The sequence below is a fragment of the Telmatherina bonti genome (genome assembly GCF_933228915.1).
Source record: "Telmatherina bonti genome assembly, chromosome: 1".
Classification (NCBI taxonomy): Eukaryota; Metazoa; Chordata; class Actinopteri; order Atheriniformes; family Telmatherinidae; genus Telmatherina; species Telmatherina bonti.
The window spans coordinates 16,171,779-16,404,278 of NC_136619.1; the positions used below are offsets into that span (position 1 = coordinate 16,171,779).

A 232,500-nucleotide genomic window follows, 5' to 3' on the forward strand; every position below is an offset into this window, starting at 1 on the left:
AATCTATTCTAGGGTGTTCCCTCAACAAAAAACACCAAAGTAAAGAACAAAAACGGAAAATTAGTCATCATCAATTTGACAGCCTTTTAAATGATAACATTACCCATGACCTGCCATACCACACTGAAGTAAGGTGATCAAGTTGGGCTACAGTGTAAAAGCGTTCCTTTATTCTACAAAAAAATCAAACTTGCAATAAAGGTACAGGGGGTGACAAGTTTGGATTTTATTTTTGCAAAACTCAAGTTTTTCTTTTATAAATATGTTTCATTCGTTCATTATCCTAACCTCTTAGTCCGATGAAGGGTCCCATGGAAGCTGGAGTGTATCCCAGCAGTCTTTGTACGAGAAGCGGAGTACACCCTGGACAGGTCGCCAGTCGCCAGCAGGGCCACACAGAGACAAACAACCACTTACGCTCACACTCACTCCTATGGGCAATTTTTTTTAGAGTAACTGCTCAGTCATAGTTATAGGCTACATTGCTAACCACTATTCCACCGTACAGCCTTTTATAAATATGTATTTTACCAAAGTCAAGTCTAAATCACATCTAAATGAAAGCTTTCTCGTAGCTTAAAATTAGTTATTTATAAATACAAATGTGGCAAAAAGGTACCACGTTGACATGCCATCTTTGAATAGTATAGCTAAAAGGGACAACCTTACATGTTTTAACTGTGAATCCCTGTGTGTTGGAGGATGGAGGGAGGGTGGTGGGGGGGTGGAGGAGGAGAAACAATTAAAGATGACCATGGATCATTCAACTTGCCTTTTACCATTGAAATGGAGGACCATTCATACTCTTTGCCCTGCAAGAGGGAGTAAAAAAAGCCAAGACCAGAAAAAGAAATAATATTCAGAAGAAAAATGAAAGTCATTGATGCAGATTTTACCAGATGGAGACAATTCACAAAGGAGAGGCAATTACTGAGGCAAAGGTTGCCGACTTTCTGCTGGACATGTAAATTAATTAAATCGAACAATGAAATTTATTTTGGCGTTATGTTAGAAAGAGATCAGGATAGTGCCAAACTTCTTCATCCTCCCGTTTAAGTCGGATCATTTACTGTTACTTGTTATATAAAACGGGAGACGGCTGGCTTATTTGTAAGTTAGTCTACTGAGGAAAAACTCAGTTGCAACAGTTTTTAGTTGCTGTTACTCTTCACAGAAGGCATACCTGTAGACAACTGTGCGCTTCTTTTTCTTGTGTCATAATTTATCTGAGCAGATTTGTTCAGGGGCTATTAGTGGTTGTTAGCTATTAGCAGTAGGCTGATACTAAATACATGGAGGGCATACGTGTAACTTATCGGCGTCAAAAACAAAACAGAGTTATGGATCTTTCTGTACCTCATCACCTTACGGGACATCCCAACTTATGCAAGATGTTGACCTCTTTACAGTTATGACTCTCTGCGTCTTTAGTAATGATGCACTTAAATGGCAAGGCACCAAAGAGCACTATTCAGTTGGTTCCATTCAATGAACAAACTGCTAGCTGTGAGTAATTCTTTAACACTGGGGTTTTAATGGTGAACATCCGAGTACACTTGAATAATCTGGGCAAATTGCTGCAAAGGTGCAAACAAGTTATCACACTGTATTATGACGACATGTGCATTCAAGTTGACACTGACTTTGTGGGAGATGCAACTGTCAAATTGTGAAACTGCTTGTTTTGTCCTCTAAGAGATGTATGTGTGGCCGGGTTAATATGTTATTAATAAGTACAAAGACAAAATTGTGAGATTGCTGCTAGAGTTTCAATGGTTTCATGTCTTTGGTGAACTTGACAAAGATTTCAGTTTGCTTGCCATTCACCATCGAGGCTTCTGATCTGCCGTTTAACAGTCAGCTTGAAATAGTTTACTTGCAGTGTGATAACTTTTTGAAAGATATTTCATACCTGAAGTATCTTATATTCACTGCTCTGCAAACTTTCAAATGTATTGTGCAAGTTTGGGACTACCTACATTTATAAGCCAGTGTTTTCTCTTTTAAACAGCAATAAAACTAAGCTGGGCTCAAGGCTTAAACTTGAGCTCTTAAATTCTGAAATTATCTACTACTCAAGATTTGAAGTCTAGATCTGTGTGTTGTAGTCTGAAATAGATAGATGTATGACACTTTTCCATGGCAGTATTTTCGGAAATTGAAAAAAGTACAATTAAATACCAGTAAGTAGATTCAGTACAAGAGTCTGGTTTGTTGGTACCCATTGTTTATTCACTGGTACAGCTTTTATTATTTTTTTTAATGTTTTAAATAACTTTAGAAAGTAGGGAAGGGAAACATTTCTAGTTTTTTTAAAATATATTTTTCTAAATAACTCACACTTTCTATCACAATGGTGAGTCAGTTCAGGTTATCAGGATTTCTCTCCAGATGTGAAAATGCATAAATTTCTAAATCTTGAAAAGTTTTTGAAGTCAAAATATAAAACACTGTTTTTTTTTAAGTGACTAACTAGTGTCCTACTAGATCCAATGTGATCTTAAACTTGTAATAAACACGTAATTAATATTCTGCGGCTGAATATTTTTTAAATAACCTTTTTTTTGTAACAAATCTATGTGGTGCTCAAATTTTTTGTAAAAAGATAGTTAATTTAATATGAACATCTTTTTAATAAAATATTTGTGCTTCTTTGCAATAAAAAGGGGCATTAACATGGGGTTTTTAGTTTTCGTAAGTACTTGTGATTTTAGTGATCTCGCTCAAAGGACATTAAATTCTGTAATATGTCGACCTCTATTTTAAAATGACTTCACACCATTGCATGATATGATTGCAGAATAGGTTTAATTAAAGTAAGGGTGAAAGAAAATAAACACACAAACTATTTTAATTTTTTTAAATCTAAAACTTATTATAGTAACTATGCCTTTTTCTCACTTGCTTTGGACGTATGCATTGATGTAAACTATACAAAAAGGCAAAAAAACAAAAAACAATGTTTCAATAGCAGCAGTTATTTAAAACATAAATATCTTCTTTATTGTTTTACAAAAAGGTATAATGTGTAAAACAAAAAGATATGGGGATTAGAGAAGACCCTACCCACTTTGTTACATAATATTTAACATATCCCTCACCATTTCCAACTTTTTTTGATAGTTATATTTTATAGAAAGTTGTGGTGTCTTGTCTGGGTTTTTTTCTTCTTCTTTTTTTTAAGCACCTAAAATTTGTTTAAAAAATTGTGAATCTTATTTATTGTAATAGTGTTAATTCTTTTGAATTAAGTGTTTTATTTGTCAACATTCTACACAAAGGATGGGTAGCTTTGGTTCACGAGTATCACAAGGTTGGAGATGTTTGCTCCAACATACCTGATTTAAATGAAATAGATCCAAAAGCTTGTGGTCAAGTTCTGCACAAGGACCCACTGATTTGGTTCAGGTGTGTTGAAACAGGGAAACATGTAAAACATGCTTGACATTAACACTGGGGGACGGTAGTTGATATCCCTTTTCTAGATTGTTGAATATTAGACTTAAATAGGCAGTTGTACAATGGCTTCGCTAGCAGAATAATGAAACTGTGAATACGAGCGGGTAAAATGAGGATGGTTTCTGCGGGATGGCTAGGCTCTCCCTTAGGGAAACTCTAAGCATCCTGGTCATTTGGGAGGATTTTAGAATAATCACTCCTTCTCCACATCAAGAGCAGCAAGATGAGATGGCTTGGGCATCTGGTCAGGATGCCTTTCTGTTGTGGAAAGTACCACTGGGAGAGGGCCCTTGTACCCATGTCACTCTGGCCTTCAAACACCTTGGCATTCCCCTGGGGGAGCTTCAAGAAATAACCAGTGTTAGGCAAGTCTGGGTCTCTCTGCTTATGCTACTCACCCTGGAGCCCACCCCTAGCCAAGTGAAGAAAAATGAATGGATCAGTTATATCAGTGGCATGCTCAGGACATCCCTCTTTTCTATCACAGAGTTTCAAAATATGTATGCAAACACATCTAGAATTGCAGATTAGAGAGAGTGCATGCCCTGTTTGTTTACTGAACTAACTGTGTTAAATGAGTCAGTTTAGTGGCTGACTTTTTTTCTCTGTGTGGAAAACAAGAGGTGCTAATACACAGCTGAATAATGAAGGGAAAATGACTTTGAGAATCAGGAAGTCCTTCACCATTAATGTTGAACAACTCTCAGTGGCTCTCAAGCAATCAAGCAATGGGATTTACAAAAGATTTTAATTTGAATGCATTATCCAAACTCCTCACAGACCAAAAGGCAGGCAATTGCTCTGACAAAAGATATGCACTGATAAGTGTGAAGGTCAACAAGCTGCTACAGTTGAGATATCAGCAGCTGGTTTATAAAACCAGTACCCTGCTGCAGTATAATGCCGTACACATTCAACATATACATACAGATTAGATGGTGACCAGGTGGCATAAACACTATCAAACACTAAAACAGAGTGTACAATTAGCCTTTTTCACTCCTCATCAAAGTTTACGATCAATAAGAGGCTTCTGTTTCAACACACAGTTGAAACTCGCATAGCTTACGATTTACAAATGCCATGAAGGAGAACAGCTAATGAGGCCCTACGTGGAGAATAAAAGGGGGATTAATGAACAACACGGATTGAGGAGACTAGGCAGCCATCGCCCAAACCCTTAACACTGTATGCATGTAGTAGGTGAGAATATTCTTACTTTCACACATTGCCACAGTATTGAATGGTCTGTGCTGCGCTTGGAGGAGCATTCTGCTGATGGAATCAAAACCCCTTTCACAGATTCAAATGAGGTGCACTCAGCTGTGATTGGTATTGGAAAAGCATTTGTCGGAACAGAGGCTCACAGAAGGCTTCTTAAATACAAGGCAATCACAGTGTCTAACGCAGAGACGAGGAGAGAGGTGTGCCTGGACTGCAGAGTGGAAAACAGGACAAAGGATTATGATGGTAATAAGCAGTAAACCAAAACAAAGTCATCCCCTGATCCCTCATTCTCTCTCTCCCTCTGTCTCAGTCTCTCTGTATCTCTCTCAGCCCTAAATCCTCTAACACGCTCTCTCAGTCCGTCCCTCCCTCTCTCTGCATCACCCTCACCACATATTGACAGGGCCCATTTTTTTTCTGTGCCTGAGCTACAATTTAAAACTCATTTCTCATTATTTGCGGTGAATCCTTACACATACAATTTCTAATCTGTCGAGGCCATGATGGCTGTTGGCAGAGGCAGAGGCTCTTTATGCAGATGCCCGACCGTACACCTATACGCAATGTCAACTCTTGCACACACGGCTGGCCTTATTTTATTACAGGCGTCAGCAAATCTGCATGCCGTCAACTGTGAACCTTTGTACTAATGTCTTTTTCCCCTTGCTTTAGCTGAGCTTGTGGTGTACAGTCTGGAGGCATTTTTACATTCCAGTGATAATGTGCAAGTGCAGATCAGAAAGTATTTCTAGCTCACAAGCTTCAAGAGATACCCTTATGTGACAGACCTGAGATACAGATTCTGCAGGCTGAGGACATCATAAAAGATAAGACAGAGGAGGATGAGCTTGGCTGGTAGAGGTGGGAGACAGTTTACAAACCTCTAATTTGGTCTCTTTAATGGAAGGTTGTCAGGACTACACTATGTCCCAAAGTAGCTCCCCTCCTACTTTTCCACACGTCTTTGGCAAACAACAAAATGTGTGTCTTTGTACGTATGTGTGTGTGTATGAGGAGATGGGGCAAGGGACAGAAGAAGCCATTATTATGCCTGCAACAACAGTGGTTGGCAGCAGAGAAAAGAGAAGAAAGACGAGAGAAGATTGTGTCTGGAATTGTCCAAGTGTGGCAGTAGTGGTCCTCAGTCACTTTATCAGTGCCACAGCAGAGCGTTTTCCTCCCATCTATCTGCCCAGCGACTACTCTTCCGCCCTCTCAGAGCAGGAAAAACACTCAGCCTCTCACCATGGATGGCTCAACACAATTGGCAACCTTTTTTCCCCCACCTACTCTGCTTACACTATTTCTTCACTCAACATTGCTCTTTGTCTAAATGCCCCCCCCCCCCCCCCCCCCCCCCCCCCCCCCCCCCACCCTTTCCTCAATCACATCACATCATCAGTGCAGCACACTGAAAAATTGTTACTTTTCACCTCCTGTTCACTTAACACCAGAGTTGGGTGTAAACACAGCACCAGGTCTTGTTACTTAGAGGGGTTTTGCTTTGTACACATAGAGCATATTATCTAAAATGCAGTTTAAGTGTTTGGGATTTTTGCTGTAAAACTGAGACCCTTTACCCACATGACACCCTATTTTTACAAACGCAATACTTCAGTGTCTACAGCTAGCAATGTTTTTCTCACAATATTATTATTTTGTTTTTGCCTGGATATATTTTCAAACAAACAAGCTAGAATGATAAATTCATTAGTCTGCTCAAAGCTAACTTTCTGTTCTGTTCTCTGTCAGTTGTCTAATTATAAATTATTTTAGTCATATTAATTGCCGACAATAATTGGGGGTGGTGGAGCTGCTTGTCTTGTGACCTGACTGTCAGAGGTTCGAGTCGTGCTCCCCTACGCTGCTGCAGAGGATATTATTGTTCTCTGAGGGCCAGTCCCAAGCCCAGATAAATGCAGAGGGTTGCATTAGGACAGGCATTCGGCATAAAACATGTTCAACTGTGCGATGGTTCACTGTGCTGACCCCTTCAGAGGAACAAGCCAGAAGGAAAACAGCAATAATTATTGACAATAATTGCTTTATTGCATTTGATAATTCTCAAACATGTAGTGTCCAGGTCAGTAATTTTCTATTAGGTATGAAATGAAAATGTATTAAAATTAGTTAAGCGATGCAGCATAATTGAAGAAACTTATTTATTCAGACAATAAAACATAAATCACTGTGTTATATTATGGCATCATATTGGAACCAATAAGTAAGTAATTCTATGTTTGATGGATGAAGCTGAAGGCAACTATTTAGAGATAAATCTGCCAGTGTAGTAGTGGTAGTGAAATTCTTAAATTTAAAGACAGTGATTTGGACCTGCCAAAACTTAAAAACTGCTTTAAACTTTGGCAAGTATTTTTGTTGGGCATTGTTAACAAATAGACTATTAATAGAAATCCCGAACATTCAGCCTTGCTTCTCATCTTGACAGAGCAAATGCTCACTTTTTGAAAAATAAAAAGATTAGCAATATAAAGTTCATATTATTTATTTGATCAAGACAATGGATCATCCGTGAACCCTCTGAGGTCTCTGTTGTTAGAGTGAAAATCGAACTGCATGAAGTGGCAGGTTCAAAAGATAGACTTTATTGAAAAAGAAGTAAGATTTCTGAAAATGTGCTCAACTAAAATTTGTCAGTATTGCGCACAGCAGCACATCAAAACAAACTGAAGCTAGAGTGTGACGAGCTTGAGTGGATAATTGATCAGGTTGAAATTACCAATGGATTTCTGCTGAACTCGCACCTGAAAATCTATTGTACTTCAGGTCATCCATTGGGAATCATAGAGGTATGAAATACAGAGAAATGGGCACACAACACAGTGTTAATAATATATTTACACTTCACCCCCTTTTCCATTGATTTCACTCAGTGTGCACCACCTGACAAGCATCACCCCCCTGAAGGGCTTCACTTAGTTTCAGAGGCAGCATTTTAAAAGAAACTGTGATACATAGCTTGTTATATAATTATCTTCTCATAGAAGTATTATGTATAGAGTGCTCCAGACTAACATTTAATATTGATTTATAGTTAGATTATCCAGTCTTTGATCAGCATTGTGAAATAATTGCATGTGTATATGTTTGCATACCTTTCTATTCACCACACTGTGCAAACTAGTGTGTGTTTGTGTGTATCTCATTGCCTCACTGTCTGTCTGCCTATAAGGAGGCTGTGAATGATCTTATTTTGTGCGCACTGATTGCAGCTTTAACCTGGCGGCCACGCTGGCTGCTGCTGCATTAATAAACGTGGGGAGTCAGGAGAGCTGGCGAGGCCCGCACCTTGTTCACTGCTCGCTTGCTTGCTATCTCCACGGTACCAAGAAAAGAGCCAGCAAACAGCAGGGGAAGTGTGGCGGAAAATTACAGTCTTCACATGCCAGCCAGTAAGGCTGCTGCTACTGCTCGGTGGGGGCCACTGCTGTGTGAAGAAGACAGTGGAATTTGGAGGATGGTTTAGCATATGAAGCCTGTGTGGTGTTAGAGTGATGGGTGTGTATGTCTGTGTGTGCTCTCTTACTTTTGTCCAAGTTTAAGTTGGCGATTTATTGCCCCCACTGTGGTAAGAGTATACAAATTGAGAAGACAGATCTTGCTTTTTAGTCAGTTACTGTCTGTATCTATAAGTGTGGTAAAGACAAGCAGCACATGGCAACAGAACAGTCTATCAAATCACTTCCTTTGTGTCAATATTAACTAGATGGGTTGAAACTGTTCGCCTTTTTAAGCGTGGCCAACAATTCCTTCTTTCAGTGCAGTCCACCGACATTTTGATTGGTTGTGTGAAGATTAAAGCTTTTTCGCTTTCTGCCAGGGAGAACAGTATAATTGATATTTCAGCTCTGGGCAAACTTGCTCTCTGAGGCCAGTGGCTGTTTCAGCAGAAAATTAATGTTAGCACAGCTTGGCAGCAGAACGGTCGGCATGTTTTTGGAAATATACTGTGAGTTGGGTCTCTCTGGTCTCCTAGTTTATACTTCAACTCAGCATGTGAAATTAACATGTAATACTAAGTGTTTCACACAAGACTGTTTCACTGCAAACTAAGATTTGCACTGATGATTTCAAAGTTTAGAAAGGATGGATTGTTTACTAATTCTGAGTTATGGGTGATTTTTTTTTTGTTTTTTTGTCGTGACTTTTTACATCGCCATTTTTTTTGCACTCATGTTACATCTTTGTTTTATAATGACAAAATATTTCATTTTAAGATGTTAAGAGCACTTCAGAAAAGAATGCATTGAGAAGCTGATGAGGATTTGATCAGTCTCACTGCCTCTCTGTTCTATCAACTTGCTCAACAGTAAGGAGCATTTCTTGTCTACTTCATTAACACGTGTCATTCAGCTACTTCAAAGAACATAAAAGTCGACCTAGCATGAAACAACGCCGGAGTCATCGTTCCAATTGCTCCCTCATGGTGCACTTGTCCTGAATGGGCCATTTAAGTGGACACAGGGGATTAGGCAGATGATGGCAGTCCAAGTCCTCATATTGGTGCAGTGTGACTCGGACCACATTAACAATACATTAGTCTAATTTCTATTCTGACCGTGTGTGCTTTCACACAACACTGGAGAGCATCGGCAAAATCATTGTGACCCTCACGCTCCAGCCTTTCATTTCCTGTCGCCATTCAAGCACTTCCTTATCTCTTTTTCTCTCTCTGTGCTCTCTTGCTTTCATTCTTGCCCTTCCTCTGCTGCGTCTCCTTTTTTTTCCTGTCCTTGTCCCTGCCCACCCTGTTCTCTTGCCTCTGTCCCTTCTTTCTCTTCCTTTCCCTCTTGTTCCACATCAGCAGCTGGGTGAAGCCTCTTCCCGTCACGCTTGGCCGCACTCCCCTTAATTACCATGTATTCTTCTTTAGCTAATAAAAAATGCTGATGAAACCGATTACATGGCGGCGGGGCTTTGTATAGAGTTAGATTTAGGCACAAATGCAGACAGAGTGAGAGAAGAATAGTGAAGAGAGGGAAAATGAAAAAGGAGATAAAAGGAAAGAGACAGAAATATGTGGACAAAGAGGTTGAGTCATATGGGACGAGAAAGATGGGAGAAAAGGAAGGAGAAAGAGAGGAAAAGAAAATGGGGGGGGGGGGGGGGGGGGGGGTTGGGCAGTAACCCGTTTGTTGTCTTTGTTGTTTGGGTCAGAGATGTTTCAGGCCCTGAGGAAACTTCCTCATCTTATCACAGTGAGCAGACGGCTGGCACATCTTTCTCATTACTAGCCTCTCAGTTATAGATTACTCCTGCCTTACTCCTCTCCCCAGCCACAGGCAGTCTCTGTTACAGTCTACAGAGCCACGCTTGCACCAAACACAGTTTGAACTCCTGAATATAGACTCTGCCTTTTTCATTTTCCTTTCAAGAGAATTAAGTCACTATGTCTGTCCATGTAATCATGGTTTCAACTGAAAGCAACTGTGGCTTGGAGGAGAAAATGAATTAGGGCTTCTTACTTGATTGAAAAGACTTCTGAGAGAGGCTGAGTAGCGTGCCCATGATACCCTCTTTGTTTTTGCTCTATATTGTTTCCTGCTCAGCAAGATGAAGTGCAGCTTGTGATGCTTCAAACTTTATGCAAAACGGCATATTTGAAAGATACACACACAAGCAAAACTGTTACAAATTATGTTGGTTACACTGCAGCTGAGATACCAAATGTGATTTATGATGGAGTTAAAAACTTAAATTTATTTTGCATTCAGGAGCATTACGTTTGGATGATGGAGGACAGGATGTTTCAACAAAGTTACCCTTCGTGTAAAACTAGCTATTGCAAAAAAAAAAGCAAATGTTAGTTCTATCAAGAAATGGTGTTGTGGAAGAATGTTACTCTTTCTTTTGGTGACAGTTTAGCTGTATTTGTACATATATGTGTTCGCCATTTGCCATAAAACTGGGTGTCTCAGTCTACTTAATATGATGCTTCTTAATACAGAATAAATGTGAAATATTTTTTAAAATCCTTTTGTAAATATGCAACTGACAGTTGTGGGATGCTAATGGGTTAATGTTTACCATGGATAATACATTACTTGAGGATTTCTATTCTGACACCTGCCACAACCATCCACGATTTCCATTTATTGTTATATCTATTTTTGATTTCAGCACCCTCTGACCTGCAAAAATGTATTAACCACCCAAACTTGATCTCCAGTGCCTCTCTGAGGACACTGTTGTCAAAACAGTTAGGCTGTTTCTAATTCTACATCATGACCATATCCTGTTTTTAGTTTTTCAACTATAAACAGGTGTCTTTTTGTAGGTTAGCTGTAATTTGTTATGTAATACTGTTGTTTAGTAATACAGTTTATTGACAGCAGGGATGACACCTGCAGCCTTCTAAAGGTTCAAATCCAATCCAAATGCTGTTAGTTGTTGTACGTTTTATACTGCTGCAATTTATTGTCCGGATACAATGGCATTAAGCAACTCAAATATGATATAGGCACATACTAAGTTTTTTTTTTTTTTGTTTCCTTTTTGGGTAAATGACAAAGTCATTAGACAAGAAGAGACTATACAGTTTTAATTATATTAAGATTGTACTCAATAATAATTTTCACAAATGTTACAGTTTATTAGATCCATTAAAAGCATCAGAATCAAATTTATAAATTGGGCATTGCCAACCCTCTTCACTACATAATTTGAGTCAACAAGTCTAAAAATAAACGAAGACCTTTGTTCTCAGAACAAATATATATTTTCTTATGACTATCTTGGGCCTTAAGCAACAAATATTGCTCTGTAATGACTGTCGGAGCAGACAGATGCTTGAGAACAAGCAGTGTCATTACTGCTTTGCTGTTCTCTTTCATGACCCCTTTAAATGAATATGGAAACCCTGTGAGGCATCCTCCACATTTACATGTTAATGTTTGCAATTTGTAAACATAAATTGAAAATGTCAGAAGCTCAATAGCTAAATGGAGATAAGTAAACACATTATTGACGCAGTGGCCACTTAAAGTTGGACACCCATTCCATACAAAATGCCAAAATTATTAGGGGGAGCTGAAGGATGAGGAGGAGGTGAGGGGAAAGGAAGGAAGACAAAGAGGAATAAGAAAACGAAAAAGAGGGCAAGGGCGCTTTAATTCGCACAGCACGTACTTGCCGAGGGGGTGAGACGATTAGGTTTGTGATGAGAGGCAGTAGTGTGACGGAGAGGGCATGGGGGGGTGTCAGGATGAGCGAGGATGAGGGGATTGAGAAAGGGAGAAGTATCTTGCAGTGCTTTCAAAATCCCACACATGGATGTGCACAAATGCACTTTTGTTAGTGATTTCTTTTCCTTTCTTTGTTAAACACACTGACATACTTTACATCAACTTGTGCATAGTTTTACCCACACGGGTGCACTCAGAATGTTCGCAAATGTACATCATGTTCACATTGTCTTGATTTCAAACACACAAAGACACACACACAATCAGTGAAGAAGACGAGTCAGTGCAGTCAGCACCTGGTTCCCCTTGCTGCACACACATTCATCACTCAGTCGTGGGCCTGACAGAACCTTCTGCCCCACAGGCCATGGATCCACACATACACACATTTTGAGACGCATGAACAGATGAGAGAGGTATGTAGAGGAGGTTCCAACCATCAATCAGTAAAACCAGTGTTTAAAATAACCTGAGTCTGACCATGTCTCTGGAGGAGTTACTCCCTGAGAAAAATTACAATAAAGCTTTAGAAGGCAAGATGAAACAAAATGTGTACCGCTACCAATCTAACTTTTCCTTTTGGCTTGAATAGCTAAGACTTGACGGAGAGTGTGATAGATAACGACTGAATCACACTGATTCAGAAGCAGTGCTGCTGAAGTGATTTCTCTGTGTACTTTGGAGTGTTTCAAGAGCTGTTGTGATGAGTTTTCGTGGCCATGGAAGAATTTTTTACCAGTGGGATCAACTGATCAAGCTCTCCAAAACCAAGATAATCAATGAAATAACAACAAATCCAATCAAGTTGAAGAGGATGCTAAGCATGAGCAAAGCAGGGAAAAAAAAACAAAACAAAACAAACCCTATAGGAATTCAAACTTTTTGCTCCAATCATTATGATGGGTGATGTGAGATTGCTAGATGATGAAATAGCTGTGCTTGACGTGCTCAAAAATAATACATGGAATAGAGTAATAAATGCATTATCAAGACATAGCTGGCTGAACACATTCCTGTCAGATCAAACCATAATCTGCTTCTTCTCCCTTCCATCTACAAGCCCATTGTTCAGCCACTAGCAGTCTTCACAAGAATATTAAAACCTGGTTTAATGAGAAGGTGCTTTGAGGCCACACACTAGAATGTCTTCTATGAACCACATCTAGAGGTTTATCAAATGTCATTACTGGGTGTATGACAAACTAAGTAAACTTCTGTGTGGACAGCAACATCTCAACAACAACAGTGAGAGCTTCCCAATTAACAAACCTTGGATGTCCAGCTGTTATACACACACACAAAGTGTGGGGGGTTGTGCAAGGAGTTATTATGATAATAAAAATAATAATAATGAATTTTATTTATAATACACTTTACATTTGAAGCCAAACCTCTAAGTGCCACAGAGTAAAAAACAGAATAAATTGAAAGAACAATAAAATACAGAAAATGACCAATTTAAAGCTTTTCTAAAAAGGAAGATTTTTAGTCCTTTTTTAAAAGATTCTACTGACTGTGTGGCCCTGAGGTGGTCTGGGAGATAGCTCCACAGACGGGGAGCAGTGGCTTTAAAGACCCTATCTTCCATTGTTTTGAGCCGTGTCCTAGGTGGGAGCAGACAGTGTTGTTGACTTGACCTTGAAGACAATACAATCCACTCAAAAAAGAAATGACAAGAGCAGGGAGAACTACAGGAAAGTTAGAAAGTCAGTTCCAACTGAACAACCAGAGGGGTGTGTGATTAGGAAACACTCACTAGCTTAACTTAAAAAAGGATTCATTGACATATGCCTTGATCAAGCTAATGAGCTGAGCAGTACTTTAAAAAGTACAGTTAATAACACCACAGAGCAATAACCCCTCATACCAACCATCCCTGTCAGCTTATCTTATCCCCAATCATTCATATACACCACGGCTCCCTTTTGACACCTTTTACACACACATACATTACCAAAAACAATTGTTACACCTAAATTATTAACTACCTTTGTTTTTATTACCTCCTCCAAGGAGGTTATGTTTTACCCAGTGTTTATCTGTTTCTGTTTGTCTGTATTCGAGATCACTCAAAAAGTTATGGATGAAATTTCATGAAATTTTCAGGAGTTGTTGGAAATGTGTGAAGGAAGAAATTATTTAATTTTGGCCGTGATTTGGATCATCATTTGGATCCAGGAACTTTTAAAGGCCTTGGTGGAGGTCTGTGCTCTGCGAGTGCTTTTCTAGTTTAAATTATGCAGCAGCTACTGACACTGCCATTGGTTTACTTTAGAATTTTACATTAGAAAAGCTTGTTTCATTTCTTAATCAATTGTTCTCTGTTTGAGCTTCGACTGGTGGGAGAACAGTGGCCTTTCTGTGCAGAGTTTGCATGTTCCTCTTGTGTATGCATGGATTATCTGTAGGCACTCCAGCTTCTTCCCACCATCCAAAGACATGTATGTTAGGTGAATAGATCACTCTAAATCACGAGTGTCCAGTTCAGGTCCTAGGAGTCCACAAGGTTTTCCTTCCATCAATCCATCCAGCCAGCCATCCAGCCATCCATCCATCCATCAATCCATCAATCCATCCAGCCAGCCATCCAGCCATCCAGCCATCCATCCATCCATCCATCTAACCATCCGTCCAGCCACCCACCCGACTCAAATTAATCAGTCATTATACAGAACTTCATAGGCTGTTGGAGCCATTCAGCGTAAGCCAGGTGTGCTGGAACAAGGATATATTAAAAATCCTGCAGGACCAACTCTGAAGACCCCTGCTCTAAAGTCTCCTTAAAATAAATGTAAGCATGAACCGTTGTTTGTCCCTCTGTTTGGCTCAGTGATTGGCTGGCGAACTGTCCACAATGTACCCTGCCTCTCGCCTGATGATTGCTTCCCTACATCCGTTAATTGGACTAAGCTGTAGACAAAATGAATGAACGAATTGCTCGCTCTATAAGTGGTAATAAGTACTTTATTACAGTGTCATGAAACTCACACACAATAATGTTCTTGTAAACATGTTGGCATTGACAGATATTCAATATTGCAATAGAACCAAAGGTCCATTATGATTTCAATGTCATAATGGTCTTGGAGTTGAAGACATCATTACCTGATTCAGAGAGCCCACTCCCATCTGGATGAATCACTTTGAGGGTCGTGTTGTTTAATTTCTCATGTACTCTTAATACAATTCAGCCTGCTTTGTTATGTGATAAGCCCCAAAATTTACAGGTGGACATCACCACAACCACCTGGATTTATGAATACAGCTAAAGACCACAGTTAGTAAGACCGAAGGGTTGTGGGTCTGAGATGGTTGTCAGCATCACTGGAGTACTACAAGGGACTACACTCTCACACTGTACACCTCAGACTTTTTGCATAAGTTCTGGTCCTACCATCTTCACAAATGCTCTGTTTGCAGTTGTGAAGGGTATCAGTGATGGACAAGAAAACAAGCACAGGGAACTGTTCAGTCAGTTTATGAGACAGTTTGGACATAACTACCTGATCACAAACTAAATAAAAGAGATGATTATTGACTTAATACTTGAAAATTGCTGCAAAAGCTGCTGAAGAAAATGGATAATGCTTGACATCCTCTACACAGCATGGTAAAGAAACAGCAGTGTGTGTTCAGAGTGAGGCTCCATCAAGTACAATGCATGACACAATGATAACAGAGTTCATTTCTATCAGCAACCATTATCGTCTCCAACAAGTCAATATTTTCCTCTAATTAAGTACTATTGGTTTTTGAAAAAAACCCCAAAAAAACCAATGCAATTTCCCTCTGGGAATAATGGTTTTCTTGTCAGATCATATCAGGCCAAACCCTACAACCAGTGAGAATTTAAATGTATTCATTCAGCAAGGAAAATTCAAAGATCAAAGGTTGAAACTATTGCAAACTCCTTAAGCTATTATTCTGAAAAAAGGAAATGAATTGTGTAGTTTACTTAATATAGCATCACTGTGTAAATGGCTACAATGCACACTGACACCCAAAATGTCACAACATAAACTGTTTTTTGGGGTATGCAAACTTTTCAAATTACACATCAGAAAGTTGTGCTTTTTCAGCCAGTATAGAATAAATACAACATAGTAATCTGGATTGGAGTCTCTGACTAAGGTTGTGGTTTATTCTGTTGGATCATATTTCTGTAACTTATGCCATATTACACCCTTGGCACTGATATTTTGTGTAATCTTTAAAGCAGACTTCCCCATTCTCATCTATGTGATACATTTTAAGTGTTTATAAGTGTGACAGATTTTTTTTTCTCAGGTTTCTGTTAATGCACATTTTGCAACATGATGAATATAATTGCATTAAAGATGACTCTAATTATATGTACATGTTCTTCTAACAAATTAGCTATAGCTGCTCTTCAGGGATGTGCTGTCCCTCTTTTTCTCCTTGCATTGTTGTCTAAATACTGCAGACTGTATTTTGTTTCCATGGTGATCCTACAACTATGTTTGGTGACGTGACTGCATGGCATACTGCAGTATTTTATTTCACATATTGTAAACAGCAGTGCATTTTGCCGCAGGAAGTAGTGTGTAGTAACGGGTGAAGTACGAAAAGAAATGATCCCGAATATTTTTCTAAATCCTTTTACTTTACCAAATAAGCAGTCATGTCTCAAATAAAGGACCTCAGTATATGCCAGCTATGAGTAGCTTTAGATTTAAATACCACTTAAATATGTAATCTTATGTATTGTTTTATTGAGCTTTCAAGTGAATAGTGCCTAAAGATGCACCGTAAACCCAATTATTTGAAGTTACATTAAAAGTTAATTAGTCTATACTTAGTTTTATAAAAAGTCTTACCAACTTAATTATTGCAAGTTTGTGTAACATTTTTCTTCTTTTTGATCAAATTCAACATTGGTATATTAAGAAACTTCAAAACATTACTTAACAGCTTGACAAAATAAAGAAGTTAAAGTACATAGTTCTGTTTTAACTTTTTTAAATGGATAGGATTTCTTAATACATTTAACTAAGATAGCGTATACTAAAAATCTCTGTTTTTCCACCAAATAAGTAAAATTGGGAACAATAAAGAAATTGTAATCTATATCAAACAAAAGTAGCAACAGTTTGAAAGGGGAAAATGGTCTTAAATGCACTATACCGAAATAAAACAAAGAAAAAAAAAAAGCCCGTAGCATTTCATGTAAGGACCTACGTCCAACTGTCCATTAGCACCTTCCTACGCTGTCCTCTACTGTTTGATTTTGTGCTTGTGTTGTTTTCACTCATATGTAAGTCACTTTGGATAAAAGCGTCTGCTAAATGACCGTAGAATATAATATAATAGAATCAGTCAAAAATGGAAGAATGACTCCATGGAGACTGACTGTCATTTTTTGCCTCTTCCGTTTTCTTCTTTTTTTTTTTTTTAAATTTTTCACAGTTGATCTTTTTTCACCAAGGTGCTTGTAAGGTGCCCCGTAGCCCTTTCAAACCTTGTGGAGGTCTACAATTTTGTCTTTTGTGTCTATTGGGAGTTCTTTGGTCTTGCCATGGTAATAGTTAGAGTTGTGTAGACAGGTGTCTTTTTGCAGATAATGACCTCAAACAGGCGCTAATAATTTTGAATAATTAGCAGAGTGGAAATAGACTTTTCAAAGGCGGACTAACCGGTCAAGGTTTCTTGCAGATTGGCAGGTGATCAGATAGTTATTTGTGGCAGTATCTATCAATGAAAAATCAGATATGAAGCCCATGGGGAAAAAAATGTGAAGTTGGTTCACCTTTGACTGTTGTGTGGGCTTAGTATGACTATTGAGCAAAATTCAATGTATGCAGTCTTATTAGCAACCTAGAAATCTTTCAGGGTTAATCCATTCATTGTGGCAGAATGCATATCCATGTCCTCAAGATGGCTGGAAATAAAATCATATTTATATACAGTCTTCAATAACTGTGTGGAGAGCTGTTGGATTATTTTCCCATTTTAATCCATTAGTTTAGCTCAAAGGTATGCCTTTAATAAGAAATGCTGAAAACGGCAAACAGCAAAATAGTAAATTATTAAAATAGAATTATTACATTTGGGAAATTTTAATCTGAGAACTAACTGACCAATTAATATTTGTAAGCTTTTTCTGTCACCATTAGTGTTAAGTGACTTGAAAATCACACATCTCCCAATCAGTTTAGTGGAAATTAGTGGTTTTAGATAGAATTTGCATGTACTTTTAGTCTTTGACTTGGTATATATATTTTTTTTTCAGGAAGACCACAGTAAAATGACACATTGCCTATGATGCAGTAAAAGCAAAAGAAGTCTCTCTTTAATGATACATTAGATCTTTTCTCAAAGTGCAAGCTGAGAAAATTGCAAATGTGTATGTATGTGAATCTTTCCCTAAAGAAATGCATTACTGTGCTCATTTGAATGTGAACTCTTGTGTGTAGATTGCAGAATTAATGGACGTTCCAGTACATTTGGTCTGATGCCAATGGGCCCAATTGCTTAGCATGCCTGCAGGACATTAATTGATGGCCGGGTTACGCTTCCTAATAAGTGTCATAAATAACGGTTTAGCAAGACGAGGGGGAAAATCTCAAATACATTAACCACCACGTTGACATCTTAATGGAGATTCAACTGAGATGTGATCAAGTGGAATTCGTCTAGTAGGAACACATTAATGTAGGACTGAACCCTCTGCTGTGGCAAACTAGTGACAGTAATGATGGGAATGGGACAGAGCAGCTTCATTGCTGCACATGTGTCACTCCCTGCCTAATAGACAGCCTTGTCAACATCCTCATCCCCACTCGCACATGGCCCTCCACCAACACAGCTGTTGAAGATACGTCAAACCTCTGTGGAAGAGAGTCATACACACCTCCCAAAGCTACTGATGGAGCCAGTAAAAACCATGGGCCGTGGACTGACAGCACCATTGATTTTATCCCCAAATTATTGTTGAGGACACACTATGCTTTGCATACCAATTGCATTTTTTTCCTTTTTTAAATATTCTTTTACAGACTGGATGGTTTTAGTTAAGGGAATGGAACCTGGAGTAGCAATCACTGACAGCTGTGTTTTGCTGTTCTTCTATGTTCACACGTGCACAAGGACAGATGTGGGTAAATGTACAGAGAAAATTATAAAAAAAAAAAAAAAAAAAAAAAAAAGCCCCCATGCAGTTTGCCAGGTTTAGTTCTGTTGTGGGTATGTAGCCAGGAAGCTCATCAGTGGAATTGCAGGTTTAGCCAACTGAGGGTTTTTCTGTGTAACCAAGCCTCAAATGAATGGAATATAAAACCTCTGAGCTCCCATGATAAAACTGTAAGTGAGACTCGGCAAAGGTATAAACATTACTCTCATGCAAGCCCTAAATTACATGGAACTGCATTCAAGTGGCATGTGTGGGAGAAAGCCAGAGTATGCATAGAAATCCACTCTTCATGGATGTGTTTACATGTTTGCGTAGGACTGAACGACTACAAAGTGTTTGCGTGTCCATATGTCCAGAAAGATTTTCAGATTGAATTTGTTTTCTAGTCAATGCAACAAAATCTTTTACTGTATTTATTTATTTTTAAACACTTTTATGGTAACAAAAATAAGACTAGCCTTTTCTTGCTATCAGCCTCTTCGACTAAAGGCAGCTGTTTGGTGGTGTAGCAAAAGAAGTGCGATACTCAGCTTCCAGCAAGGTGGTGGATGTGCTCTATCATTAGCCTATATACTGTCTTGACAGGAGCTTGTGATAACAGAAATCCCTAAAGTAAATGAACTCACCTATTTCTATTATAAATGTGCCAGTGTTTCAGTGTAAGTAAAATTGCTGCAGTGACAGCTACTGTGTGCATGTCTGTGTACGTGTGCTTATAAGTGTTCATGATGGTGGGTCTGTGTGTATGAATGTGTGATCCTGTGTTCATGTAAATGTCTGTTGGGGCCCGTAGGGTGACAGTTCTGCTCTCAGCAAGTAGGTAATTAGCATGCATTATTCAAATGAAAGATGGAGGGAATGAGGGTGGGGACCTGTCCACCTGGTTGTCAGGACTGGAAACCTGTTTCATTTGGCGCCATTTACTCTACACATTTAGAACATCTGAGCGTCTCTTGTCAATGTATTACCCTCTTCCAAAGCATGGGGATAATGCAGTTTTACAGGGACCCATTATGAGACAAGAAATAATCGAAAGAAGCTAAAGTCAAAGACATTAATATTCACACTAGAAAATAAATGCCTAAGTTGCACTTTTGTATTTGAGGCAAATTATGTCAGTTTAATTTGTGCAGAGATGTCAGTAAAACGATCTGACAGAGTGCCTTACAGAACAGCACAGTGCACAAGTGAAAAGGCCTTCACATTAAAAGATACTGTAATGAATACAAGTTGACATCATCACTGGGATGAGAATGTACACTATGACATTTAGTTCCCATTTAAAGGAGCAGTACATGCCTAAAAAGGCTAAATATGCCTGAAATGGAACTGTAGTTAAACTATCCACAAACAATTTGTGCCTTCTTGACTAATATAATGCAAATTACTTTGAAGCTAATCATTTTCGCACCCTGTTTCAGTTTTGAAAATCCAGAAATAAAAAAAAAAAAGATCTGGTCCTTGAAAATTATCTAAGTTTTTCTGAAGATGAAAAACTACACATGAAATATTAAGTTGAAGGTTAACATGCAGGAGTTGTTCGATGTTAAACCTTACTGTCTGGGCATGTTAGTTTTCTTTGGAGACTTTCAACATTGTGCAGTTGTTGTAAGACTAAGGGCTCACATATGCTCTATGTTACATACGCATCGAGGTGGAGAACTCTTTTCCATCCGCTATATTCTGTTACTTTCCAGTACACTGTCAGAGAAAGTGTGGAGCACTTTTTTTTTTTTTTTTTCGCAAAATAGAAGTGATATTTTAAGTTTCGACCAAAAACAACAATTGCAATTTTCGAGTGTTTTCCATTGGACTGTGTTTAGCGCATTAGCCTAAAGTCTCGTAAAATTTGATTAATCTCACAAAATTTTACGAAAATTGAGGTTTATGCAAAGTAGGCACTAGAGCTGGGCAATATGACAAAAATCTCTTATCCTTCCATCTGTGGGAATTTGGCTGTATGATGTTTCAATGGTAATTGCCTGTTGCAGCATTTACGTCTGGAGTTTATTATGAGCGCTTTTGCCTCCACTTGACACTTCTTTTGTGGCATTTGCTCGTTGACTCTATTCTTCATTCTTTATTCTGTATTCTTCATGCTGATTCTTATGCAGGTGATAACATGAGTTTGTTATGTCAGAGGCCATTGTTGGGACTGTGAGTTAGTCTTTTTGTCGGTTCCACATTGGTCTTTTTATATCCAAACCGCATCCATGCGACAGAAATTTCCCCTCTTTTATGAACAAACTCATGAGTTTTGGTTGGCTGAGCATCTTTTAGTGAATTACCCTGCTCTGAAACACGTCTGCTACTGTCTATCTCCATGTTTGTTTATATATTACACCGTGCATGCTGTAAAGCGCATCTTTATGTAAAATACTGCAGTAAAGCACCTTATCGTGGCACAAACAATAGTCTTTTATGAAATGATAGACATTTTCTATCGTCCAAACGATATATATCGTCCTTTATCGTATATATATCATCATATTGCCCAGCCCTAGTAGGCACATAGCGTTATTTTGTGGTTTTCTACTTGATTCTGAGAATTCTCCTCGGCTTTTCAAAGCTTTTCTGTCTCATTTTCTTTTCTAAAACTTTTCGTTGTTGTTCTGCACCACGCCATCTTTACCAAAAAATAGACTGGTAATGATCCCCCACGTCACGTCCGGGGACACATAAATGCAAATAAAAAGTGTTTCCATTACTCCTTTGTGATATGTTTCTATATCAAAACGTCTGCAAAAATTCAGCGTAAAATCTTTTAAGAAACCTTTCGAAACGTGTTTCCATTAGTAGTATTTAGTTTTTGCACAATTCTAGGTGTAATGGAAATCTACCTGGTGTTTCTATTTTGCCATTATATTTGGAAGGTTATGGAAAGCATGTTAACCACTTGAAAATTCAGCATTTTTAAAACTGGAAAAACTTAGTCGAGCGAGCAGCAGCCAAAGTATTTCTCCCACTCCGTAGTTATGCTGAAAACTTTGTGTCCATTGCAGGAATATATACTGAACAAGCTGAATGTACCATCATTGTTGTTATTTCTGAGCAGAACTATGGATAGACTATTTTTGTAGCTTTTATGAACCTCAATAGGTTATCTGAAATCAGAACCTGAAGAATATTTAGAGCAACTCAACTGAATGAAATAGTCTTCACCAGTACATTAAATAAGAATAACTTTTTTTTTCCTGTTCTTAGCATTTTTTGAATCACCACATTTTAATAATTTATAAAATTGGTCTGCACTGAAGTTTGGCAGCGTGGCATGAATTTACAGTTACGTTTATCTGTCAGATGATATTCCAGTTATTTAGTCTGTTGTGTCATATTCACACTGCAATGCTACAGTATGGCTCCCTTTAAATACTGAGGTCATCCATACATGAAGATTGATGAGGTTTATATTCAGTTTATTAAGTTACATGCATAAAACTAACACAAAACGGTTAAAAAAAAAAAAGTAATTATTCTATAGTGATTCTCAAACTGGGGGACAGATCGCTGACGGCGGTTGTGAGATATTTTCAGAGGGTTGCAAGACAATTGTAAATGATATGCAGCCTATATTTATAAAAATAAAAAAAACTATATATTTAGGCATGACTATGTAAAACATAGTTTGCTATTGGGTATCATTTGCTTATTTACAGTTAGGCTTATACAAATATTTGCAAGTCTCAGCCAGTATGGATCTTTTCTCTTGACACAAGTCACATTAGTTAAACACGTTGGAGGTTTTGTCTTTATTGCAGCATTTATGTACATGGCACTGCCTCCTTCTAGGAGTGTGTGGCACCTTTAAATACTCCACCCGCTGTGGTTCACCTTGTTCAACCTGCCATGCTGGCTGTTTGTCCTCCATAAACTTATTCACAGTTCCTCGCAGCTGTTCCAAAGATTTTGTTTAAGCCATTTGGACACCAATACACTTCTTAAAAATTATGTATAGGCATTTTTTTAAACGACAAAAATCATGTAACAACAACCATAGTTCACACTTAAGCATTTTAAATATTGACTGGGCATTGGATATAATGCTACCATTTCACACTTGGATGATAACATATGATTGTAGATGGACGCAAGAAACCTAAATGTTATTGTGCCATTTAACAAGACAATCATGGCAAGCACACCAAGAAACAGTTGCTATTTTTAGCATCCCTGCTTCTTCATAGCAGTAGAAATGCAAAAAGCCAAAATTGGACATGCTGGACAAAATAGCAAAAACAAGTATGTTAAGATAAGCTTTCTCTTTTTATCCAGCAAGCCTCTGCAGACATCAAGTCTTATTATTTCCATTAACATGCCGATTGTTAGCATATATGAGCCAAGTTGTTATTCCACATTAAACATACTTGTATTACTGCCTTTCTGAATAAAAATAAAACGTGGAATGGAAAGACAGAACTATAACAGGTGTCCTTGCCTCATTACAGCATTTTCTGTTTGATGATTATCTCAGACTCATATTTTATCCACAGATAAGTCATTAGCACCTTATCTTTCACCCCTTCACCAGCCCCACCTCACCACCCTTCCAGAAGTGGCCTGTGTTTACTAAATTGATCAATTAGCTGCTTGAGAAGGCTTCCACTCCTCCACACATCCTATTTAGCCAACATTTGCATGTCCTAGTTTAATTGTGTCCCTATCTCCTCTCCCAAATTATTTACTTACTCACTCTCCCTGACTGCAAAACTCCCACTGTCCCCATGTGACTAGTGGCTTGACTGGAATGTCAATGTGTTGCCTGATAATTTCAGTATTTAACTGTTGACGTTATGATAAGGGCAATACCAACAAATCATTATTTACAATTTTAAGTTATCCACTACCTGAAGGTTGTCTATTGCCAACTTCCCAGCAGTACACCACGAAGAAAACCTTTTGTTGTACACAATTTGACAGAGTCATTTTTCAGATGTTTCCGTTAGAGTAAAGTCTTGAGCATGGCAGACATTGCAGCAGAGCCAGATGTTACCCCCAAATGAAATCTACAGAAACAACACATTTGCAGCAACAGTAATTTTGTGTCACTTTTTACAATAGTCCTTTTTCCATCACTGCCCCAATATGAGGTCTGCTGGCCTGAGGTCCATTTCCAGTGGGTTGGCTGGGCATGAAATCAGTCTGGCATAACTCTCTTCTACCATGCTGGATTTACATGATTTACATACAACAGTCTTTTGATTGTTCTGGACCACCAACTAATCCTTTGTTCCCGAGAGAGCCATCTGCCTGTGATGTGCCTGCTTTGAGTTTGTTATAGACGCTTACTGCCCTCAAGTGCGTGAACGATGTACTGCATCATAGGGTGGCAATTTTGTCTTTTACAGCCAAAGAGTATCTGCATCATTTGTTTTGAATTATATAATACGAATATGATATGAATATGGATATGAATACATTGGAATTACTAAAGAATTTTAAATGCATTAAAAATAAAATGAAAGAAAAAAATAGTTGAGTGCTAAGTATAATGTATGTATTTCACTGTAAAAGGTATATAGGTAAAACAGCAAAGGGTTTGTAGTTTCAGAAATATGCATTGCCTCTTGAAATAAAAAATCTTAATCTTTATGAAAATGTGTATGAAAATTGTTACTTTATGATACTACATGTTGTTCCATCAGTAACCACAAGGTGGTAGTAAATCATTGAGATTGAATTAAACTTTTTTTCTTGTTACAGACTCGATAAACCTAAAGCCATGACTGGAATGGTTAATTTTCAAAAGCAAATAGTTTAGTGTTGATTGTTATACAGAGAACCATTTTCCTGAGAAAACTTCTTACTTTTCTCTCATTTTCACAAAGCATTTTCTTTGACATATATTGACAATTAACAAACGGTCATAAAACATTCTGTGTCTAGAATGTGAAATGACAAGACCAGTTTATTTCTTTGAAAAGATGTTTGTTAATTCGCTATATAGAAAGTAGCAGAGTGCAAGTAAACACTTAATGTGCTGTTATTAAAGGGTCATGTTTCCTCTTCTTGCCAAGTGTACTTGAGCAAGATACCAACCTTCACCTATTTGATGCTTTTTACTGAAAAGGATACAGATGGACTTTGTGAGTGGGAGGCTAGTGTGCTGAAGAAAAAAAAATAGTTGTGGTATATGTCAAGCCAGATTTGACTCGCGTTGCTAAACGTGTATTATGAAAATTACAGGATTGTGTAATCATGAAGATGAATATATATGTAGATACATAACCTTTGTCAGTTAAAATGTTTTTTAACTGCTTTTACAGGTGTATAGGGACATGGTTGGCTCAAAGAAAGTTTCGTCTATCTCTGTGATAGATGGACGTGTTACCATAAAGCACAAGATCTGCACAAAGGACATCCAGCTATAAAGCTATCTATTTTCATCTTTTCTCTGGGAGTTTTCCTCTATTTCTCTGCTAGCAATTAATATCATACCTGGTGCAGCTACAGACACAGCCTGTGATGTCATCAGCTTTATTATTGCTAGGCTACAAACATAGCATCTTAACGCATTCATTTCCATCTCAGACTTCAACTATGTTTCCATCGCTGCAACATTAGCAATATTCCAAAAGTTTGTCTGCAGCTCCACCAGATAAAATAAGATGCTAGTTAGAAATGCATACATCTCCTCTGCCTCATTTAAAAAGATCAGACCAAAATCTGGTTGTTCTCATCTTCACCTATTAACCAACTGTTGGGCAGCAAGCAGTTATGACATAGGTAATTAAAACTTGCAGCTCTAATGAAGCTGAAGATGTACGAAGAGGGCGCTTTGTGACCACAGATTGCAATGTCCTCTATGAACCTTATGGAGATAACATCTATGCCATTACAGAGTGTATGACATATTAAATCAAATTCTGTTGGGTTAGAATCATCCCAACAAGAACAGGGGGGTGCTTCCCAAAAACAAACTTCGGATCTCCAGTGACCTCAAAAATCTGCTAGACATGAAAGCCTTCAGGGAGGGAGACAGAGTTATTGAAGACAGCACAAAAATACGTAAATCAAAGATTAAGAGGTGCATGGAGGAGCACAGGAGAAAGTCAGCTCCAGCAGAACCACTTGAGGAATGTGTGGTCAGGAAAAGATTCTTATAGCTTCCGGTTAAAGGAAGATGAGCTAAACATGATCCTCAATCGGTTTAGTTAGGAACATCACTGAATAGTATCCCCCCTTGCCTTCAACCCAACAGAAGACACGCCCTCCACAAGCCGATAGCTTTCCAGTCACACCTCCACTTGGTCACCCTGCTGTTCAGTCATGAACCTTAACACAGCATCATCGTCAAACCATACTGAGACCTCCTCTACCTCCACGTCAAGACTGTCTGTCTACTGCAGTCAGGTGAAGAAACAACTGGAGACACTGAACTGACACAAGGCTGCAGGGCCAGATAGTGTCTGTCCCAGGGTTCTGAAAATCTGCTTGGAAAAACTATGTTGGATTCTGTTGAATGTTGAAACAAGTACAAGATTTCAATTTCCCTTTGGGAAAAATAAAGTACTTAATTTTATTTCATTCATCAGAACTTGATCATGCAATGAAAGATAAAGGGGGGTGAGATTTAGCAACACCGTTACATTATCTTGGCCTAAATTCATTGACAGTCTGAGTGCAAAGCCAGCATATGTTATGGTATGTGGGTGCATTAGTGCACATGGCCTGCACAGCTGTGAAGGCACCATTAATGCTGGATGATACAAACACATGATCTGGATCAACATGCAAAGACATCCAGACAACGTCTTTTTGGGATATAGACTTTTTATTCAATCGTACTATGCCAAACGACATTCTGCTTATATGGCAGCAGAATGGCTTCAAAGCAAGGATGCATGTGCAGAATTGGCTCGCCTGCAGCTGAGACCTGTCACCCACAAAAACATTTGGTGCTTCATGAAATGAAAATTAAGATAAAGGAGGCCACCAGCGACTGAGCAGCGGGAATCCTGCATAAAGCAAAAATGGAAAAAACATCAGCAACTGGGCTCCTGAATTCTCAAGCAGTGTTTTAAAAGAAAAAGTAACACAATGTTTGTGTGCTCCAATCTGCAATCTTTATAAACATGTTACTTGTGTCAAATTTGAAAAGAGCCTAATAACTTTGGAAACTGGGTTGCTGTTGAGGATGTTAGGCAATGGAAAATGCAGGAAGAATGACTTTTTTAAAATTTGAAGATAGCAGACTAGCTATGCGTGTGTGTATCTGTGAGAGCATGCCAGTTTTTGTATGTGTGTGTGTGTGTCAGTACTCTCCAGTGAACACTGGCGAGCTAATGGTACAGACCCCTGTCAGATTCAGGACCCCATCACAAGCATCCAGCCATCAGGGTTCAACCTATCTGCCCATTAACACAGAGGCTGGAAGTTGCAGGCTATCCACACCAGGAGAGAGTGAGCAAGGCTGACACAGAGCAGGCCTCTCTCCCACAGCATGCTCACCAGCCCACACTTTCCAAGGACATTACAGCTCCATTCCACCAGCTCTCTGATGGCAGGCTATCATTAGTGCACTTGCAAGAGCCTAGAGAGGTGATAGCAGGGGAATTGTGGGCTTTCATATCCATAAGCTTGTCCACAGGATGCCAAGGAGAGTGTGGTAATTTAGCTCAGAGGTGATGGAAAATAGTGGGTTAGTTTAATGACAAGTTTGTGTAGCCATGTAAAAGCACTCATCAGAGAGCGGGCACCACAATAAAACGAGACAAGGGACCATATCTGTGTGTTTGTGCATTGCCTTTTATTTTTTGACTTCTCTCTAATATCCTTGCAGGGGGATAAAACTCAGTATCTATTAATACATTATTATTGCTTAGTAGTTTTATGCCATGAAGCTCAATGCAATTAAAGGAATGGGGGCAAGCAAAAGAAAAAAAAAAATCATAAAAGTATTGCCAAAATGTAGGCAACTTGTCAAGATGCAACGCTATTGCAATTAATTAAATTTCTAAACTAAAATGCATTCACTTAATTAAAAGCATTAATAATCATTGTCATTAAGAAGTGTCAACTGAATACAATACAAGATCTGGTGTTAACACTCAATAACATGGGGCTGCAAGCGACTGACGGAGGTCCTGAAAATAAAGATTATCATGCCTTCAAACGATGGGGGAATGCTATAAAAAGATATCAGACAGCTTCCTGCTTGCAGTCTCCACTGTCTGAAACGTCATTCAGAAATGGCAGTTAAGGAGAACTGTGGAACTCAACACAAGATCTAAAGATCAAAAAGTCTCTCAGATAAAACTGCATGCCTTTGAAAGGCAAAAGAAAAGCCCCTCATGACTGCAACACAGGTGCAAGAAGGTTTAGTTGACATGGGAGTGCTGTTCCACTATTCAGAATTGATGCTCAAACAGCCTCTATATGGTAGTCATCAAAAGGAACCTCACTGCAAAATTTGAAAGGCAAAACAGTTGCTGGTCACAATCACTGAAGAAGAAAAAGGCAAAATTTAATAAAGAGCACCTTATTAAACACACAAAATGTTTAAGTCATGCTGTGTACAAGGCAGCTGTGTGAGGAAGATGATAAATATCCAGATGCGTGACATATTCCAACGTTAGTGGGGATTTGCTTAAGTACTAATTTTAGGAGTCTCACCTAAAAACACACATAAGCACAAAGAAATAAAACAATGCAGTATGTTAGTTGCTGGAATATTTGTCTTTTCATTAAGGACATTAACAAAAAATGTAGACTTATTATTTGGTGTAAGATAATCGTGAGAGATTTTTTTTAAAAATCCTCAACTTTTAATCTTTTTTTTTTTTGTAAATATGAGTATTTAAGTATGAAAAATATGTAATATCTATGTTGATACCATATACATACATATATGTTCAAGTTAACTTATGAATAGCAAATTAATATTGCTTATAGTTATATTATTAATGGTACTGTATTTTTTATTTACATGAGTATTATTCTGAAACCACTGTAAATAGTGCAGAGGTTTCTATTCCTGACTGGAATAGACCATACACCAACCATACACCAACATGAAGTTTAAAGCTCGTGGATTAAGCTGTATATCAATGGCATCATTCATAAATGTTGGTGTCTTGATGCTCCTTTTGCATTGTATATTCATGAATCTAATTCACTTTGAATTTTATCACAGAAAAAAGAGAAGGGGGGGAGAAAAAAAAATCAATCCTCCATCTCTGTCTCCCTTGGCAACAGGTTATAATCCATAGTTACGAAGAGCGGTTGCTAGGTGCGTTGCTGAGATACAGACCCTTCTCTCCACTGGTGCTACGTAGGAGGCCAGCAGGTCCTTGATGATGGCAGAGAGATGAGGGACGGGTGAAGGGATGACAAGAGACAGGACAATAGGGATAGGAAATAGATGCTCACACCTGACAGAGGATGTATGAGCAGAGGCACAAAGAGAGCACAGAAGAAAGGTTTAAAATGAGAGCTGAGAATGGAAAGTAAACACAGAAAGGATAACGCAACAGTCTAAGTGGGCAATCTGAACACCTCTATTTACTCCTTCGTGTCTGTTCCTGCATGTGTTTGTGTGCTTCTGTCCTGTCTGTGTGTATTTGTCCTGCACTTTGAAAGATTCAGTAGAAAATAGAAAAGGACTGGGAATCTGCTATCATGTTTTTAAAAAAAAACCCAAAGTGGACTGATGACTTAAATCACTGTATACTTTGTGTCAGAGCTTTTTCTTTGAGAGTGTAAAGACTTTGAACTCAATATATATCAAGTGAAAAAATGCATTTAGTTTTCATATCAAATATCTTTGAAAATAAATGCAACATCAAGAACAGCATCACTTTTTTGCATTGCTCTTATATAATATCATATTTGTAGAATTTTAAACTGGAACAGTGATGCTTGGATTGTTATAAAGCAGCGCAGACATAAATCTAAGCTTGGGTCTTGTGGACCTGTTACACATCTTGTCATGTTCCCCAGATGTTACATACAGAGCGGTAACAGTTACTCTTTTTTTTTTTTTTTCTTTTTTTTTTTTTATTTGTGGCGATATAGGCACCTGATTTATACAAGCTGTCCACTTTATTTTTGATCTCTGATCTGATTAGTGTGGTGATTATTGAAACCCCTGGGAGTGCTTACTTCTTGTGAGTTTTTTCTTGTTTCGAGATAGAAACAGTACTCTTCAGTACTGAAGCTGCAAGAACCATCTGTCGCTCCCAGTGTGTATTATCCTCAGGCTCTTCCCCTAGGGGGCAGTAGCAACGTACAAACTACAACTTAGCCCTCTTAACTCTGGTCTGCCCTGTGATCAAAGGCACTGTTCTTCAGCAACCGCTGCCCTCTCTCCTATCTACCTCCGGACAAGTTTTCAGCTGGTTCTATAAAGGGTTATTAGAATGATGTTGTAGACTAAGAGACCAATCTCAGATTTAAAGTTCTATTCTCCTTAGAATAGGAGGTGTAGCTTTGCCGTGTTCACGGCTGCTGACACTGTCAAAAGGAAGATAATTCTCACAAGCAGATAAACTGAGCTTCACACGCCTCTGAGCTTTCCTGTCAGGTTTGCTTTAGTGTGTGTTTCATAAATGTTTTGTCATGTAGTTCAGGAGCAAATATCTATTGTGATAATAACAGGGTTTGCAGGTGATCACAGGAACATTATAAATTCCCTTAAACTGAACTTGTCACTGACTAATAATTGAACTGGTTTTCACAAACAACTGCTTTTGTCAAAACTGGTGAAATTTCTTATCTGTAACCTCATGTCTGTCTTTTACTTAATTTCATGTGGGATTTAAATGATTCAATAATCACTAGAAAAAGACTTATAAGCAGTACTTAAAATGTTCTCCAATTTGTTATTAATGAAAGTTAATGAATTTGAATTCTCAGTTGTTGGCTGCCTCGTGTGACTGCTTTGAAGTCTTAATGTAGCCAAACAAGATCTAAACAAAAGAAAAATAAATTAAAAATAGGGAAATTAATTGCCTGTTACTTTGTCAGACTGCTTTGTCACTTTCCAGTAAACTGGTTTACTCTATTATTGTGTAAAACTCACTGCAAGAGGTAATGCAAATAGCTTTGGATTGAACAATAGATGGACCTCTGGCACAGTGTGTGTCCTTCAGCTCAGCAGCCCCCTCAGAATGTAGGCTTTGCTTTGAGGAGAGACTCCTGTTTGTTGATTGGAATGACTTTCCTAATTGGATTCAATTCCTAATTGAAACGTAATAAAAATGCATCAGTAGACGTGGCGCCGACAATTACCTCATGCAAATCTCTTGATGAATTGACGTGAGGGGCGTAATTGCAGCTGTTAAAAAAATGCATTGATTTCTTCTGGAATAATATCAATTCAAATCAGTTCACACTCATGCTTCAGCCTGCGCGTTGAAAGCATTTGTCACCACCCAGTACACAGAAGCATGGGAGCATCTGCAGGCTCTCTTAAGTGTGTACCTTTGATTGATCGGGCATGCAGTACATATTAAATACACAATAGCTCTGCTTTGTCAGAGTATTCTTAACAATCAATGCAGGAACACAATAAAAGAAACGCCTTTATTATGTTTTTGTTTTCATAGGGAATATGCTTCATTTATTTGCTTTTTTTTTGGTGTGTGGAGAAATGTAGTGAAATAAATATGCATAAATACAAAGACTGTAATACATCCATTCACCAGATGTTCTCAACATATCAGTTACTCTGTTTATATTAGGTGCCAGTGTGCCAGTGTTATGAGAAAGGGTTAGAGCATCCTGAGTTATTGCCTACCTCTGTAGTCATAGCAACAGGTTAATAAGTAGCTTCTCTGATCTTCTTCTGTTGCTGCACATGTTGCTAAGATACAAATAGCATTCTGGACCTGTTGGACTGAGCTGCAACCATATTTTGATAAGAACTTTAAACATTTAAAAGTGATGTAAAAGGCAAAGAGCCATTATGCAGCAAGTATTTGAATGAAAAAAAAAAAAAACCCTGCAGCATTACACCTGCAGCTACAGAGACTGCGTCTACTTTGTTTGACCTACCCTGGTCCAAAAAAGGAGCACAACAGAAACAAAATTGAGCACCTGCTAAATCCAGCTACCTCATACCTCGGAGGCGAGTGGTTGGCCCATGTCTAAAGGTAAACGGGCCAATCAGCTTTAGAACAGGGTAGCTGTTCCTAGACGCCTGTGCAAAACCAAGGGCAAATTAAAGCATTGCCTCCGAGTTGCATCATTCTCCCTTCACAGCTCTATTAGTAGGCTAGCCACAATGTCTCTTCACGAGAGCTACTCTCAGAGCAGAATTAGGCACACTTCCCCGCAGTGATATGTCTTTTTATGAACCATGCTGGCATTGTGTGTGCCTGTTCCTACAGGACCAAATCCCTGTTAAATTAGTGAGAGAAATACGTGTCTGGATGCTTTTTATTCCTTATAAGGTGATGTAAGAGCAAAACAGGGGTTAATGTGAGTTTTTCTTTTTTTTTTATGTTATCGGACTGGATTCATCCCCCCCCCCCCCACATAAAGAGGAATGACTGTATGAATCTGACAGTAAAGTTCTGAATAGTGAAATGAAATGATGGTGCTCTGACTTTTTTTTTTCCCTATTTGTCTCCCTGCTCTGCTTGTCTGTTTTTTCATAAAGTTAAATAAAGAAGAAGAAAAAAACTGAAAATGGCATTGATTCAAGAGAAGATGGACCATCCACACAGACACAACAAACAAACACACAAACGAACAGCTTGACTGGAAGAAGCTGTGAGGCCACAGTGGGAAGCACTAGAGTCGTTTTGATAATAATGCTTGATCCCTCTTTTCTCTGTCACTGGGCCTCATGCTTTCACTTCAGCTCAGCTGTCAGCCAGCAATGGCTACTCACTCAAGTGCTTGGGCACACTGCTACACATTAAGACAATAAGACAGGTTACAGGCATGTGTGAAAGCTACTTGTATATAATTATCAAAATTATCTCATGGTCTCAAGACACAACCCAAGCTTGGTAATTTGGCATACTTATAAGAGACAATGTCTATTTATTTAATCAAAACAGTAATCGGAAAGTATTGATACTTAAATTTATTTATGAGAACAGATGAAATTTGAACGCTGAAAACTGGTGGTTTAATACTGACCTGTCTGCTATTTAAACAGAAGCCAGTGCATGTACATCACTGGGAGGGTTTGCAGAACGCCGGGCAGCATACTTGGAGATCATAAAAAAAACATTTTTAAAAAGGGGGGAGATATTGGTGTACTTATCACTGATGGATAGATAATAAGCACCCTCAGTAAGATGCTCTTAGCTTATTAAGATGATGCACTGGCTTTTCAACACATGTTGACAGAACAGGCATCATGAATTTCTACCACCACAAAAGTGATTTTCATTTCAAAGTGAGAAGAAGATTGTCAAGTTTGCAGCAATATGTTGCTACCCTAAGCAGGGTAAAATTTACAGATGAAAGCAGCCCTCAGTCCAATACTGATTAAAGGCTGTTCACTCCCACTGGGCACCACACAGCTTTTGGTTCATTCAATCTCAGCCTTGATTACTCGATGGGACTCATTGATTGAAGAGAAACTTTAATGACCTATTATCTCAAGTGTTCACCAGGTGTTGACGGACAGCTAGCAGTGGGACAGGGTAGGGCTGAGGGCCAGAATGGACAGAACTTACTTGACTCCTGATGGGTTGAAGGTTGAGCAACTCATGGTGCAGGTGCACCTATCAGCAACTTTCCCTCTGGATCCATCTTTGCCCTGCAATGACACCATCCTAACTTTATTCAGGGTGCTGTCTTTAAACATACATCTTCACATGCTGTATCTTCCCATTATGCAGTTTTACCACCATGTGGATTATCTTGAAACCAGGACAAAAGTGATTTAAATGGAATTTTATCCAATTATTTATTCATTTAAAAAAATGCAGTAGTAAAAGTTCCGTTTACACAAATGTCATTAATAACTGTGATAGATGAGCAAAGCAGTCGTCAGTGAAGTTCTCATCGATTTACCAGGAATTTTAACAGTTTGGCCCAGTTGTGGCCTCACTGCATCCCACAGTAGACCAGTCTGATTGGGTAGCAGACTGATAACATTTGGATGTTAATGAAGAAGCTCCAGTTTATGAGGTGGTTACCTTTAACTTTTAATGTTAGTATTTCTATTAATAAAGAGCAACAGGTTCAGCATGAAGTACAGCTGGCCCAATTTTTCAATAAAATTAAACACTTGGAGCCACTTTCAGTTACACAAAGTTTGAGGGAGGAAAGAGTATAATTCCTATCATGTGTACAAATACCCAGGCTAACGTCTGCTGCAATCAACCTGGGGTGGAAGAAGCTGAACAAATTAAAAGGCCAACTGCTGAACAGTCCTTGTTGAACACAAACTCCGAGTAGAGTTTCAACAGGAGGAAATCAAATGCCTTTTTATTTATGAGAAAGTGTCTGGCTGACTTGTAAGGATTTATTTATTTATTTATTTATTTTTGTTTTGTTTTCATTTGTTTGAAAAGTTCCTATTAGTAAAGAAAATAAAAAAAGCTCCACATCATTGTCAAAGTGAAGATGATTCAGCATTTCCAATAATTGTCTCAAATCCATTTTTAAGAAGTACACACCATACTTCACCAGTTCCAAAAACAGCTAGGATGTAAATTAAAATGTGAAACTATATAAAAAAAAAAAAATAAAAAAAAAAGAATTTTGTTTATTCATAAACCACATTTTATTCACAGTCGTACATGAACACCATATAAGATATTTAAACAAGGCATTTTACTATTTAAAAGCTCATTTTTTATTAAATTTTTCGATTTAATGGTATGAATCCCTTTCTTAAAAATAATCTTCTTTTAACAATTGTGGAAAATGAGAGGAATGATATTCCATACTTGTCTAATTAAAATGTCATCATACTATCAGTTTTTTCTTTTTAAAATTATTTTTACTGTATTTTTTTGTTTCATGATGCAAAATGTTTTCTGTGGGTATGCTTTTTTTTGGGGGGAGGGGGCAGTCTAGGCTGCCGGCAGACAAGTTCAGCACTCAGAATATTCTGATGCAACAGCCATGCTGTTGTGATTAATACAATATGTGGTTTTGGCATTGTCTTGTTAAACTATGTAGGGCTTTTCCCAAAAGAGATGTTGTTTGGATTTTAATATAGATACTTTAAAACCTCAGTGTACTTTTCAACATATATGGTTCCTTCACAGATGTGTTGACACCAATGCAGACAGACACATTTCAGTGGGAGGCAGGCACTTTAACTGTCCACTAATAATATATACACACACACACACACACACACAAAAACTCCTCTCTCACTCACCCACATCTCCCATCTTCCCAGGGTTGGGCGGGTGGCTGTTCATCTCTCAAGCTTGGGTCCAGAGTCCTGGGAGCTTGAGGGTTCTATGCAGTATCTTAGCTGTTCCTAGGACTGCTTTTCTGGATGGAATTGACTGATGTTGCACCAGGCATCTTTTGCAGCCACTTCTCCAGTGTGGGGGAAACGGTGGCCAGTGCGTCGATCACTATGGCGACTACTGTTGTTTCCACCGTCCAGGCCTTCTTCAGTTCTTCCTTGAGTCCTTGGTATTAATACATATGTGTATATATATATATATATATATATATATACTATATATTCATTTTGATTCAGCTAACCACAGTTCACTTTGCCTCAAATTATTTTAAATGGCCTTTGGTCCAATAAAGACATCAGTGTTTCTGGAGCATGTTCATATAACTTCTTCTTTGCCGTATAAAGCTGGCATTTGTAGATTATACAGCAAACTGTGTTCGGGGAACATGATATCTGGAAATGTGCCTGGCCTCACAGTGAGTTCTAGAGGGCTGAAGTTCACAAGCGCCCAGTTCTGATCTCAGCCTGGTCATCATGCACAAAGATTCCTCCCAACTGACTGAATCTTAACATACATTGTAGATGATGGGACCTTTGAAGTCTTTGCAATTTTTTTTCAGATTGATGAATTTATGCTCATCTTTTACATCTAAGAATAAAATACAGGATAGGCATGTTATTGCATTTTGTTCTTATTTAGATTTTACACAATTTGTCTCAACCGTTATTTTTAATTGGGGAATTGGGGTTGCACTAGTTAGTACAAACAATTTTCTTCAGTGACAGTGTGTGGTGTTTTCACCTTACTACCATCTTATTACTATGCTATTATTATTTTATTTTATTTTGTCTTTCTTTGGGAAGACAAAGTTTTTCAGCTTGACTCAATCCTGCTTTTATTACTTTCTTCAGCCACACTCATTTTCTCATAAGTTTCTGTCCACTTACCTTCCTTATTCTCGTGGTGGGTCTTTGTATTTGTTGTTTATTTATTTTTCCCATTTAGGTTTTCTTGGCACTAGTGTCCTTTGAACAACTGAAACTCAGCAGTAGATATTTGCCCATAGTTGCTTAGTAATAATTTCACCTTATTTTGCAGCCACAGTACCCGGGTGCCGTGTGCTTAGTGAATCGACCATGAACTCCTCTGTTCAGCAAACTATTCTGCAGTCATATTTGAAGCATTTGTGTAATAGCGAAAGCTTTAGCAACACTGGGTCTCACAACTGTTCAGAAATGTGTTCCATCACATCTACAAGACAGATCTACAAATACCCTAAAAAAAACTCAATCAAATGAAGCAACACTGTAAAAATAATGTGCCAAAATTTTCAAACATCTATGAGAGAGACTGATAACATGCTACGATAAACAATTTGTGTTTGCCCAGTTCCATGTATTTTACAAGCCTATGAGTCATGGGGTATAATTAGTTATTCACTGACAGGTTCTACATTTCGGCTTAGTCTTGTTAAATAAGGAAGAACATGGTGTTGTTCATCAATGTGATGCAACGAGAGACACGTAGTGTCCTTCCATTAGTGCATGTGTTTTTACAACATTTTGGTTTATAAGATCCCTAAAGTCATATTTACTTATAAGACCTGCTTTGTAACACTTTTTATGTTGTACTAAAGAAAACCTTAGATCTGAAAAACAAGGGTTTTTTTATGTCTGCACTTACCTTTCAGAAATAAATCTCTGATGAACTTGATCTACTTTAGATTTATATGCCACTGCAAATGAGGGTTCATTTGGGCTAGCCATAGACAAAAACATGGAAAGCCTTAATATTGTGTAGATTAAATCCTATTTATGGTAGAAGAAACTGTATAAAACAGACTCAAATATTCATGGACTAAACAGTGAGATGCAGAACTAGATCAAACATGCAGTCTGGGTGTGTATGTTTCACTTCTGCTGTGACAAGTTCAAGCTAAAGACAGAGCTGTGACTGATATTTAGTCCGGACCATAAACTCTAAACTAGGTAAATAAATGAAGATTGCCAATACACAATGCTAAAAAATTAATTCTGATAATTAATTCCACACACATGTAAATAAATCATTGCAAATCATGTTATGATTTATATATTCAATATCCACACCTTAGTCTCCAGAGAAATGTCTGTGCAAACCTCAGGCAATTCTACTACTAGGATGCAACTCTACATATGAACTTGAAGGTATGCGATTTCTGATATCGTTATGATTTAAACAAATACTATTCCTGCTGTAGTAAATGGTGCAAACAGACAACAACATATACAAGTTCCACTTGTCACCCCAGGCCTCAATCTTTTTGGTTCCTTCCCACCACATCTCCCACTGCATCCCTTACTTTAATTATCTCCCCTTTCAATCCCAGCATCTTCAAGTCTCATCAATGCTTCTTAATTTCCATCAATACGGCTGGAGCCTAAGCTCTCCACACCTGTCCATTCACCATGGCAACCTTACCTCTGACAACAAAGAGCTCTGTAAGACACGGCATGTTGTATTCCCCTTGATTAGATATTGATTAAGCTTTTGTAATACATAATAGGATCAAAGGGATTGTGCAGCTTTGCTTACCCAGGTTGTCTCACACTTTCATTTAGTTATAATCTTTTGTTATTTAAGAATCTGCATGTTAAGAGGGATAGAACTGAAATTTGCCACCCTCTGTTACAGCCATTCAAATACTATTCAGTTGCTTGTGTGTGCAGAGACTTTTTTCATCTCTTTAAAAAGAGCAGAGCAAAAATGCATTTGTACAATTGGAAAAATGTTGATGGCACATTTAGGTTTCTGTATGACATAACTTAGTCTTAGTCTTTTCAACATGTTCCCCATTAAAAAAAACATGCTAATAGGCCCGTTGAAGTGTGCAAATGCTTGAGTGTCCCCTAATGGATGCATTGATAGATTAATGGACGATAAAAGTCAAATGCTAAATGCATGGTAAGTGACAAGAGGTTAGTCAATATGGTAAATATTTGTGCAGGACAAAGTTAAGAAGTTGAAAAAGCCATTATTCACAATTACATACAGACAGGCCATTCCTTGGTATAATGAGGCACATGACATGAATTTAAAAACACATAAAGGTAATGGTCTGAAGTGCATTTTTGTCCAGTCCATATTAGTCAGCTGCAAAACAATTTGGAATACATGATAAAATTGTTTCACTTAATCATAAACCCGGTAAATTAGAATTTTAAATGGCATGTTCCATTTTAGAAAAAAATGACCACATTAGTAATTATGCACACTTGTTTTTTCTTTAAACTGTCATAATTAAAGTTTGCAAAAAAATATTAAATTTACCACAAACTTGAAATCTTAAGCCTTGTTTTTGATCTTTGCTTGATATGACAAAGTAGAATTTGCAACACAAAGTGTTTTTATTTGCCAAACTGCACACAGCCTGTCACATGAATCATTTTTATTTTAATGAGAATGATGTGATGCAGACTTCTTGAATACACTTGTTTGATAAGTGTTCAAAGGGATTTTTGCAGTGGGTATCTCTATTGTCAGGCACATTATATGAGCCTTAAGACCACCACAACTCTGTCTGCATTGCCAGTAAAATAAACACATGCCGTACACCCAGACAAAGGGAAGGTTTGTGTTTGTAAAATTCACATGGAATATTTATAAAGTTAAATCATTGAAAGAAGAGTGAACAACATTTCTCTTATACTCCCACACTTAAACCACAGGTGTCAGAATTGGGGATAAATCTGCGAACTGCTAAGAACCACGCGTAGCACTAGCTAACCTTTATTTTTTCGTTTACACGACTCAAACAAGGATAAAGACAACAAAATGTAATAACTTTCCCCCTATCCAATCCATACTTCATGATTATCCTTTACTGCAAAACATTGGAAAAATGGAACTGTCAAAAGAGTCTTGTTGTTCCATTTTCTTTCCTTTGTGCCCCCCTTCCCCCCATTTGGAGACAAACAAACAAACCCCTGTTAGCACATTTCATCAGCTTTAGGGGTTACAGAACAGATTGAGTATCGACAACGGTGGCTGTTGAGGCTTATGGCTGAAAGGCAACAGTAGAGGAAAATCTCAGGGGTAGGAGATGCAATCGAAAGGACCAAAATAATTCAGCAGGACTCACTCGAGGAACAATCCAGTTTGTCATGTGGAATCATGGAGTGTCTGCCGTACAATGAGAGACGGTCCCTGTGGACTCTGCACGGGAGTCAGCATGTGAGTAGCTGAGAGTTAGTGCCCCAACTGGCCACTCTTTGCCTTTTTATCACCTGCAAATTTAGCTGCCATAAATCTGTTTCCACACCAGTACAGCTACACAGCCAGACCAGAAAGACCTATAAACAAGAAATAATGGTCAGTGTCTTGGGATAGTGTGGACATTGATGTTTCCTTGGGTGTCGTACTCTATTCTAGAAACGATTGGGGCCGGTGTTTTGATGTTTTCCTTCTGCTGTAATGGACAATTGTGGCTTCTGGAAACAGTTAAGCCATGTTGATCTGTAAAAAAAGGAAGTTAAATTATCTTAACTGTTGTCCACAGGCAGGATTGGCTCAGATGAGGAGTAGATTTTTGTCTAACTGTACGTTTTGAGACTTTTGATGACTGCTGGCTCACTCATTATTGAAAGAGAATATAACTCTGGGCCATAAAACGGACACTGGCCATAAGCTCTGGTTTGACCTGACCTTCTTGACATTACAGTCTTTGTTAGTAACACAGGACAAGGGAAACATCTGATAAATCGGTTAGCCTACTGAGTTCCTACTCTCAGACAAGTACCAGCAGAACCCATTGGACCTGATATTGTTTCTATTGTAACGCTTCCACAAGACAAGACCTGAATATCCATTTCCCTTTAATCAATTCACAATTTATTCCCCTCCCTCTTTCAATCTCCTTTCCATTTATTATGCATTATTCAGCCTTTTTAAACGATTTTCTACTAACCTCCTTATCTAATTTGGTATTCGGATATGGTTAGCGCTGTTAGCTCAATTAATACAATGACATGTCCTAAATGCATTTTCTCAACAATTCAAGTGACATTGGGATGGCGACAACTTCCCACTCAACACACACCATTTTGGATCTATACTTTTGGAAATTATTTAATCAAAATATGTGAATAAATAAAAAAGACAAAGCAGGCTCACTCTTCTACAGGACTGTGCTTTATTTTAGTCTAAGCAGAATATAATGAACTAGAGAACTACAGAGTTCAGGAGCACTATGGGAGATATCATCCCGAATCAGGGAAACGGACCCGAGCCAACGCTAATTCAAATTACATCTCTGTTTCAAACAAGAAGACAGAAAACAGTGACTCAATTTCTTCCAAGTCAAATAATAAAATACATGATTTAACCTTTTCAATTTAAATACCTAAATATACTTTGATCAATTAATTTTAAATTACAACAAAAGACAGTGAAATTATATAGTGAGGCTGGGAATGCAATAATTCATGATAGAAAAATGCATGAAGCAAAATGACCTATGACTAAATGTGAACACTTTAAAGGCTCTCATTGAATGTTTGATTGAAGCAAACTGCTCAGTTAGCTGAGTTTGTTTACATTTTTGGTCCTTGTAACCAATGAAAATGTACGTGGATGACCACATCCATATTTGTGTCATTATGGGCTTGAGGCAAAACTGACTCTTAAGTGTTTTGTTTTAAAGAGCATTTGGCATCCCCAGAATACAGTGTCTGACCACTGTTCACAGGTAGTGCTGTCAAAGAAACAGGCTGGGTTTAAGGCAGAATTCCTTCTTCACTTTAACAAACCAACTTGACTGGAGTAAATAATGTGGCACAATCTACTGTTGGCACAGCGTCATCAGTGGATGGAGTCACATTGCGTTTGAAACTACTGTAATGACGTCTAATCAGCAAGAACAGAGAATATTACATGCCTAGAAATGTCAGTTATCACAAATATCCCTCCCAAAAATCAATCAGAATAAGGAATGGAAATTGAGAAGAGAATTACAGGAAACCAGCCATGATGAAACACAGTAAGGTGAAGGCATAGGTCCCAAAACCAATGTGATGGAAAAGTCTGATTTATTTATTCATTATCCTTTCTTTTTGTTTGTTTTCATTTCAGTCATATTTCTTCCTTCAACATAATAAAAGGCATCAAATAAGATTCTTGTTGAACAATGCTGATTCATTTAAACCCAGTTGTGCAGTGGACTCTTTTTATTTTTTTTATTTTTTTTTCTGAATCAACAAACCAAGACCATCAATCATTCTTTTACAGTGCAGTTTGCTAATTCTTGTATTGATTTGTGGGAGCAAAATCTTTTTGAACTTGCCCATACACAGGGAATTTCGCACAGGGATTGTTCAGCCCCGCCTCCCCCCTGAAAAGAAAAGAAGGAAACATGATCAAAGCATATTCCAACAAACCTCATGACAATGGGTTTACCCAGCTTTAGCCAGTAATAACATAACAAAGAATCATTTACCAACATGAGTATAAAATCCCATTTTTGAACATCAGTGCTTCACTATACAAGAAATAAAATCATTTTATCTTATGTTTTTGATAAATTTTCATAAGTTCCTTTTCTTAGTTTCACTGAAATATATTAACTATTCTTTTAGTGTGTTTTTTTTTCTTTCTTCTTTTTAAACGTTTCAGCATGGTCTATCGTACGGTCTATAAAGAATGATAAACAGAATTGAAAAATAAGCTATATTGTATGTACAGGTATAATGCAGCTGTGTGGTCAGGAGAGCAGTGGCAGATTGGGTCAAGCAAGCAGGGGGTTCAGTTGGGTCCTACAATAGTTCTTGTTTGTCCCCTTCTTCCAATCTCAGCCTAACCATGTCCATGTAGTGTCACCGTTGTGTATTAAATGCTTGATTTCAAAATGATTTATATACACAATAAACAAATTGTTACCCGGAGTTTCAACTTGTAAAACTAGCCTCTTTAAATGCTGTAAAGCCCAAACCTTCACTTGCAAAGAACTGGAAAAAAAAACATCTGGTGGTAGCTGACCCCTTTTGATAACACTGTCCATAAGAAAGCATTCAGACAGATGAACTGTACTGTTTCTGTCATATCTGTTCATCATTTGCTATTGGACTCATCCAATTACTGTGCAGGCTATCTTTCTTCTGTCAGAAAAATCATGACATGTTGGCGTACACTGAATCTTAATTAACGGATCACTTCCAGGCCGTGGCTTAGGTTTGACACTAAGTCAGATACTCCTTAAGCCTTGGTCCAACGCTTAGAGTTGTAGGATGCATGTTCACAGCCCAAACCTAAGGGGCTTAAAAGAACTAAAACTCTCCTAAATCCCTGCACTGCTGTGGATACATTTTATAGTGACATCATTGTCCCACAGAGTTAGGCTTTCAACACAAGTTGCTATTTAACCTTGACCTGGTTTTTTTTTTTTTTTTTTTGTATTCAAAATGCTATGTACATTAAGGTTTCTTTTCTTTTTCTTTTTTTTTTTTTAAATTATTCACCTTCATTTCTTAGTTATGTCTTCAAACCTAGGCGCACGCTGAAAGTAAGCTCACTGTGTGTTGTTGGCCTCTTTTTGTTTCTTTTTTACTCTTGAAATTGGACGACAAATTTTGAAGTCCATAGTATGATTTAAGTGGTTTATCAGCCTCTGCTGGCTCAGCACTCCCCACAATGGGATGAGATTGCACAGCTTCTACTGCCCTCATATTTATCTACTCAACCTCCGTCAGGATCAGGGGTAAGGCAAGGCTCTGAACCTCTCCACTAATCATGACATCATAATGCCTGATGCCCTGAGTATTGGGAGTGATTTTGTGGAGTTTCAGTTTAGCACACAGCACCCCCACCACCCAGTGCTCATTTCAACTATTACCATCTCCACCTTTTCCGATACGAAATTCCATTTCCACAGCAAAATCTTTTCTACACCTAGATGAGATGACAGAAAAGCTCACTCCCAAAGCAGCTATTAAATGAGAGGCATTAATTTCTTCCCTCCTGTCTAACAGGTTCCTTTAATTATCTCTCCACTTTCAGTCAATTACATTTCACTTCCTTTCCTTGACAATCACTGCTATTTCAGGGTGAGTGTTATGCACCCAGGGGGTTAGAGATTCATGCTTTAAGAGTCCTCTAGTCCATCCTGCCATCGACCGCAGCCCTCTGAGGATACGTATCATTCTAGATGACGAGCCTAGTGAGTAGCGGTGTATAGTCAACTGATAAAGGTATGATACTTCTACAACCTTCTAATGTCTAATTAATGCCGGCACCAGTTTTTAATGCCTAAAAACACATTTGTAATTTATTTTCTTTCTGAAAAAAAATTATTATTCAGATCTAAACATACCCCTCAGTTCAGTATTGACTGTAAGCGGCTCTACAAAGGCAGGACTAGATGACTGCTAAGATTAGTGTGTGTCCTCAGAAGGGCTATTAAAAAAATGGACATGTCCACTTACAAAGAATTAGATGTGTACTTATTCCACCTGTCTAAAATATTAAGTTACATTCCCTGATCATTAATTTAAGGGCAAATATGACATTGTAATTTGGCAGCAACTTTATGAATTTCTGCCAGGTGTAGTTTTCTGAGAGCAATGGTTAAAACATTCTATGAACTAAAGCCCAGATTGGATTGATGTGAAGGGCAAAGCAAGTTGAGACTCTTATGAAATAAATGGGTGATTAAAGGTTCTTTTAACAAACTTTTACCCCTCCCTTCTCGTTTTACTAGTTAAAATGTTATCTCTGCTTGTAATGCCTGTCACTTCAGCAACATCTTCCCCAAGGTGGAAAGGTAATAGAAGCACCCTTGTTAAACATGTTGAAGTGCTGATTTCACATTGCCTAATTTAGCCCTGGCATAGCAGATAGGCTTTATGAACGCTGCTCTATTAGCCAAGCCAGACAGCGGGATACTAGGGTTTTGGCTCACAGGGGACTCAACCTGCTATTAGTAGTGGGAACTTGTACAGCATCCCATATAAGACAGAGAGGTTCAATGGAGCATTCATGCAAGATTCATGTAACAGCATATATTGTAGAGATTGCTGAGACAAGTGTGGGACATCTGATTGCTCATGGTACATTAGTTTGCCCATTGATCAGTTCAGCTTTACTCAGATAATGAACACCAACTGAAGAAAACAGTTTTGACTTAATTTGTGCAACTTCCTGCATTTCTACCTTAAGTCTAATTAAAGGAAGAAGAAAGAGGGCTGGGTTTGAACTTGTGTGTTTGTAAAAACATTAAAAAAGAAGCAGTCATTTGAGGGACATCATTCTGAATCTGAAGAGCTGTGCTTCTGAATAGTACGCAAGTGTTGAACAGAACTGTGCTTTGCAGGTGTCTTGGCAGGGGAACAAACAAGAAAAGAAAGTCTGAGCAGGTTATTGTGTAAAATAGGGTGACCTCTGTAGTTGACTGCTGAGATGCAGTTTTGTTGGTGAAAGAGGATTCACAATAACGCAGTCTTCCCGGCAGCTGCTTTTACAGAATTGAGCATTTTGCAGCAAAATTGTTAGTTTAAAGAACTATTCCTACAACCTTTGTGGGGAAGAAAAAAATAATATACATTTACAGCAGTGCTACCATTTCTTCTCTTTTAGTTTTTAGTCCGCTTTGCAATGTTATCACCTTGTTATAATATGGACGGTTTTGTTCCACATCCTCCAGTGCCTCTTCGGGTAAATTTGTCTGTATTATTGGTGCCAGGTCAGCTGTCAGCAGCCTTGCCAGGGAGTAGGCACAAACATAATTCTCCCTAATCTTCCTTCTGTCATCCATGTGCATGCAAGGGACCGTCTCTCCCGTCATTTGGTCCAAGTGATTATCCCGGTGATTTTTCACTTGGTTGCTGCTAATGTATAGAGGCTGATGATTAGAGTGTGATTACAGGGAAAGGTGAAATAGCATGTCTAATATGGTGCAGGAGATAATTGAAGGGTAGTGAGCACAGGCATTAGCCAGGTTCAAAAATGCTGTTCCAGAGGGAGAGATGATGAACAATTGTGTCGAGATTGAAAAAGGCATGACTGCTGTTAGGACAGTGGAGAGAGGCAGAACAAAGCACACTGATATCATGAACTAAAATCAAGATCTTCAGCTTTTGTTAACGACAAGGGCAGCACATTAAAAACAAGAATTTGTTGGCACACACAATCAACCCTTCCTTCTGTGATTGGAAAGAAGCCTGGTTTGTGTCTGAATTTCAGGAAAGAAAAGAGGAAGGCAACAACAAGAAAGTGAAGCGTCTTCATAGTAAATAGGAGTTGGTTGGACTTGTGCCTGGCATACTCAAGCTTGGTCCTAATTAATCCTTAAATCTGGTTCTTAGAAGCCATATAGCACAGATCTATAATGTTTTTCACCAGGGGCTTGATTACAGATTCTAATTTTATCAGATAAATTATCCTGCAGCAACCTAGAAGCATCAGTTAGCAGGGTCTCTGTGTGATAAGTTGTTGACTTCCTTTCTTTCCTTTCCCTCCTTCTTGCCTCGCCCTGCCTCTTAATGCCAGCTGTCAGTGCTCAGAGGGCTGGTGTACGGATGTGAGCTGGTATTCGACAGAGAAAATTGGGAAGTGCTCATTGTGACTGAAACAGCATTGGTCCTCCCTCTAGACCCACTCCAAACATATTGATCTGGTTTCAGAGAGAAGTATGCTTCCACAGCTCTAAAAGAGCCAAAATAAAGCATATGGGACTCTAAATCAAGACATGACAGCGTTGGAGTGCTTTGCTCTGTCAGTGACAGAGAAGCTACGGGCAAGCTGAACAATGTTTAAGAATGGTTGTTAGAATTCAGCCTTGTTTAAGCAGTAACCTTTGTTTTCCCATAAGCTTTATGTATGATATAAAGAAAGCAGGTCAGTAAACATGTTTACAGTGAAATTTGGATACATTATATTTGGCAGAGCTAAATGACCTCTAAAAGCCTACTTTCCTTTGCCACCAATGCAGTAAAATGAAAAAGTCTTTAGAGAAAAGTTTTTTTTTTTTCTTTTGATGTGATAAGAGATGAAATTCTTCAAGAGTTTTGCAGCATCTCCAGAATGCACACACAACCTTGGCATGTCGCTCACAGATGTGCTGGTTAGTTACAGTCAACATACTTTTTAAGGAAAACCACAAGGGCCAATTCATTACTAAACTGTTTTTTGTCTTCTGGCAGTTTCAGTAGCTCCTGTCTGTGCCTCGTGTGTCCCTTTGCTGTCCTCTTCATGGTCATCCTTCTCTTTCTTTTAATTTGTTGCTTCAAAATTCACATTTCATGATGTGATAGAAAAAGTAAAGTAAGGAATAAAATTAAATAAAAACAAACAAAAAAACTAAACAAAAGACACCCCATGTCCATCTTACTTGGTCTTTACAGTGGATTGTCGCTTGAACACAAAGGCTTGTGAAAAGCCTTAAACATCTGCACTCTGTCCAGCACAAACATCGTTAAGTTCAGTCTTCTTTTTTTTCTTCTAGCCATCCTTTTTTTCTGTATTCCAGAACAGTCTATCCATAGCTGTCAGAGATTGTGGTGACTTATACATCATGATGAGTGGGATATCCAGTGGCTGATACCTTAACATCCAAGAGAAAGAGACTTGTTGCACACATGGGGGTGGATGAATGTGTTCCTTTCCCCCCTTTTTTCTAATCCCCTTTTCATTACAACTTCAAGTATTTTTTTATTTTTTTTTTGTAACAACAGCAAATGTTTGTAAATCTACATCTTTTTTCCTAGTCTACTTCACTATTCTACAACCCGGTGCTAAATCAGCAGCCAGAGCAAAAGATCAGCCCCTATTCTACGATTCCATGTCTTTTTTTTTTCTTTTTTTATACATTATTTCCATTTTCTTTTATCCTTACTTACAGTAGGCCACTGGATATTGATTTAATGATTTTTTCTTTTTTTTACTATGAGTAAATTGTAATACTTGCAGCTACAAGGTATGAGTTTTTTTTAAATATATATTTATATATTTATATATTTATAATCTTTTAAAAAGCGTTTAGTCCTTTGGTCCCTATTTCCTAAGGAATGATGCATGTAAATTATCCTGGATTCTCCACATATCTCCTCTTCTTCTTGTTTTCTTCTTCGATCCAGAGCTTGCCCTGTCACAGAGCACAACACCTGTGTAGGCACAAAAACCAAAATGGCAGCAGGCTGGTGTGTGTGTTGTATGTACATGTGCGTGTGTGTGAGCACACACATGAGTTTGCTTTAGTACTTGTGTTGGCATTTGCACGTATTTATACATGTACAAAGTAAGTTGTTTTTTTTTTTTCTTTTTGTCTTTTTGTTTTCCAGTTTTTTTTTTTTTAAGTGTAGCTTCTTTAAACGTGTATGTTTGGTTTATTTTCTGGTTCCATGTGTGTTTATCTATATCCTGTGTCAGTATGCATGCTTTGAGCATAATGAGTCTATAAAGGTTTCTTTTTCCATCATGTCTAAAAAACAGCAGCAAAAAGTTGGTCTCTGCAAAAAATCTTCTTCCACAGACGCCAAAGCAAAACAGGGAAAAAAGAGGCATTTGCGAAGAAAGAATAACTGAAAGGAAATAAATTAAAATAACAACTCTGGGATCCTTCTTTCAGTCACCCAATCTTTCAGCGGCTTTCCAGGAGGATCAAGGGACCACCCTTCCTTCATGATATGTAGCAGAACAAGAAGTCTTTGTACTTTTACTGCACTTGTGGAAATAAGGTGTTGTGGCCCTTCATCCTGTGACACAGAGAAAGAAGGAGAGAATAAGACATGGGAGAATAAGGTGAGTAGATTCAGTGAGGCTGCGGCAAACATGCTCAGGGTTGCTGGCTCCTGGTTATCACACAGACTGACAGGCACAGCCAACAGCATGAGAAACAGACGGGGAGGAGAGGAGAGGGGAAAAGAAAACGGAGTGTGTCAATCACAACCAGAAATAAGTGGGCTAGAGGTGGGTTGGGAGATTTGTGTTTAAACCATATGGAACAGACATCTACACTGTGACAGTACTAATCCAAGGAAGGCCTAATTTAAACTGTCTACATCTTTTTGCATAAAAAAGGAAAACATGAGAAGTTGCTGTCATTTATTTATTTTTCTTTGTTAAATTTATTACAAACAAGCTACAAAATAAGAGAGACGTACAAAGGAGAAGTGAGTGTGCAAAAGTTAAAATTATGTGATAAATAGAATGATAGAAAACTGATGGCTGGAAAGAAACACACATGTATCGACAAATAGCTTCTAATTAGGAAGCCATGAAAAACCAGCCAAGATTTTTCTCTGCCTTTAACTTCATATTGTGAATGTTTCTGTGCCATGGAGCTTTGGATATAAAAGATCTTGTTTACAGCCTATCAGCCCTGATATGTTGCGAGCTACGATTCGGGTAAAGCAAGGCTATGAAATAACAGCAAATCACTCTCTGGGAGTGAACATGAAAGGGTCTGACTTTGTGATGGGAACCCTCGCCCAGGCGTTCTTTGTTCTACTTTCCATTGCTGTAAATGAGCTTGTTACCATTTCATAATAGATCTGCTTTTCAGACATGGGAGCTGAGATTTAAACCTATTTCTTATGTGTAACAAAGCGAGCCCAGCCATTAGTGACATATAGCTCTAGAAGTCCCAATTAAAGATGTATTCGTTTGTACACTGCTAGCAATCTCCCCTACACATTCACAAAAAAAAAAAAAAAAAAAAAAAAAACAAGAGAAGAAAGACGCAATGGCTTCAAAATTGGTCTATTTTCTTTTTTCACCCAAGCAAAAACCTTCCTTGAAAGCATCAAGACTTGTTTTGCCCACCAACTTCATCAAATAATAAGACTTTTTTTAGTCAGAAAAAAGGAAAATCTCCAAAAATTATATGTGCAGTTGTAGATGGCTCTAATAAAGACTGCTGGCAACAGATGCAAAAGATTGTGTACACAAAATGTGCATATGCATTTTTCCCCCCAAGATTTATGAAACCATACATACTTAATTTTCTCTTCTCTCAGTCATTGTTGAGTTCTTATTAGGGGAACCATACCTGATGTCAACAGACATGAATGTACTTAGATAATTCCTGGACACCCACCACTGAGCAACAAATACACACTGATCGCACAGTGATTTATATATTATCTGACTCGAAAATACTGAAAACATGTTTAAAATTGGGCGCGCACACACACACAAACACATTTAGAAATGAATGTGTTCAAAAACAGTTTACTTATATATATATATATATATATATATATATATATATATATATATATATATATATATATATATATATATATATATATATATATATATAAGTAAACTGTTTTTGTAATGTTTGATTGTGTTCAACATGGAAATGGGTATTTACATATAAAGGGAGCATAAATGAGCCCCAAATGTAACCTTAACAGATGCACACCCCTAAAAGTTAAGTCTGAAGGTCACTTAATAATAGTCTTCCCCTGATATCTTCAATTGAAGTTTATCATTATTTTAGGTTTAGGGTTTAGGTAAACTTTATTCATCCCCGAGGGGGAATTCAGGTTCAGGAACAACTTGTCCAAGATTTAACAGACAAACATTTAATATTATACACAGGTCACAGGTCCGAGTAACCTAGGCCTCGCAGCCGGAAATCCAGCGGCGCCATACAACAGATAAGAACAGAGGTACATTAGGATCTAGGGAGGAGGGCAAAAAACAGGTACCACCAGACTGCGCCTCATGAGGACGCAGACTGGAGAGACAAAAAAAACCCAAAACACCTCATATACACATAAGCACAATTTCAGCCAATAGACAACACATAGTCCAGTAGACAACACACTGTCCAGAAAGGCAGTGAGTCAGAGAGTGAGGGAGGGGCACAAGGGAGGAGGACAGAGCATCAATGAACATCCCATTCCTTTCTTGGGAGGGGGTTTTGCCGACCCAAGGCTGCTGGGAAGCCAAATCTAGATATGATTATTTGAGTTTCAGGACAGGAAAATATTTTGCCCTCAGCCTTGAGTCCATGACTGGTCTCACATGCTGGCAGCTATAAACAGCCTGATGTTCGGGGTGTCAATTTCCACCGGTACAAGCAGACATCCACTCAATGCTGGAATCAGTTCTGCGAACCAAGTCTGAAACCACCCCCAGTTTGCCAGTTAGGTTAATACTTAATCCTATTACTAACTTACCTTTGTAATACTGTTCACCAGTTTATTAATTTCTTTAATCATAGAGTAGTAAATCAAAGTTTTTCTGACTAAGCTCATTAGAAATCATGATAACCAGAAAAAAGTGTATCCCGAAACATTTAACTTTCTCACAAATCTCTTTCAGTTTTTTTCATTACAAAAGTTAAAAAAAAAAAAAAAAAAAAAAGCTTGAAGAAACTGTGCCGTGTGTTAATTGGGGTCTTCATCACCTTCCTTTCAGAAATAAATATTTTTTAGATATACCTCTGAAGTATGAGACATGTCAGTTTTTAATATGCTTTCAGGCTTAACTTTGTGAATTTGTCAAGCATGCTTAAGAGATACATATTACTGTTTGGAAACTCACTTTCTGGCCACATGTTCATGTGTGTGTTCCGCAAATTCTTTTGTGGGTAGAAAAGACATTTACAATAAGAAAGAACATTAAAAAAAACCTGTCCTGTACCAATCTTGTAGTCTGTTTTATCTTATATTAATAACCCCGCCATCCCTATCTCCACCCATGTCTACAACACAATATGAAGACTAAACTGCTCTAAAACCACATGTCCATATAGTCTGAAGAATTTGTCGAATGCACATTCTCACTAGACGGTCTTTCCTAATCAGGTATTTGTGGGAAAAGGCATATGCATATTTTTTTTGTGAATGTATCATTTATGCATCTGATGCCAGACAGTTGAAGTATAGTCAAGGCCAAAAAAACATGCCTCTTCATATTTGGTTGGACCAAGTGGGCTTGTCACCTACTGGTCTTTTGACTGAGTAAAAACCTACCAACTCCTTCCAGTGTTGGCTGTGGAGAATAGCACCAATTTCACTTGAAAAGAAAGAACCTTTTCTATTAATCTATTTCCTGACTTTTTAAAATAACAAGTTAAGCAACAATTATTCAGTGTGCAAAAAACAAAGTCATAAGATCTAACTTATCAGATGGCATTCTCTTCCTAAAAACACATACAGCATGCTCACAGGTCAGTGGGTGTATTGCACAGATTTTGGGCCAAGTGAGTCTATTGCACTGCCTTCAACGGTTCCATTGTAATTGTGTTGCACCCTTATAAATAAATAAATGATAAGTGATTCTCATGTTAGGCAAACAACACAATCTTGCAGAAATACTCCCTGTGCAGATGGAATCCACAGAGAAGTGCAATGTCAACATTTGCCTGTGCACTCTGTGAACGTTGGAGATTTAATTGGCTACACAAACATAGGGTCACTTTGGTGATCTCTCAGCTAAACATCTGTCGATAAGATGGAGAGAAAGATCCTTTTTGAAAAGTGTTTAATTGGAGAACAAAATAACAGTTGGGTGGAAGAAGAGCGTTAGATGTAAATGTGAAGAAACAGAGAAATAGAGAATATAGTACATCCATACACATGAACCCCACAAGAGAAAGTAAAACATCACAAGGGCACACGGCACAATGGCACAAAGGGTTAAGGCCACTCCCAGTTATAATCAACCAACCAGTCAGCATGTCATTTACAGGTACCAGCCAAGAACGGCACCGATAACTGCACTCCACAAACTGCCAATATAACAATGTACAGTATATATAGATAAAAGGAGGGCAGAATATGAAGAGATAGAGTTTAGAGATATCAATCAATGCCACGTCATGCAACGCAGTCACAGTCCCACCACATGACGTCATCAAAAGAAAATGACACCATGGGTTTAACTTACGGCAGTGGGAACTTGGCCCCATGACAGGTGTCGGGGGGGGGGGGGGGGTGTGTGGCTATTGCGAAGAAAGGCCACCTCACACTGTGACTGGCCATGTCAGGTTGCCAGGTTGGTTGGGGTGCAAAAATAAAAAAACAAAACAAAAGAAGAAAGAGTGGGATTTTCTTTTCCTTGAATCAGAATTCATAGCACCCTTTCCATTTCTGTGCTTCATACTCACTGATTATGCCTGACAAATCAAATGAGGTTATTATGGTTATTACCATGAAAGTGGAAAAAAAGACAGTAAAACAGAAGTAACAAAACAAACAGTATTTAGCACAGAAAACTGCCCTTTTGTGTTTTAGTGTAGAGGTGAAGTGTTCTCCGGCCGACAATACTTGCAGGTTAAAAGGTTGAATTGATGTTTTCATATGCACAAAGATAACCCTTATAGCAGAAATGCATATTTCAGAAAGTTGTCCTGTCTGAAGTAATTGGATTTACTTTGCATTGTTTGCTATGAGGGTGGCCATGCAGTGAGTGCTTAAGCTTTTTTTTTTTTTTTTTTCATTAAATTTATCTTTCAGACACAGAATGCAGTTTTAGAGTAGCAGGGCTCCTGAGACCAAAAGAAGAGAATGCTGTCTGATCGTGTGTTTAATTCAACTTCAAAGCAACATTGTCAGTGTTAAAGACAAAAAAGAGCTTGTGAACTTATCTACATATGAAAGTTTTTACCTAGAAGAAATACAAAGAAAAATCATAATTCAAGTTCCATCAAAGTTTCTAGAGTAATGAGAGTTTAGAAAGAAGTAAAAAGTTGAACTTTGCATATTTTCTTGCACAAGTGTTTCCCAGCCACAATGTGAGAATTTAAAAATGAAAATGCAAACAAGAATATAATATTGTAAGATGTATTCTGTTTACATATTGTGAAATCAATTTTTTTTTAGTCTCTCAAATTACGACTGTGATAAAAAACTAGCTTCTGAAGCTAAAGTGTAATTTTTCTTTAATGTTGAAAAACTGTTATTGGCTTAGTACTCTTGTTTTGAATTCAACCAGAGAAATGGCGCAGTAAAAAAAAATAAAAAATAGACAATAAAAATAAAAGAAAAGATGGATGTAAGTGGAGAAGTGAAAAGGAGGATGTGGAAAACAAACACACCAGCATGTCTACACACACCTCCTGATTGAGTGATGGAATGTTATCGGGGGAAATGTCTTTACTTGCTTTCAGAGTACATCTCAATGACTGCCCTGTCATTCTGTGCTGTTGCAGGATATTTTCCATTTGTCCCTCCTTAATGTGCTAAATCACACTCCCCCACCCCATTTCTCTTCTCAGTGTGTCAGCTTTGAAAGCTTCTCCTCAATTAGCAGGGCATAGAACGCAATCAAGAAACTGATGGAGCATCTATCATTTGTATTGCACATGCCATCTTGTGGCTTTTAAGGAGTCAAATCTAAACCAAGCAAATGGTATTACCAAGCTTTTATTTATAGAGGAATAGAATGCAGGCTTATGTTTTTGTAATGAAAAGTTGCCCAGCCAGTTGGGTTTGGAGAGTATGCGTCTATATTATTTTTGCATTGGCAGCTGCAGTTTGTAACAGATGGGCGATGATTATTTGAATCAAGTGTGACACTATGAAATTAGTCTGCTGAGGGATGGTGCTGCTAAAAGCAAGCTGCATTTTTATTGTTATGTATGAAAGCTTCGAAGATATCTGACAGCAGATGCAAAATTACGTCACCCCAACAAACATAACGACACAGTAAACTTCACAGCGTGGTAACCCTATACCAAAAATAAAGGGGGAGATGAACATGCTTTACAGGATCAAAATGTTGTTTAAAAGTTATTCATTGTACAGTTAATACATCGCTGCTAATGTTACATTGGAATTACAGCATGTATTAAGTATGACTGTTGCCTTTATTTGGAAGATATGAAAGTCATGAAATCCTATAAATTCCTCCTAAAAAAAGAGGATTTAAGTGAACACAGTGAGGGACGCTTCATTGCTTTGCTGAATATATTTGGGAACTTTCCTTTAAATGGTTTGAAGGATCACTGCTTGTGTTAAGAAACTGCCAATAACTTCAGTAATTTTATAATATGAAATTATAAACCCATTTAGACATATGTATCCACATACAACTTATCTTTATTATTGTGGTATATATTTTCCTATACTGTTCTTTTTTTTTTTTTTTTATTATTATGCAGTTTCTATATTGTATTAAAACTATATAAGCTCAAAAAAAGATTTTTGGTCAATTTTAGGACATTCAGCGTGTGCACCCAAGTATCTTTTTATCCAAGCAATAATAATAGCATTTAGGTATTTTCTTTCTTTAAGATAAATCCAACATAACTTGCTGTATTTCCAATGTAACTATCATTTATGTATTAATTGAACACCAAATCACCTAAATATGAATAAAAAATTATGCTTACAATACATTCGAAACTGTAAGATTTATGCAGCCATCTTCATACAAGGACTGGGATTTATGTTTGCTAAGTGTAGTTTCCAAACATGTTTCTCCACTTTTTTATTTTCCTGTTTTGCATGTGATGTGGAATGCACAAGAAAATTCATGACATAAATAATAGCAGTACATAAACAATTGACAAAAGCCTCATTGTTTAAAGTTTATGCTGGAGGGATTGTATTGACTTAGTTGAACTTTCAAAATGAGCACAATGCAGTAAGCATATCTTCTGCCCAGGGCTGCCCCGATGTTTGTCTGCAGACTCCATCTATTATAATATATAACCAATGCTTAGTAAATATGTGCTTAAAATAGTATTTAACACCCATGAATACCACTGATAGAAAAAACCTTGAATTTGAAAATTTAGATGTTATTTTTGTCGTTTTTTTTTTTTTTCTCTTGATACAAAATATGTTTGCAGTGTAAACTTAATATATCTTGATACCTGTTATACCTGGGACATGAAAAGTCAATTCTTAAAGATATGTATAGTTTGGATTTATACTATACATGTAAATATGTGCACCAGTAATCAGCCATTCTTTTTGTCTGACAGGGACAGATCTATTCAGCGAAACTAAGCAAGTCGCACTGAAAAACATGATTTATATGCTCCTTAGTGGTGAAGATAGCCCAGACATTCATCGTGGGAGCAGAACTTCAAGGTTCCCTGAAATACCAAAACAACAGATGTCCTCATCTGTCATAAACATATTATAGTTTTGCTAGCTGAGAAAGAATTGCAAACAAAAAAACGTCAAGTTTTAAGCATGGTTGCTAACTTATTTCAGAAAAGAACAGATATGCCAAGCATCACTCAAACAAATTAATGGTGCATAGGGTTTTTTCTTGGCCAGCACATTCATTTTTCTATGGCATCTAAAGCACATCTAAATTTACTCTTGTTAATCTTCTCACTGATTTTTCCCAATACTCAAGGTGCAGCATGAATTTTCCCAGGCAGTTGACAGAAATATATTGCTGAGTTATTTTAGGAGAGAAATAATTGACATTTTCTTTTTATAAGACGATGAATGAGTCGTCAACACTGTACCCGTAAATGGTTATTTATGCACAGCTGGTTGTTACTGATATCATCAGTTTGACCTGGAGCTTTGAACAGGTGTGAATTAAAGGTGACATATCTCAAAAAAAAATTTACATATTTTTATGTAATTTCCATTGATCATGCAGGGACAAAGTCCGGTCTCAGTTGCAAAGTATTTACCCACATTCCCCTGGTTGAATAAATGTAATTTGAAACTGTCATAGTTATTCTTCCATTTTCATGGTTTCTGTTTTGACATTCTCATAACTGAGAATTATATAGATATAGAATTCCTGGGTGATTTATACCTCCATTACCTACAACACTGTAATGCTTTTGTGTACTTCTTTCTTCAGAACTTTGTCCTTACATTTGTCGTCTTTTTTTCCAAGGGATCTAAAAGCTCAAGGAAGCACTAAAAAGCAAATAATAGTAAAGTTATAAAGTGAGTAAAAATAATTTTGTTTTCTTTGCAGATTATTTTATATTAATATTGCCCAGGCATACACAACTTTGGCATGCCTTCAAGACCGAGTTCATCCATCACGGTTTTCTACATGAAATAGTTTTAATTGGCGCTAGTGTTCATGGCATGTGTGTGACAGTACCTGGGTATGGACAGCGGACAAGTCAGTAAGGTCGGTTGGCATCCTTTGGCCGCTTTAGCTGCACCTTCAGCCTCTTCATGCCTATCTGAAAACCGTTCATGGCCTGGATAGCGGCTTGAGCACTGGACGGATTATCAAAACTCACAAAGCCTGAGACGAGACCACAGAGCAGGGGAGGGTTGAGACATGTAGAGAGAAAAATGAGAGAGATGAGGGGAAAATGGGAAGAGGAAAAGAAGAGAAAAGACAGGCGAGATGAACGAAGAGAAGAAAAACCTTTTTAACTCTTAACAATGACACGACAATAGGTCTTTGTTTTCTCTTTTCAGTAGATTAATTGAAAATCTCTGAATTAAAAAGATTATATACCACAAAGGCTAACAACACAGATATTAAAAATCAAACAAAGACTTATTAGTAACTGGGAGCTAAAATCGAACAGAAAAGAAAAAGGGTGGAAAAAAAGACATGAAAAGGTTTTCAGAGATTACAAATAGGAAAAAAGAAAAACCGAGTCTCACGTTATAAGTGGATTTTTTTTTTTTAGAGCAAAGCAGGGTCTGTATATGTTACCTGAGTGTTTGAGCCTTATAAGAACAGCAGTCCTGCGTGTGTGTGTGTGTGTGTGTGTGTGTGGGTAAGCTAGTGTCTGTTTTCAATTTATGTGTGTGACTGAGCATGTATCTAAGTAAAGAGCAAAGGGCAGGAGGTCGGAATGAGATGCTAGGAGCAAGGTGTGTAGGACGGGGGTGCCTGCTACTCTGAGTTATCACCTGGGTGTCGAGACAGAATGAGCCCACAGCTTTCCCCGCCGGGACTCCTTGCCTGCTCTTATCAGACACCTCTGTGATTGACGGCCAGAATTTTCCGCCTGCCAGCTGATTTGATCACACTGCTATGGGTCCAATTTAATTTGGGGGGAGAGGGCAGGCTTTTGTCAGTGCGGGTGAGATAAGGCTGCTTCTTTTACAAACCTTTTAAACAAACTGAGCTGGGAAGGGCCTGTCAGTTGGTAGTGATCCCCCCTCCCAATCCTACACTCATGCAAATGCATGCACGCGCACACACACACACACATGAGCCGTGGCTTTAATGACTCTCCATACCTCACATTTACATCCATATGCCAAAAGAGTGATGAGATTTTTTTTTTTTTTTAAGTGCAGAGAAATACACCACAGACTACATTACAAACTTTCAATTTGTGCACATTAAAGCAGATGTGTGTGTTTTTCTTTTCCTCATCAGTGTTTTGCTTTTCTTTTTCTAGAAGTGCAACATAGTCTAAGTTAAAGAGAGTTACTGACTAAATTTCAATGAGCAATGGATTAAGCTAATAGTCCTGACATGAGAAAAAAAAAAAAAAAAACAACTTGACAGAGCTCTTTAGTAATTGGTTTCATTTGTTGACATTGTGATTATTCTTTCATCTCACTGAGTATTATCAATGTTTACTCTCTAGAAGTGGAAACAGCCAATCATTTATGTTGTCAGTCATTTGGGTGACATGTTTGCTACACAAGAAAACATTCCCAAAAGGTTTTTATCTGCTCAAGTGTGTATCAGCTCCTTGAAAAAGAAGTGATGCAAAAGATTTATTGGTAAAATTATCTGTACAGCTATTACCATTAAAATTTTCTAATATTCAGTGTAAAATGCTTGTTAAGAACAAAAATGGGAACACCATTATTACTTCAGAAAGCACAGTTCTTCATCTCCCTGACATTTTTTGCCCAGAGGCTTTTCAACAGCCTCAAACAAAGCTTGACAAAATTAATAGAAGCATCAGTTCTAGTTATTTAATTTCTTGATAGAAATTATCTTTGCATCTTTAAAATATTTCAAGAACAAACAAGATAGACCATGAGGGTTTTTTTTTTTAAGGTTTCATTTTGTGCCAAGCACCGATTAGATAACGTTTGTTTTATTTTTGGCAACTTTACCATAACTCATAAATCCTCATTGTATTTATTTTGTTCCTTAAAATGTTGCTCAGCTCCTCGGGAGGAAGTGCTGTTCTGCTGTCCATTGCCATCATAAAATACAGTTAATATGGGGCCTGTGATGGTTCTGCAACAATGATCAGAGGGATAATACATGCAATGTAACATCCACAACAGTGTCAGAACCAAAGTTTTCCCATCAGCTCCCCTAACTGAACATGCCTAAATTCAATCTAATAGGCCTTGAAAAGAAAACTATATTACTTGATACACATGCACAGTCTTTGTTCTTTCAAAAGGATAATGAATGATATAGAACGATGTAAATATTTCCAATTCAGCCATCAGACTGGCTGGTGTTTAATAAATTCAGTGCAACACCAAGTGTGCATTTGAATTGTTTGGGGGGAAAAAAGCGAAGAAGCAGGTTGAGCAGTTAAAATGACTTCTGCTATGTTTTTCTTTCCCTCACCAAAAAAACAGTTGTAGTAAAGATGTGTACAGTGGGGACTTGATAGTTGGTCTTAGAAAATCATTTCTTCTTTAACATAGCTTCTCTGGGGGCAACTAGGTTATGACCAAGTGCTTAACCTAAACTGAGGGATCAGAGAGTGTAACGCTCCTACAATCTAAGTGTGGTTCTTATGTTTTCATTTTGATGGTCATTGTTTGCTGCGTTTAATTGTTTTTTTTTTTCTGCCTAAATTAAGCAAATATGGTTTTAACGTGAATGTAATGTGGTACATTAATTGATTTTTTTGCTATCTGCACAGCTAAAATATTTAGCAGATAGGCACCAATTAAATGATTCTAACAGACACTGAAGAGAACATTAAAGATATTACATTACGAAAAAATATCAACAGGAGAAGATTGATCCTATTTTCAAAGGGCTTTTAGGTAAATTACTTGTAAAAAGCATTCTGGCTGCTTCTAAAAACCACGTTCTATTCGAGGTGTATGTGGTGTGTACTCCATGCACAAAAGACCTTTTGAAATCTATTTTCATCTTAATTCCAGCAAATTCCACTGAATATGCTAAGCTTTGATCAATTTTAAATGCCAATATGGAGTGAATGAAGACATAAGACTGAGTCTAATGTTAAAGTCTTAGGTTAAACCCAACACGTCTGTAAATCACTCTGGGTAAAGCATGTTTTCCTCATGAATGTTTATATTTACTTCATTTAAATGGCATGCGTTACTGACATGCCACCATAACAAAAGGACATGCTTGAGCATGTCACATATACATCTACTTTGTCCTTCTTCAAGCAATACTTAACTTAGTAAACATATCTGAATAAGACATTTATACATCCCTTTAGGATCTCCTCCAAATCCTATACTCAAGATTCTTTAAACTTTTTACATCATTTTTAAACTCTCATGGTTCTCAGTTTGTACTCTGTTTCAGAGCGATATCTTATCATCTCCACACATAATCCCAGTATGTATGTCACCAGTGCAACAGAGAAATCAGAGCATGTGTGCAAAGATAACTGTTACAACTCACAAGCTGCATGCTACATTGACAAGCAGTTTGCCAGAAAAGAATTCTGTTGACTAAAAGCAAACATGTAGACATGCTGATATGTATCATTTCCAATACATTCCTCAGGCTTTAGAAAAGTTCCTTTCAGCTAACAACCTCATTTCTTTACATAAGCATGCACAAGGTCAGTGTCTTTAGTTTAGGTTTGCTAATCATCACAGGTTTCTACAAATGTATAATTTATGTAGAGGTACAGAAAATAAATCTGCTCATTTTTCTGTGTCTTCATGTCCATTTACCAATCAAGGATAAATCCAGACTATTATGGTGACTTTTACTAAATTGTTTGAAGCATGTGAAGTTCATCTTAATCTCTTACATCTTCTTTCTAATTTGTCAACACACTACAGAACAGCCTTGAGTCCATAAAAGGTTGAAAAAATTAGAGTGAAGGAAACTCTGAAAAACCAAAAAATGAATTGCTGTTTTTTAAGGTAACATCTTAATTACTACTGAGAGGGTCGCTGGCTGTTTGACTGACAGGGTTAGTGAGAGGCATATGTTCAGAGGAGAACATGCACCGTGAGTGTGAGAGACAGACTGTCCTGAGATGGACAGATGAGCGAGGTGAGGAAGAAGGGAGAGAGCCTCATAGAAATGCCACATTGAAGAGAAACTGAAAGAAAGCCAATGATGGGAGGCTCTCTCTGCGCTTGTCTCCTGGGTGCGGCTGTCCAACTGAATCAACAGCGAGCCCCACACCAGTCTATTATTATCTCTTTAAGCCCATGGATTCCACCTGCACCACCTCCACCCTGATGAACTGCTATACTGTGTAGGAGGCGAGACGTAAGGAGGGGAGGGCTGACGGGATGCTGCTGGGTTGCCCGACTGAAGGTAGAGTGGAGGCTGGGAAAATGATTATCCTTTGCATGAAGGAGGCTGGGAAATGAGAACTGTCTTAATTTAATAAAGAACTGGCATATTGTAAACTTTTGCATTTGGTCATTGCTGATTTAGCTGTTTTGCAGTCCGAGTAGGAGTCACACAATGGATGAACCTGAGCAAACAACTCAACCAAATTAGTAGCTAAACTAGGTAAACTTGTATTTTTCATGATAATGTATACCTTTTGATAGTTAAATAATTATTTTGGTTTGTTTATGCTAATCAGCCATTAGCTGCAGGTAATCATGAATTCCTACCGGTTTCCTAAAACAGATAGGAATTCTTTGTAGCTAGCCTAGCTATCAGCCACAAAGCAAGAAATGGAAAGAGCAAAAGAAAAAAACAAATCATGACATGGCATTTTTAATGTGTTCTTTTTTTTTTTTTTTGACCATACATAAATTTAAGTTCATAAATCAGTTTGTCATTAAAATAAATTATATTTTTTAGAGAAGTTTTTTTTTTTTTTTTTTTTTTTCTTTTTCCCGATGGCAAAAAAACTCTTTGTGTAATTCCTGTTCTAAGTAGCTCTCCAATTTCTGTTTATCCAACCCAAGAGCACTCTGACTGCTGGCTGCTTCAGGTGATTTCTCATAAGTACTTCACATAACCATATAAAAAAATAAACAATGATATTCCTTTAATATGTAGTTTAAAAGAAAGTTGAGAGACAAAATGAATGTCAATTGTCATTAGGGGACAAATCAAATTAACCGAAATCTGCCTGAATCTGCTTGAGACTTTGAACTTGTTTATTACTTCTGTAAAGCTGGGTGTTTTAACATGCATCAAGATTGACTTGCCTTTGGAGCCTTACTTAAGCACCCACTCAAAGAACGTCAGTTTTTAGCACTAGGTTTTATTCATCAGGCTGGGATGTTGCCTCTTGCTCCTTTTTCATGTGATGAAACCAAGGAGCTTTGCTCCTTAATTTCCCTCCTCACCCCCTTGTGCAGGGGCATGCAATGCTACTCCAAAAATGTTAATTGCACCTTGATTAGGACAGACAGTGAAAATAAAAGCAAAGGCAAACACTAATTGCAGGGAAGCAACAAGAGTCATGAGATGAGTACCAAACAGCCACTGAGTGACGTTCATCATTCAGTGTTTTTTCTTTTTTTTTTTTTTCTGTCATTAACATTAATTGTTGACTCACCGAAACATTTGCTCTGATTGGTTGCTCGGTCCACAAAGACTTTGGCGGAGATGACGTTGCCAAAAGGTAGGAACATTTGCATGAGCTCAGCGTCTCCAAACTCCTGGGGCAGGTGATAAATAAACAGGTTGCAACCTTCTGGCCCTGGTGATGAGAGAAAGGCAGCAGGAGGGTTATGTGGGAGCGTAAACAGGAGATGCCCAGTGAGAGGGAGACTGACCATGATAATGTGGGTGGAAAAATTACCATAAAGGGATCAAGGCAACGATGCAATAATGCAAAAAGTATTCATTTGTAAAACCTGATTATTCTTACATTTGTAGACCATAATCCCATTTTAAATATGTTGTTTGTACAGCATCTTTGTGTGTGTGTGTGTGTGTGTGTGTGTGTGTGTGTGTGTGTTTTCCATTTGAATCCTCTAGGGCCCTGCTACACATATGGCAATGTCATAACTAAAGGGGCTATTTCAATAAACCCTACACTTACATTTCAGTACTTTCTTAGAAAATAGGCTGGCAAAGAGAAAATATAGTCAAACAGAAAGAAAGAAAGGAATAGGGGAGGAAAAAATAAAAGCAAGAACAGCCTGTTGTTAAAGTAGAGATCACGAGAAAGGTTGATTGAAAGAGAGAGACTGAGATGTTTATTCGGACACTGGACCACTGAGACATGGAGAAACAGAGAGGAGGCAGAGCACACATTAAGACATAAGCCAAGTTTTTGCTCCAATTACTATGTGACAGAGGGACTGTCTTCCAGTCTCTATCCATCCCTCTATACTCATCTAACCAGCTGCCACATATTGTGCAGGCCAATCTGGATAAAGACAGGAATGAACTGGAGAGAGACAAGACACAGAGAGAGAGGGAGCCAAGGATGGACACATCGAGAAGAAAAAGAGCGAGGGATGTGATGGACTTAGAGACAGTAAGCTTGGCTGCCTGGCTAGCTTCCTCTGCTGTCTCATTGCTCAGGGTCATAGCATGACAAGATGAGACGGGGTCTGGTGAGAAGGCTGATAAGAGGGCTGCAGTGGTAGCTGGCTGTAGTGCTGCTATGTCTCGGCAAGATATAGGACACACACCCACAGAAAATGGGATTTTTTGTTTGTTTTGTTTTTAATGATAATGGAGTCTGAATCTCTGTTTGTCTATGTTTAAGTGGTTCACATTATGGTGAGTTCTTGCTTTTAAAAGGGTTTTAGGGAATTGAATACCTGAAGCTGGTTTGCAAGACTTTTTATTTGGCATGCTGAATAATTCTTTGCACTCATGTTAAAAGCAGAATATTTTAATGATTACATAACCACCTTCATGCATCACTTTTTCACATGCTTGCTGTACATTGAGACTTGTGTCCTATTTGGTTGGACAGCAGAAAATCTTATTTGAACTCTCAGGTGGAAGGGAAATGACTGCGAGCTGAGGTTTCTCATGAGGTTTTACCTTTGTTGACGTTACCTGCATGTGGAGTTCACAATGGTCCTAATGCTGACAATGCTAATTAGCCACGTGGAAGCAAAAACATGCCTGACTTATGAAGGTAGATCATTCGGATAACGTGTTAAATGGAAAAAGTCTTTTTTTTATTTTTTCATCAATTTTGTATATTTATTTTTATTTGCCTGCTAGAGATCATGTTGTACTTTGACCCAGAATATACAGTGGGTAGATTAACATTTATACAGAGAATGTAGTGGCTGTTTGTAGTGGACTATATTTTGTGACTGTGGGTCAGCTAATATTGCCTTTTTTTTTTTTTTACTGGACGGTATGTACTTTAATTACCAGTTTGACTCTGCATACAAAGATGTCTTGGTCAAGACACTGAACCCTACATTGTCCCCAATATGCTTAACGGTGTTTAATTGTAGAGAAAAGCAGTGCTGCCTATCATATATGGAGTTTGTTCATATTAGAAGCTTTGTAATATTTTGTATTTTGTAAAAGCTCATTTTAGAGCCTAGGCAAAGTTAAAAGTACGCTATGTAAACAGTTACCATTGAACTTATTTTAAGAACTGTTTGTGGTTTCTGTTGGTATAAATCATTTTAACTCAGTTATCCTTCTTATTTACATATCAACTTTTTAGGTGAAATTGGATCCTGAGTAAGGTGAACAGACTAGATGCAGAAAGGTTTTCTCCTTTTTGCTCTGTGGATTAAGATTTGAGCTACTTTTGCTTTACCCTTCTCAGAAATAAAAGACTACTGCATCACAGAGACCATTTAATTTCTCAATAACTAAGATATGATATTAGTGTAACATGCAAAGTCATGCAGCCTACGATGTAACACTGAAGTACACTAAAAGACTATTTCTCTTACATTACAGATATAATTTGTTTGGTTAAAATTACAGCTCAGGATTTATTTTTTTATTTTGACATACATATATACCTAAAATGACTTTGTTGTTGATAGTGTAGCTCTCAGTTCAAGCTGTGACTTGACTGTTCCAGTATATTCAGGTTTGGATGTATCTTGTTAAATGGCAGGGCTGCAGACTGTGGCAGTGGACTGAGACAGGCTGGGATAGCAGCCAAAACCCTGAGGAGGCCAGAACTCAGACAAGCCACTGGCTAAACCAAGAATAGCTCTCCATGTGTGCCGATGTCTGTGGCTGTGTCTGTGTTTGTTTTACTGTGACTTCTATCATTGGCTACGGTTACATTATGTTTTGTTTTGTTTTTTTTTTTCAATCAGAATTAATAAATCCAAATGATTTAATACAGAATTAACGTATTCTTCTACAAGTTTACATGAAAATAATAATTCCGAATGAAAGTTCACATGAAATACGTCCTTGCTTAATTCTCCTTTGAGCGTCGGGTTGGGAAGGGTTCTAATTGGACAGAGGGTGCACGTGACGTATCTGGAAATAAGCAAAGTACCAGCTCAACACGAGTATACTACTTCACTTTTTGCAGCAACAGAAAAGGAGAAGAATGATAGACCACCGAACATGGTAGGTAAAACAACGCACATCATCAGGACAGGACAAGGTAACGATCATGCACAGAACAACCAGAATTAACTTGGAGCGGAATTAAGGTTTATATGACAGAGGAATTAAATAGTTTGGAATTAAAATGCAAATAAACCAGCCACTTATATTGGAATTAAGTTTAATTCCAAATAGCAGTTTGCATTAGGAATGAAGTGTTTACGTGGTCATTTTTCATCAGTTTAAAGCAGAATAAACTTTTATTCGGGACTAAACAGGAATTAAAACTCCCATGTAAACATAGCAGTTCTTACCAATAAAGAACATATGTTAAAGTAGCAATGTGAGTTGAAATCTTCATTATCACAATTTCATTTGTTTTTTTATTGATTTAGCATGTGAAGGGAATAAGTTTGAGTCTCATCAGTTTTCCTACAAACAAAGCGAAACTGTGACTATCGCTTATGCTCCTTATGGAAAATTTTAAATGTAAACTAACTTTTCCTCTTGGTAATGTTGGAAACACTCAATTGAAACTCCGTATATTGAATATTCATGTCAATCTCTGCTGTCTGATATAATCATATAGATGAATAATTGAGACTGACAAATGGTGTCAAAAAGAGTGATTTACCATCAAAGTATATCCTATGCTTTATTACATCTGATGCTGTGGCACAAGAATGAACGCTACACTAGGAATGGTAATAAATGATTATGCATGCAGCTAATTAATCTGATGAATATTTATAACCACTTAAACACATTGTAATGGACTGATTAAGCAGTCCAACGCTGCGAGTTTGAATTAGTGCAGTTTTTGAATAATGACAGAGTAACTTTCCATCTCACTGCTAATGTTCTTCTCTGTAAGAAGAGGGGAGCCTTTTCCTCACATTTTCCCCAGCCAGCTTTTTCCCTCCCTCGCTAATTCAAAGCAGTGCAGCTACATTAGAATGGAACATGGCAATTATCACCTTTTATCTTGGGTGGGCGCGCTTGCTCGCTCTTACCTTCCCTCTGTTGCTGGGGAATGATGGTTGGTTGCTGGGGGAACGCTTGGCTGATTGGCGCATAGGCGGCAGGGTAGGCTGCTGTTGCAAAGGGAGAACCAGAGTGGAATTTTTCACATCTCTATTTTCATATTTGACACAACAAAACTCAAATCATTATTCCATTGTTCATTTGTGTCCTCTAGACATTGCATAAATAAATTGCATTATGACTTGGAGCATTGGCTCATTTGGTTGGTGGATCACTACACAAAGAGAAAGGCAAAGAGGGGAGTGGAGTGCGGGTTTGACTAAGCAGACATACAAAGAAAGAGAGGGAGACTTACACCATGTTAATGAGAGCTGATGTCAGGCACAAAGCATTGGTTATGAGAGGTCTGTCATCGCTCATGTACAAGGCTATGGCAGGCTCAAATCCACAGCTCTCAGTGTACTTTTGGAATTAGGCTGTTTTGTGTGTGGCTGTATAATCAGGAAAACTGAAAATCCCTTTCCAATCCTAATGTAAAGTAGCCTAATCCAAGAGGAAATTGGCTGGTCATCTGGCTATCTCTACCTGTCATGGTGTCTACTGATGTGTCAAACCAAAAGGGAGAGGAAGAGGCAAAGAGACAGATGGAGGAAGTGAGAGAGTAGAGGAGTTAGGAGAGACAGATCACCTGCGTAGTGCTGGACACCAGCATAAGCCTGTTGGAGAGGGTCAGTCACTGTTGGACTCTGTGCTGCAGAGAGATGAAATACGAGACAGAGAAAAGGAGGGTGACAATGGAGAAAATGGAAGCAAAAGAGAATATGAAAGGACACTTAGAAAAAGAGATAATGTTAAAGATCAAGACAGAAATTGGCGTTGCGGTAGAGATCCATCAGGCGGTAGGATCACACAGGGAGTGGGAGAAATTTAGGTTGTCATATCTTCCAGTTCTTCAGAATGCCTGTTCGCCCCAGATGTTTGCATCAAATATTAACAACGTGCCAAACAAACCACTTTGTAGTTCATTACGATTGCAGCTGCCTTTGCATAATGCAGAAAACGGGGAGTGAGTGTCTGTCAATTCTTCAGGAATCAGCTCCAGAGAACATTAAGTAGTGGCGGACTGGTTGAGACCCATCAAATTAACCACAACTGACTGATGGATCAACTGATGGATTCATAATAACAATGGGGAAGGCTTCTCAGAAATCTGCCAAAGAATCAGTTCATTTAGCTTCAGATTCTATACAAATTAAAAAAAAAAAAAAAAAAAACCTTTGTCAATCTTTTTTTTTTTTCTTCTTTTGAAAAAGACTTTTCATGACCTTTAAACTGTAAACTGTGATTCAATTTGTCTCTACAAACAGATTGAACTTTAATTGTGACGAATAAGTAAAGTTTTCATTTAGATCAAGTACAACACTACAGTAAGCAAACACTGAGAGATCTGTGTGAGCAGCTAACACTATCAGGATCAAGCAACCAACTCAAACAGTATATTCTGTGAAGATATCTCATCTTACATTTGTCAATCAGAAATGTCTCACCTGGGTAAGGATGGATACCATTGGTGTAGATAGGCTCAGATGTGGGTTGGCCATTGCTTTGAGGTGGGAGGGCACTGAATCCATTGACCCCAATAGGGGTGGCTATGCTGGGCACGGCTGTGGCAGAAATGCCTGGGGGTGTGCTGGTGCCTGCAAATACATGCTGAGTTATTATGGAAACCACAGGGTACACACTCCACACGCCATATATTTAAAATGTGAAGTGCTGAATATATGTCATGTAACATGCGCCTAATGGATACAAATGTTACTGTTAAATACTGTAACAGGGTCCATCAAGGTAACACACTAATTGGGGGGGGGTTGTATAAGGAAAGACAGTTGATACACTACTGCAATACAAAATCACGACCACTGAAACAGGAGACTGTGAAGCACATTGTTTGCATAGCACAGTCTGCCTCATATTTTCCATCATGCTTGAGAAGTTTTCAGGCAAGAATTACAATGCATACATTAAGGGAATACAGAGCTGCCTTACAAAGAGGCCAAGTGAAAAGGCTATACCTGCTGCGTAATGTAAGGGACAAAGTGATATCAATCAATTCTGAGTATTTTCAAAATCATAGAGATCATGGTTATTATAGTGCAAGGGACAGGTCTAAAACAATTCAAATTCACCAGAAAGCAAAGGCATCGTTGTTTACATTATAGTAAATGTTAGTATATGAACTGTTTCTCCTGAGCACCCTGTGGTGATATTCCAAATCTGTCACCTTGCCAGTGGCCTTTTGTGCTGATGGATTTTTATTATTTTTCTTATCCAGGTGAAGGGCATTTAAGTCATGTAGGATTATGTTTGATAGGCATTACCAGGAATATGTAGGCCTTGTGGATTACAAATGCCAGGTGCAGCGTCAAGCCACTTTATATAATACATTTGCGATGGCCTTGCCTTCAGGCGGCCTGCCTACTTAGTGTCTAGCCATCAAAGCTCCTCATGACAAGGGCCAAAAAGATAGTTCAGACTGGGGTCCAGGATTATCTCGCACAAATCTTTCCTCTTATATTGTATAAGCCAAGGACTCTGCATCCAAAGTCGTCGGATTGGCTGTGTTCCCAGAAAACATACTGTCAGAGACAGAGAGGGAGAGAGTGACAGACAGAAAAAGAATGAAAAAGAGATAATGTGTGAGCGGAGAGGAGAGAGTGACTATAATGTGGCTGCCAATGAGCATACAGAAATGCCTTACATCTTCTCCCACCATACCTCACTCAGTACAAGGCTTTACTTCCTTTAACTCAATACTGACAATCTTGCTTTTTTTTCCCAGAAAATGGAGCCTACATTTAAAAAAAAAATGCAACAAGGGCAACAGCAGAAGGGGCCTTGACTGAATGTAATACTAGTGCTTCTGTAATTCTTGTTAATGATGATGACGTTCCAAGGAAGCAGCGAGAAATAGAGAGAGAGAAAGGGAGACCTCCTTCATAAGTATAACCTGTGTCATTTAATAGAACATCCCTGTATTAACAGATAGATATACCTGAGGATGGTGTCATGGGAGTAGCCACCAGGCCGTTGACATTGAAAGCTGCCATTTGCTGCATTTGCGCGGCAGCGATGGCTGCCATAGGGTTCAGGTAGGACCCTTGTGTTGCTGCCATCAGGGCTGCTTGCTGTTGCATCATCTGCTGTAGGATTAAAGAGCAGTGGGGAGAGAGGCGGATGGCAGGAGGGACGGAGAGAAGGACAAAAAAAAGGAAAGGAGGGTGAAATAGCCGCAGGATCAGAACATGTTTACTCTCACATCTCTGTTTGCTTGGCCCATGCCTTGTTCTTGAACAGAGTGATCTGTGTTGCCCTGCAGCTTTGCTTCCTAGCTACTCTTCGACTGCTTCGGCCTGGTGCTCATTATACTGACATGAGATAAAGGCTATGTGGTGGTATGAATTTAGAATGTTGAGAATTTTTATATATCTGTATGTATTCTATATGTGTTTATGGGAGGGACAAAAATAAGGGAATCGCAGTGCCAAAAAGTGTGTGTGAGTGGGCGATTCTCACCTGTCAGTGTGAGTTGTTTGCTACTGTGTGAGTGTAAAATCTCACAGATGCCTAACTCGGCTGTGACTTTCATGTGTGAATATGAAATAGAGGTTGGGTGTGCTAACAGAGGAAGGAGTGGGGGAGAACGGGTGTGTTCTCAGTAATGACGTGAACATTTTTGGGGTTAAATAAAAGTATATTTAGTGGTACTGTTAAAATGTCAGGCCTGGTTTGGCAATTTAGATTTACATATGGAAATAAATAGTGACTACAATGTAGATAATAGATAATATTGCTAAGAATACACGATAACCAATTTCTTTGGAAAAATTAAATGGCATGAAGACACAATACAAAGAAGAAAAAATGAAAGTAAAACACCAACATTTAAGATTACTGTGCGTGTTCCAACAATATTGATGTGTTATATATTTAATAGCATGAATTACTGAGGGAGCTGTTCACTGGGAGTGCCACAAACCTAGTAGGAGAGAGAGTGAGATCAAACCTTAAATTACAACAGTTTTTGATTTCTTTTTTTAAAGCTCACCGTCTCCTCCCCCGCCGGGCTGAGACTTACAGCATGAGAGTAGGCGCCATAGGCCCCAAACTGGATGGTCATGGGACTGAAGATGCCGAGCTGGCCAGCCATCTGGTGCATCCTGCGCAGGGTCCTCTCCTTATCAGTGTCGGCAAATTTGACCACCAGGCTGGACGAGGCACCCTACAGAGACACATATATTTTACAAGGTGAATGAATTGCACAACTTAACTTCCATTTTTTTAAAAAACATATTTTTGTATATAACCTCAAGATTTTAGATAATAAAAAAAAAAGGCTATATAAAACTGTTGCTCGAGTATCGGCTTGCTTTGCTACATTAATATTACACACATTACTTATATATATATATATATATATATATATATATATATATATATATATATATATATATATATATATATATATATAAATGAAATATGAAATATTTGAGGTGGCAGATTGCCTATTTTTGTACTTATCACCCAAGGGCAAGTTCTGTCTACACAACCATAAATCGTATAGGTTGTCATGCAAAAGGATCTGTCACAGCATTCTGTCTTTTATGCAACAGCATGATAAAAAAAATAAATAAATAAATAAAAATCTATGACAGAGTTTCAGTTTGTACCCAAATATATAAAGGGTTTAAAGAGGCGGCTTTGCCATCACATGTATGCATAGTAAAGGTTGCATGAAGTGTGTAGCATATTTCTTGAGTTTGACATGCATGCAAAACGTGTAGTTTTTTTCTTTTTTTTTTTTTTTTTTGTGCGCTGTAGAGTTGTTACCTTTAACAGTTTACATGTTTTTTTTCTTTTGACTGATGACTCATTCATGTGTGCTTAAAAACCTGTGGAAAGCCCTTTTTTTAAATGGAAAATTGTTTTGGCTATAATTCATGTCATTGTTAAGGTTTATTGTCAGGCCGATTTTTAGGGGCCCATTTTCATAGGTCAGGTTGTATGGTCTTTTCATAAACATGACAAAACTCAATAAAAGAGTTTATTTGGATGCTATTTCCAGCTTGATCACTAAATGTGAGTAATTGTTGCACACTGATTTTATAAAATAGCACAAAAAGTAGCTTTGAGAAATTGCCAAACTACATATATATATATATATATATATATATATATATATATATATATATATATATATATATATATATATATATATATATATATATATATATATATATATATATATAGATAGTATAAGTGTGTTTCGGTGAGAGGCTTCTTCAGGCTTCTTCAGGTCCGACGCAAGAATGAAAGCAGCCATCAGCCTCTGGAACAAGACCTCCTCAAATTGATTATACTACAATATTGAATTTCCCTATGGGGATTAATAAAGTACTTTTCATTTCATTCATTTCATTTCATGGACACAATGATATTCATATTTATACATACATCAACATACACCAAGGATATATAGAAATATAATCATATACATGCAAATGCATGAATGCATACACACGTGTGTGTGTATATATATATATATATATATATATATATATATATATATATATATATACATATATATACATATATATATATATACATATATATATATATATATATATATATATATATATATATATATATATATATATATATATATATATATATATATATATATATATATATATATATATAACACATTTACATACCTACACATCCACAAGAATAAAAGTAGCTTTGGGAAGTATCAAAGTTGCATTTGAGTCATCCACATTTTCCAGATTGTACCGGCTTCAGCTGTTAAACATGGTAGTGAGTAGGTGCCTATTAACCAAAAATGTCTGCTATGTGTTCACAACTTTGGAAGCTGAAATTTCCTGAAAGCTCTTCCATGTCATTACAAGCTCACGGGTTCAGTGTGAAGGCATTATTACACATACACTTTAAGTACTGCAAGTTAATGCAAGCTGATGCTAATTGTAAGTCTAGTTTTCTAGCTAACATGCTCTTTCTAAGAGCAGGCAAATATGTGAGTATATTGAGCATTATTAATCAGATTATGTTCTATAAATAGGCTAATCAGGAGAAAAAAAAAAGTGCATTGCATTCACATGCCTTATTGTGTGATTAGAAACAGCGCCTTGCAAATTTGCTGTGTGTGTTTCTCATGGGAAATGACCTACAACAAATTAATGGCTGCATAATTACTTCCTATTTGAAACAGTACAACAACCTTCTTTCACTAAAGATGCAAGTTTTAACTTTCTGCATCACTTGAGAGGAAAGACAATGTTAATCACATTTAATTTCTCTCATTTATTGTCCATTGTATGCTAAAGTCTAGGTATTAAAGCCTTATAACTCTAAACCAAGTAAGCCAGTAGAATTAAATGTGCACATTTCATGATTTCAGTCATTTAGCTGTCAGTCTTAAATGGAAAAGAAAAGTAAGTGATATTTGCTTTTGTGAACTTTCTAACTCCGCTGTAGACACTAGGAGTGAACTGTGATCCTAACCAGATCCCAGAGGAGTCTCAGTCCCCCACTGGTAAAGCTCCACTGAATACAGCACTAGGCAATTAGGTCTGACAAAAGCCTTCGGCATGTGGAGGGCAAAGTATTGACTAATGGCTCTTCCTTATGGCAGATATAGTTCCGTATTGATGTCCGCGCTCCTGAGTTTGCATCCGATTAAATAATTTGAGAGACAGAGACCAGAGTCAGTTCCTCATGTGACATCCAGACAAAGAGGGAGGCAGAGTGTCGGTGTGTGAGTGAGAGACAGTTACAGAAAGAACAAGGGACTATGAGGAGGCTGCCAGGCAGAGAAATCAGCCATGGTCACTGCCAAGAGGACCACACTCCTATTTAATTACAGGCAATGCATGCTGGGAAAGAGTACAGAGTACCACCAGGACAGAAGGAAAGAAACAGCCAGGGGGCAGCCAGTATATGATTATAAGATCATAAAAGCAAAGACACGGGGAGAGAAGGACTCCATAATCACAACTTGAATTCATCTTTCACAAAATGTCTCATACTGACAGGCTTGGTGCAAATAGAGGCTTTGATTAAAATTTCCATATTTTCTTGATGTGTAGAAATGAAATAAAAATGTCAGAACTGCAGGGAACCCGTAGACAGACATAAGACTGACCAGTGTGAGTAATGCTGCACGTTTTTCTTGAGCAAGACTTTGTATGACTCTATGTTGCAGTAGAACTGTAAAAAAAGGGAGTATAAACTTCTTTGCAGGTCCAAGTGAAAGCTTGAGTCACTGCTTATAGAAAGTACATTATTATTCTAACAGAGACATGCAAACAGAAAATCTTAGAAACACACTTGTGCACTGTGAAGTGAAATATTGTAGGGGCACACTAAGAGTGAATATTCATGCTATTGCAACGAATTCATACAAAAAGTCAACACTTGTTTTTATAAGCACTGGATGAAATGTTGAACAGAAACAGCTCAGTGATGGTACCACCACTGTGGTCAGTCAAGAAAAACTAATCCTACATGAAAATTCTTGTATTTGTCCTGCCTGAACTCAACATTAATAACTGATTTTTGTACAATCCCCAAAGGTCAGTCACCATATTTTATATAGCTATTCAACCCCCTAATCATCACATTCTCTTACTCTGAATCTAGTATTTCCTGTATGATTTATGTAATTACTCCTCTGCTAAATGCAGAAAATAAAGTAGTTTTCTTTATAGTTTTTCCTCCAAGTAAGCCATGTTAAATGCGTCTTATAACCAGCTTATTAAACACAACCAAGAAAATGTGTTGGCTGTAGATAACTATGCAAGAAATCATCAGTGTGGACCCCAGGGACAGCTCGTCTCAGATGGGAACCTATCAGAGCCAGCCAGCACCCCACCTCAGGCCAGAGGAGACCCATCTGGTGTTTCTCCCTCGGTGCCATTTCAATTAGTTAAATCAATACCGATATGGCAGCGTTAACGGCAGCATTTTTCCCTTTCTAATTTCATTTAATTTCACCTCCTGACCTTTTTTTTCCTCTATTCTTTCTAAACTTTGTGGGCCAGTTGAAGGGACGAGGCTGTTGGATTTAATGAGGCTGGCACTGAGCAAACATCTTCCTCCAGCGCTGTTGCTCAACCCTACCCACAGCACAGGGGCCTGGCATTTAGATTTGCTCATTTTCTGCTTTGTATATCTGTGTACTTTTATATTCATTTAAAACCTCATGAAGAATGCATTGTGAGCATCGTGACTGTGAAAGCCTTAGGCTGCCTGTAGTCACTCCACCATGACTCAGCCAGGCTTGGCCTGGTCTGGTTTCTCCAAGCAAACTATGCTGCGATAGACAGCAGCACAGAAGGAAACCCACTCTGTAATGTCTCCACTGAATAGTTTTGGCAGCAAATCTAAACCAATACCCTCCACAGGTGTTGACACCCTGAAGCTCATGTCAGAGCCAAACATTTGTGACTGTTGTAGCATGAAAACCAAAATATCCTCATAAAAAAAAGGTCTTGTCCTCACCCTTTACTAGACAAATTTCATATCCTTACATCTAGATGTTAGGCAGACAATGAGCAAGACTGAATGTATACTCAGACAAGACGATTTCAGAGTGTGATCCCCCTTACATATCAAGAGTTCCTTTCCACATAAAGGAAGAGAAATATGTGGCCAGGTAATGAAGGAACAGGTGGTGGCAAACAACAACCACTGGATGCAAAGTAGATATTCCTCTCTGGCTGCAGAAAATCACAAGCTGACAAACAAACGGAATAATAACCTCCAACAGCATGACTCCTATACCTGGAGAGAAAATGAATTCGCCGAATTTGATAAGGACCAACAGGGAGCCGTCACTTTTGACAGGTACAACTAAGGAATTTGTCACAGGTTCAAAAACTAATCTAATTTCTTCAACAACACACTTGACTTGTGAAAATCTCCCTTATTGGATTTTGTATATGGCACAAAATGTGTAGATGGAAAAAAGCACAATGGTAATTGAGGGATTAGAACTCAACTACAGCAGTGAAATGGCATAATGCTTTTATCTCTATGTTACTGTGATAGAAAGACGCCTTTGTGAAGTGTCTACCAACAAGTAAATAGATGCTTTTTTTTCTGTTCTCTACAGAAGCTATTTCTACACAGTTTAATGTGTGCTATGAACTTTTTTTGGCTGCCATTAAGTATGTAGAAGCTACTTTTAAATTCCCATTTCTGGGGTTATTCCTTCACTTAATGCTCTTCTTAATTCCTACAAATTCAACATTTCTTTTTTTTCTTATTTATTTTAAAAATATTCTAATGGCCTTGCAATGGATTAGGTAAGCTAGATGCTATTCCTAATGTAGTAAATGGTATCTGTAAATGTGCAAATCTAACACCAACATCCCAGATAGCCACCAACAGCTAGCAAAGCTCCTGCTACTAGCATAACTAGCATCTGGCAAAAAATTTGCTAGCTTGGGCTGGCTACTCAATTGACTGGCTTCTCACATAAAATAGGTATAAATCCCCACCTACAAGTAGTAAGCATTCATCCACCCTTCAATGAAAAACAACTAACCTCCCATTTTGAGACTGTTAGCAGTACACATCAGATTCTTAGTGGAAACTCTGATACAGCTTTGATAGCTGATTTTTATTCATGGCATATTAACAAAATTAACTGAGGTAGACTTTAAATGACATCCTATGTTTAAACTATGATAACTGTCTGAATTTAAAATTAAATAACTTCCATTATCAATGGAGGACTTGCTGAAAAATAAAAAGATTTAAAAAAAAAATAATAATTAAAAAAAAAAAAAAAAAAACAACTGAATACAAAAGAGTTTGTTTGTTAATTGGCTGTGTCCCTTATGGGTTCATAATCAACTCCATGCAATTTGCTGCAACTCTGCAAGCCCTGTGGAAACACTGCCTTTCATTAGCAGTGGAAGATGGCAGCTTGTGTCCTTACTCTCCTTATTGGATTCTGTATGGTTGCATGTGTTTTTACTCAGAATCACAGCAAAAATGCAAGAAAAAGTTTTACTCATACAAGTAGTTTTACTACTCTGTGTTGTACAATTTTGTCCATATACCAGTTTTTACTTTAATTTTTAAGAAGCACAAGAAAAGCAAGAGGCAGCTAAAATCTTGCAGTAGTTTCATGTGTCATTAGATGAATTATGTTTCACTCCGACAGTGTTCTCTGGCTTGGTCTTATCTCTCATTAATCCAGAACTATAGTATCACACACAAGCACACTCTTGTTGCTGCCAACACCGACAAGCTCCACAGGCCCTGTCAGCCACGCTGTGACACCAAACATGACAATGTCTGCAATTTGCTGGGTGTTGTGTGCCTGCCCCTGGCTTTGCCATTTGAAGTTTTGCCACCTGTGCCTCTGCAGCCTTACTGTAATTCAACAGCTGAACCGGTAAGCGGGCTCGCTCTTTGCTCCGTCATCTTTTAAGTCAATTTTGAAAGCACCTGCAATCTGCAATAAACATCAATTAAAGCTGTGACCCCATCTATCAGCACATGCCCTTTGGTGACATCCCTTGCCCTCAAGCTTCATTAAAGTCTTTCATTGTCGGCCAGTGTGTTTTGGTGCAGGTATTCTTTATGGTGTGGACGTGTGAAGTGTGTGTGTGTGTGAGTGTGTGAGTGTGTGTGTGTGTGTGTGTGTGTGTGTGTGTGTGTGTGTGTGTGTGTGTGTGTGTGTGTGTGTGTGTGTGTGTGTGTGTGTGTGTGGTAACAACAATGGCACTGATAGACTATTAAAGGGGAAAGAAAGACAAAGTGAGAGACAACTCTTTGTTAAGGGTTCATTCAGGCCTCACAGCTGGCAGGAGGCAGTGTGCAGAGCAGCCCACTCTGAATCCTGCCTCCTGTTAGTCTGTTGTAGACGACATGTGGCAGAGATATTATCCAAATTAACTGCATCCCCCATCGGTACCAAAGCTTTAGTTGGATACTTATGGCCACCTTGCCTATTAATCTGAGAGGAAGTTGGATTTGGAGAGATGAGAATAACAGGTGCAGGGGATAGAGGGAGAGAGCTATGGCTAATATAGATTATTAATGAAATTTTGGCTGTCTTTTGATCCACCCTTGGTCTCTTTGGGGCTCCATATGTTGCCTTGGACAGTTCATCTGCACCAGACCTCAGGTGGCTCAGTGGCTTGACCTAGTACACCTGTGCCTGAGCTTCAAGACAGAGCAATATACACAAAGTACACAGACTTAGTCAGCATGAGCCAAGTGCGCTGTGCAAATAAGCAAAACACAGCCTCACATAAGTCAATTATGTAAATCTGCTGGATGTAAACATACTTTATTGATTGAGTCAACAAGATATTTTGAAGAGAGGATAAATATCTTGATTACGCTCAAATTTCAGTAAGAGACCTGTCATAACTGCTTGATCAATGTGCAACATAATCATTCCTTGGCTCATAGTCCACTCCTTATTAAATTTTGACCCTTGCAGGCTTACATGCCAAAAAAGTTTGTCTGTTGTATACAGCAACCATGCAGACTAAACTGACTCTACAACTTATTTCTCCCCCTCGCTACTTCAATGTAATGCAAAATGAAGCAGCATCAAAAAGATGTGTAAATTACATCTGGCTTCCAGGACACTATCTGGCTGCCAGGAAGCATCCGTAAATATTTATTGCGGAACATCAGTGAAGTGTGTGAAGGTGCGGATGCCTGCCAGAAAGAGATGATGTTCGTGTGTACGGCTGTGTCATAGTCAACACACACACCGCACTAGCATCAAGATGTTTGGTAAATCATTAATTCTTTTATTAAAGGATTTTTGGTGACCTTTTTCAAGCCTAAGAAAGGAATGAGCTGTTGTTTGAAAAGAAAATTGCTTTGCATATAACACATAACTACTGTACAAGTGTGTTTCCTGTCTGTAAAATAACTGAAGTCATTCCTCCAAAATCTGAGTTACAGTTGGACAAATAACAAGAATTGGTAGTGTAACATTGATCTACAACATATCAGGATAAACACTAGTACTCATTTGATGATATTCAGGCTTTGATGAATAAATATAGGCAAGTCAAATGTTAATGGGGGGTTGATGACCCGGAAGTGTCTTGTCATATTATAAAGGATGTAATGCTGAAATATCAGGATGCAGTCAAGGCAGCAAAAGCTACTTATTAATCCAACTTCAGTTTGAAGAGCCATGCTAACTCTAGGGTGCTTTTCAATATTATTGACTTACTTGTTAACCTTCCCTCTAGTCTCTGTAATGAAGCTTCCCATGATAAGTATTTTCAAGTATTTTACATTTTTAATATTCCTTAACAAAAAGTAGCCCGATGGCAGAGGCCAACCTGTCACTGATAGTAATTAGGCTTTGATGAGATGTTTCCAAGACATTCCTCCCATGTTGCTGAAAGAAAGTTTGACTTTTGCAAAGCCCTTTACCGGCTATGTCCTTATTAAAAACTATTCAGGTCTGCTTAATTATCTGACTGTTGCACAAGGGTGAGTACTTGAATTTTTTTTTTCTTTTCAATATATAGGTTTTACTTTTTCCCTAGTAAATGTTCACACCATTATCTATTCTAAAGTCTAACCAAAGAAATGTGGTTAATTTTTTTCTCCTATTTTATTTTTTTAAGTTTTTGTTTTGTAATTATCTTTTTCAAACAAAGCATGTCGATGTGTAGTAGTCAGGGAAATATGATTGAATATTTAAGAGTTTAACCTTGATTTACAGGCAAAACTGTGGTGGTACAAAGTTACAATAAAACAAGTTATAAGAGCATTTAGAAGAAGAACAAGAGGTTTTTGAATAATATATTCAAAAAGTGTGTGTGGTGTGCAGCAATCATGCTTTTATGAGACTTTGAATGTAAATACTTATTTCTTTAAAAAATAGGATGACTCACTGTAGAGGGACACAGATACAGAATGAAAAGATAAAGAGACAAAGTATCCACCTGAATATTTTAAGGTGATTGATGCTGATTGTGAGGATTTTTTTGTCTGCTTTAACAGATAGTGTGAATGACTATAAATCTAGTCACCATGTGGTTCGAGTCACTTTGGTGACTTTAAATATAATGAGTTTATACAGTAAGTGTTTTGGGTACTTTTGAGATGATTTTTTGATCCAAGAAATCTCTCACTATTAAATCTCACAAAGACGTACGCAACCTGCAGTTATTGTATGTATGCGGAAAATAAAAAGCTAGACGTATTTCATGAGTCTGGTCCTAAATAGATCTAATTATTGTATCGGGTTAAAAGCAGGCAACATGGTGGGTTTATTAATATCTTCACTTTCGCTTTTGGGGTTTAAGCTGAGCTTGATTAGGGCATTATTTGTGGCTTGAGTTCATAGCTTTGGCCTGACAACTTCTTTTGTACGAAACAAGGCTTCTCTGGTGTGGGACAGTGTCAAAAGCAAAGTTTATCAGTGGGTTTAACTGAGGAAACAGGCTGCTGAAAAAAACATGTCCAGTAGCTTACTAATTTGCTATTTTTTTGGGTAACAGAACTGTAAAGTATACTAACCAGTTGGGAAGAATTAAACATTTGTTTTAATTTGCTAGTGATTTGATATTTTATAAATATTAAGTAAGTATATTTATTGATATTAAGTGTATTTTAAGTGTTTTTTATACAGTTAGGCCATGCCCAGGTTTATATGACTCTAACATTCAAAGCAAAAAGATGACCATCATACAAAATATGAACTCATCATAATAGCAGTTAAACTAAAGAAAAGAGTAAGAAAAAATATTTTGATCTGGCTACAGAGTCCTTTGACAAAGTTTCCATGCTGTCTCTATCCAGAAGTCTCACCAAAAAATAATTTAATTTTAAAAACAGCCAATTCTACGTCTCCTCACCAGTCATTCAGTATAAAATGTTCTGGTTGACAAGTAATAGTCACGAGCTAGGACTATGTTTAGGCACCAATTTGTTTTCTCGCAAAACACCTAAATTATTAAAATGACAACCTGTCTGAAGCAAACAACCCAATCTTTAAATAGGCCTAGCTGGTTTATTTTAATCAAACCTTCATCATAAGCCCAGGCACTGTTCTGCGTTTAAACTGTACAGCTTTTTATACTGCCATTTTTTAACTTTAGGTTTACATGTCTGTTTCTTAGTATTTTAATCAGCACATCTTTTACCTACGCAATAGGCTTTGCATGACATGCATTCACAAACATTTACCTAAACATGATGCATTTTACCATTAAACATTAGTTACTTTTGCACATGACTAAACTAATGACTAAACTAATAGTGCATATAAAAACATTTGAACCTTTGGTTCACTGTTAAAGGCGCTTTACACACCTTTTGAGATGGACATTGGATGTTTAAATTCATTTTCTGCTTTTCTTTGTTGTGCTTAGCACTTTAAGTGAAAAGTGCAGCTTTTTGTTTGCTGTGATAGCCACTTATATATACATGTTTTAGTCTTTTTTTTTACTGGCCTGATCTATATTGTGTGTGCACACCTAGTGAGATTATGCTATTATTTGCTGCTATTGTGCATTGTACTCAAATTGCATGCAATCTCGCTTTCTTAGTGTTATATAGCAAGCTAGATGGCATTTACAACACAGTTTCTAATGTGGGTGGGTTTCAGGGCCATGTTCCACAGCCAGTGGCTTCACAACTAAAATACAAAGTGGTTTATTTATTTATTTATTTTTGGCTCTGAGCTTCAAGCCCCAAGCTACTAACTCTTGTGGGCTCTAATCCCCAGTGGACTGATAATGAAAATGGGCCCATTAAAAATTCAGAAAAATGAACAAACTAATAAAGGCAAATGACTCTGTGCTCTAGACTGCTCTAGTGCCCTTAGTGCTGGTTGTAGGAAGAAGAATACTTCAAAGTTGCTCTGCATCATCAATAGGACTGCACAACAGCCACTTCAGACAGAGGCTTCTTCAACTCCAGTGTAATAAGAAAATATATTGGGGGTGGCATCTCTGTTTTCTGCAAGAAACCTACTTATTTAATGAATAAATAATGAATGGACATCATCATTTTCTTGAGGGCATAAAAACTAATGCAAGCAATCAACGTTTTTCTATAGACACAATTTCCCTAAACATTTTACACTTATAAGAACACAGGTTTAACAGCTAGCACAGGAAAAGCAAGTGACTTCCCAGTGAAAACTTTCTCTAAAATTTTATACAAATAAGTGTGTAATAGTGGCAGCACTAGCAGCAAGTGTAATACTTACAGGCATAGTTTGTCCACCGTGCAAGCTGTTGATGGCAGCTTGTGCTTCAGCGTGGCTGGAGAACTTGACAAAGGCACAGCCTGAAAACAAAGAACAAGAGGGCCACATCAACAAGATGGGAGGACGTTTATCCATTGCCATTGTTTTCATGTCATTTGGTTTGTAAATATATTCTGCCATTTGTGTGTTGAGTGCATAACTTGCAGTAAATCAGTATGATTATACTGAAGGCATTAGCTGCTTGGAGCATCCTGCTCCCTGCCTATTTTTAATTTGACCCTCTCCACTCTAGAGTATGGAGCCAAGGCATTTACTATCCTCACTTGTTTGTGATTATTAATCTGTTTAATATTTACACACTGTGGTTTGTGCGCAGTCACTCATAAAACAGATTATGATGACAAAGGCGTAGTATTCTAATCTGTCTATCTAACTGAGTCTTTGCTTTTGCATACTATTTCAGATGGAGCGGAAAAGTGGGAAGGGGGTGCGTTTCTCAAGAGGCCTTTAAATCATCTTAAATTTGTTGTGTTGTTACTGAACAAAAGGAAAAGTCAACAAAAAATACAGACCAGAAGACAAAGGATCAAGCACTATTTATTCTTGAGCCACATTGAATGAACAATTCAGATTACTTTAAATATATTTCAAGTTGATAAAGATATGCCCTCTAAGTTTGAAAGGATACATTTTTTAACCACATGGTTAAACAGTGTATCAGTGTGTAGGTAAGGATGGGAACTAAACTAAAATACCATAAAAGGAAAGCTAGTGACCTGAAATGCAGCGGAACTGAAAAGTGGTCATTTTCCAAAAGCCATTAAATTAAACAAGAGCTATTTCTCTAAGCTTTATGGTTGTCATAGACTGCACAGGGTATTCTGTTATATCCTATTCTTATCCTTGCCTTCAGGTAGCTCATGTGTTAAGTCAAGAGATATCTCATTAACACACACATGGATTAATTCTGCCCACTTTTCATTAATTGAATAGCACCAGTGACTTAGAACTAGACACACTTTTTCTCAGTTCACTCCCTGTTTTCTTATGAACTCCTCATGCCTATTTAGAATACTTCACATGTACTAAAAGAGAGGATATGATTCATTTAAACTACAAACACTGATAGTCAGGCTCAAGAGATATTCAGTTTGTGGCATGAAGCCATTCTTTTCTGCATCTTAGGAGTCTTTTCCTTCGCAGTAAACAAATTAATTTATTTCCAGACGAAATCAAAGAGGCTAGTGAAGACAGTGCACTATGTGTGCAGTCAGTGGAAGACAGTTTCTACCTTTGTTTGGGGCTTTGCGTCCACATTTAAAGCTACACGATAAACGGTAAGCATTTTAAACGGCTGCGTGCGAAAATGTGGTGAGTGGTAAAGGCCATGTGTTTTCTGTGCTGCTAAATGCCTTCAAAGCTGTATAGATCTACAGAGGCAAACAGATGAGTCAAAGAAGGCTTTGATTCTGTCACAGCACTCCAGCAGCCTTTTACTTCACTTGAATGCCCCTCCGGGTGGAGGCAGAAAAGGTCTTCATTTGTCCAGCTGAAATGCAACAGTCTGCTGTGTACCATTTGACTGTAACTCTGTCTTTGAAGGAGCAAACACGATTAACCTTTGTAGCAGGGATGATAATAGTGGGGCAGTTTGATTTTGCAAAATCTATTTGACTTTTTAAGGAAAAGTAAATGACTATTGGCTTCTTAACAAGGCTATCATATTGTACCACTGTCCCAGTGATGCCAGCAACTTAAAAAAATAAATAAATAAATAAAAGAGAGAGCAAACACCCATGACCACAAGGCTTGGATTTCACACTCAATGGCAAATTCACATTTAACATAATATGTATTTGCATTTCTCATAAAAAATAGTGCTTTTATTCACGTCGAACAAGAACTTAAGTAACAAAGAGTATGTCTTTGCAAAAGAACTTGAAGTACGACAGTCTCATAAAGTATAGTGCACTTTTGAGTTTTGAGTTTGATACCTTAGAATGAGTTGGGAAAAAGGAAGAAAAAAAAAAAAGGTTGTATTGCTTTCAACGAGAGGATCTGCAATGCCATTTGAATTCCCGGGGTAATAATATGTATGCATGAAATCCATCCCTCTGGATTGGTGACATTTATAACACAACTTAATTATAGACCTAAAAGCCATCTCTCTATTATTCCTGACAATTCTGGGGCTCTATTCAACTCTGGCAGCAAGTGTTGCACTTTGAAAGTACTTTGAGGAGCAGCGCCATAGAGAGATGGATGTTAAACTTCTCGGCCTTTTTATTGGGTGAAGAGGGGTGTTGAAAAGCTTCTGAGTAGCATAAATTTACATCAACAGGGGACAAAGCCTCAACCATGGAACAGATAGCACTGTCAATTTCAAGGTCTGTCTCATTCAAATTACGGGAACCTCATCCCGAGCGAGGCGGCTGGCAAAATAATTTGCCGTAACATCCTGTAATGATTGCGTGGGACTGTTGCATGGGTAGTGAAAGAAACCAGATACCTATATATGAGACCTTTGTCTGGTTGTGGCATTCATAGTTAACACTACTCTACTTTTTCTTTTGATTTCATAGAAGTGAAACTTGAAGAAAGGGGAGTGATCAAGTCAGTGATAATAGAGACAAATACCGAGGCAGGAAATGTATGGTATGTGATAAGGAAGAAAGACAGAAAGAAAAAGTTGAGATGTGGGGTGCAGAAGGGTGAAAAGGAGAGAAAGAGTGATTGAGGAAGAAAACCAGCTCCTGTCTAACACAGCAACATGGACCTTATTTCATTTTATGTGCTGTCAGTCAGCTTGAGGCATCTGAGCAGACAGGAAGACAGAGTCGGAGAGGTAAAGGAGACAGAAAAAGAGGAAACAAGCCATGGAGGTATTGGACCGGAGGGTTGACGCAGAGCAAAACACCCAAGATTAACAGGTAGAGGAACAGATACAGACACAGATAGCTGTGTGGTTCGGTATAGTCAGGTTTTCTTTGTGATATACTCAGATCTTTGCAACACTGCACATTATCAACCCATATCCTTAGCTTTCATGCACACCCCCTCTAGCACATTTAGAAGCTTCATATAGAAGAATATGTCGTAGTTAACAGAGAGGGAAAAGAGGTGGATATTCAGGGTAATATCATGGGAATTATAATTGTGTCCAAGACCAAGGCAGAAACCTATAAAAGGATGATCTGGAGCCTTTCACACACTCAAAGCAGTCCGACCTGCACCGCACATTTTACAGCCATCTTTAATTTGACCACGCTCTACTAACCAAATAGCACATAAGCCACAGACAAGAATGCATAAGATGTTGCCGGCAAATCTGCCACACACTGAGTGACAGCTGCAAGCCCCAGAGCCTGCCTGCTTTATTTACAGTAGGACATTATCGTCCAATGGTGTCTCTAGGGAGTGATGATGGGAAAGTGGGAAACAAACATGATTACAACCCTCTGCTTTTCAGATAACAGGAAGAGGAGGAAAGCAGTGAGCAGAGAGATGAGGTGTTGCATGACTACAAGCTCAGGGTGAGAGAAACTAATGTGACGAAGGGAAAATGTAAAAAAATAAATAAAAAATCAGGAAGGAGAGAAAGTAAGTGATGGAGTGCAAACAAAAAAAAGGTAAAGGAAATACAAAAAGTAGTAGTGAAAAAAGGGAGTGGGAGGAAAGAGGTGTCAAAGCGCAGTGACAATGAGGTACGAAAGAAAAGCAAGCGCGACATGTGAGAAGCAGTAGAAAAAAACACAGAATAGCTCAAGGGGAAGATGAGATATTTAGAGCAGAGTGCACAGCAGACAGTGTCAATGAGTGCGGCACAGGTGAAGCATGGCTCTAAAAATGTAAAAAGCCAAAATGGCACACACATAGACGGGGATTAAGAAGAACAGACGGGGAGAAAAAGAGTGGGAGGCGTGTGGGCTCTGACCCTTACTGGCCCCATCAGGCCCTCGAAGGACGGTGCACTCCTCGATCTGGCCGAAGGTCTCAAACAGCCGCCGGACATCGTCCTCGCTTTGCTGCTTGCCGAGCATCCCCACAAACAGCTTCCTGTCTTCTGGATTGGAGAAGAGAAAGGGGAGAAAGTGGGAGGGTGGAAGAGAGAGAAGAAAGAAATGCTACAGCTGATGGCACCATTCTGCAGAGCTGAGACGAACTTGTGCAATTCACACCCCTCTCCCCATCCCTCTTTTTATCAGCAGTCGGCTGTGTTGTTGCTGTTGTTCCTACTGTTGTTGATCTTACTGCTGTGTGGTGTTCAAGCCCAGCTTTGTATGAGGCTGATGTATTCCTGTATCCAGCCAGCTATTCAAGTCTGCTACAGTGATGTTTTATACAGATGAAGTTTGAAGTTCTGTGGATTTCAGGTAAAGGTAGAAAGAGATAGGGAATGTTTTGCTCATCTCAGATCATCTGAAAGGGAACATGGAACAACATGTAAATATTTTGTTTTTTGTTTTTTTTACCAAAATAGCATGCATTATAATAAACAAGAGGAAACCCCACGTGAAAAATGAGCAATGAATAAAACTCGAAGGAGTTTTGAAAGTCTTCCTACAGTTGTGGCATAAAAAAGTGACAATGCTGACAGTCTCAGTAGAAGTGCAACATTTTCTTTTATAAACATCTTTTCCCATCTTTCTCCATTTTCTGCGGCAGATTCCATGTACTATAGAAACCAGAGTAAATACACTTACAACTCTTTGCCATATATTAATGTGTAAAATGTCCATGTTCAAGGACAAATACTAGCGTGCCAAAATAATGGATGAAACGTTTCAGTGAGAAGACATTATGGAAGAAAAAGCTTTCTGATTTGTCATTTTTTAATTTGCCACAAATAAAAGTAGAATTTACCTGATTCACAAAGAGGAATTCAGAAATGTATTTTTTTATACATGCTGCATAAATCTGTATACATTATCTGTAGTGAAGGATTTCTGCATCCCTTTCTCTTTAACCCCTGTTATGGATGAGAAAGGTATTTGAACGACAGAAGCTACTCAAAGTAGTTATTCCTGATTTTAAAAAAAATGTCAATTTGTTAATATTATGATGTTCATAGCTTATTATGTCTGGCATAGATTAGGAAAAGGATGAAATTAGCTGTTGTACCATGAAGTGTTCTGAAGATAATGTTGTGTAGACAAAAAAAAAAGTAAATTCATCATATTTCTCTTGTATCTTTTTAAACCCTATAACCCTCTGGCTTGTTTTAAAAGAGGCACATAAAGCCCTGGTTACACCACAGTGTTTCCACATGAACAGCTAAACTTCTTCATTTGTGCATTTGAAAAAAAAAAAAAAACATTTATACAACGGCAGAATGAAAACCATCTGTGCAGGGGGAAATTGCAAGTAGGACCTGAAACATTGTAGTGCATGGCAGGCCTGCAGTGGGCAGTGAAACTGAAACACACCTGGGTGTCGTCTGCGTCCTAAGACCAGAAAACTCAACAACACTGGCATAGAGTGCCGGCCTATCTGGTGCACATAACCTAGGAATTTTTGCTGGCAGCATAAGCGGCACAGACATGACATGGGATCTGCTATTGTGTTCACTGTGCTGTTCAGGAGTTAAAAAGAGTGCAAGCGCAAAATGACTTGACAAACGTCATTGTCATCAAAAGATTCCAGTTGCAGTTTACACTAACAAGACTCGCCTTGCACTGCAAAAAAATACTTTCTTTTTTTTTTTAAGTCACTTTTGAGGCTGATTTTACCTTTTTTTTAACAGCTTGAACACATCATCACTATCTTTTAGTGCTTTATTGTTAAAACATATGGGAGCCAGGTGGCACAGACAACAGGTGAGGAGAAAATATTCAGCATATGTACGTTTTATAAATGCTTTGTATGAAAATGTAAAATTACAGACGGAGAACACTATTAGTGAGCAGATTGAGGTTTTTTTTTTTTTTTTTTTTTTTTTATGGAAGTCGTGTTTTCAGCAGCATTGGTTTGTCTGTTTTCCTAAAAACTGTATCTGAATGATCTCCTCCTGAAAGTGCCCTTTTCCAAAGTGGTGCCAGACCTTATATTATAATGAAAAATTAAACTAAAGTTAGTAAAAATCCAGAAACTGTTTGTGTTACAGATCAATCATGGGAATATCAAGGCAATATCCAGACAATCATCTTACAGTTTGTCTGACGCTGTTGGGAGTCAAAGGGAAACTTTTACTTATAATTAATGACTGTGAAATATGCAGAGTTGCTCCGTATGATGTTCTTGTTCTACCTGAGCTCCAGAGGGGGATACTCATACTCATATGTATGGGTTCTATATAAAAAAAATGAAGATCAACAGTCAGAGAGCTATCTTTTTCTAATTATTCTTTCCAGTGCCTTCTGATTAGACAGAGAATTCATCTTCTTTACAACTTTTACATTATGCATCCCCTTTTCCTCTGTGTTGTGGAATGAAATGGCTACTAGCAAGAACCTATCGCCAGGACTGATGGAAAGTGGCAGGAAGAGGAAGAAGAGTTTATTGGAAATGACACTGTTGATCTTCAGTGTGAGTCATTTGACTGGTAGGAAGCGGGCGAGTGGGGAGGAGTGGAGGGCAAGAGCATCACCTGGGCCTCGACAGATGTGACGCCTCCTGTACCTGCCAGGCCCCATTAGACGCAGCTGTTCTAAAAATAAAGCACCAGGGCTTCCTTATTGCAGTGGGGAAATCAGATCCTGTTCTGTTCCTGTACAGTTCAAATCAGACACGTGCCTGCTACCCGCTTGGTCACACAAATGAACACCTGCATAATCAATAAGGCCATGCCTCCTGGTTTCCTCTGCTGGTGTCATAGGTGGAACATCAGTGAGTGCTGCTGCAGGTTTGCCTTTTTCTTAAACCCACTAATGTTGGAGGTTCAGGTTTAGAAGAACAAGTATATTCCACTGAGATTTAGAAAAGGCAGCAGCTAAAAAAAACAAAACAAAAAAACAAGTGAACTGAACATCTATTATCAACCTGTGTAACTGTTGAGTAAGCAAGTGGTAGAGAATCCTGAGCCTGGCTTGTGTGCATGTTACCGAAGGCAGAAGGATGTTACAGCTTGCCAAAGTCATATGCAGTATATGACTTTGCCTTGATTGTCCCATCCATCTTTCAGAGTTTCACTGGGGTGTCAACGTTGCAACTTAAATGGCCCTTTTACCGTTTCACAGGTCTTCTGCACTATGTTAATGTTTTGGGACAAAAGTCTCATCTCAGTCATGGCCTGAGGAGATCTAATGGCAACTTTACAAGCCTAATTAACAAGCCATGAGCGAGGTAATGAACTTTCCAAATGCGCTGGCAAACGCAAAAATAAATCACACCCTAGTGAAGACATTAAAGGAAGTGTGAGTGTACTGAGCCTTCCTTTGGGAGAGCCACAGTGAGAAAATGAATTTGGAGCTGCTGTCTTTTCATTGCCTGACCTAAGAGCGTCTCAGTCGACCCACTGCATGCCCCAGCCAGTGTATAGATTGCTATTAATTAGTCCACTTTGCACCTGTCTCCCAAGCAGCTCTTATTGGATTTTGCATGTTTCCACTCATCTCCAATGGCCACTCACAAGCTATAAATTGACATTTTATGAATATGAATAAATATCCTGTAATGCACCCTCTTTGCAAGATGATTCCATGACTCAAAACGAGTCCAATGAGTTTTTCTGTGAAAGGAGGGGATCGGAGAGGGGAAGGAAAAAAAAAAAAAAAAAAGACACTTTTCTTAAGCACAGTCATGTATTTGCATTAAGAGGGGTGAAGACCTTCCTATGCAACGCACTTAGGATACAGAAGTATGACAAAACTCATTGAGCCGACTGTTCGACCTCTTTGTACTTATCGTTCATTGAGAAGGGCTCATTTTATCCCTCAAACAGAGTTGATCCTCAGAGCTGGAGAACATTTGAGCTTTACAGCACTTCTCTCCTCTACTCTGAAGAGACCTTTGTCATCTGCTCTTCAAACATTACCACTACTTTTGAAAAATGTGTTAACATGTGTGAACACATTGTGTGTATTGCAGCTGCAAGGCTTTTTTTAAATACTCAAATTCTATTAAGGAATCAACATATCGCTGGAACATTCCTGCTACATATATAATGACAAAGATAATATCACATTAAAAGATAAATCGTTGTAGTCTACATATTTTCCACGTGTTTTTATATTATCCATAACAAAGATGTACAGTATGAATATGCCCATGGTGTATTGATGATAAAACAGTGAAGTTTTATTTCAGTCAGCAGCCACTGCACGCTCGCACTGTCATCTACATGTCTTCTTTTTTTTCTCCTCATTGCTTCATCTCCAGGCTGAAGGTGGGAGCAATTGTGTGGAAAATGGTTCCATGTCAGTCTTCAGCCATGTCCAAACCGAGGTGGCATGTGGACAGCCCCATTTTATGAATGCAAATAAAAAGGGAGATCAAAAAAAGTTATCAAAACACTACTGACATCTGACAATTGCTTGTCTCAGGAAGCCTTTTCATTTCAGCGCCCGGTATATTAAAAATTAATGGATTTTGCACAGACGCCATATGCTGTCAAGATTGATGCTTCTCTCACTGGAATAAAGTGCTACTTGTGTTGTAGGCTGCAGTATATGCATATAGATTGTGCTTTTCTTTTCCTCCCTTCTACTTTTGTCTCCCTATTGCTCCCTGCATATCTTTTTTACCCTTTATTGTCATTCCTCACTCTTCTCTGTCTCTCCAGGCGAAGAATCAGTTGCTGTGAAGTCTGCTTCTCAAAAGTTTCTCCTGTTCTTTGCCAATAATGGGAATTTTGTCTTTAAAGAATTATTCTCCTACCCCGGTGTTGTAGTAAATATTTCTTTTTGTGTGTGTGTCTGTTTCTGTCGCTTTTTGCCCGCTGGCAGTATAGTCTGAAAAGCTCGGTGGTGGTAAGTGTTCAGAAACCGTGGACAGCTGCATCCAACGATAAAAGATGCATACTAGACCGCTGGGTGCATTTCAAATGCAGAGTAATGTTCCAGGCAGCACAACAAAGAAGTTGTGCTTCTTACGGAGTCATTAGAAAAGCCTGATGCTGGTACGCTGCTGGCTGGGAGGCCCGCCACCAGACACCCTCACACATGTAGGCGTACGGACTGGGCCGGCAAAATATTGGGAACGACAGCTTAATATTGAATTAGACTTGATTTTGGTTTTAATCATCTAGTATATCTTCTTTTGGGTGTGTAGCCTACGTGAGGCTGTTAACAATCACAAGTACTGTGTTTCTCTCTCCGTCGCTTTTTCTCTCTCTGCACACTCATACATACATACATATATATATATATATATATATATATATATATATATATATATATATATATATATATATATATATATATATATGTATATATGTAAAAAGAAAACATTTAAAACGTTGTTCTTTGTTAAAACCAAGTAAAGTTTTGTGTAAAATTACATCCAGTTACAGTGCTTTCTTTCTCTGTCACTCTTAATCTAAAAATAAAGCGCTCTACTTTACAGGACAGAGGCAACTAAAAGGAATTACAGTCAGCCCTGTATCCTCTTAATGTCTGCTGTAAAAGTAATTGCTGCTTTGGGACCAACTTTCAGCTGGTTGTGTGTATGGTATGAAACAAGATTAAACAATTCTGGTAAAGCTACATCCCAGAAGTAACATATCTTTGTTGTTGCATATTTTGGGCTCAGGTGATTTATCAGATTTCCTTGACTGTGGAAAATGACCAGCCTACTAATGCCAGGAATTCTGTGTTTTATCGTGTTATAGTATTTTCTTTCTGACTGCATATACCAGTAACAGAAAGCTAACTACTGGCCTATGGTGAGCTTTGTGCTCTTGCTAGAACACAAATAGATTGGATATCTTGCATTTGAACTGTTTTGCCTTTGTTAGTTATGTCAAAATGGGCACATTCATCTGGATGAGGCTGTTAAGAGCATCAAATTTAATTTGTTGGCCAAATGTTTTGTGGTTTGGTTTTTCCTGACAGTTATTACAAATGGCAAACCTTAAGCCTTCTTGACTCACAGTAAAAAACATCCACATCAGTCGCGTGCTTGAACATGGTTGTGTGGCTGTCTTTGTCACTGCAAACATCATGAATTTACAGTAAAGAGACAGAAAATTGTGCTTAACTGCTCATCACTCATATGGTAATTAGATAGGAGACTACTCATGCTATGATTCCAGCCCAGACAAGTCTTTCTTTGTTTTTTGGGGTTTTTTTGGGCAAGAAACTTAGTAACATGTGTCCACATTTCTCAGGTCAAAATGGAGTTGTAATAGTCTGATATTTAACTCTATATTTGGAGAAATGACTCAGGATCTTGCAAGTAATTTCACCCAGTCAGCTTGAGTTTATATCTAAATTTGTTTAAATTTTATAGACTTGCTTGTGTTATGGATATTTGCTTCTAGCACTAATGTAATCCTTTCTGTCAGGTTTTCTTTAGCGTTTACATTTCGGCTCGTGCTATAGGTGCTATATTCCCATAAATTATTGTTAACAGACAAGATGTCAGATGTAGGACAAGGTAGATCAATCATATCAATACCAAGGGTAGTATTAGTTTTATTAGGGACCAGCTTGATGAATCTGACATTTTTTTTACTAAAGGGATTTGTGGCAAAAAGCCAAAGGATGTTAATGAGAGCCAACAAAAAAGTTTTGCTTTTGTTTAGCCAATTTACACTGTTGACTTAATTTTTCTCAAACAACTTTACCTGATAAAATGAAACAACAGAGTTATTTCTTTATTTTGTTTTGTTGGTTACAAACAAAACTTAAACTTAAATTTAGTTCTTCAGTTACGCGTTAATTTGTAATTTGTGAATAGAATAAGTTTGATTGTAAAACCAACTTTATACTATGTTTTCTGCTGAAAATTGAACAAATGACAAATTCCAACCAAAAAGTATTGGTATCGTTTTGGGGATACTTGCTCATGATTTACTTGGTATCAGATCAATATGAGAATTGGCAGTATCGCCAAGCCCAGTTCTGATGTGTATGTGCATCAGCAGTTTCTTTTGCAGCTTTACAGTGGATCATTGATGGTTTGTTGCACAATGCGTCATGGGTACCATGTAGGTGTAGTGCATGGAGAATGTAGTCACTGACTGTTGCCGAACCTCATGTTATCCAAACAAGTTCACCATATATTACAGCATGTCATTATAAGTTTCAAGTCACACGGTCATTGCAATATTCAACGATGATTTTGCACGGTTTATTTTGCTTAGATTTATACAGCTTACATCTATATATGTTGGTGATTTCATGTGTTTATTAGAACTGTGAACTGCTTCTGAACAAAATTCAGACTTTCTCTAAGTGAAATGCCATCTTCATTCAAATATAAATGCATTGTGGTTGTTCTATTTCAGTCAATATATTGTTTTCTATTATCTTAGTTTCCAGTATTAATATTGCACAAATATATATATTGCAACAACGATAACTTTTAAACATATTGTGCCATCCAATTTTATATGTAAAAGAATTGCCTCTTTGTTTATATATATATATATATATATATATATATAATATATATATATATATATATATATATATATATATATATATATATATGTATATATATATATATATATATATATATATATATATATATATGTATATATATACATATATGGATTTATATTATATAATATACACACACATATATCATTCCTGATAAGCCACATTGAGCTACATCCTGCTAGCTCTTTAGTATCTATCCAACCAGGAGAATTAATTAGGGTGTTTGAGTGAAAATAGTGAACAATACACTGAACCTTTGTGGTCCACATCCCTTCCTGAAACTTGCAAATATCATGCAGTTATAAACTGAATAATCAAAGGAGAGCAAGCACTCAAACAGCAAGGATACAGGCTTTGTGTTTGTAAATGCATTACTCAGAGCTGTCAAATCCATTTAACCACTGGAGTGGATCGAGGCAGAGTCTGTATTGCATGATCTAAAACCAGTACAGAATAATCAAGGAAATTTGTGAGAAGTACCCTGTTGCAGGTTAAGTCCAACTTTTCCAGGGACGTTTGTTTTATATAATTAAATGAAATGAATGGTCACCTTTGGGAATTTCCTAATGTCTCCTTTGTGTGTGTGTGTCAACATTTTTATGTAGCCCATATAAACTACAATTTTTTTTTTCTTTCTTGATTTTTCAGAGTTTTGTAAAATCTTATCCAGAGGCACACAGAGATCTTTTGGTTCATTTGCATGTAAAGTGGTGCTTCTCCTCTGTGGGTATGAAGTGCCCCCAGACAGCCCCTCCCCCATGGCCTGCCACACTGAGCAAGCCAGCAGCCTTCACTCTTCCCTACCTGCTGGGGTAGGGCATGACAGCACGGTGCATAACATCTTAAGGTCCTGTCAATCTCTTCACTACCCAACTGAGGTCAGCCTTCTGAAGAGCAGCAGGTTGGCAAGGACAAACATGACCCATTCACAAAGACTCCCCTCAGCCAGTATTAAGAAGGCACAGCCAGAGCTGCTGACTATCGAAATCAGGGATTGCAGTGCTTGTGGCACTGTATGACTGTCCAATAAAACACAAGGATGGGAAGCTAATAACATAGGGTAAGAAGACAGTGTAGACAAATGCACAGTGAGTGGCATAGTAAAAAAGTCTATGTTGATGGGGATTGCATTTCAGAATGGTGTTGAGACCATCTTATCAGAGTTAATAAAAGGAGAGGGTGTTGCTGGCTGACCCATCATCTTTCTTCTCATCAGTGTGGTCTCCAGACGCACAACAGTGGCTTGAGAAGTGGGACCTGGCTCCAAGATTGTGTTTAGATAATGGCCATCTCCAATCATAGATAATCTGGCCCCATCTTTTCTTCACAGACACAGCGGCAGACAAGGTCAGGGGGAAAAAGATTCCTGGTGAGGCGAGGCGGAGATAGGGATGGGGCGGCTCTGAGATGATTTACTGCTGAGATTCACTCAGCTGCCTCCATCACCCTCCGTTAACTTTCTCATCCTGTCGTCCCTTCCCCGCTCACTCCTTCTTCCATTTCTCACTCTTTCGCATCCCTCCATGGGCCTTGTACTGAATCCCAGCCCCTCTCTCTATCACTTGCTTCATCTCCCTGTTTGCAGTACACTACCAGTAAAAAGTAGGGAGGGTGAAAAAAAGAAAGCAAGCTAGGAAAGATCAAGAAATGTCTTTTCATTATTTGTGCTTGATCTGGACTGAAGTTAATAGGTTTAAAGTGGAAATACTGTCAACTGTTTTCCCCAGTGTCCACAGAGCAATGATCAAAAGACCCATCTCTTCAGTGTGTCTAAATATCTTTTATGTGAAAAAATGGAATAAGTATTATGTAGTAGTCAGGTGTTGGGTAAACCGAGTCAAAATGATATTTCTAGAGTATAGTTAGTTCAAGGGACACATGGCTTTAAGGGATGTAAGGTTCCTCTCCCATGCTCCATTCTACCTTGAAAATCCAAGGAGAAAAATGAAGTAAGACATGAGTCATTGTAATAGACAGCCAGAGAATCAGTTCTGTGATCCACAATGGCAGCCATGTGGCAGCTTTGTGCCCCCCCTCCACACGCACACACACACACACACACACACACACACACACACACACACACACACACACACACACTCACTCACTTATTTTATGTGCACTGGTTTTACTTCTTCTTCTGACACCCCCATATCCCCAGAGAAAAAAACATTTCACAGGGACAGAGCGAACAAAAGATGGGCAACTGGAGCCTCGAAATGGAGTAATGGGCCCTAATACCTGCACAGGCACGGAATTGAGACCCTGCACGGGTTTCCATGACAGATAATTGCTGATGTCTTTGTAGTGATAAATGTAACTCCATTCTAAAGGTGCAAATGTCCTGGATCAGCCCTGGGTTTGACAGTTTAGTGGCCCCACTGGGATCGGTGTACCTGACTGGTCGTCAGCCTTCCACAGATGAATCCCTATCTACTTTCTCTCCTTTAGTCAACCCTAGCTGGGCTGTCTATTTTCCTTTAACCACAAGCCTTCATTGTAAATCTTATTTCATTGTCAGCCACGACTGTGGTTTACTTCCCTGGCCTGTCTGCTGACTTCCTGTTGCCATTAACGCTCAATATCTCTGTTGGGGCCTGTCTGCTTGGTCTTATTTCATTCTGTGTTGTGTTCCATCCTGTCTTCTTATATAGAAACTTCATGTGACAGACTAGCAGGGGCTGTGCCAGCATAAGAACCCTCTGTATTTCATTCACGGTGCTTGTTCATCTCACTTCTTTTTCTGCCGAGAAAAGGGTAGTAATTGATATTGGGAGCCATCCATCCTCCCCTCTTAAGTCCACAGATCCAATTTATCTTGGTGAGAATGCCGATTGGCTTTCTCCCAGGCCTTGTCGGTCAGACTTTGCCTGTTTTTAGATGGCCGTTAATTAAAGTGCCGCCATGACAAAAATAAGATCTACATTGGGGTGTGTGTGGCAATGGGAATGGGCCATCTGATTCACACTTGACCACATAAATCAGCAAAGTGGCTCAGGGCTAATCTGACCCAGGCAGTCTAAATCACCACTCTAAACTGAAGGCACAGGGCTGACACAGAATGGTCCAATTAGATCCGATTCAGCCCATGTAAATCTTTAACAGGCTTAATCTGCATTAACCTCAGTGATGTTAGTCACAAATGACTTCTGAATGATCTAGTCAATCACTGTGTCAGTCAGACTATAGACAGAGGGAGGAAGCTGTGCAACAGATTCAGCACAATGTCAAAGCAGATTTGCATAATTTAGAGTCACAATTCAAGCTTAAACAGACAGATTTACATTTAAAATAGAAAGCTGCTGTGGTTTCTCCATTGTCCCCCAACAGTAAGTCTCACATCACACAATTAAACATACCAAAGCTGTTCAATTAATATTTAACATGCTTTTCCCTCTGCACAATCATGTGACAGTGCTATTAATGACCCAGTTGCATCAACAGGATGTGGGCAGGTCAGCACACAGGTAGCAAGTTTGTTATTTGTCTGCTAATATAGTTTGTTGAGTATAGTGCTTTACAAAGTCCTCAAGTCACTTTGCTGGGCAGAATAAGAAACACAAAACTGAAAAAAATCTGTGGTGTGTTTTCTTTTCAGCAGTACTGCACACATCCATGTCCATATAAGTCCCACTATGTTGGTGAGACTGTAGGTGCTCTGCTCACAGAAGGGTCCAAACAGTGTTCACACTGGTTTTATTTATTTATTTATTTTTAAATTGTGGAAACATTGAAAAGTGTTTCCCTGGAAAACTTGCTGTAGAATAGGATACACTAGTGTTTGTATTTTTTGTTTACATGTGGTTAAGTGACCCAGAGTGCAAACTTGTCCTCACCGTTAATACAACAAGAAAAACTAAATATTAAGTAAAAGTCCCAACTGCATGGAAGCGGTAGAAAGTTTAATGGCAGAGATCACAGTTATTTATACAACAGACCCTCTCACATTATTCTTAATGTTTTAGGTGACAAGGACAAGAGCTTCAGGGTGAAATCCATATGGTTTTCGGGTGATAGCATGTGTCTGTCATCATTATCTCTACCTCTGATGAGAAGAAGTTCTCTCAGACTGAGCACCCCTTCATAACACAATTGATTCCACCAGTGCCACAGCTGCTTTAAGGGACATCACTTAACATGTTTGTGTTTACATGGTAAGGGAGATGATAACAAATAACTTTAGAGACGCATTCTTTCTGGAAGATTGTGGATAAAAATTATAACAAGCGGTTAAGCCATATGCATTGAGCCCAGCTGCTCTTATGTTTATTTGTGAACATAATCTGTAATGAAGCGCTCTAAGGGGGATTGCATTTAATATTCCTGTTATTAGCCTGCAAAGCTTCTGATTAGTAGGTGTAAAAAAGGAAAGCTTGAAGATTCAAAGTTGTTTTTCTCAGCAAATTCAGATAAAAGTTATGACTTCTTACATTTCTTTAAAAATAACTATTTTTCTATTTTCTTTTAAAACAAACATTACCATACACTGAAGTTGGATGCCAATGTTTTTGTAAATTTAGGTTGCATTTAAACTGAACAGCTTAGACATAATGCACTGTCTGATAAATCTGATAGACATGTAACAGGAATACAATAACATAAATGAAATTTGATTCAGCAAATATACTAATGAGTAAGTCATTGCACATCCTGAATTTAGAATTTTCTGTTTTAGTCAATTCTTTTTCCCATTTGCAGTAGTTTTGCTTGAAAAAGTGCTTGCTCTTTTTTCCGAAAACAAAATAATGCAATAAACACCAAAACACATTCAGGTGTTTATTTTACTGTATCTGGTGATGCAAAGTTACAATATTTACAATGTTTGCAATTTTTCACTAATTTAATTTCTAAAACTTGAGTTTTCTCTACACTTCTGATAATGCTTAGATTGGGTTATGCATTGGACTTTCTAAATGTTCTGTTTAGAAATATGGTATGAAGAGAACAGATATAACATACCGGTAGTTAACGTTCATTCTTTTATTTGCAGTTGGCATAATGTTTCAGGTTATCTAGCTACAATTTTTGTGAAGATGCATCTAACAAAAAAAGCTGTTGAAAGACTTATAGGACTTTTGCAAATCTGCCCAAACAAGCAGCATAATACTGGATGAAAGAATCTATTAACTATTTTTTTAAGTTAATTCTCTGCATAACTGTAAAATTGGACCCTGTCTATGTAAAAAGGAGCTGTAACTCCCATTTGTATTTCCACCATTTGTAATTTGTAATACTTTGGATTTCTTCTTTAAAACTAAGTTAAATCAAACTTAAATCATTAAACGGTTGGAAATCTTTTTTTAGAAATTGCTCAAATTGATCCTGAACAGCCCAGGCAGAGCAGATATTGTATACAGAGTCATCACATTTATTGGGAAGAGGACAAATATTTCAGGTATAAGCCATCACCAGCATCACGCTGATGCTGTTGTGTGTGCACCGTTTGCCTTTGTTACACTTAGATACTGTAGGTAAAGTGAGTATCGATACAGTCAATTAGCTGGGTGGTTATTTCTTGACAGAAAACACTGTTACCACAACATCAAGATTTATCAGATCAATATTGCCTGCCTGTGAGCAGCTTCTACAAGTTTGTGTGTTTCTGGACATCGGTGTGAGTGTATCTTTTGGAGAGTTTTCCTATCTTGTCTTTATAAAGACTTTACTAAGACTTACTGCATGGTGACGATCCTCAGTTTGCAATTGTTTTCCTCTTTCTCTTTCTTTTATTTCTCTCCTTTCTGTTCATGTCTCTCTGTCTTGTCTTTGAACTGCTTTCAGTGACTGTGAACCTGAGACAGCCCCTCTGCTGGCACAGATGGGAAGTCAATAGAAGCAAGTGACCTATATTACAAGCTACTCCACTAACTCCCAGAGTCTCAAGTGAGAGCAGAATATTAAGGATTGCATGAGCACTGTTCCAGTGTATTTGTGTGTTTGTGTGTGTGTTGTGTGTATGTGTGCATGTTTTTTAAGGGGGTGTTCAACAGAGACCAGAAGAAGGTTAATTACCTCCCCGTCCTTCGCTGTCGGCTGGCTTCACCTGGATGGGCCGGTTCATCTGGAGACGGGGTGGGGGGAAGAGAAGGAGGAGAAGGGAAATCCCCTGTTAGCTTGAAACAATATAAGCAACTGCAATGGTTTGTAAAGTGGGATTGAATGAGGCAGTGCCGCTGGTGCCAATGTCCGGAGTCTGTCTTGCTCTGTTAACTAAACACAAAAATCAAACAGTTACGTTGGCATAAGGAGTGATAAATATGTGCAACACTCCATTCCGGCATGTTTAATTAATCCAGCAAAATGTCTCCAGAGATGCCTGAATCCCCCTCACAGTTCAGCAGAATTAGCACTTTTCAATGACGGAGCCACACTGGGTGTCAGATGGCACTTGGAGATTAATGCCATTACATCAGCCACTCCCAGCCCCACCGGGAGAGGTCCTTTCTGGCTGGCCCTTGCTCTTCCTGTCCCCTCCTAGCTCCAGACTCCCAGTCACCGGCTATATCCTGCTCATCCCTGACCCTCGGCAATCTCTCTTTTGCTGCCTTCATCCCTCCCTTCTTTCTTTCCTCAGTACACAGAAGCCCTTTTGCAACTCTTGACTATGCTACAAGTCTGGTCTGCCAGCTCCACCCTTCACAGACCCTCTCTGTCCCCTGGAAGCTAGAGAGAGTGTACAGCAAAGCCATGAAACAGTTTGTGAATTTTCAACAGTGGGGAAAAAGGTAAACAACCTTTATAGGTACATTGTAGAGGTAAAAGCAAAATTCTGTTTGGTTATTACAAAAGAAAAAACAAAAACAAACAAAAAGACTGATTCCCATGAATATACTTATTTTTTAATCCCTAGAATTTGAATAAATGAATACAAAATCAGCTTCCCAAAACACCCTTGTTTATTGAGAGTACCAACTGTACTCACATCATTGGGTATTTCTGACTTAAGTTGGCAGTAGATCCATCTTTTTAACTCTGCCATTTGGACAGGTCCAACATGTGAGTGCCCGTGACTGGCACACAACACTGCCCACTCAGATCAGTCAGCCCCAGCATTACAGTGAGTGTTGGGTCCTCAGGCAATGTAACACTTGACAGCAGTTGACATGAGCTCAAACCGTGGCTAAATATAGACCTCTGTGTGGTAGACATGTATAGACAAGTGTATACATGATGACACCCTGGGGATGTATTATAGTCCCCTGGCAATATGCTGTGACGCTGGAACAAAGCTTAGCAAGATGATGGACGCGTTACAAAGACAAGTGCATAAAGCTGGCTGCAAATGCACACAAGGAAAAACGAGAACTGCGCCAAGAAAAGAAATAATGTACATTATAACTGACTGCAATTTGCTCTCAGATTTGCACAATGTATTATTATTTAGTTGACAAATGACATACCACACAAGACCAGAAATACAAAGGCAATGTACTTAGTTTCCATAAGTATATCAGTTGGCTATATTTCTATGATCAGCAATGTTAACTCTGTAAAAACTTACTTTGCCATGTACATAGTATTTACTGATTACCTTAGGTGATAAAGGTAATATTCAGTGAAAGCACTGATCAAATAATACTTTGTGGAAAATGCTCAACTTAGTTGCATTGCCTTGACATGCATCCATTTTAATTATACCAATATATCCCATTAGATTTTTAATATAGCATCTTTATTCAGCACATGCTTAACAGCAGGAGGTTCTTGTGCTTTTTTACCATGAGACCCAATGTTTCCAGTACAAAGTGGCGTAGGCCCCATTAAAAATATTAACACTGTATTGACTTAAATTGAGCCCAGTTTTGGTTTAATATGTATTTAATAACAAAGAAAGCCAATTACAGTTTAAGAGTTAAAACTTTTAAACACATGACATGATACAATGAGATCATCACAAAGACTTGAACCTGTGTGTAGGTTCATGGAATACAATCAGGCTGCTGTAAGAATTTTACAAGCCCAAGTCAGGTTTAGTCACAGGAAACGTGCTAATTACCGTATTAGAGTTTACAGCTGCAGAAGAGAATGGACTACATGACCATTAAAACAAATGGAAATCTGGTCAATACATAGATAAACTAATGCATTCAAAAATGCTCTCAAAATGACAAAAGTTCAATTTAAATAAATTGTAAATAGAATAGTTTGTTCAGTTTAAGCAGTCTTAATGAACTATTTATTTAATAAATCACCTGATTTTAGAATTTTTTTAAGGTGTTGCCAGACATGCACAATGTTGTTTTGCATCTTTAGTTAGTATTATTTTCTTTTTTTTCTTTTCTCTTCTTTTCGTCTTTTCTTTCTTCTTGTAGAAACCATTGAAGATTTGGTTTCTAGACACCGGTGACTTAAGCGTTAGCTCCTGCTCTACACCTTGGGCTTTTGGCTCTGCCTTGTTACCATCTATGACAAACCAAATTTATTGAACTGGAATTTACTTGTTCAAAATTTTGCTGTTTTAAGCAGATTTGGGACCAGTTGTGCCCTGTCTCCCTTTAAATAGTTATGCATAACTTTTTTCTGTAGGCTAGCAACTAGTCTTGTTCTTGTTTAATTTCATAAAACCACAAATGCTTTACCACTCCCAAGTGGTAGGAACAGCAAAGCTTCTCATGGAAAACAGGAATTTTTTTTGTGTTTTCAACTGATAACTTATGCAGTTCCATAGCCCTTCGTGGCCCACAGATATAAAACCAAACATTTTTTGTGGCCCTCCAGTCCTGTGGCTAATAGCAAATTCGATTTGTACTCACAAGTCAGATTTTTCTAAATCTAGGTTGGATCAGCAAGTATGCCCTTTAAAATTGGGAATCCCAAGGTCTCCCATTAAAGATGGCTGCTCACAAATCAACACAAAGTAATATCAGTAGTAAACAATCACTTTCATCTAACCAATCACTTTCATTTAAATGTGATTGTTTACGTGTGGACAAATTGATGTTAAATGACGTCCTTCAACTTTACCTGCAAATTAATTGTGTAAATTGTGTCCATGTTTAATATGTTAAATGAAGAAATGTATGCATGTTTTACTGCTAACAACAGGAACAATGGCCAGTGTGGTCAGTCTCTTTGTTTTTCCCTCTCTGACAAGTAAAAATGAAAGAAGGAGGAAAAAAAGCTGACTATAGCTCCATTCTGGCCTGGGACTCCCTTTTATAGTATATGTGTATAGTTTTTTTTTGTTTTTTTTTTTTTTTTTTTAAGTATTATTTCTTCAGTAAAGCTTTCAACATATTAAAAAGTTGATGCGTTCTTTGAGTCATTGTTTAATTGAAAAGTCTTATTTTCTTAATTTGGCCATCGCACATTTATACATTAATGTTACACATTCTAGTTATAAAACTTATCAAGGAAATTTCATGCTTTTTGAAATATCTATGAAATCAGGTGTTATTTTTTTCTTGCATGACAGATCTATACGTACTCACATTTCACAATATTCCAAATTAGTTATTTACTTTCAGCAGCCTTTCACCTCTTAGTCCACAAGCAATAACTACTATTATGACATTACTTTTTGTGTCATGTTAAGCTTAACAGCAATGTGGACACGTAGACTTTAGTGTGGAATTGAAAATGTTTTACCTAACCTACCAAGCTGTCAAGTAATAAACTTGACCTACTTCTGTTAAATGTCCCTGTCTTCTGCTCGCCCAGAAAATCTCTGTAAGCCGAAAGGTCTCAGACAGGGGGCAATCTTCATGAATCGAAGGCCCATATTCTTCACATTTAGTTTTTTTTTTTCCACAGCTGAAGTGTTAGCTGTTGTTAAAAAACCCAAGACCAGCACATATCCTCCCAGATTCCCTTAACACTATAAAGCATTAAGCATTATCAAACAAAAAATTATTTTTACACACACGTGCTGCTGCCAAAAAATGGCAGACAGTCTCTTTCTGGTATTTGCTAGTATTAGTCTATATGTACACGCAGGCAATGGAAAATACTCTAATGTTTTTTTTTAAATCATTAAGCTATAAAAGTGAAGCCTTGACACCTCACGAGGAAAAGAAAAGGGGCACAAAAAGGAAGTTTAGCTTTATTATGACCCTAAAAGGTTTCCTCATCTTTTGGCTATCGTCATTGTTCAGTTGGAAGCTGGCTCTGTGAGACTCTTTGGAGTATGATGTGAAAATATGATCTTGTATTTTTTGTTTTGTTTATTACACCGAGATCTAATAGTATCTTCTCATTAATGTAATATTGTATGATTGCCTATGACCTACTATAAAATCTTTAATTAGTAGTGCTGTTATTCAGCTATTTTTCAGCCTTTATTATTGCACAGCATAAGACTGCCTATGTCTGAGACAATTCTAAGGATTGTGAAGCACTGATGTATGTGACTCTGCTGTAGAGAGAATTAAGGTCAGTCAGAACATTGTAAGCAGTAAGTTAAGAAGTGATGTGAGTACATTTTTAAGTGTGTGTGAGAGTGTGAGTTTGTGTGTTGATAGCTGCTCAGGTTAGGGGCAGAAATGGTCTCACATAAGAGGTTTATGGTAGTCTGAAGTCCCAAGATCCCTGTCCAGTGATCAGTCAGCTTCCAAGTCTTAAACGGCAGCGACTGGTCAGAAGGCTTCATTAGTAGCCCCTGAGCCACTGCAGCAACAAGAGTCATTTAACAACCCAAAAGTACACTTGGGGTTGCTAGGCAACCAAGTGGAGGTGGCCAGCAGGCAGGCAGGCAAGCTGGTCGTTGGTCCGCAGGCCAACCAATTGGCAATCCTCTCTTTCTTCTTTTTTTTTTTTCTCCACTCTGTCCAAGGAGGTGAGAGAGGAAGGGGAAAAAGAGATTTCTCAACTCCCACCTTCCAGCATGTCCCACTTTCATGTCCTTTTTTAGAGACTGTGACAATGAGTTTTCAGAGCGAGTCTGCTGCAACTTCTACTCCAGCTTCCTGCCAAATTATCCCGTTCAGCTTGATGCCAAACTCTGCACTTGAAAGGAGTGCTCCCATGCATATGGCTGGAGTTTAGATGTCTCTCTGAGCTACTTCATACTGTCCTCTACATACATTTTCTTGAGCAAGGCAGCTGGAGTGTTTCTAGCAAACTTTTCTGCACGGCCATTTTGAAGTTTCCTTTACTTTATCCTGTCTCTCTTTCTCTCATACACTGTGACACACACACACACACACACAGTAGCACAAAAGTCTGGGGGCTCAATAACAGCAGGTGGCTTAGGTGACATTTTAATCCCTTATTACTGAGTGCAGGATTAGCCAACAGATCAAGGCAGAGTTAATTATATGAATTCATCAGAGGCTGGGCGAAGAAGCTGCATGCTTTCCCCTTGGGCCATGACCCACCCCCACACCACCTCCCACCCTTTGTGCGCACTCATACATGCACAGACACTGAGGAAAATGACAGGAGACAGTGTGTCTGAGAAGCTAGCTAGCTGCTTATTAGCATTGCAGTGACAGAAAGCTAAGATAGCACATGCAGTGGAGCCTCCAGAGATGCTGTAAGACAAATGACATCTACTACCTTCCCGTTGGGCACAGTCAAATGAACTGCATAGACGTTGGGGATGAAGACTACAGGCTTTTTTTATCCTGCAGACATACGGCTGCCGAGAGTTCAACCACCCCCCGTCTTCCTTTATCTTTGTCTCCCCCTGCCCCTTTGGCCTCCAAAACCAATATGCTTCCCACCACAGCCCCTTAATGGGTTGATCAATGCTGACAAATAGGCAGCTCATGCTGTCTTGCCAGGGAACTCGCAGCTCCGTGGCTCTGTGCTGCTGCACTTAGAGAAGCCATCTCTCTTTCTCCTCATCTCTTCCTTTTTCTCCTTTTTGTCTTTCTTCTTCTCACTTTGTAGCCCTCTTTATTTCCCCCCTTCTTCATGCTCTATTTCCTTTATGTCTATACATTCTCTCTTTATTTTTCACTTTGATCTAATCTCTAGAGGCAAATCTATATTTTTCATTCTGTTATGATGAATAAAAGTCAGCCGAAGTCACGGAGGGATGGACACCCAGCAGTGTGAGAGAAACTTTTCTTACATTTTCCATTAACAGACAGTGTGTGTGTGTGTGTGTGTGTGTGTGTGTGTGTGTGTGTGTGTGTGTGTGTGTGTGTGTGTGTGTGTTCACGGGTATGAGGTTTAGTTTATGTGAGTTTGGGTGTTTTGTCTGATTGATAACTGAGACAGAGAGAGACAAGGACATCACTGGCCTTTGACTGTGTTGCCCATGCTTTGTGAATACCACTGCTTACAAAACCGAGCTAAGAGAAAAGCAATCGACAAGGCAATTCTAAATACGAAGAAAATGTGTGAGAACTTCCTCTTTCTCCACTTTGACATTCCTTTTACTCTAATTCTGACCCATCTTTCTTTGTTTCTAAATTAATTGCAGCATTACGCAGGAAAAATAGTTATTAGTGCATCAAAGTTAGATTTTACTAATAAATGGCAGATTTGATGAAGAGCTGATCTGTTCATTTAGAGAATTTATCTCAGTTTATTTGCTTCTGTCTGCTCTACTCTAAAAGGATGTCTGTGATTAACTGTCCAAATGGATGTGCAAAATGAACTATGAAAACATATAATCAGTGCACCAAGCCAAGAAAAGGGCCTGTAAATGCAGCTGGAGCAGTTAAGAAAAAAAAATCCTTAAAAAATGGGAAGCTCGTTAAATCTATAAAACAAAAGATGATTCCAAATCATAGTTTTATAAGACGGCAATGAAACCCAGCTTTTTAACATTGAGGTAAATTTATCTGAAAATGAACACAGTCATTGCATCATGGTCCCATTCTGCAAAAGGAAGGTGTGTTATGGCACACCTGCTTATTTAGTCCTTCACTGAGCTTTTATGCTTCACAGTTGTGTTGGTTAATTCTGATAAAATAATAAGAAGAGGAAAAGGAGATGCATCATTATCTTCTCATTCAGGCATATTACTTATCTCATACATTTTAAACAGCCATGTCAGTCACAGTGGCATATGACAAACATGGCGCATACCAATAAAATAAATAATAAAAATGATGAAACAGCTCTCTGAAAGTATTTCATTTCTATTTAGATACTGATGTTCAGTCACTTTTTTATGGAATGAATGAATCTTGAATACTGATTTAAAAATTATAGAAACAATGTTCTGCTTTCCAACCATTTGTACAGTGTAGCTGTAGCTCTGTAAAGATTGACAATTAACAAAATTAGAAATTTCACTGTGCTATATTGTAATTTTAGTTGATTTTTGTCTGTTTGATTTAGCTGGACTTATTTAGTCAAGCTGCATCTAGCAAGCAACTTAGCACGGCCATGCATCCACTTACAGCACCCCACCCAACCCACCCTCTAAAGCTTTTATGAAAAACTGTGGACATATTTACTTCTCTAAAGCAGATAACTTGTGTATTTTAATGAGACAATTCCATCCATGTTTATACTTTACTGCATCATGTCGCTTATCACATGAAATCAGGCTCTACTCCAATTGAAATGCTTGGAACAAAGAGAAAAGGTGTTTGCTTTGAAATTATTGTGAGGCTTCTGTGTGATATTAAACCTTCCCATAATGAAATGTCACCAACAGATAACTAGAGAGAAAAAAAGGGTTGACACTGGTTAATTAACTTTGTCCTTGTTATTTCATCTCGGTTTCTTTCAAGTCAACAGGTATCATTCTCTTTATTAGCCATTCATTGTTTGATGCCCCTCATTATCATTCTGCAGTTTTGCTGTCAGCACATTCATTGGAGCCCTTGATGCCATTTACAGCCCTTTTAGCTCAATTAATGATGGATAATGCAGACTGACTTTGCTTATAGAACAAACAAAGAGCCAGAGACACTAGAGAGAGGGAGAGAGAAAGAGAGACTCCAGTCCAAAGGGAGATATAATGATGGTAAGACCCTGACCTTTGATCATTATAAAGTCATTATAAAATCCCTTCACCTCTGTCATTGGTATTGGTGCCTTTTGAGGCAAAGGTAATACGCAAATTTCTGTTTGACTAAATACAAGTGACGTCTTTGTCAATATTCAGTTGGGTGTCGTGGTTAGCTGAAAAATGCTGTTTGTTCTGTTTAGATTGTTTTAAAGGTGGCTTTTCTTTCTTCTCTTTCTTCTGTGTGCATTAGAAAAGGAAAACTACCATGCAAACAGAAATCAAAATGCCAAGATTTGAACAGATTGGATTTTGTACTTCCATGATCTATTTGGGAAAGTGCCTTCTTTCCCATTTAAACAAAAAAAATCCTTTTTGAAAATCTACTTATTTATTTTCATTTTGGAGTACAAGTATCTCACTGCAGGCTTATATCTTTGCCAAACAAGCTCCCAGATCCCACACAGCTTATACTGTAGCAGCCCAAATTACTGTTTCCATCACCCATCGCTCACATGTCAGGACTTCCTGCCCTTCATTTCTGTGTGGAAAGGGAAACAGGGCCAGCACTGTGGGAATGAGTCTTTCCCTCAAATTGGTGTGTGAGTTCACAGCGGCCTCCCTGTGAGACCAGCGAGACAAGAGAAGTTGGATCTGCTGTGTGTGTTGGAGGAGATGGCTTTGACTTGGAGTGATCACACATCGCCTGTCTCCCCTGAAAACACATGAAGGAGGGCTGTGTCTGCCACACTGTGAGGAAGAGTGAGAAGGGGTGCTGACAGCTCAGCAGAGGGTTGCTGGCGGTGAACGTGGGCTATTTTTAGCTCAGAGCCCGGCTCCTTTTCAGAGACTAGATTCTGAGGGTCAGTTTGTTAAGGAATGAGGGATAGCACCTAGAAAAATGAATAAAGATTTGCTCATATCCAGCTAACACAGTAATCCCCAGTGTAATTTCCTCTGTTTGTGTTTTGCCTCGGTAATCTCTGTCCCATTCCCCGTAATTACCTGGCAATTGATCCCCCTATGGAGCATGTTTTCCTTTTTTTTTCTCAACTTAACTCATCCCTATGAATCTGTTGTTGGCTCCTGAGGCCCACCTGAACATCTGAACCCATATCACCAATCCCTCCAGGCCAAGCTTGTATTGGGAACTGTAGTCTGCCATGCTCTGACAAAGTCCTGTACCCCCATCCTATATTTATTTCTATCCCATCCATACCCAACAGGTCTCCTATGGAGGTGGGACAGAGGAGACCTTCTGAAGACAGAAAGAAGAGGAGACATCAAGCCATCATGGTAGCGTCTTTTCCATAAAGCTTCTGCTTTTCTTCTGCCTGCAACCATTGGCCAGTGTTCTATATTACATTTATTGCCCCCATCTTTTCCCCTGCTTTCTCTTCCTGTATTTGTAGTGGGGGTGGATGGAAAGAAGGACAGGGTGAGTCGGCAGCGAGGTACATCAGGGGAAGGGGGGGTGACGATTCGACACAGTGAGACAAGACTAACAAATTAGTCAAAGTGACAGGGAGTTTTATGAGGTCTGTTCTTGTGAGGCGAGTGCTGCTCTCTCCTTCTTTCTCTGGGCCGTGGGGACACCATGCAGAGGCCGTGTGTGTGTGTGTGGGGGGGGGGGGGGGGGGGGGGAGACACAGACTGAGATACATATTTACATACCTGAGAAAGAGAATGGTATTTAAGAACATAGTGGAATAAAATATCAGGAAGAACATTAGGAAGTCTAAAGAAAATTAATGAAAAATAATTAATCAATCAAAAAAGTTCAAATTGTTTTGCATAAATACAGGTGCACACACATTTCCTGAGAATTTCCTGACACAAAACCAGCTGTCTTTTTTTTATTTTTTTATTTCAGTTTAGCAATGATTTTGTTCACAAGGAGCAAGTGAATATGTTTCTGTTTACAGTAAATCTAATTTCTGCATAAGAAGATGAAAATATTTTCTCACTTTCAGTGCAAGCACAAAAGCACAGGAGGTCAAATGCCCTGACTCAAATAAACAAAAAGTCAGCGCAGGAATTGCAACATTAACTTGGTATCTACCCAGGAGCATCTACTACTCTGCAAGGCCACAGAACAAATATTTCTGAGCTTATCCAGACGAAAGCAAAACAAAGTGTCTCACAGTATAAAGAGGAGTTGGAGAATAGTAATTAGTGGAAGGTAATGACACACCATGCATTTGTAAGATTTAAGAGTGCCTGTCCCAGTTTGCTCTTTTCATGCACCTGTTGGACATTTCTGCAATCGAGGCCGTACACCCTACAGCGCTGATGAGGAGAGTCAGCAGTGAGAAATCAGCAGCAGCAGGAAGTGTGCCAGACCCCTCTGCTTCAAGCTTAGAGTGCACATGTATACACTCTGACACTATGGATGTAATGCATGCAAATGCAGAAAGGGAAGCAGAAAACACTACAAACTAAGAACCCATTGTGAAGGTAGAGTGGAGGAGTGCATTGATTATTTATTATATTAAATGTAAATTTATTCAACGATACAGGAACATTTCTATGCCTGAAGTTACCTGTTAACTTTACACATATTAAACTAATTTCTTCCTAAATATTTTTGCAGTGCTTCCTTCTTAGATGAACCCTTACCAGGCTGTTTTTCATTGAGCACTACCTCAAATTTAAAGGTTTCTGCTTTTTCTACCAGTATGGGATGAGAACAAGAGCATTGCCGCTGAAATGACTTCAATTTGTAATAATTTGACAGTGGAGTTTGCATGTTTGTTTACTGAACACAGACCGTTTTATATGTTTGGTTAATTTTATGTATTGTTTTTGGTCTATTCGTGTTTTTTTTTTTCTCTTTTAAATTTCTTTTCTTCACATTCTTATGAAAATAAAGTTTCCCCCTCTTGCACTTACTGTTTATATTGTGACCAGAAGTTAGACATAATATATTTTTGAAGTGCTTGTTTTAATATTTAGGAGAAATATATGTTCAGTCTTTAAATAAGACATGTAAGCCATAACTATTAGAAAAACATATAGAGGCGATAACTTTAAAAAACACGACTTGCACACATGTTTTCTTGTGTTTGGAGATAAGAAAGCATATCAAATTATCATTGACAAACTTATCACATATTCTTGCTTGTAGCATCACAATGCACACAAACACAAACATTATAAAGACCAGATAGTTGAGTGCATAAGCTGATAACTGATTTCAGCCGGTTCATACTCAAGCTGCTTTAAAATAAAAGAAAGATGCACATGTTTGTATGCATTTTTTAGAAGTGAGTAAAAGTAACAGAATCTAATTTATATGTGTTATGTATAACATATATTATAAAAGGCTATAAGAGTACCCACTGATTTCTTATTTTTGCAGAGCTCACTTGGTATAAACTGCTTTTTGTTTTGCTCTACGCTAATATGCAATAAGCTTTAAATTAGATTCTGATCTTTAATGTTGCTTTAATTTACACTTAAAAACAAACATTTACATTGCTGTTTTAGTTGCCACTGCCAACCAGGCTTTCATGAAGATACTGTTAAGAGTCAAACATGCAAACATATGAATACTATAGTGGTATAGTCTCACTGAAATCCTATCCTAGCAAAACATAAAGGCTTCTGATTATAAAAATACAGATTGTACTTTGCAACACAGACACCCATACACACAAAGTCAAAAGCAGGAAGTTGTATATCAGACATCAATATATTTAAATGGAGTCAAACATACACATGGCTAAACAAAGACATTTAAAACTTGACAATTATTGATCGAAATATTCATTATTTTAATTCCAGATGACAAACTTTTAAATGGAAACATACACACTCCATATTTATCCATTCATGCACACACACACACACACTAATACGCATACATGTACATTGCTGGCAGAGATGTCTTTAGACACATGAGAGCACTCATACAGCCCTGCAAGTGTGTTCCAAGACGCTGTTAGCACAGAAAGGCTGTTTGTGAAAATGATCACATCAATCGAAGTGATAGATAAAAGACTGGGAGCAATTGATAAAGTGCCACAATTATTTGGAAGATGAATGGCTGAATTTGCTTTTGAAATTGGACTGGATCTCAGTGCTATGGAACAGAACTCATCATCATCAATGAGTCTGCCTTTAGATTGCTTTCTGTCACAAGCCAATATCAGCACGGACAATTGGATCCATCTGCCAAATGGGATCAAATAGACCTACTCACACAACATCAGAGGTGATGTATGGTGACCATGTGTAAAACATATTACAATGAAAATGTACCATACATCATTGTAAACGTTGTTTTATGTGTTTGCGTATAACATTTGCTTAAGAGGCATTAAAGGAACATGACTACATCACAGACAGAAATCATGCTAATAGCGAGGAGACTAAACTAAAACAAAAAGCCTAAACGCCACAAATGAACCCATCAATTCATATAATGCTGGAAATGATTGTAAAGTCAACGTATAGAGTGGATAGCTTGAGAGTTATGTGCAGTTAAAGGTGGCCTTTAAGAGTGGAGAGAGGGGAATCATTTCTCTCACATCTTCAGACACACTGGATCCAGGATATTTGTCTTTTATTGTTATTATTTAAAAAGAATATTTGCAAAGTTGCAACTCATAAAACTTGCACCATTGTATCACATAATTTATTTAAGCCTATAAATCCTTTGGCTTTTGCAGTTATAAGCCTCATAATGATGCATTGGTTAACACGGCCTGAATATTTGAGCCACATAAAAATGGTAATAGATTAAACCAGGGGAGTGTGTGGAGCTGCAGTGTGTATGGGTGACTGTATGCGTGTGTGTGTGTGTAAGAACAGCTATCAGTAAAGAAGTATTACTGCAGATTACACAGGCCTAAGCATACAGTGGGGAGCATCAGAATGCGCTGTATCTCCCCTGCATACACATGCACAAAGCAAAAGAAGAGGGACAAACGCAGCAGGGGGGTTGGAGGGAAACACAGTAAGTAATGTATTGTGCTGGGAGGGAGGTGACAGGGGTCTGATGATACAGAGGAAGCGTGTAAATGGGGCACTATTAAGGGAGAGGAAAGCTGAATGAATGTTTATGGCCACGTATCGGCCCAAAGAAAACATCTTCACACCCAAAACATTACTTGTTTATTTTTTCTGTCTTCACTGTCTGGAGTATCTGCGGTAGCTATTGCATGTTATTCACATGCACTGTAAATCACATGCACATCTATTTCAACCTGTAGCTGTCAGAGAGGATCATACTGTTGTAGATTTTTCTATACATCAATTAGATGATCTCTGTTGTATTCTGTGTTTTATACTTCTATTTGCTGTATTTTTGCTCTATAATGGCCTATTACTGTGTGATATGCTGCTTTCTGGTCAGTGTGATCCATTAGCTATTATAGCTAAAAGACTGACCGTCTCTGTCCACCGCAGTCGCAGACAAAAGTTACCGGTAACTAAAAAGTAATGACTTTTTTCTGATCAGAAAATTTGCACATTCTAACGCACACCTATATTTTTATTGTTTCTCTCTCCATTTGCAATAAAATGATCTTTTGTCTGTTTGCTGGTGACAGGCTGCATCCTGACGTACCCGTCACAATTTCATCCTGTTTTTAAGCATAAAAAAATTGCCTCACAGTCACACACCGCCATGTAAGCATGCATGAACACGGGCATCCCCCCTCCTGCTCACACACATATCGTTTCTGTGCGGTCAGTGTCCAGGGGAGTTCTGCTGAGACCTGTGCTGTCAGAGAGCAGACCATAGAGTGTCCCTGGTCCCTGCTCCACCTGCTGTGACAGCTAATTAGGCCTGGCCACAAAAGCAGGCCTGTCTGGGTGCTGAAGTGGGTGTCATGGCATGGCATAGCAGGGCACAGGATAGGATGGCATGGGGGAAGGGGGGATGATATGACCAGCTGATGAAGTGCCCTGCTGTGTTGTCTGAAGACACGCTTCACCTGGGAACACCCACGGCCACAGCGGTGTGTCCTCGTCTTTGTAACACTCCCCTTCAGTCATTAATTATACTCATGCGTTTCCGTGAGTCCTCCATTTAGACTAATCAACAAGCCGGGCCTCCGCTGACATCATTAGCTTTCATAACAAGCACCAAGACCCCTCCGAAGCCATTTGTGAATATTAACCCTTCCTTGACAGTAATAAGCCATCCTTATCTTGTGCTGTACCTCGGGGCCTTTCGTACTGCTCCTGTTGCCCGAAACCCTCCGAGCCTGTTCTGTCATTAGCAGACAGCAGTAGCTAGCACCAAAGCTCCAGGCAGACAAGGAAGCATAAATAGCATGGCAGGAAGTTAACACTGACAGGAGACGGGGAGGGGAGGTTGTGGGTGCAGTGTATTTTGGGGAGGGTTAGGGATCAAAGGCACTGACGAAATGGGATGAGACAGGGCAGCCTAAGCCCCTTGGGTACGTGCGTTTATTTGAGTGTGTATGACTCAGATACGAGGCAGGCAAGGAAACACAGGTTGGAGATGGTGACAGGAAGCTCAGCCGTTTGCCTGGACCAGCAGGGAGCAGGAGAAGAGAGAAAGATCCCCTGAGCGACTGCACAGCCTCCTGGAGTTTGAGCTGTTTGGATATTAAATTAAAAACACAAACACACGTCCATAAATACACAGACTGAGCAAAAATTTGCCAGCAGTCCTTAAGGTGTAAACATGTCTAACTTTAAAGTGCGATGTATGTTTATACTTTTTACTTGTCACACTCACTCCCACAAACATGCACATCTAGGCCGTATCCAGTCTTAGTCATCAGCCGTCACAAAGATTCATCCTTGAATACTCATCAAAGTCATTTTCTCTAAAATGTGAACATGTTTCATATAACCACAGGTACACATGCTTTTTGATGTCTTACACAAACTCAAGTTTCAGATGTTTGCCAGATTTGTGCCATCCAAACTATTTGCACAAATTTGGATGTTGTGGTCAAAGTTGTGATCATTACATGCAGTCAAAATCCCAGTCAGACTTCTTGGGACATTTTCACACTCGCCGTGTGGGCAAGTTGTTTGCCGCACAAAAGCAAATAAAGGCACCAAGTCCCTGTGGGTACAGAAGAAGGAGACAAGGTATTAAAAAAAAAACTAAAAACTGAATGCTCTGTATGTAGCTGGAAAACTGCTTTCATTAAAATGAATGTAGTGCTGTGTTTGAATATCTGATCCTTTGTTTAATACATCCATGGTAACTAATCACCTGCGGGGTACCTCGGAGCAAAGAGCTTAAAAATTGGAGACAGTTTTACAGACCAAATTGCATGTTCTGAAATGTATTAGATGAGTACCATGAACTGCACTGAAAATCAGCAGAAAGAAAAGAGAAAAATATCACAACATCAGAGAAACTGTCATTATGCAGATATGGATGGCTTGAAGTTGACACTAGAGGTACAATCCCTGCCAATTACTGCATCCCAAAACTTGTGCTGAGAGCAATTGGTAGCCTTTTCTGTTCTTTACTTATTAATCCCTACCAGGCCTTGTGAATAGTGCTCTGATTGACGGATCATGGTGAAAAATTCATGCCGTCTCATTGTCTTCTTCTGCCTCACTCACCTTCTGTGCAGCCACAACTGGCCAGTAACTGAATTTTCTTGTCTCCTAAGGTGTAATTTAGAAGGGTACGCATGCACTGCTGCTCCCTGTGGGCCATCGATGCCGAACCATGTGAAACAAGGCTTTCAAGTTGTTGCTGAATAATGTAGCCATGTTGGTGAATGCTATATGACTCATAAGCTGTGGTGTAACTTTGAAGTGCACGCCATTTTGAAGTTACTGGTAATGATAAAAGCATAACAATCACTTCAGCCACATTTTAAAGAATGAAGCCATTTCCAGAGCTGTACACTTATTGCAAAACTAAAATAAGTTGGGCTGGTCTGTTTTTTTTTTGTTTTTGTTTTTTTTTTTTGCGGGGGGCGGGGCTTTTTTTCAATCTTATTTGTTGGTAAATTTGCAGCCAAAAACAAGCATGCGTATGCACATATAACTTGAGTCAAGAGGGGTTTTGGCATGAAAAGGGTTAACACATTATTTTCTAGCTCTTATCGTTGCTTGTAAAAGGATAAGGAGAGGAAAAGTGAGAGATAGACGGAGGGGTAGTGAGAAAATGCCATTTGGGGGGAGAGCCAAGTGGGTCTGCTAAACGAGTGGATTCTTATGCAAATACATGCTAATTTATGCGCACAAGGCAGTGGCAGCGCCAGAGGCTGCTTTGATTGGCAGTTGCAGGTCTGTGTGTGCTGAGGAGGGACGCTTGGCTCTGGGTGCTTCTGTAAAGTTGGGCACAGCTGCCTCTCCATGTTCTACATGCTCTGGATCCACCGGCTGCACACGTCTGCAGCCCAGCCTCTCCACCGGACTACAGTCCCACCAAGCAGTGGGGCTCCCATCCAAAAAACTCTCCACACACCAAGAGCTCAGCTCAGCCAGCTCCAATTCCACCATGGCTGGAAGCAGCCAGGGCATCATTATAAAATCAATGCCCTAGCTTCATCTTGCCCAGCTATGAGTGTGTATGTGTGTGTAAGCAGGAGGAGTAGCTTTCGGGGCTTGTTTGTGTTGATTCTAGGGGGTGTTTGTGAGTGGCAGAACAGCAGAGGCACCAATGCAATACTCTCCACACTCTCTAATGGGCTGACAGAGAGGCTCTAGGTCAGGGCCTCCCATTACTTCAGGAGGGAAACTGGCTAAATGAATAGGAACCTGCGCCTAGCTGCCACCCAGAGGAAATGTAAATGCCATTTGTTTCTGTGGCAAGGTGTTGTCATGCAGAGCAGTGGTACATCTTGATAATGTAAACATAAATTCCTGAATACAGTAATGCTGGAATAATTGGGTGACTGCTATTTATCATTTCTTGGCAGTTTATTTATTTTTATTTTTATTTATTTATTTTTATTTCCAAAGCACAAGGAAGAAAAACAAATTTAGGCTGGTAGGATGAGGCCATTACCTTGTCTATTACTCATTCACAGAGGCCCCCAGGCAAATAGAAAAACACTTGGAAAAATCACAAACATAAAATAGAATATGTTCCCTAAAAATGTAGTGCATTTTATGGTACCTCATAAATATACTTTGTCATGATGAGGTTTCTTGGAATGAAACAATGAGATATTTTTTTTCACATTATTCCCCCACTTTAATATACTGCATACATATTGTAGCACTCATGCTACTGTGCTGTTAACATCTCAGTCTAATATGCACCCATGCTTGTCCCACCTCCCACAAACGCATGCATGCATTTTCTTTCTTTTTTTTTTTTTTTTTTTTACCCACATGACTGATAAATCCTAACCTGCCCCCTCAAGCTTTTCACATGTGCCAAAGCAGAATGGGTATTTTTAAGGTCTGCAATTATACCCTCTGCAGCGCACAGGCAGCAAAATTACTCAGTTGGCACCCCCGGCACCCCAATACCACACTCCCCGCACACCCTATCTCAATGGGAAATAAAGCAAAACCAGTTAGATGGATTTGGAACAACACATCCAACCTTTTGTTTGTCACACCTGGGGCCCCACAAATGGATTCTCATCATACAGAAGATTGAAAATTTATGCTTATTTACACCAGCATCCCTCTCTCCACAAATATTCTACCCATATTGCGAGCTGTGAAGTGGCCCCCGAACTGCCCATGTTGTACTCTCTCAACTAATTCCTGCTCTGCAGCGTTTGATGACATCAGAGACATTTTGTGATGTTCGCTCATCACCCGTCGCACGTCGCCCAACGTTGGCTTTTTGAAATAGCGCGTGTGCCCCATGCATATTTTATCCCCCACTTCCATCACTGTAGAAGCGATGAATAATACATCTTTTATTATATTATTGCAAGAGATTTGTAACACTTGAAACAGAATACAATATGCAGTTTATCTCCATGCATGGCGAGCACAAGGTGCTTCCTTAGTGTCTGTCTGTGTCACAAGGCGGGAATGGAAGAAACAAAAACGGGGGAAACAAGTTCATGCGACTCCTGACAGTCCATCATCTTCCTGGAGCAATTATTGTCCCAGCTGAGGGGTGAGATGCAAAAGCTGTTGATGTTCTTCACACATGTCTACACACTTGAACAAAGGATGCGTAATTTTCAAACATGTCTGTGTGCGTTGTGTTGCTTTTAAACACAACATATTTTAGTAGTGGCTCATGTCAACATACATTTAGTGTTAATGTCAGTGGCCAAAAGCTTTGTAAGCTGTTGTGACAGTTTGTCTGTTTAACTGGCCAAATCACTCACCAGTATGCTTCCCTGCACTCATACAACCAAGCATCAAAAGATATTCCATGACAGTGACGTAATATTCCCCAGATATCGTCACTGAATAAGTTTACAACCCTCTTTTTGTCAGGCTTTTTGTTCAATTCACTAACCTTTAAAGACCTGGAAATTATTACATTCATTTCCCTTTTTCTGCAGACCTGTGTAGAAAATCTGGCATTATTAAAATCCGCCCTTAATCATCAAGCGCCTTTGTTTTGCTGCTGTAACCACGGTCCATTTTGAAATTTAATTTCCTGAAGTAGAGGGTCGAGAGCTGATGCCATTTTATATGGAATAATTGAAGTGTTTTCCTTTTTTTTTTTTGTCTTTTTTCCCCTCTGTGTGTGAACAGTATAGAGCTGTTTGTCATCAACTGCCTTGTCCTCTTGGAGATGGAAGGGTGAAAGCACACTGAAGGCCCACAGAAAGCCCTCCAGTCTCTAACGTTTAATTTGACGAGGAGGCGTGAGGTGAGCTGGAAGAGGAAATGCGTCTCGCTGCTGTTTGCCACTTGAGAGCTCATTCACTGCCCGGGGCTGTTGACCACACCATGTAAGGGTTTTATGCTACAAACACGTCCCCACACAACACTTAAATTACATTTGGACCTTGGCTGGGGTGAGCAAATGCCTGGCTAGAAATTAATGGGTAGATACAAGCCTCAGTGGACATGGGAGGGCGTTAGCTTTCATTCCAACTATTGATGAATGCCAGGTACATTTCATCAAACTACTGTAGCTCACTGAGATTTTGTGCACACGTAGAGTCTAAGATAGGCAGTTGCTTAAAAAGACTAGACTTGCGTGAAAGGTTAGACATTTACTGTCTTCAGCCGGGATCTTCTTTCTGTAACCAAGCACTGATGAATCTGCAAATGTCTGGAGGGAGATGAGGTAGATGTTTAAAAAAGAATAAGTAGATGGATAAATAAACATTGTATCCCAGCTTTGCTTCGCTGATCTGTGACTAACTGGATAGCCATTAAGGTTTAAAAATCCCACAGTGTGAAACAGACTGGAACACATTGAGCTTCGGCGTGGCAGAATAGATTTTCATTTCCTTAATCAACTTCCTTATTCATCCTTTTTTTTTTCCAAGGAATTAATATAGATCAGTGTTAATAGGAGCCAAATACGTGAGTGGCAGCATGCAGGGAAAAGGCTCAGTGGAGGGGAGCAGGCTTTTCTCCATCACCAGGAGCAGCATCTGTTGCTCTCTTGCTCCAACACTATTTACAGATAGCTGTCATTATTTACGCCTGATGAGACTCTGTCTAATTCGTCAATCCACGCTATATATATATATATATATATATATATATATATATATATATATATATATATATATATATATACATATATACATATATATATATATGATTCTGACAGTTGTTTTTTAGCTTTTATGACATGCTGAGCCAAATCGAACCAAATGCTCCGTACAAATTATTTAGGGTGAGCATAAATACTTTTGCACCCAATATGAGATAAGGCATACACAAGTCTCCAAGGATTAAATTCTTTCTTCACAATGTCCCTCCACAGACCCATTAAACCATCATCATATATGCACCTCTGTTCAGACACTGTGTCTAAACCCTCAGATGAATCCTTGAAAAGTTTGATTTACCAGCTTCAGCTCTCGGCAAGGTAGATGTTATTTTTCAAGTAAAATAATGCATTTTGAATATTCTGTGCAAGTTGTTGTTTTGTGGATTTTGGAAATCACATTCTCCTCCAGACTTTAGGGACTTCACAGAAGGAAGATTTATTTATGTTTGTGCATGTGTGCGTGTGTGACAGTGTAAAAAGACGGGAACTGAGAAAGAAATGACAAAACATGTTGCTGAGAGTGGAAGTGACAATGAAACAAAAGAACAAGAAAGACCAAGACAGGGAAGGAGAAAGTGACAAATGCAACTAGAATAAAATGAGCCGACAGAGAGCAAGAGAGAAATAAAAAAGCAAGCCATGTCGAAAGTAAAATAATAGAGGAAAAGAGAGAGAGAAAACAAGAGTAAGGAGGACTCACAGCTCCAGACAATGAAAGGGAGACTGTAAGAGGGATTGTCTGTGGCATCATAAATGATCTCTCTATGATTGCAGTTCTCTTTGCAAATAACATATAGTGTCAGTTTTAGTCTGCTCCAAGCAACAGATGGATGGTTTTTCTACATAAGGACAATTCAGATGCCAGATGAAGAAAAAAAAAAGACACCAAATCGTCAAGAGTAAAGAAATAAGTTGGCTTTCATATATTCCAAACTGTCAGATGTCAACCCATCAGACTGCAAAGTGATGAAAACAAAACAAATATTTGTTGTTCGGAAGTAGAAATGTGGATGCACGTCGCAGCACTGCCCTCGTATTTTTTCCCTGAAGACATGTCAGCAAAATCCTCCTTGAAGATTCTGACAACTGTCCCTCACAAATATTTTTGTTCCTAATCCAGTTAGTCATTCATACCACAGCAACTTTAAAGCATATGTTTGCATCTGTTAGTTAGTGGTCTGCTCAATGCTGAACTTGGAAAAAGATTGGGTCCTTGACTTGCTTTATTTGACATGTGAAAACAGCTGATCGATCACTTCAAAAGAACATACACACACAGAGAGAGAGAGAGAGAGAGAGAGAGAAAGTCTACCTCAAGTTTGAATGAAGTAAGAGAAAACAAAACAAATAGAGAACGTGCATTTACATGTTCTCTGTCCTCACCTTTTAGGTTTTACACAAGTTGTGTCTTTGTAAGTCACTACAAAAGAAACCAATAGGGCAGCGGATTCACAAAGAAACACATCTCTCTCCTTTTTACCAGGGGATAACCCTATGATGCTGTACCGTTGCAGGGTGCAGCATCTCTAAGCTCCTTTTTTTGTCTATTGAAGAAAAGCGTTCCACTCTGGTAGATTACAGTCAGGGGCGATTAAGATCTTTGCCTCACTGAAGAAGGGAAAAAAAGACATGCACTGCATTACCTCAGAAGGAGAAATAAAGAAAAAAAGAAGACGACAGAACAGATAAAATAGATGAAACCCTTCCTTCACTCCAGAGACCCAGGCTGCCCAGTGGGTGTGGCAGTCCCAGTGCATGAGCAGCATCATTGGCTTGTCTGTCTTTGAACGTCTCTGTCTTTCTCCTTGTCTCTTGTTTGTGACTTTTTCCCCACTGAATCTCTTTGCATCTTTTCTCACCTTACTGCTTTAAAAAATGAAGAAATATCCCTTGTGTGTTTGTCCTTCACTTTGATCTTTCCCCAGTCAAAGTATTATCAGTGCACTGTGGCACTGAATGTTGCATTTCACGATGTCTGATGCTTGAATGTGAGCTCAGCCTACTGTTGCGCTTGTTAGTTTGGGTGTGTGCATTAGCAATGTGCCGGAAATGTCTGAAAAATATACATATTTTTTTTCACTTAAGCACATAATTCTATAAAACACATCGAGATCAAGTCTTTTGCAATAAATGAGCAATTTGTTTAAACAAAAATTACAGTGAATGTCACCATTTTTTTTGTTGTATAAGAATATACTGGAAGATGTAACAAAGGTGGTGCCCCTCAAGTTACTTCAGTATTACATCATGATTATGTCAACACATCTAATAGTTTGTTATTTTGCACTGCAACTTCCTTCCTTCCTTCACAAACTGCCATTATCCATCGGACATGTTAGGTGGGATTACACTTAGCTGGGAAATGGATAAATAATGTAGAAATTTGGTGTGACTAAAAAGGGATTTTTTTGTTATTTCAGCCAAATATTTATACCCGGTAAACTAAAAAGTATGATTTCATAAGAATCACCTGCTTTGCCTGCAAAGTATATTTTCAGCCACCATTGCAGTCATCTAACATCATCACTTCATTTGGAATGTCTAAATTTAAAAAAAAAAAAAAAATCAAACACCAAAATCAATTTCTAATCTCATTTAAAATTCATTAATGTAGAAATGTTCCTCAAATCTTATTTAAATCCTTAAAACAAGATATGGTTGTTCACCTGTCCAGGTTGTACCCTGCCTCTCACTCGAAGATTGCTGGGATTGGCTCCGGCTTCCAGAGACCCAGAATTGAACTAAGCAGTTAAGGAAATGAATGGATTGATGGATGGATGGATGGATGGATGGATGGATGGATGGAAGGAAGGAAGGATGGATGGATGGATGGATGGATGGATGGATGGATGGATGGAAGGAAGGAAGGATGGATGGATGTATGGATGGATGGATGGACAGACTTAAAACTAAATATGGCTAAAATGATCAAATATATCACATAGGTATAGTCGCTTTGTAGAAGCATCAGACTTTGTGCAGAAATTACTGCGTTACTATGTTGTTTCTGTTCCTTTTGGTAGTCATAATCATGTAGGAAATTAAAATGTTTTTAACCTTAGATGCCTCATGTCATTTTTGGTTGAAGTTTTGTTGTATTGTGATGAAAATATCTTGTGAAATAGTGGGTGCTGCAAACTCCAAGTGCCACAGAATGAAGTTTATAATTTGCCATAACAGAGACTATTGTCGGTTGAACTCACTCTGCCCACTATTTTCGAAGCACCGTCTGTTACTATTATTTTTATCCAAGTCCAATCCTTTCTCCTCGATAAATGAAACAGTCCTCCAGAAATGATTTCATTGGTTTGTCCTCAAAGAGGAGTTTACTATAGACCAAAAGGATCCTGAAACTGTCATCAGGTCTAAAGTCAGTACTTCACAGAGAAAATTACAGATAATTTCCTGGGCCAACGCTCTTGCCTGTATTTTTGCTTCTGACTTTTGCCGTTACACTTTTTTCCCAATCTTCTTCATCCTCATTTTTGTTGAATAATTTAAACTATTTATGGAAAACTTTAGCATTCCTTTTTCATATCACACAAGTAATAGACATACATTTAAAAATCCCCACCCCCGTTAAGACCTCACTGGTTTACTGCTGGCCTACATAGAGAGCCAAGGTTTTGGTTGGCATTACAGCTTCTAGGCACGTTCTTGAAGAGAGGGAGAGATGGCAAGATAAAAGGTCTTTTTGTGGCTCCAACCCTCTGCTTGCCTCTCATGCCCACACTGCAAAGAAAAAAAAAAATTAAAAAATCATATTCACAATTCAATTTAACTGTGGTTCAGTTCAAAGAATAAGAAATCCTTGCTGGTTATTTTCCCGTTGAGTGTGTTTCAGTTGTTTACAATTAGTTTAATTTAATTGCCAAAACTTGCAGGGGCTTATATTGTTACATATGAAAATGTGGCAGGATAATGTCAGCTTATTCAGAGAAAAGAAGCTGGATTGCATTGGAATCAAGTCAGATCATTTCACAACAGTGGCAGTTTTTCTCTCAATTTTAGGAGTCTCAGCAAAAGAAGATTAAATGACTTGTAGAAAATAGAAATTTTTCACAGTGCTTTTGCTGTTTGTCTCTAGTGCTTCTACTCCCTTTGGTCCTTTCTCTCAGCCTGAGCAGGCCATATGGCAAAGCACCCCCTTACTCCTGTGTGCTCTCCCCTCCACCTCCCATCTCTACCCTTCTCAACACACACATGCACTCATACAGGAAAAAGCGTAACGTAAACCACAGGGATGCCATGGCTCCCAGTACAATAGGGCATTGCAGGGTGGGTGACCAGAGCAGATGTCTCTACTTTTCCCTCTGTACCAACCAGTGCTGTGTGGTGTCAACCCATGCCAGGGAACTACCCAGGGCACCGTGGCACTCCGCAATGACTAAAATGTATTCATACTGAAGTTGTCTTTGGAGATGAAGCACCTCTGCGGTGTCGGCAGGATGGGGTCAGAGTTGTCCAGTAACGAGGAACAGCAGCACAAGTACAGGGCAGACAATAAATCTTTTCTGTGTGCCAGCAGACCCATGAACCTACAACTCACTGAATGCTTTGTTTTTTAAATGAGCCAAGTTGACCTTAGCGGTGCATTAATGCACATTTTAGATGCAAAGACATTCTCTCCCAGCAGAAAAAAAGTGAAAAAAGAAAAAAAGGAGACTGCTTCTGGCTATATAAAAAAAAACAAAAAAAGAAAAAAAAACAGTGGGTTGCAAGAGAGGGTTTACTGCTATGACTCTTCACCTTTTTATTCTGGCGACAGAATTGATTCCAGCTTTTATACGGAAACTCTGATGTTTGGCAGAAAGATACTGCCAGTGCAATGATCCTCAATAAAGGGCTATGAGTGCTTTACATGGAAAGAGACATTTGCTATTTGCAGTAGGATGCCCATCGGATCACTAGCTGAAGGCAGATAGAAAAAAAAAAAGCATGGGGTTTTTCATTGGAAGCCGCTTCGGCACATAAAAGCTCTGTCATACAAGGGTGGGAAAAACACCATTCTCTGTACTCAGATTATGGGACTGTTTATGCTCCATTTGGAGTTCAAATGGTATTTCAAATTGAAAAAGAAACAAAGCTGTGGAGATAAAGGCAGCTGGTGTGAGAGTTGTCATCACGGCAGTGATGTTGCAAATGTCCGCGGCAGGTCCAGTTGTCATTGGCAGATGGCTGCTGTACAGAAAGGCCAGCATGAGGGCCCAACACAGCGCCCCCATCAGGCAACCTGCTTCCTGTTACCCTGGAGAAACAGACTGGGAAAATGTTGACAAGCTGTTATTTCTTCATTAGGACCTTTGACTGACAGAAATATATATTTCTCACCCATTCTGCTTCCAACACCTCCTACCACCTATCTTGGCTTCCTCTGAGAAGATATTTCCATTGGCCAATCAGCCATGCTTCCACAACCTCATCAAAGCTCCCTGGAAAGGCCGGGAGCTCATACAGTCAGAATGCCAAGATGAAACAAGGGATGAAGGAGACACCAAAGGAGCACTAGCTGGGGCCATAATAGCCTTTATTTGCCACACAAATCCTCATGATTTGAGGCCAAGGTCAGACAAGCAGGCCGGCACAGCTGGGTGCAAACACAGAGGCATCCCATCAGCAAATGGTCAGCCTTTGATCAGGCGTGTCATTTCTGTCACGAAGGTGACCCACACAATCAGACCCCAATGACTCACCAGTGCTTTTGGCTGTTGCAACAGATCATGGCTAACATTCATATTTTCTCATCTTTTTTTTTCTTTGCCATGTCAGTCTCATTGCATGATGTCATGCCCCAACATAGATCCACTGAATGTATGTTTTTGCAAAGTCTGTTCCTATTTCAATCCTCTATCTCTTGTTTAAGCAAGCTTTTCACTGACCTAAACAGGCTCAAATCAGGAGAACAAAGAGAGCGACCCCAGCCATAAAAGAAAACAGAAGTGGCAGCTTAGAGACGGGAACCCAAAACGGGTTCTAGACAGGAGCAGGTTCAAAATTTTAAAGAATTAGAAATGTGCACCACTGGGCTTATCACAACCTATAGAGGTGCCGACAGGTGCTGGCAATATCCACAGACTACAACTATACAATGTTGAAAATGTGTGGCACTGTTCTCAGTGATCCGGAGTTTGGTTACATTTAATATAATAAAATAATGGTAAAGCAAGGGAACGATTCAACAACTGGGTGATTGTAGAGGGAAACTTGTTATGAAAAAGCATTTAGAAGCCTGTTGGAATGATTTATGGTCAGTGTTTATTTTATTATATTCTTGGTTGACCTGATGTAAACATTCATTCATTCATTAATTCATTTTCTGAATCGCTTTGTCCGATTAAAGGTCACAGGGAAGCTGGAGCCTATCCCAGCAATCATTGGGCAAAAGACAGGGTACACTCTGGACAGGTTGCCAGTCCATCACCTGATGTAAACATCTACCGTTTTCATGTCAAGTTACGTATAATTTTCCCTTTTCCGGGCAGGTCTGTATTTTTGGCATCAATATCAGTAGAAAACACTGATTAAAATAATTTTCTTCACATTGTTTGTGTGGAGTTGAAAAGGGTTCAACATTCAAGGTTTACTCTTTTTAGGATATTAAACACAGTTTTTGTGTCACCATAAATATGGTTTCTATGCATTTCTCCTAAAAAATTGAGTCAGAATTTTTATAAGGGTATTGATAAAGACAGAACTAGAGCAAGAGGGAGAATTCATAATGGTATTGATATCAATAACATCTAATTAAATCCCGTCCCTACTCTTGCAGTACACTCGGGTCCATCAGCATGATCCAGTGTACCATATCCCTTTTCCTCCACAGTCCCTTCTCCTTTGGCTTTCAGCTAAAGCAAGACACACTGACACTCAAGTTAATTAAGATTTTAATCCAGGGTGAGAGTGTCAGTGGAATACTGTGCAACAAAAGCAAACTCAGGCCTATCAAGACAGGACTGAAAAAGGGAGAAGAGATTTGTATGGGCACCATTCAATGAGCAATGACAATATTCACTCTGCCTCCAAGAGGTCAGAAGAAGTCAGACACTTTGTAGAGTGATCAAAAAATAGCTTGACATCTAGGTCCCTTTCACCAGGATAAGGGCTCAGTTCAATGCCATCTATAGCTGAAATGATGAGTTCATTTCCAAACACAAAATGCATAATCAAAAGCCATGTCTGATGTTGTAAACATGAGGGAACAAATTACTCACGATGGTAGGGGAGCAACAATCCATGACTTACTAGAGGAAAAGAAGGGTGAAATTGACTTGGAGACATTTGAATGCCTCTGCTTCTTAAAAATTCTCTCGCAACTCCACTTCAAAATAGGACAGCTTGCCACAGTTGACATGTTTGGAGATGAAATATGAGCTTGCACAAAGGCTGATTCATTCCTCATGTTTTTCCACTTAGTTCTGAATCAGATTTGAGGACCTCTCTCTATCAATGCGTCCCCAGGTTCAGTATAGCCAAGAGTAAGACCTTCTGGGAAATGAAGTTGGAGTGAAAACATGAGCAAACCGTCCCACTGGCCTGATATCAGATCAGGCAGCAGCCTGCAGGAGAGGCAGGGACCTATCCCATATTAGGAGGGTTCACCTACGTGGCGGGGCGTGTATGGTGGAATAAGTGGGACATCTCCCAGCAGGCTGTGAGAGCACGGGCCAATAAATGATAAAAGAGCGGGACTGGTCCCCATGCTGTCTTATTGAAGTTTACCTTTGTACATTTACGCTGAATCCCAATTTGCCCTCCCTCCATTTTTTTAAACTCATCTCCCCTCTGAAAGTCTGGGGACCATCAGACACATCTAGAACACTTCTACCCGTCTTCATCAGTGAAGATAAAGAAGATCAAACAGAGCTGTAGGACAACTGCTACTACAAAAATAAAAGTAAATATATATATTTCAAGGAAAAGTCTTTCCCTGTAGACTTTTAAATATGGGTTTTAAGATACAGGATTAGATGTGTAACATGTCTGCTGTTACAAACTTGTGCTCTTGTCCAACTCTGACAGGGCGGTTTAAGCTCAAGCCCCCATGGTTCCACTTTAGAGACCCTTAACCTAAGATTAAAGAACCTAGATCATCTTTAATTACTTTGGATCGCCTAATTTTGTGCCATAGCTTGTTGCATATGTAATGATTTTCTCATTTTGCCATGATGAAAGAAATGTTTAATTATACTGTAATTACGTTAAATGTGTCCATATATATCTATGAGTACAGCATAAGGAAGTACATTTAACTAATAGTCTTTTTCATTTTCACAGCTACAAAGTGCAAAGCATATGATACAGACAACATACAATGGCCCCTCCAAGCAGCATACTCAGTCAGTTATTATCCAACATATATGAGTAAGTAAAATGTTATTTCTGTGTAACTTATAATGATGGCTATAATTGTTACCCCCTAAAAGTCAAATGTAGCCTTAAGCACAGGGAGTATCAGTTTGGTGTTTTCAATCTTAAAAACTGAAAATGTTTAAATTAGCTGTTGAGCACAAAATGGGCAAACTCAGTGGAAACGAGTGCTAATGTAAGTACACATTCTCTCTGCTTCATTAGACCTGAACAGACGTAAGCCTGATAATACTCTGACCCACTCGGCTGACCCGAAAAACTTTAATCATATTTGCGCTGACTCCCAAACATAAGCACTTTAACTTTCCTCGCATATGCAAATCTGACCTCATAACAGTGCCTACAAGACAAACTCTAGGTGATGTGTTTTTTGTTTTTTTTTTATTTATCTTATTTATTTTTTATTTTGCTGTTCCATCCAGCTCAATACCTTTCCACTTAATGTGCTGCCAAGTTAATCAACGCTGGTTGAAATCCGAGAGATCACAAGCACTTTAGCTGCTGATGCGCCTGGCATTCCTCAAAGGCAATGGCTGATGGATCTCCTGTGTTCATTATGGAGAAAAAGAGTTCTCTTTAATCAGCCTGGGAGTCACTTATCATAAGGATGTGCCAGCACACGTGCACGCAATATGCACAGGAACACATACTCTTGCACAAAAGCACACATGTGGACAAAGCTTTTCGTGTAGATAATCACACATAACCCAGAGGTACGCATACATTACAGAGCCTCACCACTCGCATACAGTGGGTTATCAATACATCCACACCCAATCAGACAAAAAGGACAAAGTCGCCTTGTATGATCACACTGCATTCATGCACAACTACAGAATATGTCTCACAAGAACTTTCCAGCAGCATATAGCAGTCAGGGAAGATATGTGGACAAATCTTACAGGACCTTATATAAACATGCTTTAATTGCTGCACTCTACAAGCACTCACACATAGACACACAGGCAGCTTCCGTACCCAGTCTAAATGTGGCATGCTGTGAGAATCTGATCTTGTGGCTGAGCATTTTTAACACTAAATAAATATTGGAGGTTTTGTGCTCAAATGCTTGTCAAGGGGACATTGGTAAATATATGCATCTGTATATTTGGATCTGTACTGTCACTGTGTGTGTGTGTCTGTTAAGGTGACTGTGTTTCTGTTTGTGGTGTACATGTGTTTGTGTGTCTATGCATGCCAATCTCTTTGGCTTGTAGACAGGCGTACACTGATTTAATCACTCCCCAGGCAGAGTGTGGGGGAGGCAGAGGAGGCTGTGAGGCAGATAGGAACAGACAAACGCGACAAGGCGAAAGAAGGAGCGAGCGTGCTCGCCCCGTGGGCCGGCTCTGCTGCACAATAAATAAAGACTTGTACACATAGTACTATAAGGTACACCTGCATGGTCACATAAATGCAGTACAAATGTTAGACTGAAATCTCTGTAGACAAATATTAAAGAACAAAACCAAAGTGTACATATTTGTGTAGGTGAATACAGATTTGTTTTGCTCATGGTTAAATGGAACTTTGTGTGGTTTCCAAAAATGTAACCTTGTCTTGTGAGCCTAGATGTGTGTTTGTGCATGCTGGATGCACGTACTGTATATATTAAGTTCCAGCCAGAGGTCACTAATGGAGAACAGGGTGGTAATGGGCCTGGCAGTTAAGGCCATTCTGTAATCGCATCACGCTTAACTCAATAAGGTAAAGGTCAGTCTGCCCCCAGCAGACTTCCTGTCCCTGCTATGACCTGCTGAGAGACGAAAGGCATTGTACCACAACCTCGGGGCCACTGACTGAATCTGCATCAAGACAAGAATGCAGAAAAACTTTGACTGTTGACAATTTTGATGCACATAAAACTAGACCTTTGGTTAAAGACTTTTTTTTTTTTTTAACCTGATGTCACTTTTGGCAACAACTGGCCAGTCACATCATGAAAACATGTGTACAGAGACTGCTTTTTCTGATAGATTATGTTGGTGTTCATACTAACATAGTCCATCATACAAGTTTTGTCTTTACAAAGGGACCATTTGCTGCTTCTAATAAACTTGACACATTGTTTGCAATCAACACAATTTGTCTAGCAACAATATCGGAGAAAGAAACAGCAACTTTGTCTTTTTCAAGTGGGAAGAACTTTGGTGCTTCTATATGCATGCTAGCTTTTAATACAAAGGGTGCCTTTTGGATTTCTCTCTCATCCCTTTTGCACATGTATACATTGTTTGGGTTCATCACTTTCCCTTTTCCATCTTCCTCCTTCCATATTCTGTCAACATTATTTTATCTGCTGTAATTATATATAGAAAGCATGTGTCGGACTAGGGCTGCACAGTGGCGTAGTGGTTAGCACTGTAGCCTCACAGCAAGAAGGTCACTGGTTTGAGGCTCAAATGGTGGCCCTTCTGTGTGGAGTTTGCATGTTCTCCCCATGTATGCATGGGTTTTTTCTGGATACTCCAGCTTCCTCCCACCGTCCAAAGGCATACATGTTTGTTAATTGGTTACTCTGAATTGCCCACAGGAGTGAGTTTGAGCTTGAATGGTTGTTTGTCTCTTTTTGGACTGGCAACCTGTCCATGGTATACTCTACCTCTCACTCAAAGATTGCTAGGGCAGGCTCCAGCGGCCCCACAACCCTTAATTGAACCAAACGGTTCGGATTATAAATTGGACTAAAGTTATTGATAACCATTGCTGTCTGATTTAAAAAAAATTACTTTTGAAAGATCCAAAAGCTCCACATAGCATTGTAGGGACTTTCCAGGTGTTGTCCAGGTGGTAGATCTCTTCTGAAGTGCTTGCAGGAGCTGGAGCTGTCAGTTTCAGAGGCTACATGCCAGACATTACTATCAGCAACACATTTTTCTTTAATAAATTTGTAAGATGTGCCCACTTTTGCAAAACCTCGGTGAAAGTTAGTGCATTCACCCAAATGTTGTGCTTCACTGCTTCACGATTGCAGCAATTTGACCCTGGACTGAAAAGCAATTAAACTATCATGCTGCAATAAATAAATAAATACATATTGTAAAAAGGTATTGGTTGTTTTTTGTTTTGTTTTTTTTACACCTGTGCTTGCTCTCTCTTTTTTCTTGTCAAAAGAAGGAAAGGTGAACAGTTGCATAGAGTATTTGGGATTTAGTGCATTCCAGCTGCCTACAGACCAGGCTTTCTTTTGAAAAAGAAAACTCTGCTTCTTTCTTCCCTTACTGACTTTGCAAGTTAGTTTCATCAGGTTCACAAAGTTTTCTATAAATCCATGGCGTTTATAAAAAGTTTGATTTTTACCTGCAGACTAATTAACCAACCCAGAGTTTGAGCAGTTACTGACACTGTGGAACTCATCTTTACCCTAAAGCATCATCTGGGATCCCAATCTTTTTTTAAATAGATCATTTTAAAGAAACAAAACTTCCTTTGATGACTGACGATATAAAAAATAAAAATTGAAAGTAACTGACTCTCTCAGTCTTAGTGGAAATAAGACTAAGATCCTAAAGTTTAGACAGTCTGACTTTTTATCTACCTTGATGGCTCTTCTGGTCCTCCAGCTTTGTTTTATTGATTATTTGTCTTGAATGTTGTTGTGATTTCTGACAGCTCCATTAAATTCTATTGACAGATCAGCTCAGTTGTCTAAAAACGATTTCTTCAGAGAAAACTTAACATGAGCAAAGATCTGTTTCTCTTTTGAATATTTTAAAAGTGTTTTTCCCTTTCTTCAGAAATAGATTTAGAAGTTTCTCTACATTATACATGCTGCTGTAACATATCTGTCAGTCATTTGCAGTTGTAACAACATGGAGACACTTACCTTTTAACAGCACAAAGAAAATATCATACAACAAGTACATGGGTAATTCTCCACTGGCTCTCTGTCCATTTTAGATTCAATGTTGTTTTTAAGGTTTATATGGATTTATATTGCAGTACGCTTGCATCATCACATCCCAGTGACCACACTGAGGTTGCGCTACCATGTGTTCTTGGACATTCTGAAATTCAGGAACAAAACATGAGCAAACTTATCAATAATCATGTGTTATTAGCTTTTAAGTAGTTTTAAATGTGCAATACAGACACATCAATGACAGTTTCCCATCAATGCATAGTCTCCGCTGGAGCTTAAAGCAACACAGGTGAATTTTAAGCTCAGAAAGAGGCTTCTACCACATAAATGCAACTTGACAAAACACAATTAAAGTCCAAAAAGTTAAAAAAAAAAAAAAAAAAGAATTATCTGATGGTAAGTTGTGGTTTCTATTGTTGCTTTTATAGAGAGAGATTTGTATTCACTTTCTGTGCAAAAAGAAATTTCATTTCAGCATTACCATTCTTTTCAGGGTGACCAGATGCTGTTATCTGCTTCAGCCCTTCAGAGTAATTTGGACTGTTACATCAGGAATATTATTTCATTAAAATAACCCAATCTTCTCCAGCTTTAAGATTAAATTGCATGGTAAAAAATTAAGGTAAAGTTACTGATACAAAACCCATCTACTTTTCTGTGGGTCTTTCTCAATATACTTTGCTTTCTATTCGGTCTTTGAAATATAAAATACATTTAAAAAATGCTTTGATGAAAGGAGTCGTCTCACAAAAAAAAAGAAAAACCCATGTGATCTATATGATGTATACATACGTGGGATCAGAAGATAACGGCAAAATTCCAAAAACATTATGAAATCAATGAAAATAGATGATTCCCCCTCACCCCCACCTCCCATCCTACTCGCGACTGCTGGCCTCTTGTGCAGCCATTAGTATGTTGGTACCAGTATTTGACAGAATCAGATCATGTGATCAATCAAAGCACAGTGGTGACAATAAGGACCAACGGGTGAAACATTACACAGAGACATGTAGTGGAAAGCTGAGACTAGCATTAGTTATTAATTCAGAACTTACTATAACCTACATACACACACCATTAAATAATCCAAAATCTAGTAACTTAAAGGTTAAAAGTTGTCATTTTAATTCTTTTTTTTTCTTGGGAATCATTTCCTCTGGTCTCAGTTTTCAGACACGGCAGGAGGAGGAAGGAAGGAAGGAGGAGGAAGGAACTTACAATGTGACCTGGGAGTCTCCCAGTGAAAGGTCTCTAATCAGCCTCAGGGGTTTAAGAAACCTCTCTGGGTTCTAGGTGAGCTAGGACATGGGGGCCAGGCACATGGGAAGTCGGACAGACTTGCCTCCCAGTGATCAATAGCGAGGCTTTCTTTTAAAGTGTGACACGTTGAGAGGCAGGCGAGGAATTGTGCCTCTGAATTCCCAGAGAGGAGAGGTTATTTATTACAACTTTCTGGTGAAACTGTCTGACACAATATCCATGCCTGAACACCACGCATGGTTACGTGTGTTGTGTTGCTTTGGGTTACATCAGCTGTATCTTCATCAGGGAGTGGGATTCTGTGAAGGGGACAGTGGATGTTCAATACGTGAGCAAACAATGTAACCTGAGTCTAATACCCATTAAACCAGTGTGTACCCTGAAGCTTAGTGTCCATTGCCACAAGTTTTGCTTGCATATTTAATGTATGATTACACATTTGTTTTACCAACACTCCAGTCAATAGTTGGAAGTTAGTATGAATAATAGATGAAGGAATGAGGACAAAGTCAGTGCTGAGTTGAGCTACAATAAAAAAAACAAAAAAATAGACCAATGTAACAGTTCAAAAGAAACAGTGCAATATTTTAATATTCTCTGCTTCCTTTTAACTTGGCATCAGCCTATGAGTCATTCTTATCTGAAAACAAGTTCTGCCTCAAAGAAGATAAAATTGTGTGTGAAAGTGCTGTAAAAGTGTGTTCTAGATATTCAGTTTTCTTATATTTCCACTTATATTGCAACCGATATAAACAACATAGTTCATCCGCTGTCTATTTTAATTAAAGCCCCTTTGTTCCTTCTGGAACAGTAAATGCACACTATTATGAATTAGGTATATGATATGCTTCACTATGCAACTATTATAAACCACAAATAGATTTTTATGGCTGTAATCTCAACTGAATGCATAAAAAATGTGTCTTTTAGTACTTGAATGTTCTTGCAAGACTTACAGTAAATGCTGGAATATGATGCATCAGAATTAACCAGTTAACATAAATAATAATACTAAAACAGAGAATTTGTTGCCAGTGTTTTAACAACCCAGTACACATTTTGTTGTTATCTTACATGCCAAACAAGCAGCCTTTGTCTGGCAACCTAGTAGGCAAACTTAAAGAAAAAAAGAAAAAAGCTTGTGCCAAATCTACCTGTTCCAGACTGGCTTGTGCATCTGCAAAACTATCCCTGCCATCCATCCCATCTGACATCTGGCACTGGCTGAATGGGCACAGCTCAGCCCGGCTCGGCTCCATAGCTTTAGGGGAGGTCAGCAACTGGGGGCTGAGCGCTGGGCCGTCAGGGAGGTTGTTCTGCATACTGAGCAGCCTGATTAGGCAGAAGAGCACAGAGGGGGCTAGAGCCTGAGAGGGGCAGTGGGGAGACAAGGCATGACGGCACACATCCCTGCAGCTCCGTGCCACCAATGACTAGGTACCCGGTGACAACTCGCAGGCCAATCTTCGGGATGAATCAGGAAAAACTCCTACTCTACTCTGACTTCTGGGTCCTAGAATGAAGAATCATACTCTAAACATCTGAAGCTGAAATGTACATAGGACTTAGTTTCTCAAAAACAACTTTCTAACCGAGAATGATGAGACACTTCCAAGCTTCCAAACTGCTGTCCACTCACCACTTTTCATTTATTAGTAGCAAACTGATAAAGATAATGAGCCAATGAGAGGGAAGGCTCAGATTTAGCTCAGCACAGCCGACTGCCCGGAGTGATGCATCCTCTGCTCGCGGACACATTGCGAATGTGACAGATAATTTGTGCAATACCTCTCCATTTCGTCTCACCCTACCAGTCGATGTAATCGCACCAGCCGGCACCAAAAGTCATCAGCGTCTGCATGGAACATGCCCAGGTGTGTTAAGGTAACTGATGAGTTTTATCAGGGTAAAAAATAAAATCAGAGACGTAAATTAGCTTGTGATTGGGCAAAATGTTCTTGCAGCATGGGCGTGGGGTTTATAAAGCATCCTCGACGTACACTGATTACTTATGATTCTCTTCTCTGTGTCTCCTCCCAGTGTGGTGAGCTGCACATATGGAGGCTATGGGGCTGGAGATGAGAACTCATGTCTGATGGTTGAATATGAAAAATGGGAGTGCAAGGTCCAATTCAGTGGTTCTCTCACATCATTCCCCATGGCTCATTGTTTCCACTTTGCCAGAAGAGTCTACCAAGGTCCCCTGCAAACATGTGTATATTTACGCACAACATTGCATACCTGAACACCCAAACGTTAAGAAAAAAAAGAGGCCTAGGAGCATGAGGAGAAAAGAGAGCGAGAGCAGGAGAGGTAGAAGGGTCAGGCATCCGCTGAGATGATAATGAAAGAATAATAATTGAGTACAGGATGAAATTACTGAGCTTTACCCACAATATCTTCTCTCATTAGTGGCAGCACTAATGTTGCCGTTTATGCTTGTGTTCTACACCAGCTCCCCCTAATTAGGCATGGGCTTCTAAAAATAAACAGCAAACTAAATAGTGGCGTGAAAGTACATGCAAATCTGTTGATGTACAGGAATAATGGTGGCAGGGCAGAGGAGGGGTGGGGAGGGGATTAGTGGTGCGCTGCAGACTAAAGTAATTGAGTCGGGTGGTGTTGACACCCAGGCGCAGTCAGAGTGCCCATGTTGTGGAACATGCTGTGTGTGTGTGTGCTACAAGGCTCAGCCGGCATTTGTTTTGTGCGGCTGGTGTCATAGTAAAGGTGTTAGCTCTGGATAAAAGGCTGGAAAGATACTAATCCCAGCATTACTTCAGGAGAGAAGAGCAGGGTGGAGTCTTCCTTCTGTGAAACAGCATGGACAATCTGTTGCAACACCTGAGCAGGGCACAGTAACCGGCAAAACTAGAGCACAGGCCTTGGCATTGCAAGGACAAGAGACTGTCAGGCATCAGTCCGGACCAAAAGACATGTAACATTTAAGTTGCATTCAAAGAAAAAGTAAATAAAAGCCATTCTGGCTGTGTAACATTAGAAATGTTTAAAATGTGAGAGGGATGCACAACCATTGAACCACAGTTAGATTTATTTTGACTTCCACAAATCTGGAGATACCACAAGTTCCATTGCAAACACAATGAGAACTTAGTGAGCGCCACATAGATCAAGGCATCATCTTTTTACTGTGAGCGGGGACACCCCTTGCCACTGAGGCAATGTACTGCTCTCCGGTGTAATTTTACAGAGGTGAATTTACCATAACAAAGACATAGAACCTTTACAGAGCAAAATTCAAATTCAGCAGCTCTCAAATAAAATCCAATATAAATGAAAATGGGGTGGAATGTTGACAGTTTTATGGTATGTGGGAAATAAGTTGTAAAATACAGAAAGTTAGGGCAATTTTCACAGCAAATAGCTTATTTAAGCACAACACAGGTAAAGCAGGGCCATGCTCATCTTGATAGTGCACTTCTTATCCTTATCACTTCAACTGTGCAACTCAGAGGCATGTCTTGATCTCCTGACATTGATGTTTTTCTATTATGTTTTTACGCCCTTACTTCTATCCCCCTTCATGGATTTTTAAAACATAGTTTTTCCAGAAATAAACAAATTCCTTGCAGGATAGATATGTGTGTATTATTTGGAGTAGTGAGAGGATTAGTGTTTGATGTCTACAGTAATTAGTTAACAATATCCGATTACGGCTTCCTGCAGTGAACAAATTTCTCACTTTGTCGTCAGTTTTGCTCAGAGGGCCACTTAGTAAAAGATAATTTGGGAACACTAAGTGTCATACTTTACCAGTTCAGTGCACTACTGTAGTTCTCGACCTCAGCAATAGTTCAGAAGTGAAAGATGGAGAATATTCAGTCTTCTGAGTGATCAGAAGTGATCTATTAGTTTCATCAAGACAGGAAACCAAATGTTTCAAATGAAAAATATTCATATGCAGTAAAATGATCAGGTTTCTAGGCAGGATTTGCATTCATAAGAACTTATATGAAAGGTATAGATTAAAAAAAAAAAAGATTAAAATTTTAACCTTGTAGATCTTTTGGGTGTGTGCAAAAATCAGAGGTTTAAAATTCAATGTGGCAAATGTTTACTAAAGGAGAAACAGTCTCTGTATTCTGTGTTAAAGTGAGACAAGACTAGCTGAAATTATAGGGTGACGATTCTGTCACAATGTTGCTTCTCTGGTGCTTAAAAAGGCACTTTGCAATGAAAATAGCTTTAATCTAGGGTATTTTATACCTTATCTGCTGCATATCATAAAGCTGTCAACATCCCAGCCAATTCTCCTCTAGATTAGATGATATTTGAGAGCTATTGAGCTTGAATTTGTTCGTTGAGCAATGTCACCGGAGGACACCAAATCTTTGTTATGGTAATTATGGCTCACTGAAATTATGTAGATGGAACATATGAATAGGGGAAAGTTTCAGCAAGAATTGCACTTGGGAAAATGCAATATTTTTATTTTCTAGTTAGTAATCTTTGAGGAGTCAGTGCAGCTTGATCAGAATTTAAATCACAGTAAAGCATTATGATAATAAAAAAAAAAAAGATAATAATACTTCAACTAAACAGTGTTGTGAAATTCCTCCAAGGGACATCTGTGACACCACAGATGGAGAATGCCTGAGAAAATAAAACACAAGTCTGCAATGTTTTTTTTTTTTCTTTCATCCTATTACATACAGCCAACAGTTATATCTCAACAGGAGTTTTTCCTTTGGAAGTCTTGCAGGAAGCGGTGGGTTGTATGCTTAATAGGTTCAACTCGTGTTTGAAGATTTAACAGTAACATCACTCATTTGTCTGTAAAAAAGAATTCTTTGTGTATCTGCACTATGACATCGTTTTCAGCCTGGTGACTAATTTTTGCCTTGAATGAAGCCCATTTGGACTCCCTTCCAACCCACCTCAGTCCATTACTGCAGCTCTGAGTCACAATCCTCCAGACCTGAGGCTGTCAGCAGGAGTCACTCTGGCTGGGTGGATGGGTTGGGTGTTGTGGGGGGTGCTGTTTTAGCACACAGACAAGCTCGTATACATACACCCATATGCACACAAGCATGCACTGTCTACTACGCGCAGCATCACACCCATAAATTTCCCTTTCTTTCCTTCTATCTCTCTCTCTCTCTCTCTCTCTCTCTCACTCTCTCACACACACACAGGCACAGACTTAATCTCCAGGAATCAGATCTTTTTATAGAGCATCTGTGTGTTGGCGTGGGCGGCGATATGGCCGTGCTGTTTCACCCAGCTCAGACTGGATCTCAGATCAATATCCTGTCCCCTGCCAGCTAGCCAGCTCTTTCAGGCCGGACAGGCTGCTTCTGAAAACCTGTCCTTGTGGTCTCTTGTAAAACAGAAACGCTTGGTCATTTATAACACACCTTCTGACGCAGGCAACACGATTTCCTCACTGCTGTTGTCAAAAAGAAAAAGAAAAAAGAATTTGTGTTTGTTTCTTGTTTGAGCTCATTTTGCATGTTCGTGTGTTTGCTTCAGTGGCATTAAACCATCCAGAGTGGACGTTGCAGAAACTGTCCCAAGTGTAGCACTGTAACTGTATGTGTTCACTAAAGTAAACAAACAATTAACAAAACAAGTGCTGAAGGCAGAACAAAGACATCTGTGTGCTTCTTCAGACTGTTTGTTTGCCAAACTGGTTCAGTTTGTTTATGCTCTGTTTGTTGTCTTTTCTTAGCAAAATGGAAACTATCCATAAACTCCTCCATCTTTGAGATTTGTGATGAATTACATTATAATAAAACTTTTTTTTTTCTTTTTTTCCATGTTTAATACTGTAGCATAAACATTTTACGAGGACGCACTTTAGTTGTGACCAGCCGTTCGGCCAGTAAATTTAACAGTAGGTTTTCACAAACTTTTTTTTTTTAAAGAAAAAACCTGTACATTCATTTCAAGCCAAATCCATCCTGGTAAATATTGCTGTGAAGAGATAACATCTCCAGGAGGGCTAAGCTCTCCCAAGTTGAAAAGGCTGAATGTGAGATTTATGCATTGGCATATGGAACTGGTGGAGAATGTTATGGAGTAAATATTACCTGCAAAGTAAACCATTTATAACCTCTCTTTAGTCCATAATATTCCCACATGTATCGTGCAGTTAACTGCCACCTTACACACAATGTTTCTGCTCAGATTAGAAACACTTCTGCTGATTCAGAAAGGTAAAAGAAAAAAATGCATTTCGATTTGGGTTGTGCGGTTTTACTTCTTATAGTTGCACGAATAGCTTGTGATGAGAGTATCTTTATGCATTTTTTCCAATAAATCAGCCGTTCTCCAACTGCAAAAAAAAAAAAAAAAAAGTAAAATACATGAAGCACAAGAAGAAAAGGGAAAGACAAACTAAAACATAAGGAACTGCAGTTAGAAGAACAAGTGGAATTATTTATAAAATAATGGTCTAGCTAAAATGTAAAAATAAAAGAAGTGTAGAAGAAATGCCACTTAAAACATGCGCAGCATAGTTCTTTAAACAGACTGAATAAGCTAAATGCAAAAGCTGTAAATCAAGACTAATTCAGGACTAACTGATTTCTTTACATTGATTTCCAGTCTTTCTTTAAAAAGTAATTTGAGACACATTAATTAACTAACACAAGTGAAGTCCAACTAATCCCACAATTTAAACAAACAAAAATCCAGTACAGCAAATGAAGAGAAAACACCAATCGTTCCATCACATTCTGATATTCACAAAATATATTCGTACAAAGTTTTTGTAGTTTCCAGAAACTTCAAACCCCTTGACCCTTATGTTTGGGAGGTGCATTGCTAAGCTAAACCCCACTGCAGTGATCGCTAAGGCTAGTTGGGTCTTTTCACAATCCTGTCAGCCTCTGACGGCCCTTCATGATCAAGGTGACTTATGGGGGAGCATTTGGCACTATGACGCTGTGGTCAGGATCTCATTCCCTGACAGATTACAGTGTTGGACAAGCTGCCACCCGCAGCAGTGTGGCTGTGATGGCTTTGATAATTGAAGTGCTCAAAGGTGGATGGGTTGGACAGATGAAGCCCAGCTAGTCAATGGATCAATAGTGTAATCGTGAGCTCCAGGTGATGGAGCTAAATGGTCCAGGTGGAGCGAGCCTGAGCAGACGGTAACTGAAAAAAAAAAAAAAAAAAAAAAGGTGACAGGGCTTTATAAGTCCAGATTTTGGCATTTTGGCTTTGAATGTATTTGGCATCCTCAGAAATGTACTATTATGGGAGTGAGCAGCTCAGTGATAATGAAATCCATTTAGACTCTTATACCCTGGGCAAAGTATGTGATATAAAGAAAAATGACAGTAGAAAAGATACACCTTAGCAAATGTTATGACAGGCAATATCTTATAACTAAGATGAGACATTTACAAAAGTATTGGCTGGGGTTTATCCTTTAGGTTGTGCTGTTATTGTTTTATCTCTTTAGTCCCATTTGGCTGATATAACCATCTATTTGCCTGTCGCCTCGCTGGCAAATAGACAGACTGCTCAACATTCATGTTGTGGCAGCAAACAGATTTCATAATCGTCGCTCACGTTGCTCACAAGTCAATAGCTATGACTTTATCACCAGGAAAACACACAGACAGTTTGTTCATGGACTTAATTGAACAGGAATAGCTGAGCCCCGGCGTTATGCACACAAAGTCATTTTCATATCGCTCAAATGTCACCAGCCGATGGGCTGACAGGCTGGTCTGGCCACCTGTCAAGCCGCCCTGTGACAAGTATCAACAAAGAAAACACTCTGAGCCCAGAATTAAAAACAGATTCAGGTACAAAAATGAGCATCTGAGTCATATTCAACCTTTATAAACACATTCATGTCTGACTTATGTCAACCAGGAGGGCATTATCAAACCAAACAGTCAAAAAAAAAATCAATTGATTAAGAAAAACAGCAGCTTTAGGGTACACCAAGCCTTCCTCATTACAGATATCTGTTCGCAGACTATGTTGTTTGGCCAGTAGGTGCATTCAGGTGAGCATGTAGAAAGATGAGAAATACAAGAGGTGTGGTTATACCAAATGCGTAATAAAAGCAGCTTCAAGGATCCGTGGGAGTCAGAAGAGAGAAATCTGGTTGCAGAAAATGACAGTGATGATGTGTAATCTGTCTAGTTCTCTTGAAAGTGAAAAGATCAGTCACCAGTAAACTTGGTGTAATCAACTAACTATAGCCCTATTCCACACACACCCTCATGTATTACACTCAGCCATGCCGTAACTAAGCCTGTATGAAGGTGACATGCTCAAAATTGTGTGTATGTATGAGAGGAGGAGGCCCCTGGCTTTAGAGTTAAACTGTTGCTCTCAACCAGGACGGCCTATCAGAAAAAAAAAAACTATTCAATCACCTGTTTAATAATAAAAAAAAATAAAATAAAAAAAAATACAGTACTTATAAGACTCTCAACAATTGCTGCAGGACCGCAGGATGAAATATAAAAGTCTGGTGTTGGAAAATTAAATAAGTAAAGGAAAATAAAAGCAGACATGTTCAGAAGACAATAAATGTCAGATTGTTCATATAATGACTTGAATAAGATCCAGTTTTACAGGAAGAAAGAGCCGAGAGTGAAAACAATGTAAAGACAGGCAAAGAGTTAAAGAAACAAAGCAACGGTGAGTGAGAATCAGCAGCTGATCCTATGTGGATGGGGTGCAGTACAGAGGTAGAGAAACAACAGTCCATGGAGGGGGTAAAAAGTTAAAGCACGAGCAAGGAAGAAGCAAGAAAGAAAAAGCCAATTAACAGAAAGTCAGCAGGTGTGCTTTTTCTCTGGAGCCCCCTCTCCCTCCCCCTCTTTTTTTTTTTGTTTTTTTTGTTACCCCGCCCCCCCACCACCACACACACACACACACACACACACACACACACACACACACACACACACACACACGCACACTATCCTTGGTATGGGGTAGGGGAGGGGGTGGACTAATGCTGTGCGGGCCTTAAAGAGGAGGGAGTTGCTATGGCAACCGCCTGGCATGCTCTGTCTCCAGGGAAACGGAAATGTCACAGCTTAAGAGGTCTCACAGAAAGCAAGAGAGGAAGAGAGAAACAGAAAAGCAGAAAAGAGCTACAGGTAAAAGTGAGGATACGCAGCGAAGGGATTGATGCATCGCTGCTTATCTTTAAAGCAAAACTGTCACCTCAGAAAGGGAGTTTCTATAAAATTAAATGAATCATCTGGCATCACCATCCGGTCAGCCAACACACCACCTTAACTTAGTTTACACCTGGAACAAATGACAATGTAGATGTTCATTTTGCAGCAGTCGGTGTTGAACTGAAACCCAAGTCACCTGAGCACGATGTCGTCAATTGCTAATCAACCTTCATTTATTTAATCAAATATTGACTGTCAAAAGCTGCCAAAGAGCCTGAGGGTGTGGCGGTAAAACTGCAGCTTGCATCAGTAGCGTGTGGCGAGGGTGAATGTGACCGGTGTTTGCTGCTGAGCTATGGGCTGACCCTCCAAATCACACATTAGCCAGGGATGACTAGCTGAAAGACCATTAACCTGAATGGCTGCTGATTGCTCCACTATTAACACAGTCTGACTCCTCTCCTCCAGGGCTGTACCCACTTACACAGGTGCTTCAGCACCCCTCAAGGTCTTAGCTTAATCAGGGTAAACAAATGTTGTTTCTTTGTCATGGCAGTGCCACTTTGTGTGATGTATGCCACACATTGCAATTATAGTTGCTCCCACTTTTCTCCCCAATTTTTTTTCCAGTGTATTTACTAAGTGTGCCCATCTGCCATAATTGACCTTTTGTGTGTCCTGTCATAACTCAGAAAGGTTGTTTCAACTTCGACGGAAAGTCACAGAGAAAAAGTGGCAAGTATGTGTTTGGTGTGCGCAGGCTCGTTCCGGTGTGAGGACAGTGAGGCGCGTAGCGAAAGAAGATGGTCAACTAAATGGAGCATTTCTCCAACATGCTGCGGCGTGCCTGAGAGTGTAGCCTGGCCATGCCTAATTTATTTCCTCTTTTTTTCATTGCTGTCTCCATTCTTCGCTTGATTAAACCAACCTCATGCAGCTATGCTCAACAAATAGCCTAATTGAGTACGACCTTGGCAAATGATATATCAGCCTTATCCTCCAAAAACACCACCTGCACCAGAAGCCCATCTCAGCCAGCGCACCGCTCTGTGGGCCACCGCACCAAGCACAGCAAACATAAACAGGGGATTCGCCTCCGCAGCCAAAGTCATTTCTCGCACGACCTTTCCCACAAATCACGGCGATGACACAGGGCTGGATGGATCACTGAAATGGGACACATTTGTATCACTTAGACCTTTCATCAGATGCAAGCAGATACTCATCTATTATTCCCCCTTCCATTTGCAACTTTCACCCCACAGCCTACACATGGAGAGTAAAATAAGTGAACAAAACATTCCTATCTCCGCTCCATGCAGCAGCTGCAGCAGGCTTAAGCAGCACAGAATTCTCATTAAATTTCCATCCCGTCTCTGTGTTTAGATGGGAGCTGGAACGAGGGAAGGGAGGGGGGAGGGGGGGGCTAGTAGTTTGTGTTCAAAGGGGCCTGCTATAGAAGATCTGATGGCTCTCTCAGCGCAGTCTCTGGTGGGATCTCTCACAGGATACAGATGCCTGCTCCGAGATGGCTTCATACCTAATGAGTCTGAGCTCCAGCAGAGCTGCACACAAAGCGGCGCTGCCCTCGATTCTCTGTTTGTTTGCCACTACCAGCCCCACCCTCGCTGCTTCCCTCACACACTCGCTCAGTCAGCACTGAGCAATGTGTCTGCCCACAGCTAGTGTGTGACACTGATGTGTTTCTCAGGAGGGATGCATATCCTGCAGGTAAACACCTGGAGGCTGAAAAATCACCCTCCCAAAGCAGGCGACAGGGACTGTGCTGTAGCCAGGTACTGTTAACAAAGTGAGACTCATCCCTCTGCTTGTCTTCATGCCTGCCTTGGTCTGCTGTGCACTCAGGCACTGGACCACAGGACTCGATTCTGAATGGTGTGCCAAATGCTCCAATCACAAGCACCTTCAAAAATGTCTTTCTTTTTTTTTTTTCATGCATTGAACAGATTAAATTTCATAACTTGTAAATTGGGAACTGATAGCAAGTTGTGTCAGGAATACATAAATATACTTGAAAGAATCACAGCTTTAAGCCTTTAAGCATATACTTTTTACTGCTACTTTTCAGTAGATCCTGAGTCAAACCAAAGAGGCTTCACTAGCAGAAGCAATTTATGTCTGCTTGTGCATAAAAGATTGTGTTCAGCAACAATAAATGTAAGTCCTGCATTCTTATACACATAAATTAGTCATTCTTTCTTTGTAGAGTATGCGATGTGCCCTTGTGTACTTGTGTGTAACAGAGCTCATGCTGCTGCGACCTCTTCTAAAGACATGGAGAGGACAGCCGCTTGGTAAACAGCAGAACTCTCTTCCATGTCCCTCAGAGCTGTTCCGCATCTGGCCTGGAGGTGGGATAGGAACTTGTTTATAAAAATAGGTCACAGTACCAATATAATGCCTGAGAGGATGGCAGAGAGGTTAGCATGGCTAGGAGAGGGAATAGAAGGATGAGTCTGTCTGTCCATCATCTTTAGCCTGCTGGGAGATGAGAGTAGAGTCATGGGGAAGAATACGGGAAACAAGAGAATCCGGCTCCACTCTTGCCATTACGCTCAGGTCACATGGTGTCCTGAACATGTATCAGCAGCTCTCTACACTGCTGATAATTTCAGTGACAGCATCCACAGGCATCCACTTTTTTTTTAAAGTCAAATGAAATAATCACACTGGGGGGTAATGCATACTGTTGCTCATTAAAAATTTCACTTTAGAGCGCTTTGACAAGCTTCGAGCTTCAAGACAGCATGGCATCGGGGGCATGTGAGAAGTCCCTCTTGGCCACTCACAAAAGACGAATTGCAGGGGATGTCTATGTTCTCTGCCATCAGGGCGATTAATGCATACTTCACTGAGGGCTCCATACAGTCCACAGTCCTGGTGCCATTATGTGGCTGCCTAGAATGAGCCGTCACCTTATAGACGCCTGCTGTCCCAAGGCAGAACGGCTTTAATCAAAGCCTGTGAGGAGCCAAGAGTCACTGGGGACAAGTTTCATTGGGAGTTAAGTTATACGAATGAAGGAGCCATGCAATCTCAACTCCTCCCAGATGGGATAGAGGGATTAAACAGTGACGAAGTGGCAAAGATGGATGGAGAGAGAAGGACGTTTCTACATGCCGCTCCTCGTCTTTACCTCAGAGAGCTGTCATGATAGCCGGCCTGACCTGCTTATTTATTGAGAGCTTTCATTCACAGCCTGCCTGACTAAGAGCACTTAAACTCACCTGGGTCTCTACCCATCAGCATGCCTTGCTTAAGCTGTCCCTCCTTCATAACATCAATCAGTTCATAATTTTGTCAAGCACCCCCCCCCCCCCCCCCCCCCCCCCGCATAACTGACGGTTCACAGCAGCAGGATTTCACCAATGTGAGACCTTTAATAACGTATTCCTTTCCACAACTCCCCACAAGTGCGCTGGGCGATTTATTAAAAACACTTCCCATAGTTAACAATCTACATATGGCCAATATCACACAACTTCATTAGATAAATAATCTGGTATCATATCTCTCCTCAGTTGTTTGTAAATCCAATTATTGCTTTATCAAATTGGATTCTGCCGTTTTTATTTTTCTTTTTTCAGGGTGTTGTGCCTGGCAGTAGGATGATGAAATTGGTGCAGTTTAATATCGGCGCCGCTGATAAATGTGTTTGGTTTCATCACTGCAGCTGTAGACAGTCCAAAGGGCAGGCGCAGTGCTCTGGAGCATGGGCAACTGCTGGGGCGACTCCTGCGTTAATCATATTACAGCACTGCTTCAAGGTGTGCAGAGGACATTTGCACACAAAGAAATGTGTTTAGGAAAAACATTAAAAAAAAAAGAAAAAAGAAAACTGGCAAGCCACCACAGGGAGCTTATATCACTGCACGGCCACGATCGTTGTGCATAATGTTTAAAGATGTGGAGAGACTAACTTTCTGTGGAGAGCATAATTAGTTGTGAAGCATCAAATACGCACCAAAGAGCAGAACATGAAACTACCTCTGATGCAAATCCTTGAACTCTCAGCAAGGAGATGACATCTTTGCAGAAGAAAAAGATTCCCCATCTTTGTTTCTCAGGTCCTCTGATCTCTTCTTTTTACAGGACCATCTACATTTTTCCAAATAAAAACAAAGGCAATGTAAGAGGAAAGATTCTCTGTGAGGCCAGTATAATAAAATTGTTCTGAACAAGTTTTCCCTGGAGGCAGGAGGAGAGTGGCAGTCCCCAGAGTTCCTGTGTCCACTCTGAATGATACTCCAACAGCCTTGCTCTCTTGGGAGGCACTGTTCACAATGCACAGGAAAAAGGAATGAAAAAAAAAAAGAAAGAACTCAAGTAAGTAAAAAACCTTCTTCTGCACTCTTCTCTATTCTTTGATGCTCTTTTGGTACAAATGTGGCTTCTCTCTTTTAACACCGTGCAACTGAAAATGGGGGGAGGAAAAGAAAAAATGAGACACCCTACAGTGGAAAGAGAAGGTAGAGAGTGAAGCGGGGAGCACTGGGGCTGTTTTCATATAAACAACTGAAAAAGGGAGGAAAGTGGAGCATCTTGTTAAAGTGATGCCTACAACACAACCTTGCCTGAGAGCACAATATATCCTAAAGATTTTGAATGTATGTGTTTTGTCCTGCATATCTATTGGGTGCATTGACCGTAACCATGTTACTAACCTAAAACATGTCCCTTTTTTTCTGTATATTTAACCTCAGCCTAGTAAATAACAAATAGTAAAACAGTCATAAAGCAGTGCAAGAAAAAAGTGACTGAATGCAAGAAAAAAAAGAGTTTGAGCAATCAGGATTAGAGTTCATTTGGCTTTTCAAAGTGGCAGTGATGCGTGTAATGTCATCCTCCAACTCCTCCACCCTCTACGTCTGGACTTTTTTCATCTTAAATACAAAGCATTATTCAGTCTGTGTGACTACTTGACAAAATTCTTAAACACTGTGATCCCTTTTGTTGCTACATTTTTGTTGAGTAGCAATAAAAAAAATCTATCTGGCTACAAATTAATGAAGTTTTTTTGTGACTACTTACATGGGAAAAAAACTTTAGAAAACATGTCATTTTTTAAAATGTCTTGAACAAACATTCAAGACAGAAGTTATATTTGTCAGCTTATGGAAACTGTTTTGTACTGTTTTTGACTTCGACAACCAACACAATTGTCTCCAGTCTGACATGGAATGACAATGTAAATTTCCCATCTTATTATTATTTATTTACACTGACTTGTAATGTTTAGAGACAGTTAATACACAATCCCCAACATTACACAATTCACAATTATATTTATAACGAAAAATTGATATGTCATTAAAAAAAAAAGAAGTAATTAATTATAGTTACAAGCTCCTCCCAAAAAGTAATTGCAATAGTAACAGAGTAACAACATTATAAAACTCAATTACTCAGGAAAGTAATTATTCCATACCTGTTTTAGTTTTAAATATGTTCCTTTTAACATAACTATCAATTCATCTGCATGTGCAGGTATTTATACAACTTCATATTATATCTGTCTCATGAGTGAAATGGAGACTCAATAGCATAAATAACTGACAAAAAATGATTAACATTAGATGTTGTGGCTCTGTCCCCTTAGGAAAGATGCTTTGTCTGATTAAGAAATACTGTGTCTGGTTATAATAAATATTTCTCATGAATTTCCAGTTTAAAACTCTTCCTTTGTTTTCTCTGGATTTACCGTTGAAGTGTGCTTTTCCTGGTCGTTTGTGTGTGCTCAGCTGCACACACTTGGCCAAGTCTACCATGGCCTTTTACTCTTCCTTAGTCAGTCATTATCACATATTATCACGTATGGGGTTGTTTCTCCCTCTAAGGCAGTTTAGTGTTTTAAATCATAGTAATGTGCCACATTTAATCATCTGTAATGGTAACGGTGCTATAACAACGGAACAAGGAATTGGCTAGCTTACCCATTACTGAAAAAAGTAACGTTTTTAACACTGTTATTCCCACCACTGATCATAACTAAATGAATATTAATAAATTAAATTAAATAAACCCTGTGTCTTTCAGAATGTCATTTTAAAGAAAAAGTAAACTTAAAAATGTCAGTTTAAAAGTGAAAACAGCCCTGAATTAAAATGTTTTTTGCTGTAAGTTTATGTAGGATACGTCCCTGTGTTTAGATGTGTTTGAGTGTTAGTCTGACAACAAATTAACACTCAAAATTAGGAAATGGCACTATATCAGACCAGCATGGGCTTCTCAGAACAATCTGCACCTACACTAAAAAAAAAAAAGAAAAGACAAGGTTGTAAAACATAAAGATCCAGTGTGTTAGATTTAGTGATATCTACCTGCAGGGTTGCAGACTGCATCTAACTGAAAACCCCTCATCCTCAATCCCCCACAGCATGTAAAACAAAACAAACAAAAAGAAATGTAGCCCTGAAGCACCAAGGCTCACCCTAAAGTCAGTGTTTGCTTTCTCCATTCTGGGCTACTGTAAAGCAAGATGATGCAACATGAAATCTGCAAAACACGCCATGTACAAGGCCAGTCCATCTGAAGATATGAATGGATTTTTTTAATTTTTTTTTTTTACAACAAATCTTCCTTTTATGTCTGTCTGAATATAATTTTATTTTTAGGTCAGTTTTAAGGTGCCAATTTACAACAACAGTGAATGTGTAAAAAAAACAATAAATACATTAAAAATAAAAAAGAAAGATAAAGCAGTTGTGCATATATATGTATATATATATATATATATATATATATATATATATATATATATATATATATATATATATATATATATATATATATATATATACATATATATAAACATTTCTTGCATTTAGGGCAAACCATGAAAATAGGATTGGAGGCCTAGCTAGTGATGACAAACAACAAGGACCAAGCCAGAGTTCTATGATATATGTCTGAAAGATATGACAACATTCCAACTTTCCTCGATGTTCTCCCCTCCCTGGTGAGCTCCATGACACTTTTTATGCTTTTGAACCATATAGAACAAGACATTATGTGTCCTCTACTGTGCCTCTCAGTCCAGCATCATCGACTCATTTAGACTGATGTTGAAAATGAAGAGAAGATTGAAAACACACCTTTCATTGATTTTTTTTCTTCTTTAAAGTACTTTCCAGCTGACTAAATTTCATATTTATGCAAATATGCAACACCTCTTTCCGCCTCAGCCTCGCATGGGAGATGGGAGCCAGGCTAGAATTAATGACATTGCATCGGCGGTAATGTTTGCCGCATTTCATTAGCTAGTATATCTTTAATTTCCAATAAACACAGTAATTAGGGGGGGTATCCACGGAGACAGGCCCTGGCAGGCTGCTGCTGTGGTAACAGCTGTAACCGAATCTGCACAGAGGTAACAGCAGTCAAGGAGGACTTTCAGCTTAACCAAATCCTGCCTCGCAGTGGGAAGGGCCTCAATTCAATTATATGAAAATGAAGACCACCACAGATACCAGTGCACCATTTCAGAAAAGTTAGAGGAGGAAAAAGAACCAGAGCATCTACAGAATATCTTTGTTTATCTCCAGTCCATACAGGATATGGACTTTTGTTATGTATTGATGCAACGCAGCCAGTTTTTCAATCTAGAAATCAAACAGAAACCTAGATATTTTACGTACATTTGAAAAAGAAAAGGAAATGCTTTGTTTCCCAGTAGTTCATCTTACAAAGTCCTATACTTTTTCAAAGAATGCTTAAGCAGGAGGGGAAACATTCAGTGCTCAAAAAAGCTGCCCCTTACATATTACACAGTCTCTTCCTTACTGTGAGCGCAAAGGGCAGAAGAATGGATTAATCCTACACATTATAGTCAAAGGACTGGTGAGACGCATGTACAGAGAGGCAATTTACCATCCTGACCTTTCAATCTTTAAAACGAACCACATATCCCTCCCTTCCCCCAACACACATACTTTTGAATTCTCCCCTCTAACACAAGTGCTGCAATCATCAGAGGAATTCGTCATCCCAACATGTTTTGATGAACACAGTGAGATAAAATCGGAGGAAGAAAGAGTGACAGAAAGAGCAAAGGGATTGACCAGATGGGGATGCGATATGAGGGTAGAAACAAAGAAGTGAGAATTTCTCTTCCAGAAATGATACTTGCTCAGTGATGGAGTGTCTGTGCTGTGGAGGACAAGGGAGCGATAATGGTTGCTGACACTGTCTGCATTTCCAGTTCTGACCTCTCACTCTGAGTGTCCTGTTTATTTAGAGACAAACAAATACCAAAGCAAAAAGAGCTAATAAGCTGTGTTAGGTACTCAAACACAGTCACCCCGATGTAAGACAAGAATACTGAATACAGACCGCATGGCAGCAATCTTGCAATGCCTGAGAATGGCCAGTGTCAGTGTCGTTACCTATTTTAGAAGACATCTCCAGTCTTTTCTTATGAGAACATATATCTGATGCACGCCAAACAATGTTCCATGTTACTAGAACATGTTATAATAGTTTTATCTAGCACTTTTTACCATGTACATTGAGAGGGTGACATTGTTTCTGTGATTTTAACATCTTAACAATGAAAAATGACACACCAAAAAGCATGTTATTGTGGAACAAGTACGGAAAAGAAAGAGGAAAGAAAAAAGACATGACAGCAAGAGAAAGGAAAGAGGGAACTTCAAGATGGGTTTTAGTCACTTGAGATAGAGAGAAGAGACAGGATGCCAAATTAGCTTTTGTTAGTGGGTTGGAGTTTAAAAATGAATAGTTCAGATGGGCCACTTTGAACTGTTGCACTACTATGTTGTCTGCATTTGAACAAATGTCCATATTACTCATTTTCATATGAGACTGGGCTGAACTCGACCTTCTATTGTTGTAAATGCAAAAAATTAGCAATCCAGCTGTAAAAGCAGTCCCCAACACGAGCTCCTTGTACGGTAACATAATTTATATAATCTCCTGCCTCCTCTGTTCCTCTTCTAAGCACTACACTTCTCAGTAGTATGCTAGGTTATGCAGAGGCAATGGAAAGGTCATGGCTCAGCGGTGGGTCTCTGGCAGCCAGCCTCTCCTCCCGACCACCATAGGATCATATTCTGCATCCAGGTTATGTAGGCCACAGGGCAGTCTTGCTTCCCAGTGGATTCCTTGAAGTCCCTGGCCCAGTTTGGTCTCCCAGCATGCATGATCTGTAATGTCAGACATCTATCTATATCCCCCATAATCACCAAATCAGCATGGGACTGTGCAGTGGGCCGTGATTAGCGACGGTGGCTTACCAGTCCTGTTCAGACTTTGCACAGGAGAACAATAAGACTTGACATCTCCATCTGCTGCCATGAATTACTGCCGCTGCCTCTCTTCACTCTCTTCACTGAAAGCTATGCAGGAGAAGGGGAAAGAGGAACTCACACGCTCTGGAAAAGCTTGCACCTTGAGTCAGAAAGTGACGAGCTCAAGCTTTGCCTCTTTACCCTCCCATCTCAATTGATCTCTGGTTGAGCATATGGCAAGAGAGTCGGCAAAGTGCAGCGTCTCGGCAGGCTGGATTAGGGATGGAGTAACAGGCTGCAAGAGAGGGGTGATGGGCACTTTGGCGGGGAGCACGCCATGATCCACCCAGCAACGTAGTGCACAGATGCTGGGCCAGGCAGGGAGGCTCACTCCTCATAAAGGGTCCATTACAGTAACGTCCTCGTTAAAGAAACACCACGGCGAGAGGGAGCTGCCCGGCAGATGAGCAGGAATGGAGAGGAAACCATTTAATTAAAAATTTATCAAATAGCCTCCAAATTTTCAGGGCAAAGTATCTCAATTTTTATTAATGGGAATGCAGCAAATATGTTTGGTCATACCCCCCCCACCAACACAAAATGATTGCAGTCTCTTTCACGCATTGTCTTTTTTTCCTTTTTTTTACAAAATTTTTCACCGTGGTTCATTTTCTGCCTGCACCCTCTGACAGGCCTATTTCTGAAGATGCTTTTGGTTAGCCAAGCAAGGAGATGTAGCGAGGGAAGGTGCAGAGACAAGCCTGAGAAATTCTGCTCAATTGAGGTCTGGGGAGGACGTTAACATGGGACCCCAGCACCTCTGCCAGAAAGAGTTAGTCTTACCTGACGTTTCAGTGTTGATTAAGAGACAGGGATGGGAATAGGCGTCAGCTCGGTTTAGCAGTGGGGCAGCAGGTGCAGGTTGGGACAAGCCAAAGTGATGACAGAGTTTACTACAGCGTCAGTGTGTACACTGTAAAAAAAAAATCTCTCTGAACAAGTAATTCATTGCCATAAGGGCAAGAAGAAGAGAAATCTTTCACCTTGTGCAAATATTTCTGTTAATATTCTGGTTGGATACATATGTTGAGTGACAGTTTATGCAAATAATGAAAGCTTAAAGTTGTTATAATTTTAACTCAGCATGCAAATAAGCTTGATGACATCATATAAATAGACAACCTTTTCACTTTTTTTTTTCTTCTGTTCAGTTTACATGCCTCATGGTACATAAATAGATTGTAATATAAATCAATTTATTTCAGTCGTTGACATCAATGAAAATTATTAGAGTAGGAGCAGTGTATGCACATGTATGCATCTACAGATGATATTATCAATATAAAATACCATTCTAAAAAGACGCAGTTTGCATAAATATCTTGTTTCTAAAAGGTGATAAATGTGGCTACAGTAAGAAAACAGTCTACTTCCAAAAGCTCATTATAAAGTTATGTTTGGGAATAAATTAGGTAACTCTATAAAGTGTTTTAAACTTTGTCCGCAGTGGCAGAAAAAAGAGAGTTTGACTCTTTGCCAATTTAATAATCAGTCTATCATCTTATAAATTAATAAAATTCTTGAACCAATTAAAGTTTGTTTTATTGGATGTTTAAAGCGATGTCACCGTAAAATCCAATTGGTTCACAACAATAAGATTTAACGATCAAGTGCAATTTAATAATATTTCATACAGACATTTTCTGCAGTGTGGAAGCTGGAAGAAATTCTCTAGAGAAGCACGTAGGCCGAACTGATGTGGAAAAGATTTTTCCTTTCCCTCTTTTCACTGTAACAACCTCCCTGAGCATTTCATAGCTGCATATGCTGCTGCTTAAAGCACCGCTGAGATTTATGCCGTTGTCAGCTCACAAGGGTGCAATCAGGAATAAAGATCCCATAAACCCCTCTGATGTGTCCACAGGTACAGCAGTACTAGGTTATTGCTGATGGTGGGTAAAGAAAAAAAAAAAAACAACACAAGTGGAGTTTTCCTTTTTTTTTTCCTTTCGAGTGAATGCTCAAATAGTCATGTTTTAAGTAAGTTTGATGGACCGTAAACTTTCACAACTTGATCAAATCCCTTAGAGTTTCACAAATGCATTGATGTAAACAAGAAAACAAGCTTTGTCTTTCCCTTCTTCACCAACAACAGCAGAGGACAGAAAGAAGCAATAAAGACTGTTAAGTGCCGGAGAAACAAACAGATTAGGTTGGATGAGGAAACATGCACGTCTCGTCAAAGCTGTGGGCTCTTTTTGTTTTAATCCTAAATAATGCTTATTTCCTCTGGGTAACTGATGCTGCCAAGACTGCTGGTGTGTTTGTGTGTGTACAGAGTGTGTCCCTCAACGCTCGATGTTTGCGTGTTTGTGTTTAGATTGTTTGTCTACTAGTGAAGTCAAGCCAGGTTGGCATCTGCTGCATCATGTATGATACCAGTGTGAGGCTGCGTGAATGTGGTGAGTAACGCTTGGAGCCCAGATATTATAGACTGTGCCTCATATGTACATGTGTGTATTAGTGTGGATGTGTGCGTGCCCACCTGGCTTTCTCTCAATGGGTTACATAAGTGTGAACCCTTCAGGAGACTGTGCATCCAGCTGGCACGTTGCTCTGCCTTCAAGCTTTCCCTTTCAACTCCATCATAAAACTGACTATTTTTTTGTTTGTAACTTATTTCTTTTCATTTTTTTTTTTTTTTTTTTTACCAGGTTTCAAATTACTCATCTGTCCTCCAGATATTCTTTAATGTGAGGACACATATTTCCCATGATAATTTAAGTGGATATTTGTGTTGTTGCACTTCATTAATAAATCTGTATCTTCATGGTGATGTTGTTTGTTATTAAAGCTACATAGGTAGTATATTCTCAACCCTTGCTACCATAAATATGTGGTCGAAGCTTCACTGTCAAAGGGAAAAAAAAATGGAGCTGTCTGTCCGCCTGTGCAGTTTTGATGACTGATGGAAAAAGTATTTGCATGAAGGCCAAGCTATGACAGGTGTCTCAGTACCGCCTGTATGGGATTGCTGCATCAAAAAGGTGGCGCAGTCTTTTTACAATCCCCTGGTATTTTTTCTTTCTTTTCTTTTTTTTTTTTTAAACACAGACAAGACCTATTGGGTGGCGCTTGGATGTCTTGGCTTGAGCTGAGGTTGCAGTGCAAATACTGCCCCCACAACCACCTCTGGGCTTCTCAAGACCTGTCTATCCCAACTCCATCGCATCACCGTGGCGACAGCTCTTCCTCATCTCCCCATCAATTCCCTGGCCACTCACAGCTTCCCAATCTCAGTGCCAGCTCCACAGCCAGTCAGCAGCTGCCCAACAACACCAGGCCTGACAATCGCTTACCCTTCCATCTTCAAGTCTGTCAACCCTGCGCCTGTCAAATTACCGTCAACATAAACAGTGGTGTAGGGGACGAATAAAAAAGGAAGAAGTAAAAGTGGATGGAGAAGGGGAACAGAGAACAGGGTTGGGCATGTTCAATAGGACAAGATGGTGAAAATGCAGACACACACACACATGCACACATAAATCTTACTCTCGCCTGATTTTCTTCTGATGTTGCCACTTGCCTATTTCTATAAATATTCCCCTCCCCCTTTCATTTCACCATTTTTTTTTTCTTTCAGGTAATTCCCCTGGTCACATCAGTCCTACTCATCTCCCCTTGCTTTTTACTCCCCATTCCTCCCACTGCTCCTTGACTGCACATCTCTATCCACCAGTCTCAAAGCGCCAGCTCAACATCGCTTTGATTCAAAAATCGGAGGGAAAAAAAAATAAAAAATGAAGACTGTGAAGGCAAAAAGTAATAGGCAGAAAAATGAAATGACTTTCTGGGCCCTCACGTATCATGGCTCGCTCTTCGAGACAGGCAATATTCCCTCAATTATTGCCACTCACAGAGCCCTCTTTGCCAGTGGATGAAGTTTTAATTCCAGGCCTCCAATAAAATGGATGCCCTAGATTTAATGTGGAAACAACTCCTCAGTGTTCCAGGATTTGCATGATAGTGCACTGTATATGTGACTGCTGCTTCGCATTTGTGCTACATGTTTGAGTGGGTGTGCTGTCACATTATGGGAATGAGTAAGTGATGATATGGAAGTATTATATTGATCTGACACGAGCAGTGGGGTGTCAGCTGTGACCTCCATCCTGTTTTTTTTCTTTTTATAGCTCACAACTAGAGCAACTCTTGCTAACGCACACCACACACACATATATTTTCCCTCGGGGATGAATAAAGTGTTCTTGATTGATCAATCAATATATAATACCAGTCAAAAGTTTGGACACACTTTTATATATAATATATAATAATATATAATAATAATATAATAATTATTATAATAATTTTATATATGTATATACATATACATATATATATATATATATATATATATATATATATATATATATATATATATATATATATATATGTGTATATATATATATATATATATATATATATATATATATATATATATATATATAATTATATATAATATATATAATTATATATAATATATTATATATAATAATAATAATAATAATTATATATATATAAATATAACAATTCTGTATCTGCACAGTCACCACATTCCTACCATGGGTGTCCAGAACTAGACCCTGAATGTGCTGAGACAAAGACAAGTTAATGGAGGCTGAAAGACAAACACTACTGAACATGTTTCACAAGCTAAAGCACTATGACTGACATCAGACATAACTGAGAACGGATCTTTCAATGGCAGATGGATGGGCCTGTGGTGGATCACTACCAGACAAAGGGCACCACTTTGAGTCGAGCACCAGCATGAGTTGAGGAGTGGTACTTTTATGGGCTGCTATCATTAGGATGAGCTCATATGACCTTTTTGAAGACAGGCTGAAAATTAACTTCCATCCTTGCTTTCAGTTCCCAAAAGATACTGTCTTCACACAGTAGTATAGCAAGAGGGATGTGATCCAGGACAATGTTTTATCACATTTCCAAGCTGTGAACTGTTTGGCAAGTTAACAAATGCCTCAAAAATGATCAAATAATTATCTGACCCACTTTCTTTTCTGTTGTATATTGAGAACTTTTATCCCTTCTCAAATGGGAGATCTTAATTGCAAGAGGACAACACACCTCTTTGAACAGCTTTTGAGAGGCTGTAGGAAACTGTGGGAGATCATGGATGGACAGTTCATACAGTCATGTTAAAGAAAGGCTATTCTTTTCTTTATGACCAACAAATGTGTGCATTTTACTCTTAGTGCATTTTAGTGATTACACAAACTTGATATACTAGGAATGAAAAAGCAAGTTGGAAAAAATATTCTGAAGTTGCCTATAAATTTTACACACACAGGATGAAAGTTGAAAAGGGGACAAACATTTCAATGATCCAAAAAGATTTAAAATAAAGAAATAAGTAAACAATTTATTCACTAAACTGCAGAGAAAAAATTCAAGATAAATGTAAAGTCAGAAATATCCAAAAGGTCAAAGTGACTAAAAGTGAAATTATAATTTGAATGTAATACCAGTCCATGACATATTTATATAAAAACTGTTCATTTAACTGGAGTTTATCATTCTAGTTGAATATTCCACTTTTGTTTTTGTATTTTAAAATATTGTTATTTATTGTATTGTACAAGATTTCAGTGTGTTTCAGTCATTCTAACAATATTTTTCCTATTCAATTGCTGTTTTAGGTACAATGAAGTTCATTCACATTGCAGAACTGCCTTTGACTTTGTATTTAGATACTGGACTAATTTGCTGTAACTAACCTCAGGCCCTTAGATTTCTGATTGGTCAAGGGAGGGGAGTGGCCCCGCTGTGCATAGATGAGTGCTCAGATAATTGGTTAAGAGAATTGGGAGTCGTCAGTGGCCACTCTAACAGAAATGGGTCCAGCCAGCTGAGCTCCCAGCTCCTTAAGTGCCATTTTAACAGAGTCATTCTCCCCCCCCTGCCTTTTAATTGCAATCAGACTTGGAGGGCAAACACATGGCCCTGGCCCTCCATCATAAACCGACTCGTACATTTTTAATTTTTTTTTTTTATGAACGTCAATGTGAGAAAAAAGATCCTTTCAGGGAGGAAAAAAAGTGTCAGACCTGTGCCAGTAATCCACACAGGACATGCTCACGTTGACAGAACAGACATCGTTCAGATCCACACTGCTGACACACCAGAGGGAAACATGGCAGCAGATTCAGCTTTGTCTCTGACTCAGTGAGAAAGAACAGGAAAGACGGCAGCTTTGTCTTGGGCATAGCTGTGTGGCTGTGGGGATCGATAGGTTTTGCCAGCAGGGGCTTGGGTCTGCAGAGCCGGAAGAGACACAGGCAGGAGGTTATAAGGCTGGGCTGAACAATCTGGAAATGCTTTATCACCAATACCAGCGAGGCACTGTCTCCCATCAGGGCCACAAGAAGCTTAGAGACTTCAGGGAATCTGTGTATGTGTGTGCTTTGTGGGGCTATGTCAATGTGCATGCATTAACAAAGCGTGGCAAATATTTCATTATATCCTGGGTGTTTCACTAGCATGCAGATTTAGTCTAATTCAACCTGGCATCTGTAAAGACCTCAGGAAAGCCCTTTGCTGTTGTTTTTCATGTGCTCAGACTGAGCCAGATTTAAATTGAGCTATCAAAGAGAAAATTTGGAGAGGAAAGTGATCTGGGGGCTTAGATAAGAAAAGGATGGTGGAGTGGGATGAGGCAACATGCTGACCTGTCACACTTTAGTTCCCACAGCACATTAGTGACAATGACATCACCCAGCTTGGGACGTAAGGGTGCAGCTGTAAAAATCCACTATTACTGTGTCAGTGGGGCCAAACAGCCCAAAGTGCGACAAAAGATACAGTTTACTGTTTTGGCACTAAAACAATTTGTCAGCTTCTATTGTCAAATTTCTGCTTTCTTTGTTGTTTCTTTGTATTAAATAACTTGCAAATTTGCTGAGTACTACTTTAGAAGTTGACAAGAAGCTCAGAATGACAAACAAATCCCATGAGTTCATTTAAAAAAAAGGGGTGAAAAGTCATACAGTAATGGAAAAGAATGTCAATCTGACAACTTTGTCTTTCAACAAACAGTGCTGTCTTAATTTATTTGTCTATTTAATTTTATTCAGACTGCATTATTTTGGCTGCCGGAGTACGTAAACTCACCTTGTTATTCATAATGACAGAACTTACAGAGCCTCCATTTTCACTGATACCAAGGACTCCAACTTTGCTTGTACAGGATGCAAATCAGCTAGCCTTGCTGTTCATTGATTTAAAGGACATTGTTTGATATGGATGTTGCTGTCTCTCTATGCGCTTTTTCACCTGAATCAGAGCAGTTCTGTACTGTGATCCTAGTACTTTAATTAAACCCCGCTCCTCGGCTCAATATTTGGATTAGTTGAGGTTTAAGCACAGACTGTGAAATTTAATTTGATGATATTTTCTGCTATAATAAAAGAACAGGTAAACAAAAGCAGACCTTTCATATAATCCTCTCTATTTCCAAGTGGCATTTGGGTTGCACATATACAATGAGTATGCCTTTGAAGATACCTTCAAAGGCGTACTCATTGTATATATGCAGGGTTGTGGATTCTCTGATGTGCACTATACATCAGAATAAAACACTGTGATCCCATTTGTTATTGTTTGCAGGAATTCTGCATATACTAAGAAAACAGGGGAGGACCGGGGGAAATTATCCTAATATACATTCAGTCAACCTCATTTCAGTAACTTCCCTTTGTTTCTGGTCAAGCATGATTCTAAGTGTTGGCACATGTGTTTCAGAGATATGCACTCAACTTATGTGAAGGAAGACAAACATGATAAACTTTGTCCTAAAGTATAGATGGAATATGTAAAGTGAATCTATGTCGCTGGGTCGAGCAAACACTTCATCCAATTTGCCATGTGTGTAATTTCTATTTACATGGTAATAGTCTATCATTTCGTGTTTGGGATGGTGTTCAGGATGAAAAAATGAATGTGCATGTGCAGCATATCCTGAAAACCTAAATCAGGAAATGAGCTTTGCTTAACTATAACACTTATCATGACTTTCAATCTCCGTTATGTTTTTTCCCAATAGGCTATTCTATGATGGAAACCACTACACAATTGACTAAATTACTTCAAATAAATGCATTTAGTTTTAAAATGACAAACAAGCTTTAAAACTCCAGAAACCTGCTCAAATGTTGACCTGTAATACATAAATAGTTTAGCAAGTGTTTTAGTTTTTGTATTTAACTCAGTGGGAGAAATGAGCAACTGGATCTGTTTCAAAATCTTGTTTCTGTTAAAAAAAAAATAGCAGAAAACTGGATTCTTATTCAAAATCTGCATGAATATGTTGATTTGAAAATGATATATCAAAGCTTCCAAGTCATTTTGGCGCTTGTAAAATAATCTACTGCACATTGAGAAGCTGTTATACAGCATCTGCTCCAATTCTGAGACAGCAAACATTAACGTAACAAAAACACATGTAGTAAATGTTCCACAAGCTTAACAACTATGGAAGATACAGTTATTTGACAATAATCAGTCCTTGATTATGTTCTTCTTGCCTTGAACGCAACACATACATGCAGAAAACCAAATTAAAGCAGCACTGGTTGGTCTGAATTTAGATACAAAAATAGGTTAGGAGGGGATTATTTCAAAGCAGGAAGCAAGAACCCTTAGTTCAAATCACATATAGACCTTTTTTTTGTTTTTTTTATGTCATTTACACAGTTTAATATTCAGCCTGCGGTTGCCGGCAGACTGCAGTTTCTGTAATGTTCTGAAGCAGACAAACCACGCAGTCAAACACTTTTCATGCTGTGGACATGTAAGAGGTGTCAGTCATTTTAACTGTCTGTAGTTTTTTTTTTCCCCCATTTGTTTTCAACCTTTTGTGGCACTTTTTAAACCAATCGAAAACTGTCAGTCAAAGCCTTGTCAGTCTGACAGTGTTTCCCCATTTAAAAAAAAAAAAAAAACAGCTTTTTTTTTTTTTTTCACTTTTAAATGTATCCTCCATGTCTACACTCAGCGAACCATAAATGCATCACTTTTAACTACAGCTGGACAATTCCATGTGTCCAAAGACTAGCTCTAAGATACCATAAACACTCCTTAATTATACCATGGGTACTCACAGTGTACTTACACCACATGATTGAGATTCTAAAATTTAAATTACATTTGGCTCATTATGAAAAGTTAAAACTAATAAAGTGCATTGGTAAGAAGCTTGACGAGTTGCACCAAAAGTATGTCCTGGAAATTATGATTAAAAAGAAAAGGCAGAGACAGATCCAAGCAGCTTGAAAGATTGGTTTCTTTTTTTCTTTGTGTACCTTCTTTACAGAGGTGTAGGTAAGTCTCGGGCTCTGAATTCCAAGAATGCCTTTGACTTGTTAGCTTGGGGAGAATGCTGTAATAGTGAGCATAATGGCAAAAGGAGGCTTGCTGTGGGAGTGCTTGTCTCTGTGTGTCTGTGTGTGTGGAGATGTGGGATGAGGTGTGTCGTGGGTAGACAGCAGGAGTGAATGACGATAGAAAAATGTCTGCAGATGGAAGCTGAAACAGTCATACATCCTTGTTAGACCCCCTGTCTGCCAGCAGCCCCAACTGTCCCCCATCTCCCACACACATGAACACCACACACACACACACACACACACACACACACATTCTCCTAACACCAACTATATCCTGTATTTTGTGTGAAATTCCTATCAAGGTACTAAAGAACTAACGTGTAGGGCCCAGGACACATACCCAATGCTAAGGGTGAAACAACAAAAGGTATTTTGTAGAGAGGAACAATTGTGACAAATAACAACTCTAAAGATTGCTACATCCTTTTTTTTACTTCAAGTTGAAACTTTACTGATATAATCAAAAATTGTGCCTTCCAATCCAAATGACTAAAGGTAATTTCTGAATAAACATTTCTAATCACCAGGGAATCTCATTGATAGATAGCTAAAGTTACCAGCCATTCACAATTTTTACAAACCAAATGATTTACAGGGAAAATAAACCAGATTATACACCGTAATGCATTTAATCATATTTTTTTTAAATTATTTTTAGAGAAATTACCTTAAACTGTCTTTACTTTCTATTTTCCAGTAAGCAACAAAGTAAATTTTGCTCTGACACATCAGAAATGATCAAATATAGTTTTTAAAATCTAGTTTTGGTATTTGAATTTAGCTTCCAATTTTCTAATTTATTTAGAAAGTTACCAAATGTCTTCAGAGCCCCTCATCAGAACTGATCTTCAGAGCCTCTGTCTGAATCTGTCACTCGCTTCCCTTAGTTTGGTGTTTGTGCGAACACATGAACTGTCTGAGTGCAAACTGTCGGCATTTTATCATTCACTTAGTTAAAAATTCACTCTCAGATTCAACTGCACTTTCTTTAGGAAGGCAGTGGCTCATAAACAGGAAGCATTCAACCTGTTAATGTTTCATGTTTTGTAGTGATGTTTATAGTAAACACTAGTATAACTATTATAAATACGATGTTTATAGTAGTTCCAGTGCTCAGGACAAATTACCCAAATGATTTGTTTCATTTATCACCAACCAAGCCGACCAATAAGGTTTTATTTATCTCCATCAAAATAAATCCTTGCAGTTGGTGGGTGTTGATTTAAGCTAAACTTTAAACTTTGGTGGCTGTAGCTCAGGGGGAAGAGCAGTTGTCCTTCAAGTGGAAAGTTGGGGGATTGATTCCAGGCTTCCCCTAACAGGCCAAAGTGTCCTAGGGCAAGACGCTGTCCCCCAATGTGCCTATTGGGACATGAGTGTGTGAATGGGTGAATGTGACAAGTAGTGTAAAACTATGAGGCATAACAGTTTGATGGGATTTTGTAAACCCTGATTTTTGTTGCGTTTCCACAGCCAATCGTATCAGTGGCATGGGAGACAGAAAATGAAAGAAGCATTAGATGCATGAACTGTCTACCAGTGTAGTGTCTTAGCTGTGCAATGCTAAGAACTTCAGGTGTTTTAGAGAAGAGTGGCATCTAAAATTTTCATGATAGTAGCTCTCGAAGACTGGACCTGGGCACCTCTGTATTTAAGGTTTGGAAAAAGAGATAAATATGAATAGGTCTTTATTTAGGTCAGCAACTATTTTTGGAGGTTTTTAAGCAACTGAAAATAGAAAATAATCAGCCAGTGCAATAAAATCAACATAAATTGTTGCTGACTTGAGATAATTAAGCTCCAACTCACTGAAGGTAAATAACAAATTTGATCTGCTTTAATGGAAAAGTCTCTCGTGCAAATTTGTAAATTCTGCAACAAAAAAAAACAAAACAAAAAAAAACAAGAAAAATAAAAATGACGCTAACATAAATGGTCAAACTCTTCACCCAAAGGGAAACCTTGAATCAAACACCCCACTGAAAACTCTCCTCCAGCATCCCCGGCAGACTCTTAGTAATGTCCTTTCCCATGCTGCCTCCCCCTCCTCCATCCTAAAGTACAAGTCACTCGTACTGAAGAGATGCCAGTGAGGCAAACAAAGATACAAATGGCCAACCCCAGACAGCGCCGACTTGCATCTACATTCATTACCTCTCATTTCTGCAACACAAAAGTGTCTCATGGAGCCACTGTTGTGCACTTCTCACAAGCTTTGTGGAGCCGTCATACCGGCCTCCGGGGCTCACAGCTTCCACCGTTGAGACAGTCAGAGGTCAGTAATGAATATACATGTGTGGTCTGCAGCATGGATGATACTAGGAGAAACAGAGCGCAGGGAGGAAGATGAATATTGAGTTAACGTGCTGAGCAGGGAAATGCTACATTCCCAGTTCCCCAGTCACTGTGTCCTCTGCTGTTCGTCTCGGTCTGACTTGTGAACATAAATATTTACACGACTGTCACAATCTGGATTTATAGGACACCTCTTTGCTCTCCCTGCACTCTCCCCTTAAGAAAATATAAGGAATGCTTCATCTCTTCCTTTCTTTTGCAGAAGTAGTTTTTTTTTTTTTCTTCCCCCACATTAGCAATGAGATTCTTGTTCGCTGTGGAATATCTGGCCAATTTTCTCTGTGTTGTATACTCAGTGCATGCTGTGTGAATATTGTCTCATTATATTGACAGTTCTTGTCCTTGCCTGTTTCAATAGCCAACATTCTGCAAAATGATAATAATAAAATTTAAAAAAAAAAAAAAAAAAAAAAAGTGCAGTGGTATAAACAGTGTGGATTTTTCCAGGCAAGGAGCTTGTGAAGGCGGAGAACAGAAGCAATAAAGCACAGAATCATACTTATTGTCTATCTGTGTTATTCTGGATGCTATAACAACACTGCATACTAAACCTGACTTGTGTGTGTCTTTGTGAATATGTGTGTGTCCAGGCAAACTTTGAATATTTGTGACCATTACTGAAATATCCCTAGCTCCTGTAACAGTTTTTCTTCTCTTTTTTTTCCTCTTAACTTCTCTTCTTCCCCCTGATTCCATCCTAATCTGCCAATGCCAAAGCTATTTTGTCATGTAACTCTTCTGATGGTTTGGCATGTAATTAACTCCCTGGCATACACTCTGAGTTGTCATTTGCATGGTAATACATCTCTGCTCCTTGCTGTAGGCGGGAGAAGCAAACAGGCCTGTGTGCTTAGCTTTGGAAATAACCCTATTTAACCCCTTATCTACTCACTCGGACACAACCTGTTTGGTTCCAGAGGGCTAATCGACATTTCCAGGTATTTAAGTGAGTGCTGCTGCAAATGAAGCGTTCGGCATGTTTACCCATATTAATCTGATGGTGTATTTTGAGTATTTTATTTTTTTCTTCCTATAAACCGTCCTCCATCTATTACAGCCATCTTTCCTGGAGATCCCTGGCTCCGACCCAACTACTTCTTATATACAGCAGATCTGCCAAAACCACTGAGAAGATCTCAAACTTGAGTGCTGGTATCCCCAAGCTCACAAAAAAAAAAAAACACAGCGTGGAAATGAGGGGTTTGGGGCAAGGGGAGCAGGAGTGGAGGGGATTGGGTGGGCGAGGTGATTATATGTGTGTGTTTTTAGAGATGGATGAACGGAGTAAAGATTGCACTCATCTGTCGTGGTACAGTGCTCCCATCAAGTCTAATGAGTGTGCCGGGGTGACCTCAGTCTCGTAGGTTCACAGGCCTGATTAAACATCGTCTCAGACTCGGCTCAGGGGATGCTGGGCAGACCAGCACCGTCTCTACCACTCTCTCCCCCTCTTTGCTCCCTTCCATCGTTCTAATGGCTCCTTCTGATCTAACCCCATTTATCTCTATCACCACAGCCACTACACACACACACATACACGCACACACAAATGTGTTACTCTACTAGTGATTTTTACTTTTGTTTGACTGTCATCAATCTTTATTAATAGTTCTTCTGTTGACATGTGTGTGTTCGCAGCCCGCACTGTATATCTGACAGTTACAGCTTTTCCTTTGTGTGTGCTTAGCTTGTAAACAACTAATCTAAACCCTCACCTTTTTCTTCTTTTACCATCCTACAGCATGTTTATCCAGAACTCATAAGCCGTAATGAGGCTGAGGTTGAAGGATGATGATTAACTGCAACAGGATCCTGGAACTGGCGTAACTTATGATAAGACATCTGGAGACTTTGATTTATTTGCCGTTAAGGTGCAGAATATCGGCTGCTCCTCTGAGCTGGAGGCCATGTGGGGCCACAAGTCGGAGACATGCAGTTAAGACGTAGCCAGCCAGTGTGTTTTAATCTTTTTCTCTCTTCACTTTGATCACAGTAACTTCAGTCGAAGCTTGTTCAAATCATCACCAAGACATTTTAAAGGGTTGCAATTAGGGCCAAATAGCTTGCCATTTATCAAGCTCCTTTCATGTCCACCATTTTATTTTATGAAAGCAATCGATTGTCTCTCTGTGGCATGGAGGTGCAGCCCAGTCTCTGCTTGTGTTCTTAGGTGAAAGCGATGAGCGCAGCCAGGCCATTGCTCCAGCAGTGAGTGAGAGAGATAGAGGGTAATTTGGCTGGCTGAAACACCACCGCCGACACCTTTTTTCACATTTACACCAGACTCATCAGACAGCCTGGTCTGGTAAAGATATAGTAGCTAGTCAAGATGCCAGAGGCAGCAGGCATCTGTGTTTGCGCTCAAGGTGGAGCTTGGTAGCTTGGAGGGGGAGCTAAAGATGAGAAGAGAAAAAGCAAAGGTCAAAAAAAGGAGAGGAAGGGACATAAAGAATTAGAGATAATGTAATAAAACAAAGGCAGGTGATACAGTGCATTGCATATTTTGTTTGTTTGTTTGTTACAGATTTTGTGCTATTTTTCTCTAACCTCCAAGGAGGAAACACAGCTTCTTGCAGCCAAACAACAGAACAAACACAAGTGAATGACATTAGCAAAGAGAAAGGGAGACTGCAAACAAATATCACACACTTTCTTTCTTACACACTCTCACAGGATTGTCATCATAGCAAAGACTTATTCAGAAAAAGTAAACCATAAGCAGCAATTTTCAGAAAAGAAATTCTTTAAATTTGCAATTGAACATAATATATAAAATATGGATGCATTCTTTGGTCTTGTGATATAGCAAGTAACGCAGCATGCATATTTATCATCAGGCTCAATAAATGGATTAACAAAAAATGCGCATACACAGAAAAAAACAGAAAATTATCCAATATCTACATGCAGTGCATTTTGATGCTTGCACACACACTGAAACACACACAGTCAGAGCAGAGCTCCAGCCGAGCAGGGCAGAAGAGTAGACTGCCAGGCCCTGACCAAATAATCATCTCCTAGAGAGTGATCATCAAGGCCTCCAACATCACTGCACAAATACACTAACCCTGGACCCCCTGGCATGAGGGGAGGGAGGAGGTGAAGACAAAGAGTGTTTACAGGAAAAGGGACAAAGCGGGAGAAAATAAAAAGAGTGGAGGAAAGGGAGGGGGAGGGGGAGGAAAGGAAATTAAAAAAGTGGAAACCAACACAAGTAAAGAAAGATGGGGTTCATGTTTATGGGAAGAAATATGTGGAGGGGCAGAAAATTGAGCAGACATACTGAAGTAATATAAAATGCAGGAATCTAGAAAGAAAGACTAAAAGACAAAGTCTGTAGGAAAAATGGACAGACAGTGTTGATGATCGTCAATTCTTAAGGGGAAAAGAAAGAAAATCAGGATGAGAGAAAAATATATATGGGGCTATTTTGATGGGTCTGGACAAGAGAGGAGAAAATTGGAAAGGGAGAACGGCAGGGAGGTTAGGGCAAGATGGGTGTCAGTGTGTTCGAGAGAGAAGAAAGAAAATCGAAAGACACTGCAAAAAGGAACGAGTGACAGAATTAGAAGAGAAAATTGGGCTGCGCTGACAGAGAAGAAAAACGAAGGAAAGAGAAATCACACAAAGCTTCAGAACTCTAGATGGTAAAAACATATAAAGAGAAATGGAAATAATGGAGAGAATGCATGTATTTGCTATGCATGAATGTATAGCAACGTTGCCCGGGAAACGGAAGCCGCTTGAATTATGAGCTGATTAGCTGCCCTCCTCTTTGAAGTCATGCCCCCAACTCCCCCACTCCCAAGTCATCACGGTGTGTGTGCATGCTACCTGGGACACAGTCTGTGCACACACAGATGCACAAAGTGTTCACTCCCACATGCATGTAGTAAACTTAGCCTTTACTCTCGGTTGCCTGTTGTATTCACAGTAGCCAGTACCTTTCTGCGTCAACATCTCAATCTTTCACTCTCGGCTGGACTCTGCTTCTCTCTGTGTGGGACGTAGCGGGATGCTAATCTTGGCCCTTATCTTTGCCTGCAGCTCTGTTCACGCTCCCTTCTCTGCAAACGCCTTATCTGCCATCACTGTCAATCAGAGCAGATCAGGCTACCTGCAGCTGAGTCCGCTCGACCCTCTCTCCTCCCCTTACCCCCGACATCCAGCTTCCTAACATGTCCATTACCAATAACCAAACAATGGATCCTGTAGCCTGCAGCGTCTGATGCATACCTCAGATACATGCACACAAACACACACACAAAAAAGTAGACAAACTTGTGTTCAAGACTGAAATTGTCAGATTCTTTGACAATCAGTGCTGCAGGTTGAAACTTTCCCTTTGTCACAATCTGGCTTGCATATTTGATGACTAAATGTATACCAACCAATTACCAGCTCTATTCTTGTCTCAACTCACAGCAAAAACAAAAAGAGGAATTTAATTTTGATTTGAATTTTGGTCTGGGGAACGAAGTCAAAGTGCAGCAGCAACTTAGTCAAAAACATTGCATTAAACAAAAACTGTATCTGTGTCTGTACTTGTTGTTTTGTCTTTTTTGTTTTTTAGCTTTAGACACGTCTAATGCAAAAATTAAATTAACAACAATTTTTCTTAATGTGTTAGATTAACCATGAGAGAACTCTGGTGTAATTTAGTCTTATTTATTTTTTTGTTTGTTTGCTTTTTGTCCAATTTTATTGTCAGAATGTTGCCATTAGTGTTCCTACTTTTGTTATTTTTTCATTCTTCCTTTTGCACCTTTGCAAGCAGACATACTTCCTACCACCTTGTCCAAGCAATAAGCCAGAATACGAAAGCTCTGTTTGTCCTTAGATGTACAGTAAGGCCCTGCAATATTTGGACAACAAAACATTTTTTTTATGATTTGGGTTCTGCATGCCGCCGCCACACTGGATTTAAAATTATACTGTAATTTAACTGAAGTCAAGGCCTTTAGGTTTAATAAAAGGAAATTACCAAAAATTCCTATACTGTAGAATTTCCACCATTTTTTTTGCAGTTCTTCATTTTAAGAGCAGCAAAATAACTGAGCAAGCAACATTAAAAAAATGTTTATTTTAAATTTTTTTTTAAAGAATCCTTTGTAGGCAGTGACTGCAAGAACTCTGGAACCCATAAACATCACAAAACCCTGTTTTCACTCCTGCTAGACTTTTACTGTTGTTGCTTGTTTGTGGCTCTTTCTGCCCACCCCCTCTCTGAAATTTGTGGTCTATTAAGTTGAGATTTGATGACTGACTCAGTTATGGCAAAATATTCCACTTCTTCGCCCTAAAATATTCCTTGGTTGCTTTCACAGCTCACAACAATGAACAGTTGGTCATTGTTCATCTAAACTGTGACATGATATTTATTTAGTTTTGCTGAATCTGAGCAGAAAGTAAATCCCTATAACTTTAGATTTCATCCAGCTGCCTCTGTCTGTTGTCACATCATCAGTATAGATCCGGTGACCTAGAGCTGTTGGAAACCATGTATGTTTTCACCATCTTACTGTCCTCTACCTTGTTTTACAAAAGACATGGGTCCTTTGGATCACCATCCTTTCTTTTCATTTCATTCTGTTACAGGCTGATCTTATATTTCATCTGTCCAAATGTTGCAGTTCCAGAGCAGAACCGGCTTCTTTAGATGTTGTTTTCAGTCTAATCTAAACTTATTCTTGAGGCTGATTACTTGCTGGTTGGCACTTTGTGGTGAATGCTTTGTATTTGCTTTCATGAAGTCTTCTCTATGGAAGATTTAAATTCTGGTCACTTACATTCTGGAGCGTTCTTGTCTTGAGTAGATGGTGTGAAGATGTTTTAATCATTATGGAAAGAATCATGAACACACCCACCTCTGTTCTATTCCAAGGATGTCGAGACCTTTTTTAATTCCCAAGCTTACCAGTACACTCTCTTTCACTCCAACTGTTCCTTTTGTCACTCCGAACACATCTCCCTGATGGATCTCTTCTTGTCTTCAGCTAAACGGTGGCCCATTTCACATCCATGGATAGCTTGTTTAGCTGCATGTTGTGGGTTCACAGCAACGGCTTCCAAGTGTAAATGTCACACCTGGAATCAACTCCAGAACTTTTACCTGCTTGATTGATGAAAGCCATTAGGTCCATTAAGCATTAACTGTCCAGTTACTTTTGGTACTTTGAGAAAAAAGTAGCTACAAATGAAAAACCTGCATTTCTTACAATCTTTCAATTTTGATATAAATACTTTTAAATCAAGCCCAAATATATATTTGAGAACTGTGTCTTTAATATGTTTTAGTAAACACATTAAATATCAAAACTTGTGTCAGGGTCCAAAAACATTTACCTGACCGGGTCCGTATGAACACATGTACACACCAAATCAAATAGGCAGGCTTGTAAAATTGCAAACACACAACCTCCAGCCCATTGGCTCCCTCCTTTAATCAGGCAGGGCGATTGACCTTCCTCCTGTGATCTCTCTGTGAAGCCCACCCATCTAAATACTGTGCACACAGACCCACCCACTAATCAGAACCATTAATCCAGACTGCTGGCATTTTCATTCACAAGCCTCGCAATGAGGGCTGCTTTACCACAAGTACATCAAAAGGAAAAAAAAAAAAAAAAAAGCCCAAATCCCTTTTGGGCAGGTTTAATATTTTTAGGTAAGGGCACTTTTATGTGGAGGCAGGTGTGCCCTGGTTCCCTAATGCTGGAGTAATTGTAGATAATGGAGTTTTAAGGACAGCTGCTGATGCTGGTTTAAGTAGGATTTAGGTAGAGATTTATGGTTGAGGGAAAATGGGCGGACGGGTGGAAAAGTTGGACAGCGTGAGGGGAGTGGAGGAGGAGGTTAGAAAGGATATGTAGAGGTTAGGGGAGAGTGGTGGCCTGCTTGGCTTTATCCCAGCACAGGTGAGAAGTAGGATGAAAGGGAGTCAAGGAGAGAAAAAAATAATGTGGTTCTATCATCTTGTAAAAAAAAAAAAAAGAAGAGATCTGAATTTGAGAGGGTAAAAAGGAGATAAAAAATTAACTCATACATAGTTTAGTGCAAAACCAGAGCCCGTCTGGCCTGGTGCTTTTCGAGAATAGGAGGTTAGAGAGGGCACAAGCTGGATGACTAATTGGGGAGGATATGAAATGAGCCTTGACTCAATCTACACCCTTGAATCAACTCTGCCCTACAGTATGCATCAAATGGGTTCCCTAAGTGGTGCTTTTCCATTGATTATACCCTTTCAATGCTACGCTCCAACTCCTTGTTGAAGAATTTTGACAGAAAAAAAAGAAAAGAACTGAAGGGGGAAGTTGAGATACCGGTCAATACTTAGTAGGAGCAAACCAGAAAAAGTAGAAAAGCAAAAAGTGTGTAATACCATATAAACAGATTGCTATGAAAGTGATTTGAGAGAAAGAGAGGGAGGACAAGGTGTGTAAAAAGTGCGTTTGGCTCGCCGTAAACTCAGCGGTGCGTGACACTTCGCCTGGCATGGCACTCACACTTTATGAGGTGTGGAGGGACCGTCTCCCTCGCCTCTCTGCCTGTTTTAATGATACAGTTTAAATGGAAAAGCTGGAGCTTCAGTTGGCACCAAGGACTTCCTGTGCTACACACACACACACACAAAAACCTACATAGTGATGGACAAATATATATTTAGAAGCTCACTTCCAGAGCAAACACAACAGCATGCTCTCATGTGTTGTCCTCTTTAGTGCAATTAAAAAAATCTATTTTTTCATAAATGTGATTGAGGAAAAAGCTTTTCGCTTTAAGTTTAGGTCCAGGCTTGGAAATTTGCAAATGCACAGACATCTAATGTCATTTGTTTTCTTTGGAAATTGTCTGAACATGCAAATCATGCATGCACACACACGCACAAACAGACATGCGTGTCTCTCTCTGATTATAGTGCACAGGCAGAGCCTTGGATGGGGTTGGGAAATAAGAGTCAGGAGGTGAAACTTGCTGTCAGAGCTGTGCAGCCTCCTCAGATCTGCCCTGTGTACCTGGCCAGTGCTCTGACACAGGAGAGGGTTTCCACCCACACTTCTCACCCATCACTGTACCCCCTCAGAGGAGAACATACCACAGTAATGCAATATTGATCTGACATTGTAATATGTGTGTGCATGCGAACCTGTGCAGGTATGTTTGTGTGTGTTTGGCTGAGATATGCTCACCTGCATTGTCTACAAGTGAGGTAGATGTGCAAAGTTTGTTCATGTGTCACATTGTGTGTGTGACTGAGGATTGTGTCTGTGATATGGAGGCGGCAATGGGAGTGATGCATTAATAAGCAAGAGGTGAGGTGTTAGCCTTGGTGCTATTCCTGACACCTCACTGTCAGAGTCTTTCTCTGCAGTGGCGGCCCTGACTGAACAAAAACTAGCAGGGCCCTGTACACTCTCATTTCACTTTCACTCCTCTGAATCCTGTCTTGTTCTCTCTCATTTTCCCTCTGTCTGGCTATCTACCAGTCTGTAGCCATTTTCACACATGCACTGCAGCCTTGGAACTTTCCAGACGTTAGCCAGAGGGGATGCATGTGAGTGCACAAATGTCCAAATCAGTTGGATCAACTCTCGTATTGAGTTTTCCCAGCCAACTCCCAGTGAATAGTCGGCTTGATGTCAGAATGAGCCTATGAGTGCATGCAGCAGGTCCAGAGGATTGCATGTATGCCAGTTTTTTTTAAAAAAAAGTCATTTCTTTATACAAGCAAAAAGTACAGAAAAAATGAGAGAAAAAGAAATAGAGCGGAATAACTACAATATGAAAATAAAAAATCAGCTTTACTATTTGTAAATTCTTTCACTGATCAAAATGATTGATTACTCAAAAGCACAAACAATTGACTTTTGTTGATATAATCGACTTTTGCTTATTGTCATTTATCCGCTATAAAACTGAGTAAAGGTTTTCTGTCTGATTAATGATCAATATTTCCAAGCTGTTTCCTTAGTCAAGACAGCCAAAGGGCAACATCATTACTCTTTGCGATCAAGCAGCAGAACTGAATTTGTATTAAAGGGGAAACATTTTCATTTCTGGGATTCTGAAAGTAGTTCATCTTGACATGAAATGGTGGCAGAGAAAATCATTTTGTGCACGATAAAGCAAATAGTTCATCCATAACAGATGCTGAAATTGTCTTCATGTCCTGTAAGCTCGCTAGAAATGTAGGGCAATACAATTTATAAGAGAGAGTGGTTACAAACTAGAAACAAGAGTTATATTCTGTATATTCAGTCTTTCCACTTTCCTTTGGTATTTGTGTGACTCGTTTCTGTATCTGAGTCTGCAAAGGATAAATAAAATTAAATTAAATAAATAAAAAAATTCCATAGTGGCAAATGAACAAAAAAAAGAGAAATAATGAAAATAAAGAAAGCTTGTATACAGGCAAGGCAAGGCTCCAGACTTTTTGCATTGGTTGCCCGAGTGCACCTAACGTTTAATTTTAGCTGCACCTGCAAAGAGTTTAGGTGCACCCCAGTTTGTATAGAATGCTCAGCGCCTAATTCCAATACATTTTAATGATGTATTTATTATCCAGAGCAAATAGACTTTGTTTTTGCATCAATATGTTGATGATATGTCATAGCTGCTCTCTGTGTTTCTCTGTAAACTCCACTCTGATGGCACATGCATGGTACATGCGCACGCATACAGTTGACCACAGTTTCTTCAGCGAACAGACCCTGCATGGGAAAACACATCAACCAGCTGAAAATCAGACAAAAGTTTATAAAACTTTTTTAAGATTCACCCAGGAACCTGAATATGGAAACATTCATGGTCCAACAATAACCAGAGTATTTCTCCTCCTCTGGTGTTGGTAGAGAACACCACGTTTATCACAGGGATGTACACAGTTAAAAGAGCAGAACTTACCATCATTGTTGTAATTTCTGAATTGTATTAAAATGGATCAAATATTCTTTGAGGGTTTTATTAACATCAACCTCTTAATAGCTTTGTATGATGTGTTTTTATAGTCTAAGCTTGGGTATAAAAGAAAGGAATACAGAATATGTAAACTGACATTGAAACACAGAATTAAAGTCCTTCACCTAGAGCTGTGAAATGCTAGGTGCACCAGTGGCACCAAGAAAAAAAAGTTACTCGCACCCAACAATTTTCTGGTGTAGGACATTGTAAGGACATGTAAGGACATTAATTTATCATCTTTTCTCCAGTTTAATAAAACATACAGCTTGTAACCACTTTTATTTTTTATTGTTATCTAATTCCCTTCATACATCTACAATGAGGCACTGATGCAGGACAAGTTCTGTCAGCCACCATTGGAGCTTCATGACCAATCGAAAGTTTGGACACACTTTCCTTTGGAATTTAATGGTAAAAGTGTGTCAAAAATTTGATTGGTAATGAAGCTCCAATGATTTTAACACTCTTTGACTGGTAGTGTACATCATTACACCACTTTATGGAATGTTCCAACTTTAATTTGTGTATGTTTTTTTTTGTTTTGTTTTGTTTTGTTTTTTTTTCCAGCGAGACCAACATGCAGGTAAACCTTGTTTTCTCCAAGGATGACACTGCTTGATTTATTTTTTCTGACACTTTGTGTGTTTACACTGTGTCATGAGTCGGTTAATTTAGTCAATATTTATAAACAGCTTTCAGATACAGTTGCAAACAGTGTTTATAAAAGCATCTTTGACCTCTGCTGATACCCAAGTTTTACAATGTTTTCATGGGTGCGATACTGGATTTAACACTAGCTCTGACTTCTATAAACATGGCATTCACAAATCTTAAATTGAACCCAATGTACATAACTACATTTTTCTCACTTATTTCCATTCCATCTAAGTACAAACATGCAGCTTTTGTTTTGTGGCATGACTATATGACTGCATGTTGATAAGTGATGGCATTTGTCTTTAATGCATGGCAATAGTTGTTTTTACACATGACTACTGGACAGTTTCAGGTAAATGTATCAACATTTGTTCTGGACTTTTTCTACAATTCCTGTTCACACATGTGCTTCACAATGGAAGATTCAAGGGAGGATACTGAGAAGAGCACTTGGCATTAGCAAAAGTGATGCAGGAGATGATGGAAAAATTACGCTGAGGCTCCTTGTTATGTATTTAACCAGAAAGGAGACTGATGGAGCATCTTTTCCAAGTGTACATAACTTCTCACTTACACAGTGGCAGTAAACTCTCTAGAAGATAAGGTACAACATTCATATACTGTCTCACCAGTTGTTGGTCTTTCAGAGATTTCACTCAATTGCTGGTTGTGAAATCTCAGTCAGAAGACCATAAAGAATAGTGAAGACCTTTGCCACTCCTCTGGAAGATTTCTGGTCTGCTTACTAACTCCCATGCAACACAAGGTCAAAATCTGTTCCCCACAAATGTAAATTCTTTTTCACAATCTCATTTTTTTATTTTTCAGTCACTCATGAATGGTTATGCTTTGCATTTAAGTTGATGTTTTATGGAGGCTCCACTATACAAAACAATTTCCTTCAGATATAGTGTCACTACGTAATTTTTAACCACAGGTACTACATCTAAGACATGCAGACAAAGGTAATTATGACAGATATTCCCCTGAGACCAGGCCGTCTTTGTTCTAGACTATTAACCAAGTGGCACCCTCCGGCGGTTAAAAGTGAAGCCTATGCGGAAGTGCATAAAACTGCAGTTCCCCCTTTATCAGCTAGGGGCTGGCTGCAAAACAGAGCAAATCTCCATAGACTCCCATGTTAAAAAGGCCAACTTGACGGACGAAATAAACATGTTTACAGCCTGGTTCAAAACTCCATTTTTGGTTTGTAGGTCAGGTTTACCGTCATGACAACTGTGGGGGGAGTGAATTTTTTCTATCTTCTCTGTTTAAAAGTAATTTAATCTTGAAGTTTGGCATATTTAGGGGCGGGTCCTTTTGATTGACAGGTACCGATATCCGGCTTCAAGTCAGACGAACGTAGAACAACCGCGGTTTTTAGCCGGTTAACAACGTGACTTAGCTTTAGCCCGCTTACCTACGTTAGCTGGTTAGCTACCATTATCTGGGGTTAGCTTATAGCTACAGAAAGCTCGGAGTTTGCTCAATGTCAGTTATCCACCATGACGCTCACGGCCCCCCTCTCAGCTCCACCTCTTTGCCCATATTTGTATTTTCCGGGCAAGACTACGCGCATGACGCTGCCAACATGGCGATGGTAGGAACCGCCCACCGAGCTCTCCAGAAACCTATGGGTGATGTCACGGAGACTCCGTTCATCTCTTTATATACAGTCTATGCTATCAACATGCGGGTGCTGCTCTGGAACCAGTCTTCCTGACCAAAGTTCAATGCTTTGGCTGTCAAAATGCAAACTAGTTGCCCAAACTTAGGCACCAGCTGCAATCAGGCTTGACCAAATCTGACTACCTCAGTTGTTTTCAATACTTTGAGTTGATTTTTTTTTTTTGTGTGTGTGTGTGTGTGTGTACAAATAAAGAAGACAAAGAAAAAAGCTAAATAGGAATAAGGTGTGTTGTGCATTTTGAACAAGAGGCCTCAGGATTCATGATGTCATTTCAATGTGAAAAACTAAACAAAGTTGCTAAATTCCAAACCAGAATGGCTCTGCTTACTCCTTTACTTCAAAGATCCAAAACCCCAACAAGTTCTTTAAAAAAAAAAGACATTTAACAGCTCTCACACACATCACATACTGATAGCAGAGTACTGGAGACTGACTCACCAGAGCTCAGAAGCAGCAGCTATTCCCAGTGCAATAAAACAGCCAGACTAACTAATAGAACCACCCACACACCAAACATACTTTTTATCACACACCACATGCAGAAACAAACACACACGTGCACACACACACACACACACACTTCTTTGTCCCAGCCCACTCATAGCTCGTTAGCTGCTACATAGAGGTGGTTGTTTTTGCCGTGACACAGCCTGGCAGCAGCTCGCCGTATCTGCTGAGAACGCACCACCAAAAATACTTCACTTAACAAACTCCTCTGATTACAGTTTGACTTTCTCGGCGTCTCCTCTTTTCCCTCCTGTCTTTAATCAGCATGTAAACAAGCACAAGGTCATTTTCTTTCTTAAACGAAATGGGGGAGATAAGAGGAGCATGACGCAGTTAATCCTTTGGACACACTGATGGAGGAGTTCGTCCGGGTGATGCTCGACTGTTAAATATTCAAGAATGCTTCTTCTCATGGTATTGCTCTTTAATGATGACATGTCAGTTATCTGTGGTTTGCTTTTCTGTCTTTTTACCCCATCTTTGAACCCGCTTCCCCCAATCCGCCCCACCATGCCTCCAACATTTGCTTCCACAAATGTCAGAACTACCAAAAGATATCTCTTGGTTGTCTCAGTGTGTGTGTGTGTGTGTGTTTGTGTGTCTCTATGTCAGATTATTTTAAAATCAACACAAGGTTCCAATGACTTGACTATAGTGGTTTACTGAAATAAGCATGGTCTTTTCTTTCCGTTTTCTTGCTTTCATTGCTTGGATGTCTGTGGCACTTATTAAGGACTGGAAAGAAAAGTAAAGAAATGGGGGTAAATTGGATTGGAAACTGAAAACTCAAAGGAAAATATTTGAGTTATCAGTGACAACAACTCATCTTTGGCAACTCAGTGTGGTGTCAACATCTGTTTCTGTTAAGACCCCCCTTTCATCTGAAACCACACTGAGATGTCTTTCTCTTGCGAGTCACATCTTGATCTTCTTACATTAATTTAGACCTAAATACCTTTACTTTGGAGACTTTAAGAGCAAAACAGAAAAACAAACCCAAATAGTAATTGTGTTTATATTATTCTAGATTCTGTAGCTAAATAGCTCAGCATTGATGCAACCGATACTTTGAAGTCTAATTGCTTGAGGAAATCTCGTTTTTCAGCATGCGGCTTCACAACATGACAGCAATCTAGTCTGGAGAAAAGTCTCAAAGTATCACTTTTGAAGGCAAAAAGTGATACTTTGACAGCGCCCAGGCCTCATTTCTCTCCTCCACTATTTATCAGCCTTCTCCTCTTCCTCAGTGAAGCAGCAATGTTAACAATGCTGTCCCCACATTTACCAGTTCTGCCTCATTACAGCTAAAGAAGTGGATAAATTAGCACAGGAAAGCGTGCACGGTGGAATCCAACTCCACCTGTCAGCAAGGGAAAGATGGTGAGCATGTTGAAATGGAGGCGGGAGGTGTGAAAGAACTGCTCAACCTTCAACACATTATAAAGAAAAGTCACCCATTAAAGGAGGCTCTCATCCTTCCAGAATCATTACTTGAGGTTCATGGCTCAATATTTTAGAAAAAGTAATATATTTGTCAGTTAAGGATCTTTTTTTAACTGGATCTATCCTTTTTATTCCTTCTCCACTGGAAGATCCTTTATCTTTTTTTAATTGTAATCAGCTCCTCATTCTCATTCAGCTCTTTTAGCATTTTGTGGGAATTTCAACACAAATCTATGCATACATACAGATTTATCAACATCATACATGAATCCTTCATAATGCTTTATAACATGTCATTGGAACAAATACGCAACAAATTAGCCTGTTTGTTGCCATCATCTGAACACCAAAACTCTGTTGCCCTGTGGTCTTTAAAAAACACCCTATCTCTCCTGCTCATCTGTCCACCGCCTCTGGCCTGTCATCTTTATGGGCTGGTTGAAGGCGCTCCTCCAATCAGCAGTGTTTGTAGCCTGTCCGCATTTGCCAGTAAAACAGCCAGGCATTCCACGATGTCCGTCCGCCTGCTTGCCAGGATTAACATTTCACACTCTCCAAGGTTGAAAATCCCATCAGATGGAACGAAATTAATTTTTGTACAATATTCAGAGCCACAAGCCAAATAATAGGAGACAATGCTGAGTGCATCCCTGGATTGCGATTCCATTCACTCCCTAATCGGCAGGATGGTCGAAGACGGAACAGCAGCATAGTAAATGATTTCATCCCAGGGGGATAAGAAAAACAATGGCCCTTTTTAATTTCTTTTCAAAAGCGGGCCGCAGAAAGAAATGATATAGACGTAATTGATGATGAGGAGAGCACAGGGAGCCTTAGAGAAGGTTTCACGTCCAGTGCTCAGGCCTTTTTTTTTCTTTTCTTTTTTTTAAATTTACAGCACTTTTTTGCTTCATAGCGGCAACCGCTCTGAGGTTTGACACATCTGGCACAGAGGACAAATTGATCAGCAGCAGAATGCAATATATCCCTTTAGAAGAATGAGTAAAGGAGCTGTGTGGCTTGAGAAATTAATTTAAACTGCAGCTCGAGTTCTCCAGGAGCAGATGTGCTGAAGAAGGCTTTACTGTCTCTGCAGATAAGAGGCTGTAAGTCCGCAACATATGAACACACATCTACTTTGTGATGCTCCTCATGAAGTCATTAGTATGTAATGTACAACAGGGATTATCTACTTTAGAATGAATGAAATGAAAGAAGTAATGCATGCTCAGTTTTAAGTGTTCTTACGTTCACTTTTATGAGTAAGTTTTCTTCCCAATATGGTGAATTAAGATTGTTTAAAAGAGGCTAAGACAAAGCAATGGTGACTTTCTGGTTAGATTCACAAAACACAATCTTTACTTTTTACATTCAAATAGAGTAAAAAGAGTAAAAATCTGGCTTGCTTAGTGTCACTGCGCACTGAGGCACAAAGACATACAGCAGGCGTACAGCAACCATGTCTGGGGTGTGTGATGAAGGGAGAGTGTCAAGAACACGGATGCACTGATCCATGGCCCCATGGTGTGTGCTTAGTGATACATAATACCGGTATTGCACAATCTTCCCTCAACCTATTTTTGGGTGAATCACACTGAGTCAACTTTCTGCACTTTTCAGACATTGAGAGAAAAGCGACAAAGTGTTGCCTTTTGTCAAACACGTTAGTCAAAGCTGATACCAAGCTTTCAACTATGATGATAAACACATCAAAGTTGGAGTTTTTTTAAAATATTTATTTATTTTATGTTCCTCTCTGGCATGTTTGGCTGCCATATCATTAATACAGCTGTCAGGTGTTGCTGATGGTTACATCAATGTCCAGAAATGGGTGGAACACCACCCTTCTCATGGAAATGTATGAAAAAAAGACACGGAAAAGGAAAGTTGTGGAGACACAGTCAGGCATGAGAACATTTTGGAGTGAGGTTGAGAAAATGAAGAAGTGAGTTAGAGACAAAGAGAAGCTGAATATTCTTTTTTGTGTAAATTTTTAATTGGCTTATGGTCTACTGTAGCACCCAATTAGCATGCTTGTTACATGGAAACACCAACAGCTAATTGGCCTGTGAGGAGTAAGCAGCATGGCCCTGAAAGTAGAGACCAGCATTCATTTGAAGCTCTGTGGCTCCAGTAGTGCCATGTTAGGAGGCTATTTGGCAAACAGTTGTGAATAACATTTTGCTGCTCCAATTGCAAATATTAATTAGACGTTCTTTCAGTCTTTATTGCCAGATGGGGTAACAGAGAAAAAAAATATATATAAAATTTGCAATAAAGTTTATGAGCCATCAAATTAAATCATTTGGTCATCAAGACTTTTCTGTGATCAACATCTTATCTGTGTATACAATTGTTTGTGTTGACAGGTGTTCACAAGCAACAATGTAGCCTTTAAATTTATCACTGAGTGAGACCGTTCACAGGCAAAACTAACTTGCACATATACGCGGCATGCATCCAGCCCAGTAATGGGGAATACGCTGAATACAGACCTATACACAAAAAATGCATTAAGCTTACCAAGGGCAGGAGGCAAAATCTCTGATTACATTTACTGTACGAAGTGCAACAGCCAGATCTGATGCGGAGAACATCAAGAGCTCATTGTGCTCTTTACATGCAATTGATCAAATGATGTAAACAAAGCTTGCCTCAGCCACAACAGAAGGGGCCAAATTCCCTCAGGGCATTGTGAGTGTGATGCACACAGCACAAGACTCAGTGTGTAAAAAAATTTAAATCAGGCAAAACATGAGAATTATATCTATATCCTACTGAAGCCAAATAATATTGTCCTTTCCTTTAGTCTTTACATCTTACCCATTTTTCTATAATGCAGAAGGCACATTTTTATAAAAAATATAAAAAATATCTATATTGCACAAATAAGAAAAATACAATTAGCATGAAAATAAAACTGTAAACTCAACCCAACTTTATATAAAGTCTCTGCAAGGTAAACATGCCAGTTTGTCAAAAAAAAGTGAAAAAAAAATCTCATTTTAATTTCATCACTCCAACCAGCTAATTAATAGTTTACACTTAATGTTGAAATATGCACCAATTTAATTGGCACTTGTCTTAAAAATAGCTGCCTGCCACCATGACTATCATAACCAAAAGTAAATAACTGTGATTAAAATGTTTTATGAACCAACTATGTGGTGCTTCGTTTTAACATCCATCAAAGCGACTTTCAAATCTTCTGATGTCAACTGACTATAAAAAATGTATGTAGCCACCATGACATCAACCATTATATGTGAGCTTTGGATTTTTTAGCTTTGAGCTTGTCATCATACTGTTGCTCTCTTGGGTTTTTGGAGCTAAAACTGATGTTTAATAGATACTCGGGACCCCAGGAGACCATGCTGCCTCTAAAGAGTGGCAGCCTCAACCCTAACCTGTTGATTGTATGGAACAAAACGACTTTCTTGCTTGAGCAATAAAATATTTATTAATAAATGTATGCTTTAAAGTTGGGCAGCTTGTAGATTCACCCTGATGTGTCTGTCTGAAGAATACAGTCACCGTTTCTGTGTGATGCAACATGCGCCCTGGTTTGTAACCTGCGAGCTAGGATGTGCTTATTGTGCTTCTTTGAGGGGAGCACTTCCCTTTCTTTGAATATGTCACTCTGGTTCTTAGATCTCTACAATGTCTTCCTGTGTCCCAAAGTGTACGAGACTCTGAACAGCTCTGGTCCAAAATAAATATCAGATCTGTTGACACCATTTGATTCACCAAGATTACTATGATTGTCTGGGTCAACTTTACTTTCTATCTCGAGAGCTAAAACTAAACAAGAAGAACCGGTGTTTTGTTTCTCTGCTCCTAGTACTTGGCATAAACTACCAAAGAACTGGAAGTCTGCTTAGCTTTGCAGAAAAGCAGGTAGACTTTCAGCGCTTGTAGCTATAGGTTTATTGTTCCCTCTAATGCCGGATCTGTGTACGGTATGGCCAACATAGCTGACACTGGTGAAATGCACTTTTGCACTGGAGCATAGGAGTTAAGGCGTCATGTCGCAGTTCCCTCTCCTGAACGTGAAGGTGGCAGAATGGCTGGTATGTGCTGGTAAACTCCACAGGGCAGAGCACTTTCAGCGGTTTGTTTCAGTTTTGGCAAGCATGTCCTCTTTTAGAACAACATGATGTCAACATTGCACAGTATCGCATGCACATTTCCTAAATTCTTCAGTCAGTCTTTCATGAACTTGGTTTGTTGTGTATTGCTTTTAAAAAGAAGATCCAGAAATCCAGAGTAATGTTATCACAAACTAACAAGTGAGTACCGAAACTTGCATGTAACTGTGCTGCTTAGCAGAGTTACACATCAGGTCTTGAAAGAGGTGCACGTCAAGCCTTCATGGAGCTACATGGTGTCTTCAGCCGGGATGTCGCTACTGACCTTGCGCAGATACTGCACCATTATTTAAGACAAACACAGAGACTACAATATAACTCTGCACTACGTAACTTCATTACATCTTGACAGTTAAGCTGCCGAGAAATAACTACAAGTAACAGAGATGCAGATAATAATGACAGGTTCATTTGGTTTGTTGCTTCTGTAAAATAAAGTAAACAAATATATCAAATGTAATAGACAGCAGTTGTAAGCATGATTATAATGCTAAAGCAGTAGCCAGTGTTCTGTCTGTATAGCTGTAGGTGCCTCTCTCATTTTCATGTCTCTCCCTGTTGCTGTCTTGAGTCTGATGTCTTTTTTTCTTCTTTGTGTTGCGGTAATTGCAGTGAAAGTGACTGCTGTTTAACATTTATTAGCTCCCTACGTACTCAAAGTAGAAGCAGAGTTACATCAAGTAACGTCTGTTTTAAGCTTCATGTGTTTGAAGCACATGAAGAAATTCACCGCAGTCGTATAGATACCCTGCTGCGAAGTAGTGTTTGGCGGTGTAACTGCAGGCCCGTTCAGACGTACCGCCACACAGGTATAAATGATCACAAAGCCATTGGAAGCTTAAATATTCTCCTCCATAAGCTCAGCTTTGATCTAACATGAAACATAAATCAAGCTTAAGGGAGGAATCCAAACAAGGACATCATGCTGGTAATGTGTGTTTAACAGTCTAGCTATCTCTACATCTTACTTTCACATAGGGGAGAGAATAACTATCGTATGACAGTCAGATAAAACTAAGCCTATAAAGCTAAAACATACAACATGTTCTGTACTGGTGCTAAACGGTGTACCTGCGCCAAGAAAGTATTCAGCCAATGTTTGGATTATTTTTGCATCATCCGTCTTCTTGAAACAAAGAGCGGAGCCCTTTTATTTATTTATTTGTTTTTAATGCCACATGTCTCATTGGAACATAATGTGCATTTTGTTCCCTGACAATCACACAGCCACAACCGGATCGCACAATCATGTCTGCAACAGTGTGTGGCGAAGCCAGTGAAATGGCAGTATTATACAAGTGAGCATCTCAAACCATAAGGCCATGACAGTGACTATGAGGCTTGTCCAGAAGTGTCACCTCTCACAGTCTCTGTTTGTCTTTGTCTCCCTTGCACTCTCCTTGTTCTCTTTTTTTCCCTTGCCTCTGTACCTATCTTAATGTCTCATACACACACCCACACACAGAAAGACAGAATGTGTTTATTCGTCTTCTTTATTCAGTCTGTGCTCCGCCTGATATTGCAGGATTGACCCCTTGCTGTGAGCTGTACAGTGGAAATGTTTACTCAAACCCCACAGAACATGCCATTAACCTCTTTCTAGATAGAAGACAAACAAGAATGCCCCTCCATGAGGGCAATAAAGACAGGAACACCAATCCAGTACCATCTTTGCAATCATCTCATTACGAAGCTGCAGGAGGCAGTAAGGAGCTGGGGAGTCCGGTCTCCCAGGGACATTTTCACTGCAGTGTACCAGTGTGCCTAACATCTAGCAAAGTGCAAACAACTGATTAACCTAACAGTCAGGAACAATATGAAGCCCCATAAACACATCAACCACCTCTGCCCCCCTTCATAAACCAGCACATATGCATAATCTCTTCCTGTTTTACTTCTTGCCTCTTCTCCTGTGTCTCCTTCTGTCTCTCCTGCTCCCCCCCTCCATTCCTCCCCAGAGATTCGGAAGGATATCCTCAGGCTCTGATTAAAGACTCAACCTGGGAGGTTGTCCTGGTGGTGAAAGGAAAGGGGGAGGCAGAGAGGCCCAGAGAGAGGTCTGGGCACTAGAAAAGCTTCCCCATCTGAGGGACCTGCAGGCGTAATTCAATCACACCTCGATAATTCCCCCTGATGTGAGAGTCGAATCCCCCCCTCCCACGCATCAAGTGCAGAAAGACAGCACAAGCTCACGCTCATCCAGACTAAGGACCTCCTCCTGGGTGGGCTTAAGAGCCCACTACTGGGTATGTTTTATCTGTGTCATTTGAAGAGGCCATTATTTTTAATTGAAAAAGTTACCTGCCCGCCAAAGGCAAGTGTTGGAAAACGGGCCGGAAAAAATAGGCCCAAAAACAACAAAAAGAAAATGGAGGAAAGAATTAAAACAAAAACACCAGATGGGGAAATGCATGGTAAAAATGATTGTTTATACTTACTGTTTGATTATATGTGATAATGAGAGTGGGATTCCTCAAGGCAATTAGTGTCCGAGGCAGCCATATTGTGGGAGGACAGGAGAAGGACGGCATGGCCTGTTATGAAGGAGGGCTTATCAAATATCTCCGGCGGGGTGATTAGTGTAATAAAACACTGCAAGGTGAGATAGACCACTCCCACTCTTAGTATGTCTACGGGTGTGTGTGTGTGTGTGTGTGTGTGTGTGTGTGTGTGTGTGTGAGCAAGAAATGATGTGTGTTAGACTCTATGAGAAACAGGCTGAGAAAAAATGATCAACTAACTGTTCATCTGTTTTAATACCCATATCTGCGCTTGAATGTATGTCTTAATATGTCCCCATAAGCCTCCTTGTGTTGGTGAGTGTGAAGTAATTCTTACGATCATGTGAGTTATGGTACCAGGCTTGCAGCCCGAGGGCATTAGCCTGTCACAGAGGGCAGATTGGGGGCACTTACCCCTGGCAGAGTCTTCTGTTCATGGAGGGCGCTCTGGGCCTTCAGTGCTGACTCTCTGGCACAGTATGTTAGAAAGGCACATCCTACAGAACCAATGAACAAGAAAGAGAGGATAAAAGTGTTATTAGACATTTGAAATATATGTATTTATGTAGTGTTATTTAAGACACTTGCAGAATGAAGATCCAAAACATAAAGTGTAGAAAGTTTTATTTCACATTGCCCTTATGATCATCAGAGTTCAAACATTTAGTACCCACCAGGTGCAGCTAAAGGAGTGAAAAAGAATTGTTTGTCTAATATAAACTCATTAACACAAAGTGAATAGAGCCTTATTATAAAAACCTGGCTTATGCTGATTTAAACAAACATCTGTTGTGTGACTGCATCGTATGGATGCGAACCCGCCCGCATGCTTCTGTTTCAATGTTTGCTTAGAAAAAAGCTCACTGTAACCCAGCGAATGGAGTCAGAGATTTAAGATTTCATTGAGGTGATTCTGCTCTACGCATGGCCAAAATATAAGGCTCACTGGAGTTTTACAAGCCATTGGAATTCATTTATCCCGTCAACTGAGATGTGGCTCTCTAAAGTTAATAGCTCCATACCCTCAGAGAAAATAACATGCTGCTTGAGAAATAAGATTAAAACTAAACTTTTTTTTTATTTTAATGTGACAACCACTTTGGATTCGATCTAGTGAACTCATGCATATCTTCTCTGCTTGTGAGGAATTTTTTTTTTACCAAATTGCTTTCACTAATCTAATGTATTAAAATGGACCAAGCAAAGCAAAATGTCTGACAAACAGGTATGAAACCTTCATATGCATAGTGGTACATTTAAGTAGGAGGTGACTGAAAAGAAAAATGCTCAGTTACCCCCAAACAGGAGCTATTTCTACCTCATTAATAAAAGAAATTATGCCTGCTTATTTCTGATCAATGATTACTATCATCGTTACTGAAGTGCAAATCACTTTGTGTGGTGATAAGCAGTAAACTGTGCCCTCACACATCAGAAGAGACTTGTCTTTGAGATGGAAAATTCAGGAAACAGAATGTAAATACCTGGTGTATAGTAAATAGGTCTCTGACAAAAATGTGACAGCTTTCATTAAAGGTTGAGTTGTTGCTCTGTTACGTGCTTGGCAGAGCTGACAATGGGTGACCCTGTTCAGAAGAGGTTTTGCACTGTGCAGCATAATTTCCCATTACTACATGTCACACCTACTGCCAAGGATTCCCATGGGAGAGCATATACACACAGACACACACAAGTGCACACACACACTCGTTCATACTGAAGATACCCAGCATGCCTGGCAAACCATCATTCCCAAAAGCAAGCAGCACACTGGCACATGGCCAGAAGAGCTCCTTTTCCACGACAACCTTCACCCACCTCCACAACTAGACAGTTTCTCAAGAGTAAAAATCACCTAAATGACACTGATGAAACGTTGTGCCTCACAGCAAAGCAGAAAAGTTTGGGAGCCTGGGGAAACACTCTTCATCCTGTGTGACATTACAAAACTGTAGAGCATGAGGCAAGGCCTCCTGGGGGACAGGTTCAAGCAAAGGCTCATGGGAGTTGCAGGCTAATAGTGACACTGCCCTTGGATTATTATGAGATTTATTTATTTATTTATCCATTGCTGTGTTGCATTGCTGCATGTTGCACATTTATTTGCCACACATGCCAACACTATTTTATTAGAATTTACTGAAACAGGACACCTAAAACTGTATCTCCATCAGATCAGTTTATGGATTTATATAAAAATATATGTATAAAAATTTGCATGGCCAAATGCCTTTTTAAAGTAGCTTAAACATTTCTTAACTTTCACATATATATATATATATATATATATATATATATATATATATATATATATATATATATATATATATATATATATATATATATATATAAAGATGCATTTATACATTTTTATAATGAATATATATAAAGGTTTTCTATAGCCTATATTTAGAAAACATATTAAAAAATAAATCTTCAAAGTATATTGATGAAAAATTAAACTGCTATAGGACTAGAATCAGGTCTGTATATTTACTTCCATTAATAATCTGCTGAGCATGGTCCACGAGTGCTTTTGGCATTTGGTCACAAAGTGTTTTCAAGTGGCACAATACAACCTCATAGAAGCTTTGGTATGATGTTCACTCCAATGCAGTTCATCACTCTGAAAATGAAAGATTTTTTTGCCTTTATTGAATAAGAGATGGATGAAACATGTTCAGCAAATACGATAGATAATGTTAAAATCTTTTTGGAGATTTAAATTGACTAAATATGAACCAAAGATTGGGGAAATAAGTTTACTGCATTAATTTGGAAAAGAACTTTTGAACATGATTCGAAAAATTAAGGATAAGCTCTTGTGGAGTTTCAGTGGGCATACTTGTGACTTCCTGTGATGAACAGGTTAAGTGGGGTGAAAATAATACTTTGGTAATCAAATACAATTTACCACACTATAATTTTAGAAAGGGACAAAAGTCCAACCAATTGGATGGAAGCCAAATGGAAAAGTAAACCTTGTGAACTGGTTCAAGAGCAGGAAATGCAAAATTAGTGTTTGCATTCGTTAGACCCGTTTGGGTAATTACTTTAAGAACTTCTCCCCCACCTTTTGCTTTTTCAAACAACTTATTTTAAAATGGAAATTAGTACGTACTTTCAGCTGCAAGTTTCCAGGCATTAAGAATGGTTTGGGGTTTTAAGGCTTCAGGTACATGTAATTGAAATTTGTAGAACAAATTTGTAAATAATAGATATTCATTAGTGAATTCATGAATCATGAGCAAGTTACGCTTCTTCAGTTTCTTCACACATCTGAACTTAGATGTTCATTAATGTGGGGAAATAATGCAAATGAATTTCTTCATAAGAAAGAGTAAATCTCAAGAAAAAAAAAACAGAGGAAGAAAAAATGTTGTAAACAATTGGACTCTGCCATATGTGACAGCTTGACCCTCTCGTAGTTACTGAGACAAACACGATGTAAGGATTCATCCACCGCTTCTTTTGTCTGAGTTGGCCACACTATAACCAGCAGCGTATCTTTCCATCTCTCGGTTGTTCCATCAATCCACTTTGGAAATGGTCTGTTCACAGCCGTTAGCTGTCTGGTTCACACACGGCCCCTTTTCTAATGATCAAAGAGGTCATCTGTAGACTTAAGCTACACCTGTCACTCAGCTTACACAAAGCGTCAATCACTGTCTAGCACTTCCTCTACACCGCTGCTGCTGTAGATAAAATCCAGTACAGCCGTGGCTCTATGACTTAGTGGCCATTATTAAAAGTCAAAAGAACTGATTTTTACAGGAAACCAAAAATCTAGAGATTGAACAGATACTCTGAAGGATTACTTTCAGTATTACTTTTACTTTTGACATTTCAATGCCTAAAAAGATTTTCGTTCCCTTTTTTTTTTTTTTTTTTTTTTTTTTAAATGTCACTTTGGCAAACTATTCATAGCCAATTAGACTGCATGGACCTACCGAGGAGAGGGGAATGGATGAGGATATTTAACAACTATTTTGTATCTCTTCTTCCTGGCTGTGTGGCACAGCTCAGAGTCCCTGCTCTCAGCATCAGAGACGGATTGATAGATAGCGCTACTCAAGCAAAAGATTTGCCCCCCACTAACGTTCAGCATGTCTGAACAATGCATGCATTCTGGCTCTGACACTAAGTATTATGATAATGTAGTGCTCAGCAAAATGATGGATGTTAAACAGCACGACCTGGCTGCAACATTCACTGACGAGCATCGTGTTCACCAATAGTGTCAAGTCATCCCACACACCGAAAAAGGCTCCCTGAAGATGCACAACTATCAAATCGACTTTACAGGAAACATTGTCTAACAACTTCAAGAGAGGATGAAATCCTCTGCTAAAAGAAGAAAAAAAAGGAAGCTAAGATATGTACATTTACACGTATCCATGACAATGTGCAGAACAATATGAAATGTAGAAAGTCTGTGGATACTATATATCTCCTGATATAACCGAAACACTCAGCATAAGAACACATAAGGCACTAAGCGTCTCTTCCAATTGTTGCAATAAAATCCACATCAAATATTCAGAGCAAACATGACATATTTTGATCTACCCTTAAATTCATAATTAAGGTGCAATTTTTCCACAGGACTTGGGCCGTGAAAAAAAAGGTAGCGCTGCAAATCATCCATTAGGTACGCTTTACTAACTGATGCCAGCAGTCATATGCATCATCTCTGTGAAACAAATTAAAGCTTTCTCCCCCACCAAATAAGACAAAGATGTATTTCAGTATAGATGTCAAACTATATTTATTGCACAAAACAAAACCTTTATGGGGTTTTATTTTTGTTTTCAAGGATCGTGGAGAAAAGCTGATTATATCCATCTCTGCTTCTCTGTTGGTCTGCTGTGAAAAATGTGTGTTCGGATAAAAAAAAAAAGTGGATTGAATTTGCAAGAATGTAACAGCGCTGGCAGCCTCCCGGGCCTTGGACATAATAGCTTGCCACTATCTATTGGGATATCTTTTGTTTTTATGAAGCAAGCAGGATGCAACAATCTACTTTTTAAATAGCTATTTGCAATTATTCCAAAAACCTTTTGTTAGAGACAAAGAAAAAGATTGAAAACCTGTCCTGTTGGAGTGTTGACATTAGTACTTTAACTACTTTGAAGATGACAGAGTAGATTAATGTCATTTCATCCAGACAGGGTAACGGCAGGTTGAAATGAAACTCCATGGGACTGTGTTGTAGATCATTTGGGAGATTTCTGGGAGGAGGCGATTCTGAGACTGTCATGTGATTCTAACATCTATCAGCTACCCAGCATATTTCATCTCAGAGAGTTTAAAACATCCTGGTCGTAACAACAGCCCAAGATATAGTCCAACACCGTGAAGTGATAGAATAATTCATCTCACTGTTCACAACTTTTTGACATATATCAACACACTGATGTATGAATTAAAAAAAAAAAAAACAATGCCACATTTTTTTCACATGCAATAGTTTACTTCTACAGACATGTACAGAGACACTTTTCTTTGTCTGTATTATTTTAGTTTTTATTTAGTTTATTTTATCGATTTTATGGAAATATGTATAAAATTGCATATTGTCATATGTATATCATTTAAATACTCAATAAAAAGTCACTAGTATAATTTTTGTCCTGTTTATCACTGAGGTAAAGTTTGTAATTACATGTACATGTTTATATAACATTTTATACTATATTTGTTTATTTTTCAGTGAGTGGCAGTGTGTTGGGTGACTTTCCTAATTCCCACTGAAGCGGTAAAATTGCAAATATACCATCCTCACTTATACTAGAAAACAGCCTTTAAATAGATTTCTGCTTAGTAGACATGGGGCATCAAAGGGTTAAGACATAAATTGATTAACTTCAATTTTGTATGATAAAGTTGGGAGACAACTGCTGTTTATCATTAGCATTCATTTGGAGTCACATTTAGTCCAAATATTAGTCCAAATATAATATTTATACTCATTTGCACTCTCCTTCATGTCCACTTCATTCCTTGATTATGTCCTTTAAAAAACAAAAAATAAAAACAATGTTGAAAGAATAAAAAAGAATTGAAGGGATCTGCAGATCCAGATTATCATTTTCTGTGGACCTTTAAGTAATCAAGTAACCAGCTTCCAAAATGCCTTCCATAATAGTCAAGTTACAGAGCATTTAAAACAGGCGTCCCAGAAAGCCGGGCATTTGGGCGCCTTTGATTGCCAAGATATTTACATGCTGAATAAACTCAATAGGACTCAAGGGAGGCTATAATATTGGCTGTTAAGCCATAACCCAAATGGGAATTGTAAGAAATTCTGCCCTCTATCTAAAATGAAACTAATCCACAACCACGTTGCTGTCGTGGCTCAATGTTTTAAACATGGTTGCATATGCACACAGTTCGTACTGTGCACGTTGGGAGGGAGAGATAAAAGAAAAACTTTGTATTGTATAAAGACTATAAATTCACTATAACGTGTAAAATACTGTAGGAGTTTACCAGTTTGGCAACATCCAGTGCAACTGCTTTAACTTTTCTTTGTTTTTTTTTTTCTATATTACTATGATTAATTTTCAATTTTAATATTTTGTTGAGTTGGTTTGGTGTTAAGTTTAAAAGTAAAAGCATGTCATAGTTATTATTGTATGTTAATTCCTTACAAAGCTTTCCTCAGTGTCAGAAAAGCAAATAGTGAGTTCTTCTCATTGGTGACACATCTATTCACACTACATACCTACATCTGTTTTGTTAATGACACTAAGCCAATTTTCTTACTCATGAACCATCTTGCCTCATTCTACACTTATCACACATCGACGCAGCGGGAGGCATGTACATGCTTTGGATGAGTGGCCAATAAGAAAAACTCATCCATATAATGCATTGGTGAAATCTTATTAAAAGTGCATGTCTGTGCTCCCAAAGTGACTTTGAATGTCATGCGGGATGAATTGGGCATAACGCATTCATCAGAGTGGCCTTGGTAGAGGATGATTTGAGCGAGCATGCAGTACAGTCTGGCTTTGGAACAGGATTATCCTTCCCGTGGCAACCGTCCTCCAGAGTGTTGACATTCAGGGATGGTTGAGGACAGGCGTAAACAACACGAACATCATAAATATTGTGTTTTAATCGATCATCCAATTGGCTCAAAAGAGGAACTCGAGAAGAAAGAGGAGGAGTGCATTGAACACCAGCGACTGATGGCCAGAGGAACAGGTGGTGCATGAATATCTTCAGGGGTGCACGCATGAGACAGCACTGCTGAGCCCACGCTCATTTCTCACACAAGAGTGGTTTACTTGTGCTAATCAATAAGATCATGAACTGTAGCTACTGACTTACATATCATACATAAATTGCCTGCCTTGTGAATTATTTTTATCCGTACTGAGCTGATTGCAAATTCATTGCCACTGGTGCCTGTGTGAACGTGTAAAGTGTTTGATTGTTTTAAATGTAGATCTATGTGTGTGTGTGTGTGTGTCTAAGTGTATGTATGTGTTTGAGGAGAGAGTAAAGTTACTTCTTTTTCACATAATCAATGGGACTTTCTGAAATATTGCATAGTTAATGCATTATATAGTATTTTTATTTTTTTTAAGCAAATAATATAAATGTATACTACTGCTACTACTACTACTACTACTACTACTACTACTACTAATAATAATAATAATAATAATAATAATAATAATAATAATAGCAATAATAACCATAGTAATAATAATAAACTTACATTTTAATAGTAAGGCTATCTTGACAACCACAGTAGGTTGAACTGATCTGCTTATTGAAATTTCTAATTAATAAATTTAACTAATTAAGAAAATACATTTAACATAAATAAAGACATCTAAATGTAAACCTAACCAAAGCATTTTACTATAACTACATTATCGTTGTCTGAAGTTTGAACATTAGATTTCAGACTTTTGGCAGTATTTCCCTCTCTTCTAAACTCCAACACCACCCCAAGCTTTTTCTGGAATGCGTTCCCAAACCTCTAGTATTATTATAATTATTCTCACTGGGGTGTCATTACAACTAGATCGATCCCTGGTGTTCCGTGATGTGTCTAGTGATTACTAAGTGAACACAGAGCCCGTTGGTTTTGGACAGAAAGTGGGGTTAAGGGTGCGGGGTGTGAGCAGAGAAAGCGAGAACAAGCTGCATCCTGGATCTCAGCCGCTACTATCCTGTTTTGTACTGCCTGCCTGCAACCCGCCCACGGAGCATCATTACAATACAGCTGCCATGTAAATAGTTGTTTTTCTTCAGATAAAGACTCCCGAAAAGTGGGCAGTATTTTAGACTCAGCTGAAGGGTCAAAGCAGCATGCCAGGACCACCTTAATCACCGATCTTGATTTTCTGATAATGGTTTGCATTCCCTCTCCTCAGAAAGCTTTTGTTTCCATCTGACATTATTAGACAGATTGCCTCTCTGATGGATTATATATTTGTTTTATTATCATTATTATTACTGAAGTTGTAAAGACATGTATTGAGCTGCAAAACAACACAGCATCCCGCGCGCTTGCCTCCCCCTGTCCCGCCCCCTTAACTGGCCTTAACAGGGATGCTACGCACATGATAGTCAATGTAAACACACAAAGGCGTTTGCAGCTGTAGTATTCACGTGGATTGGCTGGACACGTTACAATTAACCCTGCACTTGCAAGCCATTCGCCTCCACGTGCTCTACCTCTCACGCCTCTTAAATACATCTCTATGCGTGGATGTGTGAACGTGAAGGTTCTTCGGGGCTCCCACTCTGTCCCAAACATCTGCAAATTAACACACTTTTCCTGCCCCGTGCCTGCAACTGAGATGGGACCTTCCTTCTTCTTCTTTATAAACATTTAAAAACTCTTCCCCCGTGTCTTCTCTCATCAGCACCTTAAAAGTAAAGAGAGCGAAGCCACCAACCTTTATGCATTCCCGTAAACCTGTCTTTCAGTACAGTGAGTTCGTATATCTTTCCGAATTCCTCAAACAGGGGTTTCAGATCTTTTTCCTCCAGGTTTCTGGGAATCTGCCCGATGAAAAGCTTGATGGCGTCGTGGTCCTTCATTGGAATGGTGTTCTGGCCGATGGTAAGCCCGTTCATCCTGCCGGCGCTGTTCGTGGTGCTGAATCCATTCTCCTGCTGCACTCCGTTTGCAGTGACTGTAGCCATCTTTCCTCAATGGGCCGGCGGGCTGCGCTCTCTCGCTCTCTCTCTCTCTCTCTCTCTTCCTCTCTCTCCCCCCCCTTCTCCCTCTCTTTCTGTAGTCAACTGCACAGTGCACACTCTCCCCCCCCTCCCTTATATCTTCCTCTGTCCCTACTCCTCCTCCGGTTCTCCTCCCTTCCCTATAAGCTGCCTTATTTCGAATCAGCCCTATTTATTTTATCTTATGCTTTATATGTTTGTCATTTTAAAGCCCCCCCCCCCCCCCCCCCCCCCCTCCGCCACCCCCACACATACACACGCACGCACACACACCAAACCTTAATAAGTGCCACACACTCCCGTGACGTCATCTCGTACTTTTACGGATAAACCACGCCCACTCCCTGTTTTTCATAATAAGCGTGGAACAGGCCAATAGGAAAGCATGGTGGCCCCACAGGGCAGGACATGCAAACATTTGTGCAGAGTAGAAAGCTCGGGACACTTAAATCAATCAGAAACAGCATTTGTTCTTCTTATCCAACCTTTGTTAGATGATTTTGTTTTAATATAATAATCCAAAATTTTCTGAATGATTTCTGAGTCTTGTATCAGCAGCTGTTTGTGACATCAGTCATTGTTTGCTCATCATATTGGTATCATCATTTTATTGTTTCATTTATAGATCTATTTAAAGAATCATTCTTGTCATTATTTGATATGGATTTTTAAAAACAGTTTACCACTTTATTTATTTTTTTGTTGTTGTATTTTTATGCCTAACAACAACACTTGGGTGTCATTACAGATCTGCACAATAGTGCATTTTCAAGGTGTATTTCAAGATCCCAGGCCTTGTAACATTTGTAATCTACTTGTGTCTGCAGTAAATAATTGCATTAATCTGACATACTGTTCCTATGAGAAGTTTAAAACAAAGAAGCAGCATGATTATAAGTCCTGAGGAACATTTATGATAAAAAACACTTCTGTCAATCTTTGAGCCAATGCCTTTTACAGCCGTAAGTTTTAATCCCAGACCTCAGGAGCTGAGTTGCTGCTGGCCAACCATATAGCGCAGTCTGATTTAAACATCTGGGATACAGCTGAATCTTTTTAACTGTGTTGAAGAGTAGAACACCTGTGGAATGAAAACCACAACAATGGTACATGGACAAATTGTGCATAAGGTGCTATAGAGGTTAAGAACTCTGTAAATAGAAGTAACATACACCAAGTGCTTTAAAACACAAATAGATGTTTAGATTCCAAACACATTTATCATATTTAAGAATTGTTTGTGATAAATTATCTTGCAAAATAACAGTAAAACAGAGCTGATCTAAATTTAAAAGAAATAATAATAAACAGAGAAAAAGAACTTTAAAAAAATACAACAAATTTCAGCAAGCAGTCCTGTAAGGAAATCCACAAAGTTAACAGGTTTCCACTGGGTTGGATATTCGAACGAGACAGAAAATAAGATTTAGTTTTTAGTAGAAAAAACTGGTTTTCTGCATGAGAAAAACATCAATATAACAAGAATATACTAAAACAGTTAAGTTTAAGACATGGCTACGCAAAACACTCAAACCTCAGAGCGCCGGATTGTCGCTGTCCGTGGTACTGAGCCCGGGCAGCCTTTCGCAGACCATGAAATAGATTCACTACTTCAACAGAACATGTTTGTAATACAAATTCATGCTGCTTTCTGTTTATCTTCTGTGTCTATTTCCAAACTCTAGCATGCTTTTCTACACACACACACACACACACACACACACACACACACACACACTGATGCATTCAATGCCACTCTTCAGATCAGTTTTATTATTCATGCAGGAGAGTAGGTACACTGGTCATGTTCTCTAACCTGCATAGTGTACTCTGTGCACAGAAAGGTCTAATTAATGCAGATGGGAATGTAACATCAATTCAAGGCTTGCCCAGTTCATACTGATGAAGAGTAATTATGCTTAATATGACTGACATTTATGTGGATCCTATTATGTATCAATAATCGATTGTCTGCGGCAAGTTTGTTATAAAAAATTGGAACAAGGGATGCATGTGTGTCTAGAGTAATTAGATCTGACTTGTGTGAGTGTTGTTCTCTACCTGAGCCTGACCCATGATGTACATGTGGAATTTGGCAAGTAGGGGGGATAAAGCATGTCTAATGGGATAAGTGTAGGAAAAAATGAAGTGCATGTCTACTGAAGCACATGCACAAAACATGTTTAACCTTTGTTAGATAGGAACTAATTATCTATCCACCAATCCATCCAATGCATGCATCCATACATCCATCCATCTATACATACATACATAATATATTTTTGAGAGTGAGTTAGTGTTTACATAATCATTGGAAAAGACTTGCAGACAGGATGACAGCGTTACAAGAGATTCACTCCAGTGGAAAGTGTCAAAATGTACCCAAAGAACTTATTTGGTCACAAGGTAGTAGAAAAGTCAGCTTTGATGGATTATGTGCTGTTTGCTTTGTAGGCTTGTGTGCACATTCACCCCTGATGTTTGTCAGACTGAGGCCTCTTTGGGGATGGTTGTGTTCTGAGACTAACACTAACATCTGGTATAGCATTCTCTTTGTTCTAATTATTTATTTATTTCCTACTTAGTAGGCAATCTTTGTAGACAATCTAAAATTAAAATAAAAGTAATTATAAAGAAACATGCAAGTTTTTTTTTTTTTTTTATTGTTTGTTTTGACTTTTTTTGTTTTTTGTTGTTGTTTTTTTTTCCTGAAAGAGGATTAAAAATACAACAGGTTTCCCTTGTCAATACAATCAGGGCCATTGTTTCCAGACAGACATAGCTAATTTAGCTTCAGTGCTGCTTATTGGCATTGTGATTTTTGTTTCCTTGTTTTTGTCATTCCTCTGTGGGATAGTTTGTCTGCACAGCTGCAGAGACTTGAAAATTACCAGACAGGAAGAAATGCAGGTACTGACGATCTCTTCAATTATGCTCGTGTGTAAGCAGCCTCTTTGTTCGAACACAGGCAGGCGTATCAGAAAGGTTGACGGGTTCCCTCTTCTTGTCTGTGCCAAGCTAAGCACCTGGATGGTTGCACAGGGCACCTCTGCTGATTGCTTTTTCTTTTTTCTTTTTTTTTAACACAAAAGAGGAGTGAGAATTGTTCCAGCCGTGTTTATGAAGTGGGAATAAAAAGGGGGGAAAAAGAAGTCCCTCAAGTGTCTCCAGGATACACATTTCATTTTAATAATTTCCGTGCTAGTTCTAGGTAGAAACTGTGTTTTCACATTAGAAATGAGTAAGGCTTTTTCTTCACAAAGCTAAGCAGTATTGGGATCGGAGAAAGAGAGAGAGAAGGAGGGTTGAACATAAATGTGTCAAAAATCATTTCCAGACTAATGCAAAAGAAATTATTTACCCTGGAGATTTCACATAGTACATCTTCTATTTTGCAGACCAGAATGAGTGCCATTTCTGTTTTTATTACTGAAATTATTCACACTGCTGTCAAGGTGACTTGTAGGAATGTCACAGACACACCACTTGAAACTGCTCCAAAAATATACTTCCTTGAAGAAGCCAATCAGTGACATAAGTCATACATTGTGCATAACAGCTTGGTGTCATGCACAATTCCTTTATACCATGTGTTCATTATCCCATTAAACTGGATATATAGAGTGGGCTAGGTTGGACGTAGTCATGCATGAACATCTTTTCACCGTCTGTTTTGTAGAATAAGTCCAAAAAGAGAGCAGCCATTGATATTCATGGCACAGCCAGTATAAGGTGTGACAGTATTTTTTTGTGAATCTCTGAGTGTATATGGTAATACCTCAACTGAGGTTTCAGGCTCAACCTCCTTACACACACACACACTGCAAGATGCAAGATAAAGAATCACTCACTCAGGAGCCATAATTTTCTCTTAAAACTCCATTTCTTGCCAGTTAATTTGTTTCTTTGCTGTAGGGAAAATGCAGGATTGATTGTTGAACAATGCTAAACAATGTTTTTGCTAGTTTAAGTTTTGCTCATTTTTATTTAGAAAAGGTGAATTATGTGTCGTTTTTCCCTCTATGGGTTGTGTTTCATGTGTGTTGCCTTCGAGGTGCTATTTAATGATAACCAGGCTTCTTGGTGCATGGTTGAATTTTCTAGAAATGCAAAGTGGGGAAAAAACAAATAAATCTCTGAGGTAGCCATTAATTACAAGTCTATTTTCTCCTGCTACATGAGGTTGTCTTATGTTCTTGTAAGAAAAATACTTCTAAAGGTTTTTTAAACACATTATTCAGATAGGGGCTTCAAGTTGCAGAATGTTTGAGTGTTGCCTGTTTTGATCATTTTGATGGAAAACTGTGTTGCAAATGTGCAGTTCGACATTGTTTATACATCACCCTAACATGTTCTACACTTGCTGCCAAAAGGGCTCTGAAAAGTCAGGGTTTAGACAAAGGACGTCTAAGTGTCCTGGATCATTTTATATTAGCACATTATCCCTGTGGGATGTTGATTCTGGGTTTTGGTGAATAAGACTTGGCTCCCATAGATGCCATCAGATCCCATCAGATTAATATCTAGAGAGTTTTGAAGCCAGACAAACATTTTGGACAAATTTTCCTGTTATTTCTCCCTAAGCAGCTTTTGTGTAGGCAACTGCTGCCCAGCTGGGGGGAACTGAGGGTTGGTGCCATACTGGAGAGGATGTGATTAAATTGTAAAAATGTACAGATCAGTATCATGTAAAGTCACATGCATGTCCATGGAATGATGCAGGATTTCTCTGCTGAATGTTGCATTCCAACATGAGCAGTGTTGCTCACTTGACCTGTCAGAGGTTTTAATGTTCTGGCTCATTAGCATACACCGCATGTCTGTAGTGTTTGACAATGATGTACAGAGGCACATGCATGTATTAAGCTTCTTTCCATAAGATATTGCTCCAAAATTAATGTTTTCTTTCAAGCCATTATCCTTCATATGAATTTTAAAAAGCATCTATTTGAATGCATAATCTGCAGTCCAAGTTAGGAGAACTTTTAAAAGTATTCTCCTGCTCATGAAGTTTCATTTTCTATGCAGCCAATTAAACATTAAAAGATATCTGCTTTTTTCCGTTTAGCTCTACGTCAGCCATTAACATCAGGGGAAGCTGCTATATTGTGTTGAAGGTTTATTGTATCATTGTAGTGTTTTCTTTTGATGTAATATGTATCAAAGCAGTTTTTTAAAAAGCCATTCTGTACTTGTATTGTGATGTGGCCTTACTTCAGTGAGCTGACCTACTTATTTGATTCTGTAAAGATAAAATAGATTAACACAAAACACAGATACAGAAAATGACTTTACAGGGGAGCTGCAGGACCATTACACTGCACTTTTGGTTTTGCAGAATAAGACTTTTTTTTCCAGGATAAGTAGTGAGGGATGCTGACTGAGGAGGAGAAGTGATGAGGATGATGGAATCTGTTGGAGATGAGACTCAAGATGCAGACAGCATTTCAGTCAGGAGTCTTCAGGCTACCTCTGAGGTACCTCAGGAGAGCAGATTTTGGAGAGTCAAGAAAAGGCCAAAGGAAGAAAATACTTGGTAAGAACTTGAAAAATTAGACTGGATTGGGTTATGTTCTAATAAAAGATATGAACCTTGTTTCTAGAAAAGTTGGGAAAATGCAAAAATGCAACAAATAATTTATTTAGTAGACAAGAGAAATGATTTTCATTGTGTTCACTGACCAGCTTTATGATATTTAGAATTGAACAAAGTTGAAACTTGCATCCAGCAACACATGATGTGTATGAAGCCATGCTGTAGTAATCTGTACAGAATGAGGTGCAACACTGTCCTGCTATATCAACCGTGGACCTTTTAGGAAGAGATGTTACTTTATTAGTACCAAACCTCTCTCTGTAATTTCAAAACACATGTCTGCATCCACGGTATCCTCTGACATATGTAAGCTATCTATGCCAAGGAAGCTGTTGAATGTACGTACCATCTTAAATGCAGATTTTTACAATATTTGCTCATAACAGCTCAGATGGTCTTACTCATCTTTGCCATGCAGAATAAAATTTAAAAAACTGCTGAAATGTAGATTCGTCTGAGCAAAGAACATGTGCCCAGAGAAGCTGGCTTCCTTTCTGCGTTGTGTTGACATTTGGCTTCCTCTTTGTGTTGTACAATTTCAGGTAAGATTTCTGAATGCATCAGTGGACTGCACTGAGTAAAACAATGATTTTCTAATGTACCTCTGAGTCTTTGTGGATTTATCGATAACAGCAGCATGCTTTTCATGCAGTGTGGTCTGAGGGCTTAAAGGTCAAGCACATGGCTTTGGCACTGGGAGAAGTACTGACCTGTGGTGTTTTTGTATGGGATGATCTGGTCCTTTCGGGTTCCTGAGCAGGACTTAACCCAGGAAACATGGGTGACTCTTACATACATTTGAACCTGCTTGCCATCATCCTGTGATGCTCTGCTCTTCTGCTCTGTGTTGCTCTGATCAGGGACCTCTTCTGCTCTCGGCTAGGTGGGTGCACAGTCCTCCCTATCTTGGTTCTCCTGGGTTCTGTGGGCTTGCTGGATCCTTTGGTCTTGGACCTATAATTGCCTTACTCTGATATTCCAGGGTCAGGCATGGTTGTATCTCTCTCATGAGCAAATGGTTCACCTATGCGCCTTCACTTATACGCTTACGTGCACATGCACACTTTGATGTAGGGTGTGGGCAATTAATCGGAAAATTAATCAAATCTACCTTTCAGAACTAACAGTCAATGTAACTGTGCTGATGTCAATTATTCATGTGATAATTTAGTAAATATTTTTATAAAATAGAAAAAAAAATATACAAAATAAAGGAAAAGCCAATTAAAATTACAGACCTAAAAAGGATTACTATGTATCTGTAGAAGTGAAATATTATGTGTAAAACAAAACCTGGCACACTGTTTGCCAAAAAGTCCCAAATGAACAAATCCAGTCATGATCATGTCCTTTTTCCACTCATAAGTTCATTTTAAGTTAACTCACTGGATACATACAGCGGGATGATGACCTTTTTGAAAAATATCCTTTACAATAATGGCACATACTTCCTTTAGAATGGTGGCCCAAAGGTTTGAGAAACCTGAGAAGTAATTTGTCAGAAAAAATGCATTACCGTAGAGTCTTTTTGAAGGTTTTGAGAATATAAAGACCTTTCTCCAACAACTCTTTGAATGCAGATCAAGCTTTTTTTTGTTCTAAGAAACTTTTTTTTATCTACTTGAATTAACTAAGGACATTTGGTACATTATTTATTCATGAGGCGGTGACCAAAACAACAGTGCTAAAACACGCTGCTAGAAAAAGAAGGATACTGAGAGCACAATATGTGCATGGATGTTGAGAATGCCAGAATTGTGATGCATTAAACTAAATAGTTCCAAACATAAAGACCAAACGTATCTGTAACTGCACCAAGAATGTCCTTTATTTGTCAGAACTGAAAGACAAAGATTAGAAATGCCTTTCTTTTATGAAGCAGTCAAAGAAAACATAACCACACACTACAAAACTGATTATTCCATCAGCTTGTAAAAACAGTACATTTTCAAAGCTCTTATTATAAGTGTCTTCACAATAAACACCTACAGTGTCATCATTACCAATATTAGCATCAGCACAATGTCATCAGTATCTAACATCAGAAGAAAATTGCTCCCTCAGTTTGCAGTAGCATGTGTTGACAGATGTTTTTGTAAAGATAACGTTAAAGTAGACGTAAATTTTGATGTACTATGGTTGTCCTTGGATTCTAAATCAGCATTTTTTTGAATACCTAACACTAGAAGGGCTACTGGAGGCACTAAAACCATTAAAGGTATGGGAATTAGTATCACTTACCTGTTCATGATCATGACTTAAAAAAAATCCAATTGTGACGAAGCACTGTTGTGAGAATAATTTAGTAAAATACCAATAAAGAACTATCCTCTAAATTTAATATATAAAAAAAGAATGTGCTCATTAGCAGCTGCATTTCTCAGCTCAGTTTTAGATCTACACTGCAAATGTTCATGGATTTGTCTCGCTGACATTGGTGCAGAGGTATTGACAAATCACGCTGCACACTCAGGTAACAATGGCACAAGGACAACTGGGCTTAATCCACAGAACAAATCAAAGCACAATGAAAGGGGAAAGGAATACAAATTTCTGAACATGAAGTTTTTGTAAACTAAATAAACTAACTAGAAGCTCAAACTTGATCATGCAAATTAATGACATCTGGTAAAGTTGCACTCCAAGTTTAATCATCAGCTATATGAAAGATATTCAGCCAAATCTGATGGCCGCAACATCTGTACAGTAGTGTTGGACAAAATAACAAATGGAGATCATTAGATTTTAATTACTCTTCTACGGTGGAGTAAAATAAAGTAATCATGTCTGATAGAATAACACTGTGAACTGCTCAGAAAACTGTTCCAGATATTCTGGTGCTACTTATGAAACTCTGAAAACAACCATACGCCATAATGCTACATAAGGGAAAACATTATTTTCTGAAAAAAGAAATTGATCAACTTTTATTTGAAACATGTAGGATATTCAACAGCATCAACAAGTTACAAAACATACCATTTTAAATGTTAATGTATTATTTTGATATGAAATAATAATTATAAATATCTGTTTGTCAGACATGAAATATTCAACAAGTTCCTTACATATGAACAAGAGATGATAAAGACCACAGATTTGGTTTCTTCGTGTTTGCTTTTCAAACACACACGAGCTTTATAATACAGCTCCATAATAATTTAGTTTCATTTTATGATTGTCTTGTGTGCCCTTTTGGTCACATGGCGTCCCTCTGTAGCTGTTTTCTGCCTCTTTGTGATCATTTTGCATCTTTTTAAAGGATCTGCAATCTTTTTTCATGATCTTGCAGTCATATTCTCTCTCTTATTAGTTTTTTGTGTTCTTTTACTGTAATTTGCTCTTGTTATGAATATTTTGCATCTCTCTCATTCTCTCTCTCTCTCTCTCTCTCTCTCTCTCTCTCTCTCTCTCTCTCTCTCTCTCTCTCTCTCTCTCTCTCTCTCTCTCCCCCCCCTCTGTCTCAATGTTCATTATGCATCTCAGCATGTGTGCATGTCCCACTCTTAGCCAGCCCTTTGGCCTTGCCCCCGTCCTAGTTTATCCAAATACATCTGTGACCCATCTCACCATTGTGCCCTTTTATTCCCTCAGAGAGGTACTCATGCAGTCAGTGCAGTTCATTATATATCACCATATATTTCTCGGAGTCATGAGGACATAGAGGACGTATAGTTTAAAAGAAAGTGCATGGGGTAGATTAGACGTTGGTGGCATTTCATTTCCATTCTGTGCAGACACAATCTGCTCCATGTCTCCATCAGATGTGACACACACTGTGGCAATGTAGCCAGTCAAACCTTGTTAGCTGCTTTTGTCCTTGTTTACAAGTAGAGTTTTGCTCTTTTCTTATGCGGTTGGAACGGCTCAAGCAGTGTGCCTGGTTTTGTTTCTGCTACAGACTTTTTCAACAGCTTGAGGTGAGCTGGGGCCCCTTCGACAGCAGCAGAAACACACATTGTTAATAGGCATCCTTATGGCACCGCAGAGATGTCATCATAGTCTATTTTTATGTTGGTAGCAGCCTTGCAGGATCAATGGTGTGGCATTTAGAAGCGCATGCTGCTGACTCACAAACGATGCTGCTTTACAGAGCCTACACAAGAAGTTCACAAGCTGTTCTGTTGCACATGTTGCCTGCCATCCTGTTTCGTTGGAGAGACTGAAATACAGTAACAACTATTTTTTTCATTAGCCTTTAGTCCTTGGTGTGGAAATTGTTTGATTTTAACATTGTTGTTTTGTTGTGTTTTTTTAACTTTGGCTTAACTCGTCAAAACTCTTACATTTCCTTGCAACTGCTTAAACTGTTCTGTACTTGTATGGGAGTCTAGAAATAGGAAACACTGAAAAGATGGAGCAAAAATGTGTAGGTGCTACACCTACATGTCTTAAGTCTTATGTCTTTTGATACAATGATTGTAGTTGTATTGATAAGAAGAAGGTGACGAAAAACAAGGTCAACACAGCAGCATCTCATATTATTTTGACCTTTTCTGCACCTGGAACTGTCCTTGCTCCTTTTCTTGTACTGAATCTTTTTTCATTCCCCCACTGAGGTCCATATATTAAAACTACACTGAGCATTTGAGTGTGTTTATGTCTATATGTCTGTGTGTGCCTCTATGTGAATCACACACTATAGCCTGAGTATGTGGCAGAGCTGGAGCCCACCTCTCTTAAGATGTCTGAGGACCTCAGGGGCACAATATAATATTGTTGTTTCCTACTTATTTTCTAAGAATGTTCCATTCCCAGTTGTGTGTTTCTATCCAATATAATGCTGTTTATTGTGCTGGGAGGACAGGGTGTGTTTGTTTTGCACTCTAAAGGATGTATTTTGTGTCTCCAAGCACTCAAGGCTATATGTTTTAATACTGCATAACTGCACTGACACAGAGTGCAAGTTAAGGTCCACGTGTGTGATTTTTTTTCAGTTCCTAACATAGCTGATTCTGTAAGAAAGGTTTTTGTGAATGCACTATTTTTGTTTTTTGTACATTTCAACTCAGATGAAAACTGCCGAGCAGACTTGTATTGAAAACTTAATTTGCCTTCCAAGTGTTTATGAATTACTCATTGCTGCTGTTGTTCTCACATTCAAACATGTTGCATGAGCAGCAAATTAGGGACAAATTGTTCCATTGACTGTTCATAAACTAATCAGCTTAGGTTAACCTTAGGCTAAAAGTACATTAGGAATAGAATTTGTTTATAATTATGTTTCTTGAGTGGATGCAGTTAACACATTACGGCTGATATTTGGTTATCTTTGAACTGCAAGCTGTTGTTTGTCCTTTTACATTTGCAATGCAATTAACTTTTAAATACACATAATTCTTTCTCTTTTTTTTCACTAAGTCACATTTCTAATTATGTTTAAATACTCCAACATATAGTAAATACTGTTAAAACAAAATGAGCACAGGGTCAAGGGTGTAGGTTTGAGGGTTATTCATGTTCTGTTAACGTGATGTTGTTACAGCTTTAAGTACATTTGTAATCCCTGACTCCCATGCAATGAAACATGAAATAGGAGGATAGGATATGGAATCGCGGTATGCCAGATGACTTCGGAAGGTAGCTTGCAAAGAAAAGTCTTAGATAACACTTGCATTGTGACTTCAAAAGTATTAAGTAAAACCCTCAAACACTGAGCCTGATTGCATGCATTGTTCTCTGATGGATCATTTGCAACAATCCAGAGATAAATCTGCTTTCTATTTTGGGGCTTTGACAGCCTCTACCTGTATCCAGCCGCCTGCTAGCCCCCACCCAGACAGTGACTGGCCTAATGTCTGGTCGCTGTGGCTTCCTTGAAGCACTCCTGCACGTTAATAAATTCTGGGCCATCTGTTTTCATGCAGCCCTTTTCCATTACTACCTCCCCACCCCCACCCCCCCAATTGGACTTCTCTCTAATTAACTTTCCTCTCTGCCTCTCTCTTTGTCCCCACGTTCAAACTGAGGAAAGAGAGATAAGGAGAGAGAGGACACACAACGTGAAAGAGGGGAAAGGTAAATTTGTTCAACCTGATGTTTTGAGGCAAAGTAAACAGTGTGGTAACCTAGTTAGCTGCAGTGCTTTTTTGTGTGATTTAGCAATGATGTTATTAATAACCATGTGAGTCTGAAGGGTACTTAGCCATGCAATAAAGAGATGGGGCACTGAGTGCCACTGTTCTGCCTTTGCTTTATAGAGGAACACTAATTGCCAGTCGGGGAATCTAATGAAAACCCTCCAAACAAATAACAAAGCAGACAGTGAAGGGTGTATGAAGTAGAACAAAGGGAGGAGAACAATGCACACAAGAGAATATATCAAATAATCATAATAATAAACACTGTTGGTATAGCTATTAAAAGTAGTTAATGTTTCACAAAAACTGAGCCAACAACAATTCAAACTCATAAGGAGAAACAAAAAAAATGCCAGCCATGATTTGAAAAAGATATTAGAAATACACGTTTAGAGTAAGAATAGGGTGGCTCAATGCAAATACTCTGAAATGCCTTCCTGCCACATGTTTTAGAAAGAGATTTAAAAGTTAACCCAAGGGGATATGAAATGATCTCATTACACCAATGGATGGCTTTTATCAAATAAACATGAGCAACATGTTCTGCTCTTACAGATTCTGCATCCTTTCTTTGGATGAATGCTGTTGTTGTGAACAGAAATGGCTATGGATAGAAAAAAACAGCTCTCTGACACTGAAAAGACTACCAATGCCTGCAGCATATAATGCTTTTAGCTAGTTGTGCTCTCACAATCTAACTCTAAGCATCAACCATCAAAGCCATTAAAGTGCCACAGTGTCCCTGTGGTTTTTGCCATTAAGCCATAACATATTGCCAGCAAAGTACCGCCACCATGGCACGGCACAATCATCATACAAGGACTGCAAGAAAAAGAGCATAGCACTCCAGTCAATTCTGGAAGTCCCCATTGCAGATGAAAGCTTAGTTATGTGTCTATAGAAGAAGATGATGCTACTTTTTACATTGCTGACTATTCATAAAAATCATGTAGGTGAATGCGGAAGTTTAGATTCCCGCTGCTGCAGAAAACCCTCGTAAGTCCAACTAGTAATTTTTCTGATTCTACCTGAGTCGAGGGTTTGTGCAGTTCTTTATAGTGCCAGCTGTGTGAACCCAGGGCCCGCACTGTTCATAAACCACAATAAAGGCAGATGATTATCTATATGGAAATAAGGCTCCTTCTCAAAGATACTAGATTTCTACACAGTGCCAGCAATATTTCTGACACATGTTTTAGGCATTCCCTATTTGCATGAATCCAATGCATATTACATTGCTCCAACCTGTTGGCTGCTATGGGAATTGTCATCATTGGTTGAAGGCAATAATAGTAAGTTACTGCTGCTTGTCGTGTGCCACCCTGCTTCTGCTATAATTCATGTGTAGGGGAACATTGTCTTCAGGCCTAGGGGGGATGTTGTGTGATTCACTATGTGTGATTCTATGTGAACCATAATCTCCACAATCATTTCCCTCCAAATTCATATTTGGTTAGAATAAGTAACGTGGGAGGGAGATCTGAGGTATTTCTGTTGACCAAAAGAAGCTACATATGAACAGAACTGAATATGAGGGATTGGGATGGTTTACACCTCTGAGAAACTCATTCAGAAGGGCATGTCCCTCATTACAGCTGTTTGGAGGGAGGTCTCGTTCTACCAGCACGCCCTCCTCCATGTCCTCCACCTACAGCAGGTCAGATAGGGAAGTAAAAGTCTCTGACATGACCTCCAGTGAAGTGAGCATGTCAAGAGCCGTTGGAGATTGAAGGTGGAACCAATGCTGGAGAGGGAGAAACACATGCCTTGCAATCAGCCATGAAATGCAACCTGGCATCAATTGGACTGGGCCTGCAGGGAGCCTCAATAGACCTAGGCCTGCCGAACAACAGGGAGGGAGGAATAGGGGGAGAGTGAGGTACATGGTGGTGCAGAGAGGGTTGTGGGGTGCGAGGTCATTCTACCTCACAGGGTGTTTTATTAATGTAATTAAACACGGGCGAGCTCTCTGGCTCTGCATCATAGCTGACCTCCACAGCAGAGGGAACAGGGGAGGGAGGAAAACGAGGATGAGATGGACAGTGGAAGGGGAGGATGGGGAGGAAGAAGGGAAAGAGAGAGGAGTGTGGAGGGGAGGGATAACAAGGACATGAGATTGGCAAGATAAGGCAAGATGAAACAAGGGAGGACAGAGCAAAGCAAGGGGGATAAAAAGAGATTGATGCAGCACGATGCATGAGAGGGAAGGGAAGATGTGAATTTAGTCTGGAAGTTAGTACATGGGACAAGACAACTGAGCCATGGAGGAGTCACAGCCAGGTCACTAAAGGGCAAAGGTGTCAACATCAGAACAAAGGCCCTGAGACTGGTGGAAAACTTTGACATCAAATCTTAGGAATAAAGTTGCCATGGTGTTCACAATTTTTTGAGCAATGAACTTTAAAAATGGTCAAAGCCTAACTGAATACCAAAGTGTCTATCACCACTTCTTTCAGACAGACCATTTCAGTTAAGTTCATCACAAAAGATCAAAACGTTTCATTTTATTCAGACATGATCAGAAAATGAAATTATTCGAGCAGAAGTACAACTCAACCTCCATCCATCTTCTGTCACTTATCCGGGGTCAGGTTGCAGGGGCAGCAGCCTAAGCAGGAAAGCCCAGACTTCCCTTTCCCCAGCCACATTTGACAACTCTGCGGGGGGGATCCCGAGGTGTTCCCAGGCCAGCTGAGAGATATAATCCTTCCAGCATGTCCTAGGTCTTCCCTGCGGTCTCCTCCCAGAGGGACGTGCCTAGAACACCTCATCAAGGAGGCGTCCAGGAGGCATCCTGACCAGATGCCCGAGCCATCTCAACTGGTTCCTCTTGATGCGGAGGAGCAGCGGCTCTACTCTGAGCCCCTCCCGGATGACCGAGCTCCTCACCCTATCTCTAAAGCCTGTTACATACTCCACGAGACGCAAGAACTGAGTTTTTGTTCTCGAGGCTGCAAGAACAAGAAAAAACGTCTTGTTCGGCAGGTCCATACATACTCCACGAGAAGCACGTCTGCAGTGGGGAGGGGTCACGGCGGGGGGGGCGATGTCTGCTTTTATGTGTGAACCCGGTTGTTACCTCCGCCAAGGAGGTTGTTTTCCCCGGCGTCTTTTTGCTCAACATAACTTAAAAGGTTACAGATGGATTTTTATCAATATTTCAAGAGTTGTTGCAAATGTAAAAATGAAAAACTAATTAAATTCTGGTGGTGATCCGGATCACCGTTTGGATCCAGGAATTTTTTAAAAGGGTTCTTTAACATTGTGCTTGGCGGAGGTTTCCGGTCTCCGAGTGCTTTTCTAGTTTCATATTTAACGAGCACCTTCATCCGCGGCAGGGCGGGTTGTGCACGCGGCTGGGTCTGAGTGTTTTAATGCGACATGTAAAACTGTCCGTACTTTCTCACCACCTCGATGTTTTATCAAAACAATCCGTTTTGCCGGCAACAGCAAACACACGGAAGCAGTAACTCCGCTTCATGCTTTCTCCGTGTTAACGACGCCCACCTCCAATGTTCGACCAATCACACGGTACTTCTCGGAGCTCCGCATGAAAAAAGTTCTGCCAGCCCGATGTGACAAGAACTGTCCTCAAACACGTCCGCGAGAACAAAATGACGTCATTTTCTTCTCGGAACCTCGAGAGAAAGAAAAAAGTTCTCGCTTCTTGTGGAGTATGTAACAGGCTTAAGGGTGAGCCCGGCCACCCTGCGGAGGAAACTCATTTCAGCCGCCTGTATACGAGACCTCAACCTGAATGTATTTAAAATGTTAAGTTGCTGTAAATCGTTATTCATTTCTTGGAAGTGTTTTCTAGAGAAAAATTTCGAAAAGAGAAAATATATAATGCCCACATGCTGTAGACCAAGTAGACACATGGACTCAATTGAAAGTACTTTCTGAACACCTCATTAAATGAAAATATCAGCAGTTGTCAGTGACCGGACCCCTTGGCTTCACCAGTCCACATGCCATTTGTCCTTGGGCAACATACTGAAATCCATACTGCCCCGAATACCTCAGATTTAAGTCTGTAAGATGGAGGAAAACACTGCATAAGTTACAAAACTATACAGACTGAGAGCTAGATAACATACACATACACACACCCACACAAATAGCTTGAATGTACTTTAGCATTTATCATGCAGCTCCTTTTAAAATGCCATTGGTGTCAAACTTCACACATACCTTTCTAAAACTTATTGCATCAGTCTTTGGTAAACAAAAATAAATAAAGTTTATCAAAACTCTGTTGAGATTTTCTTTAACATATTTGCAAATATTTCAAAATGAGAACGGACGTTTGCTGAAGTAGCTTGTATTTACTTTTTTTATGTTTTAGATTATAGCAGAAACATCTAGAAACTGTTGGCATCAAATTTGATCCAGCAGGTGCAAAAGGGAATTTCACCGTAGATCCTCTGTCGGCATTGTTCTTTTTCTTTGATGCATTATTTCTACCAAAGGACGTGCAGTGTTTTGATGATGTATTTACAGACAACATAAACATAAACAAACAAACTGTATTTTTGTTTTTGTTTGGAATAAAATAATAAAATTATGATTGATAAAAAAAAAAACAAATTAATAAACAAAGAAAAAAATGCGTAAACTTTTTGTTTTATGTTCTATTTTGTAAGGATTCTAGATAAAAACTTTTAAAAAAAGATTTTTTTTTTTTCATTTATTCATTCATATACATATGTATACATGTATACATTACAGTGTTGTCTATTTTTTCTTATGAACAGCTTAGTTCTACTGTCATGCTCTCCTTACAGGTCTTCCTAAAAAGTCTATCTGACAGCTGCCGTTTGTTCTGATCACTGCTGCTCGAGTCCTCACTAACACCATGAAAGTGGATCATATAACTCCAATCCTCAGATCTTTACACTGGCCTTCTGGCTGTCAAAGAATTGACTTCAAAATCCTGCTGTTAGTTTATAAATCCCTAAATGTTTTTAGGCCAAATGACATCCAGGATCTTCTGGTTGAATCAACCAGATCTCTCAGGCCATCTGGGTCAAAAGTACTTTCTGTTTGCAGAAGCAGAGCCAAACATGGAGAGACAATTTTCAGTGTTTATGCTCATCACATGTGGAACAAACCTCCAGAAAGCTGAACTCTTTGCTTGAACTCTTTGCTGCTTTAAATCAAAGTTTCAAACTTTTTTTCACCTTTTTTCTAAAACAACTGATGAACTTTTAATTTCATGCATTTATCTAATTATTTATGTTTTTAATGCTGCCTGAAGCCCACTGTAACACTTCTCATGATTTTATGTAAAACAGATTTTCCCAATGAGGCATCCCTTGACAATGGCTAATTCAGCGATCATCTTGCCTCCTTTTGATACTGTGAGCTTTCTCCTCACATTAAAAGTCAGTTAAAAAGACACATCTTGTCTGTTATTCTATCTCTTTGTCTCTTTCTTTTCCCTTTGTCTTCCTATATTGTCCTCTTACATATCTTTGCTGAATCAGTCATACAGTACTGGGTAGTCTCTGCTTTCTTTAACAATATGTCACACATCCAAACTTCTGTTGAGCACAAGCAAGCAAGAATCCTGTCTCCCAGTCCATTTTTTATTGATTTTACAATCAAGTTCTTTGCTTTTTAAAAGGTAGACTATTTAGCCTTGCTGTGTTTACCTTGCTGAGCTTTATACATTTAAGGAAGCAGATGATCCAAACCACACCAAGAAGTTGATTGGAGAACAGAAGAGATCCAGCTTTTGCTGTCTTTAAATTAGCTTGCCACATCACTTTAAAACCTCTCTAAGACTCATCGCTTTTAAGACCTGTTTAGAAGTCTTTTTTATTCTTTGGCATTGAAGGCAAACTGCATTTGGGGATAATATCATCCTGGTGGAAAGTTTAGTTTGGGGTTCAAAGTTTTCTATGAATATATATCCCATATTCTAAAGATTTGAATTTTAGGCTTTTAAATCCTCCCATATTCTTCTGTATGAGCATGTGTGTTCATGGTGGTCTGAACTTGATCTTTGATAGACGAGTGACCTATTTAGGTTGTTCCCTGCCTGACATGCCTTGATAGCTGAAATGGGCTGCAGGACCCAGCAACCCAAACAGAATTGACAAAATACTGCATAGAAAAAATATTGATGTATGGATAAGATTTTTTTTGTCCAGATTCTTAATACTTTCTCCACTACTATGTTTTTCATTCATTAAGTTCACCCTCAGAGATGACAGCTTCATGGAGTGAAGTAAGTCATAGAAAGCAGTCAGAAGCTGGTGTCAATTAGGCACAAGTGAATGTGTGCACAAGCTTTACTGGTAAGAAGTGTCAAGACTGTTTTGAGATAAAGCCAAAGAGGCTGCAATGATCCATTTGCCTCTGTTCCCAAAATGGAACAGAGATAAAGATGTTGCACAGTCACATTGTAGAAAAAAAATGGATCAGAGACAAAACAGAGCTAAGGAGTATAGTATACTTCAGTGCTACACGGAATGAATATGTTTTAGGGAAAGTAACAAGTTTAGCAAAGACACCCATTTATATCTCAACTCATCATGAAATTAGTAAATGTTACTTTTGTGGAAATGAAATTCTCATCAACAAACATGGATAAGCACTCCCAGAGGAAAGTTTGAAATAAGCTCAGTGTTTCAGACACCATTACAAATTTGATTATGATGATAAGTCTGACGATTATTTCTAGTCTTAGCTGTCATATGAGAACATGTCTTGTTAAAGGGATGTTTTCCCAGATTGTTCTTGTGTTTTTTTGTATTCAGTTTGGTTGCAGTAAGCTGAGAAAAAAAAGGTGGGTTCTAGATACTGTAATCCCCATCCCTCCAAAATGCATTCAGTTTGGAGTAGAAATAGTCCTGGATAAATACAAAAAAAAAAATAATGAGAATAAGTGCCTTTCTTGTTGCTGTAAAAAATAAAATAATGTATTTTGTCCTTGGTGTTTCATGTATTCAAACATTTCCTCATGTAAATAAAAGAAATATTTCTTGTACCACCCTAAATGTATAACAAAGCACATCTCTTCAGTACTGCTCTGAACTCCGTTCACCTGATATCAATGAAAAAAGAGTTCAAAGGCATCCTCATGCTCATTCTTATCCCTAGCTGGCTCTGAAAAATGAATGCTTTCAAACAAGATGCTGCTGCATTACAACACTTTGTTCAGCCGTTTGTTCTTTTATTCAGAATTCACATAGCAATGTAGATTCAAACATACTTAGTCAATACTTTATTTACAGCCAGGACTGTCAGAATACTAGATTTTCACTCCGCAATTATCGTGCCAAAGAAATCCAAGAAAACCATATCAACACAGTTGTGCTGTGTACTGTGAAATTTATTATTCTCATTCAATATTGAAGTTTAGGGAGATGCAGAGTTTGAGTTGATAGGTGTATAAAGTGTGAAAATATATTTAACTAACTCTCTCTGTCTCTCTCGCTCTCTACACACACACCCACACACATACACACACACGGATATATATAAATATATATATATATATATATATATATATATATATATATATATATATATATATATATATATATATATATATATATATATATACATATATATATATATATATATATATATATATATATATATATATATATTACAGCACAAGTCAAACATTTGTAAAAATTTTCCATTAAATCTATAGTGTGTCCAAATTTTTAACTGACATCAAGACATACTATAACAATCCTTATCTGCATTTAACTTTCCATTTCTTGTGTCAGCCCACTGTAGATGAGTACCACACATTGTAAGAGTTAATGGATGTAATACATGCTTGAAGTATGGCGCTCTGTCATCGGTCAGGGCTTTTTGGAGTGTGCTGCATTGAGAGTCTGTGAGAATTCGCCACTGCAAGTGACAGCTCCGAGCACAACCCGTCAAAATCCATTTCTCATCCCTATGGCCTACATCCGACGTCTTGTCACCATAATTATATTCCTCTACATTAATTGATGACTTATAGTGCAAACAAGAGCTGTCAGGAAATGTATCAAACTCTGGCAACAATAATAGCAAAGGCAATAAGCTAACAAATACAAATGGACAAATGAGAAAGAGAGCATTAAATCTGATTGATGAGGGAAGCTGGTACAATCACAAACACACTGTATATTTGAGAAAGAGGCCAGCTTTTGTTCATTTGACAGGCTTGTCTGTGCATGCACATAAAGCATATGTTCAACAGAAAATATAAGAAATTTGATATAATTAACGTACGTGTGTGTCGGGGGTGGTCATTGCAGGTCTCAGCTATTCACTTTTAGTAGGAGCTAGAGACTGCTTGGGGGGAAATTTTACCAACTAATAGAGCAGGAATGAGGAATTTGTAATGCATGTCAGAACTAAATTACTATTCAATAATGCCATTTTTAGTACACAAAAGACATAATCCCATTCATCTGTAAGCTTGCCTACTGTCATCAATGTTAACACATCAGAATATCAATGCAGAAATACACAGAATATCAATGCAGAAATACAGAGTCATAACAGTGTTGATATGAAAGCCTGTTCGTCCTTTGCCCTCTAAGTTGTTAATGAGGTATACCAGGGTGTTTTTTTCAGGTATAAATATTTACAACTGCTATATAATGGCTTTGTGCATGTCATTTAAATCTATCCTGTCCTCAAGTGTAATGAACTGAGAAAAACACACAGTTAATGATGCATGTGCAAAATGTGTGCATGTAACTATATAATTAGTGATACTATAGATGACTGTAATTGACTGTTTTGACATCATTTCTCCCTTTTTTGTCTTCTTAGATATGCTTTTCTATTAAGTTGAAATGAGGAAACCGTCAAAAGCTTAAAAGGATGAAGGGTCAGATTTAGAACCTAAAAAAAAAAACTTAACTTTTTGTCATCCCTTCACACACACCTTCAAACACACACTTCATTCTGTCACCTGCACTTTCTCTTGTTAATTAGAAGATTCAGACACATTTTTTTAAAATACAAAAACATAGTATTTACAATGTGATTTTTATTATCATCTTTTGTATATTGGGGTGTATGTTTTATCTGCATGGGGTACAATGGGGCCACAAGGGTTGGGGCAATATGTGTCAAATGTGGATAGACTGAGCATTGTTCACTTCAAGTGAATTGCTTCTTGCTTCTTGTGTTTACGGAGTGTATTTATATATATATATATATATATATATATATATATATATATATATATATATATATATATATATATATATATATATATATATATATATATATATATATATATATATACTATTTTATAGCATATCTATTTTGCTTAAAGTAAAAACTGATTGATACAGGATAAGTTCAAATTAATCAACTCACCCAATTCACCCTCTTTTATTGCCTGCATATCACATTTCAGCATCTAATAAGCTTGAGCTTCTCTAAAATAACTGGAGACATCTATATGGGAAACGGTTGCTTTGAATAAAAAAGGCAAACCAGCTTTACACTCTTTTTAATGTGTCTGAATAAATTTGAAAGAATACTGTCACAGGGACTCAAAGATGGCCTCATATGTCATACAATCTCAGTAAGATTGTGGAAAGAAATTGTCCTAAAGCCATTTTTAAAAATTAGCAAGCAACTCGGCAGGTCTGTGGCAGAAATGAGAGAAAGTGTTGGAATGATAGGTCTTCATGGGACTGAGCACAACTAGGGAAATATTTCCAAGTCTTTTTTTTATGCCTTTTAGATAATGCAAACATTTGGAAGTCATTTCAGGGTCCAAGTGATATCACAAGTACTCTTCACTCTGCCTATTTGGAAACTGAGCCACATCTGTCATGTGTGACTAGATACTTCAGCTCCCTCATGGGAGTCGGTTGAACTTGACATTTCACATTTTGTCATGACTGTGCAGGAGATTTTCATATATGATAACATTAGCTAGAGTTCAGTGTAGGTGGTTCAGGTCAAACTGGTTAACGGTCCTAAAAAGAGACCTGGAATAAGTTGTTTGAAAGCTGCTCTCTCTAGTATCAAAGTAGTCTTTGCAAACTGATGCTAAAATTTTATAAGAAGGGGCATAAATTACAAAAGTCAAATTCTCTTACCTGATGTTTTGCATTTTGCTATTTGGTTCCATCTTAATATAAACAATCCTTGCACAAAACTAACATCAGCAAAAATAATAATAGATCATAAATAGCACTTTTAAAGGCAACTAAAGCACTGTACATTCACGCCACCATTCTCACACTGATTGTTTTTTGTTTTTTTGTTGTTTTGCTTTTTTTACCACCACTGTTAGTGCAGCCACAGCTGCTCTGGAACAAACCGATGGAAAGGCGGCAGCCAGTCCATGCCAATAGCCTCTCCCACCACCACCAAATATTCATACAAATTCATATACCAGCGATGCTGACACTAGATGTAAGGAGAGTGACGTCAGATGCCTGACCATCACAAGCTTCAATGTTAACTGGTTTGGATGCGTAAACCTATTCAACAATTTTTTTTGTTCTTCTTGCTGTTGTTCTAAGCTCACAAAACAGCATGTAAAGGAAAACTGAAGTCAACTCAGAAATTCCTTAAACCTGGCACCTTTTCTGTCTTTCTGACTTTCGCCATTGCATTTCCTTTTGGAGTCTTCAACAGAAAAGGGACCCACTGACTTCCAGTCAGCTTCAAAAGATCGCAGATGGCATGTGTGTGACACTCTTGCATCTATATGCTGTGATGTAAACGCTCTGGGAAGGTTATCTGGGGGGCTCTCACTTTTGCAGTTTTTAGAAAAGACCCATTTAACTACCTACAGCAGCATCTCACAGTGGAGGGCTCTAAAACTGACAGAAGCTTCAACACAATGGATCAGTTTGACCAGCCTGTACAGCAGCTGCCAGCTCATTCCCTCAGTCCCACTCTGATGAGTTCTCTTATGTAGTTTTCTCCATCTACCAACCCCTGTGTCATTTCGGACACAGCCACTCCCAAGTGTCCTGTTTTCTACTACGTTTACCTCTAGGTTTGTTGGTTTCATTGCCCAGATTGTCTATTCACCTTCTGTTTCCAGCACTTTCTTACTAATTTGTACTTTTCCTGGTTTGTGTCCTTCCTTTAATCCCAGTCTTGCTGTTTGCTCCCTCACTTTTTTCTACCTTTTTCTCAGAGCTTCAAAAGAAATGTTTTGATCCTAGTAAACTTGTTTGTACCGATGTCTGCTTGTTCTTCATGTGAGGCTTTTAGATCCTTTACTCTGACCTTGAAGACAAACTCTAACTCAAAATGCATTACTTTAGACTTGAATAAAGCAAAAGTTGCTTGAGAAATTTCACCAGGATGCATTAGCTTCTGTCTTGGGTCATTTCAGAGACACTTCTATGATACAAGCGATACAAATAGTATGACTGCATTTGTGATACTAAGAAATAAGATAAAATAAAATAAATAAATATCATGGATATTTTCAGGGTACAGCTTTGACTAGGCTTTTGTAGCAGTTACATAAATCTAAAACCCATATATTTATATATGTCTTAACTGTTTTTACTGTATCATTGGCAATTTTATGAAAGTTAAGAGCATTGAAGTGTTTTGGGGACTGAATAGTGTTTATAAAATGTGACACTCAATAGCCCAATTGCCTTTAACATCCTAAACTGGAAGAAGTTTGGAATCAGCCCATGGTTTTACCAGTAACCAAAAAGCTGTGGTCACTATAAATTTATCAAGAGCTCATTTTAGAGTGTAGAAAACCTACCCAAAAGGATAACCATCAACCACTGATACACAACTCCTCAATATAGGTACTTATGGTAAAATTGCCTCACAGATCAAATCATTCCTCACAAAGGGACACATGACAGCACATCAGTCATGTGTAATGCCACATATATTATTCTCGCACAAGGAACAAATTTCTAAATCTCCTTAAACAAAGGTTAAGTTGTTTGTCCACAGTCTCCAGTGTGTGAAAGATATCAGAAATGTTTTCACCTAACCGTTTATACAGTCCCTATACATTAAAACCAGGAAAGCAGCATTGTATTTTGTTTTTGCTTGTGTTTTTTTGTAGCAGTGGCTGGTAAAAGTATGGTAGAGATGATTGATGAAAACAATAGAGAGAGAGAAAAAGAAAAGAGAGAGACTGAAAGAGAAAGAAAGCACAAGTTACAGCAAAAGCATCCTCCAGAGTTTAGCAGCTCAAGCAGAGTTTAGAGGTTAAGATAGAAAAAAAGATAAGACTTTTATACTTGCCTTCTTAATCTAATGTTGCCTATGTGAATTGCTGAAAGATTTACCAAGATTTTGAGATCATTTTCAAAAACAGAACAAATTAAGGCAGCCATCTTTGCCAATAGTACCTAATCAAGTAAACAGGAAAGGTCTGTATAACAACTGTTATACATTAATATTGTTATACTATTTCTACTTTTAAACAAGACCAATACTACCATCATTTAGGGCACATTCACATCCCCACCAACAAACACAGGTCTTGGTCTGTTTGAAGCTGACCAAATCCAGGAAGTGGACGACAAAAAAATCACTTCCTGCATTTGGTGAAGTATTGCATTGTGGGTAAATACAGAGTGCTCACGTTGAGAGTCCTCCACCTCATCTGTTGTTCCCACTGCACACATTGTTGCATTGCATTTCTGCAGTATACTTGCACAAGGCAAAATAAATCCCCCAAACAGTGTTAATTTCGTCTCCGTGGCTGTCCACCCCATTACCTACATAGTGCCCTTTAAAGTGCTCACGTCATTTTCTAGGTGTGACAGAATGTCCAGAGAGAAAAGAGTAATGCATTCAAAATTACACACAGTGCATTTTGAAAAGTAGTGTACATTGATGGTCAATCAATGAGTCAATATAGACCACAATGCATTGCAGGCAGGAGCTTAAAGTGGTGCAAGTGACAAGAGCATAAAAACAGGCTAAGAAAAAGCTATAGATAATTAATTTCATATCCTTATTTGTTTTATAAATATGCAACAAAGAAAGGATGAAATAGAACATAAGAAAATAACATTTTTTGGATTGCATCTGGAACGTTGCATGGTGGTTTTTGTGGTGACAGTCGATAGTCATGTGATCTGCAACAAGGAGAAAATAGCCAGCTTTGTGTGCGAGTCACCAACAAAATGAGTGCACTATGCAGTGTGCTATATAGTGTAGCCCTATGTTGTAAATGAGGGCTGAGGGAACAGGGTGGACATTCGTGTGGACAGTTTTCTTCTTCACATGGGTCTTGTCTTTTCTTTTGCTGAATACTAGTGCAGCGCCATTTCCAGTGGGAATGGGGATATATTATTCTAATGGTTCGGCTTGTTTGAGCAAAATGCAGCGTGAACATAATTTCGGCCTGCATGGATACACCTACAGCTGAGCCAAGTCCCCATTCGGACCGAGTCCAGAGGACTATCCTGATGTGAATGGACCCTTAAAGCAACAAGCAGCAGGCTGGAATTGTGACTTACATAAGTGTTTCCACATCAGAGCAGATGTCATTCTGAGGTGTTTCCATGAACTAACCATAAAATTCCAATGACGGGTTAGAATTTGCTGTTGGATCATGCAGCAGCATGTTGTGTCTGAGTAAATTATGTTAAATGATTAGCATTCCAGACCAAGTCACTATAAATCACACATGCCTATAGCAGTGATGGACCGTCCTGTTCTTCAATAGACTGTTTCCTACAATCAATTTTAAAGCCAAAAAATAAAGTTGTTTATTATTAACCATCGCCAAAACCTCTGATCCTTTATGAACTCACAAATGTCTCATTGTTGAAATCATTTGATGCATAATTTACAATACAATCCTCAATATGCATCATATTACCAGATGTGTGACGATCAAACATCATTTCATTCTGACACTTAGATAATCATCGGGTCATCAGGTTTCCAACATGAAAAATTTAAGTAGCACAAAACCCCACTATGCAATTTGGAGCCTGTAAGAATCAATATTTACATCAAGAAAATCAATTCAAACAGAATCCAAGATGTTAGCAGAGAATACACAAATAATTTAGCTGCAGCTGGCTATTATTGCAAAACAGCAGGTTCACCGTGATAGCAGGGAAAAAAAACAGGTTTATTATTTTGTGCTGATTTCTTTGAAACCATAAGTACTGTCTGTTTTCCTCCAGTGTCAGCTCTGACTACTCTTTGTGTTTATAGCTGCATCTGTACATGCAGTTGATGCTGCTACAGGGAAAAGAAGCTGAAAATAACACATTTGCATGGGGTGCATAAATTCTCTCTTGAGACTGTAGGCCAGAACTCCACATTCAAATGTGATACAACAAGTTAGTAAACATCTGGAAGGAGGAAGGCAACAAGCAGATGAGTTAGGACTTATGATGGCATTTGTTTTCCTCCCTTCCCAGCTTCTCTTGGAGCTGAATGCCTTCTTCTGCCTCATTTCTGGCATCTTTATCCAGGGGAGACAGATGGATTTGCTTTTCCCTGGATGTACACTCAATCACACCCGCACATACTAATACCCAATAGATACTACATGTATACACTCACACACACACACACACACACACACACACACACAAACACACACACACACACATACATATATATATATATATATATATATATATATATATATATATATAGAGAGAGAGAGAGAGAGAGAGAGAGAGAGAGAGAGAGAGAGAGAGAGAGCACACAGCCAAAGGCACAAATAACTTACAGATTGCAGAGATAGTGACTTTGACAAACAAAGAGACTCTGGCGGACACACACTCAGACATTCAACGTTTGGGAGAAGGACAGCTGCACAAATATGCCCAACCCTCATTCTTGGGATCTGAGTAGCGCTCCAACCACAACAACAAATATTTTCCCTGCTGTCATCTTCTCTATTTTCTCTCTCTAATTCATCGGAAGCTTGCCCAGGCAGTGGCAGGAGAGGTTCATGGCACAGCCAGGAACCACACTCGTATCCATTTTTTTTTTTCCATCTTCTCCCACATGCTGATTGGGTAAGAAATGGTTGCAAGGTGGGACCTTACCTGTCCCTTGGGGAAGATGAAATGTAAATTTTGCAACATGGGCTCATTTGCTGCAGTCTGGAGCATTCTGATAGGACATGACTGGAGGCTTATTTAATTAGCTTAATTCCATCCTCGTGTGGACCACCACAGCAATGTTCCTGGGACATTTGTTTGAGCATTAGGCCCACAGTTAATGAACAATTTGTTCCGTTGAGCAGCGAACCACAAGAGCAATCGTGTACTCACCGAAAAGGTTTTCATGGTTGTGATGCCTACTCAAGAAATTACACTGGAGAACCTGTGATTGTAAAAAGTACAGCCCTATTAATTTTTCTGTGCTCAGATGATGGAAAACAGCCTTGTTAATTTCTCTGTGCATGGATGATGCCTTAATTTCATGACTTGCACAGGTTTTGTATTATTATTATCCTAGGGGCCTACTATTAATGTTGTTCCTCATGAATGCGTCATATGATGTCCACTACTGTGCATGTCACCGAATTCTCCCCCTGGGATGATATAATTTTATCTCAATGTATATGTTGCTTATAAAAAAGGTTTATTTGAAGGTTGAAGCTCCGAAATCTCAACACAAACGTAAACATCACTTGGAGCGAAATTGCTACATATCCACTTTATATGCCGCATCTTTTACCCTCCTCTCTCCATAAAAGTAACAGCATCAGTCTCATACATTTTTTGTGCAAAATTCAAAACCAGTTAAAATGAGTAAACATACATTCTTCTTCTTATTATTATTATTGTTGAAATTTGTGCTCAGAGAGAGAAAGAGAGAGAAAGAGCTTAAAAAGGAGCCTATGAATGCTGATTGCTGGGAGAAATTTCTTCAAAATTTAATGAAGTTTTGACATTTAGGCGTGTTTTTTCTTGACATCAGTAAACAATTAAATCCAATATATCCAGTTATATCCTATAAGATATACAGCAACATACAGATGTTTTTATAAAACAATCGAACTTCTCTGTCCATATGTTACTTCTTTTTACTGCATAGTTTGTACTCCCCAGACAAGCACAGATTACTCACATAGTTATGAAAATTAACTCAAGTCTATGTTGAAGAGATTACAGTTTGAGCATTTTCTTTTTCTTTTTTTCACACAATAACTTTTTTTTAGTTTAAAAGGAGTCTCACAAAAAAAGTATGATATCTGAGTCACTGGTGTCTGAGACAGAGAGATTTATGAGCAGCTTGAATGATAACATCTTAGGTTTCACCTTCAATTTTGACTGTGTTTGATTTGAGTTGTCGCTGCTCACAGTAGTTTCCTGAACTTTTATATTACCCCTTTAAGAAATGGCACTTAATGTTAATGGTGAAGGTCAAGCGTAGGTTTGAAAGACCAAGAAAACTTTCCAAAGGGATTCTGTGTGTGATAGTCAGAAAGGAAAATTAAAAGCTCTCTTTGCACAATAGGCAAAGGTGGGCTTTACAATTAGGGGGAAGATAGGCAATTACCTCAGACCCCAAGCCATCAAATGCCCTACAAATATACACTCAGCCTACTACAAGGAGATGCCTCTTTGACATTTCATCATAACTGAAAGAAACTATTCAGGAGTTCAAAGAGGACCTGTTCAAGTCAGTGACAAATCTAATAAAGAACTGTGATATACAGGCAGTAACCATTATGTAAATGAAGAATGGAGACAAAAATGAAAATACTTGTTGTTGTTACAGCCTATTTGGAAACCATGCATATCTAAAGAGGGATGAGTTAAATAACTCAAAAATCTTTCAGCCTATTGCAGACAGCATTGCTTAAACACATCAAAAACCTTGACTACCTGGCAATATGTCAGGGAAACCACAAATATCTACAGCCACAGATCCAGTAAACCAAGATCTTATTTTTCTTCAGGCAAACAGCTGGAAAGAAATTTTGCAAATTCAATTGCAATTTTGAACCATCTGGCGGTCTTTAATCTTGTATTTTGTGGACATTCAAACAGACTGAGTCTGAATAAGTGAAAACTGTTTGAAATAAAAAGCTACAAATAAATAAGGGCTAAAGAAAAGTGAAAATTAAGGGATGCTGGGGACCCTGTGGTTGTAACTGAATTGGACTCCAATAAGCCGAATACCCCACACCTGCAAATATGAGCTCCATAAAATAAACAGCAGACGTAAACTTGTCCTGCATGTCTTCCATATGAACAACTTATGTGAACTCATTCATTCACTCATTCATTCATTCATTCATTCATTCAATCATTCATTCATTATTCTAACCACTTAATCCAATTCAGGGTAGCAGGGAAGCTGGAGCCTATCCCAGTAGTCTTTGGGTGAAAGGCAGGGTACACCCTGGACAGCTCGCCAGTCCATCGCAGGGTTTCTGTGAACTAATGATACTAAAACGAAAAAAAAAAACGCAATGAATTTAAATATTTTTGATGGACATGTGTGCAAGATGTTATGAGGAGACCTCATTTCAATACTTTTTCAATTTAGGAGTGTGCCTGTCTCTCTTTTTGAAAAGTTAAGCATAGGGGTGGTGCAATTATGTTACAACCACCAGCATGGGGTAACATTTGACTGATAGGGGAGAGATGTATCCAAATAAAAACCAACAAATATTGGAAGAAAATACCAGACCATCTGTGTAAAGCTCAAGATGAAGAGAGGATGAAGCAAAATAATGAGCCAAAGCACACCCTGAAATCCACAAAGCTCCCCCTCAAGAAATTCACTATCACACTTTGTCATGGTCTGCACAGTTCCCTGATCAAAACTTAAGAAAATCTGACGGTACAACTCAAAGAAATGTGTTTACCTGGACCAAGTAAAGCCAACAACATGTCTCTGGCAGTAAGGAAGAGTGAAATCCCTCCAAACAACCACAGAAAGGTGATTACATGGTACAAAAAGTCTTCACCATGAAAGGACCAAACTTTTGCTTATAGCACTTATGTTTCTTTAATATTTCTAAACTGTACAAGATGGTAATAAAGAACATTATTTTGCAAGTATGAAGTAAAGATTTCACTTTCTGTCTTATGGAAAAAAGGTTTTTTTCTTTTACTGATTCAGCTGTTCAGTTCTGCATGCCACAGTACATTTGTCTGTAGTTTCACTCTGTTCTGCTGATGATGCCAACACTGTTAAAATCCAACGTGTCAGCAAATAATGGGTTTATCTAAATTCCTCATTTATGAATGAAGGTTTAACTGCGTGCCAGCAATTATGGTTTGAACAATTTCACACAGTAATACTTGACAACATCCAATGTTGGATTGTAACAGAAAGCTAGAAGCAAACTGTTGACTTGAATAAGCAGAATTCAGTGCTGAGATATAACAGGTCAGAACAAACACTGGAAACCACTGGATCATTTACTACTACTGTACTGTAATTTGACAGGAATTACGTGTAACATATCTGTATGTATATCTATGTACAGATCCTCCAGTCAGGATGAATATAATGTCCAAATACATTAATGTTAATTCTCATGACAAGCCACCGCTTTAGTTTAAAAATAAAAGCACTAACAACTGTTAATATAGTTGTTTGGGACAAGTATTTTATTGCCTGTGTTGAGGAAAATGTCATGCCCTGTCTTGCTGGCTCAATTGTCATCCCTCTCTAGCCACAGCTGCACCTGATGAACTTTATGGACACACACCTGCCCACAATCACACTGATGATTGTGGGCAGTTCACTCCAGTTCACTCCTCCACAGCAGTCACCAGTTCAGGGGTACGCAACTCTGGTTGTTGAGTGCCACAGTTCTGCAAATGTTAGGAGTTTCCTAGCTGCTGCTAACACACACACACACACACACACACACACACACACACACACACACAGACAGACACACACACACACACACACACACACACACACAGACAGACACACACACACACACACACACACACACACACACACACACACAAAAATAGAAATATGCCAAATTTGTCTTTACACTGTTGCTCTAATTTCTCTCTAGAAACATTAACAGATCAGTATCAAGGTAGAATATTTGATCTGTTCTGATTTGATTTATTTGGTGGATGGAGAGAATCCAGATAGTCTCTGAAGTACAGCAGTAATTTTAAAAAAACGCAAAAATATGATGTTTTGGTTGTTTTTGTTTTCTTCTTTTCATGTTCCCAAAATCCATGTGAACCTTGGGTTGAGTTGACTAAAACCTAGTATTATGAGACACAGTACATCTACTCTTTACATTTCTTATTGTTAATTTTCAATTAATTGTAGTCACATAATATAAAAAATAAATAATATAAATGTAAATAATATAAAAATTAACTTTAAGAATTACCCTGCAATGGACTGGTGTACCCTGCGTCTCGCCTAATAAGTGCTGGGATAGGCTCCAGTTTCCCTGCTACCCTTGGACTAATTGGACTAAGCGGTTAAAAAGCGGTTAAAAAAAATGGAAGGATGGATGAAACTTAAAGAATCACAGTCTGGTTGCTACACACAATAGAAGATAAACAAAACATCATTAACAAAAAAATTATTTTATCTAGGGGTGGTACTTTAATTGCATTTTTCACATACAAAATTGCCCCAAAAGCATTTTTTAATTGAATTTTAATAGACACAGACATTAATATAGTAAACTTAAGCTCTAGTAATGTTTAGAAAAATGCATTTAGTTGAATTTCAATTAAACGCTAGAAAACGAAATAGAATATCCCTGGTCATGTTTGGGCAAACCTAAACTTAAAATGTCCTTTTATGTACTTGAACTAACAGCTCCAGCTGTTTTCTAATTAAGAGTCTACAAAACTTTACAGCCCTTTGAAGTTATTAATGTTTTTATCCACATTAATAGCCATTAATATCTGACTGTAAGCCAGTGTGGGATCAATAGTGACAACTTTGCACATTTCTTTTTCAGTCTGGTCATGAGGTGATCCAACCCATCTCCTGCTCTGACTGAAGGTTGGAGCTGGATGTTGCATAGAGACCAATACCTTTGTGAGTGATTTTGGACACTTCCTGCGGCTCACTGACTAGAGTAAATGATACATGCTTTAACATCAATCACCAAAAGTCTCCAATAATGCCAGAAAACTTACTAGGTTTGTGGTTAGTAACTTTGTTTTTTTGGTTTAATTGGAGTCACTAGAGGGTCTGAAACTCACAAAATATAACGCCAAAGTTGTTAAGTTTTCAGGCAAGCTCTACTGTGTGCACCAGTCTATACCTCGACGTACAAGGTAATCATTCATTGCTTGTCATGCAAACTGCGATTAAATGCTTCATTTTTTTAGAAGCACATTTTTCTGTAATTAATTCATCATAATTAATCTCATAAAGTCGCTCCCTGAATTGTATTAAATCCAATCTTCTTTTATTTTCACATGATAAGTTAAAAACTACCCTAACCTATCTCCATGAGTTGCTGTGGTAACAACTTAGGTGTCATTAGTTATACATCTCAGCTTTCAGACTGTAGGCTCAATCTAACTTTCCTGTACAGAATCCTGCTGACAAAGAGGCAGCAGATCATTTATTTCAGCATCATTCTCAGAATTCATGTTGATCTCCATGGTAGCCTCCATGGTCCTCTGCTCCAGTATCTTTGACTCTGCTCCACTGTCATCGCCCTAGATCTTCCATCACTTAATTGAGTCACACTGTACAATATTTTGGCTTTGTGCAGTTAGATTGTTTGGACTGAGACACACCTGTAGAAATCCATCCAGTGGAAATATCAGCTCAAAATTTTGTGCAAAAAAGTTCCAGTTTATTCTCTGAATAAAAGCAACTGAAGTTTGCCACAAGTCAGAATTCGCTCAATCACACATGTATTAAATCATAGTTGTATATTTTTCTGAACCATAGCACCATTGGGCCATGGGGTAACAACAGACAAACATTTCTTCATCACTGATACGTCCTCTGCCTTTTCCCTCGATTAACTCTGTAACCCCTTCTTCCTATTCATGTTTCTCTTTCTCTTTTCCTTTCTCTGCCCTTCCTTCTCCGGCCTGCCATGCTCTCATTTGTCACATTTACAATGGAAACATCCAAATTTACAGATGCTATCAATTAATCACCTCCGCTCTAATTACAATCCAATTAACCTCTGTTTCCATGCACCATGCTGCAGGACGGCCAGCACCCTCTCTACTCAATCACTGCTGGAGAGAGACAGAGAGAGAGACAGAGAAGGAGAGAGAGTGAGAAGTAAAGTGAGATTTAATGGAAGAAGAATGAAGCATTGTGGAAAAGACGGAAAGACAAATGGATAAACTGTGAATGCTTGTCCATATATAGTTCTGTTGGTCATGGGTTGCATATCCCAAAACATCAAACATAATTTATGATGCTTCTGTATGTAGAAGGCAACAGTTTAGGTGAACATGTCAGCGAACATCAGCTCCATCACAGTGTGAACATATGCATCCAGAACATATATTAGTCATTTAAAAGTAAGACCATCATGTAGTACTGTGCAGTACCATTCTGTAGTAGAGACAAGGAGTTCAGAGAGGAGATGAGTAGTCATAAAAAAGGGGGGAAATTAGAAAGAAGGAAAGGAAAAAAAATGAGGCGTAACTCAAGAGCTGATGTCTCAGTGGAGGATCACAGGTGTGACTTGTGCAGACAAAGAAAGAAAAAAAAAAGCTTGAGGAGGGGAGAGTCGGAGAGACAGTGGAGAGGGAGGGAGGCAGAGATAGAGCACTCTTGCTGCTTTTGTCAGGAGGATTGAAGAAAGAGGAAGGATGTGTCCATTACAGACACGACTGTTCTCCTGGTACTCTGGGAAACTAGACTGTCACCATGAACCACCTGTGCATAAATGTGTGTGTATGTGTGTGTGCATGGATGTGATGTCTGCATGTTAATATTGCAAACATAAGTGCGTAATGTTCCAATGTATCTATTCAGACACGCGCAAGCATTTTGGCACATCTGCTGATATACATGCACTTATAAAAACAGTTTAAACAGTTACAAAGACACACACACAGAAACTGCACTGCACACACAGACACAAACATACACACACATACTTACAGTATATGCATCATACTGAACAGATTAGGAACAAACAGAGACACATTCACACAAACATACTCTGTCATTCAGCTGTAATATACTTGGATATACACAAACACTGTTAGCAGGTCTGGATTTACAGTGGCCCATCAGCCTTCAGCTTTAATGCCACGTGGGGCCTGTTTTACAGCGCCGCCCCAGGGCCCCAATCGGCTTTCAATTAGCAGGTGAGCTGCAGCCCTGTTCCCAATCAATAGCCCTGTACGGGAAAGCTGCAAGCACCCTGGGGTCCCAGCTTGGAGGGAGGAAAGGGGGGGAGGAAGGGTTGGAAGGAAAGGGAGCTGGCAAGAAAGGCTGAGGTGGATTCATGCCACGCTACTGGGCCAGAGGGCTGTTTGAAGGGGTTGGACCTGTCACTTCCTCTTTTTCTGCACACATACTCAAACACAGAGAAGAAGAAACACATTAATGTACAATTTGTCTTCACTATAAATGTCCAAATCTTGCTTTAAAATTAAAATTCTGTCAAATAAAGTCAACAAACCAAGGAATGAGAGGTAAAGTAAGGATGAGAAGAGAAGGTTTCCCCGCAGACACAGTCGATAAGAAAAGCTGAACTTGTGTATGTCTAAACGTAAATCTGAATAATGATAATAATATCTCAATTTTGCATTTACATTTCCATTTTAAAGATACTGAAAAAAAATCCTTATTCATATAAATGCAATATAGTTGTGCTTTTTTGTATATTATCAGGAAAATGGGAAATTGCTGCAGCGGTTTCCTGAAAACATTTGCAAAGATTAATGGAAATATTTGGCTTAACGGACAATATTTGCTGTGACTCCTTTTATTCTTGTAAATGACTGGAAAAGCAGCCAATGCCCAAAGGAAGATTTCAAAGCTCTCCCTAAAACCTGGAGAACATTTGTTCAAGACTACTTCAAATAACTGCAGCAAAGTCTGCTGGAGCCTTAGAAGCAAAATAAAAAAGAAATACAGGGTGGCCCAAGACTTTTGCACCGTCTGCATTGCCATGTGTTTCTTATTAAGTTTTTTTTTTTCCCCTCTGGTAAAAATTTTTCTTTCAAACAAGTGACAGAGTTTGCAAAGAAAGCAATTCATCTGCCTCTTTTGCAGACACGTCAGTTAGTTCAAGAAAACTGTTGAAAGTGACTTTGTTGCATTCGATTTCAGTGAATTTTTCCTACACACCGCTATATCATGTAGAATGACTGATTTCAACACATACAGCAAGTGAAGATAATGCAAGAAGGAAATGATGACAGCTAATGTTTCATTTTCAGATCTGATGTCTCAGTCTCCTGCTTAATATCAATCAAATGAACATTCAAAGTCAGCTAATAAACTGCCTGATCACAGCTCTGCATCCTCACTTTGGGATCTGGATGTTTCATTGTTCTGCATTGTAAGTCACATTTTTTATGACAACTGAACTTAATACAAATTAAGCACAAGTGAAGTGACTTGAACATTTTAATGGTTCAGACACTCAGATGCACACGTGCATTAATTTAAATAGTCAACTGCACAGCTGTCGAAGCCACATTCTCATCAAGGCTCAGCTCAGTCCAACTCCACAGAGAAGAGGAACTAAGCGAAACAAAATTAAGTGTTTCAATTCTCATCCACCTCTCTCAGACACCATCGCACGGCAAAATAGCCAAGTCATTTTAATTAGACTCACGGAGCACCACATGCTTCAGTCCCTACCTCCAACACATGAAAAAGAAGAATCCCATTCCCTGCAGTGACAGCAGAGAGAAGGGGGAATCTGCCAAAGCAGGCAGTTTGGCACAGAGCAGGCTCTCACTGCATAACGGTACGTAGCGCCATTTTTACATCATGCTGTACTGATTGTTAGATGAGCAACCCCCATAAAGCAAATTTCAGTCTGAATATATTTATTTCCTTCTTCAGTGTGTTTTGTAACCTTGTGGTAACAAAGGGAGTGTGTTGCAGGAAGGAGCGGTTAGAGAAGCTTGGAAGGCACAGAGGAAGACGACGATGAGAATGAGAAGGGGAGCCAGAGGGGTACTGAAGTGACATGGGTGTCTTTGAAGGCACCACAGCAGGAGGGGGTTGGAGGGGCTGGGTAGATAGGGGAGAGGTTGGAGAGATAACTGTGTCCCATCCAACACCCTGCTCCTCTGCCTCTCTCCCTGTGCCAATTTTATCTGAGGGGGGCAATGAGGGTCTTTGAAGGCATTCCAGCAGGAGCTGTATGATTGTGTGTGGCTGTGTGTCTGTGTTTGTCACATAGATGTGCATAGCTTTATGCACAGATATGAAAGCATGGTGGAAGATGAATGTGTTGCAATGAGAGACAAAGTAAATAAGGCTAACTAAATGTTCAGGTGTTTGTACCAAAGGCAGACACACACCATTCTATCATGCGAGTCTGCATGTGAGTATACTTGTGTGCCTGCTTGTATGATGAGAGAGCAGCCTGCTACAGTAAATCTCACTCTGAGTGGTGGAAAGGCAGAGTTGGAGCTGCTGGAAGGCGGAGAGACAGGCAGCTCTTCCCTCCACACATCTCTGTTCAAAGGCGCCATCAAAGTCTGGCAGAAATGTCAGTGCTGCAGGCAGGGGACCGGCCTCTGAATGTCAGTCCTTCTCAGGTCAACACTGAGAGCCAGTCTGCCTCGCACAGACAGAAAGGGGGGGGGGTAAAAGAGAAAACACGAGGACAGTGATTATGAGAGCATGATAAAATAATGAGGAAAAGAGAGTTTGATGAAGTTATAGAGGGAGGAAAAGAATAAAGAAGAAGATGGACAGAGTAGAGCAAAAATAACAACAGAGCGCGGAAAAATTGTTGGTTTGGTTGTTTTGATTTTTTTTTTTTTGGCTGAACTAAGTTTCTTCTAGTTCATCACCTTGTGTATTTAAGGGTGCAGCAGGATGTCAAGTGACTTCAGGCTGGAGATCTAAAGGTGACTTTGAGTGCTGGAAGTGATACAGATGCAGAGAAGGAGAAAAGCAAGGCACACAAATGGAAATTCATTTGCTTCTGCATGCAGTCAGAGTGCAGGGAAATTGCACAATAAAACAAAGCACACAAACATCCATGCAGACATGTGTGATACAACAGAAAAGGAGAGAGAATGCACTCCTGTAGGAAACCTGCACAGTCACACACACACACACACACACACACACACACAACACTAGCGATCGTCCCAGTGCAGGCCATGAGGAGCCTGTCAGATTACAGGAGGGTAATTGAATGGTAACGGAGCAGACAACACATCTAGCACAGCCGGACTCCAGAGGCGACCGCCACCATACCAGAGCTCAGGGGAAATTCAGGGCCCACTTTATGGTGAATTGGAGATGGGCATTGTGTGTGTGTGTGTGTGTGTGTGTGTGTGTGTGTGTGTGTGTGTGTGTGTGTGAAAGAAAGAGAGAGAGAACGAGATTGTGGTTAGTAGGGACAAAGGAGAGTTCCCATGGTAGCATTGAATATGGTCACTGAGAATTTGAACAATGGTGTTTTGAGAAACTGCTTGATTGTAACCAAAGAAAAAAGTGGGGGGAAAAAAGCATTTTAAAAATGAAAGAAAATTAAACGTTATGCAAAACAAGACAAAGACAAATGACATTCAGATATATAAATAATAAAATGATGTATAGATAATAATAGTGGAAGAAGAAGCCAGATAAATAAAAAAGGCTTGCAGAGGCAAAATGAAATGCAGAGGCAGGAGAAGATCAGCAGAGCAAATGCATAGAGAAGGAGACCATTAAAGTGCAAAAAGAACAAAGAAACAATGAAAATAGCTAAATGATGAACACGAGTGCCTACCTGTCAATGAACATCTCTGGAAATTGACATATTAGTGATGTGAAGGAGCCAAAGAGAAATGTGCAATGCCATATAAAGAGAGGAAGACAAGTGACAAATTAATGTAGTTTTTTTTTTTTCCCAGTGGCACTTAAATGGCAATAAACACTCAGTGTCATTTCATTCCCATATGAATAGTGAGAGACAAGCAGACATGGCATGCACACAACACTTTGATATTGACTGAGTGAGGTGGGAAGGTGTGTGAGCCTTCTAACGGGCAACTCTAGTATGGTGGAGAAGGATGGAATAGGGGGAGGCTGGAGAGAAAAAGATAACAAAAATAAAAAGGAATAGTAGGAGCACTATGGAGGGATAAGGGAGATTAAATTAAAAGAAGCTGAAAGTGAGAAAGGAGGAGAGTGCAAAAGAGAAAAGAGGGGAGAAAACAAGGAGGTCTGCTGGGTGTAAAGTTTCCCCTGGATATGATATGTGGATACAAGCATGTCATCAAGCCTGTGAAGTGGAAATAATAAAGAATTAGGATTGTCTCGGAAGACAAGGGGAATTAATCCAAAATGAATTACGAAGGGGGGAGTAGAGGAAAAAAAAATCAACATCAGCTATTTCTTTTTCCTCTGCTTCAAGGCAGATAGGGGGCGGTTTGTGCAAGTACTGTGAATCCCATAAAAATTAAATTAATAACAAAGGAAAGAATCACTCACACACACAAATAGAAGCTGAAAAATGTGTAATAGGGAGATGGAGGGAGTTGTGCAGATAGTAGGGATGCAGATAGAAAAAAAAAGAAGATTTGAGGGAACTGAGGGTGGGCACTGTTGCTGCCAGATTGCACTGCTCTTTTGTTCCCCCTCGTCTCTCTGGAAAGGGCTGCCGGTGTTAAAGAGGAGATGGTGCGGAGGCCATTGTAATAAATGCCACTTGTAAATTGCGGAGTGGAATTATACAGCGTGCAGATGGATCCATACGCCTGAGCAAAACGTGGCCAAAAAACTGGGAGCAATAATTAAGACTTAGGGGGTGAATGACAGAGCCATTTGTGACGACGGAATATGGCGTCTCCCTGCTCTCTGGGAAACAGAAGGGCTCGGAGAGGCTCGGTGTCACAAAACATTACCCACACAGCTGTTGGCTTTATGAGCAAGCAATGGTGTACTCACTTCCTCCCTCCCTCTCCCTATCATCCTCATCCACACTCTGTCTCTTCCTACCACCACCACGCACCCTTCTCCCCCTGGTCACCACACAGTGGTGCTATTCTTTGCCATTTTCTGGCATTTTACACCCCACCATCAGCTATTCCATCCATCGCCATCGCGTTCTTTGCCTCACACCAACATGCTTGCTATCTCTAAGGGGCAAGACAAGGACTTGCACTCCATCATTCATATCCTGGCAAGAAGAAGAAGAGGAGGAGGAGGAGGAGGAGGAGGAGGAACTCCGCATGCACACAAATATAGAGTAACACCCAGGCTGAAAATTCAATAAAAAGCAGTGACACTGACGGTGCTTGGTACTGTTTTGAATGGGAGTTTGGAGCTCTCTGGGGCTCTGGGCTGACGGTAAAATAGCTAAACGGAATTCTGTTGTATTCTCTCCATCTTTATTAAAAAAGGGAAAAAAAATATGTTTGTCATCCCTTCAATCACAAGGACTACACAAATCCTTTCATGCTACATTGCGTTTAAGCTTTAACAGTTGTTCATACTCTTGCACGTTTCAAACATTTTTCTTTTGAACATTTTGGCTCTGCGACACTTCAGGGAATTCACTACATCTGCTCAACAAGTGCAACCACTCTCATGTACCTAAATAGCTCTTTTATTTTGTGTCGCTGCCTCTTCCAGAAATGATTTTCATTCTGATGTGTCCACCAAACTCGGCCCACTAATCTCTCTAATTCTCTCATTTCAGTTCATCTATCTCTTTGCTTGGCTGGCCAACTTGTCTTCGGGTCTTGTCTAGCTCTTTGTCTCTGTCCCTGGGGCCTCCATAGTGTGCAGAGTAGCCTGCAAGTCTTAATTCAAACGAGACCCCTTCGCGCCCCGTTAAACCACTGACCTTCTCTGTCACTCCTGTCGCCCGCTGCTGCCGACGACGGGGGCCTGAGCTGCAAGCTAAGAGACCCTGTGCTCAATAAAAGTGTGGGTGATTAAACAACTCCCTGTAATTGCTCCTTTTGTGCAGAAATCAAACGGTCACACTTATTACCGAAGCAAGAGAAAGGGAGGCTGGGAGCAGGCGCTTCCGCTGAGGGCCAGGCACCCTCAGTGACCTTGTGCCCTCCCGTCACTACCCCTTTATCTGACCAAACAGCCGCTGTGTAGTGTGTGTTTACCTGCATGCGTATGTGCTAATACCCCGTGCGTGTCTCTCAGTGTGTACGTTAAGTATGCAAAGAAATCTTTCGAAACAAAGGCAGAGCAGAATGACGCCAGAGCTCCTCTCAGTGGTTAAAGTTTGAAACTACATGTTAAAAAGCACAATTTTGCAGGCATGTACCACCAGCCAGCTGGCTTTGGTAATGGGTGACAAAGCCAAACCAGGGGACCATGTCCAACACGAGGGCCGGGTTTCAGAGATCATAGTAATTCGTGAACCATACACATCATCTGCTAGTCACATGCACATATACAGAAATCAGTACAAAGGCCCAGCCACAGACCCTGTCAAATGGGTCAGCTTACAAAAGGGAGGCGCCCAATTACCGTGCCCACAAATACACACATAAAGTGCCTTTCAAGGGTCCATGAGTGCTTCAGCTTCCCTATGATTAAGCCCACTCGCTGCATACCCGGCACTTGTTGTACACATACAGGGCCTCCTGTGCCAAAACAGCCATCAGACTGGACTACGTTTGAAAGAGAAGAGCTTTTTGTGGTCAGAAAGAGCAAAGAGAGGGAAGACAGAGGGAGCAGTTGGGTGGTCCAAAACTATTAGTGATGTCTTCTGTTTGAGGTAAAAGCTGAAATGTTTCAAGTCAATGGAAATAGATTTAAAGAAGGAAAAAAATTGTGATGCAATAAAG

At 39.0% G+C, this 232,500-nt stretch overlaps 1 protein-coding gene across 9 annotated transcripts; it reads right to left on the bottom strand.

Annotated features, from left to right (window-relative positions):
- Nucleotides 1-56,406: 56,406 nt before the first annotated feature.
- celf6 (CUGBP Elav-like family member 6) lies at nt 56,407-191,938 on the bottom strand (the record flags this gene model as incomplete). Of its 9 annotated transcripts, none has more annotated exons than XM_079238210.1 (12): nt 56,407-56,534; nt 61,987-62,070; nt 65,888-65,968; nt 66,547-66,609; nt 67,406-67,555; nt 68,914-69,058; nt 69,997-70,140; nt 81,151-81,230; nt 85,085-85,213; nt 98,703-98,751; nt 183,179-183,261; nt 191,689-191,938. In XM_079238210.1, 12 exons carry the CDS (start codon nt 191,936-191,938, stop codon nt 56,407-56,409), a joined length of 1,386 nt encoding a protein of 461 aa, XP_079094336.1. The 9 variants fall into 9 exon arrangements, with proteins under 9 accessions (XP_079094336.1, XP_079094334.1, XP_079094335.1 ...); XM_079238208.1 differs by having other exon boundaries at nt 61,927-62,070; XM_079238209.1 differs by having other exon boundaries at nt 68,914-69,061.
- Nucleotides 191,939-232,500: the final 40,562 nt, after the last annotated feature.